Source organism: Engystomops pustulosus, chromosome 5 (assembly GCF_040894005.1).
Source record: "Engystomops pustulosus chromosome 5, aEngPut4.maternal, whole genome shotgun sequence".
NCBI lineage: Eukaryota > Metazoa > Chordata > Amphibia > Anura > Leptodactylidae > Engystomops > Engystomops pustulosus.
In genome coordinates, this window is record NC_092415.1 from 41,870,114 (window position 1) to 42,113,613 (window position 243,500).

Genomic DNA, 243,500 nt, shown 5'->3' on the forward strand with positions numbered 1-243,500 from the left:
GGAGACTGGAGGACAGGGGACTATAGGAGGGTCTGGTGGGAAATACATTGGTCACAGCCCCCCCCCAGTATATAGCCAGAAATCCCCAGTAGTATATAGCAAGCCAGCCCCCTGTAGTATACAGCCAGCTTGCCCCATGTAGTATACAGCCAGCTCCCTACGGTATGCAGCCTGCCTGCCCCTGTAGTAAACAGCCAGCCAGCCCCCAGTAGTATACAGCAAGCCTTCCCCCTGTTGAATACAGCCAGCCCAGCCCCCTGTAGTATACAGCCTGCCCAGACCCCTGTAGTATATAGCCAGCCTGCCCCCTGTAGTATACAGCCAGCCTTCCCCCTGTAGTATACAGCCAACCTGCCCCCTGTAGTATACAGCCAGCTTGCCCCCTGTAGTATACAGCCAGCTCCCTATAGTATACAGCCTGCCAGCCCCCATGTAGTATACAGCCAGCCAGCCCCCATGTAGTATACAGCCAGCCCCCATGTAGTATACAGCCAGCCATTCCCCCATGTAGTATACAGCCAGCCTTCCCCCTGTAGTATACAGCCAGCTTGCCCCCTGTAGTATACAGCCAGCTCCCTATAGTATACAGCCTGCCAGCCCCCTGTAGTATACAGCCAGCCAGCCCCCATGTAGTATACAGCCAGCCAGCCCCCATGTAGTATATAGCCTGCCAGCCCCCTTTAGTATACAGCCTGTCAGTCCCCATGTAGTATATAGCCTGCCAGCCCCCTGTAGTATGCAGCCAGCCCACCCAGCACTAAAAAAAAAAAACGTATATACTCACCCTCCGGCGGCCCTGATGCTCAGTGCAGCTCCCCGATGTCGGCGCGGCTCCTCTTCTGTCTTTCCAGTGGCTTCTCTTCTGTCTTCAGTCTTCTGTAACAGCCGGCATAGACGCGGCCATGTTATCTTCATGTTTTTTAATGATATTGTTTTATGGTGTCATGGGGGCTTTTGGGAGATTTTATTGAGTTTTGTTTTTAATTTTTATTTATATTTATTTATTTATTTTACTTTTTTATTTCTACTGTAATGCTGCATGAACAAGTGATCATGTGATACTAATGCACTGTAATAACCATGTATTGCAGTGAATTGGGAATGTCAGGCTATGTACTTGCACAGGCTGACAGGCAGACTGCTCGGTCCAGCCAGGGGCAGGATTGAGAAGGCACATCCCGAGGACAGACTAGGGGACCTTCATTGTCCTTCAGCGCAGCCCTCCCAGATAAACGTGCATTTATCAGATTTAAAACCGATATGGGGAGCCCTGGCCCGGCGCAGGTCTAAAGACCTGCAGTGGTGCCACCCCCGTCTTAGACTGTCCCCCACTTTTCAAACCTTTAAACGTAACTTGAAAACCCACCTGTTCAGGATTGCCTACATCACACAATAACTGCACTGTTTCCTCACCTCAGGTCTGTATCCCCCTCGCCCCCCATATAGATTGTGATCCCTCACAGGCAGGGTCCTCCTACTACTTGTTTCCTTATCACTGTAGTTTTGTATTTTGTACTTGCTCCTGTTTTTGTCTTAATGTAATGTATGTGAACCCCTTACTGATTGTACAGCACCATGGAATTAATGGTGCCCTATAAATAAATAATAATAATAATTGTCTAATTGACAGCACCCTGCAATGGCATTGTGGGGTGCCAATAAGAGAGGGAGGGTATGTAGATCCTGAGGTTATAGCATTCACCATGGGATCTAATGGGTTAAATAGTCCGGATCGGAGCTCATTCCAATGGGTGATCACTAAAGAGTAAATAATAATAATAATCTTTATTGCATCATTATAATCCATAGGGCTTTACAAATCAAATAATAAGAACAAACACTGATATGGAACAATAGGAGTGAGGGCCCTGCTCGCAAGAGAAATGGAAAACAATGCCTCCTTTTGCTACCTTGAAAGGCAGCCCCTTTAACACCAAACATGACTTACAAGAAGCCTAATAACATGATCTGGGTTTGAGCCAACCAGTATATCTATTACAAACGGAACAGATTCACAACTGCAGACAGCACTGCTTCGACCTGGTTGCATCTCTTACGTACAGTAGGGAACTGGTTTGGCTGAGTGAGAGGCTATTGACTAGGGGATGCTCCACTAGGGGATTCTGGGAAATATGCAAAATGTTTTCCAAGATATTCACTAAGAGTTTCAAACAGCATTGGGAATGATTACCGGTAGCTGATTTGTATTACGGACTGAGGTGGGAGCAGACAGCTTTATCCACAGTGTATTGATAACTACTCTACCCTATGTTCCTGATAGCAAATCAGAAATATAGAGAACAAACCAAGGGCCAAACTTGTGGAGTCTACTGATTCAAATGCACCATACAGCAGGACTAGAGATGCTAGGAACCTTTCCCTCATGCACCCTCTCCCACATATGCAGGGAAGTTGCTGGCAGAAGACCTTAGGTTTTGCGTTTCTTAAAGGGCCATCATATTCCACAATCATGGCTGAAGTACAGGGCTAACCACCATGAAGAGCAGTGCTAAGGGATAGTCATGGCCAATTGGCATTACACATTCTAATCATTACACATTCTATACCAATAGTGCTGGGGCTTTCAAATGAGCACAGGAGAGATAGTGGGGCTTATTAACTAAGGGTCCCGCGTCCGCATTTCCGTTGGGTTTTCCATCATTTTTGGGGATCGCGCCGCTGGGAGATTTAAGAGGGGATTGTGTCACACGCGATCGGATTTCGGCACATCAGCGGCGGCTTTCATGCAACAGAAATCGGGATGTGGGACGTCGGAGGATTCGACTGATTCGGACTGAGTGTGGGATTTAACTTTAAAATTGTGTCACAAGCCAAGCACTTGTGCACCGGGAAGAAGAAGGTGAACTCCGGCGGATGTGAGCGGGGAAGCGACACATGCAGGATATTGGGCGCACGATACAAGTGAATCGCGGCAGATTGCAGGAGACTCTGGATCGGGGAACGCGCAGGACCGGGTAAGTAAATGTGCCCCATTGAGTATAGGAATCGGTCTGTCCCGTTTGGGGGTCTACTGTTCTAGAATCTGAGTTTATACAGTTAATCCTTCTACAATAGCCTATAGTCCCCCTCCACCGAAAAGAGGGGAAGAAAAATATGAGGCAACAGAAGTTTCTACCATTAAAAAGACAAATTTTTTTATTGAATCTATAATAAAATCTTATAACAAGAGTTCGACATTGTATGAAAAGGTTTACAGGATTTTAAAGTGACAATGCAACAGAAAAGAGGCAGTCATACCCGGACACAGCACATAACCGATGTTTAGACCAAATTAATTAGGCTGATGTATACCAAAGAATTTTTATGAAGTAAGAGGATGAACAGATACATATGCATAGGTAATGGCATATGTGGCTCAAACAGTGGAGCAAAGTAGTCAGGCCTTACCGTTTAAGTAGAAGGTTGTGCAAGAGTGTCCGGGGATGACTGCTGCCCCGACGCGCGTTTTCGGCTCTTACTGAGCCTTACATCCTTCTACTAGATGTGTCAACGGTCTTTTACCATGTTACTTAGTTGACCATTAAGCAATATCTTACTTTTCAGCTGTACCACCTCAGGAGTTATACCTCTATTTAACTAAGGCTATATTCACACTGCCGTTGCCCGCCCGTACCGTGGCGGGCAACGGCAGTGTACGGGGAGAGGAGGAGCCGTACATACGTCGGCCGTATATACGTCCTCCATACGTCAGTGTGAATGTAGCCTTAGGCATGTTGGACCTTGTTAAATTTTGCAAAATGATTCAACAGAACTCTCACCATGAGATTTTTTAAGGCTAATGGGTGATGCTGCACCTTTGTTTGCCATCTTTTAACATCTGTCCTGCCATAGCACCAAGCTATAAGCAGTGCAGGTGGTCAGTGACAAATGGCCCAGGAATTTATGTGGTTAACCAATTTTTTACTTAAGTGGACATAACAAAAAAATTAAACAGTATAACAGTCATTATATGCGTAATATAAGGCCAATAATGAAAGAAACAGAGACTGGAATATCCTTGTATGTGCACCAGGAGAATGTTTCTCAAGATCTCAGCAAAGCAAAAAAGCAGAGCAATAAAAGCTGAAAAATGCACATCCCATATGGAAAAAACATACTTTCATTGAAAATAAAAAAAAGTTATAAAAAAAACTGTATCTAGGCAGATGTAGTACCAACATGTGCATCAATATAAACATCAAAAAGAAGGACCTTTTTGGTATCTGGTAAAAATGGCTAATTTGCAGATAATAAGGTGATATCTAATGTTTGTATTCTTATATTAAAAGTTTCCAAGATACAAGGCATAGTTCTTCATCATAAAGTATGACTAGGGACTATGATACAGTTTTGTCTGAAACGTGTTACCGATTATCTACTTTTTTAACATGTATCTTTTGATATTTCGCTCAAGCTAATCTAATTACACTATCCTAATTTTTCTAGTGTACCGGTTTGGGTTTCTGAACATGGACTTCAGCAAGCAGTTTGGGATCGCATACAGAGTTTAAATCAACCTTGCCGTTAACACCCTTGATCAGTGCTGCTCCTATTTAAATCCTGCTCACCCTTACTGAACCTACCTAAAAAGTTAGAAATATTGAGTTGAATTCCTTTGAAAGCAATTAATATGTTACAGAAGTTATGGGTTAACACTGCATCTGTTGAAATGTAACTTCTAGATTTCAGCTCCACTCTGCTTTGCTTTTCATTTTTGTGTAAATACCTAAAGGAGCGACTTAAAGGGAACCTGTCATGGCGATTTGGGACACTAAACCACCCACAGTGTCTTAAATTATCCTGTTAGTTTTTCAAGCAATTAGGGGAAAAAATACCAGCTTAATTTTCACCTCATCCCTCGTTCCCTCGTGAAGCTGACGTATTAAGCGCTGTAGGTACAGCGCATGCGCAGTGAAACCGGGATACTGTCTCGACTTCACTTCCTGCACCGCAAGATGAGGCACCGGCGCAGGATCTCATGTGAGTCTGATGTGTCTCGTCAGACTCTCATCTAGGTAAGTATATATTTCATTTTTTTACAAGTAAAGACTGCAAAGAGGTGGATTTGGGACCATTAATAATTACTTGTAGTTAGTTTAGGGTTCCAAATCGACAGGTCTTTTTAAAGGGATTATTAACTTGCTCTTTAATGTTTGATGATGGAACGCTTAATAAATAGAAAAAATATAGAAACATTGCTCAGGCACAGTAGGAAGAGCATTGGTAGATATTGCGGCACAGGAACTCAGCCATTGTACCACTTCCACTGTCTTCCATCAATATGCCTCCATTTTTCATTTTTTTCTCCATTTTGTTATTGTTATATTAAAACATTTATTCTTTCAGGAATTTAAAGGAACCTGAAGTAAAACTGGCAAAATAAACAGTAAAAAGAACAATAAAGGAAAAAGTTATTGAAGACACAAATGTCTATCCTCCAGGGAAAGTACAACACAGAAGTCTGAGCAGAAACAAATCCAAACATTACACCTACAGCGTCTGCCTGAATCAATACTTCGCTTTGTCTCAGCTGATTTGCTTCTGATAGATTCGTCTCGAGTGACTGGTACAGAGAGAAATAATACACAGAGTAAAATTATCTTTAGATGTACAGTCAAAATCGAAGACTGGAACAAAGCACTTAAGGAATATCCCCCATGTACAGTGTAATGAAACATGTTCTTGTTTACCCAAGACAAGGGTGAAAAAAGGGAAAAGCCCAGTGGCTTGTTATGTCGTATCCAATGTATGGAACCATCAAGTTCCCCGGGTGATACATCAGATAAATAAATAAAAGTTTTAAGCTAAAAGAAGGACACAAAATAAAGTTACCTGACTAAGCCTCTAACTTAAACCTTTGGACTGGAAATAGTTAATTTCTCTTTATGAACTACAAATGGGCAAATTGTTGATGTAAATTGGTACAGAGAGTCTGTGGAGGACTAGAAGAGGGTCGTGATTGCTTATGAATCTGAAATCTAGTAACTGTATGTAGAATTTATCAGAACCAGAACTCAAGGGGACTTATATAATAATGAATAACTATAGGTTGCAATGACCGACCGCAATAGTAATAATACAATTTATTTTATATAGCGCCACCATATTCAGCAGCGCTTTACAGATCATGGGGGAAATACACAAATAATATAAGACATTACAGAGTAATAACAGTCGGATAAAAGAAAAGGGGTGAGGGCCCTGTGCACAAGAGCTTGCATGAGATTGAAAATGAATGGGGTAGAAAATTAAATGGGTTTTGCGATTTTAAACGTTTTTTTAAATTTTTTGTTCATAAACTCCAATTTGCAGGCAGCATGTTATAGAACAGTAGGAGAGGAGCTGATTGTACACAGTGAGGCAAATTTACTTACCCGTTCCGAGGAGGTCCCAGAAAGTGCATTGACGATAATGTACCCTGTCGCGATTCACTAAGATCATACGCCCAATATCCTGCATGTGTCGCTTCCCTACTCATGTCCACCAGAGCACCGGAGTTCACCATCTTCTTCTGGTGCATGTAAGTGCATTGTCTTGCGACACAATTTAAAACTTAAATCCTACGCTCAGTCAGAATCAGTCGGATTGTCCACCCCCCCCATTTCCGCCGCATGAAAGCCAGCACAGCTGTGCCAAAAACCGATCGCGTGCGACACAATCCAAGCACAGACACCTGTTAAATACCAAAGCCACGCAAATCCCGAAAACAGCAAACAGTCAACAAAAGTGTAATCCGCCACCTTAGTAAATAAGCCCCACAGTGTTCTATATACAGGTGGGTGCTAAGCAGAATGTACATAATGGGGGTCATTTACTTTCACTCAGCCCGAGCCGGTGAACTCCAGTGCGTTCAGATGCTTTTCAGCGCAGCAGCGCCACCTGGTGGACAACGGAGGAACTACCTTGATGAATCCCGGCCAGACCCGAATCCAGTGCAGAGAAGCTGTAATTGCTGAATCACATAATGAGCATTCAGGGATTGTTATTAGGCAGCAAAAGTACATAGGCAACTCATGTAAAAGAGTGGCAAACCCCTTTGAGACAGCTAGAAGGAGAAGGAATCCTCCTTCCTCTGTCCTGTCTGTAATATCACTATGATATAGTTAACCCTTGTCTTGTTTTGTAAGGACTTTCTTATGAAAAATGGGGAAAAAATTTCAGCAGTATCACCAAAACCAATGTAGATATCCCCATTTTCTACCTCTGTTTGCAATTCTTCTATCATTCTCTGCTGTTTCAAAGATTGCACATTGCTTACAATTCATTAAGTAAAAACTAACATCCCTTCTGCGTTAGAGGAGCTCAGCTAAAATGTTACGAATGTATGTCTGATGACTAGATGACCGGCAGATATTATTACAAATACATTGGGGCAGATTTATCAATAGGCAATATCTTACTCCAAATTTTTCCAGAATCTTCAGCTCTTTAGATGTCTTTTTCACATCAGATTTATTAAAGTGAGAAAAATGAAATCAGACCTCACTATGCTCTGATAGAAAAACCTCAGATGGTAAGATGTGCAATAGTCCGACTATGGGGGTCATTTACTAAGGGCCCGATTCGCGTTTTCCCGACGTGTTACCAGAATATTTCCGATTTGCGCCGATTGTACCTGAATTGCCCCGGGATTTTGGCGCACGTGATCGGATTGTGGCGCATCGGCGCGGGAATGCACGCGATGGAAATCGGGGGGCGTGGCCAAACGAAAACCCGACGGATTCGGAAAAACCGCCGCATTTAAAAAAAAATTGTGTCGCGAAAATTTCACTCACCTTCATCCAGGATAGGCCGGTGTATTTCGAGGCATTCCAGCGGACTTCAGCGCAGCAGCGCCACCTGGTGGACGGCGGAGGAACTACCATCATAAATCCCGTCCGGACCCGAATCCAGCGCAGAGAACGCGCCGCTGGATCGCGAATGGGCCGGGTAAGTAAATCTGCCCCTATGTGTCAAACAGTAAAAGAAAGAGAAAAGCACGGAAAGAAGAACGGAAAACAATGGATACATGGATGGATACCACATTTTATTGTACCAAAATATGATTTAATGTTTTTAAAATGCATGATATCCAAAATGTAAAAATAATATCTGAATATTCCACATGATATATCAAAATATACGGTGATAATAAAAGAACTAAAAAATAGCACCAATCCAACTTACAGATATAAATTTTCACACAAAAAATTCCAGAAAATGTCCCATAGTAAAGTCTCATGAGCCGCACCTGGACATTTTATTTCCATCAATTATAAATGTATGGGCCTGGGCCCAGGCACAGGTAGAATATGGAGCACCTATATTTGTATCCGGGCTGGTAAAGTTCATTTGTTTGCACAGTGCATGATTCGTAACATTTGCTATACTTAACTTTCGTAACCAAATATATGGTACACCTTACTAGCATTGCAGGTGCTTCTCATGAGACTTTTAATGGAATAATTTATGTGAAGATTTATATTTGTAAATTGGATTGATTCCATTTTTTAGTTCTTTTACTGTATTATTACCGTATATTTTGATATATCATTATTACTTTTACATTTTCAATTTCATGGATTTTTAAAACATGAAATCATGTTTTGGTACAATAGGATTTGGCGGTACATATACACATTTTTCCATAGGTTTATTAAAGTGGCTAGGTCAGGTTGATAAATGTGCTACATGATTTGTTAATTTACGCAAATGATGATTTGTTAATTTACGCAGCAGATTTGCAAATCTTTAGTTAAAAAGTTGCACAAAAATGTGGCGCAAATTTTCAGATGCAACAATTCATGTCGAAGACTGACGTAACTGCAATTATACCCCCCTAATTTGATATTATTTCTGTTTTGTTTAGTGTATTTTACAAAACACATAATGGTCCATATTTATTAATATGAAGCAACCGAATGTGCAGTATGCACCAGATTATTGAAAACTGCCGCACGGTCTTCAATTATAAGGCGTCCCCTGCACTGCTCGGGAAGTGAGCGCCACATCTTTTTTTCGGTGCACCTTTAACATACAGCGTGCAACACAATTCTGACAAGTCGCCGTAATAAGTGTGTTGCAAACTCAGATGAAACACTAACTCGCCCCTTTAGGTGCACATTTTTTCAGTCTTGTCGGACGCAGTGCAGCCAGGACACAAAACTGGCGCAGACACTTCTTAAATACACATACAAGCTCCAAAGGCATTCTTTCTAGGGCAAAGTCAGACAGAAAACTGGCACAGCCACAGTAAGAGATCTGGGCCAGACTGTGAAAGAGGTATAATTTGTATGTGTCCTAAAATGAAATGACCGTAGTCAGCTAAGATTTTTCAGTGATTTCCGTCCCCTACTAACAGCGATAAGTCTGTGTATTCAGTCCTGCATGTGGGGGAGCGGAATCTACGATATGACGGCCTTTGAAGAGGATAAAAGTGCTACATTTGTATTCAGCGCCTTTCTCATGTCTGTCTCTAGTCCCTCTTCCACTATATTGTCTAAAAAGGGACAGACGTGGCCTCACATTTTTATGGTGAATTCGAGGCACCGTACAGGCATTTCTGCTGCAATTCTTATAGAGACAGGCAGAACAACAGGGCCCAAGATAAATGTGTTTAACTCTGCAGCAGCACTTTCCCCATGCTGGGAACAGCCTGGATCTTTACTAATCTGCCTTTACTAGTGTGTATTGCATGCATATGCCTAGGTCTACAATATCTTAAAACAAGAAGCCACAGTAAAATGGCGTGATACTTGCCAAAAATAGGAGCCCTCCATCTATGTGTGGAAAAAACTACATCTCCCTGTGCACCAGTGATTAATGTTATCCCCTCATCCTCATAGACTGTAAGCTCTTGTGTCACCTCCTCATCCTCATAGACTGTAAGCTCTTGTGTCACCCCCTCATCCTCATAGACTATAAGCTCTTGTGTCACCCTTCATCCTCATAAACTGTAAGCTCTTGTGTCACCCCCTCATCCTCATAGACTGTAAGCTCTTGTGTCACCCCCTCATCCTCATAGACTGTAAGCTCTTGTGTCACCCCCTCATCCTCATAGACTGTAAGCTCTTGTGTCACCCCCTCATCCTCATACACTGTAAGCTCTTGTGTCACCCCCTCATCCTCATAGACTGTAAGCTCTTGTGTCACCCCCTCATCCTCATAGACTATAAGCTCTTGTGTCACCCTTCATCCTCATAAAGTGTAAGCTCTTGTGTCACCCCCTCATCCTCATAGACTGTAAGCTCTTGTGTCACCCCCTCATCCTCATACACTGTAAGCTCTTGTGTCACCCCCTCATCCTCATAGACTGTAAGCTCTTGTGTCACCCCCTCATCCTCATAGACTGTAAGCTCTTGTGTCACCCCCTCATCCTCATAGACTGTAAGCTCTTGCGTCACCCCCCTTCATAGACTGTAAGCTCTTGTGTCACCCCCTCATCAGCATAGACTGTAAGCTCTTGTGTCATCCCCTCATCCTCATAGACTGTAAGCTCTTGTGTCACCCCCTCATTCTCATAGACTGTAAGCTCTTGTGTCACCCCCTCATCCTCATAGACTATAAGCTCTTGTGTCACCCTTCATCCTCATAAACTGTAAGCTCTTGTGTCACCCCCTCATCCTCATAGACTGTAAGCTCTTGTGTCACCCCCTCATCCTCATACACTGTAAGCTCTTGTGTCACCCCCTCATCCTCATACACTGTAAGCTCTTGTGTCACCCCCTCATCCTCATAGACTGTAAGCTCTTGTTTCACCCCCTCATCCGCATAGACTGTAAGCTCTTGTATCACCCCCTCATCCTCATAGACTGTAAGCTCTTGTGTCACCCCCCTTCATAGACTGTAAGCTCTTGTGTCACCCCCCTTCATAGACTGTAAGCTCTTGTTTCACCCCCTCATCCGCATAGACTGTAAGCTCTTGTATCACCCCCTCATCCTCATAGACTGTAAGCTCTTGTATCACCCCCTCATCCTCATAGACTGTAAGCTCTTGTGTCACCCCCCTTCATAGACTGTAAGCTCTTGTGTCACCCCCTCATCCTCATACACTGTAAGCTCTTGTGTCACCCCCTCATCCTCATAGACTGTAAGCTCTTGTCTCACCCCCTCATCCTCATACACTGTAAGCTCTTGTGTCACCCCCTCATCCTCATAGACTGTAAGCTCTTGTGTCACCCCTCATCCTCATAGACTGTAAGCTCTTGTGTCACCCCCTCATCCGCATAGACTGTAAGCTCTTGTGTCACCCCCTCATCCTCATAGACTGTAAGCTCTTGTGTCACCCCCTCATCCTTATAGACTGTAAGCTCTTGTGTCACCCCCTCATCCTTATAGACTGTAAGCTCTTGTGTCACCCCCTCATCCTCATAGACTGTAAGCTCTTGTGTCACCCCCTCATCCTTATAGACTGTAAGCTCTTGTGTCACTCCCTCATCCTCATAGACTGTAAGCTCTTGTATCACCCCCTCATCCTCATAGTCTGTAAGCTCTTGTGTCACCCCCTCATCCTTATAGACTGTAAACTCCTGTGTTACCCCCTCATCCTCATAGACTGTAAGCTCTTGTGTCTACCCCTCATCCTCATAGACTGTAAGCTCTTGTGTCACCCCCTCATCCTCATAGACTGTAAGCTCTTGTGTCACCCCCTCATCCTCATAGACTGTAAGCTCTTGTGTCACCCCCTCATCCTCATAGACTGTAAGCTCTTGTGTCACCCCCTCATCCTCATAGACTTTAAGCTCTTGTGTCACCCTTTATCCTCATAAACTGTAAGTTTGTCCTCTGTAATATCTCATATTCTTTGTCTATGTCCCCTATGATTTGTAAAGCGCTGTGGAATATGATGCAGGATATACAGAGGATATACATAATGATTATTATTAATAATCCCGCCCCTTCAGCCGCACCAGGTGAAACAAAAGGCTCTGTCTGAAGGCTGGTGGAAGGCTGCGTGGCCAGAAAATTCAATGATAAGTTCCGGCCAAGTGTAGAATTGCGCTATAACCTGAGCCAGGGCTTGGGCTATAGCTTAAGCTCCCTACGTCGGCCCACTCCACGTTCCGATGTGCACCACTCAAAGACCCTTCGCACCCACTTGCTTGTGGGGGTTTCATAAAGGCAGAAATTGTCGCAGTTCCTGATGCCAATACAAGCCTAGATAACCTATCTGCCAGAATGACAAGTTCCAATGCTCAAGCCCATGAATAGCAACTACTCTTCCTGACAAAGATTTACTATATTGTCCTTTCATGGACTGACCTAAGTGGCATTAAAGTTATACCCACAGGTGCCACCCGAAGGTACAACCACAAGTGCACATCACAGTGGCCCTTTAGGAACAATCACATGACCATTTGTAGTTTCAGAGAGAAAACTACAACAGACATAACACATCCCAACACCATCACATTATCCTAACATTTTACAATCTGATTCCAGTTTTTCCATCTCCTACATGACATCTATATAAAAGAAGGGCCCAAGCCCTCCTGACCTTCAGATAATTAGAAGTATTGGACTGGTTGTATGGACTGGTCTTTAGTTTCACCAATGCAGGCAGTCCGCAATTTATGAACAAAATAGTTTCTGTAGGTTTGTTCTTAAAGAGGACCTTTCACCACCTCACACATGTGTAGATTGGATCCTGTAGGGGATGCTACACAGATTCAAGGGCACTTGGAATTTTTCTTCCAGCCCCTGCGGTTGCGGAGATATCATTCCCTGTTTCTGACCATTGTAACCTGTGTTTGGTCAGAGAGGAGGAGCTGGGGCTGGAGCTGGAGGCGTGTGTTATGCTAATCTTCTCTCATACTGTCCAATAAGTGGCAGGCAATGTCAGAGTAGTTATTATGAATATTGAGCTGTGATTTTTTGTCTATGTTCACCTAATGGCTGTCTTCACACACATTCTGCTAATATTCTGTTGACATTGCGTATACATAATCACAATGGGGCACATTTACTAAGGGTCCGTGTACCACATTTCCGTTGGGTATTCCGACTATTTCTGTTTTGCACCGCATTTAACAGGGGTTTTTGGCGCATACGATCGGAATTTGTACATGTATATTGTTTGTCTATATATATTATGAATGTGTGTATTGTATGTGTGCATATGTGGTGTGTATGTTCAGTAAGTCTGTGTATATGATGCATGTGTGTATATGGTACTGTATATGCTTATATGCTCTATATATGTATATATGGTGTGTATATAATGTGTGTAATTGTAGCTGACATGTGTGTGAGTGTACAAATTTGTAGGAGGCACCCTACCTCTCCTTGTTATGCCCCTGGGCAGAGAGGTCTGTTTGTAACTAGGAGTCGTCTGTAAGTCTGGTGTTCTTAAGCCAGGGACTGTCTGTATATTAAAATATATGACTGTGATACTTACTAAGTAACAAGCCACCTAAAAGGAATTATAATCACTACCCTATTATCTCTGCGCCTTTTTTTATCCTCTCTACAAGATACAGGTACACTGGTGCCTGGGATCTCAATGTAATGAATATTTAAATTCTTGATAATTGTCAGGCTGTATTGTCTCTGGGGCAAGAACTTGAATTACTGCTGAACAACTAAATTAGATTTTTCCAGGTTTGTAATTGATTTGAAGTCAATAAGATCAATACTTTTGCGTGAGCACTTTAAAGCTCAGATGTATTCTTATAATAAAAAATCTATTGGAGGATCCAGGTCCTATTTGATATTGATCCCTTAAAGGGCTTGTAACTGGTTTTATTGTTATTGTTAGATGGTATTTTTGTTAAAGTCATCCAACAGCTGGGACCCCCACTGATCACGGTAACAAGCGACCACCAATCCTGAGTTATCATAAAGGGTTAAAGGGGTTGTCCAAGAGTTTGAAAAGCCCGGCTGGGGTGGGCTTTTTAAAAAATAAACATGTAGTCATCTCCTCCGTGGCACCTGGAAATTGGGTAGGGTGCACTAAGTAAATAGGTAGGCAACAGTTTGTGGGGCTCAGTTTTAGGGCTCACTGTCCTGTCTGTCATCCGGACTCCCCATTATAGAGACATCATGGAAGGAAGAGAAACTGGATAAGATGGAAACCACTGACCCAGCACCCCCAAGACAAGGGCCCGTGGCAGCAATATTGTGACACTTCTTGTAACTCCTTTTAGTTGGCTTAGTTCACCCCAGACAAGTATGCCTATATTTTGGTGCAGACCCTTTTACTCATACAGTCATGTCCTTTTAATTTGTCAATGCAATTTTGATGTGCTAGTTAAATGGTCTAAAAGTGTCTAAAATTGTGGATAAATGTGAAAGAGAAGTATTTTTGACTATCATCTGTAATAAAGAAGGCATTCTGTCTGAAGTTTCTCTGCCACCAGTGTCCCTATAAGCCTTCTCAGGTAGGGTGTAGTATTTCTTTAATAGCAGTGGTCCTCAACCACTGGGCCGCGGCCAAAAGACCTTAAAATAAAAAACTTTTTTAAAATAAAAAATACTTACCTCCAGCGCTCCTTTTCTGCCATGGCTCCAGGTTCTTCCCTTCGGCTTCCCGGAAGACGGCAAGAGGCACATCTATATATACGCTGTCAGTGCGCACCCATTATGACCTAATCGTCCGCGTCATTGTGTGTGCGCACCGGCAGCATAGAAGTACCTCTGGCAGTCTGCCGGGAAGCTGCAGGGAGAAGAGAAGCATCAGAGGTGAGTTTTTTTTATTTTTAAGTGGGCATTACAATGAGGGCATTGCTTTTTTGAGTGGGCTCTGCTTTGGCTTTGCTTTGGCTGCATTTCCTACACTAGGCTTATACTGAAGTCAATAAGTTTCCCAGTTATTTGTGGTAAAATTAGGTGCCTTGGTTATACTCAGGTCAACATATTCTTGAGCATAAAAAAGGGGCTACAGGAAGAGGAGCACTATAAAGGGGGGTACAGTAACAAAGAGGGGTTTACATAAAAAAGAGCACAATAAAGGGGGGCTACAGAAAAGGGGGCATTTTAGATCTGGGCTGCAGGAAAATGACAGATTATATGGGTTGAGGTTAGATATAGGGTATTTGCTGGTTCCAGTCCCTGAAAAAAAAATTTGGGTGCTTTACAGGATTCCCTCTTGTTTTGATTCATCCATTTAACTATAAAAAAAAATCACTTTTAAAGTCATATTAAATAATGATCTTCTAAATAAAAGACAATGAAGCTGAACTTTTCTTCATTCCATAATGGGGATTCTTCACAATTAATGGCAACTTGTGGGGCGGCACGGAGCCTTAGTGGTTAGCATTACAGCCTTACAGTGCTGGGGATCTGGGTTGAAGTCCCAGGGTTAACTCTGAAAAGAGTTTGTATGTTCTCTCCTTGTTTGCGTGGGTTTTCTCCAACACTCTGAAACATACTGGTAGGTTGATTAGATTGTGAGCCCCATTGGGGACAGAGATCAACACATTCAGTTAAAGACATACTTTAAAAATGTAAGCTGCAGATAAAGAGCCAGTTGCAGTCTTTTCTAACTGTTTTACCTCTGGTTCTGTAGCTCACAGAAGCACAAGCATTGTTTCTAGACACTGTAAAAGCAAAGATATGGGTGTCTAAAGTGACACTCTCATTTTCAAATGACTTTGGGATACATTTGTTTTATAGGTAAATGGGTGAGATTTCACATAACAGAGGGAATTATAGGAAGGACATTTCATTCCTTACCTGAGGGGACTAGTGGTATAACGGGGTAAAATCTAGTGACGGGTTCCCTTAAGATTTTTTTTTAATTTACAGTTCTAATAATATGAGCATAAATTGCTTGTAAAGTAACTGACAATGACAGAGTATAGGCTAGATTCACACTCCCGTTACATGCCGTACCGTAGCACGTGCGCTGCTCACCCCCGCCCCTCTCCACAGGCATGTATGGTGTACGGCGCCGTAATATGGGAAAAGATAGGACATGTTCTATCTTTTTCGGGGGTACGGAGCGGTAAGGTGCCGCACGTCTGCTGCACCGTACCGCTCCCGTAGGGCGCTTGCGCCCATTGCCGTCTATCAGGGACATATATCATATATACGTATACACGTATATACGTCCCCCAAGCTGCAGTGTGAATGTAGCCTAACATTCAGCCATACACATACATGTACCATGATGCAACAGTCCCTGAATTGACACGGATGCCTCATCCAGTAGAGACGGGAGATGGACTAGATATGATCTGGAGAAACCGCATATGTTAAGTTTTCATACTCTGACTGTCGGTAGGTTGTTATATTTCATTATAATCTCTTATACTCCAGGTAATGACTGAATAACACTTATGCCATTAAGTGTTTATTTAAGCTTCTTACTTCCCGGGTCTTCAGCGTTTGCCTTACAGACTCTACAGAATTTATTCTGCACCATAACCTCATTTCCATATTGAATGAAAAAATGTTGTTGTTTGTGCCTCTTACAGAGCTCTTCTCAGCGTGACTATCCAGCCAATTTCAGCATAAGGGATACCGGGAGGTAAGAGTCTACAAAGAAGGACATGGCATTTAAATACTGATTTACTGAACAAAAAATTTTTAAAGAGAACCGGTCAGGGGGATTTGGGACCCTAAACCAAGTACAGGTCCATACGGACCTGTGGTTTAGGATCCCAAATCGACCTGTATATTAGTTTTGAGTGGCCTCAATTAAAAAAGCAAACATTGTTACTCACCTGCATGTGAGTCCGATATGGCACATCAGACTCACATCTGCAGATCCCAAACCGGCTGAAGTGAAGCTGGGATAATATCCAGGCTTTATTGCACAGGAGCTTTACATATGGTGCTTGCTCGGTGAAGCACCACCGGCCATCCCAACAGGTTTCCTTTAAAGGGAAACACAGTTACTTCTATTTTCCCATTTTATCTATTTATAAAGACTGTCTTATTATGAACTAATAATGGGAGCAGCCTGTGGGTACAGTTGAGCGGACTTGATGTTTGCGTGAGGGTGCAGCCACCCAACCTGAGGTATTGCTGGATTGGCTTTTTGGCTGCCAATCCAGCAATACCTCAGGTTGGGTGGCTGTACGCTCACGAAAATGCCCCTAGCAGGTAGGCATGGCTATGACTGGCCCGGGGGAGCTCCGTGAGCATGGACAACAAGTCCACTCATCTCTACCAATGGGTGAAAACTAGAGACAGGTGATTTTTTCGCCAAATTTTCTGCCAAAATTCGTTTCGACCCCAATCGAATCATGGCAAATCATGTTAAAAAAACAGGTATTTCCTGGCTGTAGAGAGCCTGTAGGGTGTTGTAGAACATTGTGCCCTGCTTAAATATGCATAGGGAGCGTGGTTTGGTCTTCAAACAATGCTGTGTTTTAGTATGACACGCACATGACAGCCGCCGCTCTTAGAATCGCTGCACTCTTCACTTTCATGTGCACTTACATAGGCCAACTTCACCAAGTAAGCGAAGCGGGAACGCAGCCTGACACGTCTGTGCCAGCTCGAAAGGACTGAGCTGAGGGCCAGGATCCCACTATAACATCAAAGAGTACAATCTTTCTACAATGACATCAGATGATTCCATAGATTACGACAGAACCTGTTCTGTTAAACCCTGATACATGTAGAGCTCTCCAGAAAGAATGGAGAGGGTGTCAGCAGTAATTTTGCATTGACATCACTGATCATTTTGCCCTTCTGTTCATCCGTCAGTGTCCGCTTTCAATCAGTCAATAATCCATCAGTATTGCTAAAGCCAAAAACAAACAGGAGTTGTTCCAGAATATGATCCAGAGATGAGCAGTAAATGGAATATTTGCATGTCCTCTGTGTTCTGTATCCACTCCTGCTTTTGGCTATCAATCCTGAAGCTATTCATTCCTTCTGACAGATGAAATGAAGGGGAAAACCAAACATAGTGGCAATGTCATAGAGTGGTGGAGGGTGGAAACAGCATTATGGAAATCAAAGGGTTTTCCAGGGATACAGTGGTCAGTTGTCAGCAGCATGAGTAGGCCGCAGAGTGGCAGAATGACAAAGTGTAGAGGTGGCTGCAGCAGCATCATGAGGTCAGAGAGTGGCACAATGACAAATTCTGGAGCTAGCAGCAACATGGTAGGCCACAGTGTGGCACAATGACAGAGTGTGGAGGTGGCAGCAGGAGCATGAGGTCAGAGAGTGGCACAATGACAAATTCTGGTGGTGGCTGCACAATAAGTGTGGAGGTGGGTGACAGTTCCAGTCCCTGGTAAAGATGATGGGAGTCAGATAGAGCAACTTGCAGATGTGTGACATCAGGCGGGTGGCAGCATCAGAATAGTAGCTGAGGCTGCAAGTTTGGCTCCAAAGTTGTCCAGGGGATCCTCTACATGGGGTGGTAGAGTGCTGTCCAAGTAGGCCACCATCTGCTGGTGCAGGGTCTGCTCCATGTCCTGCTGCTGCTGGTGGTCGGCTACCCTCCTCACCAGGTGGGTGAAGGAAGCTGCTCATTAAGGACTCCAGACTTAAGCTGCTGCTGATGGAGCTGCTCCTGCTCCTACCCCGCCATCTCCCCACAGCAGCCGTGGCAGTAGTGTCTGCTTTGTTGCCTGATGTGCAAGCTTACACCCTCTCCTCCAGACATTGATGATGAAGCCCTAGCATCACCCAGCTCACAAGTGTGATCGGCTACATCATCATCGATTTGTGTTTCCCTGTCACTGCTGTTGTCTTCAGTGGTCTCAGTATACAGAGCCTGACTACTTTCAAGTACAACATAACCTCCCGTGCCACTCTCCAAATCTCTACTTTCCCACCTACTGCACGAAGCACTGGATGTCTGCCCCACCTCTTCAATGCCAAGCCGCTGATGACTGTCCTCAAAGAGTTCATCCTCGCTGTATAGTGGCGCTGAGCCCAGACCACCTAGTAGATCTCTGACTGAGAGAAATGATCAGGACAGAGACTGATTGAGGACAGGTGAGGGCCGCTGACCCGCTCCTGGGCAGTGCCAATTAAGGGTTGTATCTTACGAACTCATGGACTCTTGGCCGGGATTGTCAGATGTAATTTGGGAGGAAGTGGATGACCTAGTCAACCAACCAAGAACCTTTGGGTTGTTCATCAACACACTGCCGCTAGATGACAACGGGAGTTCTGGCCTCACAGAGTCACCCCTGCTGCGACATCCCCTAACTGTGCTGTGACCTGTGCTTGCTCCACCTGCCACCTCTCTGTCTGACATATTGGTTAATCAACAATGTTGATTTGACATGGATTTCTTGATAAAACCAAAGTAATAAAACGGGTGGTATGGGCATAGATTGTACAGGATCCCCCCGTTGTATAAATTTATCTCACCGAAAAATTGAAAAACACAGCATCTATAGTATATTTCGTATGATACAAAACAATCTTTATTGAAAAAAAGTAGTGCATCACAATGCACCAGCAACAATACAGTATAAAAACAACAGAGAGTGCCACATAATATGAAGTTGATAAAACCAATGGAACAAATAGAGACTGGTAAGTGTAGCCTATTAACAGTCACAACCTAAGTAGGAATTGCAAACAGAGGAGAAACGTCCCTCACATAAGAGCAGTAATGTTACCTATACCAGTAGGAAGGCACACGCTGTACACCCCGACACGTGTTTCGCACTTAGCTTTTTCAAGACTCCCCTTGAAAAAGCTAAGTGCGAAACACGTGTCGGGGTGTACAAATATTTCTATGTTTTATCTTTATTAGTGATTGGTTTTTGGTACATGACACTGACCTAGTAGTTTGTTCAGCATTCCTGTCTGAAACCACCTTCTTTGTTATTAAACTGAGAGCTACTCTATGAGATCCTCTCCCAAAATGGTGAAACTAACCGATAACACTAGAGGGGCAATTTATGCCTAAATGTAGTCCCACAGCAATAACAACTGAGAGAAGATCTACATGTTTCATGAGACAACCATTTTCTGAACAGTCTTTAGAATTGTCCTAATGAATCATGGCCATTATAGTTGGGTGTAGGCACCAGCACTAGTGAGGAGGAAGACTTTCCTTCTTGGTACAACCGTCTTTGTTATTAAACTGAGAGATACTCTATGACAGCACTCTATAAAAACCGAGTGCCTAAACTACAACTAAAACCCACTTATTTAGCGCAAAGTGCCAACATGGTCATTTAAAACATCCTATTCTGTCCTGCCGCAGCTTTCAATCATATCAGCTTCTTTAGGGCACCAATACATTAGAACAAAGGTGGAAAATTTGAGATTATAATTATAGCTTCCATCCAGGTTCTCCTGAATTGGAAAAAGCTTGGCTCTGGAGCAGGAGCTCGAATGAAAATCCAGCCATCCTCCTCCTGTCCGGGGATGTTGGGATGATGGTCTGGGTGCCCACAGAGAGGCCTCCGCGTGCCATCTCTGGCACCCATGCCATAGATTTGCCACAACTGCTTTATGGATCCTCTTCCAAAATGGTGAAATTGCCCAATAACGCTAGAGGGATAATGTGTGTCTAAATTTAGCCCCACGGAAATAACAACTAAGAGAAGATCTACTTGTTTTATGAGACAACCATTTTCTGACCACTCTTTGGAAATGTGTCTACTTCTAACATCCGCAAGACTTGTGCAATACCCAAACAATTACTGTGAGTGGCTACAGGATATAATCTTTGTCTCTTATAATTCTCATTTGGAAATAACCCAAGAAGTGCGGATAGACACGGCTCTAAATAACATTGTTTATGGACTTGTTTTTCCCAACTACTTAGAAAATAATTCAAACAATGTTTGCTATGTGGACCTCAATTCACTTAAGGAAGACAAGAGAGGCATGCTTATTCTCTCCAGTACACTTAGGTTGCCCTTGGACATTTTTTTGTAAAGATTCATTTTTGGAAAACTTCTCTCACTGTGCGGATCTCTTCATGTAATCTCATTATCATGCAATCAGATGACAAGCATGATTGTTTCCGCAAAATAGTGCATTAGAATGTCAGTAAACATCAGCATAATTACCAATTTCTAGAATATGATGAAAATAATACTACAAACAAAAGACAAAATATCATCAGAATTCATGAAAACAACAAATGCATTATCATAAAGTGAATGACTGCAAACTACTAAAAAGCAAAAAGACATTGACCAAAGAGTAATGGAAAGTAATGGTGGAGTCTCATAAAGGCAGTATGGGCGGGCGCCCGGGGCCATAGACTTGCAAGGGCCCTATATGAAGATCCACTATGCACCGAGTGGTCAGGAAGAGGAGAACATGGATGTTTTTTTCTCAAGAGGGCCCTGCTGGGGACATTTCATTAAATGGGAGGGGGGATCTCTGCTGTGGTCATTCTGTAAAGGGGGCCCTGCTGTAGACATTATATGGGGGTCTCTGCAGTTTTTTTGTGGTAAAATTAGGAACCTCGTCTTGTACATGAGTATTTACAGTATGAAGGGGATACAGGTGCAGAGCACAGAGGCTGGGCCAGCCAGGGGCAGCATTCATATCTCCTATACTGTCAGGGGGATCTGGTCTGGACGGTAGTTGGGATAGGTGGTTTCATGCAGTTAGGGAATTGGCTTTCTTAAATAGATGGGATATAAGAGCAAGTGTGAAGTTCATCATTAAATTACTTTTATGAACAGTATAAGATTAAGGATATAGAGTATATAGATGATATAGATCAGTGGCAGCGAAGGAATGGCACGGGTGCCAGAGGTGGCACTCTGAGCTCTTTCTGTGGGCACCCAGGCCATCACCAGAGAGGACTCCAGGTATCTTACAAGAGTACCAGACAGCCCAGGACTTGCTGTGCACAGAGCTATTTTAAAGTGACAGCACTGCCTGCGACTACAGGAGAAGTGGGAAGATGTGGATAGATCTGGATTATCTTTGTAGCTCCTCCTCCGGCCCTGACAATTCTCCTGTTTATGGGACCCTGGAGGGAGGCTACAATGATCATCCAAATTTCTTCTATTTTCTGCTGTATTGATGTCCTCAGGGTGCTGGTATCAATGAAAGCTGTGACAGAGCAGGGAGTATAAATCAATAATTACATTTCTGTGTTGCCACTCATCGATAAATTAGTGGGTCTTGGTTGTAGTTTGGGCACTCGGTCTCTAAAAGGTTTGCCATCATTGATATAGAGTATATAATGGATTTAGAGTGGTACTTAGGTTCTAACATCCGGGCATATGTTGGTTTGGACACTTGGGGGGCCCTAGTGGTGTGAACAACCCGGCGCCCATGGGACACTTAATCCGCCACTGATGGAAAGTAGACCAGGAATACAACAAAGATAAAGCACAACATACAATTCTACAGTATTTTCCCACAGCATTGGGATGCAACTTAGAGATAAATTGAACTTTTCAGTAATTAAGCTTATTAGTCTTGCTGTATAAAGAAGTGGTATGTTAATTGGGGAGTCTGCAATATGACAACAGTAGAAAATACCAAACATTCCAAAATCATTTGTGGGCAATTTTAAGAGAGTAGAAAAACAAGAGCAATCTTTGTGTTCTCTGTGTATTGATTTGATTTGCTCTGGAATAATTTAGGCTCTATTTATTCTCTAGTAACATATATCCGTTTGATTGGTTTATATGAATCAGTACAAATTAAAAAAGACCGGTCAGGTAAATTTTGGGACCCAAAACCAACTACAGGACCTCAGATCCCCATAAAATCACATTTATATCCTTTCCTGGTATCCAGGAATATCTATAGCGGGTCAGGGGGAGGGGAGGCCTCCTCGGGCTGAATCCAGCAGCTCCTCCATTCTTTCTAGATTTCTGCTTGTTATCATTCTATAGAAAACTTTTGTTTACTTACTGTGGATAAACACCTGGTCATGTGATGTCACACAGGTGCACGGCTCATTATATCACACAGCTCGGATTACACTCTATAAGATATGCACCTGTGTGACATCACATCACAAGGAATAGATTTCTCTCCACAGGAAGTAAATAATGAAGCTTCCTGATGTATGACAGCAAGCAGAGATCTTGAAAACTGTGAGGAATTGATACAGAAAGTATATTGGGAAATTGTATAACTTTTCATTACATAAACATCATTTCATTCATTTGCTGAGAGTGGACAAACCCATTATATTTAAAATATTTAAATATGTGTTTAACTGTCTTTAACTGTGAGTATTGGAAATACGTCTGAATCAGTTGCATCTTTTGGCGCATGGTGTGGTAACTCTGACCACAACTGTACACATCTATAAAAAGTATATAAGAACAAAGCCAAAGCATGTTAGATGTATTTTCTGGAGCAAATCAAATCAGAATTAGAGACCATTTTGCTTAAAATTTTGACAAAATCTTACCTTTTGTTGTTGGCTGCAGTTTACAGCCAACATCTTCTGCCCATGTTGGCAAAAGGCATCATAAAATGTTCAATTAGATTACTGCTGCACGCTTCTGTATAGCCACGATGTAGGGATAATGGGAGGATCTACCACCACCAGGGACATAACTACAGCGGTAGCAGCCATAGCAGCCGCTATGGGGCCCGCAGTGTCAGGGGGCCCCTTCATCTGACCTGACACAATAAAGAATGGAGGATGTGCACTATTAAATCTATATTGTACTGCACATTGTCCAGCATAATATGTATATAACGTATACTGTGATGTATATATGCAGTATCTGTGATGTGTATAAGGTGTCTGTATACACTGTGTGTGAGTATGTTGCATATGGCACTATATGTGTGTATTAATGTAAGGGAATGTAATCCTCAAGGAGCTCAGTAAGTGGAACCATAACGAGTCTCTTCTTAGAATAGATAGAGAGATGAGAGATGTTAAAATGTATAGACAAAAAATCTGCAGAGATGTAATTAGAAGATGTTGTTATAGTGGTCCGGGCTGAATAGAGAAGAAAATGGAAAATCTACAATTAGAGAATGAAACCTCTGAGTCTGATTCTTTTTCCACCTATTGTCTACCACAATATGATAGATGGCACCATTCCTGTTTATTTAGTATCCTTACAATTATTGGGGTCACACTGTGGCCTATAGGTGTATATGGCACACACCTATGTATTAGGAATTACACTATCTAGGTAAATCTGTCTGGTTTACACAGTAAAATAGGAATCATTTCCAGCCATGCCCTACACCACAGGCATCATACACTGTATAGTAAACCCCTGCATGGCTATAATCACATCTGCCCACACTTGTGTCTAATGCTCTCTGAAGCCGCCATCACCATTTACATCAGGATTGACAGGAGGAATACCAATACATGCATTGCTTTTCTTTCCATCAAAATGACAGACATCCCCCCAAACCCCATTTTCAGCCAGTGCTTTCTGTTAGGCTCTGCTGGAGTCCAGTGTACAATGGATCCGGCACTGTGTGTTGTCAGAGGATGTAGAAGTGAACAGAGCCCATGGCACTAATGCTCCTTCTACTCTACAGAGAATGTTTTCTCCTTATATTTTAGATTTAACTCCTTTATAAAGTTATCTTTTATTTTTTTGTTGCTTATATTTGTGTGTGTGTTAAAGACTTACAGATGAGATTTTTTCTCAAACTGGAGCTCTACACCAGATAGCAGACAATTCCCTTCCCTTAGTGTAAATACCTGCATTAGTATGAAAAAAACACATGGGGGCTTATTTACTTTCCAACTTTTTCAGTTGTTGCACAGCACTGACAGGTATTTAACAGGGGATTGTGTCGCACGCTATTGGATTTTGGCGCAGCTGCATTGGCTTTCATGCGACAGAAATGAGGGGGGGGGGCGTCGCATGATCCGACTTATTCGGACTGAGCGCGGGATTTAACTTTTTGAATTGTGTCGCAAGACAATGCACTTACATGCACCAGGAAGAAGAAGGTGAATTCTGTCGGACCTGAGCGGGGAAGCAACACATGCAGGATATCGGGCGCACGATCTTAGTGAATCGGAGCACAATACATTATCGTTGGACAATTCACTTTCTGTGAACTCTTCCGGATGGCTCAGTGGGCCCCTTTGCATTGTACTCACATGGCGCCATTAAAAATTCAAAACTAAAACAGCTTCCTGTTCCGAAAAAATATTCCCTAGTTTATCATCCCAATCAGCCCTCTTGTGGTTATTTTATTTATAGCCCCCTCGTGGTTATTTTAAGCCCCCCTAAACCCATAAGGATTCATTAAATACAACTCCCCTCACCCCCATGTACTCCTTATGTACAGCCTTATGTGCCCCCCCCCCAGCAGCTTGGGTCCCCGACACTTGCCCAAGTATGCCCAGTGCTGGCGCCGGCCCTGGCCTCAAGGTCTGAACGGTGACCTATTCTTCAAACTGATATTTGAGGCTGCTAATAACCTTTATGGTGAATTCGGGTAATTGTAATAAGGGAAAGGAATTGCCTGCTATTTGGTGTAGAGCTCCATTTAGAGAAGAAAATCTCATCTAAAAGTAAATTTTTCTACCAAAAGGTAGTGAAGGTACAGATACAAAACATACATTACTTTACATTTCATTTCATTACATTACTAAAGATTTAGATGCGTATTAGTATAACATACTGTATAGATCAGTATTTACACTACATATGGGCCGGGCTCTACTAAAGAAGGTTACATAAAGGCTACACCACATCCATTATGAAAGTATACATTTTTTACATCACAGAAAAAAGAAAATTAACAGCTCACTGTAGTATTCATGAAGGTCTCATCTGTCTGTGTGAACAGTGCCCAGGATCCAGACTAAACCGTGCTGATTCTGGTGAAGACAATGAAGTAGGGATATGATCCAGCATTCGTACAATTTTAAAATTCAGGAGGAGGTACAGTATACAAGCTTGTTCCATTAAAAATAGTGACAAGACCCACGCATTTCAGACAAAAAAACATATCAGTCCTTAGTCATGGTCTAACTTTCAAAATACCGAAGCCCAGTCTTCAGTCTGACCCAACAACTCATAAGATTTGTGAATGATACTTTAACAAATAGAAATAGACTATAAAAAGTGCTTGGTCAAGTCACAACCAAAAGATTGGACATTGGGGATCTCTTTAATGGATCAGAACCTTGGTCTACCTAAAACTGCTCTGGGGCAGAAGGCTTTAACTACATTCATCAATGGGAACCTTAAAGAACTGAGCCCTGTAGTAGTCATATACAGTGCAGAGTATTTATTGAATGCTCCTTCTATATGAAACATCAGATACTTTGTATAGATAATATATACCTGGAAATCTACCATCAGATCTACTCATAGATCCAGGCACCGTGACTGTGGTAATCTTCTTATATGTGTTATCCACGGCCTCCATACTTCTAATATCAACTAAAATTATGTTACCAGCGCCTCTCTATGCTTCGGATTATCAAACTGTTATACTATGCAGGAGCACTTCCCCCTGCCGCTGTGTGCTAAAACTTCCATTGTTGCAGTGAGATTACATCAGGCAGAGGGAGAGGGAAGTGCTGAGGGAGCAGGGGGGTAGAGGAAATAGTCTTGTGAAGCTGCAGCACAGAGGCGCTCTAGTAACAACCCCAGGAGCTCTTCAGGCTCATTTGCATCATTGTAAAAGTTGATTTTAGAAGGGAGGAGGCTATGCATAACGAATATAAAATGATTACCATAGTCACGGAGCCTGGATCTATGAGTAAGTGCCCCTGGTTTATCATGATGGAAAACACCATGTAATCTCACACCTTATACTCAGTCTGGTACACATGGCAAAATATGCCTTTATCTTGGCTTCTGTATTAAACCTCTTACTGGACATCTGTCTAGCAAACAGAAAGCATTGCCCTCTGCACATGGGAGATGGTAATCACCCGGGGACTCAGGACATATGTCTTATAAATTAAGAAAAAGGAACACTTAAAAAATCAATAAAGCCCTTTAGCCACCTGATGTCTATACCACACTTTTTACTATTAATTATGTTAATTATATTAAAGGGGTTGTCCAAGAGCGTAAAAAAAAAACATTGGCGGTCGGGGAAGGGGCTGGTTAAAAAAATAAACATTTACTTACCTCCACGGTCCCTCCTGACATCACCCGCTGTAATCTCTCTGGTCCCTGTCCCATTAAAAAAAAACAACCGGGGCACGGAAGACACGCTGCGGTCGAGGTAGCCGGCCATGCCCACCCGTCCCTATTCCCAGCCTTGTATAATGATTGGCCAGCCAGCCGCCGTTTGTTTACATGGGGCACAGACCGGAGATATGGCAGCCCAGGAAGCCAGGAGGGAAGACCGAGATAAGTAAATGTTTAATTTTTTAAATATCCCCCTTCCGACCACCACTGTTTTTATTCAAGCTCTCAGACAACCCCTTTTAACAGTCATTAAAAAAGTATTCATATCAATTACATGTGGCCTGGACTGCTATCAGGAATATATGGCAAATTTTGTGGGCCCCTCTGTCCATCCCAATGTCCATCACTGTTTACCATCATTAACAATATGACATACAAATCAATTTCGTACACACTACATAGTCAGTGACTACAGAACTGATAAGACACAGATAGAAGTAGCATCTAGTAACAATCCATTGATTCAGATACATAACTTCATGATGACTTTTTCCGCTTTTCATTTATCACTGCAGGATTCTCCGCCAGAAGTCTTCATATCCTTGTATCACATCTGCACACTGCGATCCTAAAGATACCACAGTCACTTACAGTGTAGTGTCCCCTGGATTACTATCTCCCACACTTTGCTCCTAAGCAATATAGACCCTCTCACATCAAAATTGACTACCCCCATATATATGGCATGCACGCCACGGAAATCGGGGGGCGTGGCCGAACGAAAACCCGACGGATTTTTTTAAAAAATCTGTCGTGGAGCTTGCACTTACCTTCACTCAGCCCGGCTCAGTGAACTCCAGAGCGTTCCGATGCTTTTCAGCGCAGCAGCGCCACCTGGTGGACGGCGGAGGAACTACCTTAATGAATCTCAGCCGGACCCGAATCCAGCGCAGAGAACCCGCCGCTGGATCGCGAATGGACCGGGTAAGTAAATCTGCCCCATTGTATAGCGATGTTCTGTTACTTGGATATACCTTTTGTTCATATCCCTTTTATGATTTTATGTATACAGACGTTCTGCCCTGTTGTCCTGTTCTTGTGGTTCTTGGTCTAATTCATCTAGAAAGCGTTTTTACTCTAATGCCAATAAAACATAAAACTATACATCTATGGCAGTTTCCTTGTCTGTGTAGTTTGGTGATTATACTGTATTTTAGACTGTAAGCTCCAAGGAACAGAGCAAGGTCATTAGACTATGAGCTTATATGAGCAGTGCATTTACTGTATATTAGATCACTGAGGTTATATACATTCAACTTATATTTACCGTTAAACTGGAAACTCCTAGGAACAGAGCGTTTGCTGTATATTAGATTGTGAGCTCATGAGAATGTCACATGACCCTCACAAACTCCTGGCATGGTCCCTTTGTCTTGTGTTATTTTGAATTTGGATTTTTTTTTCACCTAGCTTTATTAACAGACAGTCGTGTTACAAAGCACCTACCGAAGGCAGCCATGTTGAAGGAAATCTACCATTTAAAAAAAACTAAAAAGACACCTCCACATACTTACCTCTGCTCCTCTAGATGTTGATCCTGGAGGTGTTCTTTGCTAATCTTGAAATGCCAGGATCACCTAGTAAAGAAACCTATAATTAGCGGCTTTTGATCCCTCCTACCCCAGTCTTTAGCATGCAGCTCGCAGCAGTTACGATTCGTGTTGCAGTTACGGCTTGATTTGTTAAAGGGGTTTTCCCACAAAACAAGTTAGGCCTAACCACAGAATAGGGCCTAACTTGCTGATCGGTGGGGGTCTCAGTGATGAGATCCCCAAACATCACGAGGACAAGACCCCTTGTAACTCTCCGAAATTAATGAAGCATACGGCCGCACATGATGGTTCTGCTCCATTCATCTCTATGGAGCTCATGGAGATTGCCGAGCATGGCAATCTAGCTACACTAGATTTGATGAACCTGCCACTAGACCTACCTTATTAGGTAGATCCATGATCGTAGGTTTCCTTTAAACATCACCTTTGGACAGGCTTCTATAACATACAATAGGAAGAAAGCAAAGGAAGGTAGATCGGCACTCACTGGGTCCGTTTTAAAATTCTTCAGAAGTTTTATTAATCCAAGATAAGGGCAATACACATAACGGCAGGTACAAAAATGAGGTGCTGTACACAGGTTACATCTTACGCGTTTCAGACCATTAGGTCCTTAATCATAGATAGGACCTCTATGATTAAGGACCTAATGGTCTGAAACGCGTAAGATGTAACCTGTGTACAGCACCTGCCGTTATGTGTATTGCCCTTATCTTGGATTAATAAAACTTCTGAAGAATTTTAAAACGGACCCAGTGAGTGCCGATCTACCTTCCTTTGCTTTCTTCCTATTGCCTGCTACAAGAGTGGAGACCCTCTTTGGATTGAGCACCTGGTGGTGAGCGAGCCTGAAATTTTCCTTTGTTTTCGTTGTTCTATAACATACAGTATATCACCTAGAGCAGTGGTGGCGAACCTATGGCACAGTTGCCAGAGGTGGCACTCAGAACCCTTTCTGTGGGCACCCGGTCAATCGCCCCATCAAGCCAGACAGGACTCAAAGAATCTTCCTGATGCTAATTTTTCATCTTATTTACTGTTTTGCAGTCCTCGGGAGGCCATTATGATTGAAAGTTGTTGAAGAACAGGGAGCAATAATTTACTGTTTTAATTTTTGGTTGGCACCTCGCAATAAATAAGGGGGGTTTTGGGTTGCTTTTGGGCACCCGGCTGCTAAAAGGTTCGCCATCACTGACCTAGAGGTATTCCGCCTGATTTGGTTCTACTGTAGTTCGCATGTAGATGTCCACTTACCTCCAAATACCTCCAAAGGCCAGAATACCTCTTTATACATATAAAGAATGGACCAAGGATAGCAGTTTGTGTTTTACATTGCTAAACTTTTTAGGGAGGGGACATTAAAAAAAGATACTTATATCTTAATATCAGCATTTTCCCCATTGACCTTTTAGAAAATATTCATCATGTACATACATATATTATTTATTATGTCATATTGTTTCAGTAGTTGACTCTATACTTCCATATCATGCCCCGATTACATGAATAAACCGAGGCGGGTTTGGTTTGGGCTGCTTTCTGGCATCTGTTTTTGTGTTTATCCTGACAGATATCTTCAAAGCCTGCCATCTGACCTGGCTTAAAAGGAGGGAAAAACAATAAGCTTTACTGCCCACCATTAGCCAGAGTCAGATCCCCTCCACAGGGCACCGACTGTAACCAAGGGGTCATGAGAAGACACAATGGAGAAGGTCCCTGACTGTAAATAGAAATCTGTTATATCGCTTGAGCCCTTTCATTGCAGATAAACTAACAATGACTGAAAGGTTATCTCTAATGATGTCTCCTAAAGAAAGTCACACGTTTATTATTCTCACTTTCCATTGTAATGGAGAGCACAGGGCACAACCTGTTGGAGAAGTTTTATCTTGTATGACGGATCTTTATAAAGGTAAATATTTGGCGTCAGGTAACGCAGTGATAGAATAAGTATACAATGTATCAGATGTTACACATCTCTATTCCTATACTATACAATACCCACAGGTATTCTGGATTACATTTGCCCCTGTACCCCTTAATGTTTATTCTTATTACAGTTCTTATTATTCCCCTTATGAGTCCATATTCGGCGATTGCCATCCATCTCTGTGCACATTTATAAGCCCAGTTAGAAAAGAGATTTAAATGAATCACTGCCTAAATCTTCTCAGCTCCTCCTGCTCTATAACATGCTGCCTGCAGCTAGGACACTATGTACAATCGGCTCATCCCCTCCTGCTCTATAACATGCTGCCTGCAGATAGGACACTATGTACAATCGGCTCATCCCCTCCTGCTCTATAACATGCTACCTGCAGATAGGACACTATGTACAATCTGCTCATCCCCTCCTGCTCTATAACATGCTGCCAGAAGATAGGACACTATGTACAATCTGCTCGGATCCTTCTGTTCTATGACATGTTCCCTACAGATGTATACAGATAGCCCACTAGATACAAACTGCTTGGCCACTCCTGCTCTATTACATGCTGACTGTAAATAATACATAACATACAATCTGCTCAGCTTCTTCTCAATCTATAACATGCTACCTGAAGATAGGAAACTATGTACAATCTTCTCGGCTCCTGTTGCTCTATAACTTTCTGCCAGCAAATGGGACACTACATATAGCCTGCTCAGCTCCTTCTGCTCTATAACATGCTGCCTGCTGATAGTACATTATGTACAATCTGCTCACCTCCTCCTGCTCTATAACAGGATGCCTTCATTTAGGAAACTATGAACAATCCTATAAATGCTCTATAATATGATGCAGACCTGCAGACATATGACACTATATCTAATCTGCTCAGCTTCTTCTGCTCTATGACATACTGGCTGCAGATAGCATATATACAATATTCTCAGCCCCCCCCTACACATACTACTGCATTTTCTATGTAACATGTTATCTTTAAACAACATCTCCCACTAAAAGAAAAAGTGAATCTGTCAAAATGTTTTTATATTTATATTCCCAGCGATTCCACCCTGACTACTTCCACACACCTGATGCACATTAAAAGTGGCGCTGTATCAGGCGTGCAGGAGTGCCTGCTTCTTTAAACAAATAGGGGCCCAGCAGTGAAGGGCGGAGCACCGTAAGAGGTAATTTTTTAAATAGTTTTTATTGCCCCCCCCCCCCCATTTGAGGCCTGATATACATCTTCTTACAACTCAGACAACCCCCTTAAAGGAAACCGTCCGTAAGGAATGATGAAGAAGGGCGCACCGAGGACATCCGGCCAGGTAACTCCCACACCCCAATAGCCTCTGCAGGTAATTTGCATATTTCTGAAATAAAGTTTTGAACAAGATAGGATTGCTTCCAGGTTTATTAAATAACAGATTAGGGCAGGCAGAAGTTTCCTTTAAGTTCTTATTTATTTCTTACATTAGAACAATTTATGGCTGATATTACTTTGTTGCCATTTCTCTACTAGAAAATCATCCAGCTTTCCTAGGATCCTAAACTGCTAAACTGTTAAGTGATAGAATAATATATTCACTTTTTTTGGTATAATCTGTCACATTTCCTTCTAGAAAAGGAGAGTTACAACCTCTATGGGAGGCACATGAGTTCCCCTCCAGATTTCCCACAGAGAGCTGATTAGAATCTGAAAAGTGTGGATTACTACAAACCTTTTTGGGGGGTAAAACAGCATTTTTTTTTCTGTAAAGTTGCTGTACGCCCTGACATCTGCTAGCATCCCAGGGAGGTAACTTATACTGCAGAGAAGGGAACACAACAAATGACTTTTCTTTCCTGTGTTAAATGACATTTACAGGAGTGATGAATCTGGAGAAGTAAAACTTCACAACTTTACAAGTTTCTTATATGGAGGAAGAAGGAGGGCTGCAGGTCTGCCCAGCACTTGGACCTGGGCTGACACCCATGCCCCCTGTTAGCACTGCGCTCTGGGATTGTGCAGAGGGCATTGTTGGCACATTCTACTTCCCAAGGTTTCTGCTCTCTTTCCTGCCATTCATTGGAGGATGAAGGAGGGGACAACACTGGAGCAGAGGGTGGGTGATGGGGGCTGGTTCCAGGATGAAGGGGCTGGAGTCACATGGAGACAATCTTTTGATTAATGTCCAAATTACTTGCTCTGCTCCCTAACCACTGACTGGAGATCTGCAGGCACTGGAAAACTTTTCCTCTGTTCCATCTGGATTGATTATATTTGATCAGAGCAAGATGATGAAGGAGACAGCTCTGCACTAGTCTAGGAGGATCTACCCAAATCTGGAGAACCTTTCTGCACTGAATTTAGTGATAGCTGGAGGAGTCCTGGGATTTAACATGACAGAGGAACATAAACCTGATGGAAAGGTGGAAAGCAGCAAAGATCTGGAGAGGCAGCTGAGACTCCGGGTGTGTGTTCTCAGTGAACTCCTCAAGACTGAGAGGGACTATGTGGGGACCTTGGAGTTCCTTGTCTCGGTGAGTTGTGTGATGGGGAGATGGGGGAGGGGATGTCTTGTATCACTGCTCATTCAGCCTGAGTAACTGGATTATTGGAAAGCACCAAAGAAACCACAACAATGGACTGGGCAGAATAATAATCTCCAAGACAAGGAGGGATCAATAGATGCAATTATGTATATTATGTAATACTCATATTTTATGTTGTAACCTCTTTCATCGCTAGGTAGTGGTTTATATTTATAGGACAGTAGATACTTTTATCAAAATACAGCAACGTTTGTAGACATGTGTGACCTGTCAGTGCTCACTTGCTGGGGGTCCTAGGAATCAGACCTCCACACTAGGTTGGATAACTTTTGTAGTTTGGCTCTCATCAGTGATACATTTGAGACATCCCTTTATTTCTAGAAATTACTGAAAGTTTATAAAAGTGCCTACAATAACACAAGCTGGTGAAAGGTACCCAATGCTTTTTCAGATTACTCTCCCCCATGTCCCATAGACTGCAGGTCAGGCATGTTTACCACTGCTCCATTCACATGGGACATAATGGGAATCCCTTTAGCAACACCCCCCCAATTTGATACTTAACTGTTACCCCATGGATAAGTCTCATTAGAGGCACAACCATGAGTTTATTAAGTTGCATCCATAGTTTATCCCCTTGCTGGTAATTCTGTTGGTATCTCTCCAAAGAACAAAAGCCATCATGGTAGTGTTAACCGTGCCTGAGAAGATTCTTCATAGTTTTAGAAATTTTAACTTATTATAAAATATTTAAGTTTTGCAACAGTAACTAAGAACAATGCTTAGTCTTCTCCAGTCTTCAGTTCCAGTCTTCTACCACAAAGTGACACCTCAATGGTCACGTGCAGTGCTAATGGCAACAGGACTCCTATTGGTTGTGTCACATGACCACTGAGAGCACCGAATGGCCACAGCTTTTACTTGCCAGCCACTTGCAACTGGGTATCCACCAGAGCCACTATATTGGATCGGTGGTAGGTAAGTATTGGCTTTTTGGGGTTTTTTTAATCACATTTACTGCTGGTTTATAGGTCAGATCAAACATTAAACTGGCCATTTAATGTACTGAGCTTGTGATGTGATTAAATGGGTTTTCCATTTCAGGCATTTATGGCATTTCCTCTGGATTCGCCTTAAACATCTTATAGATGTAGGTCTCTGCTCTGGGATATTTCTTGAATAAAGGGGCAAATTAATCAAGGCTAGTGTGCTCTTTTTGTGGCCAATGCATGGGCATTCAGGTGCAGGCCATAGTGTAGTTTTACTCGAGACCAGACCTGGTGTAGAACTGCTCTGTATTCACAGCCTCTGCCCAATATATCAGGAGGCTGGAGCCGCTAGATGTATCCAGTGCAGGAGGGGATCGGGGATGACATCATACGCTTGCACACCTAGTATATACCTCAAAGTTCCTTATATCACCTCTGCGACCTCTCACCTCTAACCACTGGACTTTTATGTTATATCAATAAATAGTGTGAATTCCATCAAGTTTGGAGATCTAATTTTGTTTCCGGTTACAAGCGCACCCGTTTGGCTCTCCCCCCTTTTTGTGCACTCCTGTATTATTTACGTTACGGTGCCTTTGGGTTACCGGTTCTGGGGAAGCGAGTAAGAGTTGCTGCAGTAACCTCGGTTCACAATCAAGGATCTTCCTTAACCCCGATTGGATTCATTTATATACCGCTTACTAACAAGTGGTCATCAGGTGAGCACCCACTCTCTCACCTTAATCGATATCGACCTATCCTTACGTTATTACGCGAGGCGCCATCCTCTTCCGTTGTCGTTTTTGTTTTCTCACCTCTCACCTATGTCAGCTGTGAATGGTAGGCAGCCAGTCATCCAAGGCTTTCTCCATTTACTTCTATGGGTGATTCAAAACAGGAAACATGTTCTACTATTTTTGGGTAGGTTAATCACATTTCCTGTGCTATAATGATCCCTAATTGTATACCTCGGTATCATATTGTCATGGACTAACTGCATACAGATCGATGAATGGATAGATTGATAAAAGTATCTACTGTACTGTAAACGGTCAGCACTTTACACATTCCTCATCCATGTGGGTCTGGGTGGTCATGTCCCCCCCTAAGAAACATATGAAAAAGGATCTTGAAGATAGGTTGAAAGACAAAGCTCCTAGAAGTTTATTCTACCTCTCAATGTCCTGGGTTGTTTGCTATCCATGTATCTGAAACTTCCTATTCTTGGTGAGAAAGTCAAGTTCACTCCTGGAATGGAATTCCTCAGCATTTGCCCATCCCTGCCATTGGTTTTGCACATTACGTAATGAGAGGCAGAGCAGGAAACATTTTGCAGTCTTTTAATTGTTTATGGAAAGAAAAGCACTTGGATTATATGACATATCAGCAGCTTTCACCTCCAAATGGCTCCTTTTCAACCTGATTGTTTTATGGACTGAGAATGTGTTGTGATGCCTTGTCCCTCTGTAACACAAAGCACACAGTGCCCGATTGTGCTGAGGAGAATAAAGGGACAGTGTGATGGCCGTGGTACATGCATGCCTGGGCAAAAGCTCATCCTGGACACTTCTGAAACAGGGGCTATTAAAAGGATGTAAATATATACACTACATCTCAATAGAGCTGTTCCTGCTGAAAAGATGTGGAGTCTATTTCCCACACAAATCTACAATTCATGTGATTTATGGGAATACTTCTAGTTCCGGATAGTGAATTTGTGCTGGTGGTTTCGACAGAAATAACAAGGGTTCTTTCTGCAGCCGATGAAATGCCATGGTTATACATCTTAGGTATTGCCTTTAGATACAGTGTTGAAGGCTTTATGGAGATCGATGTTTAGGCATTTTACACTCAGGGTATTTCTTACTACAACGTGGTATTTTAGATCTGTTTACAAGCTTGTAAGTTTTTGTGTTAACGGAAACCTACCATCAGGAATCTACCTATTAAAGAAAATCTACCAGCACCTGTAACGAAAAATAGACTGAAAATACTTACCTCCACTTTTCATTTTGATCCCGGCGGTGTCCTTCTCTAAGCTTGATGTGCTGGTTCACCTAAAATGGAAACTCATAATTAGCTGCACGAAGCTGGGGGATGGGATGTCCAGAGCTCCGGGCTGCTAAATATGTACACCTACTGTGTAATGTCACCTCCCACTCTAACATGGGAGAGGGAGGCACATTGGAGGTGTGAATTAACGCCTCTTGTGTGAAGTCACCTCCCTCTCTCAGCAGAAGGCGGTGGAGATGTTCATAATTAGCAGCCTGGAGCCCCGTAAATTTTGTCCCTGTGCTCAGTGCTGCTAATTATAACTTTCATTTTGTTCGGCGGATCCAGGGTGTCAAACTTAAAGAAGGACACCGCCGGGATTAAGATGAAGAGGAGCGGATGTGAGTGTTTTTAGTCTATTTTTCACTACAGGTACTGGTAGATTTCCATTAAGGTAGATCCAATGGTAGGTACCTCCTAATGTCCAAAGCCTTGTAATATATGTCTCCTTTATATAGCCTGACCTGATATAAACTTTATCTTACTAATACGCAGATTTTTGGCAGAGGCTTGGAGCAGCTTCAAGTTTTGCGCATGCGCTGTGTGCATGTAAGTGTGGGTCTTGATGCTAGTTGGCTTCAAACAAACACAACACATGTGCCTCTTCACATTTGGGCATCTATACACACAGCTACTAACAATGAGACATGAGCAGGCGCATGTGTGGTGCGTGTAGGAGGCAAGCACCATCCAAACACAGGATATCTGCAGGCAACAGATTAACGTACACAAGGCAAATGTGTGAGACTTGGGAATTCACACGCAGAGATTTCCATTACATTCTCCAGTATGGAAAAGCACAACAGAAAAGAAATACAGAAGTTGAACAAAAGGTCTTCCATTTCCTATAGGGCTCCATATACAGTAGTTTAGCTTCTATTGTGCTTCCATAATTTTTAGCAGAAAAATATAACATAAATAACACAGGGGCATAATTGGAAGTCACAGAACACACTTGTGAACTCATTCACACATTTTTTTTTGTGTAGAAGGTGGTTTAGAAGGTGTTGATTCTCTTCTGTGTTTTCTATATGTGTGAACTGTGGCTAAGGTTACTAGAGTGATAAATGGCCAATCCAGTCAGCTGCTGTGGGCAGCATCCAGGAACTCCTTTATATGCCTACCCAGTCCAATTACACCTTACTGGTTCTACTAGTCTCCATATACTTGCCCCCGGTGATCTGATGTTATCACTTGCTATTATGTGTATCTGACCTCTGCTACATTTACTCATCCTCTTTCTAGTGATACGATTCTGTGCCTTCACCTCCATCTTGGTTTTGACCCGGTTCTGTCTGACTTTACTTGTTTGTCTGTATCTGTTGTGTGTCCCTCTGTGTCATGTTTGAATACTGGTCTATCTTTGACTTGTTACCTGTGCACTCCATCGAACAGTAGCTGCCAGATGTAAGAAGTATGTTTTTCATGTCACTTTGCAGGGTTTCTCAGGGCCCGTCAGTTAGGTTCCTGATAGCAGGTTTACCCTTATCAGGGAGGCTTATCTGCTGTAGGCAGTTCCGTAGCTTGCAGGGACATTGTAAGGTGAGTTTGCCACCACTTATGCACTCTGACAGCTTGCCCCAGACTGGTTGCGCTGTTGGGTGTACAGGTTCCTGACATACTGGATCCTCCTCACAAGAGCCTATTTGACATTTCTGGGGTCCCAAGCACAGTTGTGTCTAATGTATAAATTTAGGAGCGCTTGGGAGGAGTCCAGGCTGGTTATACAGTTGTGTGCTACTGTTTTGTATCATTCTTTTTTATTGAACAAAATAAGAAATAAGTACAAGTTTTGACATTGTATAGCACAGAAATGTAAATCTACATTAGAGGATATATTGTTGGATGTACCAATTGTATTCAGCAGAACAGCCATTCTTACTATGGACATGGTGTTTCCTACTGCAGATGTCACAAGAAGGATCCCACATATTGAATTTCAAGGTGTTTTATCCTAGAGTTAATCTAGAGCCATATGTCTCTGTCAGTGGCCTTTCCCCTCTTCCTATAGCACATGCATGCTCAGCTGAACCAACTATGTGCAAGGGGAAGTTGGCTAACAGGTATCTAAAGTGCATGGACAGCTTTACTTTTTACCCCTCCATAAATATGTCTTCTTGGAGTGGTCAAGCTCCTTGTTTATTTTTAGTAGGGGAAGGGGTTACACTACTGCCAGACACCTCTGCCCCCTCCAGACACCCCCTGAAGCCTATCTCCTGGGAAAACTAAGGAAATCCAACATATCCAATTCCTGTTTCCCCTGACGTCTCCCAGGCTGTCGAGTTGGTTCATACACATTCTTGATATCATCTGGCATTATAAGATGAAACCAGATTGTAAGCCTTAGAGAAGACGGGACAATGCGATGTGAATTGTCACCAAATAAATCTATTGACTATAGGCTATCTAGAACACATGGCAATAGTATCTTTTGTGCAAAACATAGATCCATACCTATATCAATTTTTACCTAGAAATTGTTCCATAGTATATAAAGGTGGTCACATAGAGGCCAGCTCTTGTCTCTGAAAGACAATTATCAAGAAGATAAAGAAAGCTTAGTACAGGGAGTGTCTTGTAGTAATATTTAGCAGGGCTTCTCTACATTGCATGTCTTTTGAAAAATGGTCTTCTTATCAATGTAATAATTGGGGCCATCAGAATAATAAGAATTCCTTTATTTATATAGTGCACACAGATTACGCAGCGCTGCATTTGCCAAATCAGTCCCTGTCCCCTGCCTCACAATCTAATCAACCTACCAGTATGTTTTGGAGTGTGGGAGGAAACCGGAGGACCTGGAGGTATCCCATGCAACACGGAGCAACTTACAAACTCTTTGCAGATGTTGACCCTGGGACTTGAACCCAGGTATCCAGCACTGCAAGCCTGTAGTGCTAACAACTGAGCCACTTTGCTCCCTACTTGGCAGAGTTTACGTAGGAATAGGACTTTTTAAACCAATGCAACTATGGAGAGAACTGTGTAGCTTATTATTTTTATCAAACGTGCATTTTTCATATTATGATCCATAAACATTACCAAAAATATTATTCTACAGCTACCAAAGGTAGGGTTAAGAAACAGAAAAACAAAGATTAGACAGCTGAATGTCAAACCCCCACCCATCTGATATTGACAACCTATACTGAGCAAAGGTCAGCAATGTCAATCACACAGATCTAAGTAAAATGGTCATTAGTAATCTGATACAACTATGGGATATTCTAAAAAGAGTAATAGACAAAGAAAAATCAATACACATAAGTGAAAAGTTGACGGTGACCATCTAATTCTGCCCCGATGATGTAGAAAAGATTGGGCATGTTGATTTTCATTATGTACAATCCTTTCTCCCATAAAATAAGCAATGTGAATCTGACAAAGGCCTACTTCCCATTCCCCATTAAAAACACACATCCTCTACTGAGCCACAAATGCACTGGGCGAATCGGGTGAAATAAGTTTCAGCAATTCATGGCTTTTGGTCAAAGGAGAGATATTCGGAAAAATGAATTTAGAAAATAGTGAAAGAAACTCCAAAGAATAGGACAGAATATGCCTAGAAGTAACTGTATTTGATGGACCACAACACAATTTGGGGCCACAAATTCAGAGAGATCTTGTGAAGTGTAGGCTTCTGTTCATAGGTTTATGGACACCTTTAGACAGTCCATTCTAGTAGATTCAGGTTGTCTATGCACCGAATTAAGACTTAATATTGAGTAATAATCAACATGCTCATTACTTTGCTCCCTAAGGAGTCTGAAATCAGAGGTGTCTGTGAGAGGATTATTAAAAGTAACTTTTGGTCAATCCAATTGTCCATCTCAAGATTTGTCAGGATTCCTTTATAGTCAATGAAATGTTATCAATGTTACTTGTATTTTTCTAGATCTCTTCTTTTTGTTTCACTTTCTTCAAGATATTTGGGGTGGGCTATTATGTTATAGATGGATGGATTTCTTGTAATTTTTATGGAAGTTTCGCTGATTTCTAGGTCTTTCACTAGTATGTGAGTCATTGACTCTTGACGTAATCTACACTTTCTTTGCCCCAAGTCAAAACTGATTCTTATATTAAAAGCAGAAGTCATTGCCTGCCACAAAAAATTATATTTGAGTTGTGATGAAGTCTTTTCATCTGGATCATATGTCATTATTGCTTACATATGTTTAGTAGTATATGAAAGCTGTGATAGTTACCCTTACATCTAGAAGGAATATGTTCTAGGAAGCATCTCAGTGTTACAACGATTGATGTTCTTATGGGACAACCACAAAGGAAAGAAACATTAGGCAAGATTAGACTTATGTTGGTAGTTGGACTTTTAGGATCAGACATCTTTGGTTCATGGATGGTAGATGTAATGGTAGAGAGGAATTCCAGGGAAAAGAAAAGGAGACTTGGAATTCCTATAAGTAGGAGTGTGATGGAAGCTGTAGCACAGGGCAAAGTATAAGTAAAATGTGAGAAGCCTGGATATTTTAAGCACAGGAGGTGAGTTAATGAGGTCACAAATGATAAATGACGTGATATCTCTGAAGGCGAAGCGGAAATCACTGTAGTACTGCGACCCTCTTCCAACAGCTGAGCAATGTCACAGCCAGTCGTGGGCCCTTCACCGATCTCATATTGATCATACTATCAATCAATATATAAAATTTAACTTTGGTGGGAAAATGGCTTTTATTAACTTCTACAACGACATCATTGTACAGTAATTGTACCGTACTCTAAAGACATAGGGTGAGATTTATCATAAGTCTCTTAGAGCAGAATTGTTATAGTGGCCCCTGGCAACCAATCAGAGTTCAGCTTTCATTTCCCCACAGCTGTTCATAAAATTAAAGCTGAGCGCTGATTGGTTTACATGAGCAACTAGAACAGTTTTACCTAAGAAACCTGATGATAGATGTCCCCCATAATGTGCAATCTTTTTATTGAGTTATAAATACCGTATTTTTTGGATTATAAGGCGCACCATCAATAAATGCATGCTAAAATGTCTATGTTCATATATAAGGCGCTACGGATTATAAGGTGCACCTGATTATAAGGATGAATAACCAGCAGGTGGCAGACCTGTGCACAGTTCAAGGCAGCTGTTGTCTGTAAGTACAGTTCATATATAAGGCGCACTGGACTATAAGGCGCACCTTTGATTTAGGAGAAAATCAAAGGATTTTTTGTGCGCCTTATAGTCCGAAAAAAGCGTTAAGAGAAAACACAAACATGAAAAGGTGGATTCTTTTGGTGGATTTTTGTCTGTGTGGGATTTATAGAAACCTTTCATGTGGTCGCCCTTTTTGCTGTCCTCTGCCTGCTGTACATTGGAGTCAGAACAATTTTTACTGCGTGATCTTTTTTTGGACCTCAAAAGAAGTGCATAAGGAAATGGATCCTTCAAACCGCATCCTGTTCCCCATTATAGGAGTCTGAATATCTTGTCATTAGTTCTCCTTCTTGGACAGTGTGTAATTGAAATTGCTATGGACCCCGGGGAACCATAAAACTATGTGCCCCCATTGTTCATTCATTTTCTTTAATGCCCGGGTTGCAGTGGGACATTATTATTTTCATTGAAACTTTTGATCTTTAACAATTATTCATAGGAAATTTTTATAACCCAAAGCTTATTTCATTTCATCTTTCTTGATAAATGTATAATTGTGCTCTTAATTATAATTGTACTTTTATGAAGGTTGCGAGTTAATAGACCCATAGCTTTCCATCTTATACAGGCAAAGCATTAAATCTTGCTGCATAGAGATCTACAAGCCACTAACCTTGTAGATTCTGTGGATTACTTTAGATATGATGAACATTAAGCATTATCAAACATTAAATCCAAACCTTCCCTGGAATGAAGTGACAAAGTAGCCTGCTCTGAATAGTGTCCATTGACGTTGGAAGCAAGCTACCGTATTTTTCCTTTAATTTTCTCAGAAATCAAAGGTCTATGGCGGCCGTGAGCTAGCTGTCATTTGTTTTGCGGACGTGTGCATGGAGTCAACCACATTTTGGTTGAATTGTGTTTTGAAATGCCTGTTACCGATTGCGCATGTGCCATTTGGACAAGCCCCTCCCCATTCCAAATTCGCTTTTCAAAAATGCAATTCAACTGGAATGTGTGAACGCAACCTAATCTGCAACTAATTCAAATGACCAGTGAATGTGACATCTCACACCCAGGAGGGAGAAGCAGCAGTCCCTTAGAGCAGCTTATTGGTGATGGTTGCGGGACCCATTAGATCTACTATTGTTGACATAGCTTTTTTGTATCTTGGAAACCCCTTTAATTGTAGTTTTATCTTCTAGTACAGTGGAGGCGAACCTATGGCACGGGTGCCAGAGGTGGCACCCAGGCCTTCACCCCAACACAGAGTTTGCCAGACAGGACTCAGGGCTTCCTCCTGTGGTCCAATACAGCCCAGGACTTGCCATTTTAAAGCAACATCCTTGGCTGCCAGGGTTACAGCAGGAACAAGAAGGTGTGGATAGACACAGATTATTGTTGGAGCTCCTGCTCTGGGAACCCTGATTCTTCATTTTCAGGGAACCCTGGAGGGAAGCTACAATCCAAATTTTTCCATCATCTTTCTATTGTATTGGTGAAGTCATGACGCCAATACGATTGAAACCTGTGATACAGCAGGGATCAATAAGTTACTGCTTAAACTGTCATGTTGGCACTTTGCGACATATAAATGGGTTTTGGTTGTACTTTGGGCACCCTGTCTCCAAAAGGTTGGTCATCACTGTTCTAGTATTTCACATCACAGTTATACACATAAGCCCTAGTTATAATCTAATGCATTAACAAATGAGGGTTTGGCTTCATATATGCGGGAATGTTAATAAATATTTAGCATTCTATTGATGTTTCAATGTAACTATCCTTTAGGAATCCTACAGGGTAAGCCTGTAATAGTGTGGTATCCTCCAGGTGTAAAAACACAGCCCTGGCTCTTTGAGTTTTGATGACTGTCTCCCTTTCTCAGTAATGCAGCTTGTAGTATCTCTTTCATCCGGTCTAATGAGTTCTACATGCATTGGTCAAAGACAAGCTAAGAGTAGTGGGCACTGTGCTTGCATACTGATGAGAGAAGAAACAAAGGTTAAATTCTCCGCACATTCTCCAAGGGTAAGCACTGCCAAGGAGAGAAGACTTGTCAATACTGTTCTACAATTATTCCACCAAATATATATCATTACTCAGATTATATTTTGTTTAATCCTTCCACCAATTAGTTGCATGAGTAAGTGCTACTAATAACCAATTCGAGAGAGTATGTGCCGGACGTAGAAGCATTGTATCACAGTACAAGTTAAGAGAAGGCAGCATCCTAGGCAGGAAGCTAGCCACAGGGGAGAGTTCCCTTGAGTGTTGGGGAGGGGGCTGGGTAACATAATTGTATGTTCAATGGAAAAAAAGCTACAGGCGATATGTAGGAAACGGACAAATAATGGAACATAGACTCTGAAATCTCCACTTCTGGCTCCTAAGTGACTGCATTAGAAACTTCCTTAAAATTTCCCCTGCTGCCTGTCTCTTATCATGGTATGCTTTTCCTTACCGTTGATAATGGCTATTTTTAAAAATGCCAAGGATAAAGTTCATTTTTCACTAGTTGAAGTTCCCTCAGTCCTGTGAAACATTTTTGAGTATTGAAAAAAGTCATTTGTAATATTTGGAAAGTATTTAAAATTTCGTTGAAGGATCTTTCTTATCTAGCTTTCAGTGACCCTGCTCTGCACTGATGGGGGACATGAACCCTAAAACACCCATCTACAGACAGGTAGCTCTGGTTTGGTGGGTAAAAGATACAATATATAAGTAAAGGGGAAAAGTCCAGCTACACCTTGTTTAGTACAATCCTGTGAAGGTCTGCAGAAGTATCCTCCAATAATGAAACTTAAAGTTCTTTGTCATCTTTTATGATGCAATAGGAAATTGGCAAAGGGTTCACAACTGGTTTGTCATTGATGCTAATCCCTCGAGGTCCCAGCCTAAGGCTAGAGTCAACGCACTAAATGTATAGAACTGCTTTTTAATTGCATAAATTGTGGTAACAAAAAATCTGCTGCGTCTGAAATGCCCTCAGGCTTTATACACATGGTAGTTCCCTCAAATCAAACCCCTTACCCCGTATTGTGTATTGACAGTGCAGCGGTAGACGCAGAGGACAGTCTTAGGCAGTGCCAGAAGTTTGCATTTAACTATGTTATGCCTCTACCTGTGGTCGGCTCTGCTAGTTATCTAGGGATGGCTCATAGAAGTCTATCTTCAGCTAACATGGAGATATGAAGTGACACATGACTGGGCTGCATGCTTCTGGCAGGAGGCCCGGCACCTAGACTCTCACTGATCAAAGCTTCTGACATGTCGCTATGACATATAAACTGTTTTATTAAAGGGTCATTGCTCTTTCATGTATTTTAATACACATTGCTAAAATTTCTGCAAAGGAAAATCAGTTCCATATATATATGGTTGTGTCTCTGCAGTCTTGTTTGAATTCATTTTCGCTTATCTTTTGAGCAGTTTTGAGTTACATGCTGCCATTTTCTCAGTAATGCCCCATCTGTGCTCAGAATTCTGCCGGTTTCTTGTTACTATAGAGCAGTAGGGGACCAGATGTCACTTAGTGAAGCTGTGAGGGTGTAACCGAGTGGCAGTGATCTGATGTCTGTAACCAGGGGCAATCACCAGGATTCTGAAAGTAAGTCTGTATAAGAATAGGGGACGTGACAAGAGATAACCTGGATGTATGAGCTACACATATATGTAGATTTACATGATGTTATTGTAACTAAAAAGCAATAAGACAACAGAGTAATAGGACATTATCTACAATCTACTCAGCTCTTCCTGCTCTATAACATGTACATAGACCACTATGTACAATCTGCTTTTGCTGCTCTGTTACATGCATTTTGCGGACTGGACTAGGGGCGTAACTACAGTTGTAGCCTGTAGTGTCAGGGGGCCCCAGCATCTGACCTGGCATTAAAGAATGATGTTCATCATTATATACATATTATGCTGCGTGTTGTACAGTATGTGTGTATGTGTGTATCTGTGATGTGAATATGCTGTATCTGTCTATCGTGTATGATGTGTATATATTGTATGTATGTATATATGCTATACATCAGTGTATGGCCCTTTATATATGTGTATGTGATGTGTATATGCTCTATATGTGTGTAAGAGTGTATAAAAGTGTGTGCGTGTATAAATGAAGAATGTATGTATATAGATATACGTAGTGAAGAGGCAGCACTCAGTAAGTTGTGGAAAGATGGTGAACTTTTATTCCATCACACGGTATATAGATATATAAATGTGTGTGTGCATACATGAGTGTAATGTGTATATTTATAAGTGGGAAGTGGGGCCCCATTAAGAAGTCTGCTATGGGGCCCTGCCTCTCCTAGTTACGCCCTTGGACTGGACTACACTTTCAATATGGTAGTTTTGATGCACTTTTCAATGGCTTTTTAATGTTTAATTTCATTCTTTTAGAATAGCTCAGAATGAAAGAAGAAAACATGTGTCTAATGTAAAACATTTGCCTCTCTTGTCCTACCTTTTGTCCGACCTCTTATCCCCCCTAATGTTCCCTAAAGGTATAAAACCCATATCACCTCACACTGTGTTATGCCCTTTTCCTTTGGCTCCCAGTATGATCTGCCTCCCGTTCTGTGCCTCGTCTACATTGTGGAACCCCCAATTAATAATGGTCCCCTTTCTGCTGGCCCTTACTTATAATACTCCCCTATTTTGAGCCTCTTTCCAGTGGCCTCCCCATCACATCTCTTTAGGACCAGCATTCTCAATACGGAACATCTGATCAGTATTCTATAAGGGGAGATTTATCAGAAGTAAAACTGTTCTAGTTGCCCAAGGAAACCAATCAGAGCTTATAAAGAGCTGTGAGAAAATGAAAACTGAGCTCTGATTGGTTGCCATGCGCAACTAGAACAGTTCTGCCGTCAGAAACCTCTGATAAATCTCCCCCATTATGCCTTTTTTTCTTAGGTGTTTTATATTGTTGTTTGTACTTTATGGATTTCTGTGAAACAAGGGGGCGGCAGTGTTATAAGAGGAAGTGCTTTTACCTGCTGGGAGCACATTATCTATTCACAGTTGTACCTCTGATTTCTATATATTTTTTTACTTTTCTGCTCTAAACTTCACATAAGACATTTTCCATTATTTCTAACTGGCTGACATTGACTTTTCCTGTAACCCTCCTCAGGACAGCTGCAGGATGTACCGATAAATGCAGACAGTATAAAACCTGCAGAATTTGATGGTGCTATAGAAATAAAAATCATTATTATTATTATAACCTTATTATTATTCCACAATTCAATGTTATACTTTGCATTTTTTTAAAGATTTGTCTACAGCATCTTGGCTCTGGTACCTTGGATGAATAACATTTCTCACATGGTAGTTAAGGAGTTAACCATGTTTTTTAATTACGCCTGGTCCTTATCCTGGTTAGGTACTTCTACTAATTGGGCTTCCATTGTCCTCTGGAAATGAGCTTTCTGCCAGGATTGGACTCCAATGACATTTAAGTCTCTGGCTCCATTCAGGAGGGAGAACATTCATTACGGGAGTGAGTGCGGATTGTGCTCTTCTGGTCTCTATTCACAAGTCTGAACAGTTGTTTTTGACATATTTTTTTTCTGATCACAAGATGAAACCTTCTTTACATAATTTTCTAAGGAACGATATTCCAGCAAACAAAATAATAAAATAATGTATTCAAGCTCCTGTCTTAATTAGCTACGGTATCTCCCATCTGTTTCTGTAGGTGTCAATCATCATGATAAACCATGGACACTTCCTCATAGATCCAGGCACTGTGGCTCTGGGGATCTTCTTATATTTGTTATCCATGGCCTCCTTCCTTCTAAAATGAACTAAAAATCAAATTATGCTAATGAGCCCGAAGTGCTCTGGGGTGGGCGTTTCCAGAGCCTTTCCATGGTGTAGATTAAAAGGCTGTTACACTGAGCAGGAGCACATCTCACCCTCTCCCATGGCACTTCGCCCCTCCAGTGGGAGGAGGGAAGTGGATTACATAAGGGCTATGTTACCCCCTCAGGTACATTACCAAAAAAAGTTAATTTTAGAAGGAAATAGGCCATGGATGACAAATATAATCAGATAACCACGGTCACAGTGCCTGGATCTATGAGTAAGTGTCCCTGTTTTATCATTCTTGATTTCCATGATAGATTTTCTTTATTATTGTATATTCTACTTGACTTAGGGAGTAGTAGAAGACTTATCCAAGTTATCCAGGTAGAAGTGTAAATCCTAGTTCTATGTAGAAGAGTTACTCTACTATCTAACCCTATAAATCACTTCTTCATGGACTCCCCCTATAGCACATATTAAGGAGATCTTTGCAGTTTTCCTTGGATGTGTATAGTAGCCTTAGTATTCATTTTGATGCTAGGTGAGGATTATGCAAAGAAGATTTCCAGGGTGATTAAATGTAGAACTATGCCTTCAGTGCTACTTTAAATAGAGGACATTCACTTTACATCAATGTCCAACTTTCCGGAAACCTAGTTTCATAAAACGGTATAATTTGAAAACTAATTGAGTTTTCCTTTAAGATTCTTTAAGGGGTATTCCCACGAAGACAAAAGTCTCAAATATACTCAGGATAACAAATTAACACATTCTCTAATTCAACGTTATTAACAAAAATATATAATTTCACATATATGTATTTACATTATTAACATAAACACAACATTTCACATTATTCCAACCTGTATTTATCAACCCTGGTTTTTACCGTTTGGTTATCCCTGGATACAACCATAAACTCCTGACTATGGTCGGGTAGATTCCTCTATCTTCTCTTATACTGCAGGGGGAGGGGCAGGATGTAAAGATCACTATAGACACAGGCACTTCCTGTCCAGCAGCAGCGTGCAGAGGAGACAGTAGCAGCTCTACAGACAAGATAAGATCTTGATCTGAGGGGAGGAGAGGAGAGCATAGCAGTGCTGGCTGTGTTTTATTGATTGAGGTAGCAGAGCTTAATGTGTCATTGTGTATTAGATCCATCTCATGAATCTGATCTGATCAGAGATACTAGTAGACGGCTCAGAATCTAAATAAAAATGTAACTAAACCCCGTATCATGATAATATAAAAACATTGTCAGCACACAGCATTTCATAGCACAGAGGAATCATTAAGTGTCTGCTCAGCTAGTGCTGAATTTTACACTAACCATCACTGAATGATAGGATCAAAAACAGAACTAAGTAAAATTGCTAATTAAGGGGTTAAAATGATCTTTATTGTGTAAACATCACTAGGGGATTAAAACTTTAGAACTTTCTTTCATGGGCGAATCCTTTTAAAGGCCATGCATGCTCTGCTATAGATTTTGGATAAGGAATATGCAAATATGATGTTGCCAAAGAGGCAGGTCTGGATGGGATTCCTTCTCCAAATGGAGATTTCCTTTGCAGGCTACTTTCACAAATATCCATGCTCACATGGACAGTTTTTCGGAGATTAGCCATACATATGAAAGTATGGATAATTGGAACCACTTATTATAAGCAGTTCGTACCACATACTATAGGTAAGGATCTGACAAACAGAACCCTACAGGCAGGGGTGAACCTAAACTCTCTGCTGCCTGAGGTGAGCTACAGAATGTTGCCCCCTCCATTAATAATATATCAGGTTATTTTTTTGGTAAGTGAATTCTCCATGCAGACATCAAGCATGGAGAGGCAGTGGGGGAGATTTATTAATCTGTTTATGATGGAATTCTGTTGTAGTTTGCACTAAAAAAGTGTCTGCACCACATTTTAAGTTTTTTGGCTCTCCTATGACTAGCTGGACAAAAGGGGCGTGGTCTGGAAAAAGGGGAATTGGCCAAAAAGCTCTCTGGGCCAAAAATACTCCTGACCCGACAGAATTTTGTCCTAGTTTTCTGGTGTAAAGTAAGCCAACTGATAGGAGGTGCAGAGTATGACTAGACATAGGACCGATTTATCATTCAGCACTAGACACTTTTATAAATCTTGTGCAGAATAAGACTGTCTAGTCTAACGCTGCACTGTCTAACCTTAGGACACTTTTTATAAATCTCCCCCAGTATTTTTAAAGTCAGGTCCTGCTGTAGTAGGTGACTACGTTCTTGTCGCTGCCCCCCCATTTAGCTGTAGGTGATGCTGCCTGAGGCAAGAGGCTCAACTCACATCATGGCTGGTGCCTCCCTTACTAGAGGAACTTGTAAGTCAGCATGAAGAGGAGTAGCACATAAATAAACATGTTAGTAGTCTATAGTCATGGAAAAACATGCAAATCGCTGCATAGGGAATGAATAAGATACAGTATTTGTTATAACATTTGTTTGAAACATTGTTTAATTTTTTTTTATTTGTGACACAAAAAGTTGTTTTAGTTACCCACATAGTCTGTATACTGCTGGCTATGTGGTACAGTATGTAAAATGTATAATTCTCATTCTTTACTCCCTGGGAATAATTTACCTGAGGAGCCTAGTTGAGGCTTATCTCCTCTCTCCTTGACAGTGAACATGCACGCTCAGCCGCCTACGCTGCCCTTGTGACACGTATGCATTTTGACAAGTACATATGGATCTCTCTGATCTACGACTAGGCCTCTCGTATGCAAATATTACATGGTACATTCATCATTATATATGTCATCTGGAAAACATATGACCGCTCATCTGAACTTCTTTTTCATGACCCAGGATATAGTGGTTTTCCTGGACTGAGACTCTGCCAAGAAAAATACAAAAACTCTGCAAATGTCCTCTTGTAATAAAGATGCTTCAATGAAATGAGTTACAGTGGATCAGTCAGTATAATAAAGACCATACAAAGATCATTATTCAGTGTTCTGAAACAATCTGCTTCTTCAAGATAATCTAAATCACAAAGTCCTGTACATAACAGACTCCTAGAAAGGGAAGAATTTGTCTTTTCCTATTTGTCAAGTTGGAATAATTCTTTTTGTACGTAGCTTGGTGACAACTGGAATAACTCAATTATTGCTTCCTATAACTGTTGTCACCAAATAAAGTCATCACAGAGTTGTCAAGGGGGGAGAAATATCAGGCCCTTTAAAGGAAATCTACCATCACAATCCATCATGATAATCCAGGGACACTTACTCATAGATCCAGGTACCGTGACTGTGCTAATCCTCTTATCCATGGCCTCCTTCCATCTAAAAATCAACTTTTATAATAATGCTAATGAGCTAGAAGGACTCTACCAGAGCCCCTCTGGGCAGAGTCACAGGCTGTTACATTGAGAAGAACACTGAAGAACTCTGGAAACACCCCCAGGAGCCCTTCAGGCTCATTTGACTAATTATATTGACTAATTATATGGATCTATAAGTGTCCTTGCTTAAACTATCATGATAGATTTTGACAATTTAGAAAACCTATCACCACATGTTCCAGGAGAGACTTACAGTTTTCTTTTTAAGCTTAAAGGGATTGTGGAGAGGTTGAATATAATGTCTCCTCTCCTATCCATGGTTTGGGCTGGTATTGCAACTCAGCAGTATAGAGCTTTACTGCAGTACCACACACTGGTCAACAGGAGCTGTTTTTGGAAAAAAAGCGGCCGTGATTATCAACCTCTGGACATTTGTGTTGACAGATCTCCATTTTCTACTATATCCATTATTAAGGGGTTTCTAAAATATCCCCTAATGTTCCTCATGGGAACCAGGTGACCAGACTTAAAGGGGTTTGCCCATGAAAATTCTCAAATTTCAATCCACTAGTGATGTTTACACAATAGAGATAATTTTTAACCCCTTACTTTACAATTTTACACAGTATTTTATTGCTGTCTTAACTCCTATCACTCAGTGATGGACAGTGTAAAAATCCAGAGTGTGAGGGAGGACTGTGTAAGCAGACACATAATTATCCATCTAGTTCTGTGAGCTGACAATGTGGTTAGATTATCAGAGTACAGGTTTATCTACACTTTCATTTAGCTTCTGAACATTGTACTAGTATCTGACACATAGAAAGAGAGATAAGACAGATCAGAGATGAGAGATGATGAGATCCATGTGATGGATATAACACAAATGACACTCTCAGCTCTGCTAAATCACCTATAACACACACAGTTCTGCTATATACCTCCCTCCCACTCCCATTGATAAAGACCTTATCTGTCTGTAGCTTGTAGCTTTACTCTCCTCACACATTGGCAGGAAGTCAGTGCGTGTCTGTGTGAGCTCGTCCTGGTGTGCAGGGTGGGGGCTAGAGGGAGAGAAATTCAGCAGCCTCAGACAGAAGAGCAGAATATAGTGTGCACCCGCTACAGCTTATAGAGCTTGCAGGCTGTAGTGGGTGTGCGGTGCCTATGCCAAGTCACCACTGAGCCTTTATTTACCAACAGAACTCAGCCCTATACTCAGGTGCTGGGCTGGAACAGAAATAAGGACCGAAATAATTGTAAATCCTTATTTATTATTTTATACCAGTTTCGGTAAGTGCTAAAATTATAAGCAATCCTGCTTAATCCCTTTAATTTGGGTGTGTACTCTAAAAAAGCCACATTTTAATAATGATTACCTAATTTATGCTAACTACTAAGCCCCGCCCCTGAGGACCCAATAAGTTACTCAAACAAATTTAAAAGAATTAAACACTGAATCATATAGACACTTCTGTTTTACAGTCACCGAAATTTTAGTTGGTAATATAACCTTGAACACATGGGAGTCCCCAGCAAGAAAGATCCAATCTTAACTTCTAATCTTAATTTAAGACAGAAGAACCCATCCTGTAACACAGCATGTGTCTAATTGACTTAGTGCATCTAGTTTTCCAAAGCTCGTAGATTTCCTCCCAATGACCTTTATTGTTTCCAACCCCAAGTCATACCCAGAACATTTCTATAACTTGATAGACAAAGCGATGACACCCAAACCCAAATATTCCTGACACTAATGGCACTCCCTATCCAGCTTAAATAAACTTTTCTTCAACTCTTCTACACATTTGGAAATCTGGAAAGGAGCGGGGGGGAATAATTCCACATTTCCAAGCGTGCGGTGAATAGAAGGGAAGGGCTTTGGCTTGCTGTAATTAACGATAAGGCTGTGTGATTTCCTCTTCCTTTCCTATGTAAAGTGGTCGGAGGACGTCAGGAGAAGTGGAAAGGAAGTGCAAACACAATTACTATACAGTAATGGGCTCCATTCACTTCATGTCTGAAGAGTTGTAGACAGGGCTGTACACATTCCTCCGAGAAACTTATGTAACTATGGCCTCTAATACAGGGTCAATAATGTCTATGATATTCTAGAGGACCCCACCGTTTATGCAGATGCTTTATTGTACAGGATGCTAATATTGATTTTTTTCTTTGTTTTGTTGTCCAAAGAAAACAACATCTTGATGCAGAATAAATTTGGATTTGGCTTTGATACAGAGTATTAGTTTGAAATAGGAAATGTCTCTTACCTTGGATGCACTGTTAGTGGGATCTGCCAAGGTCCTGAGAGGCTCCAACTGTTGCAAAGTCTAATCTAAGTGCCGAATCAATGTCTCATTTCATGCTCCCAGCATTGGTCATCAACGACCTTTTTACTCACTGATAACTGGTTTGGCTCTAAATCAGATCAGGACTAAAAACCTCGAGACTCTATGTTAAAGAGAAAATTTTGAAATGTTTTTGTGGTTATTTTGTTGATACAGTACCAGTATATTATGCAGTGCCATACAGATATTGACTTTATCTCCGATTGGGACTCACAATCTAATTTCCTTATCTCCGACACACATTAGGGCACATCTGACAGGAAGCCAATTAACCTTTGGGCATATATTTGAAGAGGCAGGAAGCCAGAATACCTGGAGAACACTAATGCAAACACAGAGAAAACATACAAACTCTGTAGCTATTGCCCTGGGACTTGAACCAATGACCCCGGTGGTGGAAAGGCAGCAGTTGCTTACTACTGAGCCGGTGTACTGCCGATAAACCAAAAAGGGGAAATAAAATATACTCACCCTGCTCTGGCTCCTCATTGGTACGACGCAGCCCCCACTCCCTTTATATACAATCTAAACTAGAGAGTCAGAGATCCTGTGAGCACTGGCCTCAACAGTCACTGGAAAAGGAACAACTGTGTCACTCCCATGGTCAGTCACCCACAAGGACTGGTAAAAACTGAAAATTACTTTTATGTAATGGTCACCTAAAATCACTATACAACCAATTTACATCTCACTTCAAAGTTGATTTTCTTCATGCGAACTGGAAGGTGTTCAGCTGCTTAACAACATGCTAGTAGTGGTTTATTAGGTCCATTTCTGCTGACAGGTTCCCTTTATTAGAAATAGAAGAATTATACATTTCACATGTTAGATCATTATTGCAGTTATTCAATGGAACACAACCCAATACATTGTTATGTTATGTAGTAGATATCACTTCACTTTCAGAGGAGATTGACATTATTCTCACTCCCATCATATCAGTGGGAAAAGAATATTACCAGATGACTGCCTTCAGGTACACCCAAATTAAATTTAGGCCACGTTTTAGTTTTTCATTTGAATCCAAAACTTCACATGCCAGTTACTGTGATCCCTTTGTAGAAGGAACATAATCAGATATGCCAGAATCTAACAGAGCTGTTCTCAGGTTTTGTCCTTTGCATCTCTTCTTTCAGATGTCCAGAACTAGGAGAAAATCACATTTTCTGCTGGAGTTTTTGTGTTGTAATAAATAATGAAGAGCGGGAAGCCCACTGTGAGAGGCACAAAAGGATATTGTGGCCATCGGAGAGACCGGCTGTCATTGATGCTGCTGTCATTTTAAAGCTTTCTTCCACTTAGGGAAGTGAATTGTAGCCATGGTTCTAGGAGCCATCAGACTTTCAACACTTTTTTGCCAGAAGCTTCAAATTGACTCAAATAGGATGGTCTTTTTATTTTCTAGTTTATAATTTGTCTATTTTACAAAAAATGTCTTATAGGATATTAATAGACACCTGATCACAATGGTTTAAAGTAAAAAAAAATGAACCAAAAACTTGTAACATTGAGAACGTTGACAGTCTTCAAAGTACTATGGAGCATGTATGATATTACTTTACTCATCCTATGTTGGCTCATGTTGTCATCCTATTGTTGTCTGCACCAGTGTAATTGTTCTCACTTTGGGTTAAGAAGTAGTAGTGTGATTCTTATAAATAGGTTACAATTAGTGATGAGCGCTGCAGCTTACTCTAGGATTGTAGCTTCCTGAGCGGGGAGCGACAATTCCTCTGGAAAACCCAGATGGCTTTATCTAGGGCATTTAAAGGGTAAGGCCCGTTCCACACTTGCGAGTGTGATGCGATGAACTCGCATCACACTCGCAACGCAAGCTGCCGGGAACGCACGTCCCGAACGCTGCACCGCGGGAGTGAACTCAGCATGTCAGTTCACTCCCGTGGTGCAGCGTTCGGGCCGTCCGTTCCCGGCAGCTTGCGTTGCGAGTGTGATGCGAGTTCATCGCATCACACTCGCAAGTGTGGAACGGGCCTAACACCCATGATTGGTGCTGGCATCAATCACAGGTGTTTACATTGGGGGTTGGTGTTTGGGTTCAGTACCCAGAACCGTACTGAAATTTCACATTCAGTCAAACCCGAACCAGAACCAGTTTGCTCATCCCTAGTTACAATATTTTTACGAAAAACTGCATATCTGTCTCCTTGGCTCCTCTTTCTCTATAACATCATGTGATGGACTTCAGGGAGTGGTGATAGGTTAGACATAAATGTCAACATTCACTTAATTTTTGTACAAATGTTGTAATACAAATGTTATACATTATATATAAACAGTAACTGATACAGGCATCTATAGATCACTCATGAACCTAATAAACTTTCTGTTTCCATTGAGAATATAACATGTTTCTTTTAAAACATAATGGGAACATATGTCACTTGTGTTCATTCTTGGACAACAGTTTCTACATATGCGCTTGAGATTTCATAAATTCTAAACAATTAAATTACCTGCTCCCTGTGGGCAGGTCTAGCTGTTATTAGGCTTTTAGTATGTTGTTTTACTTTTAGGTACATGCAGCACATAGCAACCCAAGCAATTACTTAGTTCCATGGAGATCGGGGGTTCCCACAACAAAGTCCTTAGGACACAAGCTATGGCGGAGCAGGGAGCAATAGACTCCTTGCTTTGTCATTCAAAGTGGAGCAATGTATTGGGTAGCCCCAAACATAACTTTGGTGTGGGCACTTTTCATGTGATGTCCATTAAGTTGGTGCAGCATAGGATAGCTGCTTTTTATTAAGACTTCTTATCTGAACAGGCCAATGGATTGTACATGTTTAGGAAATTTGACAGCCTTGTTTTGAAAACAGCACCACACCATAAGGGTACATTCACACACTCGTATGCTTGGCCGTAGGCAGGTGGGAATACAGTGGCACGATGGAGACGAGGAGGAGTGAGCAGCACTCCCAATAGGAAACAGCGCCGCATGGCCACACACATGGGGAAAGATAAAGCATGCCCTTTGCTTTCCCTGTTTAGACACACATGTACTGTCGCCAGGCTGCCATTGCTGTCTATGGGGACATATTTTCGGCCGCATATATTGCCCCTAGAGGGTCATCAGGGCCGGTATCAGCACTGGGCATACATGGGCGAGTGCCGGGGCACAGAGCAACTAAGAGGCCCCACCTAAGACTGTACATAAGGATTTCATGGGGGGGGGGCTACTGAAACCTAGAGCCAACCTTGACGGTCATGTGAATGTACCCTCACCCTAACTGCCTCACTGTTGTTAGCAGGCAGTACCACAGTCATCCAGGTATGGTGAAATTTCTGGAAATTGCTAAAAACCTTTCATAATTGAATCTGATCCACTTGGGTTGGTTATCTAAATCCATTTTAAAGCATTAAATACTATAGTGTGAAGATTTAGACACATAGGGGGACATTTAGCTGGTCCTGCGCGATCCCTGCTGTGCGTTGTCCAACAAGAATGAACTTTGCGATTCACAAAGATCGTGTCCGCTGGAGTTCACCTTCTTGTTCCCAGTGCGTGTAAGTGCATTGTCTTGCGACACAATTTTAAAGTTAAATCCAGCGCTCAGTCCAAATCCGTTGGATCGTCTGATGGTCCACCCCCTGATTTCTGTCGCATGGAAGTCGGCACAATTCCATGCAAAATCTGATCACGTGCAACACAATCTCCTTCTAAAATGCTGTCACAGTGGTACAAATCCCGAAAATTTCTAAAAGCCGACGAAAGTGTGATTCGCGGCACCCTTAGTAAATAAGCCCCATAGTCTGTTTCTGGCTTTTGTTTTTCGGAAAAAAAAGTCCTGAATGTATTTTACTATATTATTAAGTACACATTCTATGCTTTTCTAGACGTCTATTCCTATCCATAGGGTGTGTTTGATTTGAGTCCCTCCAGAAATACCTTACATACTTACAACTTCTATTAATACTATGACCGTGTTCTCTCGCCAAGTTGGGCTAAATCAATACATTTCCTTTGTATATTTATGAAGAAATTATATCCCCGGTGTTGCACTACAGCCTTTATTCACTGCTAGTTACAAGTTTAAGAGATTAATCTCTGAGGAAGAGAACATTTTGGAGATGTTTTTAAACCTCAGCAAATACTGTGTGTAGTCCTGGAGTCTTGAACAGTGCAGGTTTGGGCTGCAGCCTAAAGCTTGTGTCAAAGTAGCACAATGTCCTCATCCACCAGAAGGGCTCATCCACCTCTGTTGTGGGCCAGCAAGGTGAAGCAAAGGAAAAGAAAAAGTTTGTAAAATAGCTCACAGTTCAGTTGTGAAGAACCCCAACAGCAACAGGGTAACATAATCCTTGGGAGGAAACCAGGTCTGTCTGTTGTAGTAATATCTTCAGCACAGGCCCAGGGCTCTATCTGTGGCAAGGCTCTGTATCCTTTTTGAAGAGGAGCTGGATGAGCTCTGCTGCATGGGCAGCTGGATTTAGTGCAAGCTTCTGGATACCAGGGATTATCCTCTGGACACTAAGCAGGTGTCCTGACAGGTAGTGGAGAGGCGTGAGAGTTCACTCTCTTGGAATATGTGTTTAAGTAAGAGATTAACCCAGAATTACAGACAGAACTTGATTTATATTCCGTTGATCTGTGGATGCATTCTGGAAGAAGCAGCCAATGACAACTGTGCAGTTCTGCAAATGTAGCATCTTTTGCAGACATATTGGCAATAAAATACCATTTAACCCTTCCAGAGTACAAGATAGTAAACATGTTTTAAGAGATAACAGTACTGAATTCTGACACATGTTGGCAGTATTTTAGCACAATTTTGGCACAGCAAAATGGCAATGCAGTTTAAAGGAAAGGTAGTGGCTTGTGTCATCATCTGCAGTGGTTCAGAGGATCCACTACCTCTGAGCCTGACAGTTTTAATATGATTTAACTAGTAACACACATTCAGTAATAACTTTAATAACCTTCTGAGTTATAACCCAGCAGTGAACAATTAGCTTTCTCTAATAAAACCATTTGTCTGGATCTATTAAGTCACCTTTTTAGATCTATTAATCTATTAAGATGTTCACAACTGATTTTCCAATGCGAAATCATCACAACTAGTCTGTGCGTGAGCATATCTGTCTCTAATGTATTCCTTTCAATGGAGTATCTCAAAATGCATCAACTGATATAATCCTATAGATTTGCAGCCAGTTTTGACATTTGTATGTGCTTATGTTGTATTCGCCCCCTAATTGTAATCAAAATCTTTGCAATTTGTTTTCTTCTACACAGCAGTAAAGAAGGCTTGTGTTTTGCAGTAGTGTTTGCATTTTTAATGGGACCAAATGCATATACATTTACTTTTATTACAGGGGTTCTCTTAGAATAAAATATTGATAACCTGTCCTTAGGAAAGCCGGTCAGCTGGCTGTCAGAAATTCAAGATGCCAGAAAACTGGGATGAGCTGTAGTATCAAGCACAGTCCCCATAAAATATATGTGCTATGCTTCATGAAGCTGCAGTGAAGAGACTTCAGCACTTGACCTAATACAGCTATGGTCCAATAACTGATCAGTGGAGGTATCAGATGTTGGACCACCATTGATCTGATATTGATGACCTATCCTAGACGTACCTGCAGCAGTAGATCCCATAAAAATGAATAGGAGCCATGACTGCAGTTACACACAGCACAAAGTCAACTGGTTACACCGTGCCCAATGGCTAATCGTTGCAGAAGGGCGAGTGCCAGTCCCCACCACTGAAAAACTGACAATGTATACCGCAGATAGGCCCTTAAATATTAATTTTAGGACATCACTTTTAGAACGATTTTTTGCCTCCAATACAGGCAGTCCCCGGGTTACGTACAAGATAGGTTCCATTGGTTTGTTCTTAAGTTGAATTTGTATGCTGTAATGAGACCAAGGCTTATCAAAAAAACTTCATGACAAAAGCTTTATAGCTGATCATTGTAGTCTGGGACTATAGTAAAGCTTTCAGAGAGCTTTACTATACAATTATATGATCACAGTAGACAGAGGGGTCCGCCTTTAAGAAGGGGTCGTCTGTAAGTCGGGTGTCCTTAAGTAGGTAACCGCCTGTATACTTCCCTTCCGCCCAGAACGCTTAGTCTTGATGCTGGATGTCTGCAGATGCATTGCAGACACAATCTTCTGTTCTCTGCGTCCTGCGATACATTTTGCTGATGAGATTTTTGGGTCTTTTGAGTCTTTTGGCACCTCATCAGTTACAATTAGAAGGATGAATACAAAGGCAAAGAAACAAAACTGTGTTTTATTAAAATAATATGGCAAGGGTTATAAGCAAGCGTGAGCCAGCATGAGCATAATGAACTAGCGGATCTGTTTAAAGGGATGACTTTATAATTTACTGGATGCATTTAATTAAAAAGGGAACATCAAAAAATTCATGGGAAGCAAACAACCTACAATATAAAGAAATGGAAATTAGCTCAGTTTGGGGGGTAAAATGAACAGGGTGTAACTGTTAATGACCATCTTCGGGTATTTAGTTATTCAAGTAAAACCCAGGATCACATCTTATATAATAAATCAACAACATTCACATGAGACTGCAGATACCGTAGCAGTAATTTGAATAGAATAGTGTGTTTTTTATGCTGAAGTATAAGGTATAAAGGTCAGGGCCTACAGGTTTCACTAAGTGATTATTGGGGCTAGTGCTCTTATTTAAAATTAATTAAAATTAATTGATGTATTATAGAGATGACCAGCACAGAGCTTGAGTCCTGTTCAGTAGAACTAACAATTCTATGAGCTGATATATTCTCACAAATGAGCTGATATATACTCACAAATTGTGACTATGGTCAGTCTATGTGCAAGGTAACCCAAGTATTGGTTGAAAGCCAAGGTTGGCAACTCCTATTCTGTCCAAGATCTCTCACCTTCCCCCAGATATAAGGTATACAGTTAGTATACAGCTACGGATGTGAAAGTACAAAGTAACATTTGTGATATTGGTCTACAATTCTATTTGCCCTATAGCAGTGATGGCGAACCTTTTAGCGGACGAGTGCCCAAACTGCAACCCAAAACCCCCCTTATTTATTGCTAGGTGCCAACCAAAAATGAAAGCAGTAACTTGCTCTCTGTTCTTCAACAACGTTCAATGATACTGGCCTCCTGAGCACAAGTTGGAAAAATTGCATCATTTTAGCTTCTTTCTAGTGTCCCTCTGTACACAGATTTGTAGGGCCAGCAGAAGGTCTTCCAAAGATAATTCGGCCCTGTCTACTCATTCTCCCTCTTCCGACATACCCAAGTAGCGAAGTAAGTATCACTTAAATATATGAATGACAGCAGCATTTTTTAAGTTGCTTGGAACTGCAGGAAGATTCTTTGAGTCCTGTCTAGTGTGCTTGGGTGATGGCCCGGGTGCCCACAGAAAGGGCTCTGAGTGCCACCTCTGGCACCCGTGCCATAGGTTCGCGATCACTGCCCTATAGGACACAGCTAGAAATCAGTTCATTCACTCATGTCAATGAAGTTCCTTAATGACAACAAGACAATTGAGGCTAAACTCATTTGTGATATTCTTAAGCCATACTCTTTCTTTTTACCCTCATATTACTCAATGGGTAACATAGTATAAAAAGAATGAATGGAATAGATACAATGAATGAAGCATATAAAATCGACCCAGTCTTTATCCATATCTCCAACCGTCCCCCATCCTCCTAGTAGTATGAGTAAAAAATCTCTAGAAAACTTCTTCCACATTGCTTTGGACTTTAAGGAAGTCTATCAGCTAGACATAACCGTCTTATGTCACATTGTCATACCACTCAACTTCAAGGGGCCTCACTAGTAACCAGAACCCTTGACATGCTTAAATGCATAGTACAGCACAAAATGTCAACACAGAAACCACTACTGCATAATACTACATTTGTGCAATAACTAATACAGACTCAGACGGACTACAAATACAGTGCACAAACCAGACAATAATAATACTGGAGACCCCCCCTAGAACAGACATATAATACAGTGTACCCCCAGAGCAGACCTATAATACAGAAGACCCCCCAGAGCAGACCTATAATACAGGAGACTCTCAGAGTAGACCTATTATACTGGAAACCCCGAAGAGCAGACCTGTAATACTGGAAATCCCAAGAACAAACCTATAATACAGGAGACCCCGAGAACACAAATATAAAATTGGAGACCCCGGCTACAGCATGAGAGGGGCTAAGCTATAAGGACACATGTCCTCACCACTCAGGTCCCCTCTCATTTAATAAGCCGCTCCTAGTGCAGTTTTTAGAGGTGACAGGTCCTCTTTAATGGGTTAAGTAAATAACCTGCAAATACTGTATCGCCCACATCCAGAAAGTTTTCTGAAAACGTAGCAGTTATTTTATATGGTGTTAAAATTGATCATCACAATAAACTGTACATTTTGTGACATAGTTGGCATTTGCCAATAGATGTGTCCTGTTTATTATGGCTTTCGGGTCCTTGGTGACTCCAGCAGATGAATGCAGAGAAGTTCCTTTGCTAAGTGAGTAGGTGTAACAGAGCTGAAAGTGACCTACTCACTCGAGACGTATTGATTTTTCTGTTTGTTCCTGACATTTAGTGGCTGAAAACCAGTGGGAGACTGTATGTATAAATGACTTCCAGAGACGATGGTCTGGCCGGTGCCTTCTGCAATGTTACAAATCATCATGTGAGAAATACTCTATTATTCTAAACAATATTCAAGACCAAATCTCTAGTCAACTGCAAATTATTTACTTTTTATTCCCATTCCATACACTAGGTAAAGTAAAATGTTTGCAGAATTAGAAGTATGTAGACCTAGCCAGAGCATAAAATAAAGTAAAGTAATACAATGAAGTATAAATGAAAGCTATCACCAGAAATCTACCTAGATCTGATAGACGGTTCCTATAAATCTACTAAACCCTAATCTATCTTCACCTAACCCTAAAATGTTTTCGAAACTAAGCTAACCGTTATCTGCTTAATATGCAAGTTTTTACAGACAGAGTACTGGGGCATGGAGTAGGATCTCCGTGAAGTTAGAGTAAAGACTACTACGCCCCAGTAGCCTTTGCAATCCCTACCTACCTATGTGCTCCAGATACTTCTGCCGTTTACTGCTCCATTGGAGCCCTGCATACATGCAGGAGCTTCAACAACAGCGCTGATGCCCATGTCTATACCAGAGTTCCCGTCGACATTGATGCCAGAAGTATTGCGCATGTGCAGAGCTCCGATGGAGCAGTGAACAGCGGAAGCAGTGTGAAGGGCATGCCGTTAATGCAAAGGTAGGGAGGGACCCAGAGGCTACTGGTAGTAGCCTTTTCTCTGGCTTCCCGGAGATCCTACTGCATGTCCCAGTAGCCTCTCTAGAAAATGTAGGTAATTAGGTAAATAAAATTTAGTTTAGAAAGCATTACATGATTAGGTAAAATAGATTAGGGCTTAGAAGCCATTTTCTGGTTTCGTTTAACATTTGAACATGTTTTTATATTAAGAAAATAGTGCAGGTGACAATAGTAAACTTTGAAATTCACTATACGTCAGAATCACAAGAAGAAAGCCTTTTTTCCCATTTTTTGATACTTTCTTCTCCTTTAGTGGGCAGTGTATCTGAAAACCTTCCCAAGTCTTTACATAACTGATAGAGAGGCTCTTTCTAATGAGTTCAGTCAGTGGAAACTTTATCAGCTTCTACTTACCTGTCAGAGTATGGGAAGGAAAGCTAATTTATAGACACTCCCGAACACAGTTCTTTTAAACTCAGTGAGGAATGTGAAATGGACCCAGATTTAATCAGGACAGGACTTAGCCACTTTAAATTGTTATCTAGTGGCTTTGGTTGCTGAAAATTACTAGGTTACAACTTGGGTTCAACTGGTTGGAAACCCTCCTGGCTTGAACTCAGTATTACTGTCCTGCACCCAGCTCTGTCTTTCTTCTGTCTTGTGGTTCTTGTGTCTGCTATCGGAGCTGACAGACTTCTTCACTGTAATTATAAAACTAGAATTCTACACATTATATGGGCATCAGCAATGACAAAGAATGGTGATACCTTAGACATCACATTGACAGCCAAGATGGAACCCGTCCAAAATCTTGAGATTTCAACTCTGCTGAGCATGATGGTAATTTTGAGTCACCTGACTCTTATTAATATATTCAGATGATGTTCAAATTCAGTGTTTTGGGTAAGGAGCCATACCAATAAAATTGTGAAAAAGTACCGTGTCCAACATGGTGAGCAGGTGGTAAACATACGGCCTGGCTCAGGATTGTTCACAGCTTTTACAATCTCACAAGTTCTGAACGTGTGACACTGATGGGAATGTTTTTCTTCATTAGTGACATATAATTTATTCCACCTATTGAAAAGAAGTGCGGACCATGTGAGAGACATAAACTACTTAAACAAAGCAAACAGCTGGATGGGACCTGCCCAAATGGCATTTTTATCAGCTTCTAATGGAGATCTGGCTTCATGTAAACCAAGCAGTCTAATAAAGTGTTAGACTCACGGGTATGTGCTGCCAAGCCAATTATTGTCATCCTGCTTCGAAGCAATTTGTCAGCACTTAGGAGAAGACCCTGATCTGACAATCAGGAAAGTCAATGGATTCAGTGACATCACATCTTGTATTATTGCCAGAATATAAAGTTCAAAGTCATGGATGAAACCCAAGTCTAAGCACCTGATACCAGCTCCGTGAATTGCGCAGGAACCTGTTTGCTACGTTTTAATGGCTGCCAGATAATAAATTGCTACACTAGCAGAAAAGGGAGATGACACAACTCTACACATTCTCACTGATACAAACACCCACATCCTCCTTCCTTCCCTGATGGCCAGGGGTCTCTACTGTCTGGCAATGGCTAAGCCACAGCTTTAAAAGGCAAATCCACACTACTAATAAGCAATACTTGTAAATAAGAGTTTTTCACCGTGAACAAGCAACTAAGATGCCCCTTACCTAGATTACGAGAAGCTTTGAGTTGGTAAATCAGGTCAAGTCATCAGTCTTGACATAGTGCCATGAAAAATGGCTGCCCAATATCTAATATCAGTGTGAAAGCTGAACACCAAGAGACAGTTTTAGGGTAATTTGCTCTTGGGATGTGGATTTTTATTCCTAGGTCTGGATGGTGGGCAAAATTAAGACATGTTAGGTCTAACAAAGTGGATTTGGTTCAGAATTGGCTGAAAAAAGCCCCTACCATTCAGTTTAATGTCTAATACGATGAGATATTGCCATAGCCAGCTTCTTTCCTATATAGGGAGCCATGTGTGACAAAAATACAACTTAATATCAGTTGTTGCAGATTGCTGTTTTTGTAACCGCTTCTTGTTGAGCATTGAATATCCAGATATTTTATTGACAAAAAAAAGTATTGCCTCAGCATGCGGCTGCCCACCACTCTTTAAAGGGAACCTGTCACCAGGAATGTCATGTGGTGACAGGTTCCAATAACCTTATGCTAAGCTGATTTAAAGAATGTCTTTGTCAGCATTCAGAATCATTTCAGTAGTTTATAATAGTTAAATTCACATTACCTGGCTCCCTGCCAGCAGTGTGTAGTGAGTCAAGGGAAGGGGGGGGGGGTGATTCTCAGTCTCCTCTTCTCCAAACTCATGTACCTCCCTCCCCCTTTATATGCATTCAGAAGACAGAGGAGGGAGAGGGATGGTGTGGAGGAAGAAAACATGAGACACGGGGAGCAGCTTCCTCCTCCCCAGAGACTCACCACATGCTGCTGGCAGGGAGCTGATATAAACAAAAATACTGTATAAAAAAAATGACGGCACTACTCCTATTCACAAGAAAAAAGGGTACAACGTCAAGCTGTGGAGTGGAATGGAATATCTTAAAAAAGGTCAAAGTCCAATGCACAAGGAACACAATATAGAAGGAAAGGATGGCTCACCAAGCTGTAGATGCAAATATCTTCTTTTTTAATTGAATAAAGTACATATACTCACATAACAAGTGCAAGGGAGGGAGTGGGAGCTGAACGCCTATTAAAAGGCAACGGCCGTTGCCTTTTAATGGGCAAAATGGGGCAGATTTACTTACCCGGTCCATTCACGATCCAGCGGTGCGTTCTCTGCGCTGGATTCGGGTCCGGCCGGGATTTATTAAGGCAGTTCCTCCGCCGTCCACCAGGTGGCGCTGCTGCGCTGAAGAGCATTGGAACACGCTGTAGTTCACCGAACCGCGCTGAGTGAAGGTAAATGCAAGCTCTGCTACAGATTTTTTTTTGTAATTGCGGCGGTTTTTCTGAATCTGTCGGGTTTTCATTTGGCCACGCCCTCCGATTTCCGTCGCGTGCATGCCAGCGCCGATGCACCACAATCCGATCGCGTTCGCCAAAATCCTGGGGCAATTCAGGGGAAATCTGCGCAAATCGGAAATATTCGGGTAACACATCGGGGAAAACGCGAATCGGGCCCTTAGTAAATGACCCCCAATGTGTCAATATGTTATCATTTCATGTTGAGTGTGACTTTAAAACTTCTAAAAAAATATATAAAAAGTTAATGGTAGCTAAACCAGGCTAAACCACTTACTAAAACTCAATCAGTGGACTAAAGTGTAAAATACTGGAAACTTTTTTGCATTAATAGGCTAAAAAGTGTTTTTGGTATTCTCACCCTCACATCAATGACGGAAGATTGGGAATGCTGTTCCCTGCAAGTTTGTAGGTAAGATTATGTGTGTGTCAGGAGTCGCATTACTCCTTCCCAGGCTCCACAACACCTTCGATTAACCCTTCTGAGCCTGAGGCCCCTTTCATACTTGCGTTTTCACGCGCGTGTTCTGCGCGTTCTTTTGATGCATAGTGCAACACCCTCGCCGATGCAAGGCGGAGGGGTGGTTGCGAATACGTCCCACAGCATGTCACTACATCACACTACATAGTCCTTGTAGGACACAAGGGAACATTGCAGTGGTAGATCCTGCCTGGCAAGGCAGGAGTTAACTGTTTTATGTGGTATAAGATGTGTCATCCAATCACATGTATTGCACTCTATTCTCTGTAAGCTGAGATGTAATTGGAGGAGTAGCCACCACCTGACCAGGGGAGTTACAAGACCCTGTCAGGAAACTTCCAGAAGAAAGCAGTCTCTCCCTGGAGGGAGAAGAGACCAGTTCTAGCCAGACCTAGGAGTCTGAAGAAGCAGACTGGAGTAACCCCAGTCTAAACTCTATACAGCTAGCATACCAGACCAGAGCAGGAAGAGCCTAGCCCCTGCCTGAAGAGTGGAGCTAATAGATAAGAGTTAGTGAGAAAAGGGGTATCATCCTACCTTCAAGGGTGATACCTGAAGCACTCCAGGACAAGCTGAAGCTTCCTATTAGGACACAGCTACCTCCCAGCCTGCCCTCTGCATCCAGGCTGGCGATCTACCTCCTGTGGCTCCCATCCACCTGCATCTCAGCACTCCACCATTCTTTTAAAGGCACGTTGCTGCGGTTCCTGTCGGTTCCAATAAAGAACTGTAAGTTGTTTTTGTTCAACCTCTGCCTCCGTCTGGTCCCTGCTACTACGGCTGCCATCATCACAGGCACCCTGTCCACCACACAGAGACCCATACTCTAGACAACAAAGGGTGGCCCCAGGGAGAACCGCTATAGCAGCCTCTCCCTCATCATTTCTTGTCAACACCACCCTGCTGGAGAGCTGCCAGGCTGTAGGACAGCCCTCCGGTTCCCCATACCAAGCACCGTGACACTAGCGTGCCTAGGCCGCAACCGCCAGCCACTCAGGTACTGCGGGCCCCGTCTGACTCCAGGCCCCGAGAAAAGGTTAGGCCCCGGTGGGGGATGTTGCAATAGAACTTGCATTGGACTCTGACCCATTGTAATCAATAGGTTCTTTCAGGCTTGCTTTATTTTTCATGCAAACACGTGCACTTTTTTTTAAAAAAAAGCAACATACAAGTCTATGGAGATGCATCAAAAACGGATCGCACTCTGAGACACATGGCGGTCCAATGCAAGTGCAATGTGTTTTTCACTGATCAATTGCCATAAAAAAGATAAACCTCAGTCCTGAGTCCTTTTCACGCGTGTTATCTGCGTGTGAAAAACGCATTGAAAACTTCAGCACACAGACCCCCATTATCATCCCAATGACGGTATAGCCTGTCTTTTTCAATAATATATTTTTCCTATTGTTTATTTCGACATAATTTGTTCTGATTGTATTGGAACTTGCAGTTCAGTTATGTCACAATGACGGCTGCACCAATTACTGCGAAGGGAAAACTGAGAATTAAATTATGATTTAGTAAAATGAAGCGATATGGAAATATTGGTGTTGGCAGCTGTGTTAGTCGAGGCTGAAAAGAAAAGCTCCGGAAGACGCTGCTACTCTCTAAGTATTGGAAATAAGGAGAGAAGATGAGCTCATATATCTGACTTTCTAAATTAGGAACATGTAACATATTACTGGAGGACACTGCCCCGCAAATATTTTTCAAAGAGATGGTTTATAATTATTGCGTCAATTGATCAAATGTATTAGATTCTTCTAACACGAATCTTTATATTTCCTCAGAATTGCTTCCCAAATTGAACTGTCAGAATCCTAAATCAATTTCCCATATAATAACATAATGCAGTTTGTCCATTCGTGTCCTAATGCTGGATACATAGTAAGGACTGTACAGTGCATTATCTCCGTAATTGACACTAGTAGAATTAATAAATGAGCCGTATGTTATTCCTATTGGATATTGGAATCAGTATGAATTGTAATAGGAGGACATTGACTTCCCTACAGATATAAAAGTCCTCCTAAAAGAAGACAAACATTCACTGGTTTTGAGTCAAATCAATGAAAGTAAAATCTTAGTTTCTTAGGATTAGTCTCATGGAGCTCATACGGTGCTAATGGACATTAAGAAGGACTTGTATTGTGCTGATGATCTTTATTTCTATGTGGCTATTACCATATTTTTCGGATTATAAGGCACACCATCAATAAATGCCTACTGAAAACTCTAGGTTCATATATAAGGCGCACCGGATTATAAGACGCACCTTATTATAAGGATGAATGACCAGCAGGTGGCAGACCTGTGCACAGTTCCAGGCAGCTGTTGTCTGTAAGTATGGTTCATATATAAGGCGCACTGGACTATAAGGTTGATTTCAACCTTTTTGTGCCTATTCCAAAATGGGAAAAGTTGCTTTCTGTGTTAGGTCTACCCTATTTATCTAAACAGAGAAGATGTGTCTTCTCTTCAAGTGAGCCTTTTTGTGGGTGCAAACAGCTGAATTACGTCAAAAATAAGCAAAAATCTATGCCAGCAAAACCTTGCAAGATTTTTTACATAAAAAGGTGCAAATTGGGCCAACTTGAAAATAAAACTAAACATGAGATTGAACACATTTAACATAGCAAAAAAACACCCTTACGATAAATGATCACCAAAAAAGACATAAAAGAAACAACAACAGAGTGAGAGACATCACTATGATAAATGACCCCCTGTCTGTCCCCGGGTGTCCCAAGTTTCTATGTATTCTCCTGAAATTAAACTTATAAGATAATCTTTCAGCAGTTTGGAGCTTGTAGGTTTGTTGATGGGGCTAGGCGGAAGCCACTGACAACTGTTGAATCATGCCTTTGTGTATGATTGAAGGCTGCAGCTCTGCAAGTGCTATTTGAGTCACGTAATCCTGAAGAGCTACATTTGATTTTATCTATTCTAGATGGTGGACGAAGAAGGCTCTTGGTTTCAAACCAGAGCAGTTATTCAGGAAAGAGGTTTTTCTTTTTGCATTCTGGAAACCCAACCAGTATATTCCAGAAGGATCAATATATACACATCAAAACAGTAGACAGCGCTGTTTTGATGTGTTTGACCTATAAAACCTATAAATTAAAGATATAATAAAAGGCTTCATTGCACATATTAAATGAAATCTACCATTGGTTTTTATGAATTGTGAATCAAACATACATTGAGAATGCTGTAGCTACACTGATGCAGAAACATATCTTGTTTAATCCCTGAACTGAGTGGTTTTGCTTAAAAAAACTAAATTTAGGACCTTGGGAAAACTGGGTGCAGCCTGGCTTCAGTACATAAAAGAGTTGCCTGAAATGTCCAGACAGGACTAATCAACCTGAGCTGGATGACTCATACACTGGTGGTTGGTGCTGCGATTGATTACTTTAGCTTGTCAGGGACAACACACTGATTACCTATTCTCAGCATTATGCTGGACAGGACAAGGCTGGAGCAGTGCATAATTAGGGTGAGGAGACAGGAGCGACAAAACTTCATTATGATAATTTTATAATTGTTTTTTCAGTAAAACCACTCAATTCAGGGAATAAACAAGATATGTTTTTGCTTCAGTGTTTCGCTACAGCATTCTCAAGGTATGTTTGGTTCATAATGCATGAAAGGACATGGTACATATCCTTTACATTAACCAATTCACAATTTCTAAAATATTGGTTTGTAAATAAGATCCGTATTTCCCATTCCCCCTGGCTGCCTATTGACAATGACATGTTGCAAACTTGCTATGAAAAATTGCAGCTCATGATTGACTGCAGGTCACTTTTGCATACACAAGCCTTAATATTCCCACAAATCATTCACATGCCGGCAATTTATATGTTTTTCCCTTAACAATGCGGCTGAACCAATGACCTGTATTATGAAAGTAATAACTGGAAGGAGCAAATAGCACAAAACAATGTGATATATACATGGAGCTCTGCCTCATGTTTAATATAATATAGAAGTTATTAAAACCACATCTACCAGGTCTAGTATGTCTGCTGACAGTATTTCATATGTGTTTAATGAAAAACACTCCCTGAAATCCAACACTAAAATCTATACGATATTCCCAGGTAAAGTAAAAAGAATGGTATACAGACTTTTGGGAACATTCCTAGCTGGAACGGGAGGTACCACAGAACCATTCAATGTAAGGTCATCCTTTTCTGAGAAGCAGGAACATTTTCTATTAGGATAGTTTGTGGAATTCATTAAAGAACATTTACCACCAGGATGAAGGATTGTAAACCAGGCACAGTAACATACTGGTGTGTGCACTCTCTGGCAGGATCTGCTATTCTTTTAGCTTCTTATCTTCTTCTTTTTACAAAAAAAAGGCTTTACAAATTATTCAAATATGCCTAAGGGTCCTAAGCCATGAGCCCCTTGGGCTCGTTTGCATAATTTGTGAAGCCTTTTTTGTTAAGACAAGGACATATAAAGCTAAAAGAAGAATGGATTTGCCAGATGGGGCACACACCAGTATGTAAGTGTGCTTGGTGTATAATACTTGACCATGGTGGTAGATGTCTTTTAAGTTGGATAGTTCCAGCTTTCAATAAGAGGGATATTCCTTGATCTAGATGAACACTTCATGTATCGGGAAGGGTCCTGTGCAGAGTTTATCTCTACGACATGCCATGCCTGGCCTAGAAATAAACAGAGCCGGCGACTTTCCACATATGAAAGTTCGCCGGCTGCATAAGTGCGCAGGCACAGGGACTGTAAAGCTCCATGCTGGCCAACTCTCCGCCATCATGCCCACCGCTCAGTGGACAGTCATATTTCAGATGGTTGGTTATTCAACATATGGCCATTTAATTAGAAGCAGGGTAGGAGATAAAAATAAACTGGGGCACATTTACTAAGGGTCCACGGACCGCAATTCTTTCGAATTTTCCAGAATATTTCTGTTTTGCGCCGAATTGCCCCAGGTTTCTGGTGCACATGATTGGATTGTGGCGCATCGACGCCTGCTTGCATGTGACAGAAATGGGGGGTGGGGGGTGGCCGTCAGACATTCAGACAAGTGGATTCGGAAAAAACGCAGAATTTAAAAAACAAAATGTGTCGCAAGATCACACACTCTCATGCACCAGGAAGAAGAACGTTAACTCCGGCGGCCCTCGGCGCGGAAGCGACACCTGCAGGAAATTGGATGCACAGCCTTAGTGAATTGCGCCGGATCCTCGTCGGACAACGCACCGCGGGATCGCGACAGGACCAGGTAAGTAAATCCGCCCCGCTGTGTTCAAATACTTCCTGGGTAATACAGGACAGGGTATAAAAAATAAATGTATAAATGTAGATGATATTGTATTAATACTGGCGCAGTCTTATGCTACCACAATAAAAAGTAAATATAAATCTGTACAAATTAATTTCACTACTATGCAATAAACAATAGTGCATTTAAAGGGGTTGTCCACTGGGTGCACAAGCCATTATTATCACATAAGTCTGATGACACTCTGTGATCTAATGAGCCTTGCACCTGTGTGACATTATATGACCATGGACAGATTTCTATCCAGTAGAATTAGATTATAAAGCTTCCTATAGAAGGACAGCGAGTGGAGATCTAGAAAACCAAGAAGAATTGATACAGAAAGTACATTGAGAAATTGTATAATTTTTCATTAGTCAAACAATATTAATTATTTGCTGAAAGTTGACAACCCCTTTAAAAAATACTTAAAGGACATCTACCACAAGGATGCAGGATTGCAAACCAAGCACACTTACATACTGGTGTGTGCCACCTCCAGCAAGATCTGCTCTTCTTTTAACTTCTTATGCCCTGTTTTTTTTTAAAGGCTTTTAAAATTATGCAAATTAGGCTGGAGTGGAGATGTTAATGGAGTCCCTCAGACTCATTTGCATAATGTTGAAAGTCTTTTTTTTTTTCTTAAAAACAAGGTTCAAAAAGCTTAGCGAAGAGCAGATCCTGTTGGACGGGGCAGACACCAGTATGTCAGTGGGCTTGGGTTACAATCCTTCATCCTGGTAGTAGATCTGGTTGACCATACAACACGTTGGGGCTTGCAGTGGTTACCGTACATGGACTCATCATGTAAGACTGGCCAACATTTTCTTACCTTTCTAAATAAAGTATCTAATATACTGCCTGTTGTCGAGAAGATCTGGGTTTCCGGTTTAGTTGGAGACCGGCTTAGTCTTTTGCACTATTATTAGGACATCTGGGAGAACTTTAATGCTTCACAACCGTGTTATGTTTTCCTTTCAGGTAACAAGACACAGTTTCTAACGAGACATGTCTCTCTTTTTCCTAGGCGTTCTTCCACCGAATGATGCAATATGCTGCTTCAAAATCTGATAAAAATGTCACAGAGGAAACCGTAAAGGTTAGTCCTGAAATTCTTGAAGTTGCTTTCTATTTTGAGGACATGTGGATGTGTTTTGACTCCACTAATGGGTTTATATGGTAGAACAAAACAAGAGTCCTGACACGTTTAGACATCAACCCTAAACAGGTATCCCAGACTTGTCTTAAAATATCACTAAATTCTTCACGGTTACAAGAAAATTAACCCAAACTGAGAAACTCCTGTTCTGCATGTTTTTTTTCCCCGTTGGTTTAGTTAGAGATGGGATTTGTTTATTCCCTTTTTTTCTTAAATCTATCCACAGTTTTTGGCATCCAAAGAGCAGACAATGTTGGGTAACAGCTCAGGAGAGTTGTTTAATCATATCTTGTGTTTGTAATTAGTAGCAGTAGAGCTGTAAAAATGTATTTATATTCCAGGATTGTAGCCTCTCCAAGTGCCCTGGGGGTGTTTCCTTACACAGCTCCTCCCCCCTGTGTGACTGCTGTAGTATTAAACCAGAAGCCACTTTTACTCAGAGCAGAGGGGAGGGGCTGTGCAGATGTTCAATTTGGAATTTCACAGCACAGTAGTGTGAGAAGACCACCTAGCACTCCTGTTACATCCCTGGAATATTAATACAATTTTTATGGTCCTGCTGTTACTAACAATACAAAGGTAAGATTACACCTCTTGCCATGGCTTAATGGCAATAAATATACCACCTGAAAGGAGGAGATACTATTTTCAGTAGAACAATTCAGCCCAACAATAAAACTTTTTCTCAATTTTCCATAAATTTACTAAATACTGTATATACCCGCGAATAAGCCGACCCTAGTATAAGCCAAGGTACTTAATTTTAACACAATAAAACAGGGAAAACCTGTTGAATTGAGTATAAGCCTAGGGTGGGAAATGCATTGGTCACCGCCTCCACCCAGTATATAGCTAGCAAGTCCCCTTCCCGCTGTATATAGCGAGCCCTCCCATGTCCCCAGTATGTAGCCATCAAGCCCATGCCCTCTAGTATATAGCTATCCAGCCCCCTGCCCCCAGGCGCACACACTATAATGTCAGCAAGTGGACCTGGACTTGTGTATAAGCTGAGTTAGTTTTTTTTAGCACATTTTTTGTGCTGAAAAACTCGCCTTATATACAATATTAATGTATATGTGTTATACACTTTGTTTTGACACTTTGGGTGTTTTCTATCTATAGAGAAGTTTTATATTCCTTTCTGTAATCATCCAATTACCCAGAACTCCAAGCTATAATCTACAACTTTAATAATGGCTTTAGAGAGTTTTTATTGTTACTTTTTCTCCTAAAAAGCAGTCTTTACTTGGTATTCATTGCAGTGCTCCCTGCCCTCCGCAGATAATACATTGTGCAAACATTCGCCAACTTCGAGCGGTATAAATTTTAGCTCTCCGAGCATTCATCTTTTTATCTGATTGTGATAGAGCCTCTACAGTGCTATATATCCAGCACAGACACATAAGCAGAACTCCGGGGGGAGAAATATTTAGGATATTGCGGTGGATTTTTAGACAAATTCTGATAAAAAGGATCCATGCACAATACAGTCCAGAACTATTTGTGTCCTCAGGGAAAATAAAGACTCACAGGGGATATTAAGTACAGATCAAGCAAAACCCAGCCCTATAGAAGCAAGATATATAGAAAACACCATATACCGTAACGTAGAAGGGTGATATCTAAGAGCTCACTAAAAGGGATCCACAAAAATAAACAATTTTAACCAATGTTAAACAGTAAAAAAACGTATGCAAACAAAGAATGGAAGCTAAACGGAAACAGCATGCAACAGAGACGCCAGTGTGAACCTTTCCTTATACTGTGTGCTACTAAGTTCTTTTTTTAATATGATTAGATGGGACTGTTAGTTCCTGTTTGATGGGATTCAATATAGAATTAAAAGAATGACAATGGATTTTCAGGAATTCTGTGAAGTTTTCTGTGAACAATTCAAATATGAGAAATTAATTTTACCCTGCTCCATTTTTGGGTTGCAGCGTCACATTGGTAGTTGGTTTCACGGCATTCCTAGCTGGGGTGGAAGTGTCAGGAGTTATGGGACACGTGTGGCATTGGCCGGCCGCAACTAATTCCATGACTGCAACACTTTTTGCCCCAGGCTGGGGTTTTAAGGAACCGATGAATCCCACAATGATGGAACCAGGAGCCAAGTAGTATAAGTTCACTTGGGGGGGTTTTACCAAACTCCTGGAAACCCACTTCTAAGTTAAATTATACTGTAGTGAAATGTTTGGTAAGCACCTTGCATATTATTACAATGACATAATGACATATCTATATTATGCTGATCTTTCTAGATGCTTTTCTCCAACATCGAGGACATTCTTATGGTACACAGAGACTTTCTAGCCCTCATTGAGGAATGTCTGCATCCGGAACCTAACTCACACCAAGATGTGGGAATCTGCTTTCTGCGATTTGTAAGTTGGGTTTTCTTTTCATTCCATGCTCCTGTATTCTTAATGTTTGCAATACTTTGTTTTTATGTGAAAATGCTGATCTAGTAGTAGTCATAAAGCACAGGGGCATGAATCCAACTACTATCGTCTTGGGGTTTGTAAGCTCATCTTGTGTTCTTGGTAGATTCATCTCGATAATCTGGTTTTAATTACAGACTATCACGATGGCATACCTATGACTTTCACCTAAACCTCAGACGCTTCCTCACTTACATCCTCTTCCATTCTTTACATCCCCTTTTCAAAATTAAGAATTTCGAACATGCACCCCTTTCCTGTTTATGTTCACCTAAGCTAAGAATAATTTGATTGTATCAAAAACCAAACCCTACTTTACTGCCTAGATATACACCTATATGGTAAGATAGGCCATTAATATAAGATCAGTGGAAGTCTGGCAACCATTTAGCCTTGCTACCACCAGTGTCACGATCAATACAGAGAAAGAAGCCGGAAGAACAGCCCTACCCTGGTTAGTGGTTGGAGCAAATAATTTGAAAGGAAACCGACTATTTGCTTTTATGCATTATGAACCAAACATACCTTGAGAATGCTGTAGCTACACTGATGCAGAAACATATCTTGTTTAATCCCTGAACCACGTGACATTGCTGAAAATACAATTATTAAAATATGATGAGGCACTGTCATTCCTGTGGCTGCCCAGGCGCTTCTCCTCTTACCCTAATTATGCACTGCTCCAGCCTCGTCCTGCCCCGCATAAGCCAAGAATACGTCATCACTGTGTTTTCCCTGACAGGCAGAAGTAATCAATTGCTGCACCATCCACCAGCTGCTGTGAATGAGCGATTCAGCTCCGGTTGATTAGTCCTGTCTGGACAGTTCAATCAGCTCTTTTATGCATGGAAGACAGTCTGCACTCAGCTTTCTCAAGGTCCTGAATTTTATAATTGTTTTTTGAGCAAAACCACTCAGGGATTAAACAAGATATGTTTCATTGTCGCTAGAGTATTGTCAAGGAATGTTTGGTTCACAATGCAGAAAAACAAATGGTAGATTTCCTTTAAGTGGTGCAGCTAGATTCAGCTGATCGTTGGGGGATCCTGTGGATTGGTCTTCAATGTCAATAAGTTGAAAACCCCTTTAACAAATACCGGTATTTCCCTATTGGTGATTTAGTCTTTTGGCTTTCTTCAGGAAATATCCTGCTAATGTTATTTGAGGTTTATATACAGCAAAACAATTCTTTGAAGTGAAACTAAATTGAGCAGTGTTCAATGCTACTAAACGCTACTTGTTATTGAAGCTTTTTAGAAACTAGATGAGAGCCATAAAGCCAAGTTCGAGCCTTTTTCTTGAGTGCTGAAATATAGGCATTTCTGTTACTTATCATTTTCAGGCAAAATGTGTTATGAACTAAATAACTTTATAAAGGTATGGAGTACGGTAACAGGTTCGTAAGTTGAGATCTAGTAAGTTGATAAGTAGATTCAGTACAAATCTTTTCTGCTTCACTTCGGGCAAAGCTTTTTAAATGGTGGCTAATAACTGATTTTTCCCAGAGCTTAGGGCAAAAAATGTAAAAAAAACAAGATAGGAGTTTCTCTTGAAAACCCCATTTAAAGTGAGTTAATATCAATTTCCAGGACAATTGGAGCAACACTGGAGAAAAAACCGAATAGGTAGAGGTTTCATATACCCTGTTGTCCCAGGTGGTGGAGATCAGATGTTTGGAGTGCACGTGAGGCTCTGGCCTGAGCTTGCAACACTTGAGAAAGGAAAAGGTTCGCAGCACATCCAGCAAAATAAAAGCACTTTATTCTTCATTCTTTAAAAGATACATCGTGGGGTGTGAGTAGGCACAAGAGACCTACGCGTTTCAGCTTATCTAAGCCTTACTCATGGTATGATAAAAACATGATGACAACAAACATTAAATGCTCTACAAACACCTGATAATCAGGATACGTGTATCCGGTTGGTGTGGGAACAGAAACAGGTAAGACACATCATGGAGTGATCCATAGGGATCGGGAACAGGTAAGATCACTCCATGATGTGTCTTACCTGTTTCTGTTCCCACACCAACCGGATACACGTATCCTGATTATCAGGTGTTTGTAGAGCATTTAATGTTTGTTGTCATCATGTTTTTATCATACCATGAGTAAGGCTTAGATAAGCTGAAACGCGTAGGTCTCTTGTGCCTACTCACACTCCACGATGTATCTTTTAAAGAATGAAGAATAAAGTGCTTTTATTTTGCTGGATGTGCTGCGAACCTTTTCCTTTCTCAAGTGTTGGAGCAACACTGGTTTGGATTGAATATGGTTGTACCGCACCTGAATTATTTCATAAATTCAATAAAGCTTCTGCAAATCTTGGATATTTTACTCAGCTCTATCTAAAAACTAAAATGACAGTTTGAGCTGAAAGTCTAGGTACCCATTCAACTTCCAAAAAAACATATTCACCATGTCCATTTATGGCAGATCTACAGATTTATAATGCTCCCTTTATCTAAGTTTCTCATGTTGCGTGCAAGCAGCAATTGTCATGACCACTAGGACCTGTAAAGGATATAAGCTTCTGGTTTCCTTGATGGGTGATGTCAACCACTGCTGAGTTCGGACAGGCCACTGTGTCCTACAAGAATGGTATCCCAGTGGTGGCACTTATCCTGGAGTGCCTGAGGAAGGATTGAGCAGTTTTGGAGTGAGCATTATTATTATTGGAGCTCCTGCTCTGGGCCCTGAAATTCTTCCTGATCTTGGTGGGAAGCTACAATAATAATGACTATTTCTCCCCCTTCTTTCTACTGCATAGACATCCCCTGGCCGCTGCTATGATTGAAAGCTGTGACAGAGCAAGGAACAATAAGATGCTGCTTAAATTGCCATGTCAGCACTTTGTGATAAATAAGTGGGTTTAGGTTATCATTTGGCTCTCAGTCGTCATTGCCTTATTCAAACCAGTTTGCCACAAGAAGACCACATCCTAGAAGACTAATATTAGGTGCAGAGATGTTTCATTCACTAATTTTTGGGGTTTATTAGGAGTTTCAGCTTGGAAAAGAGAGGATAACATGGTAATCTAGGTCTTCTACTTTACTCAGAATATTAGCTGCTTTCAATCCATTTTCATTTTGGAGGGTCGTAGCAGTGTACCGAAAAACTTGCTGTATGAAATCACTACATAGAATCAGACTGAGGTGGGGAAACTTGACTTCAATGTTCAGCTCTCCTCCTTCTTGACTTTGTGTGGCAATCTCACACAGCAATTACAAGTACACTCGCACAACCCTCCAAAATGGGAATTTGGATGGATTGAAAGCAGCTGAAGTGCTGTGTAAGGTAGTGGGCCTGGATTATCATCCTACTTTACAAGGGGGTTCCATCTAAATAAATGATATTGCCTGCTGTATAGAAATAAAAAGCTATGCTCCCCTCACTGGTATCACTGGACCAGGAATCGGAGAGTGGTGGCTGGAATAGAGGGGTGAAGTTTGTTGAGGGGCGTATCGCGTTTTACAGCAGTCTGAGATATTTTAAATACAATTTTGTTTGTCTGAAATTGGAAACACAGGAGCTCATTGTATGGGGACCCCAGTTTAACTTAATTTAGTAAGATGTTTACCCTCTGAAATTTACCTTTTAATATTTGCAAATCAGTATAATACAATTCGAAACTAAGCTATAATATTTCTGTAATAATGTAATAAATGACATAAATATAACATACAGAACTGATGTACATCACCAGCATATGGCTGACTGTGTTTCTTTGTACTCACCAGCTTCTATTGGTTTGGAGTAAGTTTTATTTGCAGTTTGTGTTCTTTCCTTATTCATACTGGATGCATTTCCACGTTTCATGACGACAATCTGCACATTTACTGGAATATGCACTTACTTTACTTAGTGGGATTGGCAGTGAGGTTGTGCCATTTACCTTCTATCTACTGCCAAATTTCATCAAACATTCTGGAGAGCTCAGCATCATGGCAGGTGTACAGAGATGAATGAAGAGGTGGCATTGTAATCTTCCAGAAAGTCTATTTTACCTGAGCTAAGAAAGTGGAGCCTACTTGTAATGTGTCTTGTGATGTCTATATAAAGAAATGTAAAGCAAACCTGCCAATTAATTGTGTTGTACTGCTACTTTGTGTACACCTAGCCAGAGGTGCAATCCTCCAGTCTTGTCTTTTTCAACAAAATCTGAAATTCATAATGGAGGCTCCAGTACAAGGCAGAAGACTAGCCATACTTACTGCATTGCACCTATCGCTCAGCCTCCCATGCATTCACTTGATCATGGTCCTGGTCCCCCCTTCCTTCCTTGTCACTTCATCCTTCCAAACATTATCAAGCCTTGGGAGTGGTAAATCTTGTTGCTGTACACAAGTCACCCCCTTCAGGACAGCAAGGTTGACGGTTACAAAAAATAAGATAAGAGGCAACATACTTAGTGGTTACACGCCTCTCACAGGAGTCAATTAAATGCAGGTGGTCCCCAGGTTACATGCAGGATAAGTCTTTAGGTAGGAAACCTACCATGAGGAGTCTACCATCGGAAGTAGATGTGATAGTAGATTCCTCATGCCTGCCTCTGTCTTTATCTGTAATTTAATAACCCTGGAACCTAACTTGTTTAAAATGTTATTTTAGTAATATGTAAATTAACTGCAGAGGCTACTGGGGCGTGGAGTAGCCTTAGCTCCCAGGGTCCGGCCAGGCTAGTACACGCCCCAGTAGCCTTTGCAGTTAATTTGCATATTACTAAAGTAATGTTTTTAATAAGTAAGTTTCCAGGAATATTAAATTACAGATTAGGGCAGGGGCAGCCAGGAGGAATCTACCATCAGATCTACTTCTGATGGTAAATTCCTCATGGTAGGTTTCCTATAAAGGAAATCTACCACTTGGAAAACCGCAATTTAAAGCAAGCATACCTTCTTGTGGCCATCAGTAATCTGATGCAGAATCTTATCTGGTTTAGACAAAACCTTGTAATTTCTGCAAATTTTTTTTTTAAATATGCTAAATAATGCAAGTAATTGATATAGTTTGTGTGATGCAAAGATATAAAACTTTCCAATATACCGTATATGCCGGCGTATAAGACGACTGGGCGTATAAGACGACCCCCAACTTCTGCCCTAAAAATATAGAATTTGGTATATACTCACTGTATAAGACTACCCCTCTCCCAAATGAAAAAAAAGTCGGCTTAAAACTGCAAAACAAACAAGAGAGCAAGTGCCTGGTGATCATAACTGTAAGCTGCGATATTAATGAAGATCCGACATGCTTCTGTAAGTGCCGCCTGTGACCCCCAGCTCTGTGACGCCGACCGCTGTGACAGGGCGGCTGCATTAGCATACAGCGCGCCGCCCCGTCAGCGCGTACTAAGCCTCTTCTAATGACTGTGAGAGGCGGACTGCCGCGCATGCGCGGCGGTCCCAGGAAGCGGCTCTCTACGCGCTGACGGGGAAAAAAAACACCTCACACAGTGCGGCCCCCGTATATCCGGCGTATAAGACGACCCCCCACTGTAGCCATTATTTTAAGGGGTTAAAAAGTAGTCTTATACGCCAGTACCTTCTGTATCAATTCCTCACCATATTCAAGATCTTCGCTTGCTGTCCTTCTATGTTTACTTCCAGTGGATAGAAATCTGTCCATGGTCTTGTGATGGACATGCAGGTGCCGGAGCTGTTATTATCATACGGCTCTGATTACTTTCTATGATAATAAGGGCTCGTTCACTTGCGTGTCCATCACATGACCATGGGCAAATATCTATCCACTGGATGTAATCATAGAACCTTTGGATAGAAGGGGTCGTTTGTAAGTCGGGGAGCCCAAACATGACTTTTAGGAAGCCTAGGATCAAACCAGTATATCTATTCCAGAAGGAATAGATTCCCTATCATACATCTATATTAGCTCACATCTCCTAATTATGCGTTCTCACTGTAATGGGTCCCATGAGGAAGAATAGAAGAGAAGACGGGATGCAAATGGACAATCCATCAAAAGTCTACTGAAATCAATGGACATTTTAACAGATCCTTTGATTTATGTTACAATCCTGTATACAAGATTTGCCTGAAGTTAATCAGAAAATATTTGGATTTGATTTGGTGCGCCAAATGTAGACAGAATCCAAGAATAGATTGGCTTACCTGTAGTTCAATATATGCCAGCTTTCTAAATACATCAGAGCCATACCGTGTTACATATTGATGCTCTTATAACCTGTTTATTATATTCTTATCCTTTGTAGAAAGAGCGTTTCGGCATATATGATGAATACTGCAGCAACCACGAAAAGGCCCAGAAACTTCTTCTAGAACTGAACAAGATAAGAACAGTGCGGACATTCCTGCTGGTAAGGTTCTCTCGTCCAGATCCGATGTTTGATAGAGCAGGGGTTGATTTTCGGATTTCATTTTGCTTAGTGTATTTGCAGTATTTCCCGCTTGAGTCTATGGCAGGATGGAAATATAATGCTGCCTGTTATGGGGGTTATGATTTAGAGGATGTAGTAAATGTGTAACAGCCCTCAGTTCCCGCAGTTCTATGTCTTCTCCTGGGACAGGTAATATGATGGTGTTTTATTGCTCTCCTTTCCTTTGCTTTTCATCATATAGTTTCGCTCTTCGTTTTATCACTTACGTGAATAAACAAATATTTTATTCTTTGTACAAGAAATTCAACTATAACTTTTCGGAAACCAAAGCCAGGATTGGGTCCAAAAGGAAAGGGAAATATTAAGGAAGGACTTATACGTTTCCTTCCTGCTGGATCCACATTTGGCTTTGGCTGAAAAAGAAAATGCATTAAAAACTAAATAATTCCAGTTACTTGCAGCTAAATCTTTGTAACCTAGTGTATAGTTATAATATTATAGATTTAATATGCAAAGTCTGACAGAAGTGTGTTAAAGGTGTTTGCCCCACGTTAAAGGTGTACCCCAAAAAAGTTGGTGTACTATGTCGGTGCAGTGCAGGGGTCGCCAGATTCATGAAGATCGGGCACCAGAAATCATGAATTGGTGCCCCCTGCACACTACACAGGCAAACTGCACATAGTACAGACTGCACCGTTCTTAGTAAGGCTATATTCACACGATCGTAGGGGGCGTACATACGTCCCCCATAGGGCTGCAATGGGACCGTACCGCTCCATACTCTGGAAAAAGCTGTCCTATCTTTCCCCGTGTTACAGCGCCATGCATCGCTGTGAAGAGGGGAGGGGTAACCTGTCCATCGTGGCGAACATATGCAATGTAGTTGTTGCAGTAGTCCAGCAGAGATTTGCTGGGGAAACCATCTGCTGCATTTCTTGAATGAATTAACACAGTTCTTATAAGCAAAAAAAGTTCAATGATTCAAACAGCTAAAACAAGTATTACTAAGCAGGACTAAAAAGTATTCCATTTTTTTTTACCTTAAAGGAAACCTACCACTTAGTATGGCAGGGGTAAGCTGTAAGTACCGAGCACCAGCTCAGGGTGAGCTGGTGCCGGTACTTACTTTCGTTAGTGTTAAAACCGCGGTATCGCGGTTTTAACACTTTTTAAACTTTAGGGCAGAAGACACTTCGGCGCTGCGTGCGCACGATCGTGCGCGCGCCTCCATAGGAAATAGCGGAGATGTTGCGCGCGCACGGTCGCGCGCAGCGCCGAAGCCCCTTCTGCCCTAAAGTTTAAAAAGTGTTAAAACCGCGATACCGCGGTTTTAACACTAACGAAAGTAAGTACCGGCACCAGCTCACCCTGAGCTGGTGCTCGGTACTTACAGCTTACCCCTGCCATACTAAGTGGTAGGTTTCCTTTAAATGTAACAATAATCTGATTCTTTTTTTTATTTTAACCAAATGTCTGTTTTTCAACATTCTGCTTGTTGGAAAATTCCTGCATACTTCATAGATTTTGTAAAGCTAAAGCTGATACATTTGTAGTCTTAGGGCTAAAACACACAAATATGGTTGGTCCAAAAAACACAGAGCGCATAGTGGCCACTGAACACTGTTCTAGGAATGGAAGTGCTGAAATCAAGGAGTCCCTGCTTCCCCTCAAACATGATTTCAGCACAGCAAAGGTTATTCTATTGGGGAGCGGGGACTCGTTGCATCATATATGACTTTGATGCTAGGACTCAATTCCCAGTCCATGAATTCGGCAACCATGTGTTCCATGTTCTTGTGCTTTAGCCCTTATACTTCTCTACCTGTATAATTGTTGCTCCTTCAGTACTATAGGTCCTTTCTACATGTATAGACATAAATGATATTTAGTCATTGCAGAACAGATCCGATTTTGCCACATTAGCTTTTTTTATTTTGGATCGAGTAAAACTTTGCACATTTATTGTACTTGTAGATGATAAACACATTCCTTTTAACATTTGTTAGCAAATAGTTGCTGTTTGACCAGTAAACCACATATAAACATGAAAGCATCCTGCACACATTGCAGACGCCCACGGCTTAATATCACAGCATGGAAAAAGTGAATGGGGAGGCGAAGATTTGCCTAAAAAACCCAATGTGTTTGTGCTTTCAGAACTGCATGCTTCTCGGCGGACGGAAAAACACAGATGTTCCACTGGAAGGATATTTAGTTGCACCAATACAGAGAATATGCAAGTACCCGCTTCTATTGAGAGTAAGTAGGTTTGGTTGCCAGGGGATGTTATGAGACGTCTGAAGCATGTAGCTCAATGTATGTAAATCTCCTTCATGCAATCACTTCCCTCCTTGTAACAGGCAGTGTATTATGCCGAGCAGAACTTGGCACAAAGGCTTACTATCTAGCGGTGACCATTGTGGTGCCGTCTCATCTTATATGTCGCTTCCTAATATATGTGCCTCCTGGACGGAACAATGTTCTGTTGGTATAATACCTAAAGTAATGCAAAAATCCTGAAATGTCTTTACCTTGGTGATGGTGAACCATGAAGTGCAAAAAGAGCTGTAATGTACCTGGTTCTGGATACATTTTTCTTACCTACTGAGCCAAAGCAGTTACTATAGTGCAGTGGTGGCGAACCTATGGCACGGGTGCCATAGGTGGCACTCAGAGCCCTCTCTGTGGGAACCCAGGACATCACCCCAGAATAGAGTTTACCAGACAAGGCTCAAAGAATGCTTGCCCAACAATTCTTCCTGTACATAGGGACCCTGGAGATAAGCTGCAATAGTCCAAATTTGCCGACCTCCTTTCAACTGCGTTGTGTCCTCAGCAATAAATTAGTGCTTTGCTGGCACTTTTCCATATATAAGTGGCTTTTGGTTGAAGTTTGGGCACTCAGGCTCTAAAAGGTTTGCCATCACTGCTATAGTGTCTCATGTCGAAACTGCGCATTAGAAATGATTATCGAAGGTTCATTTTGTAGAATTTTTAAAAAAGTTTCCAAATCCAAACAGCCCAAAACATTGTTGCTCCAGCAAATACATATGTATCCCTCTTCTACATTTCCTAGCTAGTCTTGATACTTGTTTATGAGTTTTTTAAATTCTCTCTTACTCCTCCCCTCTCCCTAAACTCTGGGATGAATAACAAAATAAGTTAGCCGACATTTTGAAACATTTTCTTGAAGAAAGATTTGATTTGAATCAGTGCCTGAAAAATTTCAGGTTTCTACCGAAATCTACAATCCAAGTAATATATTTTGTTCAACCGTTGGTTGTCACCAGCCGAGAGAAGTGGGAAGTTTCTGCTGTGTTACCATTTAATATTTACCTGTTTTCCTAGGGGTACGTTCACGTGGAATGTTAAATGCATTCAAAAAAATCTATTGAAATGTTCCCCAAAATTTGCGGTAAAGACCATAGCCCATGTGGATTCTGCATCATATTTTCTCTAAGAATTGTGAAATGGTAAAACAAGACCTAACTTGACATGTAAAAATATTTTTGCCAGTTGAAGTTTTTTAGAAACTTCAACTGGCATATCTTTTTCTGTCGGAGCCTGATTAAATTATTTTTATGTATTTTATACAGAAATAGGTGAGGAACAGTGTTGAGTGTTCCCCAGACCAGACCCCAAACTTCATACACCCGGGCTTGACTCAACCTATCCCCCCAGCGCTAAAGGGAACCTGTCATCAACCTTTCCCCTGCTCCCCTTCCCTGCTTCCATCAGCTCACTGCCATACGCAATTCTCATCTAAACTTAAACCAATTGCAGGTGTCATGAGGGGGGGGTTGGGTCCTACCGAATGAATTTATAAAATTCTAGTTTGCCTGAACTCGAATTTTAATGTCTCCGCTCTTTACTAGTGTGGAACGGAAAACACAATGTAAAATAAGATTCCCATAATCTCCCCCCATATAGTCGGCATCTGGAGATAGTTTTTGGGATTAGGTCACATATGCCATCATCACTAATACAATGTCCGAAAACATTTTCCACATTACATTAGTCCCTTTAGAGACAGTATATGGGAATTTTGAAGCACAAGAACATGAATTTGGTGCAGATAAGGTCATCACTACAGATGTAGCTTTAATGTTCTCTTTATTTCCCAACAGGAGTTACTGAAGAGAACTCCGAAGAGACACAGTGATCACACGTCTGTGGTGGAGGCTCTACTAGCAATGAAGGCTGTGTGCTCCAACATTAATGAGGCCAAGAGACAGATGGAAAAACTAGAAGTGCTGGAGGAATGGCAGAGTCATATAGAGGGATGGGAGGTGAGTCATGTGCTAATAATACTACTAGTGTCGCACAAGGTAGAAAGTCAGACATTTTTTTCAAAAAGGTTCACACTTTTCTATTTTTATTTAACACCAAAGTATAACAGATCAAGGTCTCTATATGAAAGTTCCTTCTATACTGTACATCTGTATTACAAGTGTCCCACATATATATAATAGCTTGTTTTACCACAGACGCTTAGGATCGGCATGTGATTGATTTCTAGAATAATCCCCCCCCCCCAAAAAAAAAAACCTGAGACATCACCTTTAGGTTGATTTAGAACATAAGTTCTTCAATTTTCAATATGATTTCTGTATCATTTCTTAATAGTTTTCTAGATCTCTGCTTGCTGTCATGCAACAGGAAGGTTATAGTTCCTGCATATAAACCGGTCCATGGCCATGTGATGTCACAGGTGCACAGTTCGTTATGGGGAGGGTGGAGCTGTGCACCTGTGTGACATCACATGACCAGGGACCGTTGTTTATTTACAGGCAGTAAACAATGAAGCTTCCTGTAGAATAGCAACACCCAGATGAAGCACTAAATGCGCTAAACGGATGTTGTTTTGTTGTCCACATGCACTGTATAGCACTTTCTCTCTCCCCTGGTTTCACATACATGTGTAATGGTAGTAAGTACAGAAGATACTGCCACATCCCCCACCGGAGCCTAGCCTTTTCTTGGGACCTGGAGGCAGCTGGGGCTCAGAATACCAAAGCTTCTGGCTAGTGCGGCCTTGGGCACGCTGTGGTCACAGTGCTTGGTATGGGGACTGGAGGGCTGACCTACAGCCTGGCAGGCCCCCATCAGGTGGTGTTTGCAAGAAATATGGAGGGAGAGGCTGATGCAATGGTTTCTTCCTAGGGCAACCCCGGAGGTGTAAGTAGGATGAATCCCCGGGTGATGGATGGGGAAGCCCGTGGTGGTAAGCAGTCATATCCAGGGATTAGGCAACTCTGTGCAAATCAACTTACAGTTCTTTATTCAGCAGCAGACAATGGCCAAACGATTAACAGCAACTTTGGCAACAAATTGGAAGAGTCATGGAGAGCTGGTCCCCAGGAAGGTTACACGCAGCCTGGTAGTAGCTTCAGACTGGGCTGGTAGAAATGGTGCTGAGTCCTGGTGATGGATCTCAGCTCTGGGCTTAAGTCTCCGAACTTGCCCCAGGTTCTAGGCAGGGGCCTGAGGCACCTATGGTTCCTGGTATTAGGACACTTGCTATCGCAGACAGACTATGTTATCTGGTTCTCTCAGGGGAACATGACTTAAGACCATGTGCTTCCGCCCAGCAGGGGTTTATATACTCCCCTGGTCAGGTGGTAGCACTCCTCCAATCAGCTTCCAGCAACATCTCATAGTGTTAACTCTTGCCTTATCAGGAAGTAGCTACAGCTGCAATTACTGAGTTCTCCAGTATTTAGAGACCTCCCAGAAAGGTGATCAGTCTGCCTAACAGCTCCTGAAATGGAGAGGGCGCGATTCGCCTTGCCTATGCATTGGCAGGGGTGTTTCGACACAAAACCTGATTATACAGATACAAGTGGAAAGAAGAATTGGTCCCTGAGGGCTCACAATCTATATGAACACTACTAGTAGGTGAGGGAGCAGAGCAGTGAGGTTATCACATGTGAATATTCACATTCTCATTGGATATAGACTGCTCAGTATGTGCGGTATACTGCCCTGACATAGTATATAGTTTGATTTTATATTCTATATTTGGATGGAGAATTCCTGGACCATGTACTTTGCACGTTTTTAGTGCAGTTACCTCTAACAACTATGATCCCTCCGCATTATATCACATAAGACTCCAGTACTTCTACATCTGCTTGTCACTTGGGCTTCAGAAAGTCGTCTGAAGAAGCAAAGTGATTTCCTACCAGAAGGAAATGTTTTAAGGCTTTACAAGGAATAGAAGAAGTTATTTTTAGAATCAGCGAGGATCAAAGCCTGGCTTAAATTCCCATCGCTAACATGTGCCGGGGCGGTTTATGGGCATGAACACGGTTATACATTAGCATCTGCTGTAATGTGACCTGCTCTCATCTGAATGGTCCTACAATACTGGACCCCCCATAGACAGAGCCATAGATGACATGGATCATCCTACCTGCTTATGATACAACACACCTTACTAAAGGGGATAATAACTTTTGTTCCAGTAGGGTTTCTACATGTCCATGTTTAAAGACCAGTCATATGTACAGTTTTTGATAAAGCTTTTAAGCATTTTTAGATAGCGATACATGAAACATGAAAGTATCAAACTTCTTATACATTTTTATCTGTTCAGATTTACTCTAGGATTGGGCTAGGTTTTGATGTTGTTTTCCACACGGATCTTGATGCAGGCTCCGAAAGAAAAGAGAAAGAGAAAGAAAAGACACATGTCTTACAGACAACCCCTTGTTACAGACATCAGGGTAGAGGCAAAAAATAAAAAGTTTTGACTCTACCCTGGACAAAGCGTTCTAGGATTCAGTCCTCTGTGTAGCCTTTATAATAGCATTATTACAGGCTGTTACTTAGCCTAAATAAGGTAACTCCCCCACCCTTTGGGTATTGGGACACTGTGACCTCAGATGAAGCTCTCTGGGTTCTTTACTTTACTCCTAGGCTGTAATGATTAGCTGTAAGGTGTCTAATTAAGTTTATCCGATAATCATTGTTCCCATTACAGCAAAAAAATTGTCATTTACAAAACAAAATTTGTCCGGAGCTACAAATATAAAATATACCTGTTCCGACTTACATACAAATTCAACTTAAGAACAAACCTAAAGAACCTATCTTGTACATAACTCAGGGACTGTCTGTCTCCCTGTCTCCCTTCACCCTAGGCAAAGGTTTTATTCAGCCCTATCCACCAATATGGTTCTGGATTACTCTTTTACATTATGGTGAAAAAAAGCTAACATTTTTTTTTTATTTTTGTATTAAAATGATAATTACTTTGCAGTGAGTACAATTGAATTCCTGTGATGCTACTGATCTATTGTAATACATGGTAACGGTAGAAGTGATGCTGAGTTTCTCCTCTCTTGTTATGCTTTATTATCTGTTTTCTGTATTATACTATTGTTATCACTTGCTGCTTTTATTTTTCATATTAAGTATTGTCAGCATATGCAGAAAGATAACAAAGGAGTGAGAGCCATCCTCGGAGAGTTTACTGGCTATAAAATCTGTCATTATTGTGTAGTTGCGCTGATGGCAGTGATACAAATGCCCCTTTCTGATACAATTGTGTTACTATTCAGCGGTTTATATGTTGTTCTCTTTCTGTCTGCTTTCTTTAGGGATCCAGCATAACAGATACTTGCACTGAAATGCTGATGCACGGAGTCCTTTTAAAAATTTCCTCTGGGAATATCCAGGAGCGGATTTTCTTTCTGTTTGATAACCTTTTAGTGTATTGCAAAAGAAAACACCGGTAAGTCTGAGCAAACAGTGAGAAAAGCCAAGCGATTCCCAATGATCCATTAAATCCACACTTAATTCCATTTGTTTGTAAGGAACTTTGCATCTTTGATTTTTAATTGGTTTTTAATTTGAAATTTTTGAAGAAACACAATAGTGAAACATATGAAGGATGCTCCCAGGCATGTCTAAGGAAAACTGCAAGAGAAATTACACTGGAGTAATATATCCCTGCTTCTTTTATTCCATCACTCAAGGAACTTCTCCGAAATGCAGGGAGTCTGAAGTTTCCCTTCTGCCATTGTCTTAGCACTGTCTGAATTGGTGCCTTCATAAGGCAATAACTTCTGTTACAGCTTCTGAGTCTATTAGGTTAGCCTAACCGACCAGATCCAGCGCCCAATGTTCATGTTCGCTCAATTTCTGAAAATAAGACATCAGGGGCACATTTACTAAGGGCCGTGCACCAGTTTTACGTCGCACATTCATTTTTAGTGCAAACTGCTTGCACATGTATTTAAGAAGTGTCCAAGACACAATTGTGGCGCATGCAGCACTTTGTGGCGCGGCTGCACAATTCTTTATGCAACACAAATTTCTGCACTGAAGGGGGCGCTCCCGTGCTCAGGCCCATGTTAAAGGTGCACCAAAAAAAAAAGTTGGTGCACTCTGTCAGAGCAGTGCAGGGATGCCAGATTCATGAAGAACGGGCTCCAAAAATCATGAATCTGGCGCCCCCTGCACACTACACATGCAAATTGCACATAGTACACACTGCACTGTTCTTCGTAAATGGGCCCAATTGTTTGTTGCTAACCAGAAAATAGGCTAGAGAACCTGATACCTGGTTTTACCCCACTAAACAACTAGCTCCCTTAGGCGGAGTATGAAATGTAATTTCTAAAATTCCCTCTTTTAAAGTATGTGAAATCTCACCTGTTTACCTATATTAAAAATGTTCCCTTAAAGTTAGATGAATGTGACTCTTCTCACCTCATTTTCATAAGTCAAATTTATTGGTTGGAGGGAAACACAATTCAGAAGCCCCTATCTTTTCTTCTTAAGTACCTAGAAACAGGTTTTTTATGTCATATACAAGATATGGATCTCCTCTTTCAGATAACATCAGGATTAAGTGATACAGGCAGATGAAGGCATGATAAAAACAAGCTGCAGGTAAAGATCCAGTTCCTGTCTATTTTAATTGCCTGTGAGTCCAGTTATGTAGCTCACAAAACCATAAGCCTGATGGGATTCTTATCTTCAATATGACAAAAAAAATATTTCTAGGTGCTATGGAACCAAAGATAGCGGCTACTGAAGTGACCTTTTCCCCCTGCAGCCACTAAACATGACTCATCTCATGTGAAAAAGAGATGAGAAGAGTCATTTTTACCAAACTTTGGAAGATTTTTTTATAGGTAAATGGGTGAGATTTCACTTAAAAGAGGAAATTCTAGAAAGGAAACTTCATACTTTACCTGAGGGGACCAGTATTTTAGTGGGGGTAAAACCTGGTGATTACAAAATAAGATCCCCAGATGAGAATCTATAGGGTGATTATGGATACAATGTTACAGATTTCACACAGGAACCAGCTGACGAATCATTTTGTTTAAAAAAGATTTTTAAAATATTCTTAAACCGCAAATAAAACCTTAGTATCTTATATACCTAATTAGCCTGTTGCATCTACAATTCCAAATATAGTATACAAGAGGCTATGACATTAAGGAAGTCTTGTGGAAGTCTCCAGCGTTATGTAAATTGTTTGGATTTGTGCATTTGGCCTTCCACTTCTCTTTAGATAAATAATCTACATTCCTGCATTTCCTTGGGGAAACAGGGGATATTGATAGCAAGTGAAGTTGCTGACAGTCATTTTCAAACACTATTAAATATACTGCCCTTACTTTGCTTGTGTATATACGTTACACTGACCATGACATTATGGGGAAAGATCATTGATTCTGTTTTGGATTCTGAGTTGGATAAAACTACATATAAGGAATTAGAACATGGGAACAAGTACAGAAAATTGTGAAAACCTTCTAGGTTCCAAATCATAAGCCAATGGGTATATTTAGACCCATATTTAAGTCATATCTTTATCTCCAGAACATTTGATGTAAAATACACAACCACCACCTAATGGTCCTCTAAATATCAATGTGCCAATTACATGGCAGGTCTGGTATAGATTATGCTTTACATTAGAAATGTAAATATAGATGTGAACAGAGTCATATATAACAAGTGACCACCATCTGTTGACCCGTAGGCATTGAAATTCTCACCCTTGACATCTCTATAGAATGATTTAGTGTGCAGATCTCTGATACCACATGTTCTATCTAGGTGGTCCCTATTAAGAACGTACCAATAGTGGCATAGCTTGAAGCTGATGGGCCCCAGTGCAAAGTCTGTGCCAGACCCCTGACTGTAATCTATGGTTTATGGTACAAGCTTTCTCAAATGGGAAAGTGACACCTTATGGGCACCCTAAACCTCTTGGGCCCGGTTGCGACCGCACTCTCTGCACCCATTTACGTTGCGTCCCTGTGTACCAATGTCTCTCCGCATTGAGATGCTCCACAACACCACCTCTCTGTCTTAAGTCATAGCATAAGGGCTCAACGAGAAAGAGAACTGGTAATCTGCCACATACCACAAACCCAAACTAAGGCTACATTCACATGAACGTGTGAAAACGGTCGTATATTCGGGTGTATATATGTGTGCCATACGTCCAGTGAACGGTTATATTATGCACTGTACCGTACCGTTTTTGAGCCGTATAAAAAATAGAGCGTGTCATATTTTCTCATGTATTTGTGTCCATATGCCCCATAGTCAATAGGAACGTATAAAATAATAATAATAATAATAAATCTTTATTTATATAGCGCCATCAAATTACGTAGCGCTTTACAAATCATAGGGGACATATACAACTATATTACACTACAAAGAACAAACAGTCATATGGAACAATAGGAGTGATGGCCCTGCTCACAAGAGCTTACAGTCTATGAGGATGAAGGGGGTGACACAAGAGGTTGTATAATGGTCCAGCCATTCTTTATAAGGGAACAATATAAAATAATTTAATAAATAATTTACTAAACAACGATGTTGCTGCGTGAACCAGCCATCAGCCGCCATCTTATTTACAGGGTCCTAGGTGAAAAAGACTGCAGAGAAGCCTGGAGCTTGGTATATATCTGCTGTTTGCCCGATAACAGATAGGATAGTACATAGGATGGATTAGTAAAGGGAGAGTTGACATTTCATGCAGTTAGCGAGTGTGATAGGCTTGCCTAAAGAGATGGGTTTTAAGAGCACGTTTGAAGCTTTGGAGGGTGGGTATTAGTCTCAGAGTCTGGGGAAGGGCATTCCAGAGAATTGGTGCATCTCGGGAGAAGTCCTGGAGACGTGCATGGGAGGTTCGAATTAAGGTAGAGATTAATCTAATGTCACTGGCAGATCGAAGAGCACGGGAAGGGCGATAGACTGAGATGAGAGAAGAGAGATAGGGAGGTGCAGCATTATTCAGAGATTTGTGGATGAGGGTTATTATTTTAAAGTGAATACGGAAGGAGACAGGCAGCCAGTGCAATGATTGGCACAAACTGGAGGCATCTGTGTAGCGTTTGGCCTGAAAGACGAGCCTGGCTGCTGCATTAAGAATAGATTGAAGAGGAGAGAGTTTAGAGAGTGGAAGACCAATTAGTAGGGAGTTACAGTAGTCTAGTCGAGAGTGAATAAGTGCAACAATTAGCATTTTAGAAGTTTCAAATGTCAGAAACGGACAGATTCTGGAGATGTTTCTGAGATGCATCCGGCAAGAGCGAGCAAGAGATTGAATATATGGTAAAAAGGAGAGGTGGGAGTCCAGCACAACCCCAAGACAGCGGGCCTGCTGCCTCGGTGCTATAGTGATCCCACAGACCGAGATGGAGAGGTCAGGGTTGGGTTGGTTAGTAGATGGTGGAAAGACAAGAAGTTCAGTCTTAGAAAGATTAAGTTTCAAGAAGAGAGAGGACATGATGTTAGAGACAGCAGAGAGACAGTCACTAGTGTTCTGGATTAAGGCAGGGGTGATATTACGTGCAGAAGTATACAGCTGGGTGTCGTCAGCATAAAGATGATACTGGAAACCAAATCTGCTGATGGTTTGTCCAATGGGGGCAGTATAGAGAGAGAAGAGGACCTAGGACTGAGCCCTGAGGAACCCTGGCACTGAGAGGAAGATGAGAAGAGAAAGATCCAGAAAAGGAGACACTGAAAGTGCGGTCAGAGAGATAGGAAGAAAACCAAGAGAGTGCAGTGTCCTTTAGGCCAATGGAGTGAAGCATCCTAAGGAGGAGCTGGTGGTCCACAGTATCGAACACTGCCGATAGATCCAGGAGAATGAGGAGAGAATAAATATGGGTTGCATACAGGCTGCATACTGTTGTCCACCATATGCTGCCGTATATACATGCAGTATCCAGAACCAGTGGGAGGTGTATTCTATCAACCAGCTAATAGTCAGCCATCCATCATTTGCCAGCCCACTTTTTATTTTATATGGATACGGTATGGATATGGTGAAAAACATATGGCATAGGGCAGTACGGTGGCTTAGTGGTTAGCATTACAGTCTTGCAGCGCTGGGGACCTGAGTTCAAGTCCCAGGGTCAACAACTGCAAAGAGTTTGTATGTTCTCTCTGTGTTTACATGGGTTTTCCTCCCACACTCCAAAACATACTGGTAGGTTGATTAGATTGTGAGCTCCATTGGGGACAGGGACCGATTTGACAAGCTCTGTGCAGTGCTGCAAAATCTGTAGGCGCTATATAAAATAATAAAGGAAGGAACATACGGATGAAAAACATCACATATATACGGATTCATACAGCGCAGAAATACAGAACTGGAGAAATCACACGTTCGTGTGAATGTAGCCTTACTCTGAAGTGACCCTCCCTGAATTGAGATGCTCCTCAACCTCTTCCCCTGCAACCCCCATGGATTAAACCACTAAATCCATGTGGGTGATTTCCTCTAAACAATTTATGTTTATTATGTACAAAAGAAATTAGATACTAAATTCCAGAAAGTTTTTAAAAAAAGTTTGATTGTTCCGAAAAATAATCTCTCTGGTCAATTAAATGTGCCATAGTGATATTTTAGCACAATTATAATTAAAATTCTTTTGTTTCTAAATCTTAGCGCTGTAAACTAAGAGTGAAATACAGTTTTTCACCAGAGTGTGGCTTCATAACTGGCAGTAGGTGGATGTGCACAATTTCATTCTATGACAATTGACTTTGGTGTTGTATCATTTGAAGGCGTTTGAAGAACAGCAAAGCATCCACAGATGGGCACCGCTACCTCTTCCGAGGCCGAATTAACACAGAAGTGATGGAGGTTGAAAATGTTGATGATGGAACAGGTGTGTAAATACATAATCCTCACTAAATGATTGTCAGTACTGAGATACCAACCATTCCCTACTGTGCAACACAAGCGGTACTAGAATATACAAGAACTGGATCCATGTCTGAATGAATATTCCTTTTTTAATAAATTTCTTCAATCAAGACATATTGGGGCAGATTTACTTACCCGGTCCATTCGCGATCCAGCGGCGCGTTGTCTGAACAGGATTCGGGTCCGGACGGGATTTATGAAGGTAGTTCCTCCGTCGTCCACCAGGTGGCGCTGCTGCGCTGAAAATCATCTGAACACACCGGAATACACCGAGCTGGACCAGGTGAAGGTAAGCGCTTCCCAAGCGACACATTTTCGGTTTTTAAATGCGGCGGTTTTTCCGAATACGTCGGGTTTTCGTTCGGCCAGTCCCCCGGATTTCCGTCGCGTGCTTGCCAGCGCCGATGCACCACAATCCGATCGCGTGCGCCAAAATCCCGGGGCAATTCGGGTACAATCGGCGCAAATCGGAAATATTCGGGTAACACGTCGGGAAAACGCGAATCAGGCCCTTAGTAAATGACCCCCATTGTGGGAAATTTATCAATTTTGGTACAGGGAATGTGTTTTGGTGCACAAATAGTGCAACATTTTTAACTGGTAAGCTAGATTGGGGACAAGGAGTTAAAGAGTGACTGTAAAGGTTTTTTTTCACAAATCAATATCTCTTGGGATGTAAAACAACTTTGCCTATTATCTTTGTTACCTATATGCAGCAGTTTCTATCCCCCTCAGATTATCTCTGTGCTGCAATGGCTGCTTCCTCTCCATGTGCTGATAAGCCCAATGAGTCTGTAGCTTGTTTATCAGATGGTTTCTTGGGAGGGGAGGAGCTGCTGCTCCCTGCTCACAGAGGAGGAGGTCATGTGACAGTGAATGTGCCAGAGCTGGAATTGTCCAAGACAGTGAATGCAGATGTTTCCTGCACAGAATAGGGAGGTATAAGATATCCCTGTTCCCTATCAGTCCCTCCATCCCAGTCTGTGATTCTACAGAACTTTCTCTGTCTGTCTCTTGTCTTTATGCTGCTCCATTACCCCACCTTGTCATCGGCAGTTAGAGCTCTGTGCAGGTAAGCTATTAACCCTTAGTGCTCACCGGCACAGGCTGTAGACTGCATGTACTAATTTCTACCACTTATTCCATGTCCCCTGCTCCTTCATGTGATGGAAGCTACCAGGCTGTCACCATATACATCCAGTTTATGCTCTATGCAGTGTTCAGTGGATTTACTTGTGGGAAACTAAATGGATATACTGCTAAATTACTTTGAGAGAGAACACAATGCATCATGGGATCTGTGGGCAAGGTAACTGGACTCACCTTTAGGGCATAGACTGACAGATATTACGGTAGTCTCCTCCCACTTCGCCTCTGCTAGGAAAGATTTTTGTCAAACACTTTCAGAACAGAAATTGCCACAACTGTAGAAAGAAAAGGACAAGCAGCACAAAGTAGGCATCGTTCTTTTTGTTTTCAAAGGGTGAATCATATATAATAGTTTGGTAAAATCATAATAACTCTAAAGTTACACTTTAATGAATTGGCGCAGCACCGAAAATGGTTAGAATTGTCTCCAAGTTTATGAAGGTGAAATAGAACTCTACAGTCCAACGTTTTATAGCTCTTAGTGTGCACCAAAAAATATGCAAAAACTAGATGTCAGGAAACTAGATGTGCAGGAAAAGTGTCAGAAAAAAAAGACAAAATCATGAGTGTCCGAAAAGCAGCAATATTATGGCACCGACACTCCATAAATTAGGCGCAGCAAGGGAAAAAAGAAGAACTTCAGATTTCTGTCGGAAAGTCAATTATGAATGCCCCCCATTGAGGCTGTCAAGTGGGTGGTCTTCTAGAGCTCAGGATCACTCAGCCCAGTGATGGAGGCTTCAGCCTTAAAATAGATATAGGAAAGTTATGTAAATACAGTACAAATCCATCACATTTAAAGGCTACAATATCCATGGGCCATGTTGCTAATTCCACCAGAGATAATCAGCTATTATTATTTATTAAAGTTAAAAAAAGTAAAAAAAAAATAAAAATAAAAACCATAACATACCGTAACAATATTAGGTGCAAGTGCAGAGATAAACACTAAGGCCCCTTCCACACTTGCGTTGCAGATCACGTCAGAGTTTGATCAGGGTGCGATCAGGGTTTGGTCAGTGAAAAACTGACATTTTGCATCAGAGTGCAATCAGTTTTCAGTCAGGGTTTGTTCAGTGTCTCAGTTTTTCACGCACATTTTCAATGCAATTTCAATGCGTTTTTCGCGCGCAGATAATGCGCGTGAAAAGGACTCACGGCTGAGCTCTATCTTTTCTATGCCAATTGATGCATGAAAAACACATTGCACTTGCATTGCACTTGCAAGTGTCTCAGAGTGCAATCCGTTTTTGATGCGTTTCCAAAGACTTGTATGGTGCTTTTTTCACGCACGTGACTTGCAAAAGTAGAGCATATCGAGATTTAAACGTGTGTGTGAAAATGAATGCAAGTCTGAAAAGACCATTGATTACAATGGGTCAGAGTGCAATGCCAGTTCTGCGCGTCAAAAGCACGCGCAGAAAACGTGTGTGAAAAACGCAAGTGTGAAAGGGGCCTAAGGCAGCCCATATCAGCAAGGTAAGAGAGTAAGTTATGTAAGCAACAGACATGGCTGTAAAAAAAGCCACAGGGATAGTGTCCTCACTAAGTCCACTCTTGGCCTTTGTCTAAGGTGGCGCCGCAGGCATCTGTGTCCATTTTCTGCAGTTCCTTCAGGACCAGTTTGTTCAAACTTTGCCTACAGAACACATGGATATAATACATTTATAATAGATCTTAACAGAGCATTGTTCTTCTTATTTGCTTCGTCTCATTTTTTTGAAACGTAAAGAATATAGGTAGTGTAATTACCAGATGCCAGTATGAGCATTGGTTCAACATCTAATTTATGCAATATTTGCTGAAATGTTAAGTATGCTCTAATAGTAAAAGAAATAATCTAAGAAAAACTGAAATAAATTAATATGTTCTAGTAAAAAAAAAGTAATCAGATCTCTGCTGAAGGTTAAATTGGGAGATTTAATGTGTGATGGTGTATGATCAAAGCTCCACACCTCCGGTTGGTGGCATTTTTTAACAGATCATCAGTCAATCCACCATATACTGCAATACAGCTGTGTTACAGTATATCTTAGGAAGGATCAGACCCCATAGGGTTAAAGTACCCTAGAGGGTCTGCAAATACAGTATAAAGAAAATTAAAGTTAAAAATAGAAAATGTAAAAACCGAAGAATTCAAATAATCCCCTTTACCTAGAACTGATATATAGAGAAACAAATAAAATCATAACTGGCCAGATGCACCCATCAGAAGAGCCACATCTGGCTCCCGAGACATAGGTTCCCTACTCCTGTCCTTTTACTATACTCTATTATAATTGTTTCTCCAATGTAAATGACACGGCAAGTAAACACAATCTTTCTACCTTGTAAAATCAAGTATAACAAAGCCTGTGGTTTAATAACCTGGGACGTTTAATTGCTATACTTATGGCTCACAATTTATATCTCTTTATGCAGCTGCTAGTAAAGTCACATATTTATTGATGTATTAATAATTGGAAATATGGCTTTGCTGCTACTTTATTAACTTTTTATTGCTCAGGGAGCTTCATCTGTAATACAAATTGCATATTGATGCCTTCAAATGAGCAAATAAATTGTTATACTTACTACACAAAGGATTCCAGCAGCTGTGATTGAAACGGTACAAATGGTCCTGATCTCTGACATGCGGTCACTTTTCCAGTACAGGCTCCTTAATCTTCACAACTTCATTTCCTTTTATTACAGCTGCTGCAGGTCAGGGGATAGAATGGATAAAACTATATTTCCCCCCTTATAATTAACAGTGATGACATTGATATTAGGGTACCGCACAATACACTGAAATCAATTATAATATTTATTTTTCCATAGACTTAGCTTGGTCCCTGTCCAGTGGCTATTGATTTCTTGCTGGTGTTGCTTGGTTATAGAAGGAAATAAAATAATGCAACTATTTAAGGCAAAATATTGTTGGTGGGTAATTTATAATTTCCCTGTATACAAAATAAGAGATGCACCTGTTTAAAAAAAAAAAACCTACAAATACTCACCCCCACTCCTCTTCGTCTTGATCCCGGCTCTGTCCATTGCTAGTCTTGACTCACCAAGATCACCTAGAAAGGAAACTTATAATTAGCAGCACGGAGAGTGAGGACAAGATGTCCGGGGCTCTGGTCTGCTAATTATGCACGCCCCCGTAACTCCTTCTCCTATTCTGGGAGAGGGAGATAATGTCAGAGACAGCATAGGAGAAGAAGGGGGGGGGGGGTGATGTGTGCATAATTAGCAGCCCGGAGCACTGGACGTCTTGTCTTCCAGGTTACTAACTATAACTGTCTTTTCTATGTGAACCCAGCATGTCAAGATTAGAGAGAGACAACACTGGGATTAAAATGAAGAGTATTAGAGGTCGGCAGTTTGACCATACAAAGCTGCAGCCAGTGTGTGGTAGCAGCTCTATAGAGCTATGTAATCATACCTGTATGTTATTAGTAGTGGCAGGACTGTGAAAAATTGAGCTATATTCCAGCTCTACAGCTTTGCAAGGGTTCCGGGTGGGTCTTTCTGCCTGAAGAGCTTTCTGCTCTTTGCATTGTGCTGCTCCACAGCCCCTTCCCTCTGCTAGGAGAAGGAGCTGTGTCAGGATTTTAGTTGAATGCTTACTGCAGTCGCTCAGAGTAGAGGGGAGTGGCAGTTCATAACAAATTGCAGAAAGCTCTTCAGGCTTAAAGACCCATCCAGATCACTTCTAGGAGAAATAAACCTGGATTCAAAGTTTACTTTCATAGTCCTGCTGCTACTTACTACACAATTAAAGGTATGGTTACATGACCACATATCTTCAGGGCCAATACATAACACTGTTCTAGTTGGCCATGGCAACCAATCAGAGCTCAGCTTTAATTTTATAAACTGCTGTGGGAAAAAATAAGCTGAGCTCTGGTTGGTTGCTATGGACAACTATGGAGAACAGTTCTGCTCTCGGATACTTCTGTCTACTTTTAGACTTTTAGGTCATAGTGAATACCCCTTTTAACTACTTCCCACCCCATGATTTACTGTAATGTCAGGGGCAGTTAAGGTTACTACTGGTTGAGCATGCACATTAGTTCTACAGTTATGTGGAACAATCGAGGGAACTTGTCATCCCCTATTTTTGTTATATCTAAGTCCTGTGGATAGGGGACAAGTTTACTGAGTAGCTTTACAAAATTCAAAAAAAGTTAAAGACTTCAATGAAATGGTGGATCTCCTATGAAGCTCTAATGTAACTGTGCCTTTGAGTTCAGGAATGTGGCTGCACAATAGGGCAGACAATTGTTCATTTTTCTCCCTGGAAACATACAAACACACATTTGCTGGGAACGGGAGCACGGCACGGGGATGGAATATTTAGTCATCCACTTCCTGATACACTTGCTAATAAATTCTAGAAGGAGCTGACGTTTCCCAGCTTGAGCATACAACGTGTGACTACATTCTGGCTTCTCCAAGTGAACATGTTATGCTCTCATTATTCTTCTATATAAAACTCTGACTATCCTTGTCTTAAAGTCATAGAGTTCCCAAATTAGGTTTATGAATGTTGGTATAATGGATTGTGTGCATGGGTAATAGACACAGTAGTAGGTTATAATATGGGCAGTTTGGGCAGTAGTCCAGGGCTCAAAGCTTCAAGGGGGCCCCATGGCCACCCAAACCACCCACCAAATCTTATACTGAGAAGGACCTACATGTACATCTATTCCTGCTCTTAATACACATGTACACAAGCTATTTCGGGATTTTTGAAGGTCCAAAGGTCCTGAAACCGATTGAAAACAGGCACGAAGGATGCATACCCCATTCCCAAAGTAGCTGATTCTGGTACCATATGTAGGAAGAGAATCTGGACTTGTAGGGGCAATAACATTCATACAGCCCAGGGCCCATGGTAGTCTAAATTTGCCCCTGCTTAGACATAAGCATGACCATTCAGAAATTTACATCGACAGAAGATATTACAATATCAAAGCTACTAGACTTCAAACCAAAAATATGTACCAGGGGAAGAGACACTTTATGGGCTCCCTGAGCTCCAGAGCTGGGGTGCAACCGCTCCATCTGCATTCACCCAAGCATTGGTACTGATCTCAATGTAGGGAAAGTAAGGTCTAAAGGTCCTTCTACCACATAACTAGACACTATTTGAGGCCCAGGACAGAGTCCCCACTTTTCAAAAAGGAAAATAAAACAAAAAATCTACAGACATGTCATAGAGAACTCAGATGCAGGCCAGCACCTGGTTTTGCAAAAAACATCCATGCATTATTAAGGGACAGTTCACACCTCAGATATTTGCAACGATTGTGGGTGTCGGTCTTTCATTTGTTGATTCGCAAAAGCGAGTTACTGATGTATGGTACACAGAGGCCCAGATTTATCAAAAATCGTGCAAACTGCACTATGTGCAATCTGCCTGTAGAGGGTGCAATGTGCGACAGATTTGGGAATTATGGCGCACATTCTTCATGAATTTGGTGCTCCCTGCACTGCTCCAACAGGGAACACCAACTTTTTTTTGGTGCACCTTTAACATGGGGTGTGCGACACACTTATGTCGGACACTGCATGATAAATGTGGCGCACGGTCTGACTGAGCACCGGAGCGCCCCCTTCAGTGCAGAAATTCGTGTCGTGTCGGATATGCGTGGTGGACACTGTATAAATACCAGCACAAGCAGATTGCACTAAAAAGAACATGAAAAGTCAGACATAAAAACTGGCACAGGGACTTTAATAAATGTGGGCCAGACTGTTTTTATGGACTGAAGGCTTGAATTAAGATGACATACTGATGTCACATAGAACACATGTGCAGGCGGCTTCTCTATGAAGAGCACCAGAGACAATGGGGCACATTCAGTTACCCAGTCCCGCAGAGTTCAAGAAAGTGCATTGTCCAATGATCATGCACTGTGCCACGATTCACTAAGATCGTGCGCCCCCGATATTCTACATGTGTCGCTTCCCCGCTCAGGTCCGACGGAGTTCACCTTCTTCTTCCTGGTGCATGGAAGTGCATTGGGGGTCATTTACTAAGGGCCTGATTCGCGTTTTCCCGACGTGTTACCCGAATATTTCCGATTTGCGCCGATTGTACCTGAATTGCCCCGGGATTTTGGCGCACGTGATCGGATTGTGGCACATCAGCGCCGGCGTGCACGCGACGGAAATCGGGGGGGCATGGCCAAACGAAAACACGACGGATTCGGAAAAACCGCCGCATTTAAGAAAAAAAATGGGTCGCGAAAATTACACTTACCTTCACCAGGTATAGGCCGGTGAATTTCAGGGCATTCCAGCGCGCCTACGGGGAACTTCAGCGCAGCAGCGCCACCTGGTGGACGGCGGAGGAACTACCTTAGTGAATCCCGGCCGGACCCGAATCCACCGCAGAGAACGCGCCACTGGATCGCGAACGGACCGGGTAAGTAAATCTGCCCCATTATCTTGTGACACAATTTGAATCTTTAATCCCGCACTCAGTCCGAATCAGTCGGATCGTCGGACGTCTCTACCCCTGATTTGTGTCACATGGAAGCCAGCGCAGCTGCGCCAAAATCCAATCGCATGAAACACTATCCCAGCACGGACACCCATTAAATGCCTGTCAAAGCTGCACAAATCCCGAAAAACCGTGAACATTATGATGAAAGTGCGATCCGCGACCCTTAATAAATAAGCCCCAATATTATGAGCAAAGTCCGGAGCTTTGGAGCACATGGAACAGGTGTAAATGTTTTCTATATACGGAATCTCAGTATAGTCTCTGTTTTGCCTCTATCATATAATGATGTTTCATATTTTCTAAAGCTGATCCCAGGACCTTCAAGGTCCAAGGAAATCACATTAATTCTTCTTATAATTTCCTGTGTTTGACACTATCGCTAGTCTTTGAAAGATTTCGGTCTATTGGCTAATTAGTTTGTCTGCTAAATAAAATGAAACACTGTGCAAGAAACTCTCCCTTTAATGTCAGGTTCTTAGCAGTGACCATTTTAATTAGCACATCTTGCTTGTTTCTCTGGGATCTTGCTGTTCTTTACAAATCTATTGAGGACCAAAAACACCCAGATCCTTTCATACTTTAGAGTACATACTAAGAAAAACTCTAGTAACCCTGCATAATCCTGCCAGCTCACAGACACATGCTGATGTGCAATACCCCCCACTTATGTCGAGAAAAATCGAGAAAATACTCAACTTTGTCATTTTAAGCCCCACAACCTTGTTTTTTTTTTCAATGGCTTTTTTCAAGGTCGCTTAGTGCTAGTGGAAAATAAAGAGACAGGTTAGAAGTACAAGCTTAATCTATGCTTTTATATGCTTTTAATCTATGTGCCTTTATCATTAAAGGAAATTGACCATTTGATTTGATGCATTATGAAGCAAACATACTTTGAAAATGCTGTAGCTACACTGATGCAGGATCATATTTTGGTTAATCCCTGAACTGAGTGCTTTTTCTGAAAAAACAATTATAAAATTATGATAATGAGGCTCTGTCACTCCTGTGGCTGCTCGGTGCTTCTCCTCTTACCCTAATTATGCACTGATCCAGAGAATGATGTAATCACTGTGACTGTCCCTGACAGGCAGAAGTAATCAATCGCTGCAACATCCCCCACCTGATGTGCATGAGTCATGCAGCTGAGGTTGATTAGTCCTGTCTGGACATTTCAGGAAGCTCCGTGTAATGTGTTTATGTAGACAGTCTGTATGCAACCCAGCTTTCCAAATATAATTGTTTTTTGAGAAAAACCGCTTGGTTAAGGGGCTAAACAAGATATGTTTCCGCATCAGTGTCGCTATAGCTTTCTCAAGGTATGTTTGGTTCATAATGCATAAAAACAAATGGTAGATTTCCTTTAACAAGGAGGTAGTACTATCTGTACTAAAAGAATTTATGGTAAAAACAAGAAAACATTCTCTGCCTAATATATAATAATGAGACTGTGGTGGCATTGGTGTGAAAGGGAGGGTTATTGTCATTCCTCCCCGCTGCCATCAGGCTGTTCAACAAACAAGGCCCAAACAGAAGTAACCTGCGCCCCCCACCTAACCAGTCCCTGCAAGTCCCATCCACAAACTAAACATCAAACTGCCGATGATTGCTTGTCTCTTTTTTGTCTTTTTATCTTCATCTACTCTGCACTGGATAGGGATGTGGTTTATTTATTCTAAGGTGTGTTCCTCATAATAATAAAATAAATTAGAGCTGGCATAGATTAGATTATAATTTATGGTATTTGTAGTCAGGGCCGCCACTAGGAAGTTTGGGGCCCCGAACTGGCAAATTTTGTGGAAAATAATACCAAAAACAGAAAAAAAAAGAATTGCCATAAATCCCATAAAAATAGTAATTTTATTAATATACAAGTTAAAATACAAATAGTACACAATATGACAATGTGGATGAATACAAAGGAAAAAATAGTAAAAAATATTTGTGGGCCCCCTTCACAATGATAATCTGGCCCTGTGTGCACAGTGAGTTCCCTGCACCTGGGAAGGGAGAAGGGTTTTCTGTGCCTTGGGGCCCCTTCTCCTAGTCAGGCCCCCTAAACACAGTTACACTAAAATCCCCCTGATGGCGGCCCTGTTTGTAATGTATAGATGTGAAGATGATTTATTAAGAAATGTATTCCTAATGCAATAATAATAGGACAACACATTTTTTACAAGATGACTTCAAGTAGATTAATATTTGGAGAAAATGTAGGTGTAAATCTTTTTCTGCCCATTAACATATTCTGTGATGATGATTTTTTTTCCCATTTTTAAAACATTTTTGATGTGTATATAGACTGTTCTCTATGACACTTCACCTAGTTTTATATCTTTCAATGTGTTAGCCACAACGGGTAAATACTGAAAATGACACCATTGTATATAAAATTTATAATTGTGCATCAACCAAAGTACTCATAGGATTTGTGCATCACCAGTCAGGATTGTGTCAATGCTCAGTTGTGGGGAAGGAGTAAAAACAACTGCAGCAGCATTGAAGATCTTTTTGTTCTTCTACCATCCCACTATCTTCCTGACCTGCTAAATGTACTATCATCGACAAATACTTTATTCTCTTCCAGCTGATTTTCATAGCAGTGGTAATCCTGTAGTCAATGGTTGGAAAATACACAACACAGCGAAGAATAAATGGTTTGTCTGTATGGCAAAGACAGCAGAGGAGAAGCAAGAGTGGCTTGAAGCAATCCTAAAAGAAAGGGAGAGGAGGAAAAGTAAGTACATAACAGCAATGGATCATGTTCTTATAAAGTTTGGGGAAGTTTTGCAGTAATTACTATTATAGCCTATACTTTGTGTAGACTACCAATAGTTTATCCTTGGAAATCTGAAAGTTAGTTTTGGATGATTGACAGCCAGCCTTTTGACGCTACATAAACAGAGTCAACATTGCTGAAAGCCTTGTATCCCATTAGTAGCTCCTCACATTCTAGTTTTATAGCTCCCGGGTAATACAGAAATTACTTTTGGCTCCATATGTTCTCGGTTATGCAATGTTTAACGGGTGATCAAGGGATTGGTGGCTGTTGGCCCCCACAATCAACTATTATTGGCCTGTTCAAAGAAAAACTGTGTAAACAGTTAATGGTGCCAAATATGGTGCCAGACTCGCACATATATATATACGTCCACCTCGACTCACTAGACTCTCACTTTAATAACAAATGATGCAGACCTGCAGTTCCCAGGAAACATTTGCAGGGTGGTTCCATTCCTTGAAGCCTAAGAGTGGGAGGACCAGGCCCCTCCACACCAAGTCAGAGCAACAGGAGGGCAGCGACTTATGAGAGCCTCCTAGTCTTAGCAGAAATCCTCTGAGGCAGGGCACCAGACCATGCCACACAGGGCTCCAGGAGATTGGATAGGGCTTTCCCAGGACTCCCAACTTTGCCCCATTTTGTTTGTTATGCCCATGCTCAGGGGTAAGAGACCAGATAAAATAGTTAAAATTCTCCAGCTTTCCTCTAGTATGTGTGGTCGCCATTAATTTTGAGATGCATTACTTCTGCCCATATTGTGGAAGTTTTGAGCCTTGGCATATGAATTAAATATAACTTTGGCATCTTAGTGAAGCAGCAGTAGCCAAATGCACAAGGCACTTTATGATGAGTATAATTTCCGTGATATAAAAAATATGGCGCTAAAAGGACTGTCTAGACCCATAGTTGCTCGTCCTGACATGCTTCTTATGTATTCCTGTAAGCCCTAATTCAGTCCTAAGTATGTGCTTCATTCAGCACAGGATGCAATATGAGTCATTGCTAAAAAAGTCTCCTGTAAATACCAGTTGTAAACAGTCTCCCTAATTTAGGTTTGTCTTATGCAAGATCAGATCATTCCAGCTACTGTATTCTGCATTGTTAAACTTCCATTGCGTGTAGGGGTCAATAAACAATGCCCATGGCAACCTAAACAATGGTTATCATATTCTGTAAGATTCCACTAAGGGCTAGACGAATCCTGCAGCCATGTTCCATCTAAATCATGGTGCTGGCTCCAAACTCCAAGGATGCTTTATGTGCAGATTTGCTTTTATTCCCATATTCTAGGACTGTGAGAACGTCTAAGTCATTATTCACACTTGAGTTTGACAAGTGAATGTGACAAAAACTGGAAAGAATCCAAGAAGTGTAGAACAAAAGTATTTTTTCTTGTTTCTTCTCTTGTCTTTTCTCCTCAAAATTAGAAAAAATAATGACAGTCTAAGACCATTTAGGAGGCCATGATCTGGCTCCACAATTGTGACCAGATCACTGCCCCCATAGATGTCTATTACAACTTGTGACTGAACCGGGTGGTCGAGCCACAAAGAATAGAGTAAGTCCTGATTTTTGCGGATTTGCAAGGGGTCTGCTGCCTATGGAAAGGGGAAGCCCTTCTCCACCTGGCAGTGTGCTTGTCATGGGCACTCCTGTGACCCATATGTTGGGTCACAGGCTCACCGGTACCCTGTTGTGTTTGCTAGCGCGAAGCCCACACTTCTTGCCTTTCCCTGCTCCAGTTCCCAGTCCTTCGGCCGTGTGCGTGTGTCCCCATGTCCTAGGGCACTTGCGCCAACTTCAGAAAATTTAAAGGGCCAGCGCATCGTTAATTAGCGCTGGCCATTTCCCAGAATTTTATAAAAACCTGCCTCTCCCTGCACACTCTGCCATCTTTGTGCTCCATGTCTGAGAGAAAGCTGTGTTCCATGCCCTTTGCGATTATCCTGATTTCACGTTGTGACCTCAATTCCATTCCTGACTCCGACCCCTGCTGACTGTCCTGACCTACCGCTACATCCTTAACTCTGATCCTGTGCTGCCTGTCTTGACCTCCTGCCTGTACTTTACGATTACGATTTACGTTTCTGTACTTCACCTTGGTTGCACCTGTGGAGCGACCTAGTGGTACCACACGACAGCAAGTCCAACCCGCTTTGCAGCGGGCTCTGGTGAAAACATGGGTAGCACTTAGACTCCGGTCCCAGGTGTCGGCTTAAGTCATCGTCTGCGGTGGCCCAGAGGATCCACTACCACCGATCCTGACAGTGTTTTGCCCAGGTTCTGGCCCGGGTGAAGCACATGGTCATGTGCATGAGGACTAATACACAGCAATATCTGAATAGGTTCCTTTTTATGTAGGTGGTCTTCTCATTGATGCCATTATGCAAAATATTTGGTAAAATCTGTCACAAAAAATCTGGTCTGGATAAGTGGCTGCATCGATGGTGCAACTTGCGATTGGACCACTGAACCTGTATGTAGGATATTAGTATCTATAATGGCACAACCCCTTTGATGAAAGGATGGATACAACTTTCATTTGTCATTGTCCATGGAGGTTTAGTACAGCGTCTCAGAAAGAATGATGTGTCATAAGCAGATAACATAAAAATTCTTAACACAGAGCCATAGGGACTCCACCATAGTGTGGTGATGTACAGGCTCTATATTGGCACTGGGTCTTATATCACAGCATATAGTGTTATTACATCCATGTCTACATACAGACATAGTAACGTAATGATATGGTATGAATTATGCCACAGGTCTGACACTAGGAATGGAACAAGATACCTGGATGATGATATCAGAACAAGGAGAAAAGCTTTACAAAATGATGTGTAAGCAAGGAAATCTTATCAAAGACCGAAAAAAGAAACTGACAACCATCCCAAAGTGTTTTCTGGGCAGGTAAATATATAACTGTGTATTTACTACATATTTACTATTATGTGTTTTTTTTTATGTAGAGATACGGTACATTCTCAATCTTATCTTTCCTCTTAGTTCATTGTACATGTTCAGATATATGTTTGACACGATTGCTAGTTATTTACTACATATTGCAATATTGTTTAACAAATTTTTTATAAAAGTGAAAATACAGGGGCTTTCCCACAACATAAATTGTCTGATCACTGGACTCCAACTGGTAGGACTTCCAAAGATCAGAAGAACTGAGGTCCCTGAAAACCTCACCTCTGTGGGACTGTACTTTTTCCCTTAGCTATAAATGTTTGGCAGATGTCTGTGTGACAAGGGAGGACTGAAGCAAGTGCGAGCGCTGTGACACCAGTAGCTCCTCCACTAGTGACATGCCCTCTTTTATTAGTGATTAACCACTGAAGATGTAGAAAAAGTTCAATAGCAAAACGTTGCCATCTATCTTTGATTTTCAGTCACTGATCATGCCCCCACAAACATTTGGCATAATAAGTGTCATAATAAGTGAATAACAATGATGTTTATAGTAATGTATACATTCATGCTGGACAACAATGACATTATTTATGTCAAGAGGAGGCAACATCCTGATGGGAATGAGCAGCAAATTCCCCGAAACTATTTTTCAAACCATATTGTATAACTATTAATTCCGAACAAGATGTGCGTATAGGCAAACATTCATAATACATTTGATTAAATTCAGACATAGTAAACAAGAATAAAGACAATTTTAAAAAGTGCATGAAGACACTTCCAATCATGTGGAACACAACCTGAATCATTGGGGCTCATTTACTAAGGGTGCACAGACCGCAATTCCGTCTGGTTTTCCCGAATATTTCTGTTTTGTGCCACGATCGGCGCACGCGATCGGATTGTTTTTGGTGCACGCAATCGGATTGTGGCGCATTGGCGCCAGCTTGCACATGCGGAAATCGCCCATCGGACAACCTGAAGGATTCGGAAAAAACGCTGAATTTAAAAAACAAAATGTGTCGCAAGATCATGCACTCACACGCACCGGGAAGAAGAAGGTGAACTCTGGCGGACATTGGCGCGGAAGCGACACCTGCAGGAAATTGGACGCACCACCTTAGTGAATCACGCCAGACCCGAATCCTCGTCGGACAACGCACCGCGGGATCGCAACAGGACCGGGTAAGTAAATGTGCCCCATTGTTTCCACATACAGTCTTAACGTGCACAAAAAAGGTAAATGGAAAATACCCCCTATATGTAAATATCAGTACCAAGTCAATAATGAACAAACTCACAATGCTGCCAAGGTGAATTCAATTCATGGGTAACCTCTAAAAAATAAGTAGAATTGCTGCCACTCAAGGAACTGTAATAGTCCCAGGGAATTGGGCGTTCTGTTGTTTTGAGTGGTGAAAGCCTGTGCATGGGGCTAGGCACCCATTTTGTATAACTCTCATTAGAAATCATAAACCTAATTTACATACAGCCCAGAAAACTGTAAAATATTGATTGGTACAATCACCAAAAGTTTCTTCAAGTTCAAAGGTACATCTTTTTTCAATGGATCCGGAAAATAAGTTGTAATGCTGCTGTTTGGGAATAAACAATAAGAGGGAAAAGGAAAGGACAGCCATGGACAGTAAGCCCTAAAATAGACCCACCCTTCTGTCCCGACCTACTTGCTTAACCTACCTTATACTGTATGTGACAACTGGTCTATGTTCCCTTCCTGCGCCAGAGTGAAAACACAGAAAAAAACAGGACAAAAAACTCAAAAAACTCAGGTCAATACCAATGCAGTACCACGTCAAAAGGCAAATGGATGGTCAGAAGATAAACAAGGGTCAAAAGATCAAAAAATATTGAAGTCAAGAAAATACTATCAAGCTCTAAAGAAGATTTATAGCAAGCATTGGGAAGTGGGTAGACAATAGAAGTTTCCATTTTTTATACCATAAATTATCTAGGTATTTACAGGCAGTTGACACTTGGGTCAGGGTTAAAGTTCATGTGTGCCCGTGACTTGAGTTGATAGTAATAAGTATTCAAAACTAGAGTTGCAAATGTCTAAGAATAGACAGTTTCTTACAGTGTTTCTCCATTTCTCTCTCATTATCTGCAGTGAATTTGTGGAGTGGCTACTGGAAATAGGAGAAATTCACAAACAAGAAGAAGGGGTTAACCTTGGCCAGGCTTTACTGGAGAATGGAATAATTCATCATGGTAAATGGATTCTATGGCACTTTCTGCCTCAGACAAAAGTTTAATATATTTTCGTGAATAAAAGTTTAGTACAAAGTAATATGAAATGTAAGAAAATGTAAGTGAACACTTTGGAATTCCCTGTTTCCAGTCCTAGACATTAAATAACAAACATTTATTAATATTTTTCATGAGAGTCTGATGAATTATAAATAATGGAATAATTTGAGGAAATGATGTGTATCCCTAAAGGTCCCAGACAGTGGATTATGGGCCCACTTAGCCCTCTAGACCCATTTGACTTTGTGCTTATCCAAGTAGCCCTGAGTTTTTATACCCTTTAACTTCTGTACATAGATTTGGAAATAACTAGGACAGGGTCACTACCTCTTTCAGCAGTTTTGGTACTGCTGGCAGCTAGACCAGAGATCCAGGAAAAGAATAGTCACGGGCGGACCAAGGTCAGGGTAGTTGGACTTCAGACAGAGTCAAAAATCATGGAATGGAGCAACAGTTCAGAATCAGAACAGTATGTGTTTTTTAGCCCTGAAGCTTTAAACCCTTTAACCTCTGTATAGAGATTTGGAAATCACTAGAAAAGGGTCGCAAAGCTGCTACCTTTTGGTGTACCTCTTGCACTGGTAGCAACTAGTCAGACGGCCAGGCAGAGAATAGGCAGAGGTCAGGGCAAATGGGGTGCAGAGATAGTCTAGGTATAAGTAGGAGGTAGTTACACTTCAGAATAGTTATACTAAGAATTAGACTAGCAGGAACATAGAAGTCAGATATCAGTAATATAACACCTTTTCCAGTATCTAGCAAGCAAGAGACCACATTGTGTGGGAGATGAAATTTATTACCGAGAATTAAACAGAGATTTAACAAAGAAATGTGTTACACAGGCGTACTGAGACCAGAAAAGCTGTCAGGACACTGGAAAATGCATTAGCATAAGCGAGTAACAGAAGGAAGGGGGGTACGGTGGCCAGGAGTCACTGCTTTACGGTTTTGTCTTTAGGGTAATAGGGAAATACAATTGTCAACTGTACAAATAGAGTAATTACAATTACACACAAACACAGACTGAACTAATAACACACAAAAGTTGTATCCTTTGTCTTTTATTGAACTTATTAAGTAAACGTTCTTAGTTCAGGGGAAAAAAGGAAAGGAATTCTTAAATTGTAGAACCCAATTTAGCAGTCATCACCATCAGCAAATGTTTTCTGTGTCAGCAAATAAAATTTGAAGAGGAATTTTAGAACATTCCTTTCTGCAAATGTTCCTAAGTATTTCTGGAATGCACTGTGTGTAAGACCCTCTTGAGGCCGTGCTAAAAAACCTACATCAGCTCACTATCTTTTGCCCCATGTCTCCTACTACTCACTAATAAAACACAGCTTACCTGTGAGTAGGCCACCTGGCTCAGCACGTCGGGTTCGGCATTAAACTGGAAGTATGAAGTTCAACGGCTTCACATTCACTCCACAAAGAGAGCGGTGTTTTTGGATAGACCTGTGAGGGCTTTTGCATATTGCGCATGCGTTCTGAGACGTAGAAGTTAACAGGGCAAACCTATTAACAGGCCTATTAAAAAGGTGTACACTGTAATCTATCGGGTGAGTATAACCTTACAAAGTCGCTGACCATCATAGTAAGAATTGGATACGCATTTTTGGAGATTCCCAATAAGATTCAGGAGACTCCTGGGATTGTCCTGGCTACCAAAGTGATTGTCACCCAAAAATTACATAGTAACCCTGGGCATATAATCCCAGTAACCGAAAACCATAGACACACCAGCAAGGACTATAGTCCCAACCTCGTAATATCACCAAAACGGTCCTTTATAGCAGTGATGGCGAACCTTTTAGCGGCCGAGTGCCCAAACTGCAACCCAAACCCCCCTTATTTATTGCGAGGTGCCAACCAAAAATTAAAGCAGTAACTTATTGCTCCCTGTTCCTCAACAACGTTCGATCATATTGGCCTCCTGAGTACAAGATGGAAAATCTGCATCATTTTAGCGTCTTTCCAGTGTCCCTCTGTACTCAGAGAATTGTGGGGCAGCAGTAGGTCTTCCAAAGATAATTCAGCCCTTTCTACACATTCCTCTCTTACAGTCCTACGTAGCAAAGTATCACTTTGATATATGACTGAAAGCAGCATCTTTCATGTTGCTTGGAACTGCAGGAAGATTCTTTGAGTCTTGTCTGGTGTGCTGGGGCGATGGCCCGAGTGCCCACAGAAAGAGCTCTAAGTGCCGCTTCTGGCACCCGTGCCATAGGTTCGCCACCACTGCTTTATAGGATAAATGCCGATAATCCAAAAGAAATATGAAAAATCAAACAGGAGACGTGTGTGACTTAAACTATTTTCACCAACTTTGTAACGCTGCCTCTTCCTTGGATTTACTAATGTGACCCATTGCCCTGGGATCTACGGCTTTGTATTCACCTTGGAGTTGTGCTGCTCTGGACTTTCTTTTTTCTATCACTCAGAAATGTAGTTATACCTGTGTAACTTTTCTGAATTTGTACATATGTTCAACATGTCCTCATTGGTCTTCTTTCTGGAGAAACACATGGCTTTTTCTGTCTTTACTTAATGAACAAAGCAAATGTGATCGCACACTCCCAATCTCATTATTAATTGAAACAGTTTTTGCTAACGACTTTGGTTCTCAGAGAAGTCACTAGCTCATAGATTCAAGGACTTATGTTCTCTGCTATGTTGATGTGTACACGGTGTGCTGATCTGTCTGTGTTCTATTTACTTATATCGGGTTTGTCTTTAATTGTGATAGAGATTACAAATAGCACAGATTAGTGATCAATGCAAAAATAAAAGTCAATCCAAGAGTTTCAGTTACTTTTTCCTGCAATTATACAAAGTACCGTATATACTCGTGTATAAGCTCACCTGAGCATAAGCCAAGACCCCTGATTTTACCACATAAAACTGGGAAAGCCTATTGACTCAAATTTAAGCTGAGAGTGGGAAATGCATTGGTCACAGCCCCCCAGTATATAGCCAGCAAGTCCCCAGTAGTATATAGCCACCCAGCCACCTGTAGTATATAGCCTGCCAGCCCCCTGTAGTATATAGCCTCCCAGCCCCTGTAGTGTATAGCCTGCCAGCCCCCTGTAATGTATAGTCTGACAGCCCCCAGTAGTATATAGCCTGCCAGCCCCTGTAGTATATAGCCTGCCAGCCCCCTGTAGTATATAGCCTCCCAGCCCCTGTAGTGTATAGCCTGCCAGCCCCCTGTAATGTATAGTCTGACAGCCCCCAGTAGTATATAGCCTGCCAGCCCCTGTAGTGTATAGCCTGCCAGCCCCCTGTAGTGTACAACACGCCAGCCCCCCGTAGTATATAACCGCCAGCCCCCTGTTGTATATAACCTGCCAGACCCCTGTAGTATATAGCCTGCCAGCCCCCTGTAGCATTTAGCCAGCCAGACCCTGTAGTATACAGCCAGCCCCTGTCCCCCAGTAGCTAGCCAGCCCCATGTAGTATACCGCCAGCCAGCCCCTGCCCCCTAGTAGCTAGACACCCAGTCCCTTCCCCAGTATATAGCCTGCCAGCCCTTGCCCCAGTATATAGCCTGCCAGCCTCTTCCCCAGTATATATCCAGCCAGCCCCTGCCCCAGTTATAGCCAGCCAGCCCCTGCCCCAGTATATAGCCAGCCACCCCTGCCCCAGTATATAGCCAGCCACCCCTGCCCCAGTATATAGCCAGTCCCTGCCCCAGTATATAGCCAGCCAGCCCCTGCCCCAGTTATAGCCAGCCGGCCCCAGTATATAGCCAGCCAGCCCCTGCCCCAGTATATAGCCAGCCCCTGCCCCAGTATATAGCCAGCCAGCCCATGGCCCAGTATATAGCCAGCCCCTGCCTCAGTATATAGCCAGCCAGCCCCTGCCCCAGTAAATATCCTGCCAGCCCCTGCCTGAGTATATAGCCAGCAGCCCCTGTGCCCCAGTATACTGCGAAGCCTCTACCCCTTTATGTGGAAGGCCCCCTGCCCTGTTTTACAGCCCCCCCCCCCCCCACCGCATTATGCACCAGCCCCCGCCCGTTATACAGTTCATTTTTTTTAAAAAACTGCGCCCCTGCCGGTCTTCTGTGCGATCCTTTTGGTCAGCGGCAAATCCGTGGGGTGCACAGCAGCATAGAAGACCTGCAGGGGCGTTGGAAAGGTGAGTTTTGATTTATTCTTTTTTTTACTCAAGTATAAGCCGAGTTTGGGTTTTTCAGCACATTTTTGTACTGAAAAACTCAGCTTATACTCGAGTATATACAGTATTTAAACATTTTCATGAAAACATTAGTTATATTAATAAGACTTACCTTTGTCTTAAAATATTTTGTAAAATTATTACTTGTTTATTAATTACAATTCCTTCTAAGGTATTTTTGAAGTGTGACCAATGAATGGTGAAGATTAAAAAGTTTAAAGGGAACCTGAAGAATGATTTGGGGCACTTAACCACCCACCGGTGATTTTGTGTCCCAAATTGCCCTGTCTGAGCTTACTCCGTGGGTGCATAAAAAAACCCTGAAACATTTATAATTACCGGGTTCTGGAAGTCTCAGTGGTGGTATATCCCGGCATCACTGTGCATGTGCCGTATCTACGGTACAAACACTGTAAGCTCAAACAATGGGATTTGTGATCAGTTTTCAACACCCCCCACCTGGAAGGTGGAGGAGGAATGAACATTGGAAGCAGCCAGTAATTGTCTCATACCGATATTCAGGGTTTCTCCCCAGTGATGTAACTGTCCTTATATAGACAGTTACATCACTGTGGTCGCCCAAGAGCAAACTCTTAGCGGAGGCAAATACTATCACATCCGTTCCCCATTATTATGGCCTCTGCTGAGTGTATATGTCACTCAACAGGTTCAAGTGACATATACACTGTGTTTCCTGCAGGATACAACATGTATTGATCAGACAGAGGCAAAAAGAATACCTCTGTCCACCTGTATAGGTCTGTGGATACATTCTGTGTAACCATAATAACAAGGTATGAATGTAGCCTAATATTAAGTGCCCTTTACTAGACATGTTGTAGATGTATCTAGTAAATCATCACATCTGAAGCCCCTTTGATAAATCTGGGACACTGGAAGACTGTCCAATTAATTTACATTGTGGAAACATAAGGCTGAATTATAAAATCTGCTCCATTGTTCATTGTTGATCAGTTAATTTTAGCACCTTTCCTACCACAGCCGTGGGAAGTAAACACTATCGGTACTGTTGTTGTATAAGGTCATTCTGACTTCTTACTTTGGTGCTGTATAGAAGGAACTAGAAAAAAAAATTAAAAAAAGACATTCTGTGAAACTGTTAAAGAGCAGATGTATACATTCACCACAATAAGGAACATATAACTACTTACTATGTAAATACAAATGAAATGCAATGGAGCAGATGTTATAAACTTTTCACAAAATAGCTTTTTAACATTTTAATGTCCTGCTGCAGACCAAAAACAAAAAAAACATGATGTAATTCTTAGAGGACGAGCATGTTTTTACGAGCTGACGATAGAAGCCTCAGTATTTCACTGTTTAATACTCTCATTCTTTAGCAGAGCTTTCTTATCCGCTTGGCTGATGTTTTGTATGTTATAGACAAATATATTAAGATGTAATTGCTTTTATCTGGTGGTTGGCATCTCATCTCTGAAATCTTAATTAATGTTGTCATCATTAGGTGTGACTAGTTTTATCACATTGTTTCCTAATATGTAACAGGAGAATTATAGATGAGGAAGCTAAAGGCATATACCGTAATGAATCTTCCCGCAATGCCTCGCTTGTTAACAGATAATGGATCTATTAAAGAACAGTTAGTCAAATATTGTTGGTGTCACATCTGGGTTCTTTTCCTGAAAAATGAATGTTCTGTTTCATTGTGTATTATATAAAAAATACATTCTAAAAGTAGAAGGTTTTTCCATGACTTCCATCTCTTAGCCAAATAATTTTATATATAGTTAATAAAAAAGGAAACAATAGTGAAGCGTACCAGCACCTGGGTACAGCAAAAGCATCTTTTCTTCTTTCCAGTATCTTAAGAACACAAACATGGCATCCAGAAGTATAATGCCAATTTCACAATAATATTTACCAAATTTTCATACATTGATTCCTCCTTTCAAAAGAAATAGAGAAATGCCTGTATTGTAACTTTTTCTGAGTTATGGTACTTTTCTGTTTTAAGCTACTTGTCAGAAATCTTCCTCAGCAACAGTAAACAGCTTCTTTGTTACACGTCTATATCACAATCCAGCTAGACAACCAAGACTCATATTTCTTTTAAATTCCTCTTTGTGTCTTTGACCTAGAGCTGAATGAATTATAAGCTGTCTTCACTTTCCCCGATGCTTTGCGCTCTCTAATGAAGTAATGTAGTAGCAAATAAAGTGAGATTCCTTTAAGTAAATCCACTGAACACAGCATAGTGTTTACATGCAGAAATATAATTTGCCTTACAGCTTTCGTCACATGCAGAGAATGGAGCATGTAATAAGTAGTAGAAACCAGCAGTGAAACAGTTAAATGAAGTGTAGTGTGTAGTGAGCACTAAGGGTTAGCAGCTAGGGTCTCAGTCATAAGCAGCAAATCCAGGGGAGACAGCTACAGGAGGGACAGACTAAACTGAGGATGATAGCAAAAAACTGTTTGGACATAGGTAATGAATGTAATAGAAAGAAATGCCCTACATCACATGAGCAAATGATTTGTGCTTTAAAAAAACATTTAACTATTTAGGCCTGTTGATGCTTTTTTTTTTTACCAAGGAGTCAATGGAATAAGAGATTATGAGACTCCCATGTTGGGTCTAAATATTTACAGATCCTTAACCAGTTAAAGGAGTTGTGTTACTTATTTATATAATAATATTAATTCCCTATCCACAGGATAAGTGATAAATGTTCAAAAAGTAAAAACAGTATTCTACTATTCTACGCCAGGGGGTGACTAGCGTACTCCTGTGCTTAATCTAGCTGTTAAGTGCAGGAGTGGGTGAAACGGCCCGTCGCCATTACTTTGTGTCCGGCTTTCCTCCCTGTCCTAGGCTAACTTTCAATAAATAAGAATTGTTGGTGAGTGCCGCCTCTACTGTCTTTATTTTTTGCACTTTTTGTGATCCTCATCGGAACGGTTGAGCACCACTGTGCATCATGTTTGGATTTTCCTGGTATGTGGTAGTGCCAACTTTTTCGCTGCGCAGACGTCTGTTCTGCTGACTTCATACAATCTGGATAAGTGATAAATGTATAATTACGTGTGTCTCTCGGCTTTTAGACCCCCTGCAATTAGTACAAAAGTGCGGCAAAGCCGAGTTTTTGCAAATAAATCTTGTTTGCAAAATAGAAAGATTTTTAGCAAGTTATTCCTTTTTTAATGTGGAAAGACTTGTATTGGTGAAAGCTGTACTGCATGACATGATATTAACAGCTGGAAGAAAGAACTGTCAGCCATCAAAGTATTTCATTGCAGATGTAGGTCAGGATGTTGCGAGCAGATTTGTTTTGTTATATCATTGTTACTACAGTCGGTATATCAGCAGAAAATCTGTGTCCTACTCAGGTATCCTACACTGCAGTCAGTGCACAGACACCATTGGATGCTTACCCTTAGGTGACCTCACACTTCCAGAGAAAAAATATTTTATGGTTATAACATGAAATGACTAATATTTTTTATTTATAGAGCACCATTAATTCTATGGTGCTAGACATTTACTCATAGGACTCTAGGTAAGTATAAAAGTTTGTTTTTTTATTTTTTTTTTCCATATACAGTCCTAACAGGTTGATTTGGGACCCTAAACCAAAGGTCGATGAGAACCTGTAGTTGGTTTAGAGTCTCAAATCGGACAGGCCAGGGAACCCAACAGCCAAAGAAAAGAAAAAACCCAATATAACTTTTCTATACCATTTGAGATGTTGGACTGCCCTGATGTGTAGACCAATAACAGCAGTCTGAAAGGCTAAAATAAATGCTAAATATGAAATGTTAATATAAAAAATAGATTTTTTTTTTTAGTTACCGATAAACATCAGTTCAAATCGGAGCAGTTGTTGTATAGATTCCGGTATGATGATGGCACGTACTATCCAAGAAATGAAATGCAGGATGTCATATCAAAGGTAATAACAAATGATTTGTTTATTATTATCACCACATCTGTAATGAAAAAAAGATAGACATTTTGCATAATATCCCAAATTTGCCGGGCTTGTCCCAAATTGTTTTTCAACCCAGCCCTAAAAAAGAATGTGGTTTATGAAAAATTTGCTCCAATGCATGAATTCCAATTTCAATTTTTAGCTTTTTGATCACAATCCACTCTAAAAATTGTATTTATTATACATTTGACTAAGCTGAAATAATATCATCCCAATAATGTGAAGAAATATACAGATATTACTCTTAGAATTTTCCACTTTGGTAATTATTTTGGTATTTTTTTATTATAAGGGGGCAGCACAGTGGCTTAGTGATTAGCATTAAATACTTTCAGCGCTGTGGACCTGGGTTCAAGTCACAGGGTCAACATCTGCAAAGAGTTTGTATGTTCTCTCTGTGTTTTTCCTCCAGGTCCTCTGTTTTCCTCCCACTCCCCAAAATATACTAGTAGGTTGATTAGATTGTGAGCCCCATTGGGGACGGGCCTATTTGGCAAGCTCTGTGCAGCGCTGCATAATTTGGGTGCACTATATAAATAAAGGAATTATTATTATTCTATAATTATCTTTTTTGGGTCCTCCTTGTAATAAATGTATCTCTTGGGGTGACTAGAAGCAGTTATTTAGTTACCCTTGAGCAGCACACTGAAATTAATGATATCTATATAGCTCCCATTTAAATTAATAGGCCATTTATGGAATACAAAGACAAAGGAACCCAGTTCTTATGCTATTGCCCGTGCAGAATGTGTGTGTTATAAAAGGGACTGCTTCCCCTCAGGTCCTGTCTGCATCAAAAATTGTGCTGAAAAACTTGGCTAGTATATACAGTATTTTCTGAAAGTAGACAAGCCCTTTAACATCTAAATATTTACTACAGCAAAATACACTTACCACAGGCCAGGTGTAAAATATATATGTACAACACCTGCTATTTTGCACATCATCATCTTTAAATTACAAAGCTTGGGCATGGGTTCATCTCTTACCATCTGGTGCATCATTATCATAACAAACTACAAGAACAAGCAGGTACATACAGACATATTTTAGTCTTAGTAAGAAGAAATCCTGTAAATGTTATCAATTCACTGTAGATCATTACTGTAGATGTCTTACTGCTAATCTTATTATTTACACTGAGCTTACATTATATATGATATTCACACCGTATATTCTCTTACTGACTTCTTTATAAGCATTTTATGTAGGGTATATGAATGGTGAAGCCGGTTTAATCAGGTGTATATGAGAGATGTATCTTTTTAGATTACTCTCACCTTATTTTGAGGCAACACACATAGATACTTACATCCAAACCCTCAAATGTTAGTAGTGATAACGGTTAGTATTTTACAGAATTTAACAGCCGGAGGGTTCCTAAAATAGACCATTTCACCTTCTCAAACTTCTCACCTTCTCTCTTGCCTTGGCATCCCAATGACATCAAACCAGAGAGTCTAGGTAGAACTTTTGGGCAAGAAGTGCTAGCTCAATAGGGACTGTGAGCAGAATCACTGATAATAAATGGGATGAGTGACATACAAACTTTGGAATGTGAGTTTAAAGTCGTAGTAATGCCAAACATACTACTGCTATTTGTGGGCCCTCCTGAATACTGTACCCTGTTACATTTTGTTTAAGGCTGGTGATGAGCAGACACATCAACATTTTAAAATCCTGTTTGGGTTTGGGTGCCAGCACCAATTGTGAGGGTCAACTGTTTTAAAAACTGCCATAGACTATGCTCCACATAATGGTGCCGTCCTAGTTCCAGCGCTTGGGGTCTAGCCATATGAATGTTGCTGATGACTTTCCAGTGCCATTTGAAAAGTATGGATTCCGAACTTTCAATAAAGATTGGGGATCGGGTCTGGTGGACCCGAACCTGCAAAGTTCAGTACAAACCCAAACTTTTGCAGTTCAGGTCTGCTCATTACCAGTTAAGACCAATAAAGTTCTTGAGTTATCCAGATAACATGTGACAGTATGATTCATATACCATAATAGCTGTAAAGGAGGGCAGTAGGAAAGATTTTTCCCAGTTAGTATTAATTATGTTTAATAAATGAACAAGTTATTCGAAGTGTTATTTTTAAAATCAGTCATTATTCTTCCTTTGCAGGGTGTCAGGCTCTACTGTCGATTGCATAGCCTCTTTACTCCAGTAATAAGGTATGTAATGGTGAATCGGTCGGTGATGTCATGTGACAGCAAGTTCAACCTGTTTTATTGACCTATCCTTGCCCTATCTGCTCTTACTGACCATTATACCTATGTAGGGGCAGGCAAAGAAAGACATTGGTAAAAATTGGTCTCCTCATCTGAATGTCACAGAAATCTACCAAAATCCTAGACTGGATACAATTTACAAAACAGAACGGAAACATGAAGGATATCCAAAATCTCATTGTCTAGAAATGCTAATCATCTTATGACATTTATATGTAACTATGATCCAGAGAGTTATTCTGGTTGCTATATCAGGCAAAGGAAGGCATTTTTCCCTACTATGGGCCAATTATCACCAGCCATGTTTTTTTGCCTACCTCTGGATTAGCACTAGTAGGATTGTAGGTGGGATTTGATGGTTCTATTATAAAATTTGTAAAAAAAATTATGCAAACAGTGTATCTTATTGTTCTGTGCTGTTTTCATAACTCCTATTTACCTAGGAGTGCCCTGAGACCAAAACTCCTTCGCAGCTGCCCATGCCTAATTGCACTAATTACCCATAGCAGTTAGTGACAACTAGTTCACATTCCTTTGCTATGACAAACATAGAGACAAAAACAAAATAATACAAACAGAAAAGGATAGTCGCCAGTTCATTGACATCAGAAAAGCCAGAAATGAGAGTGGGGAGAGATTCTGTCTATCACAGCGGATTAACTTTTAGAACACCAGAGCAGAGTTCACAGGAGACAGATGGGTGTGGTCAAAACCAATCAAGGCTACTTGGAAAGGAATACATCAGTGTTCAGACTAGCAAGGACAGAATGGAACAAAATGACACTTTTCAGCGCATCCTCAACCATACTTTACAGACAAAGGATGGCATATAAGCCCATTTGGACACAGATGATACAATAGAACAGCCACTTTTCACTATTTTTATAACTTCCAATGAAATGAGAATGTTCTTGATTTGCATCTTTCAATGGCTTTTATTAAGTGGGAAATACTCTACTGCGGTTTGATGGCCAAGTTTAGCCAAGATGAAAGGTATGATAGGACATATCTGTACATATTGCCTACATAATCATAGTCACAGTGTCTATAGTATTCCAGTTATGGTTCCTGAATAATACTATTTAATAAGAATAAACATTTCATATGTTTTTAATTTTTATTATACTGTGCTGACCTTTGCTACTAGGGATAAAAACACATGACGAGGTTATAGTGTGTAGCAGATCTTCACTATGATTCTTAGTTGTTAATCGCTTATTGGCTCTTTTTGTCTAATAAAGGGTTGTGCAGGGTCTTCACCCCTTTTAATGGGTTAATAAATCTTGACAATAGGTTTGCCACTGAATATATCATGTTGTTCAATTTGCATATGAAGAAGGGAGTGGTCAAAGGAGAAAGAGAAGGCAGCATACTAAATGACTGGAAAAGCCTTTATGGTAGAATGCTCTAAGGAAACCTGTCAGAACATCCAGAATGTACAGTATCATCCTTGATAATCCTATGATGTATGAGACAGAGCTAATTGGCATGGTCGCTGGCTGCCGGAAAATTATGCCCAGAAATCATTTATTAAATATTGCCCTTGGCTCTTTGTCAGTGATAATAATGAACTATACATAGAATAATGAAGCAAAGAAACACTGGAAACTTACAGTCTATACAAAAAGATAGCGAGTGGGTTTTTATGCACTTTGCTGATGTTCTGTATAATTCATCACAATTGTTCCAGACAATGGCTCATCTATGAGAGCAGTTTGCTGTCTGCACACATTTCCTACTAATTCACTTACAGAGCAATCATTTCGCTTTGACCCAATTCAGAAGTCACTATTTTTCTTCTTTCATGAAGATCAGCTCTAAATGTTACACATCCGCACTTCTCAAGTATAGATACAATAATTCATAGAACTGCCATTGGCTGCATAGTTCACAGCACAGGATTTACATTTAAATGGGATTGAATAAATATATTGAAAGAAAAAAAAAACATTAGTGCAGCATTCTGCTGAGTAATGTAATATCCATTATATATTTACTGATGTCAGCGGTATACAGAGAGATATCATATGGTCATGCATAATAGGGAGAATCACAGCTATAAATTGTCTTCAATGGTTACATTTAAATATGTATTAAAGGGATTCAGCCATTTGATTTGATGCATTTTGAACCAAACATACCTTGAGAATTCTGTACCTGCACTGATGCAGAAACATATCTTGTTTAATCCCTGAGCTGAGTGTTTTTGCTGAAAAACCAATTATAACAATGCTTTGATATTATGATTGGATGTACTAGGCCAGTGATGGTGAACCTTTTAGAGACCCAAACTACAACCAAACCGAATTAATTAAATGCAAAGAGCCAACTTGGCAATTTAAGCAGTAACATTGCTGCTACCTGTTTTGTCACGGCTTTTAATTGTATTGGCGACCTGAGGACACCAATACAGTTGAAAGAAAGAGGAGAAATTCAGATTATCATTGTAGCTTCCTTCCAGGCTCCTCTGAATAGGATTGTGGGGCCCAGAGCAGGAGCTCCAATAATAACGCAGCCTTGTCTGCACTTCGTTGCTCCTCCTGTAAACCCAGACAGCTAAGGATGTGTAGCTTTAAAATGACACTTATGACAGTACATCCTGGGCTGCCTGGGACTGCAGGAGGAGGTTTTGAGTCCTGTCTGGAAACTCTGTGCTGGGGTGATGCATGAGTGCCCACAGAGAGTGCTCAAAGTGCCACCTCTGGCACCCATGCTTGGCCCTACCAAAGAATTAGTGCAATTTATACTATAGGAAAACTCATTTCTAAAGGAATTGCTGAATTAGGGCCATTTCACATTAGGTCTTCAGTTATTTCCATCAGTTATTGGGAGCAAAATTCAAGAGTGCTGGAAAACACAGAACAGGTGCAAGTCTTTACATTACATCTCACCACAGTATATGGAGAATCAGTAGGTAAAAACACAGATTTAGTGTCGCGCTGCCTCAGTCATTCAGTCTTTTGGAAACGTTGATGGTGGAAAATTACTTATTTTGTTGACTTGCTGCAGCCTCTATTTACACTATTTAGTGTGTTTTTCCTAAATTTGCTAAAAATGCTCTAATTCACCAGTACTTACCTCTCCACTCCACGGAGCACCATGTCATCTTTTACTTTAACTCTGTATAGTCCATGGAAAGATGTGCACCTATTCTGTGTATAAAACCCACCCTGGTTTTGGCTCAAAATCACTTGCGGAAATAAAACAGAGATGTGAACTAGGCCGTAGCGTTTTATAGATCCAGTTTGAGCGTTAAACAAAGTGTTACCTTCTCTACATTTACAGGATAATGGTAGAAAAGTGGGGTGAACCAAAAATGTGATGTGACGGTAACATGATTTTTTGTGTTACATTCCTCGAGGCTTCATATCTGATCTTGCTATGGCACGGATTAGAAGAAGAAAGGAACAGGTTTATTGGGTTATATATAATTTACATGAAAGCACAAAGTGCTGTGAAGGAGTAAAATGTACCATTATCTGTATAAATGGCTCAGGAACCGACTGCGAAGGAAAGAGCTGTCTGCTGCCTTATGCACAAGGCAATAAGGATCCATTCTGCTTCTCTCCAAGCAGCCGTCTATTGCCAGACATTATGTCAAGTCAGGGTAATGTCTTACCGGTCGAAATAAACACGTAATAGCTCCTAATCCTTTGCGTCCCAGAATTTTGGTAAGTGTACTGCCAGCAACAACCTACTATACAAACAGACTGGTTTAGCCGTCCTGCTATATATAATCCTACACTCTGCCCTTGCCGGAATTACCAAGATCTCAAGGAGCAGCGTGGCAGCCTCACCACTTACACACATAATAAATGTAATAATGAATTTAGTGTGGAGGGGACCATCACGTGACGCTTCCTTCCTCTCCATTTTCCCAGACTTGTGGAGTCACATTGTGATGAGGATTTAATGAACTGTGAAATAACAATGCTTTTGGAATATTTCTGTCCTCGTAATGAACCCAAGTGTAAAAAGTAATTGGAGGTAGCGATTATTCCTAATATAGACTCCATTGAATACAGAGTTTGTTAAGGGAACATGTTACACATTTTTCTAGCAATAATTGGGATTTATGTTTTCTAAAAAAAAAAAAAAAAAACCCAGGGAGAACAAGACTTCTTTAAAATACTATACGTTTAAATATATATATACGGTAAATACTTTCCTCTTCGCTTCCCTTAGCTGGTGCCTCCGGTTTGTAGGACTCAAAGTAAAAGCTCCTGACATCTGAGCTTATTCTTGGCCTCTAAACAAACATGGCTGGTAAGGCCAGGGATTGGGTCACACATCACATATGATGGGACTGGGAGTTCGCAGAATGGACTCTTTTGAGAGGTTTACAGGCTGTTCCTAACTTAAGGACACCCCTAGTTACACACAGACCCCTCTCCCCACTGTGACCTCAGGTGAAGCCCTCCGGATGCTTTACTTTAGTCCCTGGCTGCCATGATCAGATGTAAGGTCTGTAATGAAGTCTTATTGATAATTCTTGTTTTCATGAAAACACAAAATTTTGAATATCCAATTATCACAGGGACAACATTGGTTTTTTTTTTCTGGAGTTACAGTTATAAAATAAACCACTTCCAACTTACATACAAATTCAACTTAAATACAAACTTAAAAAAACTATATTGTACATAACCATGGGCTGTCTGTATATATTCTTTTCTATTTTAGAAGTGTAGCCTCCCTCAATGATTTTTCTAGAAAATGAAAAACCCCTTTAAATCCCCTTTTGCTGCCCAGATTTTAATTAAGTCCTTGGGAATCCTAAAATCATCTTCATGCTGTTAAAAAGAGTGGCTTCAACTTTCCACTCTGCACACAGGGACACATAGTGACGGAGCTCCTCAATATGGTGACATGTGGAGCAGACTTCCATTGTATGTGTAGCAATTACACCTGGCACAGAAATTATGACTAAACAGTACATTGCATGGGACCTCAGAAGTGATTCTGGTGAAGTTGAATGGTTAAAGCGTGCATACCTGTTTCACCTCACATATAGAATATCCCCTTAACTCTGAGGCTGGAGCACTCTGCTTCAGCACTGCATCAACAGTCTGCAGTTTGGAACTCTTGCTGTAGCTCACTCAGCTCCACTACATAAAACTCTCTCCTCTCTTCCCAACTCCTCCAACTTTATTGCTAACACCCTAATCAACAAGAACCAAGGCAGAACCCCTTATAAACTAAAGATTTATAAACTATGTTATGGGTTAACAGCCAACGACACAGCCTGCTTGCTGCCAGGTGAATCCAAATAATAAACATTGAACATACATATTAAAATATATTAATTTAAAATCATGGAACATAAATAAAAATACAAGCCTGTAGGTGACAGTGTTGTTCCACCTTGCTTAATTCAGACAGGGGCTTTTAAGAGTAAAGTTTGAATCAGGCCTCCTTCCCTTATACCACTGAGATTACTGAGATATAAATTAGTTGGGACCCCAATTTGGGTAACTACAAAAATACAGCAGAGAATCAAGCAAATATTTCAATATTCAATATTTCAAATATTTCAATATTTCAAAAACCCCTTTAAGAGAAATTATTTCTAGCCTATAATAGATGCAATGGAATTGTAGGTGTACATATTGTGGTATTTATAAATCGCTGGTTGCTTAACTAATAATAAATAGCACTGAGAGTTATAATTAATCTATTAATTAATGATGGATAATTAATCGGGAAGGGTAGTACTTGAGGGATCTGTGTCTTTTTCAGTCCAGTAACTACAGTATGTAACTAAAGATCCATTTGGAAATATGATAGCAGTTATGACTGATGAAAATATAAAAGGAAAAATAAATTAGAGCAAATATAGTAATGCATCACCATGAATTTTTACTTAGTAACAAAATCTTGCAGGCAAATTTATGAACTTTCATATGAGCTATTGTTTACCTTAAAAAAGATTATTTTTAAATGTTTATATTGTATAAACTGTGTCTATATATTTTTATTCTTTTTAGGGATAAGGACTATCATTTAAGGACTTACAAGTCAGTAGTTATGGCAAACAAGTTAATAGACTGGCTTATTGCTCAGGTATGAAAATGCTAGCAAATACTAAGCATGTACTGTCTGTGATGTGAACTTATACTGAAGATGCAAAAAATTGCATAAAGAGTTTGGCCACTTATTGGAAACATAAGACCCTAATGAGGTATATTATATTTACCCTCATAAAGTTTCATGTTTGGAGCAGGGAGCTGTGGGTCATGTTCAGACAGTAATGGCAGAATGACACCCCCACCCAATGAGCATGACATGAACATAACAGGAAGTCCTGAGTCCTACTGCCTGAGGTTCATGAGGCTCACAGCTTCCAGGAGCAAACAGGAAGCTTTATCAGGATAAGTTAAATATGGGTGACCTATTAGGGCCTTATGCTCCCTGTTAAAGTTTCTGTAAGTGACCAACGCCTTTAATATGGCTTATTAAAGCGAACCTGTCACCAGGAATGTTGTTTTTAACTGGTGACAAGTGTCAATAGTCAATGCTATGCTGATTTAAAAAAATGCCTTTTTAAACATTCTGAATCTTGTCACCACTTTATAAAACTTTATTTCACATTACCTGGCTCTCTGCCAGCAGTGCACGGTGAGTCCCAGTGTCTCAGTCTCTTGACTGCATTCTTATTATTCTCCATACCATACCACCTCAATATTCCCTTTAATATGCATTGAGCAGGCAGGGGAGGGAGGGGGGTGATGTGGAGGAGAGGAAGAAGGAGAGGAAGAATGCATGAGGAGATTGAGACACAGGCACACATGCTGCTTCTCACCCTGGGACTCAACACACACTGCTGGCAGGGAGCCAGGTAATGTGAAATACAGTTTTATAAAGTACTAAAATTATTCAGAATGCTGAAGTACTAAAATTTTTAAAATCAGAAGCGCAGTTAATAATGACATTCTCGGTAACAGGTGTACGTTAATGTCTCCTCACCAGTACTCTGGTATTAGACAGAGTGACTTTTATAATGTTTAACTAATAGTCTTTGCTGTACGGTCATCTCTTCGGTATTTGAGTCTCTACTTGATGGCTTCATTGTTTAAAGAGAATCTGTTAGTTGTATTTGACCCTCACCTTCCAAGTAATTTTACAGAGATTTTCTGTCATGCCTTCCATAGACAAACTGCACCTACCCCATACTCCCCTGCTGGCTAAAATCTTGTGCACCCACACTAGTGATACACAGGTCAGCCACTGATATCAGCTGTGGCATGAGTGTCTCTAGTACACATGTGACAGATTTTAGTGGTGAAGGGGTTAGTGCTTAGAGGATGTAAATGTTTGGGTACAAAACATGTAAAGAGCCCAAAATTACTATGTAAACACTTTTTGGGGTAAAGTTTTGCTATCCTGCTAATAGATTCCCTTTACATCAATGCTGTAAAAGTGCCTTAACCCTAAATGGTAACGCTGTACTTACATATTCAATAATAAAACCTCTACAATAGTCCAAAAATGACCAATTTCAGCACTTTTGTCTGTATTTTAATATGCATATAACATTACAGGGTGACTGCCGCACAAGAGAGGAAGCAATCATTCTTGGGGTAGCACTTTGTGATAATGGATTTATGCACCACGGTATGATAGTTTTATTCTTTTATGCATTTTTGCTTGCATTCTTTCTATTTATAACACATTGGGGGGGATTTATTAATGCATCAGGCTATGCTTTCCATAGTTGGATCTCAGATGCCGACTGTTGAGATTGCGACACAATTAATAAATCCACCCCATTGGGGCAGATGTATTATCGTACATGATACACTTTTGCGCGAAAAAAAACATGAATTCCCAACACTTGTTTGGAGCAAAAGTGTTGTGTTGCAGATCATTTATAATGCGTTTCCGACTATCCTGACTCGTCCGTCTTTTTTTTGGAGCAGGTGGGCGTGGCCTATATTTCCACATCAGCCGCTACATTTATGGGGATTTTTTCGGTTATTTTTGGTGCAGAACAATGATGGTCTGAAATTGAAAGAAAAACAGGAGCAGCCCATGTACGATTTTGGCTCACATCCCATTTATCGTCATTGTTATGTCGCCTGCGCATTAATTACTTACAGCCGTGCGCTACTTTAATACATCAGGCTAAGCTTTCCGTAGTCGGATCTCAGATGCCGACTGTCGAGGTTGCGACAGAATTAATAAACCCCCCCTATTATGTTTGTATTCATTAAGGAAATACGCTATAACTATCCATCTTTTTTACTTTGATTAGGCTTTGAAGTTAAAGGGGTTTTCCCACGTACAAAAGTAACACCCTACCCATATCTGACGGATCACTGGTCGCTCCGTCAGACTAATGGAACAGACGTCTGCGCATGACCGTTCTGCTCCATTAATCTCTATGGAGCTGACGGAAATTGCCGAGGGCTGCGCTCACCGATCTTCGACGGTCATGTGCGGCCGTCTGCTCCATAAGTCTGACAGAGCGACGAGGGGTCCACGGGGGCACCTGGGACCCCATTGAGCCCCTCCTTTTCGTGATCCGTGGGTGTCTCAGCACTGAGACCCCCACTGATCAGCAAGTTAACCACTTTAAGAGAACTGCCTTAAAAGGTAGCTAAAGAGGCAATGTTTTCCTTGTCCCATCCTGGAAAACATATTTGCATATTTATTTTTCCAGAATCCGCCAGTGGAGTATCAATGGCTATAAGTCTCAACACGCCTAAGTCTCCCTAAGGAGTCTTCTTACTTACTGATCCTAAAAGCAATCCCCTCACTTAGCTAAACCAGTTCCCTACACTGACCTGATGAGATACAAAGACATTGAAACAGCGCTGTCTACAGTTGGGAATTGGTTCCTTATGGAATAGATATACTGGTTTGGCTTTAATCCCACATCATGTCATTAGGCTTCCTGGAAAAGTTGTGCTTGATGTCCAGGGGGCTGCCTTACAAGTTTTTCTTATCCCATCCTGGAAAATGTATTTACATATTTCCCATCTCTTTTCATGAAGCTCTTGCATCATAAATATCAGAACATTCCTTGAGTAATGGTATTTTATTACTTCGGTATTGTATAGTGTTGGAGAAGAGCGAGTTCAAGGATGAGCCTCTGTTATTCCGATTCTTCTCTGATGAAGAAATGGAAGGATCCAATATGAAGCACAGACTCATGAAGCATGACCTGAAGATTGTTGAGAATGTTATAGCTAAATCTCTATTGGTATGTATTTGAGTGAGGATATACATATCCTCTACATATATTTTTACTTCTCCAGGCGGTCCTCTACACCCAACTTACAGTAAGTAAGTTACTGTACTTTTGCCTTAGGCTACAATAAACAGCTGTAACAGTTATTAAAGGTGTAGGTAATTAAGCTTTATAGTTAATCCTGGTTCTTATGACAATTCCAGCTGGGGTAACAATTGTAAAATATAGAGTTCCAACTTACATACAAATTCAACTTAAGAACAAACCTAGAGAACCTATCCTGTATGTATCAATAACGAGAAGAAGGGCGATGTCACTTTTTTGATATACATCCTCAGTTACTGAATATAGATTACTACTCTTATAGAATATGACATTTTACACTTTTACATCCATGAAATTCCAAAAATGAGTTAACGTTACTAGTAAAAATACATTCATTATATTATCTTGGCCAAGATAATGAAAAAATTCTAACTGCTGCATGAAAGGTCAAAGCAGGTAAAGAGTACAGTAACAATATAGTCATGACATGTCCTGTAAAAGGTGTTAACAGTATCAGGCATAGTGTAATATATTTATGAGCGCTCCTGAAATTTACTGCAGGTATAACAGCAAATGAAATAAATTCAGCTACCATAAAGAGAGCAGGTAGTTATGGAATTAAGAGATGAACCTCCAAGGTGATTTATACTGCCATATATGAGAACAGGATATGACAGGGGCAAAGAAGCTGAGTTTAGTAGTACAGGCAGTCCCCTACTTTAGAACACCCGACTTACAGAGGACCCCTAGTTACAAACGGACCTCTGGATATTGGTAATTTACAGTACTTTAGCCCTAGGCTACAATAAACAGCTGTAACAGTTATCACAGGTGTCTCTAATGAAGCTTTATTGTTAATCCTGGTCTTATGACAACCCAACATTTTTAAAATCCAATTGTCACAAAGACCCAAAAAAATGTGGCTGGCGTTACAATTTTAAAATATACAGTTCCGACTTAAGTACAAATTTAACTTAAGAACAAACTTACAGAACCTATCATGTATGTAACCCGGGGAATGCCTGTATATAGATTTCAGAATTTGGGTCAGTACTCCTGAGTAGTGTTGAGCGAACTCGTTCAGGTTTGAGTTCACCGAGTTCTGTCGAATTTTGAAAAAAAGTTGGGTTTTGGTACCTAAACCGAAAACCCCTGCCAGTAACACCCATGATTGGTACTGGCACTGATTGTGGATATTAACCCTTTAAGTGCTGCTTTGCTGGGACCATGAATAGGTTCAGGTCCAGTTATCATTATCTCAAGTGTAAAGGCAGCATTTAAATTCCAGGGAGCTTGCGAGCTACCATTTTTACTAAGATTGTTGGTCACTGTGAAGTCATTGGGGGTGCAACGATCCTAGGGGAAATGGCGGGGCACGCACCCCTGGCATTTAAATGCACCATTGGCATATAAAAAGTTAACAAATGTGATCAGGGTCTGCACCAATCGTTGGCGTTACCAGCGGGCATGAGAACAAGCACCAAACCCGAACTTCTAGCTTGAAGTGAGGGTTTGGGGATCAGAACCAACAATGTTCAACATTGTGGTTTTGGTCCGTTCATCATTGAGTGAAAAGCTGAGTAGATGTTGACAGAACTTCTAGGTAAGAACCATACTTACCTTGCTATACATAGAGATTAACAGCTCTTCCTGTATATGCCCATATACATACAAATATAGATTTTGTGTGTTTGCTACACACTGATGCAATGGATAGCACATAGACAAACTCATTTCTATCGGCTCAGACACACGGTCATCTTTTCCACGGACACGTTTGTGAGCCGACTGTCCGAGTGTCACAACATAAAACAAGTCCTATTCTATTACGTGATGGTGGCTTGGCCATTCTTTAAGGCTGTCCTCAGCTGTGAGTGGACTTCACATGTGGATGTCACACAAGCCGCAAACAATTGCTCATGGATTTTTTGTTGGACGCAATCCCTCCTAGGAATCCTGCCAGGATTTGCCATATCTTTTGTTCATAAATCCATCTACAAATTATATCTACCTGCACATGGCAAAGCTCCGCTTATTTTCCTCTGCTATGTCCTCCTGCTCTCAGGTGCTCAGCCAAACAGATTTTATTCCTTCACAAAAACTTTTTCATTTACAAACTTCCATGTTAAAACGTGTGTCTAACCGTTTCTGGCTCAATGGATGTAGTCTCCCATTCGTATCCTCTACCAAGTCTCTTTATTGTCTACGACCACAACAGGTCACACTAAGACAGGAAGTGATGTCATTTGCTTGACATATGTGGGCAGGAATAAATAATAATACAGTTATGTAACACATACAACATGTTGTGTATCATATTTCACATTATGATTTGTTATTGGATTGTGGCTCATATTTGGGAAGTAGTCCTCACCATTTGCATATCGTTTGCATAAAAGCCTCAGGATAAACAATTAAGTTCGGGTAATGAATGTAGGGTATGAAAAGAAAGGGTTTTTTTCATGTATTAGTAATTATTTGTCAATATATTATTGAACATTTGGTCATGGCTGAATATATAGAAGATTATTGGTTGTATTGGTCTACAATTCTCTGTTCCAGGTAAAACCTACTGATGGGAGCTATGGTTTTGCACTAGAGGATAAAAATAAGGTGCCTATTGTAAAATACATTGAAAGGGGTTCTAATGCAGAGGTAAGATTCATATTATGTATATATTATATACAAAACTTACTTTTATCATTTATGCTATAGATTATGTAATTTGGCTTAAAGATTTAGTCGAGATAGACAGAAAATGATCATCTACCCTGATTTATAGAATATGTTATTATTTCTTTGAGTTCTCATTTATTATATTAAAAATTTGTGCTGAAAACCCAAACTCGGCTTATACTCAAGTAAAAAAAATATAGTTTTTACCAGGTTTTTGTGGTAAAATTAGGGGCCTCGGCGTATACTTGGGTCGGCTTATACTCGAGAATATACGGTAGATGGAATCTTTGGTGCATGTATTGGGACTAAATTATACATATGCTATGGTATATGTTACCTTATTTATATTGGTTATAATTCTAATGATTATTGATTATAGATGATTCTTCATCATCTCCATCATATCGATTACAATTTACTTTTCGGTTTAATCGTGACAACCTGCACACTAGGGCCGATAGTGGGGTTTATGCGCCGAGGAATGTGCAGATACTTTGTTCTTTATTTCATGTACTCTGAAACCCAAAGCTTTGCTTTAATATAGGAACTATTTTGCTTCCAGTTGTCAGGAATGGCGGTCGGAAAAAAAATCTATGCCGTAAATGGTGACCTTGTTTTCCTGAGGCCGTTTCAAGAAGTGGATTGTTTTCTGAGGACTTGCTTAAACAGCAGAAAACCTCTGAGGATTCTCATGAGCACAAAACCAAGGGAGTAAGTCACCTCTTGTCCGTTCTATTTTAAGATGTGCATAAACCTATTAATTGCCTTACAATGTTTGTGTCCGCCAATCTTAACCCCTTAGCTCCTACCCCTACTCTTTTATTGAACTACTCATGCAGACCTGGATCTTTGGAGTTGCTTTTTTACGTATATTAAGGATTAGTAGTAGAAGGATTTTAGAATAAAACCTATTGGGGCACATATACTAACAACAGTGCAAACTCCGTTCTGCATGAATCTACCACTGCTCCGACAGAGTGCTCCTTTAACATGGGGTGTGCGCCACAATTCTGTTGTATTTTTCGTGTTAAATCTGGGGCATAATCCGACTGAGAGACGGAACCCCCCCCCCCTTAATTTGTGTCGCATGGTGACTAGTGCAGCTGTGCCACAAAACGGTCACGAGTTGCGACACGAATGTAGAGCAGACACTTCTGAAATGCCTTTGCAAGCAGTTTGCAATAGAAAGAACATGCAAAATCAGACAAATAAGTTTACACCGGTACAACTGTCATGTTGCATTACCCATTTGTGGGTTCATTAACTATTTGTGGGTTCACTAGCTCACAATATTGTATTGTGTCTTATTGTATGTCTTATAGTATTCTAAAGAAGGCAAATGGTGGAACGGCACAGTGTGGAAGCAATAGGGTGCAGGGCTTCGCCAAGGGTCCGACAAACCCCACCAAATGCAGCAGAAATCGATGAACATGCTTGAAAATGTCTTTATAGAAAAGGCAAAACGTCGCATCAATTGTGGAATAAAATATTCTCACTTTATCCCTTTGGAGTGCTGCTTCGTTCATCGATTTCTTATAGTATTCTGTAGTATCATCCTCCAGTTAGTTCATAAAGAATGATATCTGAGTGAATGTCACACTTGTAAGGACTAAGAAGTGTGTAATCCTTGCTTTGATGTGTAACTCAGTGGCAGATTTTAAAGGACTTGGGGTAAATTACTTGCCTAGATGTGTGAGTGACTGGCACACGTTTAAGGTAAATGGCATCTGGCAAGGCAGTATTGTTACTATGTAGAATTAGCTTAATTATTTTGTGTGGTTTTCATCTAAGCACCAGTAAGCCATTATATGGAAGGTCAGATGTCGCTTCCCACTGTGAATCATAATTGGATGCAGTGTTTCCATGCATCATGGACTAGTGTTTGGCAGTGGGAAGTCTGATACTGGGAACTGATACAGCTACATAATCAGTATATAACAGGCAGCCGAGTGTGAAGTGTAAGCTTGTCTACTTACCATATGATAATACTGGTTCACATCATAATACCTATATATTCTTGGATTCAAACATTGCTACAAAGTGAACCTGAATCTGTATCCATGAATGAATGCAAAGCAAATACTTCTTATGTTACACGCAGATAGTAAAATGTAGACCATACACATGTGGATTATATCCTCCCGTATAGTAAGCATATTCAGAAAAGTACTGTGCAAAAAAGGGGTGTGAACAGGGCTAGTTTTAGACAAAGTGGGGCCCTGAGCAAAACTAAAAGTGGGGCCCCAAACTATTTTATGAACAGTCACAGTCAGTAAGAGGCTGCTTTAGCCCTGCACAATAATAACACTTTGTAGTTACACACAGTAGTAATGTAAGTATCTGTAATATGGGTCTGTAGGAAATTGTTATAGGAGATAGAAAGATGATAGGTAGATGGATGATAGACGATAAATATGAAACATGATATAGATTTATAGATAGATGATAGATTTATAGATGCATAAATATAAATTAGATTATATATAGATAACTAGATAGATGATGGAAGATAGATAGATATGAGAGATAGCTACAGTAGAAGAGAGATAGAAGATGGATTTATTGATGGATAGATAATAGACAGGAGATAGATAGGTAGATAGAAGATACATAGCTAATAGACAAAAAGCTAGATAGAAGTCTCAAAAAGTAGTACAAGAAACCAGGCAATGTGATAATAAATCCCTCCACACCCTATTGTGTCACAAAGAGAGTTCAGTAGTGATGGATGAGTACAATTTGTTATCCTCATACATCCATGGACCTGTAGCAAAGAGTTAGTTGTCACTAGAAACATCAGAGAGAACAGATCTCTTATACCTATCTGTCTCCCCGCTATTCTTAGATGGACAAGGTATGACATAGCAAAAGTTTGAGGGCAGTGGAGGCGAACCTATGGCACGGGCAGGGCCGGCGCTATGGGTAGGCAAAGGTGGCAATTGCCCAGGGCCCCTGGGAGAAAGGGGAGAATCTCTTCTTTCAAATGAATCTTGAATTTTGTTTCTAGGTGCCAGGGATCCAGAGATATTCAGGTTTAAAGTGAGAATATCAGGTGCCATTTTTATATATAAAAATCACTCCCAACGGCAGTTTAACAGTTAATATCTCAGTTTTCCTACATTTTAGAAACACAAATTTAGATTCATATAAAAGAGGAGACTCTCTTCTTTCATAGGAAAAAAGTAAGGTTCTATGTGTCACAGAGCCAGAGATACAGCCCCCTGAAGTGTCTTGCCCCCTCCAGATTCTTAGCCATCAGGCTGCAGGGAGAATTAGCTGCACACAGGAGCTGCTGCACCTCACAGATAATGGAAATATTCACTTTATGTGTTACTACATTTTGAGAAGGGATAATATCAACTAATGTTCATGTTTTTAACCCTTCTCTATGCAGAATTATCTAAGAACACACTTTGGGCCACATGTATCAATCGTTTTTTTCTGTTGTTTTTGCACCTTTTCATTCAGGCGCACCGTTTTTGTGCCATTTTTGCGACTAAACGCCAAACTAGCTGCGCAGCAAAAATAACCAGCTTTCCCTCATTTATCCTAGCAATCCAGATGTTTTGCTGCGACTAATGATATTCATCACTTGCGACTTTTCATTTAGGTGCAAAAACACTCCAGCCCGAAGGTGGCGTTATCTGAGAAGAAAGCACTGAGCCCCTTTGCAGAACAGCTCATTTCTAGCAGCAGAGCTCATCCAGACACTAGAACATATAATAGATACATACCTCCCAACTTTTGTGGAGGAGAAAGAGGGACAAAATGGCGGCGCGCGAAGCGCGCCGCGGCGATTTTTTTACCCACAGAAGCCACACCCTAGCCACGCCCCCTAACCACACCCCCTGGCCACGCCACTGCTCATACCTTCAACGCATCCACTGGCACCAATGTATATTTATGTATATAATTGGGGGGCATATTCCACTCCCCCTAGACAACGAGCATGCCCTCCTAGACAACGAGCATGTCCTCCCCTAGACAACGAGCATGCCCCCCCCAGACAACGAGCATGTCCTCCCCTAGACAACGAGCATGTCCCCCCCTAGACAACGAGCATGTCCCCCCCAGACAACGGGCATGTCCGCCCCCAGACAACGAGCATGCCCCCCCCTAGACAACGAGCATGTCCCCCCCAGACAACGAGCATGTCCCCCCCAGACAACGGGCATGTCCGCCCCCAGACAACGAGCATGCCCCCCCCTAGACAACGAGCATGTCCCCCCCAGACAACGAGCATGCCCCCCCTAGACAACAAGCATGCCCCCCCTAGACAACGAGCATGTCCCCTAGACAACGAGCATGCCCCCCCCTAGACAACGAGCATGTACCCCCCCCTAGACAACGAGCATGTACCCCCACCTAGACAACGAGAATGTACCCCCACCTAGACAACGACCATGTCCCCCCCTAGACAACGAGCATGTCCCCCCCCCCTAGACAACGAGCATGTCCCCCACCTAGACAACGAGCCTGTCCCCCCCTGTGGCTGCGTGCCCTTTTTTGTGTGTTTGTGTTATTTTTGTCTTCCAGGACCGTGCATGCTGTGGACTGCTTCGGATTCGAAGGATTACATCGATGACCGACATTTCTAACAAATAAAATGGTCAACGAGGGTGTGTCTGCGTTTTTTGTTCAATAAAATTTTCTGAAAACGGTGTGATTATTTATTTTTTTGCGACACTCTTCATAGTTTGCCATAGTAGTGGTGCCGGCTAGGTGACGGTGCTCATTACTAAGGGCTGGCCTTAGTGTTTGCCTTAATTTTTTTGGCAAATTCACACTAACGCCCATACCATTACCCCGGTACCCACCGCCACCAGGGGTGCCGGGAAGAGCCGGGTACAAACCAGTACCTGACCGTCTATAGATGGTCAGGTGCTGGGGCGGCTGCAGGCTGTTATTGTTGCGCTGGAATAGCCCCCTAACAGTGACCTATCCCAGCGCAGTAACGGCGGCTGCTGCTGCTTTTTTGTATCAGGCTGATTTGAAAAATAGGGGCACCCCATGCCGTTTTTTCTTCAAATTTTTGACAAAAATATGCGTGGGGTCCCCCCTTTAAAGGGGGCTCCCAGGCTGTTTCCCCCATTTTTACAAAAAAATGGGGGGGAAAAACGGCATGGGGTGCCCCCTATTGTTCAAATCAGCCAGATACAAAAAAGCAGCAGCAGCCTGCCATTACTGAGCTGGGATAGGCCACTGTTAGGGGGCTATTCCAGCGCAACAATAACAGCCTGCAGCCGCCCCAGCACCTGACCATCTATAGACGGTCAGGTACTGGTTTGTACCCGGCTCTTCCCGGCACCCCTGGTGGCGGTGGGTACCGGGGTAATGGTATGGGCGTTAGTGTAAATTTGCCAAAAAAATTAAGGCAAACACTAAGGCCAGCCCTTAGTAATGAGCACCGTCACCTAGCCGGCACCACTACTACGGCAAACTATGAAGAGTGTCGCAAAAAAATAAATAATCACACCGTTTTCAGAAAATTTTATTGAACAAAAAACGCAGACACACCCTCGTTGACCATTTTATTTGTTAGAAATGTCGGTCATAGACGTAATCCTTCGAATCCGAAGCAGTCCACAGCAGGCACGGTCCTGGAAGACAAAAATAACACAAACACACAAAAAAGGGCACGCAGCCACAGGGGAGGACATGCTCGTTGTCTAGGGGTCAGGGGTAGACATGCTCGTTGTCTAGGGGGGGGGGGAAATGCTAGTTGTCTAGGGGGGGGACATGCTCGTTGTCTAGGAGTCGGGGGGAGACATGCTCGTTGTCTAGGGGGGGGAATGCTCGTTGTCTGGGGGGGGGGACATGCTCGTTGTCTAGGGGGGGGGGCATGCTCGTTGTCTTGGGGGGGGACATGCTCGTTGTCTAGGGGTCAGGGGGAGACATGCTCGTTGTCTAGCAGGGGGAAATGCTCGTTGTCTAGGGGGGGAAATCCTCGTTGTCTAGGGGGGGGACATGCTCGTTGTCTAGGGGTCAGGGGGAGACATGCTCGTTGTCTAGCAGGGGGAAATGCTCGTTGTCTAGGGGGGGAAATCCTCGTTGTCTAGGGGGGGGACATGCTCGTTGTCGCAGTAAAGGGGAGGGGTCCTATGGAGCCCAGTAAAGGGGAGGGGTCCTATGGAGCGCAGTAAAGGGGAGGGGTCCTATGGAGCGCAGTAAAGGGGAGGGGTCCTATGGAGCGCAGTAAAGGGGAGGGGTCCTATGGAGCGCAGTAAAGGGGAGGGGTCCTATGGAGCGCAGTAAAGGGGAGGGGTCCTATGGAGCGCAGTAAAGGGGAGGGGTCCTATGGAGCGCAGTAAAGGGGAGGGGTCCTATGGAGCGCAGTAAAGGGGAGGAGTCCTATTGAGCGCGCAGTGAAAGCCATAAAAAACACATTTGATATTTTCCTTCCCGCTTCCCAGTACAGGGCCTGGAATATTTAATACTGTCACTAGGAAGTATAATTTGTTACGCAGAAACAGGCCGCACACAGCTCTGTACGTGGAAAAATAAAAAAGTTATTGATTTTTGAAAGTGGGGAGTGAAATATGGAAACGCAAAAATTGTTCCGTCAGAGTAATGGAGCAGGCGGCCGTGTATGACCATTCTGCTCCATTACTGTCATAGAGCGATGACATGGACCTTATGTGGACCCCAACAGACCCCTTGTTTTCATGATCTATGGGGGTCACATCACTGAAACCCCCACACATCAGCAGGTTAAGCCCTGTCCTATGGATAGGGCCTAACTTGTATTTGTGGGAAAACCCCTTTAACCCCTTAACGCTCTGCGCCGTAGCTCTACGACGCAGAGAGTATAAGGAGTGTATGAAGAGGGCTCACGGGCTGAGTCTTCTTCATACAAGGTGGGGGGTTTTGCATGTTGCAGAAAACCCCCACCGCTAATAACCGCAGTCGGTCATTGTCGCCGGCAAAGTCTTTTTTACGATCGCTGTGCCCCCGAACGTCATCGGGGGCGGCGATCGTTTGCCGTGGTAGCCTCGGGTCTTCTTTTGACACGAGGCTACATGGCTTCTGCAGGTTCGTTACAATGAGCCAGAAGTATTGCAGTATATGGTAGGAGCGATCTGACCATCTAGGGTTAATGTACCGTAGATGGTCTAAGAAATAGTGGAAAAAAAAGAAAAAACAGGTTTTAAAAATAAAAAAAATTTATAAAATATTAAAAATTCTAATCACCTCCCTTTCCCTAGAACGGATATAAAACATAATAAACAGTAAAGATCACAGACATATTAGGTATCGCCGCGTCCCAAAATGCCCGATCTATCAAAATATAAAAACGGTTACGGGCGGCGGTGACCTCCGAGGCGGGAAATGGCGCCCAAATGTCCGAAATGCGACTTTTACACCTTTTTACATCACATAAAAAATGAAATTAAAAATGATCAAAATGTCGCACAGACCTCAAAATGGTAGCAATGAAAACGTCGGCTCATTTCGCCAAAAATGACCCCACCCCCAGCTCCGTGCACCGAAATATGAAAAAGTTATTAGCGTCAGAAGATGGCAAAAATTTTTTTTTTTTTTTTTTTGCACACATGCGTTTAATTTTTGAAAATGTATTAAAACACAATAAAACCTATAAATCCGGTATCACCGCGATCGCACCGAACCAAAGAATAAAGCTGAGGTGTTATTTTGAGTGCACAGTCAAAGTCGAAAAAACTGAGCCCACAAGAACGTGACATGTGCGGTTTTTTAAAAAAATTTTTCCACATTTGGAATTTTTTGCAGCTTCGCAGTACACGGCATGTTAAAATAAATAACATTACGGGAAAGTAAAATTTGTTACGCACAAAATAAGCCCTCACACAGGTCTGTACACGGAAACATGAAAAAGTTATGGATTTTTGAAGTTGGAGAGCGAGAAATGAGAGAAAAACCCTGCGTCCTTAAGGGGTTAAGGGATTAAGTATATGGTACAATAAAAGCAGAATAGAAGGGCACTGGGGGGATTAGGGATGGGGGCAGGGGGTCTATGGAGGAAAGTGTTTAACCCTTTAGCTGCTGCCTGCAGTCACTGTAGAGTACCTGTTATCACACTGCAGCAGCTGCACACACTCGGCTCTGCTTCATCAGACGAACTTCAGTGAGGAGGAGGAGGAGGTGGGGGCAGGGAGCTATTGATGTAGCAGTGCTGGAGAGTTCCTGCCTGCACGGAGGATGATCCCCTGGGGCTGCTGTGCAGGGGCAGTGCAGAGAACATGACACTCTGCACTGCTCCATCCATCCATCCATCCATGTGCCTGCAAGTGGCAGCCTGAGGACAGGGAGGGCTCTGCCTCCCAGGGGAGGGGATGGGGGAGGTGCCGGCTCTGCAGCAGACAGCCCGGGAGCTGGAGAGGAGGAGGACGCTGTACCCCGCCCCCTGGCTTCTCTGTATCCTGAGCAGGACGGGGGCGGGACTCGGGGGCGGGACTCGGGGGCGGGACTCGGGGGGGCGGGACTCGGGGGCGGGACAAAACGGAAAAATCCGTGAAACCGCAAAAAAACCGGGACTTTCACTTAACGGTCCGTGCAGGCGGGACAAGGGTTAAAAAACGGGACTGTCCCGCCCAAAACGGGACGGTTGGGAGGTATGTAGATACATGAGATACTCTGCAGACACTAGAACATATAATAGATACATTAGATACTCTGCAGACAGGAGCTGCAGACTCTATTTACAGTTCATCACCTTCTATCTGCAAAACGCTGAGCTCACAGCAAGAGCAAGAGAAGTTTGCAGAATGTTGCACATAGTACAGATAAGTGTCCCCCATGTACTTCTGCACAGTCTCACCAGTGTGTCTGAGGGGGATACTGTGCAGAATTACAGGGGTGCAGCAGGAGACCAGCACTGGGGGATCCCCTCCAGGAGAAGCCACTGCTGAGGAGGTCACTGGGTGCAGCTTGTCACACACCTGGGTGCTGCTGAGGAGGTCACTGGGTGCTGGGTGTCACACACCTGGGTGCTGCTGTGGAGGTCACTGGGTGCTGGGTGTCACACACCTGGGTGCTGCTGTGAGTGTTATCTTCATGCTGGGATGTGGGAGAAGCAGAGAGGAGCTTGTAGCAGGATCACATGTAAGTGCCCGAATCTAACATTGCACCTTAACTGCGCCCAAATTGCGCCTAAACTGTGTTAAAGTAAAGTGATTAATAAGAGGCAGAAAATATACTTATCACAGATGGTTGTAGCTTGTGATAATTCTGGAAAACAGTGCGCCAGAATTTAGGCGCAACTTCTACACTTAGGCGCACAAAAGTGATAAATGTGGCCCATTCTCTCTTATTCCCTTTTATTTTGTGATAGTTTTTTTTTGTTGGGAAAATTGACTGATACGATGAACATTTAATCCTCTATGCCTAATGTGACTACACCGCAACCAGAACATGTCCATAAAGTTATATGTAACACCAAAAACAGACACATGTCCTGGAATAAAGTTTTTATTTCCCATCATCCTCCATTACTTACACCTATGTTATGACGTTCTCACTCTCATTCTTATGAAGCGCGGAGGGATCTGTTATTGTGCGGATAATACAATGGCGCACATCTAAACGTGACTTTTATTATCTCATTAGAGAGGTTTATGGATATATAGTTATTTATTTGGGTTACCATTGTCTAAGGAGCAGACAGTGATACATCTGTGTGAATTTTCTGCAGTTCCATTTGCTGCATATTTTGGTGAATACAGTATATTGGTGTGGGGTATGTATGATCTCCTCACATCTTACTGTTTTAGGAAAGTATATTGTCTTTATGTAAGTTTCTGGATTTGTACATATTTTAGAGGAAATTTTGAATGTTAATTACCAAATGCATCGCCTGGTTGTCTGCTTTCAAAATTCTATAGGTTTTATGGCGCCTTTACTTTTTATTCTGTTTTATTGATATATTTTGCAGGTTGTGACTGTCTAAAAATGTCTAGCTGAAAAGCAGATATCTAGTTATTACAGTTTTAGTGATATTATGTGGATTTATTTATGTGAACATATCAATTTGGGACATTTGTGAACTCTACACATGTCCATGTATTACATTTAGAAGATGTGAAGGTAAACGTTTTCTGTTTGGATCAAATTTTTTGCCATTTTAATAAAATGTTTCATTTTGAATCAAAATTGCATGAAGGTGCCTATGTCTATAAAATCTTTGATGCAATTTTGAAAACGGGGCTGCTTTCAGAAAATATCGGTCCCTCTCCCCAATGGGCCTCACAGTCTAATCAACCTACCAGTAATTTTTTGGTGTGGGAGGAAACCGGAGGACCAGGAGGAAACCCACGCAGACACAGAGAGAACATACAAAATCCTTGCAGATGTTGACCAGCGCTGCAAGGCTGTAGTGCTAACCACTGAGCCACCATGCTGCCCATAAATCTCCCTATCATTTATCTATCTCCTATAAAATTCTCCCATATTACAGTTTGTTTTACCATACTAAAGGAGCCTCTTGCTGACTGTGACTGGTCATAAAATAGTTTTATTTTGGGGCCCCACTTTTAGTTTTGCCCAGGGCCCCACTTTGTCTAGAACCGGCCCTGGGCACGGGTGCCAGTAGTGGCAATCAGAGCCATCTCTGTGGGCACCCAGGCATCACCCCAGCACAGAGTTTTCTAGACACTTCCTGTAGAAAGAGGAAGTAGGTGTAGACAGGGCTGGATTATCATTGGAGCTTCTGCCCACAATTCTTCTTTCTCAAAAGGACCCTGGAGGAAAGCTACATTGATTATCTGAGGCCCTCCTTTATTTAATGGTATTGATGTCAATATGCCAATACGATTGAAAGCTGTGGAAAGGCAGGGAGGAATAAATTGCTGATTAAATTTGTGATAAATAAGTGGGTTTTTGGCTGTAGTTTGGGCACTTGGCCTCTAAAAGGTTCTTCATCACTGCTCTATGGCATAGCTTTGTCTGATATCCATAGTTGGCAGATCAGTTAGAGGAAGTTTCTGTTGCAACATCTTTTCTCATCCAGTTATTATTAGGTAATAAAGTCATATATAGAAAATAAATGGAGCAGAACGGTATCAATGTATACTAATTATTATAAGTTGTATGACAGGTATTGTGGGTTTAAGCCACAAAAAACAAGGAAAGTGGATATTAAAAGCCCATGTTTTCCAGCCTACAGACTAGTCTCTATCCAAGACCTTGACTTAATAGAATGTACTTTCCAACCCAGCCCGTGTTATTCCTTTATATCGTGATGTTCTTGGTGCAGACCTGTATTTTCCATGGCCATTGGCTTTGTTGGCTCTTGTATCTAATTGTTTCTGCAGTAGCTTTACTTAATTCTGTTTCCACCTGTTAAGTTATTTCCCTTGGAGAATTATTCAAAACTTTAGTCCAAGGTCTACAATGACAGAAGACTACTTTGATGTAGAAGTAGTAACTTGTGATGAAGCGGGACATTTTACAGGAATCCCTAATTCATGGTTAAACCAGAAAAAGAGGCAGAAGCCAAAGTAAATATATTCAGTCCTTCTTAAAACAAGGGCACGTGGATATGCTGGAGGATGTAGCCTCATGTTCATAGGTGTGGATATATGCGGTTCCATGTACTTATGAGCGCTGTATGCTACCCCTATGCAGATATATATGTCATCATGGTTACAAAGCACTTGCCCTGTGTAGTTCGATTTGGCAGCCATGTGTTTTTGCTGTTTATGTTGTATATTGAAATAATATATTATATAATGAATCTCTCCTCTTTAAATCATGCAATAGGCATCTGAAACCCAGTAGCACATATATATCTATGAGAAAGTCCGTGAACATAGTGATTTTTTTCTTTTACATAACTATTCATCTTACAGAATAAACCAAGAACTGGGTGTTGCCATTTCACTTGTCAAAGGGGTGTGTCTATGCACAAATCTGAACCAGGAAAGTGATGGTTCAACAAGGTCCACATGTGCAGGGGCACAAACTCCACAATAGTATCCAGTTTACAGTTTTTTTCCTATTTTTTTTAAGCAAGAAAACGGTACAAAGGATATTCCCAGGCAACAAAATTGTCACCGAAACTTCTGGTGCTCAATGCAAAATCTTAACCAGGCCCCCCAGGTATAATGGATTCTTAATTGTATTAGTCTTCCAATATTGAAAAGAGAGATTGTATGTGTTTTTTTTTACAATCCTCCAATGGAGTCATTCATAATGTATTTACCCTGGTAAACTTTCCTCTTATGTACAAACCATATGGCAGACTATATTTCCTCTGACACTTCCAGCAGGCCAGGAGGCCAAACTGTGTGATTTCTGTATGGATGCCTCCTCCCTCATAATCATTCCACTGTCACTTGGCAGGCATACAGTAATGAGCACAGGCTAGTGCTCGGCTTGACGTGCTGGAAGTGTTGCAGCACTCCTGAAAGAGGTCTATAGGTTGCATTAACACCTGTACAAGCATCACAAATGCTTGTATAGACAATTTTACTCCTCAAACAACTTGCATGAGAGTTTTCTCCCTCTGTCCTGGCCACAAGCTGCAGCCAAGTCATGTCCCTTCACCGCAGTGTTATTCAGTATTGGCCTGGTCTGGGGTCTGTCAGCACCAGTCATAGTGTGTTATGGAAGGTAGCGTCAGTCATAGTCTGGTTTGGAGGTGTCAGACATAGTCTGGTCTGGCAGGTCAGGGCATCAAACATAGTCTGGTATGGGGAGTTGGGAGAGTCAGTTATAGTCTGATTGAGGGGGGGGGGTTGTCTGGGAGGTTGGAGGCTTCAATCATAGTCTAGTCTGGGGGGTCGGCGGCATCACACGAATTTATAAAGAATATACATTCCGACAATGAAAAAGTTTGTGTTCCTGTCATTCTAATGTGTGGTGCAATGTGTTGTATACTGCAGTCAGAAATTGCAATATAATAAGGCATCAAAATGAAAAACTCTTCAGCTTCATAATAATTCTTTCAAATATAAGATATGATTGAAATTCTTCTTCCCGTGTTATGGTTTATGCATAAAACCTTTTGATGTAACGTCTTGGTATTTGTTCCTTCGTTCTCTCGGTGGCACTTGTGCGCTGGCTCATGTTTGCTGTATTGTGCAAATTATTTCCTTTTTTTGTAAAATTGTGTGCAATAGAATTTTATATTACAGATGGTATTTTTCTTTGCATCCATAAAAATTACATTAACAGTGATATATGTGATCTATAGAGGCCCAATATATTATTGTATACCCTTAGCTTAAACCCAAGTAATAATGGAGGATTTTCATAATTTTCTCATGTTATTTTATCTTTTTACCAGGACGGTAAAAATCCCAGATTCACCAGAGGGACTTGGTTTCCAGATAAGGGGTTTCGGACCATCTGTTGTACACGCTGTGGGTAGAGGTACAGTTAAGTTTTAGTAATGCTATCTACTTTCCCAATTGTTCTGAGTATGCAAAGCTTGGAAAATATAGAAGATAAGAAAGTACTGTATGATCTATGGGCACATTTATCATACGCTGGCACTTAGTGCGACAGTGTATGATGTTTCCTCTGCCCCCAAGGACTCACCGGATATATCAGGATTCAGGAGGCTCAAGTCTGACCTGGTGTAGAATTACATCATAGCTCAGGTAAGGCTATAGGGAGTGCGCAGGTTTGAGGCAGGAATAGGCCCACTGCATGGTCCGACACAGCCCAACCATCATAGTGGGTCGAAGAAGTCGCAATTCCTGGCTCTGCAATGGCAATGTACAATAACTCTTATCTATCTAGCTATACAAAAAATAGGCAAAAAAGCAGCACAGTCAGTGGCGTAACCAGGAGAGGCAGGGCCCCATAGAAAATATATACATAATTGTAGACACAAGTTTATACAGTTACACCCAATAATACACTCATACATTCATGTAGCCCAGTAGCTGCTGACCATATAGAAGTATACAGTAGGAAGCTAGAAATGAGAGATTCCTAGTCTTGCCATCCCCTCCCCTGACATCTCTTGTTCCTGGCTCAGCTGTGTACTGTGGAAGATGTGCACTGCTATACACGTATTATGCTTTACAATGTGCAGAATAATATGTATATAATGGTGCACATCCTCCATTGGTTAATGTGGCAAGTTGAATACCAGGGCCCCCTAAAACAGTGGGCCCCATAGCAGCTGCTGTGACTGCTACTGCTGTAGTTACTCCCTGAGGACACTCACTTTTTGAGTACAATCCTAGATGCTTCTTCCAGCAAAGGTTCCACAGATGCAAGACAAAAACAGGCAGTACTCCCAAAATAGTGCCATTATTTTAGCTCACAATGGTGATGTTTCACCTGTAGACAAACCTTTCAAAAAGCTTTTAGCTTGAGAAAGGCTGGCCTACAGCTGAAACGTCAACATTTTGAGGGGAAATAAAATTGCCTTTTTGATTTTTTTTCACCATTTGGGAGTGCTGCCTGTTTTTGTCATCTCATATCTATCAATCATCTATCTGTCAATCACATCTATCAATTGTCTATCCATGTATCTATATTGCATATCTATCGTCTATCTATAATCTATCCATCCATCTACCCATTGTCTACTATCTAGCCCGCAGAGTCAGGGGCACCGTCATCTGACTTGACACACAAAATAGTGGAGGATGTGCACCACTATATACATATTATACGGCACATTGTACAGCATAATATGTATATAACATATATGTGATGTACATCTGCTGTATCTGTGTTGTGTATTTGCTGTATATGTATACATGATGTACGTTTGTATATGGCACTGTATGTGTGTGTATATGTGTGCGCATGAGTGTATAAATGTGTGGTTGTAACTTGCATGTGTGAGGATACAAATACATATTGTATATATTTTAAGTGGCAAGGGGGGCCCCATTCAAAAGCCTGCTATGGAACCCTGCCTCTTCTAGTTATGCCCCTGATTGGAGTAGCATCTATGACCTCCCAAGGCAAGGATTTAGGACTCCCTTCTAGAGATGGTGGTAAATACACATCACGCTTAGTATAGACACAGTCACGTGTTCACTCCTATACCAGCTCTCGGCTTTGTCCCATGCCTCCCAGATCTCATATTATGGCTACTTGTTTGTTTGAGGATGGAAGATGCTAATAATATTCTAAGTCTGATGTTACGTTTCTGCAGATGATAAATAGATGAATTTCTTGGACGCTCTAGAAGACAGATACAACTTCTTTCGGATTGCTTCTCAGGGTTTTGGTGAAATAATCCAATTACTCAGTGTCATCAGGGTTGCAAAACAGTCATTGCAGCAGTTCTGACCTTACCCAGAGTGCACTGGTTTCAACAATTTTTCTTGAGCGTTAAAATTGATATATCTCGGCAGCGTGTCATCTTTCTAAATTGCTTTTTTCCCATCTTGAAAGTAATGTATTTAACCGGATTGTAAATCAACAGAAGCAACATCATTTTAATTGAGATTGGTAATTTCTCATATTGGGTCCTGCAGGGACAGTGGCCGCAGCTGCTGGACTTCACCCTGGACAGTGCATCATCAAAGTGAATGGGATCAATGTCAGCAAGGAAAGCCATGCCAGCGTTATTGCCCATGTGACCGCTTGCAGGAAGTACCGGCGCCCCATGCAGGTTACTTTATTTTCAGAATATTCTTAAATTAATGGAATTAATTACATGGATTTTAAAAAACTTTTTTTTTTTAATAAACATTTTTATTAAAGTTTAGTAAAAAATACATATACAATGAGACATAATATATGTTGTTATACTTATCTTTCCAGTTCTACGTACATTTTAATGAATAAACCAGAGTCATTTTCCTCTTGTAGTATTCTAACACAATGCAAGATAATACAGTCAGTTTCCTTAGTTTTTAGAGGATATTACTAATATTAGAACTGACTTGTTTAAAAAACATTTTTTGATCACCAAACGTAAGCAGTTGTCATGAAAATCAGAATGGTGTAGGTCTGATACCCATCACCTCCACCAATCATCTGTTTGACGCAATAGGAACACTCGAGTGACAATTTGTTGTTTGATCTGTTTGATGGTTTTTTTTACTGCAATATCAGGCACAGCCATTGTACAATGTACGGCCCTGTCCTTCAAGGACTGTGAAGAAATCACAATGCTTGCCCATATGCTGGAGGTTATTTTCAACTCCAGCTTTTGGGGTTGTTGGGTCTTGGACATCAGAATCTTGGAACACCTCTTTAAATGTGAATACCCATAGACTGTAATTGGAATATTTACGCGGAACCTTCTGTGTCATTGATTTTATACTGTAGCCACTTTGTAGCTGCATTTTAGTGTTATGAATAATCCATTTTAACACGTTTAACATATCTACCAAGATATAAATGATGACTAATCTCGTCTTTTAATAATTTTGGAATAAAAGTTATATTTTATTGTGTAAGGGAATGGGTATTTTATGACTGTATATAAAGTATTTGATGGTTGTTATGAGTAATCCAGCAGTACTTGCTAAAGAGTTGTGGGGGGGGGGGGGGTAATACCGTAATTTAATAAAATATTTCCTTTAAGTGATTAAAGGGGTTGCTCAACATATTTTAAAATTTATTCTAAAAGCCCCCATGGTCCACAAGTAACATAACAATACTCACCTGATTTCCCCACCTGTGATCCAGCACTGGACTTTCCATGTTGCTCTGAGTCTCTGTTATGAGTTGGGAGGATCGGCAACACTACAGCCAATCAGAAACTAAGCAGTGAAATTCCAAACCCACTGGCTTCAGGACCAGTAATTTTAGAACTTAACTGAGGCTCCCAACTCATGACCACAGGAGCTGCATCGCTGTATCACCGGCGTGTAAATAGCAATGTTTTATAACTCGCTGGTTTCAGAATTCCATCCGTTCAGAGTGATGAGTCTGAATAAAACGACAATATCTACTTTTCTTTTTCTTTCAGCAAGATTCCATACAGTGGATATATGACAGTATTGAGAGTGCCAAGGAAGACATCCTAAAGCCCTCACATCCCAAACCTCTAGGCGAAAACGATGGGGACGGCTTTGATTGCAAAGTGGAAGGTAGAGTCAGATTACAACTCCCAGGGTGATCCTCTTATTCTCTTACACTTTCTTGACAGAACATCACAGATTCTTGCCTGTTTTCCTTCCACAGAGGTTATTGACAAGTTTAGTACCATGGCGATCATAGACGGGAAGAAAGATCATGTAAGTCTCACAGTGGATAACGTTCACCTGGAGTACGGAGTGATTTATGAATACGATAGCACCGCAGGAATCAAATGTCATGTAGTGGAGAAGATGGTGGAACCAAAGGGCTTCTTTAGCTTAAGTGCCAAGGTGAGAAATACTCATAGAACAAACTTTAAAAGAGAAGGTAAACTTACAATAAAAATAAGAAATATAGAAAAATATCCACATATAGTTAAAGTAACTATTTGGGGGTCATTTGTCTTATCTCTGTTTGTTTTGGCTAGTTTTTGCCTGTCTGCTTCTTTGGTAATTTATCAATCTCACTTTTTCCTTGAGTTAAATGGTTTTTTTTTATCAGATCTCTTTTTGAGACATTTGTTACAAATTTGTTAAAAATTGTTACAAGTGTCTCAAAATGTCGCACAAAAGTCTCAAGTCATTTCTTTCCATTTTCTAAGTTTTCCTTAAGTATGGTTTTGTCGGGGCGCAAATTTTAGACAATTTGAAATTAAAAATGTAATTTGCGAAATTTAGCACATCTGGAATAGAAGATAAATGTGTCTAATTAACTAACCAAAACAAATGTCCAGCAGCTATTTCAAAATATCCCCAAAAAGGCGCAAAAATTGCTAAAAATGTCTCAAAAAAGACAGAAAAACCATGAAGAATAATAAAGATAAATGACCCCCTTTATGTGCATGTTATATAGAAGTCCGAAACATGTGCTTTTTATGTAAAAGTTAAAGGCTTTGAATGTCATTCTATCTTTAAATTCCTTCCACTTCCATTCTGCTATTTTATGGATTTCCCTCCACTTTTTACTTCCTGGTTCCACAAAAGACACACAGGAAATAACTGATCAGACAATCGCATGTTGAACAGTCTCCCAACCCAGCCAGCAGGTCACTTCCCGTGTGTTGAGATGAACCAGGAAGTAGACAGATGCAAAGTATTCAAGGCGTGCAAAGAATAGGGAGTTCTACGGGATATAGAACTCCCACTTTTTCCAAAACTCCCTTTCTTTAGCTTTATATTGAACATATTGGAGTGTGATGTTAAAACACTCATCTTATGCTTTATAAAGTTCTTTTTGCCTCGTCTCCACTCATCCCTGTCCACATGTAAGCCATGTCATCAGTAAACATACTTGCTTGATGAATACTGCCTGTTTTGTGTGAAAATTCAATCAATTCATTCAATTTCTTCATTTATTTCTATGAGACACAACCGTTACCATTACACTTTCAAATGCCCCTTAAGGAAAATCTATCATGTCTCTAAACCACCACCATTGAATATAAAAGGAATCTGTCTGATACTAACTATAAAAAAATTTATTCTGACAATAAGCTTATAAACCTCTACAAGCACTGATGGTGTTTTGTAGAGGTTAAAGAGACCTCATTTTCACTATAGACTGGTTGCAGAAGCCCATCACACCTGCCTTTTCTAAGCATTTGCATTACAATATAATTGTGTGTTATAACTTACCTTGCACCCTGACAAAATCCTGGGGTATACTTGTTTATGGTTGGTCGGCACTCGGTGACCCTCTCCTCGTGCTCGCGGACAGGTAATAGTATATGAAGATAAGAAGATCCCGGCACCGCAAGGTAGGTCAGGTAATACATTTTTTCATTTATTTGTAAAGCGTTATATACAACACGATATACAATACACAGGAAAACACATTTTTCCGGCCCCAAGCTGGGGGGTGGGGTAGAAAAAATGCGTTTTTCTGCATATTGTATATCGTGTTGTATATAACGCTTTACAAATAAAAAGAAAAATGTATTACCTAACCTACCTCGAGGTGCCAGGATCTTCTTATCTTCATAAAATCCTAGGGTAGTCACAGGGGTTGGGCTTTGGTTTGGATGCATTTCAAAAAACAACATGTGACTTGTCTGTGTTACTAACTCCTCAGCTCTTAGCCCCCACCTTTGTGCTCCTGTACAGCTCTTCACCTACAATTCAACTATCAGATTCATTCACCTCTAATGGAAAGGAATCCCAAGCCATTCATTTCCTCCTGAAATTTTATCGTTTTATAGAATTATTGTTTATAGAAAACACCTTTAAAAATGTCTTTATTTTAACTCAATATTTTGTTTTCTTATATGATACAGATCTTAGATGCTCTTGCAAAAAGTGATGAACAATTTGTACAAAACTGCAGTAATCTTCATATCTTACATGATGTCATTCCACCTGAACTGCACAATAAGTTTAATATCATTTGCCGGGAGAAGATTGAACACATCTACCGGCGGATCACCAGCTACAGAAAGGTAACTGAGATTTCAATACTTAAAGGACTGTATGCAAATCAGCCTGAGAAGCTCTACGTTTCATTAACACCGATGGAGCCTGGAGCCCCTCAGGCTCATTTGCATGCAGTAGATGCCCTTTAACCATTTTAAACAGGGCTGTAAATAATTATTTTCCAGTTTGTCCACTTATTGCTACTGGTCTTCAAGCCACATAATTCATCAACTTTATAATATCTGATATCTAATATTAAATTTCCTACTTAGCAAAAAATGTTTCATGGAAAGACACCAGGCAGCAGGGATTTTACAGTAGTTTTAGTGTCCTATGCTCATAAAACTGTCACTAGACTCTGTACAGCATAGACTTGAGATTACAGACACTAAAACAGCTTCTTTCCACTAATAGATTTGCAGGGCAATGACTGGGAACTTGAAGTATCTTGCAGTCCTGCATTGTATGGTTCTTAACGCTAAGTAACCTTTGTGTATATTCACACACAGCAAATAAGTAGCTTAAAATTATTACCATTTCTGCTAATAGTTTTTGGTGCTAAAAACATAGAATCTGGTAAACCCCAATCACATGAATAACATTGTTATTAGAGATGAGCGAACATGCTCGTCCGAGCTTGATGCTCGGTCGAGCATTAGGGTACTCGAAACTGCTCGTTGCTCGGACGAATACTTTGCCCGCTCGAGAAAATGGCAGCTCCCGCCGTTTTGCTTTTTGGCGGCCAGAAACAGAGCCAATCACAAGCCAGGAGACTCTGCACTCCACCCAGCATGACGTGGTACCCTTACACGTCGATAGCAGTGGTTGGCTGGCCAGATCAGGTGACCCTGGGATAGACTAGCCGCTGGCCGCGCTGCTCGGATCATTCTGTCTCTGGATGCCGCTAGGGAGAGAGCTGCTGCTGGTCAGGGAAAGCGTTAGGGTGTTCTATTAGCTTACTGTTAGGCAGGAGTGATTCTCAAAGAACCCAACAGCCCTTCTTAGGGCTACAATAACGTTCTACTTTTTTTATTTTAATTTGCATCTTTTACCATTTTGTGAGGAATTAGCAGGGGGACTTGCTACCGTTGTGTTTAGCTCTTAGTGGCACACATATCCATAGCAAAGACCGAAGTGGGAAAATTCAGTAGGGGTTGGATTTCTATTAGGCAATAACTCAGTGTCATCTCATCTGGCATAGTAGTGTGCTTCCTTTGATACTTGGCTAGAAAATAGCCATAGGAGAATACAAATAGCTTCTTGAAGCCTACAGTAGCGTTCTATATATTTGATTTCTGGTTGATCTGCTGGTGGCTGTAGTTTCTGCAGTGCATGTACTTGCCAATTCTGAGCAATTTGTAGTGAGACTTGCGACCGCTGTGTTCTGCGCTTAGTGGCGCACATATCCATAGCAAAGGCTGAAGTGGGAAAATTCAGTAGGGGTTGGATTTCTATTAGGCAATAACTCAGTGTCATCTCATCTGGCATAGTAGTGTGCTTCCTTTGATACTTGGCTAGAAAATAGCCATAGGAGAATACAAATAGCTTCTTGAAGCCTACAGTAGCGTTCTATATATTTGATTTCTGGTTGATCTGCTGGTGGCTGTAGTTTCTGCAGTGCATGTACTTGCCAATTCTGAGCAATTTGTAGTGAGACTTGCGACCGCTGTGTTCTGCGCTTAGTGGCGCACATATCCATAGCAAAGGCTGAAGTGGGAAAATTCAGTAGGGGTTGGATTTCTATTAGGCAATAACTCAGTGTCATCTCATCTGGCATAGTAGTGTGCTTCCTTTGATACTTGGCTAGAAAATAGCCATAGGAGAATACAAATAGCTTCTTGAAGCCTACAGTAGCGTTCTATATATTTGATTTCTGGTTGATCTGCTGGTGGCTGTAGTTTCTGCAGTGCATGTACTTGCCAATTCTGAGCAATTTGTAGTGAGACTTGCGACCGCTGTGTTCTGCGCTTAGTGGCGCACATATCCATAGCAAAGGCTGAAGTGGGAAAATTCAGTAGGGGTTGGATTTCTATTAGGCAATAACTCAGTGTCATCTCATCTGGCATAGTAGTGTGCTTCCTTTGATACTTGGCTAGAAAATAGCCATAGGAGAATACAAATAGCTTCTTGAAGCCTACAGTAGCGTTCTATATATTTGATTTCTGGTTGATCTGCTGGTGGCTGTAGTTTCTGCAGTGCATGTACTTGCCAATTCTGAGCAATTTGTAGTGAGACTTGCGACCGCTGTGTTCTGCGCTTAGTGGCGCACATATCCATAGCAAAGGCTGAAGTGGGAAAATTCAGTAGGGGTTGGATTTCTATTAGGCAATAACTCAGTGTCATCTCATCTGGCATAGTAGTGTGCTTCCTTTGATACTTGGCTAGAAAATAGCCATAGGAGAATACAAATAGCTTCTTGAAGCCTACAGTAGCGTTCTATATATTTGATTTCTGGTTGATCTGCTGGTGGCTGTAGTTTCTGCAGTGCATGTACTTGCCAATTCTGAGCAATTTGTAGTGAGACTTGCGACCGCTGTGTTCTGCGCTTAGTGGCGCACATATCCATAGCAAAGGCTGAAGTGGGAAAATTCAGTAGGGGTTGGATTTCTATTAGGCAATAACTCAGTGTCATCTCATCTGGCATAGTAGTGTGCTTCCTTTGATACTTGGCTAGAAAATAGCCATAGGAGAATACAAATAGCTTCTTGAAGCCTACAGTAGCGTTCTATATATTTGATTTCTGGTTGATCTGCTGGTGGCTGTAGTTTCTGCAGTGCATGTACTTGCCAATTCTGAGCAATTTGTAGTGAGACTTGCGACCGCTGTGTTCTGCGCTTAGTGGCGCACATATCCATAGCAAAGGCTGAAGTGGCAAAATTCAGTAGGGGTTGGATTTCTATTAGGCAATAACTCAGTGTCATCTCATCTGGCATAGTAGTGTGCTTCCTTTGATACTTGGCTAGAAAATAGCCATAGGAGAATACAAATAGCTTCTTGAAGCCTACAGTAGCGTTCTATATATTTGATTTCTGGTTGATCTGCTGGTGGCTGTAGTTTCTGCAGTGCATGTACTTGCCAATTCTGAGCAATTTGTAGTGAGACTTGCGACCGCTGTGTTCTGCGCTTAGTGGCGCACATATCCATAGCAAAGGCTGAAGTGGCAAAATTCAGTAGGGGTTGGATTTCTATTAGGCAATAACTCAGTGTCATCTCATCTGGCATAGTAGTGTGCTTCCTTTGATACTTGGCTAGAAAATAGCCATAGGAGAATACAAATAGCTTCTTGAAGCCTACAGTAGCGTTCTATATATTTGATTTCTGGTTGATCTGCTGGTGGCTGTAGTTTCTGCAGTGCATGTACTTGCCAATTCTGAGCAATTTGTAGTGAGACTTGCGACCGCTGTGTTCTGCGCTTAGTGGCGCACATATCCATAGCAAAGGCTGAAGTGGCAAAATTTAGTAGGGGTTGGATTTCTATTAGGCAATAACTCAGTGTCATCTCATCTGGCATAGTAGTGTGCTTCCTTTGATACTTGGCTAGAAAATAGCCATAGCAATAGGATAGGATTGTTTGGTTCTAAAAACTCAAAAAAAAACAAAAAACACAAAAAAAAACAAAAAACACAAAAAAAACACACAAAAAAAAAAAAAAAAAGTAAAAAAAAAAAAAAAGTTATAACTCTCATTTTAAAAATGTTTAACCCCAGGGCTAGGGGTAGAGGACGAGGGCGGGGACGTGGGCGTCCAACTACTGCAGGGGTCAGAGGCCGTGGTCCTGGGCGGGGTGAGACACCACCTGCTGATGAGGGAGCAGGGGAACGCCGCAGAGCTACACTCCCTAGGTTCATGTCTGAAGTTACTGGGACTCGTGGTAGAGCACTGTTGAGGCCAGAACAGTGCGAACAGGTGATGTCGTGGATTGCTGACAATGCTTCGAGCAATTTGTCCACCACCAGTCAGTCTTCCACGCAGTCCACCCATGTCACCGAAATCCCCACTCCTCCAGCTCCTGCACCTCAGCCTCCTCCCCCCCAGTCTGCCCCCTCCCAGGAAAATTTGCCATTTGAACCGGCATACTCTGAGGAACTGTTTTCTGGACCCTTCCCACAGTCACAAACCACTTGTCCGGTTGCTGCTGAGCAATTTTCCGATGCCCAGGTTTTCCACCAGTCACAGTCTGTGGGTGATGATGACCTTCTTGACGTAGTGGAAGTGTGTAAAGAGGTGTCCGACGATGAGGAGACACGGTTGTCAGACAGTGGGGAAGTTGTTGTCAGGGCAGGAAGTCCGAGGGGGGAGCAGACTGAGGGATCGGAGGATGATGAGGTGACAGACCCAAGCTGGGTTGAGAGGCCGGGTGAACACAGTGCTTCTGAGACGGAGGAGAGTCCTCGACCTGAACAGGTTGGAAGAGGCAGTGGTGGGGCCAGACGGAGAGGCAGGGCCAGAGCTGGTGCATCAGCGCCACTGTCAACTAGTGAAGCTCCCGTGGTGAGGGCTCTTGCGGCGAGGGCTAGATCTTCAGAAGTGTGGAGGTTCTTTAAGGAAACACCGGATGACCGACGGACTGTGGTGTGCAACATTTGCCAAACCAGGCTCAGCAGGGGTTCCACCACTACTAGCTTAACTACCACCAGTATGCGCAGGCATATGAATGCTAAGCACCCCACTCAGTGGCAACAAGCCCGTTCACCTCCGGCCGTGCACACCACTGCTCCTTCCCCTGTGTCAGCTGCTAGTCAGCCCCCTGCCCAGGACCCTGGCCCAAAAACCCCATCGTCGCCTCCACGATCCTCCACAGCATCCACCAGCGTTCAGCTCTCCATACCCCAGACGCTGGAGCGGAAACGCAAATATAGTGCAACCCACCCGCACGCCCAAGCCCTTAATGTGCACATCTCCAGATTGCTTAGCCTGGAGATGCTGCCCTATAGGCTAGTAGAGACCGAGGCCTTTCGCAACCTCATGGCGGCGGCCGCCCCTCGGTATTCGGTCCCCAGCCGCCACTACTTTTCCCGATGTGCCGTCCCAGCCCTGCACCAGCACGTGTCAGACAACATCATCCGTGCCCTGACCAACGCCGTTTCTGACAAGGTCCACCTGACCACGGACACGTGGACGAGTGCTGCCGGGCAGGGCCACTATATATCGCTGACGGCACATTGGGTTAACTTGGTGGAGGCTGGGACCGAGACTGACCCTGGGGCTGCTCATATACTGCCGACGCCGAGGATTGCGGGGCCTACCTCGGTCCAGGTGTTTCAGGCCTACTATGCCTCCTCCTCCTCCCACCCCTCCTCCACCTCCTCCTCCGAACTACCATCCGTGGGCACGGCGCCATCAGTCGGTAGCTCTAGGCACAGCAGCAGTGCCGTCGCTAAGCGACAGCAGGCGGTGCTCAAACTGCTGAGCCTAGGCGACAAAAGGCACACCGCCCAAGAGCTATTACAGGGCATCACGGCGCAGACTGATCTGTGGCTGGCACCGCTGAACCTCAAGCCGGGAATGGTTGTGTGTGACAACGGCCGTAACCTGGTGGCGGCTCTGCAACTCGGCAGACTGACACATGTGCCATGCCTGGCCCATGTGTTAAATCTGATAGTGCAGCGTTTCCTCAAGACATACCCCAATCTGTCTGATTTGCTCACGAAGGTGCGCCGCATCTGTGCGCATTTCAGGAAGTCCAGCCCAGATGCTGCCACTCTCAGGGCAGCGCAGCGACGCCTCCAACTGCCCGCTCACCGACTGTTGTGCGACGTGCCCACGAGGTGGAATTCAACACTGACCATGTTATCCAGAGTTTACCAGCAGCGCAGAGCGATTGTAGACTGCCAGATGTCAACTTCCACCAGAACTGGTAGTCAGGTCAGTCAGCTTCCTCAAGTCTACAATGAGGAGTGGACGTGGATGTCTGATATCTGTCAGGTGCTGAGTAACTTTGAGGAGTCAACACAGATGGTCAGTGGCGATGCCGCCATCATCAGCCTCACCATCCCGCTGCTTGGCCTGTTGAAAAACTCTCTGGTCAGCATGAAGTCGGAAGCTTTGCGCTCGTCACAAGAGACGGGGGAAGAATATTCCCTTGTTGATAGCCAAAGCACCCTGAGGTCTGTTTCTCAGCGCATATCGGAGGAGGTGGAGGTGGAGGAGGATGAGGAGGAAGAGGAGGAGAATGTTGGCGAGACACAAGAGGGGACCATTGTTGAGTCCTTCACTGTTCAGCGTGTATGGGCAGAAGAAGAGGAGTTGGAGGAGTTGGAGGAGGAGGAAATGGACAGTCAGGCCAGTGAGGGGAGTGAATTCTTACGCGTTGGTACTCTGGCGCATATGGCAGATTTCATGCTAGGCTGCCTATCCCGTGACCCTCGCGTTCAAAGAATTTATTCCAGCACCGATTACTGGGTGTTCACTCTCCTGGACCCACGGTACAAGCAAAATCTTGCCACTCTCATCCCTGCAGAGGAAAGGAGTGTGAGAATGCATGAATACCAGCAGGCCCTGGTGCACAAGCTGAAACAGTATTTCCCTTCTGACAGCGCTAGCGGCAGAGTGCGTAGTTCTGCGGGACAAGTAGCGAGGGAGAGTAGGCGAGCAGGCAGCTTGTCCAGCACTGGCAAGGGTACGCTTTACAAGGCTTTTGCCAGCTTTATGTCACCCCAGCAAGACACTGTCACCTGTCCCCAGTCTCGGCAGAGTAGGGCTGATCTTTACAGAAAGATGGTGAGGGAGTACGTAGCTGACCATACCATCGTCCTAAATGATCACACAGCTCCCTACAACTACTGGGTTTCAAAGCTGGACATGTGGCACGAACTGGCGCTGTACGCCTTGGAGGTTCTTGCCTGCCCTGCCGCTAGCGTCTTGTCCGAGCGGGTTTTCAGTGCAGCTGGTGGCATCATCACCGATAAGCGTACACGCCTGTCGACTGACAGCGCTGACAGGCTGACGCTTATTAAAATGAATAAAGGCTGGATTTCTCAGAATTTCCAATCTCCACCAGGTGAAGGAAGCTCAACCTGAATAATTGATCCACTCCTCCTCCTCCTCCTCATTTTCCTCCTTCTCCTCCTCTTTGTACAGTAAAGCAGAGGAAAATGGCTATTTTTTGACAGGGCCCACTGGCTCTTGCTATACTTCATGCATTTAATTTTTCTGGAGGGCCACCTACCCGGTCCTCTGTTTGAAACAATTTTTGTGAGTGCCACATACAGGCACTCAATCTATTCCATTTTTCTGGAGGGCCACCTACCCGGTCCTCTGGTTTGAACAATTTTTGGGACTGCCACATACAGGCACTCAATCTATTCCATTTTACTGGAGGGCCACCTACCTGCTCCTCTGGTTTGAAGAATTTTTGGGACTGCCACATACAGGCACTCAATCTATTCCATTTTACTGGAGGGCCACCTACCTGCTCCTCTGGTTTGAAACATTTTTGGGACTGCCACATACAGGCACTCAATCTATCCCATTTTACTGGAGGGCCACCTACCTGCTCCTCTGGTTTGAAGAATTTTTGGGACTGCCACATACAGGCACTCAATCTATTCCATTTTACTGGAGGGCCACCTACCTGCTCCTCTGGTTTGAAACATTTTTGGGACTGCCACATACAGGCACTCAATCTATCCCATTTTACTGGAGGGCCACCTACCTGCTCCTCTGGTTTGAAACATTTTTGGGACTGCCACATACAGGCACTCAATCTATTCCATTTTACTGCAGGGCCACCTACCTGCTCCTCTGGTTTGAACAATTTTTGGGACTGCCACATACAGGCACTCAATCTATTCCATTTTACTGGAGGGCCACCTACCTGCTCCTCTGGTTTGAAACATTTTTGGGACTGCCACATACAGGCACTCAATCTATCCCATTTTACTGGAGGGCCACCTACCTGCTCCTCTGGTTTGAAACATTTTTGGGACTGCCACATACAGGCACTCAATCTATTCCATTTTACTGCAGGGCCACCTACCTGCTCCTCTGGTTTGAACAATTTTTGGGACTGCCACATACAGGCACTCAATCTATTCCATTTTACTGGAGGGCCACCTACCTGCTCCTCTGGTTTGAACAATTTTTGGGACTGCCACATACAGGCACTCAATCTATCCCATTTTACTGGAGGGCCACCTACCTGCTCCTCTGGTTTGAAAAATGTTTGGGACTGCCACATACAGGCACTATCCAAATTAAATTGTCTCCATAGCAGCCTCCACACGTTGTCTCCATTCCTACCTCCAAAAGTCGTCCATATAGCTGCCTCCATACATCGTCCCTTTATCAAACGAGGTGTGTCAGGCAGAAATTTGGGTTGTTTTCATGGATTCCACATCAAAGTTGTTAACTTTGTCGCCACCCTGCTGTGTAATCCACAAAATATACTTGCAAACTTTTACCATTTAGGGATATTATTTCAGCGCTTCTTGCGCATCTGTTTACATTCCCCTCACCCGCCATATCCTAAACTTATAAGAACGCTACTACACTTGATCTTATACAAAAGTGCTGTTTGGGGAGTAGCCTAGAGACAGGGGCTTGGATTTGCGAAAGCTCGCCTGGCAGCGGAGCGCCAGCTCCATGCGCATCATGCGCTTCTTGCGCATCTGTTTACATTCCCCTCACCCGGCATATCCTAAACTTATAAGAACGCTACTACACTTGATCTTATACAAAAGGTTCTTAGAAGTGCTGTTTGGGGAGTAGCCTAGAGACAGGGGCTTGGATTGGCGAAAGCTCGCCTGGCAGCGGAGCGCCAGCTCCATGCCAAGATCCAACTAACATAGTTTTAACTGCAGCACCTTTAATCTACTACTAGTTCACTGCCTCCATACATGGTCCCCTTATCAAACGAGCTGTGTCAGGCAGAATTTTGGGTTGTTTTCATGGCTTCCATGTTAACTTTGTCGCCACCCTGCTGTGTAATCCACAAAATATACTGGCAAACTTTTATCATGTACCGATATTATTTGAGCACTTCTTGCTCACCTCCTTTGGTTCCTCTCTGCCACCCATTGGTTTGAAGCCTGAGTCCATTTAGGGTATGTCGCCATGACACTCTCTAGCCTGCTGCCGCTGCCTCTGCATGCCGTCCCCTATAGTGTCAGGGTCAATTATTGCATGTTTTAGATGCTATCTAGCTTCATTCTGTCACTCTGTCATGGCCATGCTGTTGCCCATAATTTTGGCATAATGGTGCGTTTAAGCAGCCTCAGAGGCATCCATGCATGCTGCCCCTGCTGTTTCCTGTCCATTTCCGTGGTGTTTCCATCCTTTTCTGAGGTTCCCAGGTGTTTGGCCAAGCTTCCCTGTGCAGAGCCTTGGTCCCCTTGAAAAATGCTCGAGTCTCCCATTGACTTCAATGGGGTTCGTTATTCGAGACGAGCACTCGAGCATCGGGAAAAGTTCGTCTCGAATAACGAGTACCCGAGCATTTTAGTGTTCGCTCATCTCTAATTGTTATTCATTGGTGCCTTTAGGACAATTACCAGGACTCATAGTTCTTTGTATAAAGTTCTTGTTTTTGTTAAGAGGAGTAGAAAAGAAGAGTAAAAAGTGGAAACATAAGAGGACTGCAGCATTATGAGGTCAATCAAACCTCCAGACCCAATACGTAACACTATCTTCAGTTCTGTGTGCTGGTCAGAAGAGTATCAATAGACTTAGAAAGCGCCTGCACATAACCATGATTTTATGTAAATTTCATTTTTTAGCCAGGAATGGAGTACTACATTTTTCTGATGGAGCAAGAGGTCAGAGGGGAGATGAATAAAAAGCCAAATGGATACTAAACAGATGCAAGATGGCTGTGAAAAAAAAATTCTTGGTTGTGGGCATCTAACCTAAATAAGCCAAACAGAGATGTCTCCACCCCAGACCTGTCTTGTTAATTGCCACGCCCATTATTTTTTTAAAGTAACCGCTGGGGTATAAGATTCCCCCAAAATTGCACTATGTGAACTAAAATTGCAGCTTTTAGCATTCTTTACATGCCAACTTACTGGTGGGAATGATGAAACGATCTACAAGTGTGTATCTAGATGCTGAGAAACTACAACTCCCAGTTTCTTAAACAGTTGAGGACACTTCTAAGGCACGGATATCTGCACTAAATACTTTACAAATATAGTAACTGCTCCAAAATCTGGATGTGATGATAATTAGTTAATGTAAATATAGCTTTTTTTTCCTGGAGCTTATGACACTTGTGAAGATTTGCGGCATATATGGGCTTTGATTATTCAGTTTATCATCGTGTGGCATAATTACTCTAAAGCAATGCTTCATTTTTCAAAGAGCATTTTTTAGGAGAGTGAATTTGACACATCTATAAAGCCAAGTGCATTGATTTTTGGGGGCAATTAGGAATATGAAAATATATCAAGCTACATTACAAGAATCCTTATGTTTAAGTTAGCTTTTTGCTTGCATGATGCTGAAAGTAGACAAATTATTTTGGGCAGGCCTATCCTTTGAGCAGTGACCCAGCAGTTAGCAGCAGGAACAAGTACCCCAGGTCTTGTACACTAGGCATCTGGGATTTACATATAGGATGCCCACCGAAATTCTACAAACACCCCTAGATTTGGGTATAAAGGAAATACTGATGGCCAGGACCGGTGTTAGGGCATGGCAAACTGGGTATTTACCAAGGGCCCACTGTCCTAAAGGGGCCCCCAGCATGTGGACCTTTGTGGGCAGAGAATGTATTGCTCTTTTAAAAGAAACCTGTCATCTTGAGATAACCTTTCTTTATGCAGACCTATGTCCTTAGTCCCATGGCCAGCGATAATTGGTTTCCCCCCACCCTAGGGAAACCGCTCCATCAAGCAGCGATTTCAAATTTAAAAAAAACCTCCCATGTCCCCCAAATCTCCTCCTTGTCGCTGAGGATGTCATACATAATTGCCCCACTCCTCACTGGCCACTCCCATGTAACAAGCGACACAGCTCTGCATAGGTAAACTTTGATCTAAATAAGAGCTAAAAACTCTATGTTTATGTGGACACTATTCTCCTGATGACAGGTTCCCTTAAATACCCCTGGATTAAATGCCCAGGTAAAGATGCTCAACATCTATCTGTCTAGCTATCTCCTAGAACTTGTCTATTTCCTATATATGTATCTGTCCATTTATCTATCTTCTATCTATCTACCTACCTACCTACCTACCTTAAAAGGGCTATCCTCACATCCTATTGATCCACGTACCACCCCATCTACCTTCATAGGTAGATTCGTGGTGGTAGGTTCCCTTAAGTCTGTTTGCCTTCTTGCATTTCAATACACTGATCAATGGAAAGCTATTATTCTGTTTTAACAATAATTGACACATTTTGGAAGTCGTTAAATATTTCAGAAAGCCCGTGCCTTTGTCTTCCGAGGTAGAATGTTACCATAGTAACCAAAATTGCATAGAATGCTGGAACGTTTTCTGTGCGAAAGTTGAATTCTAAAAATAGCCCATGTGCCGATCCGTACATTGTGCACTTTATAGAAGTAACATATCACTTAAAAAGTTCCAGATGTTTGTGGAGTCAAGATTGAAAGCCCCTAAAATTTGATTCTGGAATTCTACTCTTTCGAGTGTGGGAGAATAAGATCTTTCAGAACGACAGCAAATCCCCCTAATCCCTTACTGCCTAAACAGGACCTATTTATATAGATAGGAAGATAACATATACCAAAGAGTTTTTGTGGGTATAATGTATCCCTTTACAATATATATATAATATTCTATAGATCATCGGATACAGCGTGCCTGTGCTACAATCTTTCTATAACACCCAAGTGAGTGCGTTACTGGGGTAACTAGGAGAGGCAGGGCCCCATAGCATATACATATTTGCATACACCCACATTATACACTATTGCACACAGATTTATACACTAATGGACACACATTTATCCACTGCTAGATATATTTCTACATGTACACAGATCTGTCCCAGTAGCTTCTGGCCACATGGGGGAAGTATACACCAGCAACTAGAGAGGAGAGATCCCTAGTCCTGTTGTTCTGCTTTCCCCTTTTTCTCCCACGACTTATTTGATTTGCCGATTTATGTTGTGTACTGTGGAAGATGTGCACTGTTATGAACGATGTGCAGCATAATGGGGGTCATTTACTAAGGGTCCGATTTGCACATTTTACTCAGGTTTCCCGTATTTTTCCGATTTGTGTGGTTTTCCCCAAATTGCCCCGAGATTTTGGCGCATGCGATCGGATTGTGGCGCATCGCCGGCAGCTTTCACATGACGGAAATCGGGGGGCATGGCCGTCGGAAAACCCGACGGATTCGAAAAAAACGCAGAATTTTTTTTAAAAAAATGTGTCGCTTGACACGCGCTTACCTGCACCAGGAATAGGATAGTGAACTCCTGCGAACTCCGGCGTACTTCCACTCAGCAGCGACACCCGGTGGACATCGGGCGCACTACCTTAGTGAATCGCCGGCAGACCCGAATCCTCGCTGGAGAACGTGCTGCTGGACCGCGACCGGGTAAGTAAATGTGCCCCAGTATGTATATAATTGTGCACATCCTCCATTATTGAGTGTTTCAGGTTGGATGCCGGGGCCTCCTGACCCTGTGTACAATGAGGCTACACTGATTCTGTCATTCAGGAGATATAGAAACAGCATTATATATACTTAATTGTTTCTATAACTCTAACCTCTGTGTTATTCATAGAGGTGGAACAGTTTTTGTGATTCCGAGCCACAATATAGCACATTTTCCCATCTTAGCTGTTATTTACTAAGATGGAATTGGCCCTTTATGCAAAAAAATCAATATGTTTATGATTAGATCATGGGTTTAGTCACTACATCCTGAATAGCAATATAAAGAATGATAAGTACCCAGTGTTGTCTCCTGCTCTCACCAATATCAATATCCTAGAAAACCCTTTTCATAGTGACTGGGATTCGCATCAAACATTTTCTGAATACACCACCCATAGCGTTGCATGTACTTATAGTGTAGCTATAAGGGCCCCCAACTTTACGATGAGGCACATAGATGTTGTTTCCTTATAAATCCTGTTGCAATAATGCTTTTCTCCCACCACATGGTGCCAACATATAGATATAAGCTAAATAGACATGTTATAACTTTATAACCTCTCGCACAATCAATGGTTCAGATATCGTTCTCAATATCATTATCTAGTGTATAAAAAAAGTATTGTATTTCCCATGCATTAAAGGGGTTGTCCATTTATAGAAAATTTTAACAGGTTAAGTAAAAGTTTTTGTACAGATAGCAAATTGCCACATTCATTTCAAAGAGCAATACAGCGAGCCATCCATTTACATGGCCTTATTGTCCACCAAACCATACTGTGAGCAAGATGTAAAAAAAAAAATATAGAGCATGACCTATTTTCTCCAGTATTTCCCCTCCATATGCCCTATAGGAGTCTATGGGAATGTTTACAATATGCGTCGCACATGTGCTGCATATGGTTGTGCACCATATGTTGCCGTATGTTCGTGCAGTATCCAGGGAGACCAGAATCAGAGGGAGGTGCTTTTTTTTCAGTCAGCCAATAGTAATCCATCATTTGCCCGCGACTGTATTTTATACAGATACGGTATGGATATAGTGACATACGTGCACATACTGATGAAAAACATCACTTATATATGATTCATACATCACAAAAATACAGGACTGGAGAAATCAAACTTTCGTGTGAAAGAGGACTTATGTGGATTGAAACATTCATTTAACAAGTTGTCGGGTTATTCAAAAAAATTACCCCTGATGTAGCAGTGTCAAACTGCTAGCTGTATCGGAACCTTCCAATAAGCCTAGCAAACTGCAGTGCCATATCCTGAGAATGCCGGACCAAGCTGACAGCGGTCCGGCTTATTCATGAGTGGGAGGGACTAAGAGTGGGCCTATGGTGTGGGAGGGGTAGTCTGGGGAAGAAGCAGCTCCTCGGATTCTACATGGCAATAATAAGAAGTAGATTACTGTGTAACAACTCTATGATGACTTTAATTATCATCAGATATTTTCAAAACTTTTTTTTTCACTTTTAGTTTTCCAGGGTTCTGAAGAACCGAGCCTGGCCCACATTCAAACAAGCCAAGTCAAAGATATCTCCTCTACATAGCAGTGATTTCTGCCCAACAAACTGCCATTTCAATGTGATGGAGGTGTCATACCCCAAAACCCTGACATCACTTGGGAGCGCTTTTGGGGTACAGCTAGACAGCAGAAAGCAACTATCTCAAGACAAGGAGAATAAAAGTACAGAGCAAGGTGAGAATTTTGAGAGGGAAGAATATTAGTTTTTCTATGTACTTTAGAGATTGTTTTGTAGGTCTGTAACCGTTCATAAAACCTGGAGAACATCTGTCTACTCCTACTGTTCTTAACCAAGTATATATTGATTTTCTGAGTCAAGAATATTACACTTGGAGGAATGTAAATTGGATTTATCTTGACCTTTTGACTTTTTAATATCTGCAATTCATAGGAGGCCGATATTTATTGAAATTGTTTCTCCCTAGAATAAGGAATCTGGAGCCGTACTTATGAACCACTTTCTAAATTGCTTGATGCGTGATGCCTAAGATAAGAAACAATACATCACTGATGCATCATAGAGTAGGTTTCCCAGTAGTGAAATCCATTTCACCATTAGATATTGATATCCCTTGACATTTTGCCCCAGTGATGGTGTTATGGAGGTTGTGAAGAATAGATATCTCATATTATTAATGATGATCTTTTTTTCTTTATGGTGTCAATATATTCCACAATACCTGGGCAGGCTTAAATAACATTTTCACTCATTTTATAGTTGCCGATATTTCAAAATGTAAAATGAATCAATTTAAGAATAAAATCTGATCTAGATATCTTTTTTCATGTATTGAAATATTTTCTAAGATTACTTACATAAACAATGTACATAACGGAAATAAATGCCATACACAAAGCAAGTTGCATTTTGTATCAAATACTAAAGACAATAAATTTTTTATGCAATATATATGATTTATGTCATAGTAATTTAACAGTTATATTTATGCTTAAATTGCAGTAAAATAATGCAAAATGCTGTATGTGTCCAGCCTTAGGTTCTGGTTCTTGTTACCTTCCATTGTGAGGCCATAATCTGGGCGAGTATGAGGCCAGGGGCAACATACAAAATCCAAGAGACCGCCCCTGTTAAATGGCAAGATATGGGACATGTCCCCGTCAGGTCAAAGTGCAGTAAGACACAAAGTGCTCACTGCACCATGACCGTGTGCCCTAGATCTCTATGACGGTCATGATCTGGTTGGCAATTTTGCGGACAGATCAAGGTCCCTATAAAGGTTGCCTGCATGAGGCCTTAGGCTGTAAATATCCCACTATATGAGCATAGAGTGTAAAAATAATTGTAAAAGTGTAATATAATTGTGCACCCCTACCCCTTTGTCCCCTCTGAGTAGCAGAAAGCATTGATTCGCTGCTACTGATGTTTAGGGTGTCTCCATATATTGATAGATACATCACTAGGGAACAGACAAGGTTTCTGTTTATAGGATTTTTGGGATGCATGCTATACATTGGTATCCGTCTCTCATAAGCTCTTATAAACTCAGCTAAATGCAGCGGTTCACCATCAAAGAAGCATGTTTAGCATCTTGCCTCAGGCAGCACCACCTGCAGCAAGATGGGGGGCAGCATCAGAAGCACAATCACCTGCTATAAAGCAGGACCTGACACTTAAAAATAGTGTGTCAAACCTGATGTCATCATGGATGTGAGGCACTGCATGGAGAACCCACTTACTAAAAAAAGAACCTAATATATTACTTCTGGATGGGACTATAGGTCGCCTCAGGCAGCAGAAAGTTTAGAAAATATCTGGCTAAATGTACACATTTTCTTACAGTACACAACACAATGATTTAGTGTAGTAGTCCATCCTGTGTTACCAATGTATAAGGATAAGGATACTTTTTGGCCTCCGTCTGACAGCATGTGCATATGGGAACCTTCAGTGTGCCCTTCAGAAGATTTCCTGGAATACACATTGACCATGTTAACAAAAACAGAGTGTGAACTCAGCCTTATTGATTAATATTTAGCTGCTATTTTCACTTTTCTTGCTATCATTTAGGCAAACTAAATCCCATGGTATACATACAGCATACCGTTACCACAATGGCTGCACCATCAGGACACTCACTGGGTCAAAGAGACGGTCATGGACTGAGATATCTGCTGAGCAATGAAGATTTGGAAACACAAGACATCCATCATAAATTACTCTGCAAACTCCATTCAGCGCTGGCAGAGGTGGAAACGTGTGTCGCTCAGATTGATGAGTAAGTAATCCTGACATTATTTAGCAACCGTTATGGAGCGTAATGAAATATTATAGACAAACATGAAGTCACAGTTTATTTTTAGGCTGGTAAGAATTTATCTTCTCTCAATAAAGCTCTTCAACACTATATTTTCAGGCCAATTACTGGAAACTTCTGTTACTAGAAACAGTTTCTCCTGATGATTGTGACAAGTAGAGGTGATAATAATCATATTTTTTATGTGGCACCTTATGTCCTACCTGTTCACGGGGCAATATGCTGCCAAGAAATGTAAAGCTTATGGGGATGAAAGATTCTTCCAATAGAGATAATGGGGCATATTTATCATACGCTGGCGCTCATGCTCCAGCATATGATAGCCCCACCGCTGCATATTCACAGAGGGATACATCAAGAGGCTTTTGCCTCTTGATGTATCGGGGCGGGAGGCTGCGCAACGATTATTCTAGAAAAAAACGCAGCCGGCGACAATTCACATATGAAAAGTCGCCAGCAGCAGCAAGTGCGCAGGTGCAGGGAACAGTAACGCCCCGCTGCGGCCCACTCACACCCACTGGCGTGAAGGTGGCGGATTGGGGCAAATAAGGTCCTGATAAATATGCCCAATGATTGGAAATATATTTTGCTAGAAAGTGTTAATTAAAAAATTACGCAAATGAGCATGAGGGGCTCTATTAACAATTATGGAGCCCAAAGCCCTCTTAGGCTCATTTCCATTATTTTAAAAGCCTTTTTTGAAAAAACACGGGCATAAAAAGCTAACAAAAGAAGATATCCTGTCAGAGGCGGCACACACCAGTATGTCAGTGTGCTTGGTTTTCAATCCTTGATTCTGGTGGTAGACTTCCTTTAAACTTTACTGTGTAAACCCTCTATAAGGTCATTAATAAAAATATATAAAAGAATTTGGCCCATTGGTGACTCATGTGGCCTCCACTGATAACTTCAACCCGATATGACAATGTGATATTAATGACAACACTCTGTTTCCTATCACTAAGCCAATTGCCAACTCGAATTCACAGATTTTCCTTTAAACCCAGCAAACAAAATTTAACTTGCTGACCATTGGGGATTCTCAGTGCTGGGACCCCAACAGATCACAAAAACGAGGGCTCCGATGGTGTTCCTCCGTTGGACCCCTCGTTGCTTTGTCAAACTAATGGAGCAGACGGTCGTGCATCACCGTTCTGCTCCATTCATCTCTATGGAGCAGAGGGATATCGGTTAGCGTGGCGCTCGGCAATTTCATGTCAGCTCCATATAGATTACTAACAACTGCTCCATTAGTGTGACGAAGCGATGAGGGGTCCCATATTTTCGTGATCTGTGGGGGTTTCATCACTGACCCAACTGATCAGCAAGTTAGGGACTAACTTTTGTTCATGGGAAAAAACCCTTTAACATTGACAAGGGAAGCTGGGGATTCCTTATTTCCTTCAACACCACAGACTGGTATTGCATTGGATGCCATGGACATACTGGTCCAAATTTATTGTGGCTTCTCTGCCAGTTTTCTGGCATGATACCTAGCCCATGTGCTGCTGTACCCTTCTAACGCCAAACCATAGCGCTTCATCTATAGCCATCCACAGCTCTGTTTGATAAAGGCTGTCTGTGCTGAACCGTCACATTGGGGCACATTTACTTACCCGGTCCAGTCGCTATCCCGCGGTGCGTTGTCCGACGCTGATTCGGGTCTGCCGGGATTCACTAAGGTCCGTGCGCCCGATATCCAGCAGGTGTCGCTACTGTGCCGAGGTCCGCTGGAGTTCACCTTCTTCGTCCCGGTGCATGTAGTGCAGATCTTGCGACACAAATCCCGGGGCAATTCGGCACAAATCGGAAATTGGCGGTTAACCCCACGGAAGTGCGGGATTCGGAGCCTTAGTAAATGAGCCCCATTGTGTTTGCCGTTTTACTTGAATAAAAATAACCTTCAGAATCTACTTAAAGGAGTGCTTCCATTTTTGGCTAGTTCTCATATCGTGGTAGGATCCCTAGCGGTGAGCGCCCGCAACTGTTGAAGTGCAGCCGTATAACTACACATCTGTAATGCCCGGCCCACCAGTTTTACTATAGTCTCCAATATTACTATAGAGCAAAAACTCTGCTATGTCTCCTATATCCTGCGCATAGAAAGTAGAGGAAATCTACTCACCTCATACCATCAGCAGGGCCATAAGGGACATAAAAGTGAATTATTAGGCATCATTGCTATAGATAAAGAAATTAGGGTGTCATAGAAACTTACTAATTAGATCCCTCAGCCTTTGATGTGTTTGTGTCTATTCTCTCTCGATCAGCCCTGGTTCACTTCTCCTACCTCCCCTCTACATAGAGCTGCATGAAATCAGCTTCCTCTTTGTGTCTAATCAGGATTTAGCAAAGTTTGAAGATTAAATGTAATTTTAGGAGGGTGGCGAAGGAAAAGAGCCTGATAAGAGCAGAAATAGCTCTTTTTAAAAATTTATCACTGTCTCATATATTTGATTGTAGTGATTTATGCAAATTTGGTGAAAATTTAGTGACCATAGGTCAATATTTCTCTATAATTTTCAGCTGCTTAGTCACAGATATTCATTGATTATTTTTAATGCATACATTGGGGCACCCAAATCATATCTACTCATAGTAATGCACCTTCCATGTGTCTAGGACCTTCCTATTTTCATAGCAGTGTAACAATCTACATGTAGTTAAAAGCCGGATATTTCTCAAGCAGATGCCATGTCAACAAAATACATTATTATTCCCCTGTCCTCAATTGATTTATATTTAGAGATAAGAGAAAGGGACACAACTGCAACAGCAGAACATGTTATAGTGTTGCAGAAGCTGCTCCTAATGAATGATCTTACTCTTATCTTCAAAGCACATTTCTCAGCTTCTAGTATCAGCTTCAAACAGGTCATTGTTACACGTCTGCTTGATATCTGCTAACACTATTCTGCATTGTTGTAACTTGACAAATATGGTGACGTGAGAAAGCTCCAAGTTTCCAGATATATATATATATATATATATATATATATATATATATGTATATATGTATGTTTGTGTTTGTAGGTATGTATGTATATGTGTATGTATGTATGTAGGTATGTGTGTGAGTGTATATACATGTAAATGTATATATCTGTGTGTGTAATCTCAGAGCCTGCCAGAAATCAAAGTGCCACTATGAAGAGATTATTCCAAAATTCCAAACTAAATTGTTTTTATCAGTATGCATTATGCAAATACGTATTAATTACTATGAAAGTGATGACATATTTGGCAGGTTAAGTACACTAATACCTGACATGTTCTCCTATACACATGTGAGAGACATAGACATCAGCAACACAAGTACCTGACATATTCTGCTATACACATGTGTGAGACACAGACATCAGTTACACAAGTAACTGACATGTTCTGCTATACACATGTGTGAGACACAGACATCAGCTACACAAGTAACTGACATGTCCTGCTATACACATGTGAGATACAGACATCAGCTACACAAGTACCTGACATGTTCTGTTATACACATGTAAGAGGCATAGCCATCAGCTTCACAATTATCTGACATGTTCTGCTATACAAAGTGAAAGACACATACATCAGTACACAAGTATCTGACATGTTCTGTTGTAGAAATGTGAGAGACACAGACATCAGCTACACAAGTACCTGACATGCTCTGTTCTCCTATACACATGTGAGTGACAAAGCCATAAGCTACACAAGTACCTGACTTGTTCTGCTATACACATGTGAGAGACACAGACATCATCTACACAAGTATCTGACATGTTCTGCTATACACATGTGAGAGACACAGACATCAGCTATGCAAGTACCTGACATGCTCTTTTCTCCTATACACATGTGAATGACAAAGCCATAAGCTACACAAGTACCTGACATGTTCTGCTATACACATGTGAGTGACACATACATCAGCTACACTAGTACCTGACATGTTCTGCTATAGACATGTGAGAGGCACAGACATCTGCTACACAAGTACCTGGCATGTTCTGCTATACACATGTGTGAGACATAGACATCAGCTACACAAGTACCTGACATGTTCTGCTATAGACAAGTGAGAGACACATACATCAGCTGCACAAGTACCCTACATGTTCTGCTATACACATGTGAGAGGCATAGACATCAGCTTCACAAGTACCTGACATGTTCTGCTATGCACATGTGAGAGGCATAGGCATCAGCTTCACAAGTACCTGACATGTTCTGCTATGCACATGTGAGAGACACAGACATCAGCTACACAAGTACCTGACCCGTTCTGCTATACACATGTGTGAGACACAGACATCAGCTACACAAGTACCTGATCCGTTCTGCTATACACACGTGTGAGACACAGACATCAGCTACAAAAGTACCTGACATGTCCAGCTATACACATGTGTGAGACACAGACATCAGCTACACAAGTACCTGACATGCTCTTCTCCTATACGCATGTGTGAGACACAGACATCAGCTACACAAGTACCTGACATGCTCTTCTCCTATACACATGTGAGAGACACAGACATCAGCTACACAAGTACCTGACCTGTTCTGCTATACACATGTGTGAGACACAGACATCAGCTACACAAGTACCTGACATGCTCTTCTCCTATACACATGTGAGAGACACAGACATCAGCTACACAAGTACCTGACCTGTTCTGCTATACACATGTGTGAGACACAGACATCAGCTACACAAGTATCTGACATGCTCTTCTCCTATACACATGTCAGAGACACAGACATCAGCTACAAAAGTACCTGACATGTCCAGCTATACACATGTGTGAGACACAGACATCAGCTACACAAGTACCTGACATGTTCTGCTATACACATGTGTGAGACACAGACATCAGCTACACAAGTACCTGACATGTCCAGCTATACACATGTGTGAGACACAGACATCAGTTGCACAAGTACCTGACATGTTCTGCTATACACATGTGAGAAACACAGACATCAGCTACAAAAGTACCTGACATGTCCAGCTATACACATGTGTGAGACACAGACATCAGTTGCACACGTACCTGACATGTTCTGCTATACACATGTGAAAAACACAGACATCAGCTACACAAGTACCTGACATGCTCTTCTCCTATTCACGTGTGAGAGACACAGACATCAGCTACACAAGTACCTGACATGTTCTGCTATACACATGTGTGAGACACTGACATCAGCTACACAAGTACCTGACATGCTCTTCTCCTATACACATGTGAGAGACACAGACATCAGCTACACAAGTACCTGGCATGTACTGCTATGCACATGGCTGCATCCTTGAGCAGTTGAATACACACAGGCTGCTGGGGGTGTGTCCGCCAGCACCAGCATCATTATACAAGCTGTCAGTCAAGCACTGGTGGGTGTGGCAGTGCCTCCCTCTCATGATTAAGCTGGACAGCTATATGATAATGACTCATTGGATCTCTCTCAGGTCATTTGCATACAGCTTTAGTACCTACTAACTTGTGTTTACAGGCATGTAAAGGAACATTGAATGGATAGGGGCAATGTTTATGAAAATATATTTAGTTTTGGGGGTTAATTTTCCTGACAGGTTCTTTTTAAAAGCAAAAAGTATTTCTATGTTACAATATAGTTCAGAAAGGAAGACTGTGGAGAAAAATGCAGCTGCAAGATTGCAGTATTTGTTTTGAACATGTCTGTATGGATTAGAATATGTTGACATCTCGATTTGTCCATATGCTGTATGGAGACATTGGGAGGATTCCTGACTTGTCCTTCTGACATATTGCCATACGTTGCTTATACATGGGCAGTGAGAATTGGCAGCTGCTGATGGTTGGGGTGCTTCCCTAGTGCTGCTTCTACTCTGTAGACTTCAAAGGGCACTTCTTAGCATTAATCAGCGGGTGGCTTTTTGCACAGTACATAACCTATCTACCACTATACGATAATGTATACACTGTGTGTATGCTGGAGCTTTCCTTTCCTGGCATATATACTCAGTGTATACATAAAACATGGTGTGAACCTAGCTTTAGATTGTAGTGGACAACAATACAGTTTATTTTGCGTCATTCCCACTACAACAGTTAAGAAGTCACAAGATCTAATGTTAAGTATGTAATTACAACATTTTTGTAAAGCTAGTATCTAAACGATTTTATAGAAGTATCTAGTCTGCAATGTACTGAACATGGGTTCAAGAAGTAAGAACTCTCCCTACAGAGACTTTGCCAATTAAGGCCACCTTGTAGGTTTGTGGAGACTTATAGCCATTGACGGATTCCCAGAATCTCTTTGGGATTATGGGAAAATAGGCAATTAAATTTTCCAGGATGGAATAAGGAAAACCACGCCTCTTTTGTTACCTTGAAAGGTGACATCAATCATGACTTTTAGGAAGCCTAATGCCATGATGCCAAATAAAAACCAAACAAGCATATCTATTTCAGAAGAAACAGATCCCCAACTGTAGACAGCATTGTTTTGATGTGGTTGCATCTATAAAGTATGTACCGTGTAGGGAAATGGTTAGGCTGAGACTAGGGTCGGGAAGTAAGTCCCCTTATGGAGACCTTGCCAATTAAGTATGCCTTGTAGGGGTGTGGAGACTTTACGAAGATGTCGCATATGACATAATAACATTCTCTAATTCACTGTTATTAACAAAAATACAGCATTTCACAGATAGAATTTCTACATCTCTCCATAAGTCCTGGTGTACACAATTTTGGTTGCCCCTGGGTCTGACCGTAAATCTTCTGAATACAGTTGGATTTTTCTCATGAATAGCTTCTCTTCTCTGCACACTGCAGTGATCTCTGCCTCCTGCACCTCCCCCCTGCATCACAAAACCAGCTCAGATGCAGGCACTTCCTGCCAGTGAGCAGCAGTGTGCAGAGACTTACCATATATACTCATGTATAAGCCGAGGTTTTCAGCACAAAAAATGTGCTGAAAAACCTCACCTGAATTTTATACTTCAATAAAAAAAAATAAACTTACATACTCACCCCCAGCACCCCGATCCTCGGTGCGGCTCCCGATCCTTGGCACAGCTCCTCTTCGATCTTCTATATGCTGTATTAGGCGGCAGGGATGCATCCATGCAATCTGCCGGCCAGCGCACACTATGATGCGGAGGTGTCACGACTGATGACGTCATGGTGTGCATCGGCCAGCAGATCAAAGAAGAAAGAAGAGGAGCCGCCAGGAGCCGTGCCGAGGATTGCCAGAGGTTGAGTATGCAAGTTTTATTTTTATTTTTTAAGTGCTAGGCAACTGCGGGCTGGCTGTATACTACTGGGGGCTGGCAGGCTGTATACTACTGGGGGCTGGCAGTATACTACTGGGGGCTGGCAGGCTGTATACTACTGGGGGCTGGCAGGCTGTATACTACTGGGGGCTGGCAGGCTGTAAACTACAATTGCTGGAAGGCTGAATACTACATGGGGCTGGGTGGCTGTGTACTACATGGGGCTGGCTGGCTGTATACTACTGGGGGCTGGCTGTATACTACATGGGGCTGGCTGGCTGTATACTACAGGGGGCTGGCTATATACTACATGGGGCTGGCTGTATACTACAGGGGGCTGGCTGGCTATATAGTAGCGGGGGCTGACAATATACTACTGGAGACTGGTTGGCTATATACTACAGGGAGTGGGCTGACTATATACCAATGCATTTCCCACCCTCGGGCTATATTCAAGTCAATATGTTGCCCAGTTTTAGCTCAACTTATACTCAGGTTGGCTTATACTTGAGTATATGTGGTACTTTACAAACTAAAGGCAAGCTAAGGTCTTTATCCACGAGGGAGGCATATAGCAAAGCGGACTCTGTGTGTGTTATAGCAGATCTGAATGTGTCATTGGGTTTTATATCCATCTCATGGATATCATCTCTCATCTCTCTTTTCAGTTATTAGAAGTAGTTATTATTATCGTGTCAGTTATTAGTAGAATGTTCAGAAGCTAAATAAAAGTGTAGATAAACCCTGTACCCTGATAATCTAAGCACATTGTCAGCACACAGCATCTCATAACACAGAGAGATCATGAAGTGTCTACATAGAGAGTCCCCGCCCACACTCTGGAAATTTACAATGACCATCACTGAGTGATAGGAGCTAAAGTAAAATTGTAAAGAAAAGGGTTGAAAATTATCTATATTCTGTAAACATCACTTGGGGGATCAATTATTTTTATCAGGACCATATATATGACTATTTTAGGGGTATTGAGGTAGCATGAAGGGGCTTAGGACTAAGATGCCACTTTAATTTCTGCCGCATCTTAATATACTCCTCATACAGTGTATAGTTTTGTATCTCATTTAATATAATTACTATGTAATTTTATACATTGTATACATGTTGCATTTCTAAAATAAGTGATGATAATGGAAAAAATAAATACATCATTATTTATATACTTTACAAATCCCATCTTGTACAAACATCTGTGTTATAGGATTTATCATTACTGATCTGGAATGCATGTTATATTCACTATGAAAAATCCCATGTTTGTTATAACTGTACAGTCTATTAAATTATTAACTCTGATAACCTCAGTGTAGGAATTGTGCCTGCTGAATGCATTAGGCGTCTGCTTCCAGGTTTTACCCATCTGGCAATTATATTGGAGCAAATTGTTTTAAGGAAATGGAAAGCCCCATAGGATCGAGTTAAAGGATCTGCACAGGGAAAACAGGAAAATTGAGGTTCACAGCAGTCAGGGTGTGAAGTGTTGATTTAGCACATGTTGTTCACAGTTTCAAGGACTGGAAAGCACAAGCACTTTTTATACATATGGTTAAAGGCACCTAAAGTCATTAAAGCTTCACTCTGCTCTGTACTTGTAGTTTGTGTCAAGGGAAAAAAATATAATGACATGTTCCATAAGTAAACTTTATGCGATTCTTGTCTATATACGGTTTTCTTTCTCCAAAGTCTTGAAATGAGGCCATTATGTTGTCGTCTGCCAGGACACACGGGAACCAATTTCAGACCCATTCACTTGCCACTGAATCTCTTGGGGTCTTCTGCAGAGGTTCCCCGGAGCTGAACTGTCATAAGTTCCATAATGATGGATTTCAGACCGCTGGCCCTGACACTGGTGTTACCTTTTTTTTTTCAAGTTTTACATATTCCTTCTCTCCCTTAATGGCACAACCTATTAATATTTAGTGTCCTGGACAGTGTACACCACATCTCCATACATGGCCGTGTTATATTATTACATCACTTTATCCTGTGTCAGGAAATGTGTCACTAAAATTTAAATTTTTATCAATGTGATTTGTTATTTCATTTCCTTTCAAGAAATATTAAACAATAAATAATTATTTGCAATATTTTATCACTAAAGGAAGCATCAGCTGTGATTTATACACACAGAACACAAGCCACAGAAGGGTGGGTAAGCCTATTCCTTAAAGGACATCTACCACCAGGATGAAGTATTGTAAAGCAAGCACACTTAAATGCTGGTGTGTGCTACATCCTGCAGGAACGTCTCTTCTTTTATCTTCTTATGCCCTTGTTTTTACAAAAAAAGCCTTTAAAAATTATGCAAATTAGCCTGAGGGGCTCCAGGCTCAATTAAGACCTACGGAACCTGGAGCCACAAAGAACGTCATTGTAGCTATGGCAGTCTTCTTGAATAACCATGTATACATAGCCAAAGAGAAACAAGGCAGCACAACCTGTATAGTTTTGGGTGCAGGATCTGTGTAGTCCGTGGCAAGGGATCCAATAGTAGTTTCAGGAAAACAGCAGCACTCCAGTATGTAGTCAAAGCAGGGTGATCTTTATTTCAAAGGTGCACCTTTGAAATAAAGATCACCCTGCTTTGACTACATACTGGAGTGCTGCTGTTTTCCTGAAACATGTATACATAGCAATATATATATATATATATTTGGAGAGAAAATAGGAGCAAAGTCTCCTCCCAGCTGAAAGTGCACAACAGAACTACAGACATAGAGATCATAGAGATCAGAGCTGCTGTAAAACGAAGATTAGAAATCACATAATGGCCAGAAATAGTGTAACTTCTCACATATACTCACTAAATTACAGATTTCTGCAAATTAATTGAAAGCTTCAAAATGCTTCTGCCCCTCAATAGCAACAGGAATTAAACATTTGTGACTTGCAAAGAGTCTCTAACTTTAGAGAAATTTTTGATAAATTTTAGAGAAATCTATCCATCTATCAATCAATTGATCTTCTATCTCTCTTCTACTGTATTTATCTATCTCTCATATCCATCTATCATCATAATATGTATATTTTATCATAAATCTATCATCTATCTATAAATCTATCATCTTTCATATTTGTCTTCTATCATCAATCTACCTATCTCCTATAAAATTCTCCTACAATCCCATATTACAGATTGCCTTACCCTAATACTGCTTGTAACTACAAAGTGTTATTATTGTGCAGGACTAAGATTTATTTTGGGGCTCCACTTTTAGTTTTGCCCAGGGCCCCACTTTGCCCAAAACCGCTCCTGGGAAGCAGAACACTGCCGGTGAGGGCTCACCATTTATATGGGATTGTAGGATTATTGAAGCCCTTTTACAGCATTTTAGTGGATTTTAATTTGGGACTTTACAAAACCTTAATTGTGTGTTATATATCACAATCCTGCTGTATAACCCAATCATGAAAATTCTGCATGATAAACCAGGGACACTTACTCACAAAGACTGCGGTAACCCAAAAGTCTTGGGGTGTAACAAATATGAAAGAATAGAAGAAAATACTTTTTTCAAAGCACTGTAGATAGTAAGCAACATAGAATAACTTATATAGAGAGATGTGGAGAGGTACAGAGAAATAAGACAGACAGACAGAGCAGCAATTTTTTCTAACAAGAAAATATATTTTCTTCTCCATCTCAGACTATTGTCTTCAATAACTTGTTCTCCTAAATGTGAGCGGAAAACAGAAAATGTAATACCACTGGAGAGTGATGAGAAGGGAGAAAAGAATGGGAAGAGAGTCTGCTTCAATGTCGCCGGAGAGGAGCAGGAGGACTCGGGACACGATACCATCAGTAACAGAGACTCATACAGGTAACTTCCACTACTGATATCCACCAAATATAGTTCTGTGAAAGGGAAGACGGCTGAACATAGTTAAAGATGACCTGTTGCTTTTTCAGTAAATATTTGTATCCTCTCGTTATGGAAGTTATTTTATCATAGCTGTGTTTTGCGCCATTCCTCTGTTATTCCTACATTAAGGGAATTACTAGACAACTTGGAGTTAGTAGTTAGTAGAGATCTCTCCTCAAATAGTCTTCAACCTCTTTCACAATAATGCTACGACACGGGCAAGCATACAGCTGGGCGTTGAAGAGAAGAGGGGTTAGTTCTGATCCCCCCCTCTCCAGAGCGGGACACGGTGCCCGGCCGTACATACAGGAAAATATACAGCATGCTCTACCTCTTTCCTGTGGACGCTACGGTGACACACGTATGTTATATATACACTATATGCCTCTGTGGACACCAGTGTCCGGCCACAAATTGTGCGGTTGAATATCGGTCCCTCACACATTACTGTGAAGAGGCCTGACCAATCAGCATGGTCACAATCAGACTATTTAGAGGCATATCTCGAATTTGTTAAAACCCAGTTGTCAATTTATTTATACATTAGTGCCGAGTTGTAAGAGAGATTCCATTTTTATTCCATAGAGAATACACATGCTCCTTAACCAGACAACTAATAATAGCAGATTTTTTTTTCAATAGTTTTTCAATTATTTCCTATGTATTGCTTAGTTTTCTGTCAATACACTTGGAGTTGCAGTATTATACACATGGGGTTCTAGTTCCTTCAAGGGAGAATTCATTAAGACTGGCATTTTCAACAGCAGTCTCAAAGTTCTCCCTGCTGCACTCCTGCACCTATATCCACCCAGAGGCTTCGGCCTCTTAGTAAATACGGGAGCATGCTCATCCAGTTTAGATCTGTAGAACACATCTGAACTGGTGGTTTCCCGAGGCCCCATGCACACATCTGCAGCAGCAGACATGTACTGTGAGCCGTCAGCTGGCTAGAGAAGAAGAAAGTGAGTGCAGCTCTCCATGGGGCCAAGTTTGCTGACGACCGCACTGTTCCCACATGCAATGCAAGTCTATGACAGCCGTGAGCTGGATGCCAGTTTTGCAGCTAGCTCAAGGCTGCTACCATGCTGTAGTAGATCTGGGTGGCCGGCTATGTCTGCCATGCCCACCGCATTTAGAGAGAGATGGAAGAATTTACTAGTAGAAACATATGTACAAAACTATCTGCACCTCTATTATTTATATTATAAAATATAGAGGCAGTGCTATTTTTGTAGCAATATGGAGGCAGTACTATCTGTAACTACATCACTTACAGGGTGTGACATGGAGGCAGTACTATCTGTATCTACATCACTTACAGGGTGTGACATGAAGGCAGTACTATCTGTGTCTACATCACTTACAGGGAGTGATATGGAGGCAGTACTATCGGTGTCTACATCACTTACAGGGTGTGACATGGAGGCAGTACTATCTGTGTCTACATCACTTACAGGGAGTGACATGGAGGCAGTAATATCTGTGTCTACATCACTTACAGGGTGTGACATGGAGGCAGTACTATCTGTGTCTACATCACTTACAGGGAGTGACATAGAGGCAGTACTATCTGTAACTACATCACTTACAGGGTGTGACATGGAGGCAGTACTATCTGTACCTCTATTATTTATATTATAAAACATAAAGGCAGTGCTATCTCTGTAGTGACATGGAGGCAGTACTATGTGTAACTAAACAATTTACCAGAAGAAACAGGGAAGCAGTGATATCTAAATTATGGATAAATAGAGAGAGGGACACAGTAATATCTGCAACAGCATCACGTACCATTTATCATCATTTAGAAAAACCTATCCTATGCTTAGAGTTTTTAGCTTTGCAATGCTGATTTCCATATTCCTGAATTTAGTAGACATCATTTTAGATGTGTTCTTAATTCTTTTTATAGCGACTGTAACAGCAACAGAAACTCCATTGCATCCTTCACGAGCGTCTGCAGCAGCCAATGTAGTTCTTACCTTCACAGCGATGACATGGATTCTGGTAACCGCACTTTTTAGTTATCTGAACATATTGTTATCTTTTTCCTCTGTTGATAGAAAGAAGAATTTGTTGTCAATCATTATCTAGCATACTTCTATTTAAAGGGGCTTTTTCATAAGAACCACCTATAAGAATGGGTGCTGCAAAAGCCTCCTCCTTTGATCAGCTCATAGATCCCAGTTTGGCTCTTCTGGCATCATCTGTTATCATTCAGTCTTCCCTTCAAGCCTCTCCAAGGGAATGTAGTATTACATGCTAGTTAGAGCCAACTATGTAATACGTGGGTATTATAGTTCAGCCAAAGCATGGGTCCAAGGGTCTCTGACATCCATTTGCCTTATTAAAGGGGTTGTACACTTTCAGCAATTAAAGGGCATCTACCACCAGGATGAAGGATTGTAAACCCACACACTGACATACTGGTGTGTGGCCCCTCTGGCAGGATCTCCTTATTCCCTGTTTAAAAAAAAAAAGCTTTCAAAAATATGCAAATGAGCCTAAGCAGCTCCAGGCTCCATAGGTGTTAATGGTGCCTGGAGCCCCTAAGGGATCCTGCCAGAGGGGGCCCACACCAGTATGTCAGTGTGCTGGGTTTGCAATTATATTGTTTGTGTAATGAAAAGTTATACAATGTTTCAATATATTTTCTGTATCAATTCTGTTGTCTAGATCTCTGAGTTGATACAGAAAGTATATTGGAAAATTTTCCATAAAAAAAAAGCTTTTAAAACTTTCCTTTAAACAAACAATATCATTTTTTTCCTGAAAGTGGACAACCCGATTAGGTATATATAAATGTTATGAGACATCTCTTTAAAATAAATAATAATGTAAGTTTTCTGTTTGCTCTGCTGCTGTCAATTTTCTATATAAAACTTTCCGCTATAGGAGATGAGATGCCTTTAAATGTAAGGATTTCACATGAAAAACAGGACAAATTACACAGCTGCCTAGAACATCTTTTCAGTCAGGTGAGTAACAAGATCACTAACAATTAGTGATGACTGAAGTGAAACTTGCGGGTCAGTCCCCTATCCTGGCCGCCATTCATTTATTCTAGGATTGTCACATCCCAATGATGGAGTGATGATACTCCTGAAGATGATGGTGCACACATGCCACTGACACTCAATGGGTAACTTCATTTATTGGTGCCAGCACCAATCATGGTTGTTGCCAGTGGGGTTGAGCGCTCTGGTTCAGTACCCAATCCTAAACAGAACTTTCAGAACCTAGTAACAAGCTTTAAAGGGGTTAAAGTAGATCTGTCAGTAGGAAGAAGCTCTGGATAGCAGTTTATTCATATCTTTATGGGTATGAATAATTGTGCAAAACAAACTTTTAATCTAAGGCTGGAAGTGTAGGAAGTACCACCTACACCCCTACCTCCTGTGATGTACATGGACCCTCAGGAGGCCATATGCTGCTGGCCAGCTTTGGTTGTCCTGTTTCCCTATCTGGTCCATAGAGCCGAGCCGTGGGCTGCTCTTTCAACTGCCCCGGGGGTATGCAACACCCCTGCCAATACATGGTCAGAGGGGTAGTTGTGAACATTGCCCTTTACAGGTTAGGAGCTGACAGAGGGAGTCACAAACCCTCCAGGAAGGTTCTAGACCTGGTCATCAGGGGTTAACAGTGGTAGATACTGCCTGTGCAGGAAAGGATTAACTATGCTAAAGTTATCATCCAATTGTATTCCTTCATGTGAACTGGAGTGTGATTGGAGAGTGAGCCACCACCTGACCAGGGAATTACAAAACCCCTAGACAGGAAGGGGCAAGTGCGCTTACCAGCCACCTATTACCGGAGAGGTCATCTCTTTACCAACAGCTCTCCCTAGAGAGCACACTTGCAGATTGTCAGTGAGTGACCTGAGAGATTGTGTGACGCACACCTTCAGTGCTACACTCAGAACACCCAGGACAAAGCTGCAGCTTCCATATCTGGACACAGCTACATCCCAGCCTGCACCTACTACCAGGCTGGTGAATTTATTCCTGAGGATCACTCTCCATGACCACTCCAGTAATCCGGAATTTCCAACAATCCCGCATATGTAACAAGATTGTTTGGCCCTTTACCTGCAGTTATTCTAATAAGGAACCGTGAGTTATTTTGCACAATGTTGCCTCCATCTGTTCCCTGGATATGGCTGTAACACCAAGGGCACCCCATCCATTACCCAGGGACTCATACCACAGACACAAAAAGGGGTTGCCCCAGGGAGATCCAGTACATCAGCCTCTGCATCCATATTTCTTGCACACACTACCTGCTGGAGACCTGCCTGGCTGTAGGACAGCCCTCCGGTCCCCATACCAAGCACCGTGACACCAGAATGCCCTGGCCCACAACTGCCAGCCACTCCGGCTGCCTCCAGGCCCCAAGAAAAGGCTAGGCCCCAGTGGGGGATGTTGCACAGGACTACAACTAACAAATAAAAGGGTTTTCTAACAGCCATTCTTTAGTCTATTTTTGAAGTTGGGATATAGCTGCTGCTAAACAGGAAATTATTCATTACAGTCATTCATATGGATCTCTGTCCCCATAATACATGAAAATCTTGAGCCTCCACTCTGGATTATAGAGAAGGTCTGAAGAAGGGCATCTCCATCTATGATGTATAAGCACTCTATTAGGGAGAACCACTTTAATATGAATGTCTTCAAGGGTAGAAGATTGGAGAGTGTATATGTAATAATAATAATCTTTATTTATATAGCGCCATCATATTCCGTAGCTCTTTACAAATCATAGTGTACATATACAAATATATTATTACATTACAGAGTACAAACAGTCATATGGACCAATACGAATGAGGGCCCTGCTCAAAGGAGCTTACAGTCTATGAGGTGTTAATAGCTTTACACTGCATAAACAATGATAACATTTATGGACATTATTATACTGCACATTATAAAGCATTAGCATTCTGCCTGTCACTTATTCTAAATTAGTTGGGATGTTCATGTTTTGTTTCCTTATTTGGTAGCATTAAAAAAAATCTCTCTTCTGCTAGGTGGAATCAATAACTAATCTTCTGAGAGGACCGGCTGTGGCCAGAGCATTCCAGCAAACAAAATATTTCACACCTGGTCGAGGTTTGCATGGTACAGATAAACTATATCTTCAACTCTCTATGAATAAACTGTATATTACACTGATCAGTGATAACATTGGAGCTATGACCCATGGACTCCACAAGACCTCTGACGGTGAACTGTAGTATCTAGCACCAATCCTTTGTCCTGTAGCTTGAGGAGTGAGCCCTCAAAGCTTAAAGGAGTTATCTTACTGATAGTATAGGATAGTGGCTAACTTGTGGATCAGTGGAGGTCTTTAACTACTTCCTGTTGACTTCAAGCAGACATTTTTGTTCAATGTGTAGTTGTGGTTCATGTTTACTGCAGGCTTGGCTCTCACTGTAGTGAACAGGATTGAGCCTTTTGCCTCCAGCCCCATCCAGTGCTCCTCGAAGCTGATCAGTGGGAGTGCTAGGTGTCACAATGGCATCGATCATGTAGTCCATATCCCTTCTGATAGGTCATTAAACAGTTAAGACCATTTAACCAATTTAGTCACAATGCTGTGCATCACGTTTGGGGGCTCCATTTAAAAATCTCCTATTAGTTTCCTAGTATCGGAATAGTCCTGGTATCAGAATAGTCTTACTAGCAAATCCTACAGATGCTCAATTTATTCTTGATCTTGGGGGCAAGAATTCTTTGTCATTTTCCATAAAATTATTTCTAAATACTCTTCCCACCTGGTCTGGGCACTTCATTCTTCTGAGAGAGACCACTGCCACGTGTTAATGCCATGACGGATTATTTGTCATGAAAGGATTATTTGTTTCGGTAGGTGGTAAAACACTCCTCCATTGGCTTGGCACATGTGGGCTAGTCCTCACTAGCTTCATAGATTAGTTAGTAAACCTTAGGTACCCACATACCCCTGATGTCAGTTGTTCCACCTTGTAAACATGTAATAGTTACTAACCACTACATACCAGGAACAACCTACAAGGCCTGTCATTTTATAAAATGGTTTGACCCAGATGTCCTACCTTCAGCATTTCCTATGTCCTATTCTTCCACTTACCAATTTTGTCTTCTCCCAACATATCAACTTCAAGAAAGTTTGTTAGGCTGATCAGTAAATCTTTAACAGGATTATCTAGGCTTAAAAAAGTTCTTTTACAAAACAAAAATTCACTACTCAACGCTCATTGCTGTTGTAATTCATTACCAGCAATCTCGCTTGAATTAACACGTGTGTCCTGCAAATATGAAGAGTATTGAGAGTATTAATGATTTTCACATGAATAGATTTCTTTTTGCAAGATATAATTGTTGGCATTCTTCCTTTTTTTGTATTTTGTAGAATTTCAACAGGAAATGGAACCTAAATTAAGTTGTCCAAAGCGGTTACGACTTCACATTAAACAGGACCCTTGGAACCTACCCAGCAGTGTGCGCATACTTGCACAGAACATTAAAAAGTTTGTAGAAGGTGAGCTTTAAATTGCAAGTTCTCACTGTTTTACCATAATGTAAGACAAGCTTATAAAGAGAACAGGTAAAGACCCTGTCACTATTGACAGACATGTGGACCTCCATCAAATCTACCACACTCCTATGGACGCGATAGCAGATAATTAATTTTCTTCTTTGCCATTATTATTTACTATTCTGTTCTCTACTTTTTTATCTGCTCTCTTTTTGTGTCTGAAATTGACCTGGTTGCCCACCAATTTCTCACCAAGTGGCTATGATGTGTAATTGTTGCCTTTACACACTAAATTAGAATTGATTGATCCTAAAGAGTTCAGCAGGATCCATCAGCATATAGAACAAGTATATTTTGTACTCCAACCTTTTTGTTCTGCTGTGAGATACTCGCTACCTTAGGTCAGTGATGTCAGGGCCATACTACAGTGGCAGCAGTCATAGTAGCTACTGTGGGGCCCGCAGTGTCAGGGGGCCCCATCATTCAACCTGACACTCTAAAGAATGGAAGATGTGCACCATTATATACATATTATACTGCACATTGTACAGTATAAGGGTACATTCACACAAACGTGTGCCCGCCCAGCATCAGCACGAGTGGGTGATCGCTGCCTCTCCTCAGTTTATAAATTTGTATATGCTTATATAAATATATATATATGAGTGTATATGTGTTTGATTGTAATTCGCATGTGTGAGTATACAAATATGTATATTTTGTAAGTGGGAAGGGGGAACCCATTCAGAAGTCTGCCGCTGAGTTACGTGTCATCTGCATGTTATGGGAAGGTCATGAAACAAAGTTATAGGGGTTTTCCAGGGTGGGAGAACTTTAATTTTTATTGTATTTTGATATGAATATAAAGATAAAACAATATACAAGAACTCCTGGTTTTTATGTTAGTCTCTGCTTCCTGTTTCATTTCAAAATACAGGAACTCACCAATCACGCTCCACGCAAATAGTGAATGGTTGAGTGGGTGTTTTATGTGTGAACCAGGATGTGTTGCAAGTGTATGATCATTCTAGACCTAGTTAGTATTGGAAGGTAGTGGCGGAGAATCTATACAGTGGCTACTGGTTCTTTTTTAACCAATTCTTAGTTATTTTTATATACACAACCACCACTCCTCTCCTGCAATGCTTCTTTAAGAGCATCTACTGATGTAAAACAATTCCTCTAATTTCCATCAAATCAGACCCCCAGCAATAGAGACAATGGGGGTCATTTACTAAGGGCCCGATTTGCTTTTTCCCGATTTTCCACGAATTGCCCCGGGTTTTTGGCACACGCGATCGGATTGTGGCGCATCGGCGCCGGCATGCACGCAACAGAAATCGGGGGGCGTGGCTGAACGAAAACCCGACGGATTCGGAAAAATCACCGCATTTAAAACAAAAAATTGGTCGCACGGGCCATACTCACATGCACCAGGAAGAGATCAGTGAACTCCGATGCAACTCGGCGGACCTCGGCGCAGCAGCGACACCTGGTGGACATCGGCACGCAGGACCTTCATGAATCGCCGGAAGACCCGAACGCTCGTCCGAGAAGCCGCCGCTGGAACGCGAATGGACCGGGTAAGTAAATGTGCCCCAATGGATGTGTTCAGAGGTATGGAGAGCTTGACTTCAGTGTTAAACTCTCTTCCTCCCTGACTTTATAGAACCAATTAACATCTCACTTCAAAGTTTATTTTCTGGATGATGCCACCAAGCTGGGTCATGAAAGAAACATAATCTAGAATCTGTTCAGCTGCTTGACAACATAATGGTAGTGGTTTAATTGGTTTATTTCTGATGACAGATTCTGATAACGGTCGAAAGAATCTTTGATAATCCAAAAGCCAAGCATGTTCTATGTCCATGACATGAATACCAAACAGCCTAATGTCCCTTTATGTCATTGGTATGAAATCTCACCATGTTTCTCTTTCACGCCTTAAGGGCTTAATCATGGCTCGTTCCAAAGGTTTATTATTGAGAATACCGAATATTTACCATATTTGAAAAATGACATTTCATTGAGGTCAGCTGGATGTATCCACATAACATTGTAAAGTAATTCCAAGTAGAATGCATTGTCAGCACTTACTGTAATGTATTTTGATGGCAAGGGAATGATACTTCAGAAGATTTATGAGTATGTTTATTTTGCCGAAATCCAAAGGAGATTAAAGCAACAGTTCTACTTTCCGCAGTCTAATTTAGCTTATTTCCCACAGCTCCAGATCCAGATTCAACAGTGATGCCCTAAACCATCAACAAGTTTCTTTTGATTAGTCTTTCATCAAAAGGCATCTAGCCAATCCCAGCATCAAAATCTTAAAGCAGATAAAGTAATCTCCAGGAAATGTTTGAGGCGCTTATGGAGATTGCAATCTTCGGTTTTGTTGGGAAACATAAAAGATTGAGAAATAAGCAGCCTTGCCTTTCAAAGATTACAACATTGTGATTTATAGAGAACATGGGGTATAAGGCCTCATGAATGTGGGCATTTTTCCATGTGTTATTGCTTAATGCCCGTCTGATATTGGCAGGTTAGTGCCACCCTGCTACTGTCCATAGGAAGTGACTGTCCAGGCCACAAAAGATGGGTAGGAATAGGACCTGCCCTATCTTGTGTGTTGTGGGCATTCGGCACGTTTCAAGGCGAAGTTATGCACCGTGCCTCATGGTGCATCCACCACATCGTGAACATGCCCTATTGACAATGGTGTGGTGAGTTATTAGCAGTTTGTGCAACCAGCTCCTGGTCAAATCTCATGAGCATCATGTGCATGAGGTCTACAGGTGATCATACAATATGCATGAGGTCTATAGCTGACTCCTTGGGATAACTTCTTTTCCTCCTGAAACCCCCCACCCAACATACAACATACAGATGCTTACAGAACACGCATATTTTCTCAATCAAGAGGGTCTTTATACCCCTTATTACAATGTAACTGGTCTTCTCAAAGTCCAACATGTCCAACCCTTCTCTCTCCAAAATGTTTAGAAGCAAACACCTTCATATTCCGAAATGGTCAAGAGGTTTTACCCGTATGTCCCGACGACATCTACCTGATGCATATAGTACATCCACCTACCCTATATGACACTAACCAAAATTTGTCATTTGTTTGTTTCAGAGGTGGAAACTCGGATATTGTTGGCCCTGCTAGAATATACAGGTAAGAATATTGGGGCATATTTAAAAATCGGATATCTTAGTTAAAGCCACAAATTATCAGCATATAAATGAATCCAAAGACGGAGTTTGAACATTAACCTTGTACATTGACTTATGTGAGTGATAACAACATATAATGGGCTAAACGACAGATTTTCTCTATTTGTCTCTGCAGATAGTGAAGTACAGCTGAGGAGAGATATGGTGTTTTGCCAGAGTTTAGTGGCCACCGTCTGTGCCTTTTCTGAACAGCTGATGGCTGCATTGAATCACATGTATGACAGCAATAGAGAATATGAAGTGGAAACCCAGGAAGCCAGCAGGAGGTGGTTGGAGCAGATTGCGAATGCCGGCGTTCTTTTCCACTTCCAGTCTCTTCTGTCTCCAAATATGGTAATGGACATTAATAATCCTGTACATTACTAATATCTGGGGGCTCAAGTTTGACGGCCTGATGACCTTATTGATGACCTTTTCTTCCCCCAGGGGTCTGTAGAAGAAGTCAATATTGGAATGGGGGGCTCCTATAAGGATGAATGGGGTTCATCAGTGATGGCAGCTGTGACTGGTCACTATTAAAAGTAGTGTAGAAGAGTAACACAATAGGGGGTGATGTTTGCTTCTGGCTCCATACACTGTGCCAGATTTGGCAGTCACAGCTTCTGTTATAGTTGGATGTACTGGGTTTGGACCCCCACTGAATTGATATTAGGGATCCCTAAGCACATAAATATGTGAATCCTGTAAAACCCTTTACTTATTTACGTTCTTTCACTTTCTAGACAAAGCCTTAGCAGAATCCACCCAAATCATATTCCCAGCAGTGGCTTATAATATAGTCGGCTTGGGTGGTAGCCTGGGGTCCAGGCCTTCTAGGGGGCCACCCAAACAACACACCAAATTTTATGCTGAGAAGGACCTTCACTCATTACATCTGTTACTGCTCTCAATTCACATGTACACAAGAACCATTTTGGAACCTTTGAATGTGCTCCAAAGGTCCTGAGATTGAAAGCAGGCGGAAGGGACACATCCTCCATTCCCCAAGAACCTTGATTCTAGTACTACGTGGTGACTTCCAGACTTGTAGGGGTTATAATATTCATACAACCCAAGGCCCATGGCAGTCTTAGTCCGCCCCTGCATATTCCTTATTCTGGTATCACCATGGACTTGTTTTCACTTTTTATAAAATGCATAATGAAATTTATAATGAAAATATTGGAGTTGGGTTAGACAGACGTTCTCCTAAATGTTGCAGATGTTTTTACAAACACTGCATTTGATAAGAGCGTGTACCAATTGTTTCCTAATGGGAGGATTTATCTTGCATTTCATTGTCCTCATACGCTCCATTGTATACGGCTGATGAAAGGACCTATAATGTAATATAATTCTTCTAATCTTCATTTTCATGCTGACTTTCATTATTGAACTTGTGCTTGAAATCATATTAATTCTTGTTACGTATTCCATCATTGTTGTGTGTATGTATTATGTAGTATTGTTTCATCTCCTTTTTCCTACAGACAGATGAACAAGCTATGCTGGAGGACTCACTTGTTGCTCTGTTTGACTTGGAGAAGGTCATGTTTTACTTTAGGCAAGCAGAACACGGGCCACAAATTGCAAGTATGTATTATTTTTATTATTTATTGGTTGTTAATTAGTAATACTATGTGGAAGTATGTATAAATATATCTTATTATGTGGAGCAGCATCTTACTCACCCTGCAGCTTGTAGTTCCCTGTAGTTTATCTACAATTCCCCTTTCTGGAATCTCCTCAGTCTTTAAAATTCTATGTAAAGGGAACCTGTCACCAGGTTATTACCCCACTAAATTACAGGGCCCACATGTAAGGTATTGAATGTCATTTCACCTGTTAACGTATAAAAAAAATTTCCCATCCAAAGCCAGGCAAATATGACTCTTCTGACCTCATTTTAACATTAGATAAGTCAAGTTTAGTGTCATACTTAAAGATAAGTGTCTCATCTTTCAGATCACATCAGGCGTATTGCTTTGTAAGCTACAGAGATACAGACAGCTAAAGACATTGGGGGTTATTTATTAGTCCAGAAATAATCGCAAATGCAAGTTTGCAGCTAGCATTTGTGATTATTCTCCCCAATCTGCTACCTTCACTCTAGGGGGGTGTGAAAGGGGTGCGGTTGGCAGTGTTTTGAGCACGGCCGGCAGGGGGTGGGCCGACACATGGCGTTCCTGACCCTGCATCTACACACCAGCTGCAGCCCGCAGGGATCATATGGAAAAATCTGCCGGCTGCGTTTATTTCCATGCCAGACAGAGCCTGGCGTAGAGATATAAGCTGCACAGGGCCCTGCCGGATACATCAGGACACCAGAGCATTGATGTATTTGGCTGTGCCGGAGCAGCGGCGCTCATATGATACATAACCCCCATAGTTGGAATACTTTTTACAAAGTACCTGTATGTCCAGTTCTGTAGTGGCAAATCCTATGTGATCTGAAATATGGGATTCTTTAATCTATCATATATGATATGAGATATCTTTCAAGTAAAAATACAATTGTGATACAAGTGTGACGCAAACAGATAATAAATCCATGTGCAAGCTCCAAAGACACTTTTTTCATGCAAATGTGGACAAACGTGGACAGACACATACAAAAAACTGGCACAGACACAATAATTTATCTGGATCATAATATAAAGATGAGAAACACAAGTGACAGCAAAATAGTTCCTAACGGAGAAGAAATTTGCAATATTGAAAACTTGCCACATACTTCAGAACAAATATATGATACAGCTATTGTAGAGTCATCATGATAGAGAAATTCACAGGAAAGTATAGCATCACATGGGTAAAGCTTATACAACAGCATTTTCATGTACCTAGTGGGCAGTTAAAGGGGTATTCAAGGAATAAACATAATTCATATACAAAAGTGGCAGTAAAATATAAGCTAATAATGCTCCCCTTAGCAGAAAAATGCTGGTGACATACGCTGTAATGAAGAATTAAAATGCTACTGGCCCTTTAATCAGTCCATTAATTTCCTCCACGTGGAGCAGACACAGGATAGAAGATGGCCGCTGGTCACATGTCCACATCACATGTCCTGCACCTTCATGGGCAGGTCATGTGATCACCACTACTTTTGGCTGTAGTCGGTTGGTTGCAGTTCATCCAGTATGGCCAGTGTTGTGGAAATGTGCAGTGATGACAGTTACACATCATTACTATGGTAACTTAGCAGGACAATCTGTTACATTATCACTGTGCGAAGAGCATAAGAGGGAGGAGGAGATACTGAGAACTAAAGGATCATGGGACTTGTAGTTTCCAGTGGTGGCCATCTTGGTAATAACTCTGCATGCTTTAGGGAAGCAATACAATTTTGTGAATTGTAAAATCAAACTAGTTAGGCTCCATTTTGTGACTAATGACATTGAGTTTTGTTATATTCATTTATTTATAGCATCAGGGGTTTTTGTATCACATGTTTATATTTCCAGAATACCCCTTTAACTTTCCCATGAATTTATTTACCACTCTTTTATATGATACAGAAGTCTATACAAGAGCACCTACATTTGACAGTCTGAGTAATGTCATGTAGCTGTTGTCCTTATCTACAAGTGTAGAAGTATTTCTAGACTATTGTGGTTCAGCAGGTCAACGAGGTAGATGTATTTCTACACTTCTGTGGTGCAGCAGGTCATGAAGGTGGAAATATTGCTGGACTATTGTGCTACAGCAGGTCAAAGAGGTAGAAATATTGCTGGACTATTGTGGTGCAGCAGGTCAATAAGGTAGAAATATTGCTGGACTATTGTGGTACAGCAGGTCAATGAGGTAGAAATATTGCTGGACTTCTGTGGTGCACCAGGTCATGGAGGTAGAAGTATTGCTGGACTATTGTGGTGAAGCAGGTCATGGAGGTACAAATATTGCTGAACTACTGTGGTAAAGCAGGTCAAGGAGGTAAACATATTGCTGGACTATTGTAGCTCGGCGTGTCAAGGCAGGTCTGTGAGAGACTAATAACATTTTCACTTTTATTCTCAGATGTTCCCCTGACCTATCAGGCAGAAGGAAGCCGACAAGCTCTGAAAATTTACTTCTATTTAGACAGTTATCATTTCGAGCATCTTCCACATAGGCTGAAGAATGGAGGAGGATTTAAGATTCACCCTGTCCTATTTTCTCAAGGTGAACACTTTTTGTTTTCCAATTTTCTAGCAAAAAAAAAAAAAAAAGGTCTCTGCTGGAAATTGGATTCTCATTTTCTCGGACCTGCTGTATCCCTGTAATGATGAATTAACCAAATCTTTAGGTCGGAAATGTGATCCCATTATATGTGATGAAGGATAAGCCACAGTGACAATGATTGGTGGAGTCCCACAGCCATGCAAAGTAAAGACAAAGCCCAAATTATTTGTAATGCGCTACGGAATATTATGCCGCTATAAATAAAGATTATTATTATTATTATTATTATTATTATTTAGTGAGCAATCCCCTCTTACATGCCTCTATTCCAGCCTTTTTCACAAATGAGGTTACATATATCAGACTGTGGTCACACGTTCAGTTTTTCAGATGCAGTTTTTGATTTCCAAACCCGGAATAGAGTGAAAAGAGAGGAAGAACATCTTCTCTCAATGATATGCTCTCACCCATTATCATCCACATCTCCTTTTGGCTCCAAAAAACTGCATCTGAAAAACTGAATGTGTGAATGCACCCTCATCAGACGAGTGGAAACCTCCCTCAGCTTCTTATAGACAGAGCGGATATAATTTGGTGTAGTCATCAATCATACAGTCCACTAGCTGACTACAGAACATTAGCTCACTGCTAAATACCCAAAAGATCTGTAACCCTGGATCTTTACTAAAAAAATAAAATAAGCAAGAATAAATTAATAAACTCTATAGTGTAGCCACTAAATCAATGCCCGCATATTGAAACATACTCCAATTTTTGCAAAAGGATGAGTAAGGCGGAGCATGTTAGACATATTTCTCTTCACGACCGTAATTGGGGCCGATATCCAGCTGCACCATTTGCGGCCAGATATTGGTCCTTGTTGATGCCAATGTGGCCAGCACCATAACACTGCACCATGGCCATGTGCTGCTCTATGGAGAGGGGAGGGGTGAGCAGTGTTCATCCTTTCTCCTCTCCAGCGTGCTGGACGTGTGACCGCCCGGTCGTACCCTTATGTCGATGGGTCAATTATCACTGAAACAAGCCCTAGGATGTACGAATATTATAGCCCCTACAATTTTGGAAATCACTACATATGGTATTAGAATTTAGGCTTCTTGGGAAATGAAGAATGTGTCCCTTCTGCTGCTTTCAATCTGCGGTTTCAGGACCTTTGGAGGTCCTTCAAAGTTTTTGAAATGGCACTTGTGTACATATGTATTGAGAGCAGGAAGAGATGTATGATGACTTCATGGTTGGAGGCCCTTGTGAGTATAAAATGTGTTGGGTAGTTTGGGTGGCCACGGGTACCCTAGAAGGCTTGGACCCCAAAACGCCTACTGCTTATGCTAATGATATAGCAATATTTTTCACCAAAATATGGCATTTTTTGAATGCTATGGATACCTTTTTGTCATTAAAATGTATGTTTTTCGGGATAAATATTATCTTCTGACCAGTTTGGCCCCTGCAGCTAGCATGAACATACATTGCAAGCTGCAGAATGATTTTCATTGTGAAATCCTTAGCCACATCTTGCTGTCAGAAAACTTGGTATCTCCCAGTCTTATTAAGTTATTATCTACCTTTATCAGAGCTCAGTTTAGATGATCAATCTGGATTAATGGCGATTGTCTAATTGACTGCAATGTATAGGTATCCGTGCTAGCTGCAAAAGTCATACGTTGGAAAATTGTGAAAAATCACTAGAATGTTTTTGTTTCACCCTTAATATATGGAATTAATTATAACTGAGCTAAGAATCAACTACATGGTTTCCTTGAATGGTTGGAGTTTACTTGTTATACAAACTTATTCCATTTGCAAATGGAATTAAAAAAGATTTCCAGGCTGAAATATTAATTAGGAGTCCTTATTATTATCTTGGTGCAGGGACACAGTTTAGCCACTACACTAAGAATGGAGCTGTCTGCTTTCTACTCCATCCTTTATTATCTTCTCTGTGGGTGCTAGTTGTTGAATTATAATGACCTATTCTATGGATGGATTCTATCTATATTTTTACCCTGAAAATCCCTCTTGAATTATCCTTCTTCAGTATGAGCCTCCACTGATCCCAAGATATTGATGTACGTTTACTTTATAGGTTGCCCATAAGTCAGAGATGAAGCCTAGATGTTATCCTATTTCTTGCCATTCCTGACTACTCTTTTTAATAACCTCGGCTTTGATGGCTGCTCACCTGTATTGTTAAATCACAGTACGGCTATAAAATCAGAATAGCATGAGACTGCGCAATGTTCCAGGCTACAATGGAAAAAAAAATGAGTGCAATATCTCTTCCTATTTCAGCTCTGGAGAGTATGGACGGCTATTATTACAAGGATAATGTTTCTATTGAAGAATTTCAGGCCCAGATTAATGCCGCGTCACTTGAGAAAGTTAAACAGTACAATCAGAAGCTGAGGTAAGTCACTCATCTGCCGCCATTTAGATGTTGGGCTCTTCTGGTATTTGTAACAAGCGGTAAATTGTACTACCCTGTAATTTGGCGGCAACATAATAGTAGACTACCCGTAGAGCCCCGTAATAAAGCAGAGATAATCCAGACCTGTCATTGCTGAGACTCCATGGTCATTTGTGGTGACCTGGCGTCAGTCACTCAGTCTTCGCTATAACCTTTCCCTCTATGCGCTGTGTACAAGGTGCATCCTTTTCTCTAATGTAAAGATAGGGAAAACCAAATCTATGTTTGTGGTCTGTAGTTGGAAATCTGGGATAAACCATTTCCTGGAGGTAGAATCAGATTTTTTTTTTTGCCCCACTTTTCCCTTCCTCCAACCAGGTCTCTACACTACAACGATGAGGAGCAATGACACAGAAACAGTGCTACCTATGAGTGGGTGTCTACACTTACTAGATGATTATTTTCCTATGTCACAAGGCTTCCCGATAGTAAGGTATTAGTTTATTGGGAGCTTCCTTTTTTAGGGCAACAATGGCGGAAAATTTCTTGAAAGCATATTTGGATATTCTGTACCCAGAATATTTAGCATGTAAATTCCTTACCCTGAAACTTCAGCTCGCAAATTTCTTACCCTGAATGTGCAGAAGGCATTTTCCTTAAAGCACTATATGACTGCAAAGCTGACCTGTAGGGACAGTCACCTTAGGAAGTTGTGACCTCCCTTCCCCAATGCATTTGTGTGAAGAACACATTGCAGATGTTTCCATACATCTGCAATGTGCTCTTCACACATATTGTTCTTCACTATGGTGAAGAACACTGTTCCGCACGCATGTCTTCGGATAAGTTAGCAGATGTACGGAACATGTGCAATGTGTTCTTCACTGTGTTCTTCACTGTGTTCTTCACTTAAATGATCCTGTGTTCACTGTTTTCATTGTATTCTTCACTGTTCTTCACTGTGTTTTGTTAAGTAAATGCTTGATCTCAAGCCGGCGAGATACTCCTCCGAGCAACGAGCCATTACGAGTACGCTAATACTCGAATGAGCATCAAGCCCGGACAAGTATACTCGCTCATATCTAGTAGCAACCTTTGCCAATACCAGACTTTAATTTAATATTAATTACACTGTTCAGTTATTTTATCTTTACCGATATATAATGTTCAGTATGAAATTATAGGACCTAGTGAACATTTCCTTAAGGCTGGCATTGAGTTGTCCCTGTGGGCTACAGGCTCCTAGAATAGGTTGTGGTTAAGCTTCTGGTAAAGATTAAACATTCATCATTAATGAGAACTAAGCATAGTGTGAATGTTCCTAATGAAATGCAGAAGACTATGGAGGAGAGCTGTCCCCCAGTGGCTCCGAATGTGACGCCGGCTTCTTTAGTTGCAAACAGGCCCCATGAGAACCTCTAAATGCATGTCAAATATGTCGCTCTACCGATTAGCTAAACATTCTTGAGACAAATGAACGTTTTCCTGAGTTTGTGAGAAACAATAAAAATGATTCTTTTAAATTAAAAGCCGAAGTGGAAGGAATCTTTACAATTAATTTACTTATGACTCCTGGAAGTAATCCATTTAATGCACTCGGAATGAAATTATACAATCCATGGATTCACTTTGTCTTGATAAAATGCCAGTGAGTGCAGTAAATAGATGAGAGACATTTCTGTATTTCTACATAACACAGTAGAACATTTTATGACATGAAATCTGGCCTACAATATATCAGAGATCTTTCCCTAATGAGATTTATAGCTAGGATTGGAAAAAAATTAGTTTTTTTTTTAATTAAAGGGAACCAGTACACCACATATACAACCAGTGACAGGACAGAGTCCTAATAACTAACCGACACCCTTCTTTTAGCTAAAAATTGTTTCGCTTACATCCACATAAATCAGAGGAGGGGGGGGTTGTCCTGCACGGCCGAACCCTCCTATCTAATCCTCCCCATGACTTATGCCTCCTTACTGGCCACAGTTCATGTCATGTGACCGCAGTGACATCATCACAGGTCCTTTAGCAGCTTAACAATAGAAAACTGTAACCCATGCATGTATCTCATCACATGAAGTCACAGCAGCCTTCATGGACTTCTTCTCCTCCTCATTCTCTGCTGTGATTTCATGTAATCACATGCATGGTGTACAGTTTGCTATTGTTAGGAGGATGAGAGACCTGCGATGATGTCACTGGTTACATGTCATGAATGTAACACAAGGCACCGTGTAAAATTTACACAATATTTCCTATCTGTACATAGAGCTTTATATGACTGTAGTTAAATATTAGCAGACAGTCCATAAGTACAAGAAGGCAGGGCAGTGATTTGAAGAGGCACAGAGTTGTCAGTCAGAACAATGGGGCAGGGTTCACTGCCAGCCTGAGAGAGAGAAAAGTCACAGATAACAGACATGAGTCACATAAGCTAATTTTCATATCAGAAAATTGTCTGTAATTAAAGAGGTATTCTCATCTGGGCATTCACATTCAGTTTCATTAATCTGCCATATGTAAACATTTCTTCAATTAGATGTCATTAAAAAAAATGTTCCTGTGTGAAGATAATTTCTCATAAATGTAGACATGTTGTCCCTTAGAAACGAGATAGCTTCCTCGGATACGGCCACCTCTGATGGATTGAGTGCACAAAGAAACAAAAGGTTATTGTATATAAAATGTTGCACAGCCACCCTGTGGTAATGACTGCTGAATCCTGGTGGTCCAACAGGACTCTATAGCGCAAGTCTGGCCACCGCTGCCAGAGTGTGACGTGGTCGTATCCGAGGAAGCTATCTGGTTTCTAAGGGACAACTTGGCTACATTTATGAGAAATTATCTTCACACAGGAACATTTTTTTAATTAACATCCAATTGAAGAAATGTTTACATAAGGAAGATGAATTTAATTAAATGTAAATTCCCAGATGGGAATACCCCTTTAAGGTACAGGGCCCCATTGGCAGATAATTTAAGGTGATATGGGGAGGACTTGTAACCCTTTATCAGCAGGTATTGTTAGTCAGAGGGGTAAAAATGTGGTGACAGGTCTTCTTTAAATCCCCATAACTTAGCATAAATCATGAATTTGGTTCTTTAGGATATACTGGGGGAGATTCACTACGGCTTCTCACACTCCACTTTGGGTGTTTTGGGGCAGTGAGCGAGGTGAGCAGTGGGCGGGTAGGGGTGTAGCCCACCAGATTTACAATAGTCTCTGCCGGAAAACCGATGGAGACTGTAACAGAAAGCTCCGCCACGTCAGACATAGTCCAACCAGTTTCCAGGAAGTTTCTTTACAGAGTTACATAATAATAATCCAATTCTTTTTGGATAAATATTTCAAAATGCTAATACAGGCGGTCCCCTACTTAAGAACACTCGACTTACATACGACCCCTAGTTACAAACGGACCTCTGGATATTGGTAATTTATTCTACTTTAGTCCTAGACTACAATAAACAGCTATAACAATTATCACAGGTGTCTGCAATGAAGCTTTAGTGTAAATCCTGATTCTTATGACAATCCAACATTTTTTAAATCCAATTGTCACAGAGACCAAAAAAGTTCTGGCTGGGATTACAATGATAAAATATACAGTTCTGACTTACATACAAACTCAACTTAAGAACAAACCTACAGACCCTATCTTGTATGTAACCCGGGGACTGCCTGTACTGTCATACATCCAAGAGCTAAAGGAGCTTGTATGGGTCAAAGAGAATTAAAAAATTAAAAAAATAGTAAAAATGTATACCAATGTATATACTAATTTCCAGCACAATCAGAGCAACATTGGTTTGAACTAATTTAATTAGGACCCAAAACAAATCTTTTGTTGCAATAGGAAATGAGTACTTACCTAATGACGCAAGTCACCACTGCAGTCAGTGATTGGCTTTGTAATATCAGTCAATATCCAGCATGTGATGTTGAGAATTCTATTCTGAGTTTTGTGAAATATATTTTTAAGTTGCATGAAAACTATTTCAGGGTAAGGTCCTAACTAATACGTTCACTGCTGATTTCCAGAATTTTTTCAGCTGCAATAACTACTTACATACATCTCTCTTCCTGATGATGCAACTGCCTGCACTTTACCACAAAGGCGCAACATAGGAATACACATTTATATCACAACCTCCGATGGTTGGCTGTACACTTGCGAACTATGAGACTTTGTAGAAGAATATATGGAGATGGATGATCACACTGTCCTCCCAGCAGGCTGAGAAGGTACAGCTGTTAATGTGATGCTCCACTGATGCATCATAGGTAACACAGAAGAAAGAACAGAGGTAGAGAAATCAGAAAACAGTCATGATGATGTCTGTTAAGAGCAGACATGAGGCTGCCCTACAGGGAAGAGAGAACAGGAAATTATTGTATATCGGCTCTTTGCAAATTTTTTATCCAGTCAACATGTCTATTTAGAGAAATCATATATAATATTATATGGACCCTTTATAAATACAGTATTAGTCAGAAATGAGTAGTACTACAGATACAAAGGTCATTTTTCAGCGGAAAACACATCCATGCAGCTTTACACTGTTCCGTTGTTTCCAGTTATAAAAGTCTTCGAGGACCTTTTTCCTTCTCACTAGTCAATATTGGCACAATGCCATCATTTCCATTAGGAATTTCTCATAAAATGTGATTAACCATTAGTATAAACTCCTTGTAATTAAGTGAAGTGCCCAGAAATGTATTTTCTGTCTGTACCATCTCATATTGTAAAATATCTGGTATAATGCGTGAGGAGTGAACTTGTGGTGTATGAATACAATAACACTTTACAATTGTTTTGTTTGCTGCCATTTATTGCTGAAATGCACAATATTACAGGGCGGTCAGAGCTCAAGTTATCTCACAGTGTTGAGAAGTGTAAAATATATTTAAAGGCGAAATTAAGTTTAAGTGATTTTATTATTATGCTGTTAGGAGAAGATAATATTTGTGAAGTTTGTGATCGGACTCCCCCCCTCCCCCACAAATATCCGTCTCTAACTGGGTGTAACTTGAAGGAGCGTGCATGTATCCAGGCCCAGGAGTCTTAAAGGGCCCAATGCTGTATACCATATCGTCAAGATACAAAGAGACCAGTACTCTAAATAATACCTTACATTAAAGCACAAATCATTTTTTTTACAAATCACACAGGACAACTTTGCCTAGCAGTTTCTTTGCTGTCCTCCTCAGTTTAGCCCGTTCTTGCAGTAGTTGTCTTCTCTGGTTGACTGTGAGATTCTATTTTGTTTACATAAGAAAATGGACGAATTAGAACTACTAGAGGGAAGGGGATGCTTCTCCCTGCTCACTCTGGAAGCAGAGGGAGATCATGTGATGTTCTGTGTGTAGCTAGCAGGAGAGCCTTGTGTCTGCAGCTCTGTGAGTAGAATAGATTAGTGAGGTAGAAGATCTCCCATGTTCCCTATCACTCCCTCCATCCCAGTCTGTGATTCTGTAGAGCTTTCTATCAGCTCCTCCAGCTATATAGAGCTATCCCCACCGAGGAATAGATACCCTTAGCAAGCTCTCAAACTTACCTTTATTCAGGAAAAGAGTTCCAACAGAATAGAATGGAAGTAGTTATATGTATGTACATGAGCTAGCTTGCCCAGCTGGGTTGTTTAACTAGATCCCAGAGCACCACGCTGCAACTCCTACCCCCTCCTTTACGTGGCCCTCTTTTGCCACTCCACACCTTCTGCCGTAGTAATTGGGCCCGGTGCATGCGCAGTGCAGGCAGTATCAACTAGCTCCACAAACAGAAGCATATGTAGCTGCACCCTATGACTACACCAAAATGAAGCCCTTCATGACTGATGTATTCATACAACAAGCACTTTCACTAGCCCTTCCGTCTTATAGCTCTCACATGTTCCTGTCTAATGCGTATATATTTTCTTTCCAGAGCCTTTTACTTGGATAAGACAAATCTGCCTCCAAATACCACATCTAAAGCTGCATATATTGATAAGGTAAATGATTTATGTTGCTAAGCAGAGCATTTACATTTCCCAGTTTAGAGTAATAACATGATAAGGAGTCATATATATGCGGAGCTGAATGTAATACGAATATTGAAAACTGTCTAAACCCGTGCAATTCGTTCCATTCTATTGAATAAATGTGTCAAGCTTCTAAAATCAATTGTTTAAGCATGCTTGAGTGATATTCCGCTAGTTCTGCTTTCATGGCTGGTAAGGAAGCAAAAGAAAGTCAGCATGATAGGTAAATGTAATCCACGGGGGCTTAGTGCATAATAAATATGGTGGCATTTTCTTTTAAAGAAAGAAACGAGAAAGAAAGAAACAAGAAATGTTCATTTTTAAAAAATCGTCTGAATCAACTTTAACATTGTCAGTTTTTTTTTCTCAACTTTTTATGAAATCCACCTTTAGGAAATCCACAGTTGCCCTTTATGAGAGATATTTTTTATTATTATTTATAGAGCACCATTAATTTCATGGTTCTGTACAATCAATAAGGGGTTCACATATATTATATTAAGACAAGAATATAATACATAAACTACAGAGACCCGGAATGAGTGAGAGGAGGACCCTGCCCGTGAGGACTCACAATCTGTATGGAAGGGTAGAAGGAGGTACAAGGTGATGGAGTAGAGCACTGGGGTTATTTTGTGCTGTAGGCAATCTTGAATAGGTTAATTTTCATGTAACGTTTGAAGATTTGGAAGGTCTGATACATTTTAGGAGTTTGGCGGATGCTCAGGAGAAGTCCTGGAGATGGTTTTAAGAAGAGAGTGGATGATAAGTGAAGTAGAAGATCCTCAGAGGGCCTTGTAGGAAACGTCCATGCATTGCAGTTACCGCCCATGGACAAACAGTATTGAATGTATGTTTTTACCAAAAACACAGTTTGACCAATGGCCACCTGGGGTGTGTGGCTTGTGTCAATGTGTGTATGTTCCCATAAACTTACCTATTAAATCAAATATTCAATGTAATTAATTTGTGGCATCGATTTAAAACATGAGATAATATTATACAGATTTAGACAAGTATAGATGGTGTTCAGAGTATTTATATGGCACAGAAAAAAAATTGGCAAAAAAAGTCCACATTTACTCATTCCTAACTCAGCTAGGGGTTATAACTTCATAAATACTTAGTTTTAACTTCATTGAAGCTAGAGAACTTAATTCAACATTTTATTTGGTGATATAAAATGTTGCCATTCTTGGCTTTATCAAGAGAGGTCTTCTTAGGCAGTGAGCTGGTCGTCTTTTATTGAGACATGAACAGTTGGTAAGTAGATGAAGTGAGTGCTAGTAACCAGTTGGTTAGTTTGAGTGTCTGCCAAAATCTGCCAAACTCCACTCAATGGTCCCTTGTAAAAATGGGAAGCTCTAGCAACAACGGTCTCTGGTTAATACCTAATTGTTCAAGACTGAAAAACTTGGCAATGAAACTTGATATTTCCTGGATAAGATGCTTATTGTAAAGAAACCACAAAATTTCATGGATCCATGAGATTGTTAGAAGTATAATGGGCTCAAGGCCCATAATACCCTGATTAGTATTTACATGCTTATATGAGTGTTTTTGACCATGTACATACTTGCCTCCACCATTCATGTCACAGATTAAATGCGTCAATAATATATTTCTTGAACATGACAAAGCTTTCACTGTACCCCCATGGAAACACTCTATTATATAATAATCTACAGTTTACAACCGTGATTTCCTAACATCTTGCTTCCTATTTCCATGTTGTAGTTGATGAGGCCACTCAATGCTTTGGACGAGCTGTATCGGCTGGTGGACTCATTTATTCACTCGAAGCGGACAGCAGCCTGTGCCTACACGGCATGTAGTGCTTCAGGAGTTGGATTGCTTTCGGTGTCTTCAGAACTGTGCAATCGGCTTGGGGCTTGCCATGTCATAATGTGCAATAGTGGAGTGCACCGGTATGTATATTTTTTGTTAGCCTTCTTAATGCATTGATTTCTACCGTTCTGAGCTAAATATGGTCATTTTTGGATAATGAATAAAAAACTAAAATGACAGATATTTCATGACCTAAAGAGCAGAATTTCCTGAAGGAGTTGAGATTATATGACACAAATGTATTTGGATTAATGGTATTACACTATAGAGCCTCGGCTCCAAGTTTCAGTAGGCATCTGGATAAGAGAGCCTCAATGAGCCCCTTTTCATTGAACATTGGGCAGCATTAAAAATTCAGAAACTAAAACAGTCTCCGGTTCCCTAAAATATTCCCTAATCAAGATTATTCCCTCATGATCATCCTAAACACCTCCACCATGGTAATTTTATATAAACCCACCCATCACACTATGGATTCATTAGATATAGCCCCACCCCCATGGATTCCTTATGTACAGCCTCATGCGCCCCCCTCCCCCAGAAGCTCTGGGCCCTGGCACTTGCCCAGGTATGCCCATTGCTGGCACCGGCCCTGATACAGTAATTTAGGTCAAGTTCAGATTTTAACATAACAGTGTAACAGTGTTATGTAAGGACAGCATGTCAGCTTTATATGTTGGGGGCTGTGACTAGAGCAGGAGGTCCAATCATTATCTGGTCATGGATGTGGTGGCACTGCATCTAAAAGCGGAATCATTATTTTATAAGATGCAGTTTGCGGGCCTTATAAAAAGAGGTAGACAGGGAATATTTGACCCATGGACCTTGTATGCGCATGTGTGCCCTAGAGGTAAATCCAGTGGTAGACTTACATTAGCATTTATAGCCCAACTTTGCCAAGAAACCCAAGAAAGGTGATTAAGAGCTCAGGATAGCTGTGCCCACAAGACTACCACAAGCCACCATCAATGAGAATGTCTCTGGTGTAGACTATTATATAGTGCAGAATTTTTGTATATCCTGTATGTTTCAAATAGTGAAGAGTGGATCTTAACTGTAATGTTTGGGTCCATGCCTGACATTACCCAAACCCAAATCAAAGATGTATTTTGTCTGAAAAAGAGAGTAATAGTTACACCAATTTGACTTTCAGAAGTACAGAGCTTCTGAAAATTTTACCCACACCTCATTTAGGTCCTAATTAAGCATAGATTGGATGTACCGGTATTTAAGGAAAAAAATGAAAGGATGAATAAATGAACATCCATATCTAATAGTAAGTCCATTTAGAAATGCAGCAAAGATGCAACTGCTTTTTATATGCATGTTTTTATTAGTTTATTTTTTTATATATAGTTATTTCTTTACATAGTTACAGAATTTGGCCAGGTTTATGCCTTATTGTTTTCTACAAGGTAAAAAAGAATGCAATAGTAAAGGAAGGTTCATTGATAGGTATTTTTCCCTTTTTGAGGGCCAAAATTGTCAAATAAATAAATTAAAAATACAAAGTGTAACAAGATTATACACTGTGACAGAAAAAATAGAAAAAGTTAGTAGGACATCATGTAGGCGACATCTTCCCCTTGAGGCTGGCGCTGTGCCCATTAACCGCATAGTATACATATGGGCATAGAGTGAACTTTGTTTGTTGTAAGTCCTCATTATAATTGCAAAATGCAATAATTAAGTCTGTATTGAAGTTATGATCATCTCTAAAATGAGATTGCCTTTTAAACTGGATTAAAATTGCTTGCAAGTGTTGCATCTCAGTAGTTGTAATAAGGCTCAGCCTTTTGATACCAATGATGGGGAACTTGCTATTTAACGTGGGGTTGACATCTGACGGAAGTGTTCAAGTCTTTGGAAAACAAAATTATTGACCAAGGAAATTTTCATCTAAAAAAAAATCACTTATAAGTGCCAAGATCCCTTTTATCTTCCTATTTATGATGTATATAAAGATATCAGGATCATAGCTATAGGAGGTGCAGAGATAGAATTCACATCTGGTAGTTGATGCCGCTTTTACACAATAGGGCTTCATTTCCGTCGGGTTTTCTGACGTTTTTGGGGATTGTGCCGCTGGGACAGGGATTTAGAAGGGGATTGTTTCACACGCTGGCGCCGGCTTTCATGCGACAGAAATCGGGGCGGATCCGGACTGAGCGCGGGATTTAACTTTCAATTTATGTCGCAAGATCAAGCACTTACATGCACCAGGAAGAAGAAGGTGAACTCCGGCGGACCTGATCGCGGAAGCGACACATGCAGGAAGTCGGGCGCACAATCTTAGTGAATCGCGGCAGAGTGCATTCTGGTTGGACAAGCTTCAGTCTTGATCACATGCTAAGGTTACCACTGTATTTGATAAAACACAATGTAACCTCAGCATGTGATCACGATTCATGGCTTTGAAATGCGCAAACTCAGCAAAAAACGCAACGCAATGCATCATGTGAATGCGACCTGAGCAAGGGCCATTTTTTCCCCAGTAAAACCCCATTCAGCTCCTCCTGCTCTATAACATATAACCCACAGATTGAACAGCATGTTTAACATAATGGTATTGCGTTACAGTGGTTGTCTGAAATTAGGAAGTCATGGTTTTCTTCCTGAAACAGCGCCACCCTTGTTCCTAGGCTGTATCAGGTATCACAGCTCATTCTCACAGGTCCATTGCATGTAATGTACTACTAGGCTATAATAACAGGGTTGAATTAAAAGAATTCTTGAGCATTCAAGATCCTCATAATGCTTGTTGCTATATTTTTTCTTATGTTAATGGATATCCTAGAGTCAATCTAACATTTCATCTGTGCATCTATCTTATGGGAATCTCACACTGTGCAGCTTTTATATATTATATATATGTGTATATATATATCTCTACCTCACACTATATGAGTCACTCGAGCACAATAATCTCCTCTCGCTGGATTTCCTAGTTGATCATTTCCTCTAAGCTCCTATAAAGATGTTAGTTCCCCGGCAGCCGTGAAAAGTAAGATGTTATCATGGTGGGTTTTAGCGAGTAACATGCGTCCTCAGCTGATAAGATGGACAGCTCTGACCTTAGCCTTGTAAGCCAGGTGACATAATGCAGAACAAGCTCCTCACAATGCATCACTTTCACAGTATTGACCTTAAAAATAAAAAAACAAACAAACACGTTTTATCTTTTAGTAAAAGGTACATAAACCCCCCCTGTACATCCTGAACCTGTCTGTACTGGACAGAGGATATATGGGAGAATTCGCTGGAAGAAAATAATAGATGACTGGGAGACAATGAAGGCTTATGGTGCTCATTGTGCAGTGTGTGGCATTTCTGTGCTTTTTTGGCTTGATTTAGATATCACTTGTTGTTGTTTTTTCTATTCTTAACAATTTTAAAGTGACCCATTAGGTCACATTGATATTAAAGGGAACCTGTCAAAGTGATTTGGAATGCTCATAGGTTTAGTGTCCCAAATCCCTCTATATTATCTCCCCGGGCCGGCAATACAAAAGCAAACACTTATACCTTCCTTGGTCATTGACTGAAATGCCATGGTAAACCCTGCTTTGCTGCACATGACCTAAAGTTCCGGAGCACCCTATAGCAGTGATGGTGAACCTTTTAGCGATCGAGTGGCCAAACTGCAAGCCAAAACCCACTTATCTACCGCAGAGTGCCAACATGGTAATTTAGAGTAATATTACCTACATAAGGGCCAAATAATACTGCCACATGTTTACCACCACTATTAGTATGCATAACACAGACATATACAGTGCACACATATATACAGTATGCATATCACAGACATACAGTACACACATATATACAGTAAGCATAACACAGACATATACAGTGCACACATATATACAGTAAGCATAACACAGACATATACAGTGCACACATATATACAGTAAGCATAACACAGACATATACAGTGCACACATATATACAGTATGCATGGCACATATATATATACACATATACACACAAATATGCACAGCACAGATACAGACACACATATACTTATATAAACATAACACAGACATAAACACACACACACATGTGCATAACAAAGACATATTATATATCTGTGTTATGCATATGTATGTAAATGTCACATATACACACACATATATGCATTGCACAGGTATATATGTATGTGATCTGTATAAACAAATTTTAGACACTGTACGACTTACAGTTATCTATGAGGAAGGCACACAGCAGCCTCTGGATGTTCCGGGTCACAGAATCCCCCTCCCCCTCTCTCTCTGTCCCGGCTCCACTTCAGGTCTCCTAGTAGGAGGGGGAGGTACAAGCTTCACCCCCCGCTGCTTCCTGCTCCCAGCACTGCACTGCAATGTCCTCTGACAGGATCACAGACATTGTCCTGCACCCGGCTGTGTGCTGCATCTGAGGGGCCGCAGGTCCTCAGTTTAGAAGAACTGCATCTACCCCGTGCAGTGTGACCTGTCTGCTCTGTATCTGAGCGCAAGGGGCAGATGCTGTTCTTCTAAACTGAGGACCTACGTGCCTCTCTCTCTCAAGGGCCCAGTCGCAAGTGCACTCCCTGCCACTGCACACGGTGGAGGATGATGGCGTGCATGCCAGCAGAGAGGGCTCTGCGTGCCCTGTCTGGCACATGTGCCATAGGTTCGCCACCACTGCCCTATAGGATTCATCCCTAGGTTAGCTTAAAGATTTCCCAGCCAAATTAATTATGACACATGCACATGATTTGTCATAGCTAGATGCCGCATATACGACCTGCCCCGATCTCAGGAATGGGAGTCCAGGGAACTCCTTTCTGAAGCCGTGAGGAACAAAGAGTGTAACACGTATTCACGGCCACCCTCCAATCATCTCTCACGCACTTAAAAGTGCTGTGACTGTATGTCCAGAGCTAACATAGAGTTGAATGGAGAAAGGCCGCATTTGCACTGCACGCTCTACGTTAAGCAAAGTTGCAGAGGTAAGATGTCAACTGACCTGTTCCAAACAGTGTTGGACTGGCCCACCAGAGTACCAGAGAATCCGTGGGGCCTGGTTCAACCAAATACTGAATCCTAAAGGTCCTGCAGAAAACAATCCAATTTGGAGCCAGACTAATTTTCTCTAGTGGCCCTAAGGAACCCCAGTTCCACACTGGTTCCCAAGATATTTGGATGTCCTACTCTTTTTTTTCCTTTGGTTTGCCGTAGTGATGTGCATGTATCTGCTTCTATATCTTCACTTGTCCTTCAGATAAGTCTTGAAGGGTTATGTGTTTATTCTTTAGAGGACAAAAAAAAATTCCAAATTGGATTTGGCTTTTCACTGCTAACTTGATGCCGCATCAGTAACTGTAGTCTAAACTGCAATAATTTATTAATCAAATTTCCACTGGATAAAATATACTCACTTTACTAATCTACTTTAATAATGAGTCAAACTTTATTACAATTATTATTATTATTATTGTATTCATTTATAGGGCACCATTACTTCCATAGTGCTGTACAATCAGTAAGGGGTTCACATACATTACATTAAGACAAGTACAAAATACAAAACTACGGTGATCAAGAAACAATAAGGACGAGGACCCTGCCTGTGAGGGCTCACAATCTATATGATACCCTTCAACTATTAGTCAGTCATCCTTTGCAACTCCGGAGTTTAGTGAATATGTTGAAATATCTAAGTTGGGGCTCTTTCACATTTGCGTTTTTTTCGCATCCATGGTTCAATGATTTCCACGGATGCCTCACAAAGCCATTGGCTCTTATGGGTTTTCTCACATTGGCTTGTATATTTCCAATGTCCGTGGAAAAAATTACGAAACATGTTCTATTTTTTTACTGACGAGGATCACGGAAGGCAATAGAAGTCTACGTTTTGCGCCGCTGGGACAGGGATTTTGGCACAGTCACGGCAGCTTTCATGTGACACAATTGTGTCGCAACGGATACACCGGGAAGGTGAACCCCGGGGAAGCAACACACACAGGATATCGAGCGCACGATCTTCATGAATCGCGGCAGAGTTCATTCTCGTTGGACAGTCCGGATTGGGGATCGTGCAGGGACCGGATAAGTAAATGTGCCCCAATGGGTTTGCAAAAAAAACGGATGAAACACTGATGAGGCTGAAATACCAGGTGGGATGTTTTCAAAGCAATGTTAAACCTTCAGTTTTTCTTGCGGACACGGAGACATGGATGCATCACAGAGAAAAAAGCGGAAGAAAAATGGAGACACGAAACCAACGCCAATGTGAAAGAGCCCTTAGAAGCAGCATATAGCCTCTTTCTGCATGCAACATATGCACTGCCAATTTCAGGGGCATCGGGAGATGGATTTGCCACTAATACTTTGTCTCTCCTATGACTTGCAATGAACAGATGCACTCATATTAACAAGACAGAAAAAGCCCATACGCTAATTGTTAATAACTGATAAAGTGCAATGTAAAAATCTGCATTTTTAATGTAAATGATATGGAAGGAATTAATTGCCTATTTAAAGCTGCAGCAAAACATGATTAAAGAAAAGTAGGTTGTAATTATGTAAGCAATAATTATTGTAATGAGGTCTAATTGTGTGGTAAATGAAGATAAGTGAATGTAATCTTGTATAATGTTTCTCTGGAGCTCCCTGTGGACAATCTGTCATGATTTGGGAAGGCTAGATGATGAACACAATGGAGCACCTATACTTACCCGTTCCGAGGAGTTCACAGAAAGAGCAGTGTCCGACGATAATGCACTCTGCCGCCATTCACTAAGATCATGCACCTTCTTCTTCCTGGTGCATGTAAGTGCATTGTCTTTCGACACAATTCGAAAGTTAAATCCCGCGCTCTGTCCAAATCAGTCAGATCATCCGACGGCAAGCCCCCGGATTCAGTGGCGTAACTAGTAGTGGCTGGGCCCCATAGCAGATTTCTACATGGGGCCCCCCTTCCCCTTTAAAAGATATATGCAAATTTATACAGACATATACACACATATAAAGTTCTACACTCATACATTCACTATCCTATACTCGCATCCACATACATACATGTATACACTCATATGCATACATTTATGTAAACAAATACATTTATACACATATATACAAACTCATACAGTATATACACTTCAAATTTGCACACTAACTGTATACTACATACACATTATATACATATAGTATGCATATGTATACTTATACATACAGTATAAACACAACATATACATACAGTGTTTACATACAGTACATACAGCATTTACACACATACATTTAGTATATATAGCATATACACACACGTATAGCATGTACACACATACAGCACATGCATACATTCACACCATATACAAAAACACACATACAGCATTTATATATTATATATACACACACACATAAGCATATATTTACTCATAGACACACACACACATAAGCACTAGCATATATACATATATATATATATATATATATATATATATACACACACACACACACAAGCATATATAGATGCACACATACATACATAAGCATAAATATATGCACACACACACACACATACATACATAAGCATATATATATGCACACACACACACACATACATAAGCATATATATATGCACACACACACATACATACGCATATATATACACGCACACACATACATACGCATATATATACACGCACACACATACATACGCATATATATACACGCACACACATACATAAGCATATATATGCACACACACATACATAAGCATATATATATACACACACACATACACACATAAGCATATATATATGCACACACACACATAAGCATATGGATAAGCAGACACGCACATAAGCATATATATACACGCACAAACATAAGCATATATATATATATATATATATATATATATATATATATATATATACAAAACACACACATTAGCATATATATACAAACACATGTAAATAATAGTACTTACATTTTTGATGTCCAGCATGGTGGCTGTGTAGGCCATCAGCTGGGTGGTTCGGCGTTCGGGCGGGCAGGTGGGTTCGCGGGCGGTTGGCAAGTGCGGGGGGCGGGCGGTTGGCAAGTGCGGGGGGCCGGCGGATGGCAAGCGCGGGGGGGGGGGGGGGGCGGCGGACAGCAAGCGCGGGGGGCCGGCGGATGGCAAGCGCGGGGGGGGGGGCGGCGGACAGCAAGCGCGGGGGGCGGGTGGTTGGCAAGCGCGGGGGGCGGGTGGATGGCAAGCGCGGGGGGCCGGCGGATGGCAAGCGCGGGGGGGGGGGGGCGGCGGACAGCAAGCGCGGGGGGCGGGTGGTTGGCAAGCGCGGGGGGCGGGCGGATGGCAAGCGCGGGGGGCGGGCGGTTGGCAAGTGCGGGGGGCGGGCGGATGTCAAGTGCGGGCGGGGGGCGGACGGATGTCAAGTGCGGGGGGCGGACGGATGTCAAGTGCGGGCGGGGGGCGGACGGATGTCAAGTGCAGGGGGCGGACGGATGTCAAGTGCGGGGGGCGGGCAGCAAGTGCGGGGGGCGCGCGGGGGGATAGTGCGGTGGGGGCGGGCAGTGTGGTCGGAGGTTCCTTGTGCCCGCGGCTGGGAGGGAAGTTCAGTATTCGGGTGGGCAATGCACTATGTCAGTCACGGGGTGGGTGGTCAGTTCCCTTTGTCGGCCGGCGTATGGGAGACTGTTTGGAAGGGAGTAGGCGGGTTAGGCACATGCGGCCGTGCGTCCCCGGGCCCCTTAAGTTCACGGGCCCCGTAGCAACCGCTACGGCTGCTACGGTGGTAGTTACGCCACTGCCCGGATTTCTTTTGTATGAAAGCCGGCGCAGCTGTGGAAAAAAAACATGTGACATAATCCCAGTGCAGACACCTGTTAAATATCTGTCAAGGCCGCGCAAATCCCGAAAACGGTGCAAAGTCCGAGAAAAGTGTGATCCGCGACCCTTAGTAATCAAGCCCCAATGTTCATTCACTTGTTTGGTTACTTTCCTTTCGGTGGACTGTTGTGGTGAAAGAAAATATGAACACTGAATACAGCGGACCCATAGTTACATAGAGACCGCCAGAAGTTTGTTTATCATCAATGAGACACATATATCTTCTATGCCAGATGTGCTAAATGTCGCAAATGACATTTATCATTGTCTAAAATTTGTGACATTTTTTGGCGCAAAAAACTCCTGGCAAAACAATACTTAAGGAAAACTTAGAAAATGGAAAGAAGTGACTTGAGACATTTGTGCAATATTTTTGAGACATTTTTATACCAACTGTCTCAAAGAAGGGAACCATTTAACACAAGGAAAAAGTGAGATAGAAAAATTACCAAAGAAGCAAACGGAGAGAAGACAAAACAAGACAAAACAAACAGAAATAAGATAAATGACCCCCTCTGAGTCACTATTGCAATAATGTGCATTCTTATGACAGTTTCTCTCTCAGTCTCTATAGTAGCTTTGTGACATTTCTAGAGACCCTGACTTCATTCCAAGGTACACGGTCTCTCTCACATTCTCTAATGTTGGCCTGAAATATTCTTTGGGATTCAAACTTTGTAGTCCTGTAACATTCCTAGGGTCACAATATCTCAGTCTCTAATGTAGCCCTGTGACATTCCGCATGATATAGTCTCTTATGTAGACGAGAAATATTCCTAGGGATGTGACATTCCATCTCACAGTCTTTCTTGTTGCCCTGTAGTATTTCTTTAGACCCAGTCTCTATATCAGCTTTGTAACATTTCTATGGAAACAATCAGGGACACTTCTTCATAGGTTCTGGACACTTGTGAATATTCTTATATGCATGGCCTTATCCATTCTAAAACCAACTTTTGAAAATTATGCTAATACACCAGAAGGACTCTTGGGGTTTTTACCCCAAGCAGCAGCTTCACAGGCTGTTATACTGTCTCCCATTCCTCTCTGCTCCCTCAGCACTCCCCCCTCACTCTGTTTGAAGTTATCTCACTGCAGATGAGGATGTTTCAGTACACAGAAGTGCTTCTGCACAGTGTAAGAGGGCTCAGTTAACATCCCAGTAACCTTTCAGTCTCATTAGCATAATTTTAAACGTTGATTTTAGAAGGGAGGAGACCATGGATAACAAATATAAGAAGATTACCACAGCCCTGGTTCCTGGATCTATAAGTAAGTGCCCCTGGTTTACCATGTTTGATTTTGATGGTAGATTTAATTTAGTTTGTATTGCAGCCCTGTTACATGTTCATTCTTTTGATACCATGCCAAGAAAGAATCAGAAACATCTTTGACAGTATAGATTGATTGTGTGATAAATAATGCAGTACGGTAGAGAGAAATACATTTAATCTTCATAAATATATAAATATAACTAGAATCCTTCAGGGCAGGAGTGAGGCAGCGCTTGTAGTAAGCACAGGGGGTCAGCTCGTGATTGTTGCCTCCACTTCTGCTGCGTGACACTTATGCTAAATGGATTATACCTGGCACAGAGCGAGCACAGCCATTCACCATGATCTAAGAGGAGACTTCTATAGATTGCTTGAGGGCTGACAGGGACCTGTGGACACATTTGTGGTCCTGACATTATTTCCTAGGGGACCCTGCCGTATTATATCAAGTGACTGCACCGTGATCTGCACTTATTATCAGACATTTTCATTGATGTATCAGATTATTCAGGGATCTGGGGGTTTCTATTGAAATTGAATAGATATTCTGCATGAGTGGAAATTGCTTTGAGTGTTTGGGGTCTATGCAGTAGATTGTGCTGATTCTCTTCATTTATGTCAGCTTTGTGACTTTTGATTATTGTTTCATCATTTCCTTTTAGGATAAACCTTTATGTTCATGTCTCAATGTAATTCTTTTTAGATTTATTGCACAATAGATGTCATTTGGATTGTTCTGAACTGCTCCAACATAATGGAGAATTACATTCAGCTCCGAACTTTCCCGCTCACTGTGGATTTGTATACCGGTAATTAGCAAATGTGGAGTTCACTTTGTAGAACAATATTGTAAAATTAGGATTAAGTGTATAGGGATTTCCAGCATGTTAGGGAAAGGCTTGACTAAACATTTAATGGGATGCATATTGCTGCTGACAATTGTACATTTGCGGTTAAAATATAAAACTATGCGCTATTAATAAAGATTGATGGTTCATTTAAGATAGTTAGGAAGTGTTTTAGATAGACAATTAAGAAGTACTTTAGAAAGAAACCAATATGTAGCATAAAGGTCTATCCCAGTGGTGGCGAACCTCTGGCACTGGTGGCACTCAGAGCCCTCTTTCTGGGCAACCTTGCCATCACCCCAGGGTAGAGTTTGCCAGACAAGACTCAAGGCCTCTTGCAGTCCCAGGCAGCTCAGGACCCCAGAAGGAAGCTACAATGATAATCCAAACTTCTCCTTCTTTCTACTGTATTGGTGTCCTCAGGTGTCTATACAATTTAAACCTGTGACAGAGCAGGGAGTAATAAATTACTGCTTAAATTGTCGCATTTGGTACTTTGCGAAAAATATGTGGGTTCAGTGGCGTAACTAGAAGAGGTTGGTCCCCATGGCAGATTTCTGAATGGGGCCCCCCTTCCTCTTAAAAAAAATATATAAATATATTTGTAAAATTACGCACATTTATATATCACACTAAAAATACGTAAATTTATATACTTATACACACACTTAAAGCTCTATACTTATACACACATTAATATATATATATATATATATACACACACATACCTACATTATATCCACACACATAAAGCATATACACATCAATACATTTACACCTACAGTAAATACACATTATATAAACACATTATGTATAGCACATATACATTATAAATACAGAGGAAGATTTATCATACGCCGGCGTCGGCGCTCCTGCCCCCCTCCCCCTTGTCACGTCGGATACATCAAGAGGCTTCGGTCTCTTGATGTATCCGGCGGTGGCGAAGCAGGGGGGCAAAACTAAGCCCTGTGCCCAACCACCTCCACCGGCCACCATGCCCCTCTGTGCCCCCTCCCCAACATGTGGCATATTCACAATTTTAATAGCAATTGCATTGCTCAAGAATTTGCGATTGTGTCACAGCTTCTACGCCAAAAAACTGGAATAGAAGCTTTTATAAATCTTCCCCATATAGTATATTTACATAATATATTTAGACATAGAAACCCTATATATATTTACATTATATTTATTACTGTCTGTGTGTGTCTGTGTATATATACATACGGTAATAAATACACCATATACATACATAATGCATACACATACATATAGCATATGCACGCATACGTATATGCACACCATGCATCATATACACACACATACAGCATAAACAGACATACATACAGTATATATACACCATACACACATACATTTAGTATAAACACACCATGCATCATATACACAAACATATACAGCAAATACAGACATACATACAGTATATACACACATACATATATTATATACACACCATACATCATATACACATGTATATGCACACCATACATCATATAAACATGCATATACAGCTTATACAGACATTCATACAGTATTATACACACCATACATCATATACACATGCATATAAAGCATATACAGACATACGTACAGTATATACACACATACATATAGTATATACACACCATGCATCATATGCACAAACATATAAAGCATATACAGACATACATACAGTATATACACACCATACATCATATGCACAAACATATAAAGCATATACAGACATACATACAGTATATACACACAAACACATATAACATACACGCCATACATCATATACACATGCATATACACTCATACAGCATACACATATATATATATACTTACCAGAAGATGTATCTTCTCTGCAGCCGCCTGACTGATCGGCCGATGATTTCTTTTCAGGATCATCCTTCTTCTAGGGCCTAGTCATACTGCTCCTCATTCCCCGGGATGTCCCAGTTCTCTGGTCGGCCTGTGCTGCGCGCTGTGTGGCTGTCATTCCTTGAGGCCCTGTCGGCTCAGCAGTGCTGTAATTGGATGTTACGGCAGGCAGCAGCCGGGGCCTTGCTGCTGCTGTGCGGGCACTGGGGGACACAGCGGGTATCGCGCGGGCCCGTACCCTGTGGAGGAGGAGCGTGAACTCCAGCGCCCGGACCACCCCTCTGACCTGTGCCTCCTCTGCTGCTCCCTGCAGTACAATTTATACGGCAACGCGGAGACCCGATCCCGCACTCCCTTCTTCTGGTGGATCTTTGAAGTGAAGATGTACCACAGTCTGGGGCCGGAGAGCGGGCCCATGGACCTCACGGGCCCCGTAGCAACCGCTACGGCTGCTACGGCGGTAGTTATGCCACTGTGTGGGTTTTAGTTGTAGTTTGGGCACTCGGAGTCTAAAAGGTTTGCCATCACTGGTCTATCCCATATCATTGTACGATATGTGTGATTGCTGGGGATCCCAACTTCCTGTCGATCCTTGGTTGGGACCAGGCTACAATGAACAGAACAATCATAAATTAACAGCTGGCGGAGCCTGCCCTGTTACAGGCTCCGGCTCATTTGCATAGTTTTATAAACATATTGTCAGAAGATTTTTGCCATTCCTGGATATAATAAAAATTATTCCATCTCCTAGTAGAGATAACGAGAAAGTGAGTTATGGCAGTCTACCATAAGTAAATCTGATGGTAGATGTCCTTTAAAATAAATTTCCTTTTAGATATAGGTGTGCATTAAGACCTAGCTTTCAATCACATAAAAAAAGGGTATAATGAAAAGGTCGGGAGAGCAGAATATGTTAAAAAAATACACATTGGTTAAAAAAACTAAAAATAAGGTGCAAAATATTTTTCAAAAATCTATCCAAACACGTCTCCCTACCCCCACCCCCTGGGAGTGGGGCAAGGGGGCAACTTAAAAATCTTAAATGGTAATCCCCATTTTTTTATTTTGATTTGGATTCCACCAGAAAAATTACATTGATTTGACCTGGGCCTTTTTCACTTCTGGTGACAGATGTAGCTGTAATGATCAAAAAATGAAATGTGTGCAAAAGCATTGAAAGAGGGGATATTTCTATAAATACATCAGATCCAAAATCTGAATATGTACAAATGCAATATTTTTCTAAAAGCTATCCAATGTTACCAATTTTTACCAATTTAGAACATTCGAAATGTAAAAAATTTACTACTACAGTCCACATTATTGTCCCTGGGTTACGCTGAATGTGGTTTCTACATAAAAAATTAGATACCCCCCCCCCACCTCACCCCCAGAGGTGGAAAATGCACTGTAGCATCATTGAAAAGATTTGTAAGTAATGTTTCTCACAAATTTTTTTTTTTGTTTTTCAATCAGATGTGTATTTTTCAAGATATCCCTATTTTCTCCATTTTTTTTTTACCCATCTGTCAATGAATACGACTCAAACCATAGATTGAATGAATGTAATTTTCCAGGCAAATCTGAATCTGTAATAAAAAATGGAGGCACCCATTTAAGACTTTAAAGTTGCGCCCTGCCCCACCTCCAGGGTGTAGGAAGCCGAGTTTGCTATCATTGGATAGATTTTTGAAAAATATTTGACAATTACCGTATACACTCGAGTATAAGCCAACCCAAGCATAAGCCAAGGTCCCTAATTTTACCACAAAAACCTGGGAAAACCAATTGACTTGAGTATAAGCCGAGGGTGGGAAATGCATTGGTCATAGCCCCCCCAGTATATAGCCTGCCGGACCCTGCCCCATAGTATATAGCCAGTACCTGCCCCCAGTATATAGCCTGCCAGCCCATATCCCCCAGTATATAGCCAGCCCCCTGCCCCAGTATATAGCCAGCCCCCTGCCCCGAGTATAAGCCGAGTTTGGATTTTCAGCACATTTTTTTTGCTGAAAAACTAGGCTTATACTCAAGTATTATACTCGAGTATAGATTTTTTCTATTCCGATGTGTATTTTGTGAGATATTTGACCACCCCGACCTTTTTGTTACGCCCTGTATGTATACAATATATATACAGGCGGTCCCCTACTTAAGAACACCTGACTTACAGACGACCCCTGGTAACAAACGGACCCCTGGATGTTGGTAATTTACTGTACTTTAGCCTTAGACTACAATAAACAACTGTAACAGTTATTAAAGGTGTCTGCAATTGTTAATCCTGGTTCGTATGACAACCCAACATAAGAGATCTTATTTAACCACATTTTTGTATGATCCTCTCAGAGAGGTATGACTGTGCTGACAATGGAAGCTTTGTAGCATTACAAGGCAATGACAAATGCCTACCATTCTAATAAAGCCTGCGATGGTTCATGTCCCACATCATATATAATGCATTAGACATTATAAACGACACAGAATTTTTCCACTTCTTCCAACCATCTTGTGAAGCAGTCTCATCAAATGAATCTTGTGTAGTAGCTGTGGCTCCCTGCATGTGTTCACATAAGAGAAGATGAGGTTGTACAGTTTAGAAGAACCCCCTGGGTGATACCATGGTTTATAGCGCTTCTGCTTTATGACACTGAACATCAGAGGGGAAGCAGTTTTATTATGGAGTTGTCAATGACCCATGTACATTTGTCGGGGGTATTGCGAGGGCGCATGCGGCTGGGTATTTGTTACTGTTCACTTCTAACACAAAGTCAGTTTTTTTTTTTCCTGAGGAAATCTGCCACAAAGTGAAATGAAAGGGGTTATCGTGCCACGCTCAGGCCTTTGTTGGAGAATTACGCCCCATGATCCGTGGTTGTTATTGACAGATGAACCTCAGCTGTTGTTTTCAGAGTAGTTTTTTTTTTAGAAAAACTAAGGCCAGACTGAAATAAATGTTTTTTTTTTCCAGTCCTAACAAAATACATGACAATAATGCAGACTGTTTTATTGGATGTATTGTACAGTTTTACTAGCGAAGGGAATGTGTGCAACCTATTGTTTATTGCTCCCAAATACATTTTAATACATTTTTGGCGCATCATAATGATCCAAAGGCTGCCCCCCTCCACCGGACAGATCTGTCAAGAGGCCCCGTCTCCTGGGAAATAGGCACAATTACATATATTTTCGGGCTTTTACGACAGAAACTGGTGCACAATCCCTGTACAGGCAGTCCCCGAGTTACGTACAAAATAGGTTCCATAGGTTTGTTCTTAATGTAACTTTGTATGTAAGTTGAAACAGTATATTTTATGATTGCAGTTCCAGACAAAAAATTTTTGCCCCAGTCACAATTGGAGTTTCAAAATTTATTGCTATAATGGGACCAAAGATTCTCAATAAATCTTCATTACAGACACCTTACAGCTGATCATTGTAGTCTGGGACTATAGTAAAGCATCCAGAGAGCTTCACCAGAGGTCAGAGTGGGCAGAGTGGTCTGTCTTTAACTAGGGGTCGCCTGTAAGTCGGGTGACGTTAAGTAGGGGACCATCTGTATTATTTTATAGTAATTTTATAGTAATTAATGTGGTGCACGGTCTGACTCGTACGTTTCATAAAAACACGTGCCAGCAATTTGCACGTTATTTTCAATGCAAAGTCAGACAGAAAACTGGCGCAAACGCTTCAATAAATCTGGCCCAAAGTGTCAGTAATAGTGATGTGTATCGCGCAAGGGCTTAGTTACATACTGTACCTTATAATAATTTATACATGTTTGCCAGAGGTATACATGAAGGAACTGGGCCCCAAAGCAAAATATGTACCCGTTAGATGGCTACCACCATAGTTACGCCCCTGCCTTTTCAGACCATGGGCCGTCACTTATTCCTTCCAGGGGACTTCACTTCCCGTGCTCTCTCCCTGTAAAATTGCTTTGTCTTTGTTTACCATGATTTTGGCAAGGTGCTTCATTTCTTTCACACTGTTCAGAACAGTGTGAAAGTGTGTGCTGGTTATCTCTGTACAGCGCCCTAGAATATGTTTTCACTATAAAGGATATCTGCAGACATACATGCCAAGGTCAGAGCGGATAGATTTGGTTTTACATTTAGCGGGGCCTGATGGAGACTTCATAGAATAACATAGAACAGTGATGGCGAACCTTTTAGAGACCGAGTGCCCAAACTACAACAAAGACCCACTTATTTATCGCTAAGTGCCAACACAGAAATTTAATTTGTGATTTATACTCCCTGTTCTGTCACAGTTTTCATTGATACCAGCACCTGAGGACACCAATAAAGCAGAAAATAGTCCCAGGTACAGCTGTCACTTTAAAATAGCTCTGTGCACAGCAAGTCCTGGGCTGTCTGGGACTGCAGGAAGATACCTAGAGTCATCTCTGGTGATGGCCTGAGTGCCCACAGAAAGGGCTCCGAGTGCCACCTCTGGCACCAGTGCCATAGGTTCGCCATCACTGACATAGAAGATGCCCCCCAGCCCTGCACAAGCCATGAATCTGTCCTGATAAATTCCTTCTGGCTAAGTCCTTACATCCCTGCCCTCCTGATTTTATGATGGGGCCCATTTTAAGGCTCTGATCCAAGTGATTTGCAGATGCCACATCCAGTACAGTCTTCTCTTTGCTATTTTTACAATGCTATAGTTCTTTTCAGCCAGATGGTGTAACGGCTTTTATAAAATTATAACTTAGCGTGAATATTGCCGCCTAGGACGTTTTCCTTTCAGGTTTACATTCCAGAAAAAGGATAATTTGTATGATAATATATACAGAATCTTAAAAGCTCAGTTTATTGATTCAGAACAAAGTCAGGCGGAGGGAAGAGCGCTGTTTGTACAGCTCTATATTTCTTAGGAGATTTGACTGGCTGAAGATTTTACTGCAACCCTGTTCCATACTGTTCCCTGTAATACTGGGAACATGTGCAGCATTTATTCTGCAGTAGCCGGAGGATAGTAATTGAGTAAGTATTGCCAGAGTCTGGGGTGCAGTGAATCAGGTCTTCTCAGAGGTAGCTGTGCACAGGCCAGGCTTTTTTTCATTCAGCTAAAAGCCTCACAATCTAATCTTTGGAAATGACTTTTTATGTGCCGCAGTGTAATTCACATCTTGGAAATCCTTCCCTAAGTTCACTTGCCTAAGCAAAATGCAGCTATTAGTTGTTTTATACCATACTTGTTCAAGAAATGACAAGCTATAAAGAAATGTGCAGCTGAAGGCTTATCTCAGCATTTTATTTCATCACTGCTTAATATGGATCTGTTAACGTTACTCATAAAAATCATCTACACTAATTGTTTCTGATGATACATTATGTTAAGTAAGGCCCTGTTCACATCATGGTACCACCTTGGCATGTGATTGATGTCATGTAGCGGCATCCAACTACCATAGCCTCTGATATTAAAGAAATGTATATTATATGAATGTATATCAGGAGGTTATATTTTTCTAGGTACTGTCTACAATGCAGTTCAATATGTTTTTCAGGAGACTGACATGTACTTTACAGATAGAAGCCATAGAGCCCTGAGGATACCCCCAGTAGCCACATCTGTGTCCTGCCTTACTGTTTCTTCTATGCTAGACACAGGGCCGGATTAAGGAGGGGGGAGGGCAGGGTCCTAACTGGTGGCACCCTCCCCATAATTATTTTCAATAAAGTAAATGTTGCTAGTAATATTTACAGCCCCCCCCCAGTAATGAATATATACAGCTCTCCCCCAATAATGAATATATACAGCTCTGAAGTAACATATACAGAGAGCCACCCTCAGTAACATATATAGCCTCCCAATAATACATAAATGTATACAGAGCCCCCCTACTAATACATAGATATGCACAGCCCCCAATAATACATAGATATATACACAGCACCCAATAATAGATAAATAGACAGCCCCCCAATAACACAGATATATATGCAGCCACCCACAGAATTAGAAAGCTATATATAGAGCTCCCAATAATACTTATAAATATAAACACAGCCCCCCCCATAATACATAGAGACGTACATAGCCCCTCCATAATACATAGATACGTAGAAAGCCCCCCCATAATACATAGATATATACACAGCCACCCCAATAATACAAAGATATATACAAAGCCCCCCCCCCCCCCCCCTATAATACATAGATATACACACAGCCACCACCAGGAATACAAAGATATATACAAAGCCTCCCCAACCTCAGTAATACATAGATGTATACACAGCACCCCAATGATTCATAGACGTATACACAGCCTCCCCAGTAATACATAGATGTATGCACAGCACCCCAATGATTCATAGATGTATATACAGCCTCCCCAGTAATACATAGATGTATACACAGTCCCCTAATAATACATAGATTTATACACAGCCTCCCCAGTAATAGATGTATACACAACCCCCAATGATACATAGATGTATACACAGCCTCCCCAGTAATACAACAATATATACACACTTCCCCAATGATACATAGATGTATACACAGCCCTAAGTATTTAGATATATACTTACCATCTTAATTCCTCTTAAGTCACAAGTTACGTCTGTTATATTCATCTATTGAGTGTTAAGACATTCTGTGGACTGGTTTTTCTTTATTATTTTGTCCTGATATGCAAAGCAATTTCATTCAAATAGGTTGGCCTTAGTTTTCTTCCTAATCCTCTATGGACATTCTGTCCTGCACCATATAATACAATTGTACACGCTCACTGATATCTAACATCACTCTGCAGTCTATGGCGTTATCAGTCCATATCACATATTACAGATGAGGTTAATAACTTTATAATGTGATCTGATCATTTACAGTCTTTGAGGTTTATACACCATTGATTTGTTATCATGACTTGCTGGTCATAAAAATGAAAGTCACTGATCTGTCTTTAACCTCCGTTATAAAGCTCCAGAGATTTGTTGCAGGGCAGGATGTGAATTTTATAATATCATCTTATAATATCATCATTTCTGGGCAATGGACAGTTGTGAAGTTTATTTCTATTCTATTCTCACTGTGTTGCAAATTTAGGATTTAATCAGTATACAAAAAGTGTCTTATTGGTAGACTGTATTTGTATACCTATATTTGCTTATCTATACCTGTGACGTTCCTCTTGTCATTAGTACGTACTACTACATTTCTCTAAGGCCGCATTCACACGACCATAGGGGGACGTATCTAAGGCCGCCGTATATATGTCCCCCATAGGCTGGCAATGGCCGCACGGCGCTGTACGGTACAGCACACGTGCAGCACCATACCGTTCCGTGCTGGGGAAAAGATAGGCCATTTCCTATGTTTTCCTGTAATTCGGCGCCGTGTACCATATATCTCTATGGAGAGGAGCGGGCTTGTGCAGCACTCACCCCCTCCTCCTCTCCCATGCGCCGATGTGTGCCCGCCATGCTATGTTTACGGCAGACACATGTGTGTGTGAATTCGCGATTTTAGAGATCTCTCTTTGGACACCCGGCTACACAGTCAGCCACATGTAGTGGAATTGTCCGACTACTTACCTTCTCATGCACTGCTTTGTGTCTTGGATATGTTACTCCTATTGTAATCATGTTTTTTGCGCTTGCGTGGACCCAAATGACAATTATACTTGTGAGTTTACAAATTCAAATGTTTGTCTATTTTTTTATATGTATCTATTAGAATGTCCATTTTCATTCGTTTTTGCGTCCATGATTTTCAATCTCCAGATCATGAGTTTTCCAGTTGTCCAGGAGATCAACTGATGAAAGGATACATGTCACCAGAAACCCTCTTTCCTCCTCCCTTATGTCCCCATAGAGAATAGTCTTGGCAAGGAGCTTTCATAGTAAAACTAGCTTTTTCCAAAAAAAAGATAATTTAGATCAAAGTTAAGCTTTCTGTTTGCAGAGCTGTGTCCCTAGTCCTCTGGGAGTGGCCAGTGAGAAGTGGGACAGACATGAATGATGTCCTGAGGGGGGAAGCGATGGTGGATGGGGAGATATGGGATACATGGGATGCATGATGGAGTAGTTTCCGAACGGTGGGGGGAAAACCACTCCTCATTGGCCACTCCCATCCGACTCCTGATGACAGGTTCCTTTTAAGGGTGCAACTAAATGGAACGGCCAGAACATGGCCATGATGCTTGTCCGGTCAGCCTGATCAATTATGCAACTGTGACCATAATTCAGTACATAAAACTTACTAAGTAATGATTTTTTTATGAGTTATGGTCACAATTACTTAACTGCATGACAGCCGCATCCTGGCCGCTCCATTGAGTTGCACTCTATATAGCACTTACATATTGTTTTATACATATAGGCTGAGGTGACATAAGAATTAGGAGAAATCTTGTAAGGATCCATAAAACTATGTATACAGGACACAACATCTTCTGATTTCATTGTTGGGTAAGTTCAGATGTTTATATTCTGTAATTATTCTATTGCAGATGCACTTTGAGTGTCACCCTTGAACAGGCTCTTATTCTGGCCAGGAGTCATGGGCTGCCTCCCCGATACATCATGCAAGCGACAGATGTCATGAGAAAACAGGTATGTCAGACATTCCATCTCATCAGCGATCATTCTCATCAGCGATACTAATGAATTCTCAGAAAGCCAGCCCAGATCCATCCAAGTAAAGGGTGGGCTGGCCAGTAGCACTTATTATTTCAATAGCACACCTGTTCATATTCACATGTGAAACTTGTAGTTATATAAATATCAGTTTCTAACCAGACAATGCTGAGCCCAGACTCCAAATTTTTGGAGGTTGGAATTCTCAATTGTTACATGTATTATATCAGATTTCTGGGCTGATTAATTTCACTCAGTTTTCAATTACACTTAACCCTAACATTTACACAGTTATATAAATTTTAAAGGGAACCTGTCAGCAGTTACATAGTCTGTAGCCTCATGGAGCCCAGGCGTTTTAGCCCTGCCTTTGCTCTGTGGAGCAATACTTTATATTGCAGTGCATTGTACTAGTGATACAGACATTGGGCACCCAAGTCCCCAAGAGGGAATATAGAAAAAACAACGGCAATAAAGTTTTTAAAAATGTAAAAAAACAAATATTTAAAAAATGATAACTTTTACATTTTCTATAATAAAAGAATATAGTTTGTGTTACCAGTTTCGGGCCTATTATGGGAAGTATTTAGCATCATGATGAGACATCCCCAATATAATGACTATTATTACCATTAAACTTTGCTCTAAAAAATGAAAAGTGACTTGCTTTTGTTGAGGTAGCTGCATATAAGCGCAAGACAATTGATTTTTAACATTTTTTATAGTCATTTAGCATGCAATCAACTTTAACCCTAAGAGCGATTCTGCTGGTCTAGTTTCCTTTATACATGCAATTTAATTGGATAATTTTAGTGATTTATATCAGAAAACTGGTTCAGAATCTCTGGAAAAGACATCCTGTTGACATCAGCACTTATTGTAATGGATACACCACTAATGCAATTTTTGGCAATGTCTGTTAACACAGATGATTTAATCAATAGTCTTGGCTTTGATCAGAACATACTTTAGTAAGTATATTTTAAAAGCCTGGAGGCTTTAGAGTTTTACGTTTGTTTATAGTGTAGAACATACAATTTTAATTGTTTCATTTCATTTCTAGAAAATGCATCTATATATCACAAAGGCTGTAGCATAAAAAAGCTAATTCTAATTGTTGTAATATGTCTTGCTTAGATGGGCAATCCATAATCTTGAACAACTTAAATATTATTGTAAGAGGTATGCCCTTGTGTGGAACCATGGTACAGAGGGGGCAGACTATGACCACAAAATGTGATGCTAAAATTGTTGTGAGAGCATACCCTTAAATCGGCCATACATGCCATAACTTAATACATGCAGGTCCCAATTTATAGGGCTCTATCTTTTGATACCGCAACTAGAGATGAATGGACTCGATGTTAAGGTTCGGGGTTAAGGTTTGGCCGCATATATTGTAGGATTGGTAGCCAAACAGCCAATCAGCCAAATTGATGCCCCTAGCAACTAGCCATGGATATGATTGGCCAGGGGGACTCGGGGATCCTGTCAATGTCCTGCATACAGGTTCAAAAAAACATGTAGAAATAATCCTAATGACAGGTTCCCTTTTACATTTTTTGATTTTAGAACAATACTTCCCTGTAACAAAATGTTAAAATAAAAATGGAAGAGACTAAAGGGTCAACAAATTTGTTGACCCTATATCACTTCTCTGGCATAGGCCGTCCTTGCGAGGGTGATGCTGTTCTTCAACACATGCAGGACACACCTTGTGATATTACTGTACATTACCAACGACCCATATGATATCATCTCTATGAGGTCACACCATATATATTGTAACTTCTATTATTATCAGCATCTCCTGTCACCCTCAATATATTGTTCTGTAAAACTGATTATATTTCACAAGATTAAAGTACATACAGGCAGTCCCCGGGTTACATGCATAGGTTTGTTCTTAAGTTGAATTTGTATGTAAGTCAGAATTTTTTTTGGTCTCTGAGACAATTGGATTTTAAAAATGTTGGATTGTCATATGAACCAGGATTAACAATAAATCTTAATATCAGAAGTCTGTGATAACTGTTATAGCTGATTATTGTAGCCTAAGGCAAAAGTAAAGAACTTACCAACATCCAGAGGTCCGTTTTTAACTAGGAGTCGGATGTAAGTTGGGTGTTCTTAAGTAGGGGACCAACTGTATTAAAAATGTTGCCATAAATCCAATGAGTTGTTCCTTTTCAATTACATGCAAATTACTTCATTAAGGCGCAAATAATTGTGGTTTTAATGTCATTTAACTTGATGGCAGATTGTTACAATGCATTATGGAAAGCATTAGCATCTCTGTCACTAATGGTATCTATGGAAGGGGACTGAGTGGAGACCATCACCGGGAATATTCCATTTACACTACAGCTTTAACAGCATTGATAAGTTTATGATAATACCTGCTGAAATTAATTCATCTTTTACCAGTATAGTCTTGGAAAAACTTCCATTAATTAATGAAAATGTATAATGCATGTGCGGCCTGTAGTTATGTACTACAATTCTTATCATCCCATAGAAAACCTAGAATCTATTGAAAACGGAAAAAAGTATCATATGTTCTATTTTGTGTATTATGGTTTTCTTATTAAAATGTTATTTTTAATCATTTTTTATTTACCTTCTTTTTCTTGATATGGTTTATTTTGTGATTGTAGGGAGCAAGGGTTCAGAACACGGCTAAGAATTTGGGTGTAAGGGACAGAACTCCAACATCTGCTCCGAGGTACAGTATACACAATACATGATTCGCTCAGTGTAACAAGCTGTACACTTATAGTGTGGCCCACTTGAAGTCTGTGATACTTTCATTAAAGAGAGATAAAATGCATTGATATGTATCAGGCTCCTATGTTGTGCTGGGAAATATGACTATATGGAAATTCCTAGAGAGGGGGTCAGTGAAAAGATCCCAGTTTTCGCACCTATTGATGTAGATCATCTACACCAAGAGAAGACACGAGGCAGCTAAAATCAGAAAGCTGAGACTTAAACATGGAAAACTGTGGCTAGTCTCAATGTTGGAAGCACTTTGGGCCACCAGAGAAAAAAAAATTCGAAGGGCTCATCTTCCGCTATGCAGCTATGTAAACATCCACTTTTAATCGTACTACGAAAAATGCTGCTATTTGTCACAGAGATAAAACATCAGCAATATTTAATAAGTGTTATGAGAAAATCTACCACCAGGATAAAGGATTGAAAACCAAGCACACTGACATACAGGTGCATGCCCCCTCTGGCAGGATCTACTCTTCTTATGCTCTTGTTTTTACAAAAAAAAGGTTTTAAAAAGTATGCAAATTAGTCTGAGGGGCTCCAGGCTCATTTAACATCTATGGAGTACTGAGCCCCTCAGGCTCATTTGCATCATTTGTAAAGGACATCAGAAGCTAAAAGAAGAGCAGATCCCATCAAAGGGGACACAACCCAGTATGTCAGAGTGATGGGTTTAAAATTATTGATCCTGGTGGTAGATTTCCATTAATCCGTTAAGTATAGACCCTAGACTGGTGCCACACCATTGACTCCAATGTTTGTATCTATTTTGGTTGTTTTTTACTGGACCACTGTTAACCGTCTTGTGAAGGATCTATACAATAATTGTGCTAAAACCCTGTCGCACTAGGCGATTCTGATGCATAGTGCCCAACTTCCCCAGCAAAGAGGGATTCTAGATAAAGTGTGCTAACATTGCCTTTACACCACCCCTTGGTATTCCAACACCATATAATGGCCTGCTCGTGGCACCCAAACTGTCCAGGAGTACCGGCATATACTGTATAATGCCTCCCCTTTTATTTTAACCCCCACTTATAATATAATGGGGACTACATTTTCTGTAGTCCCTCACACTGATGCCCCTTTTCTGTAGCCTTCCCACTAATAATATAAACCACTATATCTAGCAAGAGAAAGTATTGCTAAAAAGTGCCTATGTCTTATGGTCCAAAGTCAAGAGGATCCAGCACTGCCAGACCCTCCTAACCACTGTCCTAGAGAATGGATGAAGCGCTGATAAAGCTATATATATCTCCGGAGCCTCTGCACTACTCTTTGCAAGTCCCAGTCTCCGGACACATTTTTTCTTTATGTCCAAAACTGGGGTGCCTCTTATAGTAAGGTACATCTAATAGTCTGAAAAATATGGTAAATGCATTTATTTGGTAAGTAGCAACATGTGTTTTGCTGTGTTAAAAAACACTTGTTGCTATTTATTGGACGCAAGTTTTTAGGTCCAAACAGATTCGGGGAGGAAACTCTAGTAGTGCTTGAAATGCATTTCAAAATTGTGCATTGTGTGAACATCACCGAGTGGCCTAGCATTAGGTAGCATCTCTGCCTCGGCCTGCTCCTCTTCATATTGTGGCACATCACATTTTAGTCACCTGATCTCCTCCTCACATTGTGGTCCCCTCACCTTCTGGTTAAACCAACCTCCCCTTCACATTTAGGCCTCTTCACATTAGAGCCCCCTCACCTTGTGACCTACCACCTACCCCTCACCTTGTGGTTCAACCAACTTCCCCCTCTCGAATAGCCCTCCCCTCTCCTTGTGGCCAACCACATTCTCCTCAAATTATGGCCCCGCTCACCTTCTGGTTCAACAGACTTCCCCCACACATTTAGCACTCCTCACACTTAGACCCCCTCACCTTGTGGCCTACCACCTTCCCCCTCACATTGTGGCCCCTCACCTGCTGGTTCAACCAACCTCCTCCTCACATTTAGCCCCCCCACCCACCTTGTGGCCTCCTCCTTTCCCCTCACAAGGTGGGTTAGCCGCTCCTTGCTGATCTAAGAATAATTTTTGTGCTTTATTATACAAAGGATCCGTTCAGAATGTGTTCTGAGCACCATAAGTCCACATATTTTTCCTAGCAGTGTTGTAAAGATGTGAATAAAGTTGGCACATATTGAAGCTTGCTGCAAAACGTCTTGATACACAAGTCCTTGATTTCTGTGATTGATCCCTGATTGAATAGTAAATGGCATTTGTTAAGATAAACTTTATTCATACAAAACATTGTCACAAGTGCTGATACTAATGTTAGTATGATATAATGTTCCATGTCTGTGATACAATGTTAGGTTTTTTTATGTGTTTTCTGTGGTAAAATAGACAGCTGGAAGAATAAATGTGACTGCAGAGCGGAGGTGACATACATCTTATTATATGATGGGAGAAATCACAGGCTGCATTACAAGATCTATGGCCTGACTCTGCCCGTGTATGAGATGTAGCATCAGACCAAGCCAAGGGACAGGATATTATATGATTACTTATAAAAATAGTAAACATAAAGCGCAATAAAACAGCGTAAAATCAGCAGGGTGCGGGCTGTAATGAAGGAAACTTTGACCAGCCGGCAGAATGATATGTTGATATTACATCTGCAATCATTAATAAAACATGGCCCAGAGAGTGCGCTATTTTTTACTCCTAGTCTCTTCCCATGTGTACATTTTTTCTATTTCCATCTTCTGGTTTCTTATTTAAAGTTCTGGTTTGCAACTTAAAGGGGTTTTCCAAGTTTGCCCTATTCACGGCATAGGAGATAACGAGCTGATTGGTGAGGTTCTTACTGCTGGGTCCAGTATAGATAACTAGAACGTGAGCAATGCGGAGAACGTTCGTACCTTTGGGTGAAGTTAAGAATGCATCCTTTTGCTTAATTTGATAGTATGGGAGTGTCTGAAATTGGCAAGCACATTGCTCGCTTATCTCCGGCACTCACTTAGAAAGTGAATGGGAAAGCTAGATATTGTATTCCCCAATTTCAGACACTCCCATTTTATTTAATGGATCAGAAGGACACATGCTTGACCTGCCACTTCACCCATTTGTGAGAACATTCTCCATTTTTTTGGGTAGTGATTGGTAGTGGTCCCAGTAGTCAGACCCTCACCAATTAGTTCCCGGATAGGGGATACGAAACTAATTTGTTACAAATCCTTTAAAAATGTTATTATCAGAATCACTTAAAAGTGTGGGGTCAGACTAGTGCAGCAGAGAACCTGAGGACTTTTTGGAGGAACCACGCACATGACACAGTGGTGGGCATCTTGTGGTCAGTTCACACAGAGGAGTTTAATGCCAATGGGAGGTCATTGAGTCTTCTTTCTGGCAAATAAGTCTTTTCAAATACCAATGTGTGAACTGACCCTTATTATTTACATGTATTTCCCAAATTACACCAATTGAGGAGCATATTTTCTTCGAATTTGGCCTAAGTTCACACTACCGTTCCCTACTACCTTAAAACAGTAAAAAAAAAGAGGTTTATCGGGGCTTTAAAGTATCAATTGAAAATCCCACTGACATCAATGTAAATTTTATGTCATCTGTTATGTCCCGTTTTGGCAGGAATCTCTTATCCATTTGTAAAAAATGACGGTAGCTGCAGTACTTTTTCCTCTGTTTGAAAAAAAATGTGTGGATAAAGGATTCCTGCATGACCATAAAGGATGACATAAAATTTACATTGATGTCAATGATATTTTTAATTGATACTTTAAACCTCAGTTTATATTTTTTTACAGAGGGAAGGAATGGAGGTGAGGAACAGTAGTGTGAAATGTGCCCTGTGCATGTTGCCATTTGCCTTGTAACAAGGGGAATGGCAACATTGGGGATGGACAACCCAACCTTTTAATCTGTGATTACAGCTATATTGAACTACCAGGACATATAGATTTAAAGGGAATCTGTCAGCAGAAATAAACATCTAATAAAATGCTTTAATTTGTTCTCTAAGAACTTAACACCTTCCAGATCATGTTTTCTCTTTGGTCTAGTGTGGTGGCATAATCCAGAAGATCAACTTTAAAGCATTAAGTGTATTACATTTATATAGTCATAGAGGTGGAGAGTCACTGAAGTCAAGCTCTCCCCACATCAGAACGCCCCCTCTTCTGTGATTGACATCATGAACCAGACTTTAGGAGGCCTATTACTGATGTCCCTGGATGCAGTGCAGTCAATTAGAGCAATGGGGACATTCTGGTTCAGAGAGAAATTGACTTTACTCTTGTCCTTGACTCTATAAAGCCAGTTTACATATAATTTCAAAGTTGGTTTTCTGAATGGTTCCGACATGCTGCACCCTGAAATATGATCAGGAATAAGTTAATCTACTTGATAGAATAGGGCCTACAAATATATCTCTGGAAACCGTCTTTGAAGCACAGCACTCAGCTATCTCTGTCCCATCCCATACAAGTGTTATTTTCACAAGCAGTTTATTACCCAAAATCCCACAATTTATTCCCATCTGATGGATCGTTTAGGATCAGTGGATGCAAGACGTTTTCATCCTATAGTCCATCACTTCAGAAGCAGCAGAGCAAAGCAATATTTATCCGAGGCACCAAAATGAATCTCTTCAATAAAAATGTCACGGCTGAGACCAGCGATTCCCCTCAACCCATGTTTTAATCTGGCTATGAAGCATTTTTGTGATAATTTTACTTTTATTTCCCATCATCTGTATCTGACTGGCTTATCCCTACTGCATCCATCGAGAGCATTAAATCTATAGGAACAGCACCAAATCATAAAGGCAACAGCAGATTTATGAGGGGAAATGAGAGAAAAATCAATGCTGATTATAATATTCTCACATACTACATTAATAGCAGTAGGAGTTGTCTTATTCTTCGCACAAAGTACTAAAAAGTGTAGGGCAGGGGTGACAAACCTATGGCACAGGTGCCAGAGGTGGCACTCAGAGTAATTTTTGTGGGCACTCGGACCATCACCCAAAGACAGAGTTCACCAAATAGGACCAAATCTTCCTGCAGTCCAAGGCAACTTAAGTGACATTTCATTGGCTGTTTCGAACTGCGGGAAAAGTGAGGTGTTGACAGAACTGCAATATCTTTAAAGCTTATCCAGCTGGACACACCTGCAGATAGACCCTGGAGAGAAGCTACAACAAGAGTCTGATTTCTTTCAACTGTATTGGTTGCCTCAGGTGGTCGATTGAAAAATTAGAAAGAACAGGTAACAATAAGTTACTGTATAAAATGCCATGTTGGCACTCCACAGTAAATAAGTGGATTTTGGTTGTAGTTTGGGCACTCTGTCTCCAAAAGGTTCTCCATCACTGGTGTAGGGTTAAACCTTAATGAAAGTATTATGGGATTGCTGGTAATAAGTTCCATATTATATATATATATATATATATATATATATATATATATATATATATATATATATATATCACTAAATGTGCCCCTCCCCCATAGTGCATACCTCAATCTCTATAAAGTGTCATATAGTAGCACTGATACAACCATGTACAGTAGTGCCACATGTAAAGTACCCATATTGTGCCATATGTTTTACTCTGTACTACCAAGCAGTGCCACAAAGTGTCCCAAACATTGTCATACAGTGCCAAATATTCCCTTTCCATATTGAGCTATACTCTCCTCATTCTCCTCTTGCTCTATAACATGATGCCTGCAGATCAGACACTCAATACAATCTGCTCAGCTCCTCCTCCTATAACATGCTGCCTGCAGATAGAACGTTATGTACAATGTGATCAGTTCCTCCTGCTCTATAACATGCTGCCTGCAGATAGAACGTTATGTACAATGTGATCAGCTCCTCCTGCTCTATAACATGTTAAATGTGTATTTTCTTTTTATTCCATGCAATTTGCATCTTTTTTATGTAAAATGTGCAAGTCATCTGATCAAAAAGCTGCAATTTTTTGTGCCTTTTTTCCATGAAAGTGTCTTGCTAACGCAAAGGTTTTGCTTGCAGTTTTGATCCTATTCTTTCTGCCATTCAGCCGATTTGTACCAAAAAATCAAACAATTCAAACAAGGACATCTGCCCTACTAAGATAAATAGGGCACACCTAACACAGAAAACAACTTCTCCAATTTTTAACAACCATTGGAATAGGCATATTACAGGCGCAAATAGAGAGAAAAAAAAAAGAATAACAACTATTAAATTATATTATAAATGACCACTCATGCATACTATGCTAATCTCCTCCTGCCTTATAATATGCTGCCTGCTGATAAAACACGATGTACAATCTGGTGATCACCTCCTGCTCTATAACATGCTGTCTACAGATAGGACACTATGCACAATCTGATCATCTCCCCCTGCTCTATAACATGTTTCCTGCAGATAGGACACTATGTATAATCTGATCATCTCCAACTACTCTTTAACATGCTGTTGCTGATAAAACACTATGTACAATGTGATCGGCTCCTCCAGCTCTATAACATTCTGTCTACAGATAGGACACTGAACAACCTGATCAGCTCCTTCTGCTCTATAACATTCTGCCTGCAGATAGGACACTATGTACAAGCTCCTCCTGCTCTGTAACATGCTACTTTTATATGACACTGCATTTTCATGGTTGCTTCCTTTTGTCTGATATTTAGTTTTATAGTATTTTCTAACGTATCCTACTTATTTACCATTATCCAACATGAGGCAGTTTATGTTGTAGTTTTTATATCTTTAGGATAAATATATAACCATAACCGTGTTTGTGTTACTACTCCAGGTTGTACAGGCTGTGCCAGCCGCCCCCTGCCGATGATGAACCCTGAATGTCTGTCTGAATGGCTGTTCTTGGAAATATGAATATTCAACATATGAGAAGCTGAAACTCCTCTTCTTCCGCGGACAAGACACACCCGATTCCAAGCTAGAAGGGCTAGACGCCAGCGCCATATTTTGTACACTGGAATCCTACTGGATGAAGCACTTACGTGTAAAAAAATCAATTAGGACATTGGATGTTTTTGGATTTTCAAGGGGTTTTTTTCCACGTACAGACAGGACCGACTTTAATATTTGTATTAATTATATGTCAGTGCAAAAGGAAATATATTTCTAAAGGAAGCATTTATATCTACTTTGCTATCAATAAACTGCCGCATATATAATATATGCCATAAATCTGTAGAACGTAAAGCACAGCTCATTATTATTCCATCTGGACTTTCCCTTCAAGACATGACTTGCTAAATAGAAGAAAATGAAGAAATAGAATCTTTATTACTAATTAACACGAGAATAATGTAAAACAATTTGGGCAATACATTAAATATAGATTGAAATTTATAAAGAATATACATTTTGCATTATTTTACTATTTATTTCATTGATTATTAATGAATTTTTAGGTGTAATAAGTAGCAGCCACATTCTTGGCTATGGCTACATTCACATGTGGTTTTTTTTTAATGCGCTCAGCTGACTATATCCATAGACTTACGGATAAGCCTGTACAGTATATGTCACACCTGCAGGGAACACAGTATGGAAAACACGGCAAGCTACATATTTCCATCCTGCTCCATCCTCTTGAGCAAATATTATACATTCAGCAGAGGCCATTGGAGCCTATGGGGGATGGAAGCAAAGTATTGCATCCATCTCAAGCCTCTGCTGAGCATACACTCATGGAGGTCTCCATTGCTGTAACTGCCCATATAAGGACAATTACAGGGATGTCGCTGGGGAAAACATCCTGAATATTGGCATCAACCAATCACTGAGTTGGGAAAAAATACCAATGTTGTTGAATACTGCAGCTTTTACTGAGGGGTTAGGGCTGTAATGCAGTTTAATGCAGAGAATTATTAACGCAGCAGGGTGAGAAAACACACCCTCAGTGCACTTTAAGAAGTATAATACAAATACATTTTTCACAGTCCTGCTTTTCACAAAGATATATGATTAAGCAATTCTATTGCCTAACACTGCACCCTTATACAGTGTCAAAACTGATGACAGATTCACTTAAAAGAGAACCTGTTAGCGGTTTTCACCATATAAAGCTGCAGACAGTGTTAGATGGCAGCCCTGAAGTTCCGTGTGTTGTTAGTAGCAGGACTGTAAAATTGCATGTATATCCAGGATTGCAGCTGGACTTGGAGCATTCAGCCAGAAAACAGCCCCCTTCCCCCTGCTATGAGTCACTACTGTAGCACCTCTTGATACTAAAGCAGTTACTCAGTGGGGAAGGGCTGTTATGTGTTCAGTGAAGAGATCTCACATAACAGTGCAATAAATTGCTCCAAGGCAGCTACAATCCTGAAACATTTGTCACAGTCCTGCTGCTACTATTAATAATAAATACAATGATATTGTTACACAGATGTCCAGTGGTGCGGCCCGTCCCCATTTGCAGTTATACATTTACATTGAAGAAAGCATGGATGAGATTTTATGTAGAATAAATAGTGGAAAAATCAACCGCAGACAGGGACTTGAAAAAGTGATAATTGAAACTTGGGTGGCTTTTGGTCCTATGGGTGCTACTGTAGATAAGTTGAAATAACAAAGACACGTTTTGACAAAAAGGCATTACAAAACTGTACTCAAAAAAGTGAGATCCAACTTGGAAATGTGTAGCTTGTACCTCAATATAGAACCTTTGACACTACAAGTTGTCTTTTTCAGCAAGGCCCTTGGTACAGAAGTTTATACTTCTCTTATAATACTCCACTCATTCCCTCCTGCATGTGATCAGTAAATGGATAATAATAATTCTTTATTTATATAGCGCACACAGATTACGCACCGCAGCACAAAGCATGACAAATTGGTCCCTGTCTCCAATGGGGCTCACAATCTAAACAACCTACCAGTATGTTTTGGAGTGTGGGAGGAAACTGGAGAACCCAGAGGAAACCCACGCAAACACAGAGAGAACATACAAACTCTGTGCAGATGTTGACCTGGGTGGGAATAAAAACCAGGACCCCAGCGCTGCACGGCAGAAGTGCTACTCATTCAGCCACTGTGCTGCCCTAAGACTGAACCCAAATTCCCATTTTCCATAGTGTGAACACATGTGAAACAAGTGAATGCAGCTATAATGATACATGATTATTAGGGATCCTGCATCTGTCTGAAATGTCAATACCCTGAAGGAGCGATGACGGGTTTCTCTGGTTTGTCAGTAAATTATTCCTAATGACAATTAATTAGAATAGGTAGAGTCTAATTAAAATCTTCTACCATAGATCAGCAGATGGTGTCATTACACAGCACAGGCGCGTGGTGAAGCCTTGAACTCACCTTATATTTAATAAGTGCTGTCATTTTATAGATTACAGGACATCCAGGATATTTTAATGCAATCTAATCTGGCAACTTTATTTTCTGTAATACGATGCGTTATGTTACATTAAATGGATTTTTACCATCACAGAAAGTAAAGTTAAAGGAAATCTACCATTAAAATCCATCATGATAAACCAGGGACACTTACTCATAGATCCAGGCACCGGGACTGTGGTAATCTTCTAATATTTGTTATCCATGTTATCCTTTAAAAATTATGCTAATGTGTCTGAAGGGCTCTGGGAGGTGTTACCAGAGCTCCTATATGATATAACTTCACAGGCTGTTACAATGTCTACCCCTTCCCCTGCTGCCTCAGTACTTCTCCCTTCCCTTTGCCCAATGTCCTGTTACCCAGTGGGAGGAGAAGGGGGAAGTGCTCCTGTAGCCTGTGAAGCTGCTTTACAGGGGCTCTGAAAACACCCCCCATAGCCCTTCTTTCAGTTAATTTTACAAGGAAGGAGGCAATGGATTACAAATAAATGCGGTCCCCTACTTAAGGACAGCCGACTTGCATATGACGCCTAGTTACAGACAGACTATTGGGCTTTATTCATTTATTGTTTTTGCCCTCCACTAGAAGGATATGTCAGGCGGATTGCAGACATGTCCTTACAATGGAGGGCAAAGATGTATGAGTACGAGTCAAGAGTGATCACTGGAAGCGGTCAGTTATTTGGCTGCTGATAATTTTCAGGGCATTTCCCACAGCGATGTCAATTCTCAGCGGAGGCCAGGGGAGGGATGCAATATATTGCATCCATACTCTCGTCATTGGCTATTCATATACTTCACTCAGCAGGAGGGAACAGGACAGAAAAATGTATTCTGACCTATACAGTGCAGACAAAGTTAAAGGAGACCTTTAGTGCAAAGATATAAAAGGAGACCTACGTGTTCCAGTATATGCCTAACATATAGATTGGGAGCTTTCCTGGCATATACTCTGATTGTGTACAATAGGCATGATGTGAACCTAGCCTAACTAAAGGAAATAAATTGATAAAGAGGACCCGTCACCACTTCTGACATTTTTTATTAAAGTATTAAATATTTATGCCAAAAAAAAATAAAAAATACAGGTCTCACCTATGGGACCCTCATCTCTCTCAAGACGAACTAAGCTTCCACAGACCTTGTCATGCATCCGCTGTCAATTCTACATTCGGCCCAATTGGTTCGAAGCATGTTTTCAATATTGATATTTAATAGCGAATATATGCGGTCCCTTATCCACATAGAGGTATATCAGGAGAAGAGGCAGGTCCTCTATAACAGGGGGATGGAGCTTGAAGGGCAGCAGTGATGGTTTTATGAGTCTGAGCTCCTCGCTGCTTCTTGCACTTCGCACCAAGCCCAAAATGAACAAGTGGCTTTGAGATGTTGTTTGCGGTTTAGCAAAATATACTGACACCACAGCGATCCCATCCGTCATGCATTGATTTCAAATTTAAAAAAAGGCCCATTTCCCCTATTTCCTCCTCCCCTCATCGCTTCCCCCCTCAAGAAGTCATGCCCCGCTCCTCACCGGCCACTCCCAGGGGACTAGGGACACAGCTCTGCATACAGAAAGGTAAACTTTCATCTAACTTGTTTTTTTTGCCAGTTTTACTATAAAAACTCTTTGCAATATGCACACTATTCAAGAAAAAGGGCTCCTGATGACAGGTTCCCTATGAGGATGACAATGCTATCTTTCTTTGTTTTTGTACTCAATAAAAGCGGTTTACAAACACTGAACTGTGTAATGCTTTATAGAAGAGTAGAGTAAAGGACCTTCACCTTTAGAGGGAGAAAACTAAGGAGAAATTATTTCCTTTCCTGCATTTTCATTCCTGATTGTTCGGTGTCATCCTAGTGATTTAAAAGAACAGAAAAGTGTAATGCATTTGACCAACATCTCCGCGACTTTCCTATGTGAGTCATCTGTCCTTGTCTGTCTCCCTGTTCTATTTATTAGGTTTGATTCGCAGTAAGCAAGCTAAAATGTGAGGCTGCATGGAAAAAGACAGCCAGGCAGCAGGAGACATGTACATCTGTGACAAACCCAGATTCTGATTTATAAGGAAACACAGGGTGAATCTGCCTTTTGATCCGACTTCCGGTACCTTTTAAGATGGCAATGTACAGTATAAACCTTAAAGTAAACCTGTCACCAAGGATGTCATTTTTAACTAGTGACAGGTTCCAATGGCCTAAGTTATTCTGACTTTAAAAAATGCCTGTGTCAGCAATCTGAATATTGACACTACTTTATAAAAATGCATTTCACATAACCCAGCATCCTGTCAGCAGCATGTAGTGTGAGTCCCGTGGAGGGGCGATGGCAGCCTATGTCTCATTCTGCTCTCCTCCACACGGTAGTGATGTGTCATTCTCGAACGAGCCGGCTCTTTTTTCATCAATAACGTGAGCCGACTCAACCCCAACCCTTACCAGGCTCACCACCCACGTTTAACCCGATACAATCGGTTTAAAAGTTGAGTGGCATGGGTTGATTGACTGGCCTGTGGCTCCCTATTATATATTTAATAGGGAGCCGTCCAGGAGCCCGAAGGGCCGGCTCTTCTTAGTGAGTGGAGCCTATTGAGCTAGATCACTAAGAAGAGACATTAGTTTATATAAAGCCCTCCTCACACCATAAGGATTCATTAGATACAGCCCACCTGACCCCCATGAATTCCCTATGTACAGCCTTATTCCCTTGCCCAGCTATGCCCAGTGCTGCTGCCGGCCCTGGCTACAGGACTGGCAGAAGATTTATAAAGTGGCTATCAGTGAGTAACATTTACAATATTATTTTTCTTCCCCAATTAAATTCTGCAAGTTTTCTGTTTCTTCCCTTGAAATTGTTATACTACATTCATATACTAGAAATCTTTGTGGAAAATGTCCAGAGGCCTTGGTTTCCATGGACCTGTGTATAGTCTTTGCTATTGTCATTGTCACATCAGCAGACCTCACATCCCAATGACACATGGGCCGCAAACACCTAACCATGGGGGTAAATGCACAGGAAGCCTGATCCACTAAAGAAAATCACAAAAATTAGGCTTCCCTGAACTGTATCTATTTTAGTATCTTAAATGTTGGATGTTATTAGTATTCTGATTCAATATTTAATTGAGAGATTAAGGATTTCACTCCAGCGTCTCTCCAATAAGCGTCTTACTCTCTGCCCAAATCCCTGTTTTCCTGTAAACAGCCGCAATGACTGATCTTATAAGTTATTCATTTTTTTGACTAGAAAAAAAATGTGAGTTTGGTAAAAACATGGGAAAAAAAAGCTACAAGATATAACAAGTAGCTAAGGAATCCTTCCAGGACCCATGGAAGATACACAGGCTGCCCTAGTTTTAGTTGGCATCCCACTGAGCAGCAGCAATGGTCTTGCGTGCGGGAATAAAAGGGAACATTACAGTTTGTGTATTGGAATTCATTTTCATTATGTCTGTAAAACGTGAAGCTTTTATATTATTCTCTTGGTACATTGGGGATTATATTAAAGGACATCTACCACCAGGATGAAGGATAGTAAACCAAGCACACTGACATACTGGTGTGTGCCCCCTCTGGTGGGATCTCCTCCTCATTTAGCTTCTTATGCCCTGGTTTGTACAAAAAAAGGCTTTACACATTATGCAAATAGGTTTGTTTGCTTTTGTTTTAACACCTCTATTTGTAAAAACAAGGAAAAAGAAGCTAAAAGAAAGGCAGATCCTGCCAGAGGGGGCACACACCAGTATGTAAGTGTGCTTGGTTTACATTTCTTCATCCTGGTGTTAGATTTTATTTAACTGTTTGCTGACAGCTTCTATTACATGTGAAATGAGGTCAGTGCAGTCAGGTGAGATCTGTCTGCTTTTATCTCCACATCCAGCAGTGGACTGGCCCATAAAAGTGTCAGAGGATCCAACAGTGTGCCCAGGTTCTAACCAATTATTGGATCCAAGTGATACAGCAGAATACAACTTAATTTTGAGTCGAGTAAGCTACATTTCCAAGGGGATAATGAAGGACAGAATAACTAACAGAATAACTTTATCTGATGGGTCCAAGAAACTCCAGTCTAAGTCCAAATACGGCAAACTTGCGGCCATACTTACGTCCACCATAGATGTCGATGGACATGACCTATCGTTCCTCGTGTACACGGCCGTAAGCCATGCACCTCACCAGCCTGCCGAAGGTATGGGCATACGTTGGTGTACATGCAGCCTAACACTGTCCACATCTATTGTCAGACTGGTCATAACAGCTTGGAGACTATGAAAAGATCCAGAAGTGTAAGAGCCGTAACCAGCTCTTCATACCACTAGCAAAACTATGAAGTAGATTCCTCTGAGATGCGTCGTCCCTGTTGCTTTGAGCTTCATTTCTTTGATATCATACTTCTGATAATCTGACAAGAGGAATGAAAGGTAGAAATCGACCAAGGAATAAACAGCACTTGAAAGAAATAGCGAGCAGTCAAAAGAAAATTAAGGATAATTGGAAGCCAATATTTTTACTTTTGTGCCGCAGATTAAAGGGGTTTTCTAGGTTAATGATGACTTGTGCATACACTTGGTCCACCACCTATCTGCCAACGTCAGCAGCCTCAATGCAAAGAACTGAGCTGAAGTCCAGCTCCTTTATCTATGAAGTGGCTGTTACCAAGGGATACAGCTGACCCGATCCTTTTTCTATGATATCAGAACTCTTTCCTGAAACTTCATTCAGATACTGTTAGTTCTTTTTCTGTCTATAATAATATATGAACTCTAGCCTTCACCTGGGATTTGTAAGATTTGCCTATGGATTCGAGACCATCTGAAACATGACATTTTCTTCACAATGTTCACTATTAGTAACACAGTGGGGGAGATGTATCAATCTGTCTACACCAGAAAACTGGAATGATTTGCAACTGAAATGCGCCACATTTATTAACGGTTTTAGACAGTTTTAATAATAATAATTCCTTTATTTATATAGCGCACACAGATTAAGCAGCGCTGCACAGAGCTTGCCAAATCATCCCCTGTCCCCAATGGCGCTCACAAACTAATCAACCTACCAGTATGTTTTGGAGTGTGGGAGGAAACCAGAGGACCCGGAGGAAAACCCCGCAAACACAGAGAGAACATACAAACTCTTTGCACATGGGGACAGTTTTACGACTTGTTTCAAAAAAGGGCTGTTTCCTCAGTAAGGGGTGCAAACGGACAGAAAATGGCCTGTGTGGCAGAAAATCTAGTCCATGCACCATAAAATTCAATGGGCCCCTTGCTAATATATGTATCTTATTCCTTTCTTTCTTCTAACCCCTACATTGCCTTTATCTAATCTTTTCCCCTTAACTTACTAAAAATTGTATCTTTTATGTAAATTAACTTCAGAGGCTACCTGGGCAGGGAGTAACCTGGATGAGTGCCCGGAGCTAAGGCTACTCCACACCCCTGTAGCCTTTGAATTCTCAACTCGCGGTAAATTCCTGATAAGTTTCGGATCAGGGTCGGCTCCAGATTGCAGTAGGCCCCTGGGCGGCAGAGCCTCAGTGGGCCCCTTTGCAGGGAACTCAAGTGGCGGTATTAAAAATGATGAAACTAAAACTTTTTCTCTAAAATATTCTCTACAGTTACTTCATGGTTATTTTATATAAAGCCCCCCTCACCCCCTACAGCCCCCCTCACCCCCTATGGATTCATTTGAAACAGTCCCCCTTACCCTTATTTACAGTCTAATCACGGCCCCCCCAGCAGCTTTGGGCCCCGGCAATTGCCCATGTATGCCCAATGCTGGCGCTGGCCCTGCTTCGGGTAATGCTCAGGATCCTACCTATGCTTGACTATGTTACTACCTGGAGAGAAGTAATAGATGTGAGGAGATCTCCAGCAGGCGAGTGCTCTTTACTGCTTTGTGGTTTGCAGAGTCAATGTGCTCCTGCATGTCTTTTATTATAGAAGTTTGGATAATAGGAGATTTATAATTGAAGGCTTAATAAACATTTCTTGAAGCTGTTCACTAATGTAACAAGAAAGATTTACAGCCCAGGAACATTTAGAAAACATTTCCTTATGATCCTGACCCTTTGTTATTTATAGTTAGAAATCTATTCAGTGCCCCCCGGTGGAGGCTCCATTAATGGACTGCATTCTCTATTAAAGGTTAGGCTTTTTTTTTAAATGTGTCTCTATTTTTTTGTGATAATTTCTGTGGCATAAATTACTGAAGGGTAACAAGCGTGTAAATGGATGGCTTGTATTTCATTTTCTAGGTGAAAATCAATTTTAGACAGCCAGCTTCTATTAAAAAGAAAACCATTTGACATTTAAATGTCATCTCGAAGTTAACAATGTGTTTGCTCTGATATTACCAAGTAACGTCTCTGCTTGTTGTATATAGTCCGTTCTACGACTACTGTTATGTTCCCATTCTGTATATTTACCAGCACCTGTTACCAGGGAATGGTTTTTAACAAATCTCACATCTATGACGGCTTCTAGAATTTTGTGTGTCTAATGCACTCACCACTTCAATGTATAGCGTCATATTTCATTGGCACAGATTACCGCATTAAAGAGAATTTATTTAAATTACTGCCTGAAATACATTGTTCTTGCACCAAATTCTCAGTGAAAAAAGTCAAAGGTGGTTGTATTAATTATTTACAGGATAAGGGAAAACAATCTGATGAGTGATGGTCCAGTCAGTTACAGGAACCCACTCTGATGACAAGAACAGAACCCCCCCGGCATTCCAGGGTCCAGGTCTTACTAATGGAGGGAAGAGATGTTGAGAATGTGTCCTGCCGCTCTATTCAATATTAAGGGAATGTCGGAAATTGAAGAGCACGGCGCTCAGATATCTCCAACACTGTCATTCATTGTGAGTGTCAGGGATAGCTGAGTACTATGCACTCCCATACTATTGAAAGGAGAAGCAGGACACAGGATCCCCATAACAGATGTATAATACTGGAGACCACAATGCAGTCCTATAATACGGGAGATTCCTGGATCAGTCCTATAATACA

The 243,500-nt window shown here is 41.3% G+C and overlaps 1 protein-coding gene and 1 long non-coding RNA gene across 3 annotated transcripts; one reads left to right on the top strand and one right to left on the bottom strand.

The window, feature by feature from the left end:
• Nucleotides 1-16,272: 16,272 nt before the first annotated feature.
• On the bottom strand, nt 16,273-22,750 carry LOC140133992 (uncharacterized). The gene is made up of 3 exons (XR_011856016.1): nt 22,738-22,750; nt 16,644-16,796; nt 16,273-16,455 (listed from the first exon to the last, which is right to left on the bottom strand). It is a non-coding gene; the product is annotated as an uncharacterized lncRNA (long non-coding RNA).
• A 9,621-nt stretch (nt 22,751-32,371) lies between these two features.
• Nucleotides 32,372-234,468, top strand: PREX2 (phosphatidylinositol-3,4,5-trisphosphate dependent Rac exchange factor 2). 2 transcript variants are annotated; one of them, XM_072151744.1, is made up of 40 exons: nt 32,372-32,984; nt 71,750-71,821; nt 74,143-74,265; nt 80,554-80,658; nt 82,837-82,938; nt 84,807-84,968; nt 88,284-88,417; nt 93,742-93,845; nt 104,116-104,265; nt 107,079-107,223; nt 109,361-109,461; nt 117,511-117,614; nt 119,779-119,828; nt 125,873-125,948; nt 127,427-127,499; nt 128,948-129,090; nt 131,686-131,778; nt 132,362-132,510; nt 145,064-145,149; nt 147,225-147,361; nt 148,670-148,790; nt 148,885-149,069; nt 151,052-151,213; nt 165,243-165,465; nt 167,321-167,528; nt 178,479-178,652; nt 180,583-180,701; nt 181,590-181,672; nt 183,724-183,814; nt 185,088-185,216; nt 188,350-188,391; nt 188,566-188,783; nt 189,920-190,022; nt 192,450-192,593; nt 194,907-195,021; nt 200,955-201,021; nt 202,789-202,979; nt 224,235-224,337; nt 227,019-227,086; nt 233,910-234,468. In XM_072151744.1, exons 1-40 carry the CDS (start codon nt 32,844-32,846, stop codon nt 233,953-233,955), a joined length of 4,842 nt encoding a protein of 1,613 aa, XP_072007845.1. In that variant the 5' UTR covers nt 32,372-32,843; the 3' UTR covers nt 233,956-234,468. The 2 variants fall into 2 exon arrangements, with proteins under 2 accessions (XP_072007845.1, XP_072007846.1); XM_072151745.1 differs by having other exon boundaries at nt 32,373-32,984; nt 180,607-180,701.
• Nucleotides 234,469-243,500: the final 9,032 nt, after the last annotated feature.

What these genes read in the sequence shown, in the direction of transcription:
- PREX2 (XM_072151744.1), top strand. Translation starts at nt 32,844, where the DNA reads ATGACAGAGGAACATAAACCTGATGGAAAGGTGGAAAGCAGCAAAGAT. An exon ending in TGCAGGATGTCATATCAAAG is followed by an intron (nt 117,615 to 119,778) that starts GTAATAACAAAT and finishes CTTCCTTTGCAG; the next exon opens with GGTGTCAGGCTCTACTGTCG. An exon ending in AAGCTGCATATATTGATAAG is followed by an intron (nt 201,022 to 202,788) that starts GTAAATGATTTA and finishes TCCATGTTGTAG; the next exon opens with TTGATGAGGCCACTCAATGC.